Source organism: Pseudopipra pipra, chromosome 3 (genome assembly GCF_036250125.1).
Source record: "Pseudopipra pipra isolate bDixPip1 chromosome 3, bDixPip1.hap1, whole genome shotgun sequence".
NCBI lineage: Eukaryota > Metazoa > Chordata > Aves > Passeriformes > Pipridae > Pseudopipra > Pseudopipra pipra.
The window spans coordinates 103947253-104235610 of record NC_087551.1 but is presented as its reverse complement, the minus strand read 5'-3'; the positions used below and the strand labels follow the sequence as shown (position 1 = coordinate 104235610).

The 288358-nt window shown below is 37.2% G+C and overlaps 2 protein-coding genes and 1 long non-coding RNA gene across 4 annotated transcripts; 1 reads left to right on the top strand and 2 right to left on the bottom strand.

Annotated features, from left to right (window-relative positions):
* Nucleotides 1-52367: 52367 nt before the first annotated feature.
* On the bottom strand, nt 52368-70289 carry DDX1 (DEAD-box helicase 1). The gene is made up of 26 exons (XM_064650554.1): nt 70202-70289; nt 69600-69651; nt 68711-68774; nt 68155-68184; nt 67838-67934; nt 66489-66536; nt 66268-66351; nt 65279-65362; nt 64760-64836; nt 63461-63533; nt 63272-63348; nt 62461-62575; nt 61827-61965; nt 60755-60815; nt 59511-59609; nt 58739-58828; nt 57993-58181; nt 56893-56944; nt 56275-56421; nt 55504-55595; nt 54895-54967; nt 54364-54436; nt 54205-54247; nt 53904-53999; nt 53019-53139; nt 52368-52699 (listed from the first exon to the last, which is right to left on the bottom strand). The coding sequence occupies exons 1-26, from the start codon at nt 70215-70217 to the stop codon at nt 52569-52571; spliced, it is 2223 nt and encodes a 740-aa protein (XP_064506624.1). The 5' UTR covers nt 70218-70289; the 3' UTR covers nt 52368-52568.
* Nucleotides 70290-72545: 2256 nt separating this feature from the next.
* Nucleotides 72546-241735, top strand: NBAS (NBAS subunit of NRZ tethering complex). Of its 2 annotated transcripts, XM_064650552.1 has the most exons (52): nt 72546-72723; nt 77047-77101; nt 77677-77713; nt 79455-79532; nt 80508-80555; nt 81631-81674; nt 82083-82216; nt 82930-83063; nt 83185-83283; nt 87877-88015; nt 88779-88844; nt 93389-93517; nt 96261-96324; nt 97585-97778; nt 98863-99120; nt 99881-100006; nt 101145-101296; nt 102155-102289; nt 102559-102637; nt 103343-103447; nt 103796-103932; nt 116307-116390; nt 117026-117179; nt 118549-118734; nt 119501-119674; nt 120631-120764; nt 121477-121539; nt 122674-122796; nt 124240-124342; nt 126739-126962; nt 129186-129298; nt 131842-131955; nt 139003-139116; nt 139950-140107; nt 142132-142230; nt 148537-148704; nt 149305-149418; nt 149656-149779; nt 154372-154448; nt 154952-155089; nt 169886-170115; nt 175492-175602; nt 178824-179074; nt 181091-181425; nt 190082-190300; nt 190563-190765; nt 198598-198687; nt 200912-201107; nt 218408-218547; nt 224774-224918; nt 231002-231130; nt 240971-241735. In XM_064650552.1, exons 1-52 carry the CDS (start codon nt 72571-72573, stop codon nt 241244-241246), a joined length of 7155 nt encoding a protein of 2384 aa, XP_064506622.1. In that variant the 5' UTR covers nt 72546-72570; the 3' UTR covers nt 241247-241735. The 2 variants fall into 2 exon arrangements, with proteins under 2 accessions (XP_064506622.1, XP_064506623.1); XM_064650553.1 differs by lacking the exon at nt 148537-148704.
* Nucleotides 241736-255179: 13444 nt separating this feature from the next.
* LOC135410634 (uncharacterized) lies at nt 255180-255700 on the bottom strand. Its single transcript, XR_010428805.1, has 2 exons — nt 255641-255700; nt 255180-255458 (listed from the first exon to the last, which is right to left on the bottom strand). It is a non-coding gene; the product is annotated as an uncharacterized LOC135410634 (long non-coding RNA).
* Between the last annotated feature and the right edge of the window lie 32658 nt (nt 255701-288358).

The window sequence follows — 288358 nt, the reverse complement described above, 5'->3', positions numbered from 1 at the left end:
CCTCCCTGAAATCCTCTCAACTTGAAAAATTCTATGATTCTCTCAATTTCTAAGATGATTTTGAACTTGGATTCTATTCTACTGTGCACTCAAAGGTTTTCTAGCTAGTGCCATTTGCAACTTCAATAAAGTGATGATAAAATTACGACATCTTTGCCTTCCAATTATAACAAGAGCTTTGCACAGTTTCTAACAGAGGACAGACCCTTTAGTCCAAAATAGAATATATTCTATGAACCACTGCTAAAATATTCATAAAGTGTGATAATTGCCACGTAATAGTAGCGTCACCATTTTTCCCACTCAGCACAAGTTAGACATAAGTGTAAGAAGTCTGAAACCCTCCCAATGACACCATATGTTCAGCAGTGGATTCTTTTTTGCTCTCCCCAGACTTTTACCATCTCCCAGAAATCTAATTGAAATACCATCTGAGTCCAGCTCTTTCACCCTCCTTCCCAGGAGGATATGATTTCTTATCTATTCAGCATTATTCCTGGCACTGGCACTGGCACTATCATGAGTTCCTACATGGATGAACATTAGCATGAAGCAGTAACCACTGGGGCAGATGAGTTTCAGCAAGCTCTTCATACCATGCTGGATTAAGAGTGCTGGCAGGGTATACAGTGCATGGAATGTCAAGGCCAGGACTCACATAGATCAGTTCAACTCTCTCAGGACTCAATTACTAAATAATTCTGTCTTTCATTTACTCATTGGAGTCCTGCACTGCATTCTCATGGCCTCTGTCCTCTTTACTTCTTTACTCCTACTCTTTACACTTGCCCTCAGGACAGCATGCTGGTACTGGGGTCGAGGTAGACTCGGCCTTCAATAGAGAACATCAGACTCTAAAGAGCAACCAGTTGTAGTCAGTTTCAAAAACCCCTTTCCTCTTTTCCATCCCCCATAGCTTCCTATGGGACCGTGGTTCTCCTGATTAGAACTGACATACATTGATTGCAATTATATACATCCATACTGGTGTATTGCTCCTTCTGTTCTCTAAATCTCCTTGTGGAAACAATGAATGGAGTCTGGCAGCTTTAAACAGCAGCCTTTTTCATGTCTCAGCTGCTATAGATTCATGTGAGTTCTCCAGTTCCTAAGTTTCACATTGAAATGATGGCCTTGTCCTCAAAGCAGATAATTTCTTTGCTCCATGTACCCCAGCAGCAGAGTTCTAGGAAGAAGGAAGTGATTTCTGAGAATGAAGGCATCTCTGGTTTGGCTGGAAGATGAAGAGCTGAAAACATGTCCAAAACTTCACTTCTTAACAGCTTTTACCTGACAGAAAATGTAATTAATGAATTTTGCCTCATCCAAAAGTCCATTTATCCAGTTTGAACACAGTCTCTAAAATCTTCAGTAATTACTTCAATATTAGTATTTGTTTAGGTGTCAGAGTAATGGGAGACAGCTCAGCTATCTGGATGTATAGATATACAGTTGGTACAAAACAGAAATAGAATCATGTGAGGAAAAAGGGTGGAGAGGAAATAAAGTCAACAGCTTTGTTACTGTGCATAACTCTAGTCCAAAGCTCTCATAGACAAATTAAGAGAATAAACAATACTTTCTAATTCTGCCAGTGTGGCTTTGTAGCCACTGCTCAGGTGATGTCCGAGATGCCTGTGATACTGGACTGACAGAAGATGTACCAAAGGTATATCAAAATGGCAGAATGGGCCCCTCCTTGTACATGTAGTTTCTTTCCTAGAGGGATTGATGTCTGTCCAGACAGCATGTAACATTCAGGGAATGCTGATAATTTCTGTTTCTTCCATCAAAAAAAGCCAGAACATCCCTTTGAAAGAGCTGTAAGATACCAAAAAGGAAAATCCACTTCTGTCCTCTCATTAGCTAAATTAATCTGAAAAAGGTGATGTCATAGAACAATTATCTTCCTTTCTTTTCATCTTCTTTCCATGAGCTGAAATGATTTCACATACAACATGAGATTGTCTTCACTGAGGTTTGTTTAAGAAGTCAAATGCAGGAAGCAGAATTCAAAGATTATGATCTTCAAAATTTGAAGATTTAAATCTTTTGGTAATTATATAAGTACATATTATACTTATGGACATTTTGAGCCAAGTGTTCCCAAGAAAATTGCTAAAGCTACTCTAAATCTTAATGAAATTCAACTATTTTTGCATGCTGAAGAATATGTGTTTATTTGTGACAAAAAAAAAAACAACCAACAAAACTCTTGACATTAGAAGGTTTTAATTCTTGTTTTTCCTCCCTCCCTTACTAAATCCTGGGATCAGCCCAACCTGTGTGTGTTTTTGTCTAAGCTGAGTGACAGCATTGTAAACCTAACCTCGTCAACATGCTGTAAATGGTTTGAATTAATTAATTTCCTCTGGAAATCTGTTGTATCCTGTATCCTGCTTTAACCCCCTATGAAGAAGGCCCAAAGTGGAAGTATCAGTTAGCACCATAAGCACAGCTCACTGACAACTTTGTTGTTAATGAAAAATGGTTACTGTTTCATGTGGAAACCCATTGATGTTAATATGGCCATTGCTCTTGTGAGCTCACATCTGGTCTATGTTAGATGTTAATTCTAATTCTCAGTCAATATTTTTGGACACTGCTACTGTTGGTAATTTATTGATATTACCTGGGTGTTCTGCAAAGCTGTTTTGATGTATATAAAGCACATTTATTTTGTAATAATTCATTAGTATTACTTCAACTTATTTTGTCATGTTGGTTGGGTTTGTAAAGACACACATCATTAATACCCACATTCTTGTTTAAGCCTCATTTGAGTCTGTTAAATGTTCTCATTTGAAGAACACCATCACTTTATATGTATGTTCTGCTCAAGTCTGCCAAGATGTGGTAACCGAAGTACCTAGAAAGAAGAGTTCCTCACCCGCCAAATAACATTATAAAACTAAGCCTTAGCAATCCACATCAGAGGAGCAAGGGGATTGGAGAGAGAAGGAATATCCACACTGTTGAAGTTTAAGTACTGGCGTGCAATGCCTGTATTTGGAAGGTAGTTCCAGTAACTGCTGATTATTGACTGTTGCTGATTGCCTATTTTCTGCCTGCCCTGATAGATTTGTTTATATAATAATTAAATACATTTTACACTTATTATGTAGTAAGGAAGGAGCTGCCATCTACTAGACATTTGTAATGAAATCTATATTTGAATCCATGATGGTGATATTACAAAGGATAAAAAGTTAATAAGAATGTTCTGGCAGTTCACGCGATAGTGAACTTCATCGATAAAACAGAATTGAACTGCTTGAGTAAAAAGATGTCAGCATGAAGAGCCTGTTAGAGCAAATGTGACCATTTGATAGACAAATCAACGCGGGAAGACAGAACTCAGGTTAGGAGCAATTAGGCTAGAACAATTTTCCATCTGGACAATTGGATTTGAGCAGACAAAGAAGAGATGGGAAGCAAAAGAGCTCAGGAACCCAGACAAGTGAAGGCAGAGAAGGGGGGGAGCAAGAGTCAGGGAGTGGTGGAACACGGAATATTAGGAGTGAATGAGGAGTTAAAAAAGGAGTTAGATGAGGGGAAGGGTAAGAAACTGGATTATGAGTGGAAGAAGGAATAGGACCTGGCTTGAATCCCAGGTGAGAGAAGATTTGCAAATTGGGTTGAGTTTAAGTGGAGACTTCATGATTAGAAGGCAAGAAACAATGTACTTTGACCTTATGATAATGGTTGAACTAAAGGGATACAAAAGATGTTCACTAGGGAGAAGTAATTCATCTTGGTGCCACTGAGAAGAGATTAAAGGTGGGGAGAAAAAAATAGAATGGTCTTAATAATAAGCCTTAATTATCTATTTCCGAATTTTAGAGGGTATTACTTCGCATCTTTAGTATTTTAATGTGAGGGATGGTGGTGTGATATGCACTGTAGATATAGTTCACTAGAAGGGGGGTTGTGATTTGAAACACACTGTTAAGCAATGAGGAGATCTTGAATATCTTCTTTTCTAAAGAATCCTTGGTTGCTATGGAGGCAGTTTCAAAAGTCCTTTGTTAGAATATGTGTTTTCTGCTAATTAAAAAAAAAAAAAAAAAAAAAAGATCACTCATTTTTGGCTGAAAGATGATAACCCGGAAAAAAAAGTATCACTGAAGGGGTGGAGAACTAGACAATAAGGCAAAAGCATGCTGCCCACAGAGAAAAGACAGTTTGTAACTAAGGGGAGAAGAGACAGGTAGGAAAAAAAAGAGTTTACTTTTTGAGAGCAGTTTCTATTTTTTGCTGGTTATCTTCTTGCTGACTGAGAACAAACTTCATAGGGATGGGAAGGGCACGCCTCCTCTTGCAGTTAGAAAACCAGACCTAGGCAAACTAAGGGCAAACTGAAAGCCTCAGAAAAATCTATTTATCTATTCCAGCAGGCATCTTTCTTACAGTGCTCAGAAAGGTGTCTGAGCAGTTTTCAAGGAAAGAGAAACAGGCAACTCATCCCAGGGTCTTTCTCTTTTCTTACTCCCCAGTAGCAAGGGACTGTGTTTAGCAATTGTCTACAGTTCAGGCCCTTGGGCTTAAAGAAAAGGAGAGTGGAAGGTGTGTGCTCACTTCTTAAATCTTTTAAAATGAGTTAGGAACCCCTGGTTGTGGGTAACTAGTGAAAAATCTTCCTTGACAGTTTTATGCCAGAGAAGCTGCATTGTTTCTGGGGAGCACTGCTATCACAGAAGACCCCGCACAGTCAGCATGGAGATGAAGAGTCTATTGCTGAAGACCAGAGATGCTGAAACAGGAATGGTACAGGCACATCCTCAGTGCCAGCCAAGGCCAATTTAAAAGCCCTGTGCTCCTGTTAGAGCTACAGCCCCACTGCGTGTCTGCATCTGAGGCTCAGGAGGAGGGGCACATGTTGCTGTGAGAGAGGCCCGTGTGGGTGGACTGGGGATGGAAAGCATATGTGAAAAGCAGATGTGGTGTGTGTTCCTGAGCAGAGCAGAGTGTGACAGCAGGGGCTTGGGAAAGAAGTCTCAGTAATGACTGTGTTAAGATATTTTAATAAAGAAGTTACCTAGTGTAAATAAATCCATATGTTTTGTAATCCATAGTCCCATTCTGCTTCAGCATCTGGCAATGTGGGGATTTAGCACTGATAGAATTAATGGTATAGTTTCCTATTATATTTAATGGGGGGTGGAAAACAATTAATGACTTATTTTAAATGACAGTTTCAAGAATAGTCTTCATTAAGGAGGGCTCACAATTAAAGGAGATTATGTTTGCTAAAAGCCAGAAAGAATTACACTAAACAGGAACAACCTGGAAGAGGGATCCGCCGTCACAAGTTTTGTCTTTGTATATATATTATGACTAGGAAGGCTTAAAACTTGTGGAAGAAGTGATTTGGGGAAAAAGAGAAACATTTTGACAAGTTTTTTTTTTTTTCTGTGTTAAAAGTACCCATGCTATCTCATTTTTATTTATTTTTTGCCTTTCTTTTTAATTCCCTTTCCCACAAACAAGGACTGATTTGGTCAAAAAAGAGCAAGGGATGGATGTGGAACAGGTGTTGGGTTTTTTTGGTTGTTGTTGGTTTGTTGTTTGGTGTTTTTTTTGCTAGAAAATACTGACTAAAAGTGTTTCTAATTTGCTTGGTTTATCAGTGATCTTTTTCAGGAGAAATAAGTAACCATCTATGTCTTCAGTCTTTATGGACATACTAGGTCAAGTAGCTTGTATACAGAGTTCCTGTTTGCCTCTAGTTCTAACCCCATAAAATCATAGAATGATAGCATCAGAGACTATGGAATGGACCTTAAAGATCAGCTGAACTTTTACTTCAGGAAGACAAGACACAGCTTCTAGGTGAGCACTGTCAAGCTATTCCTTCATTTTTTAAAGTATATAGTTCTCTAAAATACTAACTAAAGAGACTACTGGAGAGAAAACTGGAAATTACCCTTTTTACTCATTAGGAGTTTGACCATGAATATTCAACTATGCTCTTTTCCCCTGACTTTTTTCTTGCTTTGGAATTGCACTCAGTACTATTTATCATTTTCTTAAGGTTGACCATGCCTCAGATTACGTGGGATGCCATTGAGAATGTTTTGAAAGCAAGTAATTTCATAACAGGAGTGACAATTGCAGTAGTACTTGAGCACACTCAAGGAATCCTATGACTTTTCTTCAAAGGGGATGGGACATTGCTGAAGGGCTTTAATTAATGTTGTCCAGAAAGATGTTTATTATTTCTGTATCTGTCTGAATATCCTTGTTGATAAAAGTGTTCTGCAATTTTCAGTAAGTTTGTTCCCAATTTCATACATCTCTCACTTTCCTAGGGGAGGAAAATACCAACAAATCTAACAAAAAAAAAGTGCAACATGAACATTCATGGCTTGTTAATCATCGCTATAATAACAAGTGTGTTCTGGGGAATTACAATTGCCAAAGGGGCACAAAGTTGCTTAGCTATTTCCTACTGATTTTGTTCCTTCAAGAAAAGGAGTGTCAGGATCTTCCTCTACTCACTGGCTGGTTTGTAGGAGGGTAGGGTTAGGAAAATGATAAAAGGCAGTGAAATGTTACCTTGTTTTCATAGCTTTGCTGCCAGTAGCTAGCCCTAGGGAACACAGGCATATTGGTAGTTAGAGCTTTGCCATGGAAGAGATCCCTGGATTTAAAGAATTGTGCTTGTTCTTCACTCAGCCAGGCATCCCAGAGCATTCAGTTGCAGAAAACAAATGTGCTACATGCCCCTACAAATTTTTACTTTCATGCTAGTTTGAACTACCCCAGGAAAAAATGCAGTCCTACAAGATTTCTAAAAAAAAAAATATTTTTGTCCCACTGTACATGGCGAGGGATGGAGGGCAGACTCCCCTCTGCTCCCTGCCGCAGTGCCGCTGGCCGAGGAAGCGGGATGGTGGTGCCGAAGGCTCCCATACTCGGTGTCGGCTGGTGTGGATCAAAGAGCCCAAGGGCACCAGCTGCCAGATGCATCCAAGCGACACAGGTTCCTTAATAGACACTGCTCTGTTGGGAGATTAGTGTGGCAGAACGCCACCATATGCCTCCCTGCCCCAGCAAATCCCTTCCACTCCCCTGACACACATATACAAAAACTTTTCCCTGCAACCTGCAGAGCAGGAAAGCATCTGCCTTTGGGCTGACTCCTCAAATGAAACCTGAACTATCCGGTGCTTCGCTGTATGCACAGGAGTCTGAAAACAGGTTGTCTTGTTGTCGCTTTATTTATAATCTCCTATTTCCATATTTATGGGTTCTGCTGATTTCCTGATTTGCTTTAGAGATAGTTACGAGGGGTGAGGACACATTCACCTTTTCCCAAGATGCAGAAGATTGACCAGAGCTGGGCAGGTTGCTCTGGGGTGTCTGGAACATTGCATTCTCTCCAGTGGTTACATTGTATGGGAAAATTTGTGCAGCTTGCTTACACACTCAGACCACCAGATTTGGCTGGGTATTTGAATCCCTGAAACATATAAGGATTTTTTTTTGGTTTTCACCTCTTTCCATGGTGGGTCATGGTTTCCTACCTAGGATCATCTAGAGGGTTTAATGAGTCCCAGCATCTTCTCAGGCAGTGGCGTTATCCACTCAGATTCCCAATTTTGTGCCACTCTGTCATTGCAGCTTTTGGTCTCATACTGCAGATCTTCAGCAACTGCCCATATGGTGCTAGAGAGGGGGTTGCAGAGACATATAGAATAAGATCTTGCTAACAAAGCCATCTCATTCATGGTTTCCTATAATTCATAGAATCATAGGATCATAGAATAGTTTGTGTTGTAAGGGACCTTAAAGATCATCTAGTTCCAACCCCCATGCCACAGGCAGGGATGCCAGTGGTTGTTAAGGCCTGGCCTTGCTGACATAGATGGTCCCTTCCCATCCTAGTGTAATAAAAGTAGTAAAACAGGGCCAAAATTGGATATATTAGTGATGCCATTTAAGTGTTGTGATACAGTAGATTTGTGCTACACAGAGAAACAACAAACCATGCATTGTTAATGGCTTTTAAGACATCCTGACCCCCAACAGGATTCATCTCACCTGTGACCCCAGTTGCCCTGAAGTCACGGTGATCTTGTTCATCACTAATGACAGATAAAGCAAAAAGTGGCCATGCTCTTAATTTAGTTGTCTCAGTAAGGTTCTTGAATCCACATCTTTCTGCATGCTGCTTCTGCCAGCCCTCTAACAAGCAGCCTTTCCCTTCTACCAAGAAGTTGACAAATACATCAATGTCATGTCTATCCCTGCTAGGCAGAACTAAGCCATGTTCCTCAAACACAGCTCCTGGAGTAATAATAATTTATTCTAAGTAATAATAATTTATGTGAATAGATTTATCTAAAGAGAATCAAAAGACACTTTCTACTGCTTCTTTATCTCATTGAGGTGGGAAAAAAAGAGACACCAAATTTGGTCCTTCTGTTCTTCTGGTTCTTACGCACAAGTGTATTTTCCTATAACATTTTTACTGTTATGCCTCAGGCAGAAGACTTAGCAGAATCCAAATATTTGGATGTTTATTATCCTTTGCACATGTATTTTCCATTAGTATCAATGGAATTTGAACATGTATGTATGGAAAGAAAAACAAACAGTTAATTATCTAAGTGAGAGTAAGGGAAATACAGGGCCTCCCAAAAAAACAATTAGCTGTAGAGGGGAGGAAAATTATTTTCCTGGATTAATTATACCTAATAGCAATGGAAAATACCTTATGGGCTTGGATCATCTCTCTCTGCCCTCTGCAGGAAAGGGATTGTATCTATGTTTGTCTCTCACTCACAGTACATAACCTACTCCTGGAGACGTTTAGTGACAGTGAATCAAATGCCTTCAGAGCCTTATCATTGGCAACCAATCATCATGACTGTCAATAAATGTTTTCCTGATGTGCAGCTTTACCAGAAAGAGTACCACTTCCTCAGCTCAGAAAATACATGGGGAGTTATTTGTGCACTTAACTGTGACAGAGAAAGCAAAAACAAATTGATCATAGAATCATAGAACATCTCAAAGTGGAAAGGACCCATAAGGATCATCAAGACACTCCCAGAAGGGAAGTACTTCCTTGCAGGTCAGCCTATTTCAGAGTGGCCACAATGAGGAACTCTGGAGCATTACAAAAACCACAGCTTTGCTTTAATTTGTGCTATAAATTATGTGAAAACAAATAAAAAATAAAAAAAGTCAATCTTGCAATGAAAGAACATATGTTGTAAAGTTCATTGTCTCCAAAAATCTCAAATAAGCAAAGAAACACCATGGATGAATACTGAGTCATGGCAAGTTCACTGTTCCACCGTGAACCGATAAGCAGTGGAATGATCAAGTGTGAGATACCAAAGTTCAGAGAGATGTTTGGGTCACTTCCATAGGCAGAAAATTGGATGGCAGAAAACTGTATGCCAGAATAGCACAGCACTACTTTTTCCTTCCATGCCACTCATTCTAATATTTCATATGGTGACCCCTAATATCTCATGTAAACCAGTGGTAAGTACACACTTGAACGACCAGAGCACTCCAGCTATTGGTGCCCACGCCTGCCCTGCACTGCATCAGTGATTTTATCAGTGCAACCAAGCAGCTAATGGGCAGCAACACACAGCTTTGGGAAACTGGATACTCTGATGTAGATGATAGACTCTCAAGTGACCACGATGTCGTGGTTTTAAGCCTAGCTGGAGATGAAGCACCACACAGCCCCTCACTCAGCCTCACCTCTCTTCCCCTTCCCTGACCCCGGTGGAATGTGGAGGAGAATCAAAAACTTGTTTGTTGAGGTAAGAACAGTTTAATAATTGAAAATAAAGTGAAATACAATAATAAAGGTAAATAATAATAAAAATTATAATGATAATGGTAATGGGAAAAAAAACAAATGATGCACAATGCAATTGCTCTCCATCCACTGACTGATGCCAGACCCCCCTTCTCGAATCAGATCAACCCCCCCTTCCAGGTAACTCCCCCCAGTTTATACACTGGGCGTGATGCTCTATAATGTGGAATATCTCTTTGGCCAGTTCAGGTCACCTGTCCCAGCTATGCTCCCTCCCAGTTTCTTTTCCATATCTCCTCACTGGCAGAGCATGGGACAAGAAAAAAAATGTCCTTGACTTGGGATAAAGATGATGTAACACCAAAACCTCTGTGTGTTATCAACACTATTCTCATTCCAAATCCAAAACATCTGTAACATCTACTGAGAAGAAATTAACTCTAACCTAGCTGAAACCAGGACACTGTGGAAAAGACAATGCTTCTCACAGAACATCTGAAAATATTTATTTGTCTGTTAATTGTGAATGCCTTTCAGAGCAATGAACTATTCTGCATGGAAGCAGGTATTTCCATATCTCTGCTTCCACCTTTGGGAAGGGTTGCTTGTTCAGACAGAATTCTTTGCCTCAAAAGTGGTTAGTCCAGAATGTAGTTTGAACTGCGGTTAAAGCCAAGCTAAGTTTTCCATACTGTAAATTTAGCTAAGCTCCTACTATATTGAAATTTCACTAAAGCGCCCAACCAATCTATTTTTCCTGTTTCATTAAACTATCAGTAAAAATGTTAGGGGAACTTACAGGAAATAGCAAACTGACTCATTTCTGGAACAGCAGCTGACCTATATACTCAGAGGAATAAGAGAGCTTTGATGCTAGTTTAGCAATAGAGCAGTGCATTTGACTATCTAAGCTCAGGACAGATACAGTTGAGGAAGAGCCTTGGTGGAATAACACCATTAGGGATATTCATGATGTGATAGTGACACTTTCATTAAAGGGTGAAAAGTAATGCGTTACTTTGGAAAGACAATTTTCCCTGATATTTTAACAGCTATATCTCTGGGATGATCATTATCCTTTATTCACTTTATTCACTTTATTCACTTCTTAAAATCATTATTATTTTTCCACAATAGAACCTATTGAAGTTTCCATAGTATATTTCTAAATTGTTCTTGGAGCAATGAAGCAGAATACAGTCATTCAGAACAAATGGAAACTGATAATTAAGAAGAAATATTTCAGTAATTACAAGGTGGTTCAATTAATGTAATAAAGAGAACCAGTTGTGATTGATCCATTCAAAGTCAGAGTTTATTTTTACAAATTGGATTTGATTTCTGTCTAGTCAGGAACAGGCAAATGATCTCAAGGTTGCAAGCAACAGATAAAGAATCTGAATAATGAATTACTTGCATTCAACCTCCCTTTCCAGGGAGAGTTGATGTTAATATAACAACTTTGCACCAGTGATTCCACTAAGATTTCAACAGCTTTATTTTTTCTTTCTGGGATCTGGAATTATTGTTTTATTCCAATAAAAGTGGGTAATTTTATTACCTTTCAATCAGGCTCTATGTATAAATATATGCAGTGAAGTAAGCAAAAAGTCTCACAAAGATGGAAGCATGAGAAGGCAAAGAAAAAAAAGTCCCTGCTAGTTCTATACTTAGAGAACAGTTACAAGAAAGACTGATGGACACAGGCAGGCTGCTGTCAGGATTACAAAGCCTGCAGTATTGCAAAGCCTGGAGTACTGATTATCTCATTAATGATACAACAGCTCCATAGAGTTTTTGTTCACAGATGATTTCATGTACTAGTTTCTACAGCTAAAGAATAATTTGAATTAAAATAACTCAGAATGATACAAACTAGGCATTACACCACCTCATTTGCTAAATTAAGGCCACAGGTCTAGATTCCCTTCCTTGTTTATATGACAACTGAGAAGAGTCACACACCTCAGAAAGGCAGTGAGAAACCTCACACTCTAAGAAGCTACTTAGAAATCCCAGTTTCTGAAATTCTGTCATGCTTTGAGATCCTTAGGAAACTCCAAGAGATATCTCAGTGTGTCTGAATCCAAAGATAAGGATTCTCTACAGAAAAATAGCAGGTACCATCTAAAGTAACTGATCACAGCTATAGCTTGCCCCTTAAACATCACCAGAAGAGGTGTTTCTACCAACAGTTTTTTTGTAACAAAAAGGTGATTATAGCATTCAGAACAGAGGAAGAGGAAGAGCAAGAGGCAGATTCTCAGTCTGATAATTTTTAAATTTATGATTTCCACCTCAATTGGCAGTTTGCTTCTGGAAAGAAACAGTTCTTCTCACACTTTACTGAGTAGCAGTAAGAAATTTCTTCATGGAGATAGTCCATTGTCTAGGAAAGAATGTATGTTAAGCAGAGGATTTTTTGCCTTAGCAAAGTGAAAAAAAGAAAGTCTGTAAATGAACATATTTAGTATTGATGTGACAACATTGCTATGATGGATGTCAGAAAAAAAGAAAGTATGTAAAAAAAAAAAAAAGTTTTGAGCTATCATTTTCTCTCCTGCCAAGAATTTCCATTGTCTTCTACTTATTAACAGTAAATAAACTCCCTATATGTTAATGCAGGAGGATTATGCTTCTTCATATTTGTGAGATCATTACTACTAAAGCTTTAAAAAGAATTACTGAAAATTAATTGTCCATAACTGAACTAAGGGCCTGTACACGTAAAGGTAGCTTTGGGAAATGTAATTCTGTGTGAGTTGTAGCATTTATGTTTGTCCAGTCAATAAAAGCTAATTTTTATACATCTTTATCTGCTAGTCTCTCTTTTTAAAGTCCATCTCTTTTTTCATCAGAAAAGGAACATGAGATAAAGTGATCAGACATAATCTTCAGAAGCAGATTGTGCAGGATGATTTGTCAAGCACAATGGATGGAATATTTCATTCCATTAAGTGAAAGGAATCTTAATTGATACTTGAGAGCAATTCCTTTGACAAGAGGAGGCTTTTACAAAGTTCTTCTGCACTCTCCTCAATATTATTCAGTTCAGCGATGCTAAGTACCAGAACATAAACTAAACTGTATTTTCAGCTGGGTCTGAGAGAGTAATAATTTCTGTACCTTGGTAGGTGTGTTTCAAAATAGAAACATAAAGGAAGCAATAGCTTATAGAATAACGTGTAGAAAATGTTAGACTGCTGGTCCTATCTGCCTCCAGCCTCCCATCATGCTAGAGACTCCATACAAACTACTTCACATATACTATTATTTTATCTTTGCTATATATACATGATAACTCACATATTTCATAGTGTCTTTGTTTTTCAGACTTTTCCCCCTAATGGAGTTGCTTTTTACGCCTGTATCTATATCAGGATGAATTTTATTTTAAAATTAATTTTCTTCTCATAATAAAGCAGACATTGACAAGTTATTTTAAATCAAAGAAATTAAAAATGCAAGACTTTAGAAGATGCCAAGAGACTACTTAATCCACCCTGTTTTCTAGGAAGCATAAGACCATGATATGTACATAATAAAGATTAAAATTATTGAAAAACCTTGCTGATTATCACAAAATCTTTCTCATAGCAGAAGTTAACTTTGTGGGCATGTTGCTCCTACTAATTTCTTACCATCAGGAGTTGAGTTAGCCATCTGTCCCTTTCTCTGGGGTCACTGCCACCCATGGCAAGATTTCAAAACTCTTGCCAAGGTTTTTCCTATTTCTTCCCTCATTGCTTCCTCTTCAGACTCAAGGATGTAATTTGTGTAGGCCTGGTAGAGTTCTGTCCACTTAAAACAGTTATATTTACCTTCCAATATTTTGCTGCCTCTGGCCTCAGGAAATTGTCTGTGGTCCTCTTTAGAATATAAAAGATTTTGTGGCAAGTCAACCTGCTGATCTCAGGTCTCATTTTCTACCTTATCCTTTGATCCTTCACTCACACACACATTTTGAGCAGGGTTTCAGCAAAACTCTCCCTAGCCTTCCTCCTTACCTGTCTCTCGTTTGTCTTTGTCATCCATAAAAAGTGTTTGAGGTGTTTAGTGGAGTATTTCTCTTTGTTGACAGCTTCTTTTGTCCCTTTTCACTGGGAGACCACAGACAGATGAAGAGTGGCAATAGAATTGCTCAGCTTGCTAAACACTGTTTTCCTTATGTTATTAACGCTATTATCTAGATTGGTTTTTTAATGATAAAGAAAACAGAAAAACATTTTCAAAAGTATAAATGTGTACTTGTATACCTAAATCCCTCTCCCCATCATTTTTTTATCCAGTATCTTTAGTTTCTGCTTTTAACATTAAATTCAACTAGATAGAACTGGTTTTAATCATCTGAATTTTTATGTAAAAGATAATTTTAGCTTTTTTTTAAAATTAAAACAAGAAAAAGTGGCTAAAACAAGCTGCTAGGTTATACAAAATTAATGTGACTGCTCTACATCAGGAGATATCTTGAAGATCATTGAGATGAGATCCTCGAGCCTATAATATTATTTCCACTTCTCAATCACAGCTGCAGTGTAGAAATGTCTGGTGAATCAATGGAAAAAAGCCAGCATAGTCTACTCTTTGCTATCTGTTTTTATTTCAAGCACTCCTCATATATGAGAACCTTGGCGAAATGCAGTGTCACTTGAAACTCCAAAAGCCTCAAATCATCAAAAGCTCTGTTTCACCTGAGAATTCTGTTCAGTAGGAAGAAGTTCATTTTACACTGGAATACTGTCAGCACCTGCAGTACACTGTGCTGCTGGTACTCAAATTTACATATTACTATAGGGCAGAGTAGGAAAAAGAGCTTAGAGGGATTTTGAGATCTAAAACATACTTACCCAACCTGAACCTTTACAGGTTTATTACAAATAAAATACTCAGGGGTAATTAATGAGTTTTCATCTTATTGTTTGCACCAACAACTGTCAATTAACTACTTTTTGTGCAGTAAATTCTGTTAGTCTTACTTTGAATGAAGATGCAAAGAATGTATCCACTTCTGCTGCTCTCTACAAAGTCCTAGACACCTTCATGTTCAAATGCTTCATATAATATTTAGCTATCTCTATTTTACTGAGAAAGAAAAGGTATTCAGAGGTATGCTTAAGCTACACAGAACATCAGTCAAAAACTAAAGTTTAACTAAAGTTTAACTAAAGTTTCTGAGCTTTTGTACAGTCCATATTCTTCCTTATCATAACATCTGTTGTAGCTACAGATACAAAAGCATGAAAAAGTCACTATTAACACATATTTCTGTGTCAGTAGGAAGAGTTTTGATTGACAAATTAAACCAATGAATCACTTCATGGAAAACTATTCAAGTTCAATAACAATGCCCCAGAAACCTCAGGTTTTAAACGACTAGCCCATATGCCTCATATTTTCTCACTGTGTAGTCTCTATGATTCTGCATTTTTTTTAATACTGAATCCAAGCAGCTGTAGTACAAATTCAGCTTAGAATCACAGAATATACTAGGCAGGCACCCATCAGGATTGTCAAGTCCAACTCCTGGCTCTGTGCAGGACACCTCGAGAATCACACCATGTGCCTGACAGCATTGTCCAAACACTACTTGAACTCTGGCAGGCTTGGTGCTTTGACCACTTCCCTGAGGAGCCTGTTTCAGTGTCCAACTACCTTCTGGGTGAAAAAACTTTTCCTGATATCCAACCTAAACCTCCCATGACTCAACTTGAATCATGCATCAACACCCCTCCACACACATGCTTACACAAAATAAATTCTTCAACATATCAAAAGATTTTATTTCAAGTATTTCACATAGTTACAGCAGTCATATATCAGATATTTTTTATCTTTTTTTCTCCCCTTCTGTTCTAAATTATGTCACAAATTGGGGCCCATTGAAGATTGGCAGCCTATAGAAACATTTAAGAGATTCTTGGATATATTCAATGTCTTTTTATGCTTCATATCACTACCTATTGCCATTGCAGTCGAAACTCTTTCAGTTAAAAATCAGTAGCGTCCTTAGCAGACCCCATGGCATTCCCTGGCACTCTGCTATTTGGAACTGATTCCACACTTGGGGTCACTTGGGGCACTTCTTTCTTCGGTTTTAAGGCTTCCTGACAGTGTACACAACACTGACATTTTGCTACAGAAATGAGGACAAGGCACTTTGGAGGGGAAGGAGCAGTGCCAGACCAGAAAGCTGCGAAGAACCCAGGCAATTAAGCTTCCTACTCCCACTGCTTCTTTCTTGTTGCTGCAAAAATATTACCCCTTGCTCAGTGACAGCAGCGAAAGAGCAGAAGGCTGTGCAGGTAGGAGGCAGAGACTGGCTACTCAAGCAATGCACTGCACGTCCTCATCTGCCATCTCAGGCAGTCTGTCACTGTAAGCTACTGTTTACTTTGCCTGAGACTAAATAAGCCCTGTTCGTTGGGCTCAAACTACTATTCTTTCCCAATGGAAGGGCTTTGTGAAAAATACCATCTCCCTCACAGTGTTGCAGGTTTCACCACTTAATGTTTCCTATAAGTACTTCTAAATCACTCATAACCATTTTAAAGATCTGTGGCATCATAGGGATATCTGAATGCAGAGGGTTCAGACTAACAGCCCTGTGGCTGAGGATTGTGATTCTAAAATAGGGAGAGGTTTTTAATGCAAATAATGGTAAAGTCTTACAAAGGGCTTATGCAACCTGGCTTTATTTGATTTTATTATCTTTTTCACACAAATACTCTGGTTTAAGTGGTTAGTTACTGCTATAGTTCAGGAAAACTGCCACTTCGGGATAAAAAATATATTTGCAGTTCTCCTTTCTGAACACAGAGATATTCCACAGCATCCTAATGCATGTACAAGAATTACACTGATGCTATAAGCCTTGTTGCCAGGATACTTTTGCAAGACATTTTTCTTTGCCTGTCAGTTGAAAATGGTGTGAAATAGCTGTTATTTAAAGTATTTCAAACTAGTGTTCACCCATAATGCTTTAAGCAGCACAATACCTAGAAACCATGAAGTGGAATGTCAAAATCTATATGAACAATGCTTACTATTAATATTATACCTACAGAATGATTTCAAATGCCTCAGTGAGCTGAGAGAGAGGTATGACCCCCTGAAGTACAATCTCTTTCAAAATTCCCATGCACTAATTCTGTCTCCCACCATCTGCTTTATGGGACTACACTTTCATATAAAAATGGAGTTGAATCTTGTAGACTACAAAGAAGAAATAAGAATCAGCTACAAGTCCCATTATGTACCCATTATGTAAGTCAGAAGTAGATCTTGCAAATCAGTTTCCCAAAAATCCATTTTTGAACAGAATTTCAAAATTTCTGAAGCATTCTTTACACTGAGCTTTTCAGTGAGCTGCCTGGAGTCACAGTGTTCAACATCTCAGAAACTGTTTTATCTTCATAAATCTCAAAAGCTCTATTGCTATTTGAGCTAAAGTATCAAGACAGAAATTACACCTGTATCCCACAGAGCACAAACTTCTCTGTGCAAGGGAAAGCTATGAGGAAAGGCAGTGGATGTGCCCTATGACTGAGCACCACTTTCCAGTGAATTACAAAGCAATACACAAATCTCAAGGGAACTTGGCTGAAAACAGTTACAAAATCTGAGATTTAGACAACAACAAAACCTAAAAGGGTATAATTTCTCTGCCTAATTTACCTTCAGCATGTAAGCAAACAATCCCTGCTGCATCGATCCCTCTCCAGTCAAAGTCTTTTTTACACTGTTCCTGCAAGAACCTGAAGAGCTTAGATTATTATGGGAGAAACTATGGGTTAAGGAAAGCATTTGGCACTGTGTAACAGCTCAAATTGCTTTACACAGCCTTAAAACATAGATACAAATATGTCATGAGAGCTATTACTGTCATTACTTGAAAACTCACATTTGAGCAGTCTGACTAACTGAAAAGGCATGTATAATTTTTTTCATCCTCTTTGGTGGCCCCAAAAGTAAAGAAAATCACTGCACCTTTACCTTTCTTCTGATAATTAAATTACCATTCTGCATGAGCCAAGTGATCACAACTCAGTCTGCTGACATGGAGTAGAAGTGAATTGGAAAACTCTCTGTAAACAAGTTATCCTTGTGTATAATAGAAAATCTGGTGAGCTTGTGCACACAACAAAACTGTGTGAGAGTAAATCCAGAGAATGATGACAAAGGAAACAACTAAAACAAAAGACAAACACAGGATTAAATGAATTTTTTTTCATGTTAAAACAGGATACACATAAGGAGATGAATTATTGAAGTAATCTTGACATAGCAGACACTGCAGTGATACAGTTTTTAATGTGGATTCTCATCCCAAGGGTTTTGAAAGTTGGTGGATGTTCAGGGGCCCTCGGTAGTTTTTCCTTAGTTGTAAAACACAGCATGAAAGACGGGTCCTGCCTACCTTTGTGCTCTGTTCTAGTTTGGAGCACATAGACTGATGGTCATTTTCCTCTGAGCCCTGGTGACTTTCTGCCAGCAATGAATGATCCTTACTTGTGGTAAAACATGAAGAATGACAAGTGGAGGAGGGAAAATCTAGCGAGACTATGTACAGTATATCTGCATGACTGGAAAGATGATGCCGTCCCTCTGTTCTAGCCAGGGGTGGCCCTTGACAGTGCAAGCAATTAGCTAAATTACCAATGACACTGAGAAAAATTCCATTTCATTGTCCCTTTCTTGCACACCATTCCCCCCAAATCTACCAGAATTCTCTATAAGGTAATATAAATAAAGGAGTGAAAATTAGTTTTGGAAGACACCAGACATCCATTGCTGCATTAATTTTCCTATATTTCCTTCCAGATGAACCAGTCCTGGACATGTAATTGCAATCAACTTGTGAGACCAAGGAACTTCTTGAAAAAGTGTGTGTGTTTACACTTCATTTAGCAAGAATTGCATTCTTTCTGTACAACAGAGTGACAGTGAATAATCCACTGCAGTAAACATGCAGTTGCCATTTTTTCTAAGGTAAGATCATAATACTGATTGCAAATTTATTTGTAGCAAAATAGATCTTTCCTGAATCTCTGAATACAAGACAAGCAATTAAAATTATACCATTTACATGTTCAAAAACCCACGCTTGCTTTCTTGATAGCCATGTTCCCACTACTTGTTTTTCTCCATAGAAAAAAAAATCATTCTTGGTGGATTCCTTGTAGTTCCTGTGACCCATGGCTCTGGTCACATCCTCCTGTCACATGCAATCATGCACAACTCCACCAATGCATGTCCAGGCCAGTGTAGCAATCAAGGACAGCTCTTCTGTTCTCTCTTGTTTTTTTCCCAATCACAACTTCCCTTGTAGTCTAATGCATATTTAACTGTTCTATGGTTTATTCCCACCTAATGTAGTAAGCACACTCACTAAAATCCAAAGATTTCTTTTATTGCCTATAGATCATGAACACACTTTCAGGATGCTGTCAAAATATTTCAGCATCAGATTGTCATTGCGGATGGGATAGCTGGCATTTTTAACTCATCTTTCTCCTTTTTTTTTAGTCTGTACCCACTGTACAAGGATTCTTTCTTTCAAATTTGATTTTTACAGTATGTGTTTCCAATACTGTTTAAAATTGAGATCTGTGGTACAGTGTCAAACTGGGGTCCAATCACCAGTGACATGCCACTAGGGGGCAATACTGGGGTCAATATTGCTTAATATCCTCATTAATGACCTGGAGGATGGGACAGAGTCTTCAGAAGATACAGAACTGGGACAAATGGCTGATACACTCTGTGTAACAGGCTGGAGAAATGGGCGAACAGGAATGTAAAGAAGTTCAAAAAAGGGAAGTGTGAGACCTCCACCTGGAGAAGAATAATCCTGTTCACCAAAGTGGGGGCTGACTGGATGGAAAGCAGATTTGCAGAGAATGACCTAGGGGTCCCAGTGGACAATAAGCTGGACATGATCCAGCAATGTGCCCTTGCGGCAAAGAAGATCAAGAGCATCTTGGACTGCATGAGGAAAAGTGTTGCCAGAAGATTGAGGGAGGTGATCCTTCTCTTCTGCCCCATACCGGTGAGACACATCTGAAAAGACACACTGGTGAGACATACAACTGCTGTGTCCAGTTCTGGGCTCCCCAGCACAAGAGAAACATGAACATAATGGACACAATTCAGTGAAGGGCCACTAAGATGCTTAAGGGACTATAGCATACTATAAGTGAAGTCTGAGAGAGCTGGGATTGTTCAGACTGGAGAAGAGAGGGCTCTAGAGGGATCTTGCTGAGGTGTGTGAATACCTCATGAGGGGAATAAGGAGACAGACTCTTCTCAGTGGTGCTCAGTGGAAGGACAAGCAACAACACACATGCAATATTTGTATCTAAAGATGAGTAAAAATATTTTTATTATGGGTGGTCAAACACTGGAACTGATTGCTGAGAGGTTATGAATTCTCATTTCTTGGAGATATACAGAAGTCAACTGGACATTGCCCTCAGCAAACTGCTCTAATTGACCTGGTTTGAGCAGAGGGCTTGATCTTCAGATGTCTCTTCTCATTGGTTTTCAGTCTCCTTCTACATTACCCATCATAAGGCTTATGCTGCATACCAGGCACTTCAGCTAATTTCCAGGTTTTTTGTTTACAACTTACAGTTACAGCTACCATTCAGCACATCATGAGTGTATTCTATAGTACAGAGCAGTTCAGAATTACGGTCACAAAGAGATGCGCTACCCTGGTAGCAGCCCATCAAACACCAAGGCAGAACATTCAGTTCTGTCAATTTTTAATGTCTGCTTTAATAGCATTATAGAAGGAGTTTAATAAGTAAAAAAATTACAGATAAAAGGAAATAGTTTTAGTGAAACAACCCATTAGTTTTGAAAGCTGAGGTCCTGAAAAATCTTTAATTATTCCTTCTTACTTCCACTAAAAATATAAGAAGAAAGGTGGCTAGTCTCCAAAGTTTCCATTCATTTCGCAAATACACACTTGCCAGGCAAATTGTTCCCTAGATCATAGTTCTTCACTGAAGCAACTTCAACAAGCTCAGAACAACAAAGCTTCAAGTCTTTAATAGGGAATTAAGAGCTGTAGCAACCTGTGGACTTACAGCCACTCCTACAAACACCATTAATATCAGAGGATCTAGATTTTGTTAACCCACAAATTTTTGTTAACCAATAAATTTACATACCTGGTTGGCTGTAGGATAATAGCTATGTAAGCTATTAGGTAGTAACTAAATAAGACTTTTTTCCCTCACAGAAATGGTAGATGGCTGACCACTGTATAGGACTGTCCTCATGTAGATCCAACCACTTGTCCCTATGTGTCTGCAGCTGAAATAAACTCTCTGGTTGCACTTCAGTGAATGTTTCTGTTTCCTTAGGTGGAGGGAAGAGCAGGAGGTATTTTTCTTTTTCTTTTCTTTGCAAAGCAAGTTGTGCCTTGCAAAGAAAGATCAAAAATTCTATATTTTAACTGAAGTCCACAAATATCACAGGATTCTGGGAAGTCTCAGAATTCTTCAACTAGTAAGAAAATATCTTTATTTTAAGTATATCATAGATTGAATGACATGAAGCACTATCTAAAAAAGATAATATGATTACATGGAAATGTCTGATCCTTTCTCCATAAAGATATTAACAAAGCAAATCACATTTGACTAATCTCTAACACATGCTAGCATTTGAAGAGTTAATTACCAAACATGGTGGAAGGAAGAATGTTACAAGGATTTAATACCACTCGGGGGCACTAACAGAAAAAATAAAACAATTCTGCCTGTGTAAGCAGACTGTATGTAACAGACAGAGCTCGTGTGGATTCTTATCCAAACCTCCATCAAAAAATCACATTCCATACACATACAGGTAATTTTTCAGGAAATTACAGTGCTGTGTTTATATATTTATATATTTTGGTCTTTTAAGGGTTTCTGTTTTGTTTCAACATAACTTTTTTTCAGTAATTATCCAAACTGTTCGGGTGTTTATAATAACTATAAGGAGTTAGATGGAGGGTGAAGACAAACTGGTCAGGCAAACTGTTCATTTTACACTTTTTAAGTCCTGTCCTATCTCAGTCTCAATTTTTTTAGCTTTTACCTTTATTCCTCCAGCTCTCCTTTCAACCTGTATGTGCTTCTATCATGCCTCTACCATCATCTTAACTTTCATCTCTTATCATTATCTTTTGATCAGAGAATCTCCAAATTAAGTCTCAACATATCCCATAGCAGGGCTTTTTCATATATTAAAGTTGATTGTTCTTTTTTTCTTTCAAAATATGAAATAAACCATACTATTTTTTAAAAACTAGACATTTCAAAAAATGTGTCTTTTTTATATCTTTTTTTTTTTAATTAAGCAAAACTTTTGATTAACCAGGGAATAAAACCAGAACCATAGGATTTTCATTAAAAAGGCATACCTCAAATTGTTTAGAAAACATTTCATAAATACCTTCAAAACTCGATATATTTATGTTCAATTTGAAAAATATAAAGTATTCAAATATATTGGAAAAAAAAATCTTAATTGATTTCAACCAGTTCTAGTCAGTCCTCCATATTGTGAAATGGTCAAAATTTCTCATAACAATATTTTAAAGAAAAAATTGAAATTACATTATGAAAATTAAATTTTCTCTTTAAAAAGACTGTTCCATAAAGAAAGAGAGACAACTGAATTGACGAAAGCTCAAGAAAATGACAGTGCATGGTTAATATGGAGTAATAGAAAGAGGGGGAAAGGAGATACAAATGCCATTTTGTAATCTTTTGGTTTTCACTTGCTTTGATTCAACTGTGTTATTGCAGTCATGTCACCTGGTAATTTGTGAAATTGAGCACCAGTTTTCCTCCCACTGTGTCAGAAGCTGGCATGTGGAAAATACTTTTCTTCCTGACTGTGAAGAAGATGGAATGGAAGGAAGTCTCATTTTAAATCACCTTTACTTTTGAACAATTTAATTAAGTCCTTACTTAAAGGAGACAATTCATACTCAGTTTTAGTAATTCTGTCAGTTATGCTGTCCTGGTAAATTGAAAATTCATAGCCTACTCTTAGGGAATCATAGAATCATAGTTTGAGTTGTTTTGGGTTGGAATGGACATTAAAGATCATCTAATTCTACACCCCTGCCATGGACAGAGACACCTTCTACTAGACCAGGTTGCTCAAAGCCCCATCCAACCTGGCCTTGAAAAGATATTGGTAAAATGTTCATATTTGCATATAGCAAAACCATTTTTTGGCCCCTCACTATTCATTTTCCCATGCTCTATGTCATCCATTTCACCCTTGAATATATTCTTTGTGAATGACCTTTCATGTCTGGTTTCAAAAATATCTATCACTCTTTTTATTCATCAAATTCTCAAATTATGGAAATGTAAAAAAATTAGATAACAGCTCTTATATGTTTTGAGAATGCAATCAAATTCAAGAAACTCAACATTGCAATAAATAGTCTTAATGGAAAATTCAGGATTCATTTTCAACATCATAGCCATTTTATTCAAGGAAAGAGCAATATCACTTCTGAATATTACCTATGTTATAAACATTATTATATAAGTCAAATATGTGTTTCTATGGAGAACACATCTGACCACAACACGAAGTTTAAACAGATTCCAGTAACACTGCTACCAAAATAATTCACTCCAGCAATGAGAGGAAATGACTGATAATCAAAGAGGGAACTGCAAGTAAAAATTCTTCAGATCCTGTTAGTGATACACATATTCTGTGTCATCTTCTGGAAACTCATTGAACTGGTTTTATCAACGATTAAGCAGAGATTATGATACTTTCCCCACAGGCAAGTTGTGAGGATGCTTTTGTACTGCTCTGAATCTGCAGGAAGAAAGTCTCTGCACAAGTACAAAGTATCAACAATTTCTTATCATTTCTACTATAAACAACTGATCTACTTTCTTATTTCTATAGGACACAGTCATTCCTCCTTTACAGGATTTAAAGCAGTTGTTCTGCTAAACAACAGTAAAATTTGAATGTTACAGATATTTTGAAGAGTATCAATATGGAAAAGGGTGGGGAAGGGGGTGGGGAGTAGACTGCCCCCACTATCAAAGTATATACTTTGCACATTCCTGGCACTACATCAAGGTTAAGTTAAAAGCAGCACTTGAAGGCAGTTGCACATGGCAGATTGTACAGCAAGGCTCATTAGCCAATGGTGAGTCTCATGTAAAGGTCTTTAATGTGGTACAATGGCATTTTTCAGCCTCTTTTAAAAGGGAAAAAGTTAATAATGTGAAAGTTTTATTACTTTTATTCTTTTAAAGAAGTGCCTTTTTGTAGTGAAACATTGCGGCTAGTTAGAGCAAAAGCTCGGGGAATTTCCTTCACTCTGGGAAGGACTGCAATTATACAAGGGGAAAGGACCACAGCAGTAAACTGGCAACATACCAAGGTCTTAACCCCTGAGACAGGAGGTGGAGAAATAGGTGTTAGCAGTCTTACACAAGTCCTTAAAGCATAAACATATGGTAAATCCATTACCTAAACTACAAAGAATGGAACCTTGCTAATAAACCTATTTACTAGGTTAAATAAATACAGAAAGTGTTTTAAAAAAGCTATCTGTGTGACATTTTAAAATCAGACATTTTTCACTTGTCAGAATTTGTTGTTGGAAATCTGTGAAACATGATGGCCCTTCCAACCCCATGAACACACACAGTCATGTTCTCTCCACTCAGCTCCAGCTCAGTGCTCTCCAACACCATGTGAAACCAACAGCATTTATTTCTAAGCTGCCTGTGCCACTGTCTGCATGGACACAGTTCATCATCCAACTGGCTGCTGGCACTCACAAGGGACAATAAAACATAGGTAGGATTCAAGTGTATTTATCACCTTGTTGTCCAGCCCTGTGCTCTGTGGTATGATTCATTTTATCCAGCATAAATTTCAGAAGTCTAATTTCAGAAGTAATATTATTCAGTAGGAAGAAAAATACAAATCTTCTAGTGTCTTTAGAAGTGGCATACTGCCAGTAGCTTTAACAACACCTCCACAGAATATTTTTGCATCATGCTTAGTACAAAAATGTTATTAGACAGGTCATAAAAGGTACCAAAGCTAAGGGGAATTGTGTATTACAGTTGCTTTGCCACTAATTGCCCTTCTGCAAGAGGTGGGAACGGGATATCCAGGAATACATTTTAAAGCTTCTCAAAGTAGTTTCATGGATTTGTTGCAAAGAGGTGGCATTAATCTAAAGCCAGCTGAAGTCAATAGGCTGATTCCCTGCTTAATTCCCTGCCCTTTGAAACTAGGTGGTGTGGACACATAGCTGAGATGGCCATGTGGTAGCTTTTCAATCAGTTGTCTCTGCACTGGGGTGGCTGCTTAGTGGCACCCTCTCTCCTGCAGAATTCACGTGAATTTGCACTCTAATTTACCAGCCTGTGAAAGGTGCTCCTTTCCTGCTTCTGGTAAATGACATGTTTGTGATGCAATTTGTGTTCAAACACAGTTTTATTCCAAAGTTTCATTCAGGAAAAAGAAGTTTTTAAATTCCATGTGCCTATGGAAATTCGGTGATATTTAGTCATTAGCCTGACTGAAATCCATCTAAGTGTATAGTCAAACACAAGCCACTTGTTCTCAAGCAGTGTTTATGGTTAAGGAAGCAAGGTGGGAGATCTATTACTTTTGCCAACACTCCCCATCAAATCTCCCTCTGTAAATACACAGTCAAACATTAATGATGACCCTCATCTGCTTCAGGTTCATTAGTGGAGATTTCTGTGCCTGCATGGAATGCCGCTGATATCTAGTATGGACCCCTAGTTCTAGGAGAGTGGAGAGTATCAGGTTTAAAAGCACTGAATTCTTATAATTTAAAAACATTTTTATTGCAGAAGATAGGGAATAAGCTGCAATTTAAAGAAAATGCTTCAAATTATGTAATGATGATGGTTTTATTTAAAGAAAAAGGTCAGTATAAAGTTGCAGTTGTAACCATTAGTTATGTGATTTTAAAGAGTGGCAATATGTAAATAGTTCCCTTGTGGTGATTTTATGTTAGGAGTAATCTATTTTTTAACAAATGCTGAGGGAAAAATTATTTAGTTTTGCAATAAAAATCTATTAAAGAACAAACCCATCTATGTAGACTATAAGGGTTATTCTTTTAAACAGTGCCATTATTTGTGATGAACTCTTATCCAGCTGCTGATGTGACACTCTGTATTAACTGACAGCATCAATATTGCACTGCACTCAAAAAAAACCCCAAAACAACTACCAAAAAATCCCCCCAGGCAAATAGAGAAATTAAGTGTTTTAAATAATGCCATTCCAGAACCATCTAACTATTTTACACATTTGAGTACACCAGGAGCACTTCATATACCAGCTGGTATTGGATAAGATATTTCTTTGCATCTTAAAGTTATTTCAGTAACAAACGTGGGTAAAGCCCTTCCCAAATCTTCATTCACGAAGCCTAGCCATGATGATGATGATGATGATGAAAGTTATTTCAATATGGCAAAACAGATTAACACATTTAGATAAAACTTTGGAGCCATTTGGTACCTTCTTCTTTGATTTTCTCTCCAATTTCTTTTTTGGTTTTTGGCAAAATTTGCCACATTTTTAGCCGTCACAGATTTTTGATGAAAAAAAGAAAAACAAACAAAAATAACCCTGTAACTGGGTACAGAATAAGTCAGATCTGTGAAGGGTGACCAGTGAACATCAGGAGTTCAAAAGATGCACATGGCATCAAAGCTTCTAAAATAAAAAGGTGTTATGGTTATTTTTCATATGATATAATAGTTTCAAACATAATCATGTGGGTCTTGCTGATATCTGTCTGGGAGGGCAGAACAGCCTTTAAAGTTTTCAAATGATCCTGAGCATACACGTAGGAACTGAGGGTGTTAATGCAGAGGAAAGGGCATGTAACCCATTCTTTTAATCACCTCTCCCTACAAATGTGCACAGGGTGACAGCAACCATTTGCTCAGCGATCATTTAAAGCTGTCACTTCAGTTCGGCACAAAAGGATGGGAACCCCCTGGTCAAACACAGACATTTGCACCTGAGCGACTCAGGTAATAAAATAGGGTGTGAATAATCCAAAGATTAGAAAGGGATCAACTGCTTGCTGGAAATGCCTGTCTCTATGGACTATAAAAAGAGCCAGTGTCAGTAGCCCAGAGGTAACCGCCTATATCATGGACTTCTAAAGGTGTCATGACTCTAGCTTGGAGCATGGAAGAATGGAATATTTTCATTGAAGTTTTATGGAAGCCTGAGTGTTAAGAGGACTGAATCTTCTCTCTCTCAAGAGATGATCTCCCACAAGCAATGCCCACAGCAAACTGATGCAGCAGAATCCCCAGCTTACCTGAAATCATTGAAGCAAGCAGCAGAAGTATAGCCCTGCTGCCTTTACACAGGGCTAGTGCTAACAGCCAGGGAAGCCCTGCTGGGACAGGCAGCTGAACAAAAAAATGGACTTACTAGTGCATTTATTTTTGAGGGTTTTTGTAGATTGTTACAATCATGCCTAAAATCACTGGTAGTACCTCTACAAGCTAAATATCCCATACAGAAGTGCTATGAAGGTCTTATTGCTATTGTGCACAGTAAGTTGGAGCCAGATGTACACTACAAGAGGTTTCTTTCAGGCCCAGACTGTGAAGCCTGAAAACAGCAGTTTAGATGAGTGATCTGCAAAATCTCCACATAACCACTTGATCACACAGGAACTTTCAAGGTACCTTAGATGATTATATATTGCACAATAAGCAAGTATTGGATAAAACCAGAAATACTGAAGGAATGACTGGAAACCCAAAACTTTTTCCCCTCAGCAAAGTAACCTAATCTTTTGCTTACACCTCTGTTTTCCTCTCCTTAGTCCCATAAGAGGTAAAAGCCAGTCATCTCAGAGCCTCAGCAAGTTCTGCAGCCACTAAGCTCTTGTGTGAAAGGCATGCAACTCTGCTCCTCTGGCTGTGCTCTAAAATATACATGGAACAGCTGCCTGCACTCTAAGAGATGCCTTCTTGTAAGACTTATTTTGGTTTTTTTGAATTTAGCCTTCAGAGACATCTAAGTCACAGCTGCACATAGGCATCTAAGCTCAAGATGAAACGGCAAACTTCACAGGCATCCCTCTTTTTTACAGATCTTGGATGCCTTAGGATGTCAATAATTCCGCTGCCAACAGAACAGTTATTTCATGGGACACTGTCCAGTTTGATGTCCTGGATGTTCAAACCTATTTGTCTCCTCCTATTCAATGTGCTTTGAGCTATGGTGTCTGAGTCAGGGTGGTCAATTTTACTCCTGGAGCGAGCATCAAGACATCAGGAGTGACAGCAATAGGCAGTAGCATTCCTGGAGGGATATTCTTGGGTTAATCACTTACTACCTTTTTTGTTTTTCAAAGGCAAAGGTTATTTTCCACCATGAGACATCTGTGAGGCAAACTGGGTAATAGCAATAAGCCTAACACCCACACAGACAGGATTTTGGGGAACCTAAATGGGTTGAGCAAAATCAGTCTTTTTGCACACACCTGGACATGTTATGTTCCAAGCCACCACTCTTCCCTAACAGGGATTCAGGCTCCCAGCAGCAGAGAGGGCTGCAGGAAAATCTCTTTCTTGATAGGACTTTACACATAGCATTTCTGAGGTACTGAGCAACTCAGGTGTCCAAATGTAGATATGAACCTGTCTATTCCTGGTGTCTCAACACAAGTGTGAAGGGAGGCAAACAATACATGCATCTAAATGTGCTTGAGGTTAACCTTAAACTGTGCACTGCAGGAGGGATTTGTTTATTTTCTTTCCAGACTGTTTTCATAAGCACTTGCTAGTTGAGTATCAGTCTTTTTTTGTCCAGTTTCTAAAGAAAAGCTGAAAGCTCTTATCTTTTTGAATGTCATGATTAACAAATCACCAGTACCCTCAGCCCTTGATGTGTGTAATTCTCTAGGAAAGAAAATATAGTCTTCTAGAATAAAGACTTGCAACAGGATTATTTTTTTAAATAGTTCACATTTTTCAGAAGGAATTATGAAATTCATAAATTCACATGTAGTTGTCTGCATGTTTTGAACAGTATATTCTCATTTTTCAAGGCACTTGTGCTGCTATATGTACTTATTTGCAGTGATACACAGCAGGTGCTGATGAAGCAGAAATGTTACTTTATTGTGAATTGAAGCAAAATAGCACAAGCAGAAGATCAAATAGTATGTTAGGTATTTCTGGTAGATTTTAGGTTTTTAGGATTACTTTTGTTTTCTGCAGTTACAACTTCCTTGTGAGGGGAGGGAGAGGGGTAGACACCGATCTCTTCTCTGTGGTGACCAGTGACAGGACCTGAGGAAATGGCCTGAAGTTGTGTCAGGGGAGGTTTAGGCTGGATATTAGAAAAAGGTTCTTCACCAGAGGGTGGTTGGGCACTGGAACAGGCTCCCCAGGGAAGTGGTCACAGCACCAAGCCTGACAGAGTTCAAGAAGCATTTCGATGATACTCTCAGGCACATGGTGTGACTCTTGGGGGTGGTTCTGTGCAGGGCCAGGAGTTGGACTCAATGATCCTTGTGGGTCCCTTCCAACTGAGCATATTCTATGATTCTGTTACATCAGTCTAAAGTCTTATTACAAAGAAAATTTATATTCAGTTTTCTTCCTTGTTTAGCTCTGTTAGGGAAAGTGAAGTTAATGCACAGAATGTATTTATCTGACCATTTTCATTTTTCTGGTACAAATGCCTTCAGTGAAGAATACATGTAAATCATGAAGTTAGCTGATGGTAAAGCTGAATGATTAGTACACATCTTAAAGATTTAAAAAAAAAAAGGTAGAGCAACAACTACAAAGCCTTGGTTCCTGCATTCCTTGCAAATACAAACCTCTTGCTGTTTTTGCTGGGCGTTTCTGATGTGTGAGGAATGTACCATGGGATCCTTAAAATCAAAATTATAAACATGTCTGTGAACGCCAGTTTAAAACAAGGAAACGCCCTCTGTCAGTCACAGGCTGTTAGAGGCACAGCCTCTACAGAGGCACTTGTGTGTAAGAATGTACAAGTTTTCCAGTGGAGGAGTTGGTTTCTAATGTGAAGACATTACTGCTCAATTACATTGTTATGCAAGAGTGGCAAACCAATTTTAGCTGTTACTTTTTCAAAACAAATATAGCTCTGCATTTACACCTTAGTTTGTTCATGTACTTGATTAAACGTGTATATAAATAGTCCCTCTCACCTTCCTTACAAACGCTTTGGATTCAGAGGCAGCATCTGGTTCATAGGACAGGCTATTGGAAAGCAACCAAGACACAAAATTCAAGCAAAGATTCACTTACAAGAAAAATTCAGAGGAACTGAGGTCAGGAGTTTGGTTTTAGGTTCATTGTTCCAATCTGTTACTCAAACATTGTATCAGACTGCTTCATAATTCAGGCAGAAGAGACTCTTGAGATGGATTTTGATTTTAAAGCCTTTCTAAATATTTGTTGAAGACCAAATCATACTTTGGAAAATAAGTAGGAAATAAGTAGGTGATGTAGCAGTATCGAGTCTTAAGCTTTTAATTGGCATGAAAGAGCCAGTAATAATGTGTCCTAGTAATAGTTTTCTAGTAAGTAGAATTAAAGCCATTGCGTCTTTGTTACCTTTTACAAAAGATCATCAATTAAAATAGCAATGATCAGGCTTCCAGAGAAACTGCTGACTCCCGAAGTTTATATTGTAACTCTACCTGTTTCAGCTACCCACTGATGGACATATCCCCACAGCATAAGTCATTACTAAAGACCTAGACTGCCAGATTTAGCTATCAATTTTTTTGTTTCCATACCGGAATTTTGGAAGAGCCCATTCTTAGGGTTGTCAAACAGCTGTTGTCCCTACTGATATTACGTTATTCAAGAAAGTATTTTTGATTCAATTAGAGATGAGGTTTTTGTTCCTTTTCCTCAGGTGCAGCTCAGGAGAGTGACCAGGTGCAGCTCAGGAGAGTGACCACCTTCTGATTTGGACATAAGTGAATCGTTCCCGCCTAACATCCATGATTCTCTGTGAATTTTAGCATGAATGCTTCCCTTGCTGTTTCAGTTTGCTAAAACTGAGTCCAAGAATTGAATGTAATAAGATTAGGACTGTATAATAAATAATACACTACAATTTTATGATGCAAAGCAGTATCACAAATATAATTTACACTAAGACTTGGAATTTGATATTGCAAATAAATGTACAGTAAGTTCTTTGTGCATATCAGCACCTATGTACGTTCTTTATGACATTCCAACAATTAAAAAAAGTAAGAGACAACATGTATAGCAGCTTGATGGGTTTTTTTTTCCTAGTGAATTGCATTAGAAGGAGTAGAATATATTTGGTAAAGAAAAACTAACTAACTTTAGAAGGCTGTGTAATCAAATAGCTAATAGACGATTTGTTATTTTTTTTCTTGGCATTCCAAAAAAATACATAAGCAGCTTCCAGTGTAGACTAAGGGTGAAAAGGAAAATGAATGTATATTACAGCAACGTGTGGAAAACTACAAATTATTTTACAAAGGGACAAACCTTGGAACTACTCTGTTATTACTGAGCCTAAACTTGCATCCACTCCAGAGTGAAGCTTTAACTCAGTAAGGATCATAAGAGTTGACTCTAGAAAGATCTGATATGATTAGAATCTGCTATTGCACTGATGTTAATTCAGTGGAAGGGTTTTTCCATCCGAATTTTTCTGCCCTTGTAACAAGCAGTGTTAAATTCACTACTAATAAAAACCTACCACCTACTGTTACAAAATAAAAGTGGGACAGAGAGAATACAAGGTGACTGATGAAGAGAAGATGGGTGGACACAGCTGATGTTCAATGTCCTATTCCTGTTGTCAGAAGCAGAGTAGGAGGTCACATTCATCATTGGTCTGAACAGCATGAGATTTCTTACATTCCTACAGAATATTTCAGATCTGATTGATAAGTAGAAAGAAAGTTTAATATAGTTAGGGACCATCTCAAGGATGAATGTGCAAAGTTTAATATGCTATTTGTTGTATGAAGACAATTTGTTATTTCAGGGTTTGTGTGGAGTGATCTGTGCCTAGAAAAACATAGACTGTGCACGAACAAGAATCTTGTATTTGGGATATGGAAGATTACTCTGCTGGAGCACTATTAATTTAAAGCAGAGATTCATTTTCAGTATTTCAGTCAGCTGAACAGATTATTTTATCACTCTTCTACTAGCAGTCCACGATCTCAGAAAATCCGAAGAATCTATGAAAGAGCCATGGCAAGAGCTCCTTCAGACCTACATGCAGCAATTGCAAAGAAACCTTTCTCAGCACCTTCCTCAACAGTCCTAGTTCCTTAACTAGACCCTGAAACTCTGTTAATAAGCTCATAATTGACTCACAATCCTAATGTGTTATCTCAAACTTAAGCAACAGTTTCTGGAAAGAACTGACTTTTTGGAAAACTTTCTCCTAAGGAATAGGAGCCATTAGATGATGGATTCAGTGGTTCCCTCACAGAGTCTGAACCCACTGTTTGAATGGAAGACACAAGAGTCTTGAAAGCTCCTGAACACTCTGAAATGAGCCCTCAAGGTCCCAACATCTCTAATGCATCATCTGGCTTGGAAGACACTTACATGTGGCAGACAATAAACAACAGCAGTTATATTTTTGTTTTCGTTTTCCCTTTTTTTTGACATGGTCATCATTAAAGTTCCATCTCTGATGAACAACCTTCTGCTGCTCAGGGTCACAGGGAGCAATGAGGATCTTTCCTACAAGCTGAGTACTACATTTCAACATCTTCATGTATTTTATTCAGATGGCAGTGCAGAAATAAATGAAATCCCATTGTACTGTATGCAATGAATTCCCTAGAAATCATGGAGACATGGAGTTCTGAGGCAGCAGTACTGTTATTGTTCAGTAACAGTACTTGAGAGAATACAAAGTACAGGGACAGGAGCACTCTTTACCTACACACAATACTGATTTCTTTGTCATTTGTCAATAGTCTGTCTCAATTTTCTTATTGAAGATATCCCCAAATCTCAAATAAATTAATTGATAGTAGCAACTTACATTTTCCTTTTTTTTTTAGTTTGTCTCATCTTTGTTTCTGGGCATGGGCAAAATAATAGACAAAAGGAGGGTATTTTAGAAGCACCGTTCTGTGCACAAGGTGAGCTGCTTGATATTTTATGGGTGATACACATTCCCACTGTTACATTTCTATTGGGTGATGAGAGGATATAAATGCATTTAATTTACATTAATGTGTTGGAGCCATCCACTTACAGCCATAGTCATAGTCATACCTATAAACAAAGTACATTTCTTAATGGTAGAATTGTTCTTCATATATCTATAAATTCCAAAGAATATACAGGAATTATATATTTAATATATATAATATATAGTCTACATTTCAAAAACCTTTCCTGCTAAAATTAGTACACTACTACACTGAAAGGAATAGAAAAGTGAAACATTTCTAAATAAGTATAAAAATTAATCAGTAACAGAGGTTAATATCTGACCACTTACACTCTGATAAGCTAACATAATGTAATATTCCTATCCTCATATCTAGACCAACCATGAATAATAGGCTTTAAACAATCCTTACCAGTTTTATCTGGTGCTTAAAATTTTAGCCTGTCTTTTCTATAGTAAGCAAGTATCTAATATTTTTTCTGTGATGACTCATTTTAGTTGTATTTATTAATTGTTTAGATAATTGCAATTGTAAATGGAATGCTTCACTGATTCTGTAATTAGGGAGTCTGAATTTGAAATAATTTATTGGGTCTTAATTTATGTGCTGTGAAATCTGTTAGATCATTTGCTAGTCAGTATGTTGTCTAGAATAAAGGCATTTCTACAAAGGGATTTTAGGGTGAGGGTCACCAGTATAATCAGAAACATACTCAGTCTGGCCTCCAGCTAAAGATTATATGCTTTTAAGTGTATTTCTGTTTTGCAAAATGGCCTTTTGAAGACTTAGCCATTTCAACAAAATTCCTTTTTTCTATATAAAAAGAGAAAAAGCAATTATTTTGCACTCTTGTTTGACTTCCCACCACCACCACCCTTTCCCCTAGACATAGATGACCCAGCTGATCAAGTGTGAGAAGTACATAGTTCTCTGCACTGACTTGTCTGAACCTCTGGAATGAAATCTTCAAAGTTAGGAGCAAAAGTTGGCATGAAGACTAAGCAGGGATTTGATTAAAGATTTAGATTTACCCACACAATAAATTGAGCCAAACTAATTTTTGTCGTGTACAAAGGCACACTTATGTTTTCCACAATGTATGGAAGGAAGTGACATCAGTTGGCTTTCAATTGTAATTTATTGTATTCATCCATACACTTATTATAACAGAGGATTTGTCAGTATGTTCACCATCAAAAGAAAAGGACTCGGGGTTTTTTGTTGCTAAGCTCAGCTGTCACAAATGATATTTGACTGAAATCTCAAAGCTTGTCTACTTGTACATGCTGCTTTGAAATTGAAACCTTATACTTTGAAAGTCTTTAGAAACGTACATGCAGGGGGGGTTTAAGGAAAAAAAGTGGGGTTGCTGAATATATTGCTTTGGGCAGGATTTATCTGACAAAATATATATGTCTATACATCAATACAGACATTTGTAGATGTCTGTATTGTAGACTTATGTAGATGTCCATATGTAGATGTCAGTATTTCAATTAATCACATATCCTATATAACCAAAGAAGAGATGTGTGATTAATTTTAATCCAAAGACATCAGCTATAGAGTGAGATATAATGCCAAAGGCAAACCTAAGAGTACTTGTAAGAAGGGAATTAAAGGTGACCAAATTGCAGTCATCTAAAGTGAAATTAAATGAATTTCATAGGAATGACCTGAAGTTTAATGCCTTGAAGGTACTTCTTTTATACAAGAGATTACCTTTTTAGATTCTCCCCTCTCTCCCCATTGTTAATGATTTTTCTTTAAATAGTCAAGAAACTTATTCGCCATTAATCTCACATATAAATATTTTGTCTCTGGACAGAATGTAAATTATCGTATTTGGATCTATGACCATGTCATGAAATGTGTATATTCAGCTTCATTGTCTTCAGCGTAAATAATAAATTTAAAATACAAAACAGGGGCAAGAGTCTGAGCCTTTCACTCCTCTTTTTCTTTCCAAGACTAACTCTTCCCATAGTTACAGTCATGACCTATTCAACCTTTCTTTACTCTATAGTGTGTATTCAGCAAAAACTCCTAATGAGCAACAACCCATGAATGTCAATGCTTCAATAAAGAAAAGTGATAAGCATTTTTTTTTGTCAGAAGTCTTTTTCTGGAGCATGGAGAAAGCTAAAAATAGTTGGAGTGGGATATTAGGAAAAGGAGGAAAATGTGCATACTAGAAATAGAGTAGGAAAAAAAGCAGAGGGAAAAACATTAGAAATAAACATATGAAGAATAATTTTAAATGGGAAAAAAGAGTATAGAAACCCATTTAATTGAATTTTTTTCATGCAGCCATTAAAAATTTCCCTCAGATGCCATTCAGCTCTTGATTATATTAATAGAATCTACTGAAACCATTGGGATAATGATGAAGGTCAAAATTTCTCTCTCAAACTAAATAAGATGGTTTTAGTGTCAGCACAATCTGCCAGCACTGAACTTTTAACTTTTCTTCTCTAGGAGCTCTAAGATTAGTTCCTAAAAAGATATCTGAGAAGGCAGGCAGAGGAGAGACATTAATAAGTACAAAGACTAGTGTTCTTCATGTCATCAGATTCCAAAAATTTACTTTATCAGAATAACAAAAGCAAACTAGAAAAAAATTTTGATTGTGGGTAGCAGTTGTCAGAAGCCTAGAGCTTATGATTCACAGCTGAATTTTATTCCATAATTTTATAAGTAATTCCTTAAAGAATCATCACTTGTTCTTCTTTTGTCACTACATCTCATTTAATGTTACCTTCTTTAAGAACATCTAAGCAAAGCTATCTGTACAATGCCAAAACCTGAAATAACAGTATGGATTTCCTCAGGACCAACAAAATGGTAATCAGAAGAAAAAAATCATGCTTATTTCTTTTTCATGCTTGCTTTTATTCCCTACTTGACTTGCTGCTTCCTACCCTGTTACTGTGTTACCTGGATTCCCAGGGGTTTTCTAACTCTCAGACAATAATCCTTACCAAGGAGGAGGAGAAGGAGGAGGGAGTGTTACATTTCTGTGAGAATCTTTGCAGTTTGTTGCCACTGAGTGAATTGGAACAATTTGGCTTTGAGGAAGTGATTTATACACACACATCCATCACATATAACCTGCTCTGCTCTGTTAGCTCTCTGTTTGATCTCTAGAGGGTTCAGTAGATTAGGGAGGGTCTTCACACAGAGGTTTCATTAACAGCCAATCGCTTAACCTGGCATGACTCCTGTTTGTGCATTTGGACACTTTAAAGCGGGAAGAATAGGGGAAAAAAATTGTTAATGGGTATCATTATTTGCCAGTTCAGGAAACACCAATCATGCTGTTAGAGAGAATTTGCTTCCTATTTCCTTGATTTTATTTTATGTTTTAGACAGTGTAGAAAACAGAATTGAGGTTTACAATTTAAGCCATTCAAAAATGGTAATCACGATGTGTAAATTCTGGAAGCACAAAGTACATCAGTAATCAAAGAGCACATTAAATATCCAGCCATAAGCCATGGAAACTTGAACACTACAATCCAGTTTAATGAGACAGTAAATGCAGGCCAAACAGTTGCACTTTTTAAATATACCAGATTAATGGGTCTCTGGTTACTGTCACCTGTTTGTTCAGAGAGTGGGGGGTGGGATCCGATCAAGTCAGAGGGTTGATAGTATTATAAAACAAAGTTAAAGAACAAAGTCAGAATCACAAAACAATATGACCATTATTGTTATTGGTGGGGAATTTTGAGATATTGGCAACATACAGTTTTGGAATACAATATGCAGAGCTGCAGCAGTGACTCCCTACTGTGTCTCTGCTCTTACAGAAAAGGGATATGCTATTAATGAAAGGATTAAATTTAGTACTTTATGATATCCTTAGAAATTAAACAACTGGTTTTAAACCACCAAAGTGCTCACCACAGTTTTATAGTTAACAGACCAAAGAAAGCACGTGAAAATTGCTGGTTTCTTATTGGATTCAAGAACTTGAATAAAATAGACAAGTATCAGTAATTTTTGGGAAATACATGGAGAAAATTAACAGAGAAACTGTGAGGGTTTGTAAGCTGTAACAACAACAGCAAGGAACAAAAATTTGGCAATGGTTATTAATATTTATTTCAATAACAAAATATAAAAGACTGATGTTACATTCTATACAAGCTATTATAATCTTTGAATATTTAAATATTTATCTGTTATTAATGAATACCAGTAGTCTACTCTTTCTTAAACTTTGTCCATCCCATACTCTCTAATCCCTTACCACTCAGATGTCCAGAAAAACAGATGTGCTCTGTAACATGCCCTGATATTGAAATGATAACAAACTATTTAGTACAAAGCTTTGGAAATTTACTCTTTTTCATATTAAGGTTACAATTCAAGCCTCACTGGCATTTGCAAATGTGGTGATAACACATGAGAGAAAGAATCTGTGGGAAAGACTAGATTTAGGACTTCACAGATAAAAAGCAGCAACGTTGAATATATACAGAATTTTACTGGTAATCAGATGGTTTTCCTGTTGAATTGTTTCCCATGTTTCCTTTACCTTTCATTACCTTTCCTTTTAAGCCTTTGCAAGAAATAGTTCTATCATCAGTTTCCCAAAATGAGCAGTCTCTTTCCCATGATGGTAAGGATATGAGCACAGCTGTTGCCTTATATGATCAAACTAAAGCTTCTCCTAATCCAATAAAACCCAGAAAATTGTGTATCCATCATATTATTTCTGTTATCATTAAAAATTATGTCCTTGTATATATGTTTATTACCTATATATAGATATCCTATATATCCATATAATCTTTACATAATTTTTATTTTGCCCCTATTTTCTATGTTGATGAATTCTACAATGTCAGCAGCAACAGTTAGAATCCCCATTGACTTTTAACACCACCAAAAACATGCCACCACTGTTCCTCTGATTTTTTTCTGTCTTACATTTTATCTGTTGTCTTGTATTATAGTTAAATCAAAGCTCTGTATACTTGAGGCTGACTCTACCACTGCACTACCAGGGACAAGAAGCTTCATGCATTAGGAGGACAAAGAATGACAAGATGTAGAGTTCATTTCATTTTTGGTGAAAATAATTTTATTCACGTGTTAAAAGACACGGAAAGGAAAGGGTTGTGATCTATGACTTCTGTATTTAATTTATATTTTTTTTACAGATTTGTGGAAGATTGAAAGGCATGCAAGCACTAGGAGTTTAAAGTATTAAAAGGCAGATTTGACACTTTTGTAAAATGAGTGTATTTTCACTTATGAGGTCTTTCCCTGGTAATGTTCTTTGAGCTCATGAAAATCACTGTATAAACAGTATTTGTTTGTCTATTTGTTTGTTTGCTGTACTGAAATCAAGCTTTTCATGATGATTAACAGATCAGAAGCCTTTGGAGATTTTATTGCCAGAATAGGGAATGTCTCTTCTGATCTCTCCTGACTGTAACAGAATTTAGAGCCAGCTCCTCAGGAAACTGAAAGTACATTGTCATGAAATATTACAGATTATTTTCATTATGAAGTTACCAAAGTCAGATACTGAAGGGTATGTATTTCTGGTAATACGTGAACCTTTTGTTACCTTGTTTTGACCTGACATTTCATAGTGGTTTATACGTGGATTAGCCTCAGATGTTGAGCAATAGGGTGCATTGGCTTTTTAGGTTTACCTTTAACTGAATGTGCCTCCAGTCTCAACAAAAAGGGACTGGGTGGAAACACTGAAAAGAAGCTGTTAATCCAGCTGAGCAGATGTAGCCAACAGAGAGAGAAATGTACTGCCACAAGGTGTTAAAGGATGAATATTAATCTTCTATCTGAAGCTAGGTGCACTCAATATGGACTTTTGCTTTAGAAATTAAGATTTGGACATTTTGTAGATACATTTGTATAAACATTTTTCATTAAAGATAGTATAAGATTTTCCTTTTCCTGTTTGTCAAATGGACACCCACCTTCACCCAGAGCCAGCTCACACTGTGTTGAATCAGGGATTGATGCAGAGATGGAAACAATCAAGTGGAGCTGTGAACACCACAGCCCATTTCAAAAGCATTCCTTTTCCAGGCCATCAGCTACAGCAGCAGCACAGGAAACCTTCTCTGATTTTACCACTACTGAGCAGCAGCTTGATGGTGTTTATGTATGGCAGGACCCCATCAGCGAGGAGACCCACAGCTCTGGAGCACCAGAAGTGATGTTCAGAGAAATGGTACAATTGACAATGGAGCTGTTCACAGCACCAGGGCTGTGAGCCCATCAAGCATCCCCTCTATCACATTTATTGCTCATTACTCAGTTTCAAAGAGGCTTTTTTATCCTGCACAATTTAACTGATATATATACTTTTCTGATATTTTCCTTGTTCAGAAAATGAACATCGGTTTTGACAGACATCAGTGGGTCATGCATTACATTTATCTTAAAACAATGTTACAAGGATTGTTCAGCGCTTCAGTGCAGGCTGTCAAACATGTTTGTCCTCCCCATTACACTAACTAAAACTGTTGTGTCACTGGGCTCTTCATGTCCCCTTTTCAGCTCTATTAAGGGTCCCTTATCCTATACTTTCATGGCATATCATCTGGTGCTGAAACCATACAGAGAGAGGTCTTATTTGTGGCATCCAGGTGAGCTTTTAATACTATAAATATAATGTTTAACTCAAATCTCACCTTTTGTCTCTTGTGTCCTCTGACAACACAGCTCTAGTCCTGGATTTTAGTGATTTCCATGGCAAGTAGATGTCAAACTCAGTAACGGGGTTTTGCTTATATTGTGAGGAAGCAAGATGGAGGATCTGCAAACCATTATCAAAAGATTAAAATCTAAAAAACCCTTCAAACAATAGTAGTAGTGAAAATGTAGAAGCATTTCCCAAAGACTTCCAAAATACATTTATGAAAAAGGTTTCCCTACATGTTCAGTTGATGATGATGTCAATATATTTTTCATTTTAATAGTAACTCACAAAGGTATTAAAAAGTAGTTCCTAAAAGCAGACATTGGAGTGTCCAAATAACTTATTTTAAAGGTTTCAGAGACAGCTTGTGAAGGAACTCTCTGAACCATTAGTGTTGATTTTCAATACACCATGAAATAATAGAGGCATTGAAGATACTTTGAAAGGGCAAATAAGATGACCCGGGTAATTATAGGCCTGTCACACTGACATTGATTCTAAGCCAAATAACTGGCTGGTGCAGGACATGATTAATAAATCAAAAGAGGACAATATAACTAATTCCAATCAACATGGGTTTACATCAAACTAAAATGGTGTCTTTTATGATGAAATTTCAAGTTTAGTTAAAAATGGAATAACAGAGAATTCATATATTTAGATCTCTTTACAGTATTGACTTAGTACTCCCTGATATATTTATTTATTAACTAAGAAAGTATGGTGACAAAAATGTAGCTTAGGTCAAATCAGTAAAATTATGTGACTGACAGGTCTTCAAACATACTGCTAATGGACATACATAATTGAGAACAAAGGGGTTTTTTTGGATCTCCACAAGTTACTTGTATCAAAAACCAGAAAAAAAATCAACAAAGTGGTACAAGTCATCTCATATCCTAACCATAAACAAGCACTTTGATCCTAAATATGGCCGTATATATAATATTACCTCTAAGAATAATCACTACTACTAGGTTATAACTTCAAAAAGTCTCTGAAAGAAAAACAAGGAGAGAAGGATAGAGAGAAGTATTAGTGAATTGCCAGCTGAACTCAAGTTTTCAGCATGATCCCTACTTGAAAAGGCAAATATAGTGACTGGGGAAGGAAGGTTGCATTAACTCTGTGCTTGGAAACTGTGCTGCTGAATCTGGAGCACTCCCACTGCTGCTATGCAGAGATAAAGAACCATCGTGGGGAATAAGAGTTTGAGTGGAAGTCACAGGAACAATGTGAGGATTAGAAAACTTACTTCTTTATGAGGTACCTGAGCACTCAGTAAAATAATTTATAATCAAAGAAATCAAAGACATGACCTTACCATAATCTTTAGGTTCTTATTTAAGGACAAAATTTAATTATAGAGGGCTTTTCAGTCCAGATGATGAAGCTTCCATTTCTATGATCTTAGGCTAGAAAGGTTAGACTAACAATAAGATAAAGTTCAAAAAATAACTCAGAATAACTTCTTGTTTATAGAGTCTTTCCTTTTCTCTCTGCCCTATCCCTTAGTCCAATGAATCTTGAACTCTCTTCTACGGTTGTGCTGGAAGGTGAATGTGTTCTCTCCCAAAACTAGTTTAAAGCTGATTAGGTGGTGTAATCTCTTCTGACATAGGAGAACAGGATTTAAAACCTTCTAGGCAGAAGAAAGGATGTGCTTTTCATTCTTCTTTACCTCGGGAAATGCTCTGACCACTCGTCTACAGGGCAAAATCTATCACTGATGAGAAAGCCAAAGCATGTTGCTACATTTGATGTGGAACACAGTTAGTTGAGATTACCCCCATCAGCCATTCTCTGGAAGTATCAATAAGCAATTTAGACAGAGAAGGAGAAATATTTAGCTTGTGGTTCTTGAATATGCTATGAATAGTCTCCAGCTTCACCACTGTCCTATTGATACACTTTTGGATACCACTATCCTATTGAACCAATTTTGGTCACTTTCTGAAGGAAGACTTCAGGCTCCTGAAAATCCCGCAGTTTAGTAAGGAAACGATTTGCAGAACTGAGGCAACTTTGGACTTAGTCAGCATCTTAAAAATATTTTTCAGAAACTGAATTTTCAAAGCAAAATGCAATTCACTGCTGTTCTAGATCTAGTTCAGAATTCCTAATGCTCTATCATGGGAGAAATTTTTACCTTGCAATCAACTCAGAAATGCACTTAGAAGCAAAGAAACTCAATAAAATAAACCCACGTGTCTTTTCATACAGATTTGAACAGTGTCTTCTCTGATTGGCATGTGATTTTCAAAAAAAAGGATATAATAAAATAAATGCGCATTAATACAATTATCTATAATTTTGCCTCATTACATAAATATATTTATGTCCAGTAGGCAACTTCCCATAAATCTCAAAATGAAAATTTTAAAACTATATTTTCACTTTTCTCTTAAAAAAACCTCAGCTTTACAAACAGAACTTACATATGGTTCTTCCTAGGTCAATGTAAGATTATACAAAGCAGTCAATCCAGTAGCACTCAGCAGTAGTCTTGAAAATCCTGAAGAATATCATATAGACCAGAATTTCCTACCTGAGCTTTAAAATTCTTTGCTTTTACACTTTATTCAGACCCTTAGCTTTATTTAAATGGCTTTTTTTATTGCATCTATAAAATATTTAAGTTTTAATATATACAGCATCATTATCCTACATTTTGAGAAGCATAAAAGCATATGAAAGTAATAGCTTCCTTGACACACAAGAGGATTGATGTGTATGAATTGAATTTTTCTGTGTTCTATGAACTCACATTTCATGGAGACACCACATTTATAGATAGAGAAAATCCCTCATCCAGTTTCAACTTCATAGGAGCTTAACATAGAAACATGAGGGATGCCTGTTCCTGGTATCACCTCTGCAAATTAAATTTCAGGACGGAGATCATTAGAGAGTATGCTTGCAGGAGTGATTCTTTTTTTCTTAATACTACAATTTTATTTTAACACATGAGAGTTTGGTCTTCTCTACACTGTTTAAGAAAGCTAAGTTGCAGTGCATGTTACGTAATAAAGTTTTTTGGGATGCAATAAAGCTTTTTTTTTTTGTTTAGCAACATAACAAGCAATTTAAATTAAAGGATGACCATTTTTGTCACCAGCATATCAGTATCTTCTAGACTTCTATGACTCGAAATTTCCACCAAAAAAATGCTGCTAAAGACAAAAGCATTTTAAATTGATTATCATTAGCATCTTTAAACAAATCCTTTTTATTTGTAGAAAAAAATAACGGTACAAGGCATCAGAATCACACAGCCCATTTGGGGTGCCTCCACAATCCTGATGTCACACATCTATTAGGCACAGTGGCACTCAAAGACCTCCTAAAAAGCAACCATCCAGACTGTGTCTCACTTTTTGAGATACATTTTTGAATAGTTATTTCTGAATTTTTCTCCAGTGCTTACGTAGAAAAGCAGCTGGATTCCAATAGTCGTGTTGCTTTACTGTTCTCTTTCAGCAAGTCAGCAAGAGCAGGGTTTTATTTGGCTATAACTCCATAACTAAGGAATAAATTAGCTCAAATTAAATGGCAACATTTAATGTTGAGGCAAACTAAACTGCCTAAAGGCAATTTTTGAAATTTTCCATTTTGAAAACATTTGCAAATATATATGGATATAATTAAAACTCAAATCCAGTACAACAGCAGAAAATGATGCCTAAAGAAGATCAGGGGCTATAATTCTCCATGAGGGTCTTCTCACAGGCTGGAATGTCATCCCCAGCTAACATATGGTAGCAGTCAAGCACGTGATCTGTCTGGGAGTCTTAGTGGCAATACAAATAGGCTACATTCTTCCACTCTTCTTTAAGGACATATCAGTGTGCACTTAGTTAATAAAAATCAGCATTCCCTCATATTCACCACACCTGTCCAGGAGACTTTATTTGGCATAAAGCGTGATTGGTCTGATTCAGACTCATCCAGACTGATCTTTTATTCCTAATCTCTGAATCTGGATACATGATAAAACACCATTTGCTCACTCTGCTGTCAACTGCTAGTTTTGAACCAGAGAACAAGGGAAAAGAGATAGCTGCAAAGGGACTTTTTACTAGGATATGTACTGATAGGACAAGGGAACAAAAGAGGGTAGGTTTAGACTAGATATTAGGAAGAAATTCTTCACTGTGAGGTGCTGAGACACTGGCACAGGTTGCCCAGAGAAAGCAACCTAGTCTAGTGGAAAGTGTCCCTACCCATGGCAGGGGTTTGAAACTAGATGATCTTTAACGCCCCTTCCAACCCAAACCTTTCTGTGATTCTGTGAAAGTGTGGAAAATAGCAAATGAAAAAATAAATAAGTATATCAACCTTGCAAGCTTTTTCTAGACCTTTAAAAATACAAACTGTGCCAATCTGACCTTTGCCGTAAGAGAAAGAACAAAAAAAAAAAAATTGAGTCCCTGGCTCTGCGACAGACCACTCCTTAACACAAGAGGGAATTTAATGAGTCTTCCAAACACAGAGCCAGCCAGTTAACCTGCAATTTAGATATTCCCATAACTTCTGGTCAGTGTGCACAAGTAGTGTTATCACCTATAATTGACTAGAGGACTTAATTATGCTGGTAAATTTAGCAATAATTACACATCTTTGCCATCATTCGGGAATTACCTCTCAGGGCATGAAATCTGTTTATACTCACTTCCAGCAAATTCAGGGTTCACGTGTTTGCTCAGCTACATGGGTTCATCCAACCATAACAATCTCATTCGTTATGTGAAGTGCTCCATGAAACAGTATCTTGAACTACTCCTTGGTTTCTCAAAGAAACCAGTGTATCTAAAGGACAGTTTGTCCGGCACAGAAAAAAACCACCTCTCTCCTCCTTATACAAAAAATTAATTTCCACTGGCGTAGGAAATGGGTTTTGTGGTGGATAGAGTGGCTGCTCAGAGAAACCCAGGTTCATCTTAAATTTGTTCCTTTCTTTATTATGCTCATTATTTCTCAACCTCAACCTTCCTGCTTGTTACTTCAAAAGAGTGTTTTTAAGCCCAAGAGCTCATGTCCTTGCAGGGCAGCAAGAAAAATGAGCCATTCTTGACAGGTATCAGAAGGTATCATCTCACATCAGGAAAGCTCTCATCTACCACAATGGCAAAACAAGAGCCTTAGAGGAATAAAGCGGGCTGTGCCATGTAATTCACCAATTTTTTCCCCCAATCAAATCTGGAATGATTTACAGTAGCATGCTACTGCTGCTGTTAACTTCCCCCCTTATTAGGTCTCACATCAGCAAGTTTCCTGGGAGGAATGCTGTACCCTCCTGCCTTAGCCCCCAGCTATCTTCAGTCTTCCCTTGTGCACATCCCCTTCACCGCCAGTAAGGGAAAGCAATAACACAGCACCTGGCACAGGCAGGTGAACCACAGACATGACCCATTATGCAAAGGGAAGGCTGAAGTTGGGTCACTTTGTAAAAAAAGGGAGTGCTTATCTATGACACAAACTGTGTAAGCAGCACTCCAGGTAAGAACTATTTCCTATCACTGCATCAAATTAAGCCCTGTCTGGGCTAGCCTTGCCCATTGTTATCTTCCACCTCCACTTTTTTTTTCTTATTAAAGGAAAAGAGTAAATTATTAAAACTATAGTAAATTCCTGACATTGGTCCTACAAAATGATGCATGAATAATACTTTTTACTAGAAGAACTTTGCAGAATAAAAACTTTTAAAGTCTGTGTGGTAAACAAAACATGAGTACTTGGTGCTTACACAATAAAAAAACATTTTACTATATAGCTAAGATAAGAAAAGAACACAGTTAATGCTGGAAATTGTTTTTCATAGTGGCAGCACCCTTAGGAATTAACTCAGTCTTCTTAAAAACTTTCTTTCTCCACATCAAACACTTGTTGGGAGTGCTGCAGCTGCTCTCTTAGGAAACATAACCACCTCTACAAGACGTAGTTTCTGTGTGAAGGTTAATTAGTTTAATGCAGGAAATAGTCTAGTGGAGTTGGGGATTTCTTCTTCAAATAAATGAGTTGAGACCTGAGTTTGGTAAGCATTGCCTGAGAAACTGTGGCTGTTGGATGTGACACTGAACAACAGAGCATCACTATACAAAAGGAGAGACAGTAACATCCTACAAGTTCTACCTGAGCTGGCAATTTGCTAAGTTTCTTATTAAACGCTTACAAAAACTGGAATGGCCTCATTTGGGGGGTGAAATTGCTTCCTGCTCACTTTTGTTAGACTCTATTTTGTTCAGTACAAACCTAATCTGAACCAGAACATAGCTGAGGTTAGGATTTGTGAATGAGCTGCAGAGACTCACATCTTGTCAAGACGCAGATGCTTCAGTCAGAAGATTTTTCATCCTTTGAACCACATTATTTTAATTTGCTTTAGACAATTGCAGTATGCAAGAGAGTAAAGAGAATTTGTATTTGTTGCATATCGATTTGCACAGTCAAGATTATAGAATATATTTAAGACCGTAAGACACTGATCTCTGAAGCTCAGAACCTTAAAACCACAGCTTATTTGGGCATCACAAACCTAATTACCCCAAATCATGTCACTTATGGAAACACTTATTTAGAAGATTTTAAAACAGGCAATTTAGGTCTCAGTCAGGATTTGATTTGCATTCCTTCTTTAATTTATAGAGTTTGCATTTCTTCTGCATCTTACCCCGACATACTTTCTCCCCAGCACATGGCTTATTTTCAAGAGCTGTAAACTGAAAGCCACCATGAAAACAATCCTATTGATATAGGAGTAAAAGTTAACTCACTTTTCATCAGTAGGGTAAGAGGAGAGGCAATTTGATGCACACATGGTCTGACAAGTAAAAAGGTCACTTTATTGGATGTCTTAAAAAAGAGAAAGGATTACTTTAAAGGGGTATTATATAGGCTCGATGAAAACATTTCATACACAAACCTGTATTTCTGATTGTTTCAGTAGCCTGTGCAGTGTTTGTTTGGACAGTTTCCCAGGGATTTCCTGCTTTATTAAGGAGACTGCATCCTGGAGCATAGCATTTATATAAGTTACCTACATGATTAAATGAGATAAGTAAAACATATGGAGGAAGCCTCTGATACCAAAGGCATTATTCAGGAAAAAACCCCCAAGTTTAATAGGGAAAGATTAACATTACGTTTTTTTCCTTCTTTAGCTATGAAGACTATTTTTAAGCCATCAGGAAAAGCTGTTTGTACATACATCAGAGAAAAGTTAATTTTTCTGTATTTTCTGACTAAGTTTTAAGTGTATTTACCATATACTAAGCATTACTGTGTTTTAGAAACTCGGACAAAATGCAGTCCCTAGTGTAAAAGCACCACCTGGCAACAATGGCTTTTGGCAAAACTCCTAACCAGAGTTTGGGCTGCTGACAGAAAACTACAGATGACTTCAGATTACTTTACAACTTTTTTTTTTAACTGAATTTAAATTTTGTTCTCAGTGTTTTAGGTCATTAGAAATACCACCACAGACCAGTAGTTCCAGGTGAGTCAACTATCTTTTTTGCAAAACTTAAATTATTTTTAAACATTTCAGCCAAACATTGCTTAAATTCTTGTTACAAGGACGTTAAGAGCAATTTAAGACTTTTTTTTCTTTGAGAAAGGTTAAAACTCAATAAAAAAACCCAAATCTATTATTACATTTGTTACAGAGCTGCTTAGAGCACAATTGTATACACTATATGCTAACAATTCTCGACTTCCTATTTGGAAGTATTTAATTTAAAAATACCATTATTGTTCAGAGAAACTGTCACAACCAAAAAACATTCACAAAAGTTATTAAAATAGAAAACACTGCTTAAAACCTATATAGCAGATAGCCATTCATAATATTGATAATATACCAAATAGTCCCAAATGCCAACAAAAGCAATTTAGATATAATTTCTATTAGTTTTTGTTGCCCTTCATGTTATTCTTCATAACTCATATAATAAATCAAACTAATTCTAACACAATCACAGCTTTGGTTAAAAGGATGCTGGTTCCCAAAACGGGATCTGTGGAAGCATGGCTTTAATTGATACCATTCAAATCCTTTGAGTTTTGTTATTGCAATAATTAGTAAACAGAAGAAAGTCACCACTGGACAATTCTGCAACACTACAGTGCTATCAAAAGACTGACAGCAAACAAAGTGAGACTGCAGAGGTAACACAGTTAATGAAATATGAGTACTATGACAATTCCACATGCGTTAGAATTTCTAAATTAAACTTTGTTATACACATAGGATGGTTCAAGTTGTCTAATCACAAGGTCTTGATGCTCTTTAGATGTTCCAGGCTACCAGAATTTTCTGTACAGCGGTGGCAGGTCCAACATAACACCTACAGGAGGCAGACCTGTAATTTCTGAAGTAGCAGCATATCCTATCACCCACAATGGTGTGAGCTCAATGTTAACTAGAATCTGGATTCCCCCAATCTGTTCTCCATGTATCAAGTTAGCTGTTTGTAATTTTAATTTTTCTGCTAAACATTAGATCAAGCAAATTCCTTCAGGACAAGAGAAACATTCTGCTATACACCCTAGGCACTCCAGTAAGCAGCAGTGCTCAGCAGACATGGGATATGCTTCATGAATGTACCTTTATGTTCTCCAATAACAACCATTATGAAAAAGACCAATTCATTCACGTGCTCAGTATCTAGAAACAGCCTTTAATATGTTACCCCTGCAAAGGTATCGTGATAATTCTTGCCAGTCTTAGCTGACATTCAGCAGATCGCTGCATTTCTTTACCTCAGTTTCTCCAGCTGTGGATGTGGACACATTTGTGAGAAACAAAGAGTTATAGACAAAAAAGCACTGCAAGAAGCACAGTGGGTTTTAGCCACCTTTTAATAAGAAGTGATAAAGAGTTTGCTTATCATTCAGTAAATGCTTTAGGTATCTGCAACAAGTAGCAACTCTGCAAAGTAGCAACTTTGTTTTCAACTTGTTAGAAGATGCCTTACATAAGCCGTAGTTTTTCCTCTCCCTACTTGCATAACTTCATTTTGTCTATAAGCATTGGTGTAATTGCAGTGATAAAGGGTTTCTTGAAGTGTCTCTAGCTGTTACAGTTTTCCCTACCTACAAACAGAGGTGCAAGGCAGAGGGGCACACACTCTTTGATAAAGTTTGTCCTTCTTCCAAACCATTTTCCCCCTTTCTTACATTTATCTAATCTACATGAGATGCAGCTATTTTGCTAACTGGCTTAAGCAGGAGCCCAGCTTATTGCATTACACATATGGTAGTGACCACAGGCCAATTACCTCTTCAAATAGACCAGGCACATTTATTTGTATGTGTGATTCCATAAACATGAGAAGACCGGAGTACAAGTTTGTGTTGCCAGCAGCAATTTTGTCTGCTTTCACAGTAGCAAAACAGAACCATACTTAAAGAATAAGAGACCAGCAAACTCCTCCTGCCTTTGGAGCTTGCTAAAAGGGGGCCCCAGCTCAGCAGTTTGGACACTGAGTGGCAAACACCATCTGTATCCTTTTCCCTTCCATAAAAGGAACCTTTATAGGAGTGTAAAGGAAAACAAAGAAAGATTACTACCAGTAGTTATAAATTAATAGTTAATCATCCAATAAGAATGTGAGTTCTCTCAAAGACATTGTACTAAAGAAAATTAGTAAAAAATACAAAGCTATTGAACAAGGGTGCTCCAATAAGTAAGTGACAAACCTCAAAAAGCCAAACAAAAATCTCTCCCTAAGCCAGTTTTATAGCTATTACTAAAATACAACTAGGGAAAAAAAAGGTTTTAACTACAATTTTTATTTTGTTCATTTTACTTAGGCTAATCTTGAGCTTCCCATATTTCTCCTTTCTGGTCAGAAAAGCTGAAGCACAGCAAACATGCCTACATGAGATTTGCTGACAGAATTCTAAAGCCAGTAAACTGCAATAAATACTGCTGGGGGACACTTACAAACGCCTAATTTTTGGTGCTGTTTTCAGTTAGCCAGCCATAGAAATCAACACCGAGAAGAAAAATAAACATAGTTTTGACATGTACAGTAGCAAGAATTAGCTTTGTATCCAGAGGAAGAACAAGCCACTTAAAAAAGAAGTTAGTGGATTAAATATCCGAACAGCTTAGACTGCATGTTTATTCAAGCTGCGACAAGAAGTCAGTCAGTGAAGCAAAGGCCCTTCATTGAGAGTTTGTGCTCCACACAAACAGCTCTAACAGCTTTAAGTTCTTTTTTGTTTAGGAGTTTGTTTGTTTCTAAAGAGAAGGAGAATGTAATTGACCCAGTTGGAAGCAGTACGCTGCTGTCGGAAAGGCCTCTCTAGACATACACGAGACATCAGCACCACCACGAGGCAGTCAGCGGCTACTCAGCAAACGAGTAACGAAAAGCACATTTGGAACCTCCACTCCCCATCACCTGTAGCATACACACACAAAGCATCCTACATATCCGTGTACACTTACGTATAAAGAGACAAATTTAGGTAACTTAATTTCAACAAAACTTTCTTTTTGCCTATCACTTGTAACATTCCCAATGAAATGTACATCATCTGATGCTGAAAAATCCTGTTATTAGGTATCTGCTTACTTGAACTTCCACTGTAAAAACATCTTCATATCTTGACTGATGTGAAGGCAAGTCAGTGCTTGGTTCAAGAGGCAGTTAAAGCTTTTAACTGGAATCATGTCAATCTACCTAGATCTCACTTATCACTTATTGTTACTAGGCATAAAGGTATATGGATTCTCAAATAAAAATAATAAGATAGGGAACATCCAGGGACTTCATATCAGGTACAACTGTTTGAAATGAACTTGGTGTAATTCAATTCAGCTTTCTATTTTATTTTTTTTAAGATTTTTTTTTTTAATAGTCTTACTTGCTTTCTGAAGAAATGTGAAGTTTTCTAGTAAGTTCATCTTTTTAGTTTTTTAACACAACAGTAACAGGAAGTAATATAAAAAACCCAGACCAGATCCCTCAAAAAAATTGCAAGTAGTTTATGTGCCATCTCATCTAAATATTTTTCCTAGAGATTACTCATTAGGGCAGTGGAATTTTCTACTGTTGAGCATAAGATAAAAGTTCTTGGCATTTTGGATAACCTTTAGTTTCTCAACCACAAACTGTTTCTCCCTGTACCTCCCTCATGCTACAGCATTTGAAGGCACATCAGGAAAACCCTTCTGAAGGTATATAAAGCCATTGTAGTAATTTCAGCTCCTGCACCAAGGAAATACAAATTTTAAGTCAGTATTGGCATATATAAGGTTATACGCCTAAAGCAATTTTCATTTCTAGCATGGCTTTTTTTCAGTCCTAAATAGTCATGATTTGTAATTATTCACTAAAAGATGGATATTTGGATACCCAACAGCAAATCTTGAAAGATATCAGCACTTTGAACATGTAGCAAATTTAGAATGTTACACTTCAACAGAAAGATTGACGCTCATAAGACTTTGATTCCATCTATTCACCATTTTCCCCTGATTTAGAAGTGTTCCCCAATAGATGAAACTATCTTTACTCTCACCTTCAATTGGCAAACATGCACGATCTGTTTTCTGCTATATTAAAAATTATTTTAGGTATTGCAATTAATTTTGACTTATGGTGGGCAGATTTCATTACTCTTGTCTAACGAGAGCAATGCAACACATGGTAGAGCTTTTCTTCCCAAGTTCTAATGATAAGCATCCCATGTGACCTCCCCTCTCCTCAGGACCAGATAACATCACACAGCCATTGTAAATTTAATATTTTGTTTAAATTAATGAGAAACCTATGTATTTCATTATAATACTTGGGACTCTCAGTCTGCCCTCTCCAGGTAACACTACACAAAAAAATTATTTGCTCAACCTGAGTTTAATTTGATTGTCACTGTTTTCTGCAAGGAGATGGAATGTTCTGTGAAAAAAAAAGTTTTTATGAGGAAGGCAAAAGGTTAGTTTGACTCTCAGTTATCTGGCATTTCCAATGATCTCTGACATTTTAGATGACAATTTGTAGGCAAAGTCACTAAAATTTCTCATTATCATTAGAAAGTCACTAGAGAAAATCACTAGAGAAAAAAGCTGAAAAAGAATTCCAAGTCAGACTACAGTAACTTCATCTGAACAAATTCAACCTGTCTAAAAGCAGCCCAAGAGGCATTAAGTACTACAACCTACACTGCTGCATGAAAAAGCTTTTTCTGCAAATTTATGAATTGCTTTGATACTAGCATGTTACTCTATGACCTCAAGAGTATTGTAGGATTCTTTGTACAAGATCCATTTTAGAAATTTAAGACACATTACCTTTGAGAAGTCTAGAACTACAGAACCAAAATGCAGTTATCAGCCTAGATGTAGGGGTTTAGGATAACCAAGAGTTTCAAATACACACTTCAGGTCTGGTTTTTTTTCCATATTCAGTATCTTAAATATAAACAGCTGTATGAATATGGATGCATCTTTAAAAAGCCCAACATTAAAAAATTACAGTACACAGATAGTTAAGTAATTTTAATTCTTTTCTTTGAAGAACATAAGACTCCTCCCAGATTTGCTGAACTACACTTGTATTTTCGATAAATCAAAAATCTATGTGGAAGAATGATTCTGCAAATTAATCCCTTAAGGCAAAAGAGCAAACAAACCATTTCATCTTCGACTTGTTTTATTTTATTAAGACAACAGCTAACTCAGAGTTAACAGTGCTGAGCACTGCTCTGTTCATCATGCAAGAAGTATACTTAGTTTTAATCGTTTTCTAACTACGCTACTCAGAGACAGTATGGGATTTTTGCATTCACAGGGCAGAGCATTTATTAACTCAAGCCTTGTCTCAAGTGTGGCACAATCAGAATGTTCTGAACAGCTGGTTAGGAAGATAGCCAAGATGCAAGAAAGATGTTTGAGCCTCCTTTTCAAGGGCAGCCAACTCCTGTACCGTAGGTGCCAGAATATCCACATGGCCTTTATAAAGTCCACCTGCCAAAAGACACACAATGTAGATGATGTGTTCAAAGCCATTCTTCAGCAGAGCTAATAGTGCTTAACTACAGTCATTCAAAAGTTAAAGTAACTTAGTTACGTTGTTAAAAAAAGGCATAAACAAAACAAAACCAGGCATACACACACTCTTGTCACTTGCAACCCATAGGCTGCATGCAACAAATGCAGAAGACAGCTAAGAATGAGAAGCTCTTTATAATCTATCATTCTGTAGTTACACAGGAGACAACCATGAAACTGAGCACTGCAAGCAGGTAAGTATACCAAGGTAACTCCAGAGTAGTTCATTGCTTACCACCCAGAGCTCTTTTCTGCCCATATGTAACTTTCCCGTCAAAGTCATCCACTGGTACTTTTATGTCTGGTTCAATTTGGGCAATAGTGCAGTTTAAGTGTTCTTCAATCTCCCCCAGCAACTAAGAAAAAAAAAAAAAAGTTTTCAAGTACCCTTATAAGTTCAAGTCTCTCTCAAACCACTGTTCTGAACAGTCACATTCAAGTGCATTTTCAACAGAACGGTACACAGAAAACAATTTGGTCACAGACACCAAAGACTAATGTGTTTTTTGTTGCTCAAACAGACAATACAAGTTCATTTCCAATGTCACTATGTTTTTACCCTACCTAGAAGCCATTACTTCACATTCTACCCTAAATTATGTGAACAAGGCTACTTCATAATAAAGAGTTTATAGACCAAGCTTATTTTACGACAGATGATGTATGATTTGCCCTTTATTATAGCAAGAAGGGAAGAACTGCTTTTTAACAAGCATACATGGTTGGTATACAAATCCCAATTAAAACCTACTCAAGTGACACTGTTTCCAGATTAGAGAAACAACAGTTTTAAGTTACCTATAGCTTTGCAACAAACTGCCTAAACAAAAGTGTGTAACTAACATCACATAACTCTTAACATATTTTGATTAGGAAGACTACAGGAAAGCTGAAAATAGGACTCCAACAGAATTAGTTGGGAATATTAAAATAAACTTTTATAATTAAACAATTATAAAACATACAACTTGCAAAATTTTCTAATTTTTTCTTCGAATGGAATCAAAAGTTATAAGGACCCCAAAGCTAGCTTTGTATTTCAACTACACAGCTAAACAAAGAACTGTATCTCAGAATCTTTTAGAGGAATTAGAATTTTCTGGTTAAGCCAATTGTTTACCTGCATCTCATTGTACCATATGGTACAACCTCCTTCTTCCTTCAGTCTAGTATTGTAACACCCTTTTCCACGACTACTGCATACATGATACCAAACCTAGAAACAGAAGAAAACTTGTAAACTTTGTGAAATATAGTTGAGTATGTTTTTTTTGACTAATTATAGCATGAAAAAGAATTCAGGTATCTGTTTAAAATCACTTTCAACCAAGCACAGACAAACCAGCAGTTTTTCAATGCAGGACGTTAAAGTCAAATAGCTGTGGACAGAACTTCAGATTTCATCTTTGGAGTATAATTACCTTTTCTTTCTCTTTCGCCACAAGGGAGATTGCCAAACCCATCCTGAAATATTAGGGAAGAAAAGAGAGAGAAATGTATTTCAGTAACTATTGCCAACTTGTGAAATAACAACAGAAAGTATCAAGAAATCACGGTGGCTACTCTGGACACATACATACCTCTCAGCTCTGCCCACTCTCCCAATTCGATGAACATAGTTCTGTTTTTCATCCGGGAGTGTCACATTGATAACTGTGTAACACAGACACAATCCACAGACAACACAAGAATTTTTGTTTTAATGTATGAGCTAAGGTCAGAGACCAGACACCTAAAATAACACTTTGATTGCTGCAATTCCTCTCCTTAGCCCGCATACATACTTTGTTCTATTACAACAATTACAGGCATCATCACCTGCAATATCTTAATGTACACTTAAGGCTTCCACTCTCAAACTGCTTTTTCCACGATTACTTTTTGGCAAGAATGGAAAACCAAATGAAGAATCCCCAACAATACAGAACATCAGCAGGTATTTGAGAAGGCATGGTGAACAACCAATTTAAAAATTGCTTAGTTTAAGCCTTTAACATCTACATCTTTTTAAATTATGCTGTAGGTGATATTTGTTTTAACTAGTGGACAGGACTGTAAACATACTGAAGCTCTGTGCAATGCAACAGCTTAAATTTAAAGTTATATCTTACCATATGGAACGCCATGAATATCAATTCCTCTAGCAGCAACATCTGTGCAGATCAAGAAACGGACATCTCCTCTCTACAGAGACATAGTTGTAAATAAGTGTTATGCTAAATAAAGCAAACAAAATCCCAGGCAATGAAACCATAGTCCTTCGCACCTACTTCACCTTTAAGTGTCTCTGTACATTTAGGAACACTTCAAATAAAGCAAGAATAACTCGACCTATTTACATCCTTATTTCTTTCCCCAACAGCAGAAGGCAAATATAAATCGATAAATGGCTTAATTAAAACCAAAGTTTAATATTTAAGTAATTTTTTTTAAATAATCAAGTAATAAAGACTTTAAAAAACAATGTAATTGCTACAGAGCTTAAAGTTAGTGGGCTTATTTGAAATAAAACCTATCTTCTCAATTCAAACTCACAAAGGTCATACTGACTGACAATACAGATTTCCATCTACAGAAATTGTGCCTCATCATTTCAGGAATCAGGACATAGAGTATGTGAATTCAATTTATTTTAAAACAGAGAACTAGGAACAGAAATGAACAGATAAATTCAGATATTGGCAAGTGAGTAAAAAGCCTTCAAGAATCTGCTACATCACCTTAAATCTTTCCAGGTTTTGCTTTCTTTCTTGAGGTTTTCTGTCACCATGAAGACAGACACATGAGAATTGATGTCCCTTCCTATCAGGGCCTGAAAGAGTAGACATGCACAAATAACATCACCTATGACACAGAGCTACAAAGAACTTGAAAAAAAAAGTACATTTTTTTGGGCAAAAGTCTCAACTCAGGGAAATTTCACTTATTTTATTACCAACTACTGAGACAGGCAGTGTTGGGGGACAAAAAAGCACCTCCTCCCCAGAGCAGATCTGTGCAGGTATTTCTCCTCACTCCTTCCTACTCTAGATCTCCCTCTTTCTTCAAATGTGTATCTTCACTTTTCTCCTCACAAGTCCTCTTTCACTGTTCCCGTGTTTTCTCCCACCTTTCTTCATGTATACACTTGTACACACAGATTTCTTCCCATGTTTCTTGCCCTTACCAACCATCACTTTTACTAATACATGTTTCAGCAGAGGCACCATATACTCTTCTTATTGGTTCAAATTTTGGTGCACGGTGGGTTTTTCCAGCCATTTCAGAGCTGTCTGGAACAGGTACAGGGCAGTTCATGGCCTTTTGCCACAAAGGGCACCCCTGCAGCTCCCTGCTACCAAACCCTGACTTTAATGCCCAGTCAGTATGTAAAAAAACTGAAGCACCGTTTTGGTTGTGTGGGGTTGTAATATTGGTGAACTCTATCATACAATTTTGGTGTTGAAATAAACAGGAAAGTGAGCAGAGTAAGCTTTACAAAAAGATATTACCTCCGCCCTGTTGGATGAAGTACTGCTCCATATTATCACAGTCTATTTTAGTCCTGCAGAAAATAATGGCTTGGTCCATCTTGTGCTCTTTGATTGCCCGAACAGTGTATTCTCCTTTTAGAATTTTAATAGCTTCAGACCACATTTCTAAATAGAAGTAAACAAGTTATTTCACTCAAATTATTTAAAAAAGTGAAGAGTCTTTGAACTGCACACATTTATAGTTTTCTCTAGCCCTCCAGTAGACAAATTTTTATTATCAGAGCAAGTAAGATAAGTCTTCAGTTTTTATCTCTTCCCTCCATGCTCCCCTGTTGCAGCAAGCTGATATAATACAGAAAGAACAAAACCATTCAGAAGTTCCAGGTTTTGTCTTATACACACCTGTTGTTTACAAATCTGCAAAATATATATTCAAGTCTTTCTTTCCCGCTCCCCAGAAACACATTTCTCTTCAAAACTATAAAAATATAGAAATAAAAACTTGGAGGAACATGACTAAAGGTCATTTACCTTTACTTCATAACATTTACAAAGGGGCATTTCAGAAGCCACTAGTTCATAACATTTACAGAAGAGCATTTCCTAAGCTATTACTTAACTAGTGTTGCTGATTACCTGGAGTGTTAGCGCCAGGTCGTGTATTGTCTTTTGCATGCACTTCATCAGTCTAGGAAAAACACAAATAAAAAAGCCCCCCCCCCAAGTCATTAGTCCACACTTCACAGAGGAAATGCTTAACTCCATTAACTTCCAACTAGCAAGAAATTAAAGTTTAAAAGTAATCTTAGCATTCTGTTCTCCCACTAGAAAAGTTAATCTACCTTTAGCTAAAGAAAAGTCTTAACTTTAAGCACAAAAAACTTGCTCATAAAAAAGGGCAATAAAATTATCAGGTAGACACTGGATGGACAGAAAACACCTTTCTATGCAAAGGGAAGAATTAAAAACACCCAAACCTGAAAAAAAAAAAAAAAGGTATTGTAGAACATGGCTAAATCATATAACCACAGTTGTTCCTCATCTTTTTCCCTATGCTAGGCTGAATCAGATATTAACTTAAAACCCAAGAGAAATAAAGTCATACTAAGACTTAATTAAAAGGTACTAACATACCTAACAAACAGAGGTTCAAGAAATAAGGGGTTAAGAAAACCTTTAGACTTGTAACAGCATAAGAGCTGGAAATACAGCCCAGGTTATTCAGAACTTCAAGACTAAAGACTGGAACAACAACTACAACCTTCTCACATGGAGAGGTGTCAGGTAAATGTAGAATTTAGAGTCTCAAATGTAGTCTGATATGAAACCCATTCCTCTAAAAATTGCTCATCTCGCATTGCTTAGAGACAAAACTACCTCACAGAATGATGTGAGGTAGGTTTATTTCCTCCTCATCAGTCAGAAAAGAGATGTACTAACTACAGTTAGGCCACAGACCATTAACTGTGAAATGAGTGAAAAAGCAGTGCAGTGCCACTGTTCTCTAGTACAAATCAGACTGTTACTTTATCAAGCTCTTTCTCAGTTATGTTTGTAAGACTGAGCTGTTCAGAAACAGTGTCACTACATCACCAATATTAGGCTGACTACCATGGAACAAACCATTTCAGATATACTAAGCTGTTCCAATAGCCAGCCAAGATCCTTCAACATTATGCCCCTGTTCTGAAGGTTAAATAAGTAAACACAGACCAACAACCTTAATTTTCACTTACTCTGATATGATTCTTGCCGAGCCTTTCCCAGAGTTTATCAGCTTTTGGATTTACAGGCACAACTACATGGTGTACAGTTTCAGGGACAGAATCTTCTCCTTTCAAATCAACCCAGGTGGGAAAATGCATGATCTTTTCAGATAGTTTTTTCACATCAAAAGAGTGGAGTGTTGCAGAGCACACAATCACCTGAGAAGAGACATATGGATACCACTGAAGATAAAGATTCTCCCAACCCGAAAAGGTGAGAGTAGAACTTGAAGAATGTTATGTAGTTGAACATCATCATGTAGCACAACAGAATGAGTCCCTGACTGGATTTCCTCAACACAGAAACCACTCAGCTGGCAAGAGTCAAGACAAAATAATTTGCTTAACTATTCTCTTACAAAGACTCAATCACTTAAAAGGAAGAAAGCAGAACTATTGAAAGCTGATTAATCAAGATTATTAGTGCATTAGAAATCATAACTTATGTAGTCACTTATTTTTCAGATATGTTTATATCTAATAATTCAAATTAAACTGAAAACTGCTAAACACTGGGCTTCAAGATCTAAAATCCTAAAAATACATATTCACAGGCAATTACTGAACCCATGAACAAGTGTTAGTTTTGGACAAGGGCTATAACAAACTTTGCTACAAAGAAGCAGACTGCATGCCAAGTAACAGTTAAAGTAGAGCACATGGCTAACAAAACCAAACCCATAAAAAGCCAACAAAACCACAAACACATTTTATACCTGAAGTCTCTTTCCATCTGAAGTTATCTGAGGAATTTGACTGTGGATCCTGTTTATGAAATCTGAGTATCCCTGGAGGAGAAGGCCATCCTATAAGAGAATAAAAATAAAAGAAATAAAGCTGCATTTCTTCTTTTTCATTCCTCAGCCTGTACACTTAAGTAAGCAATACACTTGTAATCTCAAAAGGTCTTGCTTTTAATTAGCTGGACAGGTCAATGCATGGCTGGGATATTATTACTAAGGAGAAAAAGATATAGTAAAATTTGGAGTATTTTCAAGTACAGCTGCTGTGCTTCACAGTAAGATCAGCAACTTCTCCTAACTAATACTCCAAGCCATTTAATCTTTCTGAATATTCAGTTGTACTACAACAGATCAGAGAGCTGCGCTCATTTCACAGCATATTAACTGCAACATTCATTGGCTTCAAGACCTGCTGGGTTAACTAACATTCTGATCTTGTCTTTGTCCTTCAAGTTCCCTGCACAGGGACAGACTTCACTACTTTGTGAACACAGTTTGAAATATATTTCTCTAACAGAAAATTTTCAAACAGACTTAACAGAGAGGCTACAAGGGGAAAAAAAGTATGTAGGTTACTATGGTTACAAATAACAAGAGGATTAAGCTGGAACAGTCTATAGGTAGCTAATTGTTGTTTCACTGAAATATCAAATACTGTAGAACAATGATGTTTCATTGACTCTTCCTGCAAATATCGTATTGCATTTAAGAACAGAATTTAAGCAGCACTTAGTTGTATACATACAGCTTCATCCAGAACCAGGAATCGAACTTGAGATAAATTAATCTTCCCCGTTGAGACCAGGTCATCCAGCCTTCCAGGAGTTCCAACAACAATATCCACCTATGAAATACATTAAGAGTATGAACTGGTCCCATAAGTCCCATAGAGACATTGTCAGTTTTATCCAAGTTTAACATCACGATACAATTATTGGTATAATGCCTTCTTTTCTATTACTTTTAACTTCATAAAATCCTAGAGTAATTTGGGTTGGAGGGAGCTCTGAGTTCATCTGGTCTCCACTCTCCTCATCACATGCAGATAAAGGACAGTTTCCAAGTTGCTTTAGGTCGCTGCCTTGTACAATTTTCATTACCTTTAAGGAGAGAGATCCTACAACCTCCCTTGGCAACCTGCATTTTCCATGGCCATTTCATTGTTCTATGAAATACTGCTTCTATGGACATTTCATTAGCAGAACCCGGGAAGTGCCCCTTCTCTCCTCCCATGCCCTGCAAGCAGTTTAACTTCGTTATCTAAAGCCAAACAGATTTGTTTTTAAATGGGGATAAAATAAATTTAACTTTTCCCACTGTGGAAGAATGCAAAGTCTATCAACTACAGAAATAACTTAAGATTTTGTCAGACAGAAGGGTGCACCATTACAAATTCAGCATTCACATAAAAGTCTATTAATCTTCCAGTTCAAGTAAGCTTAAGAGAAAATTTATATTTTGGCAGCTAGAATCATTGGAAAATTTATCAAGAGCGACTTGTTCTCATTTCCAAAAGTGAGTCTTAAATAAAAAAATGACTCTGTTCTCCCTACAGGATGACTGAATTGATTGTACACTCCATGCTGCTCAAGCTAGACCAGTTCCTTCTATGTAAGACTGATCTGCAGTGTAGGTTGACCTTGATAATTGCAGACTAGTTTTATTCACATAAACATGGAACAGAAGTCAGTAGGAAAACTGTCTGATTTGTTAAGGACAAATGGCAAAAAGTTACACCTTTATTTTAAAATTTTCAGGAGTACTCAGGTTTCAATAGAATTTGACTAAGTACTATAAGCACTTATATTGAGAATTGCCATGGAAGTAGAACTGCTAGACTGGTGCAACATGAGCTTGTTATGAACTACACATTTTCTTTTTAACAGGTTTACAGGAGTTACAAGAAGCACCATTACTATTCCCTAGTAACATGATCATGAGTTATTCAGAACCCAAGCTATTAAACCATATGAAAAAAATACAACTTACTCCTTGTTCCAATACAGAGAGTTGATCTCTTGCAGCAACACCACCAATAATTAGCAGCTCCCTAAAATTGCATCAAAATATTTTACTTTTACCCATTTATTATATTCATTATTAACATCTGGCTGAAGACTGGTTCTTTTATTAGTAGCTGATGATTAACAGCTCTAAACAGTAATTTTAGGAACAAAATAATAGGAAAAAATTAATTTTGAAAATTCATCCCATGACATGTAGTGTATTTTAATTCAAGTGAAAGATTTGTTACCAAATTGTATTTGAATTTAATTACTTTATCACTGTTGTAATTAAATCCATTAACATAACCAATTTAGTCTCATAAAAAAAATTTGCTCCTTAAGAACACCTTAAAAATAATGTTATTTTAGTAAAGTTTCTTGTGTTCCTGAAAGTTAGAAGTTCAAATAACAATAAACCAAGTGAATCCTACATTATAGCTTTCCTCTTCCCATTGCTAATCCCCTGCAAATCTAGTAAATACTCTTGTAAATTGACTGCAGTTTAGTTTAAATTTTAGAAGCACAGTCAAAGCAGAAACAACTTTAAACCAAAGCAACTTGTAGACTATTCATTTTTCAGAATTTCATCTCCAAGATAATCTGTCCTGTAAGCACATGAACGCAAACAGAGCAGACCCTACATATAACTATTTGTTGGAGACGAAAAATACACAAAATGAGGGGGTAGAGGGAGATGGGGGCAGGAAGATGTTCAAGAGAGAAGGGCAGTAAGCAGATAATGATTTTAGTCAAAAAAAGCATGTGAAGTATCACATTAATTATCATTGATAATTAAAAAAGTCCCACCCACTAGATCTGTCATACCAGAAAAAGGTAGTCCACAGATAAAACACATTAAAAAGCCCCCACTCCTAAGTGGTCTGACTGTAGATGAAAAGTCATAAGGTTGCTTGGTAGCACATTATTAGGGGGACTATTATCAGCAGCACTGCAGATTAAGGTCCATTTAGCTACAGAGTGGAACACCACCCATGCCCCCACGAAGTCACATATATGGACAATATCATAAATGCAACTAACAGATTCACTGTTACCTTAATTTGGGATTATCAACATATTTTTTGAACTGCTTCACATTGTTCAAAGTTTGTTCTGCCAGTTCTCTTGATGGCTCTACAATCAATGCTTTTGGAGCATTTGGAAGGTTCTGTGTTTGAACCACTTGTGCATTTCCTAAGTGGAAAAAAATAGCCATTAAGACAAACTACATTCCTATCCTGGAATTTGTGACTGGAAAAAACTTGGGTTTTCTATTGATAATTGAAACAGTGTAATTCTAAATTTTTCATTAAAGGGTGATATTATTGCTCACTCAGTCATTAATAGCTTCAGATTAATATTTGGAAATTACAAGTGGGTATACTGGTCATGCAGGATAATTCATTTTATTGCAGAGCATAAAGACCCACACTTATTTTTAAGATAACACTGTTGAGTAACTCAGCTGAACTTCTCATTTTATCTGATGCATTTCTAAATTCAAAACCTTAAAAAGTATTAGTGGTTTAAGAGGAAGAAAATTTGGTATACTTTAAAGAAAGCACTAATATCTCTTCATTACTGCTTTATTTAAGATCTTACTGGTAGCAATTAAAGGGATCAAAAAAGATGCTATGTAACACAACTTGAATATAGAAACAAGAGAAGCATAAAAAAAATCTAACCTACCTGAATGCTGTGATTTTACAACACTACCATCAGGAGCCTTGCAAAGGCCGACATAGCCATCTTTTGGCGGAAACTTGAAATCTTCTTCACCAAAATTGAATTTCAATTCAGCATTCTAGATTTCAACAAAGTCGTATCATACAGACAGTCTCAAAAGACCATGTAAAATGAGAAACAATTCAACAGTGAGAAACCAGCTAGACGAGGAAGAGGGGAAGGGTCTTTTTCTTCCCATCTTACTCTTCCCCAAGTTGTCACAGAAATCTTGCTAGAACTTAAAAAAACCCAAACAAGGAAGAAAAAAAAAAAAGCCAACAGAAACAAAGCACTTTTTCTAAACCTGTACATTTCTCTAACTACTTACACATTTTGCTAAAATCTTTACTTCTCGAGAGATCAACCCAGAAAGACTAACTCCAGAAAGACATACTACTACATTACTGTAATGTTAGGAGTTCAGAAGAAGTGAAACAGGAATTCTGGCACTTTCAAGCTAATTGCTTATATCTGTTGAATCACAGTATATCAAAGTTTAATACACACAAGATAGCAGTGGTATAAGGAATTAGTTATCCGTGCTTTTACCATTATATTCAAGTATTAAAATTTTAATTTAAATATTTAACTTAAATGGTACTCAACGCTAACACACATTGTTGAGACCGCTTTAGTAGTGAATACTGGTAGACCAAAGAAAACAGCACAGCTACAGTAACTGTAGGTGGCTATGTGAATTTTACACCTAAGTAGTTTGTTATCAAACCCAGAACAACTGTAATGATCTTGGAGATCTGTGATATTCCTAAATTACCTTCAGTACACAAGCTGCAAAAAGTGCTTGGTTCTTTAGGTGTGGTGGGATTTCAAACGCAAGGCCGAGGTCCTTTCCTGAAAGTAGGGTTAGTTCAGTCAGACTCTGCATGTGTGTGCATGTCTCTCCCTGCCCCTCACCCAATAAAAGGATCCCAATAAAATTTCAAAGAAAGTGAATAAAACTTACCATTTTTGGAAAATTTTATTTGTCCTTTATCTATGTCCAGATAACATCCAATTGTATCGTGCATAGTGAATTCCTGTAAAAAAGAATAGTTGTGAAGCTAAGAGATTTTAGTGTTCAGTGCATTAGGAAGACTTTAGTGCTTACATTCTGTCAACTTTTAGTTTTCCCACTTCTCTCTATTAAATGCTGATTCTTGAAAGAAGCAAGTTCAATTTATTCCAGTAAGACCACTGTAAATAGTTTGCACATTTTTATTTGGTTACAGATCTTCAGTAAATGGCCCAAGCGATCTTAGATATTTAGACACTTATTACTGATTTAAATTTACGTTAAAAACCAAACACACTGACAATGATACATTTAAGTCATTTACCTGGAAGTATTCTGCATTATAGAAAAGTGAATTAGTCATGTATTTATTAGCCAATGTGAATCTAAGCTTAGAGCACCAATCATGGCACCTATATTTTGACTATACAAAAAGACTAACTCTCGAAGGTGCTGCTATATGCATGCTATGTATACTTAAATATGTCATTTAAATATCTTGAAATCTGTTAATTGTAAAGGTATTCAATAAAATCTATATATTATAAAGTGTTTCACTACTAGAAGAGCTACAAGAGTCCTAAAAGTTGCAAGTCTCATGGCACTGAGTTCATTAATACCACAAAAAGACTTGAGTTTCTGCTGTAATATTCATATTTATATAAATTATCCTTAAACATCTGAACTCAACTGGCACACTACACAAAAAACACCACGGATATTCCCAGTAGACACTGCAGAAGTGTACATTAAGGTACTGGCAAAGCCAACTCAATAGCCAGAAGTAGCACACCACTATGTCTTACTAGCATTTCGTCATGCATTTTGACATATTAGTTACACAATTAGTTCTACTTTAACTACTAGCAAACAGAATATGATGCCCTCACTTGGACATTCACCAAGGTATACAGATGGGTTGCTTTATTGAAAGTAAAACTGAAATAACTCAAGACATAAATCCCAGAGATCAGTTAAACTCTAACCTGTAACACACAGAAAAGTTTTAACTTTTACACAAGCATCAATATATTTGTAGTCTAGCCACAATCATAAGTCTCAAGCTGATAATTGCTTTTGTCAAATCTGTTAATAAGCTTTTATCGAAAAAATGATTCAGTGCTTCATTGTACTTTTGCAAGTGAACCTCCTTTAGAATTTAGCACTATTACAAAAGACAGTTGATTGTTACAGCACAAAACCAATGCTAAACTTTTAATAATGTTTCTACCAAGCACAATTCAAGCTTACCTCCCCATAGCTGTCAAATTGCTTGTTGTGAGACTTCTTACCAGTGCCACCAAAGCCAAAGCCAAATTTATCGGTGCCTGAAGACAAAACAAAGTACAGACTTTTATCTTTTGGATGACAGCTTATGCTTTTTTCTCTTTGTTTCAGCAACTGAAATCTCTGACACTACCACGTGAACAAATAATACACACTGCTAACTACAGAATTCTGGCTTTGACGTATACCAAACCAGTAATTTTTTGTACCAGTACATTTATTGATTTCACTAGTCTCCAGTCATCTTCATTAAAAAAACCAAAATGGAAATAAAAGGCAGAAAGTCACAGAAGGCAAGAAATACTGACACCACCTAAGCAGATTTCCTCTTAGAGGAAGAAAAACATTTGTATAAAAAGTTTTCAACTCCCTGGTATCGGCATCCTTCCCAAGGAGCCCATTCTCTCCAACATTAGAACAGGACTTCAGCCATTCCATGTGAATATGAAAACTGTCTGTGTGATTCTTTTGAAGGAAACTCACCCAAATCTAGTGAAGCCTGCATAGTTGACCAACCGACTCTGCACAAGCCTTGGTCATGACAGGAAACTTCATAGTAGTATTTCCCTTTAAAAGAAAAAGAAAGGTTCTAAAACAACATCCAAATTCATCGAGGTGGTTCAGTCTGGCTACTTCCAAGTCCATGCAAGTCTAACATTCCCACCTCTGCTGAAACTGTCAACCCCTATTGTGTTTGAGTGAAACGTTTCTGTAGGTACCTGTGTATGGAAGGAAGAAACCAGGCAAAAGAGACAAAGCACACACTGAGAGGTAGCATGTGAAAGGCTCCAAAGGAACGATAAGCAAGAGAGAACAGTGGTTCTATTGAATCCATGAGAACTGATAAACTCCGAACACCAGCTTCTGCCAAATCAGTACCAGACCAGCAGCACGCACTAGCATCAACAACTGCCAGTGCACCCTGAAGCACATCCAACTGGCTGCTTTCTACAGACAATCCAATTAACAGACAGACTGTCCAATTATCTGCACACCTGATGAAATGAGACTGTTCTAGGGTCTTTCTCAACACCCCACCAGAACCACTGTAGTATCAGAATGATTCTCCTTCTGAGTCAAGTGTTGGGGTTGGCCTCCCAACTGTTGCTGCAACCACAGAACCATGAAACTTTTACATGCACATGTCTGTGTGAAGTGTGTAAGGAAACAACTGAAAGTACAGTGTGCATAGCTATTTCCTAATAGTAACAGTTTAATAAAATGCATTCTGATGAATATTAGTTACGATTCTCCCTCCTCTTACTCAGTCTCCCATCAGGGAAAAGGTAACTTACAATACAGGGAGAAGAAAGCAGAGGTACTGGTCACTTCAAAATATTCAGCTAGCAGTACATTTGGTCAGATGGACAGTAAATTTTAGATGCAGCCATCAACATTAACAATGGGTGATAAGCAGGTATTTCAGTTGAATCTTTTCTAGAAGAGTCCCCAAACCACAGTTTTATATCTACCTTTAGTCACGCCTCTAGTTGCTCTGCATCCATGCCATTCTTTAATCTCTCTGCTTTGACAACACAAACCATCTGATCCAATTGCTGAAAATTACAAGACAGTTTTGATTAAAGAAATTGTGTCTCTAACTGCTTTTAAAAGAAAATTTCATGCACGCTTTCCTCTAGTTAATTCTTTTTTACCAAGTGCACATTTTCAGGTGAACATTAGGACAACTCACCAAAAGCTGATCCTCTATCGTACGGGTTCATTTGCCATTTATTGAGCACTAAGTTTGAAAGACAGAAACAGAGAAAGCAATAAATCAAAAGACAAGCCTGGAAAACTCAAATTAGAAGTTCATGGTGTTTGGCTTAACTTTCTGAGTAAACACCTTTGTTCCAATGCAATTCACAGGAAGTCAAGATGAAGGCCTACAACTAAAAGGAGGGGCAAAATCTATTCTATGGAAGTTTACATTATTCTACTAAGGAGAGCACAGATTAAGTTACTTAAAAACAGAACTGAAAACATTGAAGACTTTTATAAAATAAGCCAGGTATCCCACATAATCACAAACAAATTCAGCTAGAAAATATCCAAAACTACATGAAGAGCAATCAATTTGGATGCATTATTTGCCATTTCTGTTCAAAGCTTACATTAAGATATCTTTTCAGGGCATCAGTTAAAATGTCACTACTAAAGAGCTAAGAAACATGCATATAAAATTTCTGATTTCATCTTTCATATGCTCAATAACATGTAATAAAGTCTATATACTGTCACCCACATAAAACCCAATCTATATATACCACAGACTGGACATGGTTATTAGCTTTACAGTTGCAAGCTTATTAAAACGAATGTTTAACAAACCCTCAGATACTGAGGATATGATCATGGTTACAATCCACTGTATATCACTGAATTCTGGCCCTGTGCATTTCCTGCTCAATTCAATGTTTACCAGTACAAACGCAGCAACTCAAGATGTTGTTATTCATTTCCAAACCTAGCTAGGGGCTGAAAGGAAGGCAACAGCTCTAGTCAGCACTGGAGAACTGAAAGACTATACAGTGCTACCTCAGTCACACAAAAATAAGTTTGAGCCTAGAAGAGCCTTCTGCTTAAGCCCACTTAAGAGGCCCAAACCAACTGTGTGGTGTCATAGCTGGTGCCTCCACTATTCCTGCACCAGAAAGATTTTTTTTAACTCCTTTTAAGCTGGACATTGCCAGCACTCCACATCTTGCAAGGTACTGAATTAGTCTGGCAAGGCAGTAAACTAGTATGGCTTTCAGAAGAACACTGAAAAGCAAGTTGTGGATCAGCCAGGCTTAAAATGAAGGCAAGAGTCTTACTAAGAGACTGCAGTCCAATGCACACCAGTTCTTTCCATGATTCCACAAGTAAATTTATATTCACTATTTAATAAAATCCTGAGTGATGACTCTCTACTTACCTTAGCCAAAATCAAGGAAAAAATACTTATCTAATGGCAAGTTAGCTTAACTTCACTTTGGAAGGTGGCAAAATCAACACTAGTTAGTGTTCCAAACTTAAGGAGTCGGACATATAAAAACTTACCTGCCCCACCAGTTTTAATAGTGGCTTTTCCTTTCTTGCCTTCCATTTGGTCCTTCAGTGTTTCATAAACAATCTGGATAACTGGAATGCTAAAAGCCTAAAATGAAAAGTTATTTTCATTCCACAATTCATACAGTTACTTCCAGCCTAGTTTTCAGGTATAATACTCAGGACCAGGAACACTTAAGAACATTCCTACATGTCTCTTGGTATAGACTATTAGTAATAATGCATACATATTCTCTCTGTATATCTGCCTACACACCACCTCTACCACTTAAGACTTATTTTCTGCTTATTTAAATTTGATTACTTACACCAGTTTTTCCACTTCCAGTTTCAGCAGCCTATAAGGAGAAAAAACAGAGTTTATAATAACCAGGACGGTAAGGAGAGTTCTAGAATTCTATTTTAATAAATTTACTTTTTAGCAAGCGTTACTTTGGTTACAGAATCAAGAACACAGAGATCCACAAAAGACACGATGAACAAGGCATACCAGTTTGGTGCCTTCAAGGTTATTGACACTGCAGCACTGGCTTAGGCAGTATCAGTCATGTTCCGTACAGATCTATGTCAGGTATTTACAGCCAAAAGGAGATCAGATGAAATCAGATAGATCTCATTCATGTGGCAGTGTCTGTCAAGTAGTTAAAAAAATGAAGCCTAAAAAGAACGAATTCTATCTGCAAGAACAGCTGGAAACATACAAGGAACTCACAGAGGGTTTTAGCTGAAGAGTATAGTTCCTACTGAAGAGGAACAGGAGAGCAAGTCTAACCACAGAACCTTCTGGAAAGAATGAAATTGACCCCACAAACAACAATTAAAAGACACAGGATTTCTGTGAATAGGCCTATCCTGAATACATACCATAAGTACATCACCACCTCCCAGGATCAGTGGGATGGATTCTGCTTGGATATCTGTAGGAAGACTAGAGGAGGAACACATGAGCACAAGTCAATGTTGTGAGTAGAAAAAGAGATTTTTGCTTACATAGGAATTCACAGAAACCATGTGCAAGGTATAGCAGGTAAATGTTATTCCTCCTGGCTTGCAGCTAAGGAACTGAAAAAGATTCCATTTACAAAGAGAGAAAAGGAGATGGACCTTGACAGAAGTGTCTAGTGGATGCAATGGATTCAGCTGCACCCTGACAAGAGGGCTACATCTCACATCACTATGCTAAACTATAAAAGAAACAGATTAACTATACATTCCTTTTCTTGCCTTCTTTAAAAGATTTTCCCTTTAAAGCCACTTACGCAGCCCATACTGATAACATTCTGAATGAAAATTCAAAACCAAATCTGAGATGAAAGAATTTGGCCAAGTAAGTAACCAAAACCAGGAATAATGACTTTTTTAGAAGACTGACACACAAGCATTATGAAGAACACAAAATTACACCAGTCTGGAAAACATCTACTAAACTAGCACCAATTATGTGACAGTTTCATCCAGTAATCCCATGATACATAATAAATAAATCAGAGGCACAGAGGCTTTTATCAAACAAAACAACTGAAATACAAGCAGTCATGCCTTGCTTGTTCAAGTTTAAATGTTACCACTGCAGTCACAATTTCTGTTCTTCAGTCTTTCACACTAAAGAGAACTGCATCAGATGTAATGACAGTTAGAAGAAAACCCATATCCACTTTGTTTTGACGTGGCAATGGAGGTATCTTAAGAAGCATGCCATACATTGCTAAAGGGCAAGTTAGAATTTGCCAGGCCCAAAGCCTCTCCTACTTACAGCCAGTCCATCTCCTCCACCGCTTGAGCTATCTCAGGCATAACACCCATTTCTGTAAGACAAGAAAATAAGGAACAAGCAGGGTTATTTACCTCAACATAGCCCAAAAGATATCCAAGTGTCAACACTTCCAGCTACAGACCAAAAAAAAAAAAAGTGATTAGTTTACTATTATAATACATTATATATACTTTATAATTTGCTAAACTATACCACCAAGCAGAGATTCTCCTATAAAATCCTATTATTACCCACTGCAATACACAGAAAAATCATGATAAACCTCCTGTTCTTGAAACCAGTCAGACTGAGGAACGAGCCTGCCTTTTCAGCAGTTCCTTTGTCAGACCCACATATGCAGTAAAACATGCGAACCCATTTCGATAACCACTCCCGACAACTTGCAGAACCCCGACGAGCCGGGGAGAGGCACCTACATCCACACAGGCCTCTCGACCTCCAGCCTTATATGTGTTCAGCCACACAGTACCGCGGGCCCGCACGGAGGGCGGCCCGGGGAGCCGCAGAGAGACTGGGAGCCTGCGGGCAGAAGCGAGACGATCCCGCAGCACCGACACCCCTCAGGGCCCCGCGCCACGTACCCGAGAACGCCGCCATCTTCGAGCCGGAACACGCCAAGCACCTCAAGGCGCAGGCGCACGGCCCGGCGCCGCTTTATGGGGCCGGGTGGGCGCAGGAGGCGCCGCGCGGCGCGTTCCGCCCGGGCCCCGGCCCCGGCCCTGCGCACCCCTCGGGTGTTGTGTTCGCAGAAGTACCTTTGCACACAAACACGCCGAGTTATTTTTTTAGGCACACGCTAATGAGGATACATTGTTCTCTATTTTTTATCCAAATTCTCCAGTTACCCCAAATTCTGCACAATCTTGTTCTAGGATAACTCCTAGTGAGTTAATCTTCGGGGTGAATCTTTGGGGTGTTATTATAAAAACAAAATTGGATTGCAAGTGAAAAAAATGGAGCTTCTACAGTTAGACCACGGGTCAATGGTGCGTTTGTCTTTTAAGTGGAAAGCACAGTATAAACATTAGGAAGAAGTTCTCTACAGATTGCTTGGGCATTGGAATGGGCTGCCAGGACAGTGGTGGAGTCACTGTCCCTGGAGATGTTTAAGAAAAGACTGGATGTGGCACTTGGTGCCACGGTCTAGTAGGCAAGGTGGTGTTAGGTCAAAGGTTGGACTCAATAATCTCAGAGGTCTTTTCCAATCTAGTTGATTCTGTGATTTTTTAAACTATTGCCTACTGTTTTCCATTGTGAAATACAACTTCAAGCTTTTCTAGGTAGCACTGAAACACAGACATATATGGTTCAAAGACCAAATAAACACCAAGCATCTCTGACAATGTAGTTCTCTCAACTACTGTGTTGCAAATTGAGTAATGGTTTTGTCCTGGAGGCTTGTTTCAAGACCTTTTTTAAAACTTACTGAGCCCTACTGACTGCTAACTTACACTGCAGAAACAGGTATCATGCAGAGAAAAATACAGCAGATATATTATACCTTTAGTACCAGGCTGTTTCTCGTATATTAATAATTCCTTTGGTAGTAACTTCCTTTGATGTGCTTCCTTTCTTTCAGTATTATTCACTATATCTGTCAATCATTATTTTGCATGCTTTCAGATAAATGACAAAACTAATAATTTTTTACAGACACAGATATGAATAATGTACAGATTCAACCATGATTCTGAGAAAACCTGTTTGTAGGTAGAACTTGATATCAATACATAGTGCTGCTTGTTGGTGTGGAATGTGGAGTGTAATTTATGATAAATTGTCCATAATTCTTTGAAACTTATGAACACCATGGTATACTATTTATCATTGCTGTACAAGCTACATTGTCAAATACAGTTAAAGAAATGTTAAGTAAAGAGACAGTCAAAAGGCATTTTTTTTCTCAGCAGTTGTTTCTTCTTGAAGTATTTCCCAGGTATCCAAGAGAGCGTTCATATTGCCCTGAATACCTAGTTTGAGAATTTAAATTTTAGTTTAACTTAATTCTAGGCGACACAGTTATCTACAAGAAAACACGTACTAGACTCAAGCAAAAATTAGAGTACAGGAGCAGAGGTGGCCGGGTGTGAGGTAATTTTATTTCTATTTTACAAATAATGAATTCGCAGGACAGAGGCTGAAACCTCAGTTCTTACATAATTATTTCAAAGAATCACAGAATCAATTAAGTTGGAAAAGACCTCTGAGATCATTGTGTCCAACGTATGACCAAACATCACCATGTCAACTAGACCATGGCACCGAGTGCCACATCCAGTCTTTCCTTAAACACCTCCAGGGACGGTGACTCTACCACCTCCCTGGGCAGCCCATTTCTGCCTAATTACCCTTTCTGTGAAGAATTTCTTCCTAATGTCCAGTCTAAACCTCCCCTGGTTCAGCTTGAGGCTGTGCCCTCTTGTCCTGTTGCTGGTTGCCTGGGAGAAGAGACAGATCCCCACCTGGCTACAACCTCCTTTCAGGGAGTTGTAGAGAGTGATGAGGTCTCCCCTGAGCCTCCTCTTCTCCAGGCTAGACACCCCAAGCTCCCTCAGCTGCTAGTCATAGGACTGTGCTCCAGACCCTTCACCAGCCCCGCTGACCTCCTCTGGACTCACTCCATCACCTTAATGTCCTTTTGGAAGTGAGGGGCCCAAAACTTATAAACAGGCTCATTTTATCTGCTCGGCAGAGCTGAACCCCATGAGTCCTACACAGCACCACTGGAAGAAGAATTTGTGAGAAATAGGCCTTTTGCTTTTTTTCTCCCGCATTTTCTTTAATTATCCAGTATGGGTTTAATTAATACGCTCAGGCCTCGCCCACATCAGGCATTCCCTATCCCGAGCGCCCTCACTCGCTCCCGGGGCCGGCGCCGCAAGAGTTAACGCGGAGCCGTTTGGCCCCCGCCGGGCGCCGTCGCGGGGAGGGCGGTACGGCCCGGCCCGGCATGGCCGCCGCCGGCGCGGACAGCGGGAACAGCGGGACGGGGCCCCGGGAGCGCGCGATGGCCGGCGCCGGCGAGGAGGGGGAGAGCGGCGAGGAGAACATCCTGTACGACCTGCTGGTCAACACCGAGTGGCCTCTGGAGACGGAGGTGCAGGTGCGTGTGGCCGCGGCGGCGCCGCCGCGGGCGGGGGAGGGGACCGGCCACGTCGGCGCGGGCGGGGACGCGCCCCGGGGGCTGCGCGGCCCTGGGGGCGCGCTGGGACCTCCAGGGGCGTGACTGACGGGCACCAAAGGTGTCCCCGCAGCCGTTCTGCTCGTCGTACTTTCTTGTCACTTAATTCCCACCCTGGTTTGTGCTTCTGGGGGTGCCCTGAATTATTTCTTGCTCATTGAACACGTATGTCAGGTTTTACTGTTGAGCTGATACGAGGGAAGCTGTGGTGAATGAAGTGCAGGTCTCATCTCCGGAAACTGCTGCACAGAGAGCTGTGGAAGCTGTTCTGGTAACAACAGCATCTTCATTGAATTTACCTTGCATGAGGAGAATTAGATCTTTCTCTGGATTTGTGTATCAGAATGATTGCATCAGCATTTGCAGGAGTGGGCTAAAAGGCAAAAGTGTATCACTGTGTCTATACAAAGCACACAAATGGATGTCAAAGCTTAAGAACTCAGAAGATATTGCTCTTGTACTACAAATTTTTAGTTGTGCTGTTCTTCTTAATGGGCCAGTGGAAAAGCTGAGAAGCATTTCCATCTTTCCTTTTTCATCTTTTCCCCTGCAGTGTGCTGAGCTAGCTGCCTCTATGTCTGCTCTTGTCTGGTTTGGGCATAGAGGATGCAAAGAATGTGACTTTCTTTCTTTCTTATAGTGGCTTTCAAGTCCACTGAAGCAACCGAAGTTGTTAGTGTATTTCGCACCAGAAGTCATTTATGGAAGTATTTTAACAAAGTTTTATGCTTAATGAGAACATTTGAACAGAAAAGATGCGAAAACATCACAGGTGGAAGAATTTAGTTGTTAATAATTACTAGAGCCATGCTCATAACAATAGGGTTTTGGTTATCAGAAAGATTTTTTTTTTTCCCCCCTGATCTGTACATCCTCAATTGCAGCAACATATATGGATGTTTGGAAAGTATGATTGCAGTGTTACCAATTACTAACTTAATAGGTTGTTCACCAAGGTGAACAAGGTGCACTTTATTTAACTGCGTTTTGAGAAATGGTAAATTGTCGTCGTTTCTTGTAATACATGAAAGCAATTTACCTGTCTGCAAACCGTGAGGAGGACTTAGGTGTGATGGCACCAGACTGTGGTTCCTCAACTGCATTAAGGGGGCACATTTCTGACAAGTATCCTTTTTCTTTTGCTACCAGTAGTATTCTTGAAGTTGTATGGTAGGTTGATTAAAGAACTGATTAATCTGAGTAACAATTGTGTTGTTTCATCTCCTTTTATTGACTAGTCCCTCTAGTACTCATGTGGGTGCTAAGAGGGATGTGAATATTGTGTCAGTCAAAGCTGAGTGAAATGTGACACATCTCTTCATTGGCAGCTTCTGGGGATGCCAGTTTAAAGTGATTGTGTAACCCAGTCTGAGAGTCCTTATGTACCCTGGTAGTCAGAATTTCTAAGCACTGTGTATTCTGCTTGTCAGCTTCAGCAAATGGTATTGACTATTTTAAACTTGATTTTTCTTGCCTATTTATTTTATTTTCAAGATAATATCTATTTTGAATGGCAGAAATAGGAAGGCTTGAAAGCATTATGCTATGTGCTTTGTTTGGATTTGCATTCTTAAGAACTGGTAGTAGCCAAGGACACTTCTGATAGTCTTTTTACCTTTTTAGTGGGAAATTGATTTTACACTGACAGTCATAGGCAAACAGATGATTTTGTCAGTATGAGTTAGATTTTGCCTTAAGATGTCGTAACTATGATTTTACTTAGGTGATTTTGACTTTCCTTTTGGAACATCTTTCCTTTTGTATCCCTTTCAATCCTGGTTTATTCACACTTTTCAGAAAAAGTCACAGAACACTTCCTACCTTTTAGAACTGAATGTCTTGGAATGAATGAGGTGAGAAATAGTAGAAAGGGAAAGGAAGTTGAATGCTGCACTGGGAAATGAAATTAAATGTCTTCCTATGCAGTAATCTAGGCTACAAAGCAAGACCTTAAACTTTCACAGATCTCTATTGGCTTTGTTTTATTTTTCTGTTACCTCATTTGGGATGATTCATTTTTAATTTCAGAGCACTGTGTACTTATATCTCTAATTATGACTGTTGGAAGATGTGTCCTGTGATGAAGACGTAAAGTCATTTTAAATTCAAGATGCTGATAAAACTGGCATGGATTTCTTAGGTTCGACCCCCAAATTAGCTGTGATTTTAGTTCTTGTTAGTGTTGCCATTCACCTGTATTGAATTTAACAATAAGAATTTCTTCTCGTAGGGTCGGGGAGAAGACAGGGGGATATAACAGTTATTTGTGAAGGAAACATGCAAGGGACTGACTGTGGCAGAGGAGAGAGTGGTGTGGAAATCAAGCGTCTGTATTCAGTATAGTGAGGTGATTGTATATAATGTACTGTTTGAGAACCCTGAAGAAATGTGTAACGAGAATAAAGTAATTACTGAATAGTTAATCAGTGAAAATAGTGAATGAGGCAGTGTCAGTGGACAATTTTGCAAAGGAGGACTCGTGAAATCGTTTGTGGAAATAAAGGCTGATTGAACTTTTCCTTTTCTCCAGTCTATATTTCCATATGTATCACTTGGCTCTGGGAGGCTTTTTCATTGTAATCTAATGTTTTGTGACTTCCCCAACACCCTCCCCTGCTCCACCCCCAGCAAGCTTGCAGGGTGTGCAAGAAAATCCAAAACTGAGTGTTTTGTCAGCAGGAAAGTACATTTTATTTCTGGAATGCTGTAGGGAGGGAGAAGTTGAAAGTGTTTTTCCAAACAGGAATGAATTAAAAAAGAAATATAGCAGATCTGGTAGTCATTGCTGTTGCTGACGTGATAAGAATATATTATAAAAAATAAAATTCAGATCTTCAGAGTATAATAGTAAATCAGTTTTTGAGGAGTTTAAGATGTATGGAATAGAAGCCTGTAGTTAAAGCTCAGAAGTGTACACCTAAAATATTCAAAAAAAATCTAAAGAGATATAAGCAATTTTGGGAATGCTTTTACTGTGAACTTTTCTTAATCCAAAAACTTTAACAAACTCTGCTTTTAAGGTCCCTAGGAAATTGCAGTTCTCCCTGAGGTACTAGGAGAGCTGTAATAAATAATTTATGCTCTTGCTTATTTTGCTGTAATGCCTTGTTATTTCCTGAATGTGGAACATTACCTATTAGTACATTCTTACATGCTGTGAGATGACAGCCTGGTTATTTGAAAGACTATTTATGGATTGCAAACTTTGCGTACAAAACTAATCTTTACTTCAATAACTTAAAACTTGGGAGCCCACATACTTTTTTTTTTTTAATTTGAACATACTTCAAAATGTTGATAAATTTGTATGTTTTTCAGTGTTTGCTGCTCTATAACTTGGTGAGGTCTGAATATTTCAGTTATCAAGTGAAATCTACTCTATGTATTCTGTGCTGAAGGGAAGAGGAATTTCATTCATTATCTGCTCTAATACTCAGCTTGTGATGCTCTAATATGTTCACTAGAAAAGTATAAGCATGACTGCTTATTTGAAGAGGTGTGTGTGATTCCTTCCTTATTGTTTATCTTTGTTATCTTCTCAGTGTCATATCTTTTTTCTGCTTTCTTACTGGCAAATAACTTTATCTCCTCATAGCTAAGAATATACATCCTGTGTTGTTTTCTATTCCTTTTTTCTGTGTTTGGAGAGGGCTTTCATTTATATATTGAATGTAGTTCCTCTTTGCCTTAAGTAGAACAGGATTGCTGGTAAGGCTTTGTGAGATGGTGTGGAGTAGAGCAGCTGTGTTACCTAGTATAACTTGTTGTAAAAATAGTTTTTCTTCAGAAAATCTTTGTTTTGCTTGATGTTTCTGAAACTTTCATGTGCAATCTTTATGTAACTTAGCAATTAGATATTAGCATAATATGTTGAACACCAGGTACTTCGACTTCTGAGCAGATCAATCTGGCATTAATTTGGGATAGAAGGAATGGTTTATAATACCTTACAGGAGAACATAATCAGAAGTCGATGTCTTTTCTTACTACTCAAAGATGAAGGCAAAGTTGAATCAATAGACAGTCTGTGGCACGTTTTTGTTTATTGCATCTTGGCATTTAAATTATTTGACTTTATAGCCTGTTTTAGCTTATGCAGTTAAATTACTCACTGTATGAGTAATAGAAAATACATAAGGAACTTGTAGGCTAGGAGGCAGATTTAATTCATGAATCTGTGTATGAATGTTATATTTAAGTTAAAATGTGTGATATTGTGTCTGATCATTATTGTTATAATTGCAGCCAAGAGGCAACAGAAAACATGGTGCATCATTTATCATCACTAGAGCAATTACAGGTAAATATGACTTGTTCTTATGTTCATGACTTCCAAGAATGTGTGGATTACTTGTAAATTTTACAATTTCTGCCCTTTAGAGTGGCGATTGTAATGGAAATAGAGCGCAGGATATGTTTTCAGGAAGATGTTTTCTCATTGTCAGTATTACTTTTTTAGTTTTATGTCAATTTTGTGAGCTTTCTTGTCTCTATTAGTTTGTTGGGACTAATGTTCTAATGTCCTAACTAATAAACCATACTTCTAAGAACTTAAGCTCTGTGTTTTGCAAAATGTTGTTGAGTCTTTCCTTTTTTTTTCTCTACCAGCTCTTGCATGGGGGCTGTTCACTTGTTAAGACAGTTCTATGCAATGTAATACAATCAAAATGTAAAATTTCCTTATAAACTAAGTGTTCAGTGGCAGTAACTGAACTGCATTTTCATCTAGTAGGAATTTCTCTTAGGATTTCCAAGAATGCATAGTGATTTTTTTTTCGATCTGACATTTGCATTTACTGTAACATGAGAATTTCTGTAAGCCGGAGGGTGTTTTAAGACCACTAGAGATGTAATTTTTTCCTCTTTCCATTGTAGGTCCTGCATTATTTTTGCTTCGGTACCTCTGGTACAGGTAGGTTTGATGAGAATATTGCTTAATTTTTCTATTTGGGAATATTTTTATAGCCATCAAAATTTGATGGAACGTAATTCTTAATGAGAGGAAAGTTGAACACTTCTTTAGAATATTGTCCAAGCAATGCTTAGAATAGTCTCTTTTCATAAATTAAGTTGTAACCCCTTAAGTTGCAGCTGGAGCCTATCTAGAAAAGAGCTAGTGTGTACTAGTTTGACTTTGTACTTTTACTGGAAGTGAAAGTCAACTTGCAGTTGAAATGTCATCTTTCTCCAAACACATATTTGTCCTCCCCACTCCTAACTGCTATATTGCAAGTGAAGCTGCTGTGGTTTTTCCTTTTTTTTTTCTCTTAAGCCCTAAGGATGGCACAGCAGGGTTTGCTTCCTTTGGAGTAATAATTTTGATTTTTTTTTTCCTTGACAATTCAAACTGTCATACAAAAAGCTTGATAACTACTTGAGCAGCACTAGTGCCATTTATAAATTTTAGGTTCTGATTCAAAGAGCGATTAAGAGGTCCCAGAAATATATTGGGGTAAATAAAGCGTTTCTGAAGAATTTCAGCTGTGTGGTTTTACTACTCTGTTGGTGCACTTAGCAGGTTTGAAGATATCAGTTTTCCCGTTTAGAGGATATTCTGTTGGTTTTGAGATATATGAAAAGGGGTATTTATGTGGCTTCCTGTGAAACAATACTGTACTTGAATTTGGCAGGGAATGCTGTTTTCCCTGTTGCTGGTGTTCTGGTTTATTTTTATGCACCTACCTGCCCCCCTTTTTTGGTGGGGGAGGTGAACTTTTTGGGCGTCATACTGTCATGTAAGTCTAGTTATGAGGATTCAGTTGTAGACAGAATTAAATTATTTTTCTTCCCTTCCTCCAGTAGTCATTTAAAGTCTAATTTCAAGCTTTTATAATTGTTTCTAGTTGCTATTTTCATGTATTTAATAAAAGTGTTTGGTAGGGAGCTTGGGAGGCCTCTAGTTTAAAGTCCTGCTAAAAGCAGAACATTAAATTCAGGTTGGGTTCAACAGGGCTCTGTCCAGCTAGGTCTTGAAAAGGTTAAAGGGTGGACATCCCAAAGACTCTCTGATCTGTTCTAGTGCCTGTCTGTCTTCATGGTGAAGTAAGCCCTTCCTTATGTCAATTTGGAACCTGGTTTAGATTCATAGAGACATTTAGGTTGGAAAGGACCTTTACAATCATGGAGTCTGACTGTTAACACAGCACTGCCAAATCCTCCGAAGGGTTGATCATAGTTTCTTGTGTTCCTGCCATGCACCTCAGTTGCTCCCATCTTCATGGTAACTTCCTAGGTATCAGGCAGCTGCTGTTTGGTCTCCCTGAAGCCCTCCCTTCTCCAGGCTAAACATGTACAATTCCCTCAGTATCTCCTTGTAGGGCAAGTGCTCCAGTCCCCTAACCCTCTTTGGGGGCCCTTCTGTTTACTGGTGTTCTTCGTTTGATGGGTGTCCCAAAACTTGCTGATGATCAGAGTATAAAGAGTGATGAGTAAATGATTGTTTCCCTTAATATGTGGTTTTGTTCTGTTAATACAAACAAGGCTGTTGTTACGCTTTGTTGTTGGCAGGGTGCAGTGTTGATTCATGTTCAATTGCTAAAACCACATAGGTGATTGATGGTTGCCTTAAAGCTAAATTATCTGGTTTGTATATCTCAGGTACTGCTTTTGTTTGGTGTAGGTTCTGATTTAGTCTGATGTTTTTGGTATTTCAGCCCTGCAAAATTTTCTCTGCCCACTGGATTGGTTCGTCTCGTTAGTAAGCAGATCAACTGGCACCTTGTCCTTGCCAGGTAACCAGCTCTCATGCTTTTCCATTTTTTTATGGTAGTGAATGTATTAATGCTTCTTCTGCTCCTCCCGCCATCCCTGCTGGTAACCATGCTCAGTTAATATTGTGCTGAAGTCACGTTATTATTTTTGGTCAAGAAAAATACTGGAGGCTTTCACAGGTAGCTCTGTGAAAGAAAGCTCAATGTGCTGAGTAAGGGGCTCCCACCTGCTTCCTTTCAGTTAATGCTCCTCTGCTCAGGTCTGAATGTCTGTCTGGCTTTTGAGGTGAAGTTATTTGCAGTGCAGTTGTTCTCAAACTCAAGTCCTGAATTCGGTTGGTTAAAGACTTGACAGGATATGTGATTTTAAAATAAACAATTTGTATTTGTGGAAAGTGAATGCATACCCTCAAGACTTGTCTGCTATTGCGTGTACAGAGAAGTGGGAGTTCCAGTGCTAGAAACAGCTGTTCTGTGGTAACTTTAGCAACATCAGTAAGGTCACTGGCATTTAAAAATAAGCATAAATATATGCAGAAAAATGGTTCAGTGACTTGAAGGTAGTATGGAAGGTTTTAGTTTATGTTGTGTGTTAGGTACAAAGACAGGAGACCTGCTCCTAAGGAGACTACATAACTTACCAAAGTATGATAGTTGTTTATTCCAGATAAAGCAATACATAGTTTTGGATGTCGCTGTTGTAAAATTATCCATAAGCAGCATCTGATTCTGACCTCTATTGCAATGAGATTTTAGACATTGTTTCTATTTTCTTAGTGCTACTGGAAAAGAATGTCAGATAGATTTCAGTGACTTGAAGGGAATCTCATAGAACTGATATCTTCTTTCTAGTAAAAAATTGATATTTCCCAATTTGTTTTGATTTATGAAAGAGGCAATTTATATCTAACCTTGCAGAAAAGCCCCTAGGACTGATGCACATTCTGTAAGGAATGGACTTAAAATGAACTTTCAAACCTGTATTTTCTCTTTCAGCAATGGTAAATTGTTGGCAGTTGTTCAAGACCAATGTGTAGAAATCAGGTAATTTAGTGTTATCTATTGCTTCATGAACACAGTTGTGGAGTCCTCAGAAAGTGTTTCTAGTCATTTACTAAATGTACTTTTAAATATTTTTCTGCATTTTGCAGTGTTATATATTGTGAAAGTTATCCATGGAATAATCATAAAAGCAGAAACCTTCTGTTTGTCTTAGTTCTCAGCAATTCCACATTAAAAAAAAAACAAACAACCAAAACAACACAACCCCTCCTTTATCCCCCAATTATAAATGTTATAGGTAGCTGTATGTAGGTATCTCTCTCTGTTTCAAGATGTGAAAGAAAAACAATCAAGATGCTCTGAAATACTCAACACAAATCACGGTCTTTTTAACCTTTGCCTTTCTGTCCCCTCTAGAAATTCTCTCCTAACAAATGGGACAAGGAGCCAGTATTCTTCTCTGTAGAGTAGCTGGCGTGTATAATACTTCACCTTATTTTACAAGTAGTGTGGATTGCCATCAAGACTGATGCTTTCCCTTCTACTCTCTAACAAGAAGCTCTCCTTTGCTAGTTCAAGAGCACATTTAGCTGGAGAACAGATCTTGATTGAGTGTGTTTACTTGCTTCACAAAAATCCATTTGCTAGAAGGTCAGACCTTCTATTTATATGTAAAAGAAGCAAGTGTACGAAAATTGTTCAATCAAAACTGGTGTGAATACCATAAATGTCAGCTTACAGACTATAAAATAAATCTTGTTTCTTTGTATTAATGTAACTATATTCTTGCATTGTTTCTAAAATTGTAACCTAAAGAATACTGACTAGGTTTTTTTTCTAAAGTTATATGAAGCACTGAAATGTTGCTATCCTATTTTGAACAGCATTATGAATAAATGAGGGATGTTAGTACTTATGCAGTGGGAGGAGGATGTCTAAAATACTAGTATTAGTTACTGTAGCTGCCTAAGGGTGAAAGCTACTATCTGCTTTTTTGACCAAGTAGTTAAGGTGTGCAGGCCTTTGAATTGAATATTTTTCTAGTGTTCTGTTTATTATGGAAAGTTGGATAGTGTCTTTTCATATTTAAATTCATATGAGTCTTTTTTTTCTGCAGGTCTGCAAAAGATGAATTTGTATCCATCATTGGAAAATGTCAAGGTATGGCAATCTCTATGTGCTTACTTAGTGTCATCATTGTTTGTTATTCATGCATTGCTAAATGGTGATGTTGGTTTGGTTTAATGATAATGTTGTAACTTCTTAAAAACTATTGCGAAGAATCTTGTAATAGTTTTGCTTTGTGACTAGCTCCATTACCCTCCCTCTGCCTCTGCTTTTTGTGATGATTAACATATGAAAGAAACCTGAATCTGAAATGAAATGATAGTTAAAATTAGTGGGTTTAGGAGACATAACGGGTGACTTTTCTTTTTTGACCCTCCTTTGAAATAAGCTTGTAATGCAGGTAGACACCCTGCATTTTTTTGATGCAGCTGACTTTTTGTTCTTTTTAAGGGATTATATTTATATTTCACTTTTATTAGTAACTTTATTCCTTTTTCACAGTGCCAAAGGATCCCAACCCTCAGTGGAGGAGAGTGGCATGGAGTCATGACTGTACGTTACTTGCTTATGCTGAAAGCACTGGAACAGTCAGAGTGTTTGACCTGATGGGTAGTGAGCTTTTGGTCATTTCACCGGTATGTGCTCTCTTGGATTAAATATTGATATAGTGGAACTTTTTTTAAGGGTCATGCATAATTTCCACTCTTGGACCTTTCTAAAGTCATGACTTATGTTGCTATAAATGTTTACACTGCGAATACAATGCAGAAACGGACCATAAAAAGTTTAACTATAATATATCCATCATATGATCAACAGAAGACATGTGTAGCCCTTAAAACAGCACAGAGGGCGTTTTACATCTGTCTTGGAATTGTGGTAGATCTGCAAGTACATTGGATAGTGAAAATATAGAATCACCTAATTAGTGTGTGTGCAGATAATTACAATTAGTAGTAATAGATCTGCATTTCATATAGAGTCAATTATAAATCCAGAAATATTGCTGCTAGAGCAACATGAGGAATTTTTTTGCTTGGTATGATAGTAGATAACTGCTGTCAACAGGCCCCACATAATATATTTTCTATTTTGTATGTTCAAAGGTTGTATTAAACTGATTTGTGAAGGTGAATGAAATGTATTTCCTTAGTATATTGTCTTTGCAGAATTTATGGTAGTAAGATTTCTTTAAAAGAAAGATAAAAGGAAGTGTATTTTGTTACTAATACAAACTATAAAGCGTTTTATTATTTTAATACAATATAATAAATTATATATAGTAACAAAGACACTTTTTTTAAAATCTCCTTTCTCTCTCAATGTCTGTCTTCATTTTTGGGTAAAGACAGCAAGTTTTCCAGGAGATCTGAGTTATGCTATTGCTGGATTGATCTTTCTAGAATACAAAGCAAGTGCTCAATGGTCAGCTGAACTGCTCGTTGTTAATTATCGTGGAGAACTGAGAAGTTATCTTGTAAGGTAAGCATACATTTTGACTTAGTTTAAGAAGGTGCAGTGAACTTCAAAGGAATTCTTTCTACTCTTTCTAGAAAATAAATCTGAAATAATCCATGTTTTTTTTTTTTCCCTGCATACTTAGTGTTGGAACAAATCAGAGCTTTCAAGAAAGTCATAGTTTCAGCTTTAGCAGCCATTACGCCCATGGTATTACAACTGTCATTTATCATCCTGGTCACAGGTAAGTGCTCTCTGCTACCTGACAGTGATATGTAAATGATGAACAAAAGTGGCAAAATAAGCATTGAAGTGTGTTGGATATGGAGGGGGAGAAAAAACCCCTATTTTAAAATTGGTTTTTAGTGCATCAGTAATAAGTCATGTCTCTTTCTACCTATGAAAGAAGACTTACTTGATTTCACTTGAATAATTAGGTAATGAAAGTCAAGTTCTGTCCTTTCTGTCTGAGTACCTTGCATAAGCAGCGTGCATTTTGTAGAATATTAGGAGTAGCTTCAAAAGACATTTCTGAGAGTGGTGGGGGTAAAGGCTGATATGTGTTTGGTTGGAGGTTTTTTTTCTTGTTTGATTATTTGTTTCAATTTGTAATTGACTGCTGGACTTGTTGGCCACTCCATTTTCACTAGTGTTCAGACTGGAACTGCCAGGCTTCTGTATTTGGAGTTGTCCTGTGATGTGTTTTCTCTACTAATAACCTGTTGGTTACAGAAACAAGACTTGAAAGGTGGCCTAATTGTCTGCCCGCTCTTGAACCCAATGTAGTTGGAATAGGTACTGGTTAACCTACTACTTGTGCTAAAAATGTGCCTATTTTTTTAATATCAACTTGCTATATAGCAAGATAAATTCAGCAACTCTTTTTCCTACTTCTTTTCACTTGTAGGGACTAAACTTCATTATAGATATTTTTCTTCTATTACATCTACTAGGATTGAACCCATTAGTGCAGTACGTTATATCACTGTTTAGTTTTAAATGGAAATTAGGCTTGGTTATGGAATACCAGAAGAAGCTCGCTGTTAAAAACTTGTTCTTATTCTTCAATGTTAAGTGAATTTTAAGTGTCCTGTCCTATCTATCTCCGGAAAAAAGATTATTATTAAGGAGATGTAATGTTCTTCTAGCTTTTTATTTTGAGAGATTAATTTTGCTTATGATTCTTTCTTGCTACCTAATTCATATCTAGTAGTTTCACATAATTAATATTCAGTATACTGAATGTACAGTTTTGATGTAGTAAGTGAGGATTATGGAGCTTTGGTAGCACTACCTGACCAGACAACAGAAACAACTAATTGTTTCCTTTGATCAGACCAGAGTTAATGGTTCTGACACCATTTCCAAAGTTATCTTTTCTGGTCCTAATATTAGGAAGTAGATTGCTGGAACAGTAAGTGTTGCAAAGAATGTTGGGTAATATTCAAAGAAGAGTCAAGTAATTACTCTGATGTTATTATAGATGGTTATGCTTGCTTTTAATTTTTGTGACTTTTTGAGTAAATGATGTCAGAACTGTTAAACTCTTATAATGGATGAATCCGTTAGCAAGAAAATATGTAGCAAACCAGTTGTCAAGCAAATAGTATGGACGTTGCTTTGTGTGTGCTAGTGACAACTTCTTGCCATAGAGATTTAGAAGAAATGGAAAAATTGCAATAATGTCAAGTTTTGTTTTCTTTCTTTCCTCCCACCTCGAAGAGAGTGATATCTTTGTTTTTCCTACTATTCTTGTAAGATCTTAGGTTAATGTTTTTAAAACTTGATATTAGTATGAAGTAAAAGAACAAGAGACAGTGCTGGGTTTGTGCTTAGAACATTGGTCATTAAAATTGTCTTTTTACGGAAGCTTATTGTTGGCATAGCTCTTTTTGTTGTCCATGTTGCAGATTTTCTAGGGAGAGAAATGACCTTTCCTTACATGGAGAAATGTGGTTGTATCTGCTGCTGACCTAATAAGTTTTTGTAATGTGTGTGGCATACACATTCAGGAATTACTTGTTTTTACCAGGAAATATTATGACTCATTCCATGAAAATAAAACTAGTCAGATGGAGTCCCCTGTGACTGTAGTATCTCCTGCTATATGCAGGAGATATAAGCCAGTTAACTGGCTTAGTAAAGTTGAAAAATTGGTGCTTGAAAGAATGCACAATTGGATGGAAAGGATCGAAAGGAAGAGAACTGATGTTTTGCCTTTCATATAGGCAAGTGCTTTCTGTTTTGAATTTAATCTGTGGTAGAAAACTCCTAAATTTGACATTGGAGATACTCTAAATTCATGATCAGAGTCTCTTGCTGAAATTTTCTTGTTAACCAAAAAAAAAACCAGAAAGAGTTGAAGGCAGGCACTTTAAAATTGTGCATTAAATAAAATGGTAGATATATAGGGACACCTGAAAGTTTTCATATTCAATAACATGAACTTTGATCACTTAGCATAAGTTCAACTTTGTCAATTTGTGCTTTCCTGCATTTCATTCAGCCTCAGATGATGAAGTTACACTGGACTATCTTTACTGCTTGTAAGGCTTGACTTACTGCACTTTGTATTACTGTGTATTTGCGCATTACCCATTACAGAGCAATAAAAGAGCACTTAAGAACTTAATGCACTTAATTTTTTCAACTAGATGTATGATAATTGCAAAGACAATATATCAGTAGGGAATGCATCTGAAGCAAGAGTTTTGGGGAAAAGTCTAATAATGAATTTCACTGTTGTTAAAATGTGTTATATACCTTAATTTAGATACCAAATGTTGGTGTCCTCTTGTGATGCAGTCTTCATCTAGGATGGAATTTATGGTGCACTTTAGTTGACAAAACTTTAATGTCTGCTTCAGTGTGAACTCTTTGTAAGCTCTAATGTAAGTTTCAACAACTGCTTGAGTATCTTAATCTGGAACTGAATGTCTTACCTCAGGGTTATCCATAGTAAGACTGCTAGAGAAAATGTTTGATGTTAAAGCCTAAAGTTTGCGATGAAGGCCTTGTGATGAAAGAGTTGAAGGTTTCAGATTTAGTTGAAATTTTTTTGTTGTACCAAAATTGATGAATGAAGAATGGCATATCAAGTTTTTCTTGGATGCCTGAATTGAAGTTGTTGTTCTCAAGACCAGTGTACACTGGTTATCTTCAACCCTACTTTGTAGCAACCTGTAGAATAGAGTACACCTGAGGTACTGCAGTCATTTTTTAAGACTGAAGGAACCCCATGAAATCATCTAATCCATTCCCTTCACTGCAGGATCAGCTGGAGCAGGTTGCTTGGACCCATGTCTCAGCAGTTCAAGACCTGCACATCTGTATCCTCCCTTGAGAGTGTGGTCTGTGTCAAGGCCTCTGATGTGCTGGAGGAGCTGCTCCAGAGACTGCTGGGGACTGAGCCTGGCAGTGCATCACCACAATTGTGTGGAACATGTACAGAGACAGGTTCTGGTCATCATTTTCTGCAAAGTGCTGCACAAAATGCTACAGACATTGTCTGCTCTCTAGGCACTTATTGATCTCTACAATCCCCTGAAAGGAGGTTGTAGCCAGGCGGGATTTGCCTCTTCTCCCAGGCAGCTAGCAATAGGACAAGAGGACGTGGTCTTAAGCTGTGCCAAGGCAGGTTTAGGTTGGACATGAGGAGGAATTTCTTCTCAGAAGGAATGATTAGACATTGGAATGGGCTGCCCAGGGAGGTTGTGGAGTCTCTGTCCCTGGAGTTGGTCTAGTTGGCGTGGTGGTGTTCAGTCATAGGTTGGACTTGATGATCTCAGAGGTCTTTTCCAGCCTAATTGATTTTGTTATTCATCTGTGGTTTGTGAATAGCATGAGACCTGGGAATATTCAATAAATTTTACTGACCTCTTAAAGGGGATTAAATGGGGAAGGAAATTTTCTTCCTGGACTTTTTTTTTTTCTTTTTTTCTTTCATTGGACTTCTGTGGGAAAAGTTTTGAAATGCACTCAGGGCAGAGCTGAGCTGTATGAGTGGCAGCCGCTAGGGAGCAGAGCACTTCAGGAGTGATGCAGCCTTGGAAAAGGGATAATGGAGCATTCCCAGGTCTGAACTCTGGGCTCTTACAGTTGCACCTTTTTTGCAGATACTTTACCTTTTGATAGGTTATTCATTAAAATGATGCTTCCAAACAAACTTAGACACATATTCTCAAAGTTTTCATCAAAATAGTCATTAGTTAAATATAGAACTGCTTGTTAATAAGGTGGAAGGGCTTCAAGGGAAAATACTTTGATACAGCTTAATGTCAATCAGCAATAATTATGAGAGTTATGTCAAAGTTTTTAAAATGCCATCTATTGTGTGTAACAAAAATTATTACATGTATAATCAGTAGAGTGGCTTTAGAAAACAGAATTAACAAATCTTGATGCTTTCAGTTCCTCAGTGAAAGAGAAGTAGCTTTTATGCCACATCTGAATAAATGGAAACCTAATGTTTGAACAGAATGATCAGAACTTTTCATAGGCTTAAGCTATAATTTTTTATAGTTTTGATGGTAAGGCAGAAACTCAGACTTGTAGACAAACTCACTTTATTTTAGATGTTGGGAATTATAACTTATCTGGAAAGCTACAGAAGAGAATGGATAGGTATAAATGCCACAAATAACAACTGACACTCAAATAATATTTAAATACTTTTAGATTTCAGGGTATTTATCCACAGACAAAGGTTATTGAGGCTCTTAACTGTCTTAGTATACTTAATCTTTTTGTTGCTGCAAGCAGACTGCTCTAGACTTAAGACTATGAGAAAAAATGTGGCAGTATATGAAACCATAATATACCTTTATATATTTTACAGACTTCTCCTTGTAGGAGGCTGTGAAACAGATGAAGATGGAGTATCTAAAGCAGCTGGTTGTGGGATATCTGCTTGGAGAATTCTGTCAGGTTCTCCCCATTATAAACAGGTCACTAGTTACGAGGATGACGTTAGAATAGTAAGTATTTGTCCTCATTTTGCTGGATGAATATTGTCACTGCCAGAATTATCTGACTGGACGTTCAATATGTCTCTTTTTGAAAGAAGAATTTAATGCAGTTGTTGCTATTTTCTAAGGTACGATGTGAATGTCTTTTCCTGCCCTGTATCTGTCTGTTTTTGCTTTTTCTGTAGTATGATTTGAAATTTAAGTTCTTGATTATCACTTGGGGTTTTAAAACCCAAAACAACAAGAAAGAACAAAAATATTGTAACATGGAAATGTGTGAACTCCTCAGTTGTACACTGGAATATGTCTTTGGAAAAAACCTCCAGTTTGTCCTTTTATTACTTTAGAAGAAAAGACAGCATGCCTGAAATAAATGTTTCAGTTTAACTCTGACTCTAGATTTCTTTTGCTTCTAGTAGAAGTAAATGTTTGATTTAGTAACAACTTGGTTATACTGAAATCAATTCACAATATACCAGTTTAAATTCCAGTATTTACTCTTATGTAGGTATTACTTAGTATTATAAGGGAGCTGCTAATTTAATTGCAAATGAGTAGTGGTTTTCTGTGACATGTTACATACCTAATGAAGTGGACGAAATTACACAAACTGGATTTTATTATCCTTGCATTATTTTGAAGTGGGCAGTTTTATGGAAATTTAAAGAATTTTGCACAGTTGTTTTAGTATTTGAGATATGACTTAATTTTTGGTGCATAAAACAATGTATGAGATTGTCTTTCATTGAATGATTTGTTTCTGTTTTTACAGGCACAGAGAAGAGGATTATTAAGGATTATGAATTTAAGATTTTACAGCAGACGGGGAACAGAACAGGTATTAAGATCTAGGTCTACCTCAGAAATGTATTTTACTAACATAATTGTCCATTAATGACTATCTGAGAAACTGACTAAAAGTAGGTTTTACTTTATGCAACTTAACACTCTGTGAAATTAAAGCTAAAAGTTTGTTCTTTTTGATTAAATGGAGAAACATGCTATTTATTTGGCTTTCTTAAAAATCCAATTAGTTCATCTGCTGAAGCTTGAATCATTGGATTTCAGGAACAGGTCTAGAGATGTAGATTCAATATTAGATGTAAACTTATTCAAAAAGGAAGGTATAAGAAGCCACGTGGTTATTTGTTAATGAATGTAATAATCATAGCATGTTAGATGTGTTACATATTCTACAAGAAGAAAGTAGATTGTGATAAGTTTCTCAAATATATGCCCAGGAGGGAAGTAAGAGGAATAAAACCCAGCCTTCTGCACTACCCCACTCCCACTAGAAAACAACAAAACCCCCTCACCTTACAGCCCAAAATTTTCATACAATGTGGGGAAGAAAAAATGGGTGGATTCAAACTAATCATTCACACCAAGACCTTAAACCATCTTGTCCGGGAGCTGCTTTATGCCGATGACGCCACCCTTGTTGCCCACACTGAAGCAGCCCTGCAACGTTTAACATCCTGCTTTGCAGACGCTGCTGAGCTCTTTGGACTGGAAGTCAGCTTAAAGAAGACAGAGGTCCTCCATCAACCTGCACCTCAGGAAGTCCCCCTTCATCCCCACATCACCATTGGCCAATCAGAGCTCAAATCAGTCCAACAGTTTAATTACCTAGGCAGCCTCATCTCCTCAGATGGTAAGATCGACGGAGAGATAGACAACAGATTAGCAAGGTATATAGTGCTTTTGGAAAACTCCACAAAAGAGTATGGCGTAATAAACACCTGAAGAAAAGTACCAAGATCAGTGTTTACAAAGCCATAGTGCTGTCTACTCTCTTATATGGCTCCGAATCATGGGTCATCTACCGCCACCACCTGCGTCTCTTAGAATGCTTCCATCAACGCTGCCTCCGCACAATCCTAAACATCCACTGGTCAGACTATGTGACCAACACATCTGTTCTAGAGCAAGCAGCAGTCGCAAGTATTGAGGCCATGTTGATGAGAACACAGCTGCGTTGGGCAGGGCACGTCTCCAGGATGAAGGACCACCGCCTCCCTAAGATCTTGCTTTATGGTGAACTTGCCACTGGCTGCCGCATGAGAGGAGCCCCGAAGAAAAGATACAAGGACTCCCTGAACCAACATCTCAGCCTCGGCTATATTGATCACCACAACTGGTCTACTCTGGCCTCCAATTGGGAGGCCTGGAGACACACCATCTATAACGCAGCTGTCTCCTTTGAGAACACACGCAGGATCACCCTCAAGGAAAAAAGGCAACGCAGAAAGAACCGTGTATTGCAGAATACACCACCTAAGGAGTCTTTCTGCTGTGCCTTTTGCAATCGGATATGTCACGTATTGGCCTCATTAGCCACCAGCGTGCCTGTAGCAAATGTGGATAGAGCCTTCCCAAATCTTCGTTCGCAAAGCCTAGCCATGATGATGATTCATGGCTTAAATAGGGCAGACACAAAGACTTGATTTTTTCTGGTCTGAGATACTAAGGAAACATTTTGCTAAGTAACTTCAAAAGTTTATTACGGGTCAGACTTCTACTACTGGGATGCATGTGAACCTAATAAAACTGCTGATGAGAATCAACTTGTTCTTAACAAAACCTGGGTATGGATTTTGTATTCTCTCCCCTGAGTGAGTGGGTGTTAGAATGTCACACTGAGGTGTAGGTATGTGCTTTCTGTATTTCTAAGGCTTTGTACACAGTGCTCGTGGCTTTCTTGTATATGCCCTAGGAGCTGCCCATGCACCACTGCACCACCTTCTCTTACCTCTTGTCTACTAATTGTGTGTAGCCTTTGATTGATTTCTCTTTCTATTCCCCTTTCCCTTCTTGTAAAAAAATTTTTTTTCCCTTCTTTTTCTTTACAAAGAAAAACCAGTAAAGAATGTGTCTACCACCTTCAACTTGTGTCCTCCTGAGAGGAAAAATGCTTGATTGGAAGTTATATGGACTTAGGAAATGACCTTAATAGATCTTTTGGGATGTTTAGGTGACTGGTTAAAAGAAGTCACATGCTTGATTGGAAGGGGAAAATAAATCTTTCTGAATCTCTCTCAAGGGTGGAATGGGAAAAGATTTTATTTCTTTCACTGAAAATATAAAAGAGAAAGCTGAAGTAAAGTTTTTTTACTGAAAAGCTTGTACTGAGTGTAGCTATACAAAACTTCAACTTCATTGCACTTGCCAGTACTAAATTAACAAAGACAAGCAGAGACTGTTATTCATCCTTGAATGTTTTGATCCAATTTCAGAGATTATGGCTTAAATATGTGAGATATAGTTTGTATTCTCAGTGGCAAATTAACACCAGGGTTAAAATATGGCAGGCACAGCAGCTGGAGGACTTGTGTATTAGAACTAACTATACTGGTATTGGATTCTTAGTGTTCCTACCTTAAGTGACACTTAGAAAATGTTAGGTGCCAACCTGCTGATGTTTTCAAAATCTTATTTTGAAGTTCCCTTAAGTTGTCAAGCTGTTTACAGAGGCAGCATTGCCTACTTTGCCAAAAGACTCATTAATTTTTATAGATAAGAGTGTGTGGGCGGTAAATTTGAGTGTGTTAATATCTAAATCTAACAGCAAGAGAGTAATTACTGACTACTAAGTAAACATTTACCTGTTTTTAAGATCTGGGATTTATACCACTATCAGTTATCTGAACAGGTTATGTATTTTGGCTCTATGTTTCTAAGTCCTTTAACAGTCTTTTGTTCTTTATGTATGCAAATTGATCCCTAAAGAGAGAATTACCATTGTAGGCATGTACAATTCCTGAGCAAACCACAGTTGAAAGTACAGTACTCTAGCTTCTTAGGAATACAATCAGAGAATACTTAGGAAATTTTTCTAATATAAATAATGCTTAACTGATTAAAAAAAACCCCTTAATGCTTCCCTTTTCAATTAAAAACACACTTTAGGCTTGGATTTAAGCAGTGCTCTCAATAGCTGCAAACCACTGTACAACAGTGAGCAGATTCCTCGACTGTCAGTTTCCTGTGACATAAAGATGTAACTTTTAGAAAGCCTAAGAAATAAAAGTAATAAAAAAACCCCAACCCCAAAATAACATATCTACCTGAAAAGAATGTTTGTATCTTCAAATGATACCTACTACTAATGTTCTGTAGAAATACCATTAAAACTTCTTAATTGATGGAGGTCATTTAACATTTTTGTACTTCATTTATGTTGGGGTATTTTCCAAGAGGGGAAGTGTCGGCTTAAAAACTAGTTGAACAGTTTTAACATTACTGTAGGGGAATCTTGATTAGGAAGTTTTTAAAAGTGAACTAACAAAATGGAATTTTATAAACAATGTAATTTTGGAGAATCTGCACTTTGCTGTCTTTCAGTGAAGATTAGACTATCTAAGAACATAGTGATCTTTCTGAAAACATAGTAGTTGTGGTGGGAGTGGGGGGAATAATATAAAATGTATTTTCAGAAATTATTATTCATTGCTACCATAGCAGTGGTGCTAAATTTGACTTTAAAATTTGAGCGCATATTTAGAGGGTCTTGTGGAAATAGCATATAGATTTGGTTGTAGTTGTGTGGGATTTCGTGAATCCTTAAGGAAATATTTTGTTAGAAGTATGTTTTGCCTCTTAGGGTATCCAGAGCTGAAGGAAAACTGTATCCAGGAGCATTTTTGTAGCCTTGATGAAGTTTACTTACAGATGTTGAATTATTTCATCTGTATGGACTTAGTCTGATACTTGCTGTGTTGCTGCTTAGTCTGTTGTTACTCAAGAGATTCGTAAATTCTGATTCAGTGTCCTGAAATGAACGATGTGCTCCTCCAAGATCTCTCCATGTGTGTATTTCTTGTATCTCCTTTTCTTTTTATTTTAAATTTAAATATTTGGTTTGTAATAATGCCCACCCACTAGTTTGCTCCCAGGGAGAAAGAGCTGTACTGAACTGTGTTTTGGTAACAGTCTTCCTTGGGTGGACCTGAGAGACAGGACAGTAGAAAACTGAAGCTTCTGAAGGTTTTTTCTGTACAGAGAATGATGTACAATTTTCCCTCCAAGTAGCTCTGCATTGCTAATCAGGGGCTTTTTCCTAAAAATGCCACACTTCCAGGTTTTATTTGCTGTATAACAACGTGATGCAGAAGTTCACATTCCTAAAGATTTGTTCATGTTAAGGGACTTTTCTTCCTTTATGTGGGTTGTTTTTACTCTTCCATGCCACAATGGATATCTCACCTTTATTCTTCTAGAGTAGGGTTGTTTTTTTTTTTTATAATTTAGGGCATGTCAAATTTTCAGGATGGAAGATAGTACAAATTTCTTCCCTAAAATAGAAAAAAAATATTTTTGGAGGAATTTTTTTGGGTATTCCTTGGTGTGTATTTTTGTTTACTTTGACATAATGTTTGGCAGGATGGAGTTTTCAAGATGAATCTTTCTCCTGATGGAGCTCTTTTGGCAGCTATTCATTTCTCAGGAAAACTGACAATCTGGTCTATTCCATCTCTCAGACAACAAGGAGAATGGGACCAAACTGATCAGGTAAGAAGGATGTACATGTTTAGAAACTTGAGATACATATATTAATCTTCTGGAGATGTGTTTTCATAGGGAGATGAGAGTAGTTCAGATAACTGTACCTTAGCTACATTCTAGCTTTCCAGTCAATTCCATGTTTTTCAGGAGCTCTATAACAATCTTTTATGTTTTAACCATCAACCATAAACTTGAAAAATTAAGAAAAAGAACCAATTATGTTGCAATGAATTTTTCATGAGCCCTTTTTGGTGCCAAGTAGGTAACACTGTTAGAAGAAGATTGAAGTGCTATTATAAAATAGAAGTGGAGGCTAACAGGTAACTTTATTTGAATGGTTGAAACCAAATTATGCTGGATGTCTTATGTGTTCTTCTATGCCTCCCTCAAAATTTATCTTACCTTCTGCCAGATAACACTCTAGCATAGTTTATTAATCAATTTGTATTAAGTAATTTGCTTTCTGTAGGAATTGTTTGCAAAACTAAGTAGAGAAAGTTATGTTAGGAATTGCTCAGACACGGGCAAACTTTTGTGTAACTAGTGTGAGTTTAAATACTGGGAATTGAAAATTAATTAGTTTTCACAGAAAATTCTAAATAACCAATACACTCTCTGAGTAAAGATTAAACTTTATTTTAATGAGGAAATGTAGTTTGAAAAGTGACAAAACCGAAATGATGCACACTAGTAGGTGAAGTATTCTGGTTTTCCTCCCATTAATTTCTTGACTAATAGATCATAGAATCACGCAGCATATGCTGAGTTGAAAGGGGCCCATAAGGATCATCGAGTTCAACCCTTAGTCTTGCACAGGACCATCCCGGACAGTCACTCCATGTACCTGAGACTATCATCCAAATGCTTCTTAAACTCTGTCAGGCTTGCTGCTGTGACCACTTCCCTGGGGAGCCTGTTCCAGCACGCAACCACCCTCTGGTGAAGAACCTTTTTCTAATATCCAACCTTAAACTCCCCTGACACAACTTCAGGCCATTCCCTCAAGTTCTGTCACTGGTCACCAGAGAGAAGAGATCAGTGTCTGCCTTCCCTCTTCCCCTCACGAGGAAGTTGCAGACTGCGATGTCTCCCCTCAGTCTCCTCCAGGCTGAACAGACCAAGTGACCTCAGCCACTCCTCATATGGCTTCTCCTTAAGGCTCTTCACCATCTCCATTGCCTTCCTTTGGATGCTCTCTAAGAGCTTAGTGTCTTGTCTTCTATTGTGGTACCCAAAACTACACAAAATATTCCAGGTGAGGCTACCCCAATGCAGAGCAGAGCGGGACAATCCCCTCCCTTGACCAACTCATGATGCTTTGCTTGATGCCCCCAGGACACGGTTGGCCCTCCTGGCTGCCAGGGCACAAAATTTTGCCCGTGCCAAGATTTTCCTTCTTGCAGAGGGTGGGATTTGAACATGCACCTGCAGAGCACAAGGGATTCCTCAAGCCACTGAAAGGCTTTTCACTTTGAGTACTGTGTGTTGTGTTCTAAACCTACAAGACATGAACCAACATCAGTTCCAAGTAGGGTAATGAAATGAGATCGAAATGTAATTTCAAGCTTATTTAGAAAAGTATTTTAGAAAAACATCAACATAAGGAAAAAAAACCTCTCAAAAAATTTCTGCTGTAGTACTGGGAAAAGTGTTGTGTGTGTATATATGCATATCCATCTGTCTCTGTTTTTAATGTACACTTCAGACAGATTTGCTCAAGGATACTCAGTGAGTTGTTGTATTTTTTAGCAATAAAGAATATGTATTCTGAAGGAGTATTTGGGACTTTAATTCAGTGAGGATGATATAAAGGATATTCAGTAACTGTTCTCAGAATTATTTTTGTAGGTGAAACTGGTGTGCAAATATAATGTATATTTTAATAATATGTGCGATTCCTATGTAATCGTCACCCAAACATATTTGTGAAATTAGTTCTAGAGGGGACTCATCTTTACTTTCAATTAGTATTCTCTTCTTTCTACTGAAAAATTAAGTCCAAAAACCACTTTCTGCTTGACCCAAGCCTACTTTGGTTGTCTAAACTGTATAATGTACCCATATTTCCACTGTGTTGCACTTAGGGGCAGGATTTCTGTCATCTCTATTGGTGTAGTTCCCATGTGTTCTCATGTTGTTTTAACTAAACAAAGTTAAAACGACAACACTGCAACATAATTCTAAACATTGCAGCACATCATTAAGTAATGCTGCTTCTCTTCTTGCAGTAGTCTTGAAAGGGGCTTTATAATTAAGAAAATAACCAGAGAAAATACTTGCCGTACTGTTCTGGACTGGTACACAGGACCACTACCCAGAGCAAACAGGAGGACTGTTTTGGAGATACTTTTGTATGCCTGCAGTCCTATGTATAGACAGGAAAAGCAAACACTTGGCTTTCGATTGCTGGAGAGCCCTTATTTCAGAAATCTTTAGGGTATTATTTTGGTTTAATGCTGACCAGGCTAGGTCTTGTGGCACTCTTGTTTTCTAATATGGTGTTTTAGGAATCCAGAAGTCTATTTTGGCTTGGTTTTTTTTTTTTTTTTTGGTTTTTTTTAATTGTCTGGAGAAATGTACAATGATGCTACAGGAACTGCATGTTTATGTTCAGGAAGAGTTTGAATTTATATGGAGCATTTTTATTGAAAAATGAGTGCGTCTGCAATAATGTAAATAAACAGATTCTGTATTAGAAAGACTTACTTGCATATAATCCTTTTTTTTCTCACATTTTTTTTTTTTTTAGCCAGGCTATGATGAGCTCAACCCAGACTGGAAACTCTCTAGTGAAAAAAGAAAGAAAATAAAAGGTATGCAGTACAGTTAGATCATTATTTTATACCATTGTGTAAATAAAAATAGTAATACAAATATACAAAGACCTGAAATGGCTTAGTTAAATCTCAGTCAGAATGGTCGCTAAAATTGTATGTATGATCTGAATTTGTGGTATGGCATAGCTAAATGAGTGTTACAATAGGGGTTTTTTAAGTTCTGTCTTAGGAATGCTTTTGTAGCCATAACTATGATGATGTTTCAGTTTGTACAGGATTTCATTTTTTCTTTCTGTGAATGTCTAATAAATCTTGGAAGGTAATGTAATTTAAAGATACTGGCTTAAAATTCTAAAATCAAAGGGCTTTGTTTCCTCTGACTGGATTTGCCTCATGTCAGTCTATTGTTTTCCAAAAATTCAGGCCACTGCGTGCCGCCATTTAGCAGCTGGTTATTGCATGGCTGTTCCAAGAGTGCAGAGATCAATAGCAATTCCATGATCCATTTGCTGCTGCTTGTATACATCTATATTATTAAAAGATCCCTGTTTCTTTGTACTATTTTTCTTGGTGATTCTGTCTTCGGGTTAATTCATCTGACCTTCTTGGGTAGGCTGCTGACTAAGCACAAGTAGAAAAGTGGGAAGCTGACCTGTTTCTCAGTGCTGCTTGGCGAAATATCGTTTTCATCTGAGAAGTGGGAAGTGACATGTAGTGAACAAATTGAGCCAACTCTCTGATGAATGTTTTGTCCCAACATCCAGTTACCACAATCAAGTTTTGCAGATGCCACAGTTTCCATCTTCTAGACTTTTTTGTTTGGTTTGTTAGTTTAATCTTCCTAACAACTTCATCTTGTAGGCTGTTTTAGGAACCTTGTTCATAGTTGTCACTTGTCCTCAAAAGCAGTGTAGCCTTTTCTGATTTTCATTAGTATTAGGTTTGTTGACAGGTCAAGGATGGCCTGATAGGTATTGAAGTAGGTCTTTATCAGATATCTAAAATTTGTCATATTTTGTACAAGTAAATCAGATTACTGTAAATTCTTTTTCTAAATAAATTATATATATTACATCTTTAAGTGATTTTTTTTCTTCTCAGCAGCTTTATTTAATACAGAACTGATTTAGTAAAATGTAGTTGATATAAAATACAAACTTAGTGAATCAAGGTTGTACATATAATAGTAAATGTCTGTTAAATTAGGCCATATCTCTTAGTAATGAAAGTCTTTTCTGTTCTTATCTAGAGTTTAAAGTGATCTTTCTTTCTATGGTGCATTCTTATTTGTTTTAGATAAAGAATCCTATTACCCATTGATAGATGTAAATTGGTGGGCAGATAATTCTGTCATCTTGGCTCGATGCTCTGGTGCATTGACTGTGTCATCAGTCAAGACGTTAAGAAACTTACTGGGAAAGTCATGTGAATGGTTTGAGAGTTCTCCTCAGGTCACTTCAGCTCATGATGGAGGATTTCTCAGTCTGGAGGTGAGGAATGTGCACAAGCAGATACCTTTTTGGAATGCAGTACAATAGTTTGTTTTTTTGCATGTAATTCTAAGAGGGGCTGTGGTTATAAAAAGAAGTTGTTATTAGTAATAGAACAAGTGGTTCTTTTTCCTTATCTCTATCGATAGGCATTGTAGGGAAATTCTGAACTTGCTGCAACTTAACTGTTGTAATAAAAACTTGATTGTCAAATAACTTCTGGAGAATAGAGGCAAAAATCTTAGAAGGTTGAGTTGCAATGAGAGAAATCTTGCAGCAGGAGGCAGTTTGTGTTGACAGTTTTTGCTGCTTTGTTCGTGCACTTGAAGAACACTGCAAACATTCCTCTTCCATTTTGAAAGACATGCCTCTTACAGAGGGAGTGTATTTAAGAGAAATTAAGACAGAGCCATTAAACGATACTTTTTTTGTTTATCTTTAGTAGGATTCCAGGAAGGAGCAGAATATAGTAAAGTTAATAAAATAAATTTTCTTCAAAACTAAGAAAATTACTCTTTTCTAAAGCTTACACTGAAATAGGTATTAAACATCTTAAAGAAAAATTTAAAATAATATTGGAATCAGAATATCTCAGTACATACCAAAGCTTGTGTGTATGTTTTTGGAAAGGTGTTTTATTCTAGAGATAATATACTGCCAGTGACTAGCATATTGCAGCCCAAATATGTAGTCTGAGATTACATGGAACAGCAGACCTTGCTTTGAATAGCTGGAAGTTGAAAACACTCCTGAGTGCTGCATTAAGCTATAGAACAGTGTCCAAAGATGTCTCCATAGTTCTGTCCTCTCTGGGGTGGTGCAGGGCATTTAGTGTAATAGCAGGTTATTATAAAGGCTTTGCTACTTCACTAGGTAAGGGATGGAGCCTCAGATCCAGGAGCCAGATGCAGTCAAGGTTTGTGGAGCATGTTAAGCAAACTGATATATAAAGGGTGTAAAGGAGAAGGGGAAGGAGGATGTTGGTTCTGACATTTGGAGTATTGGAAGTGGAGATGTATTCAGTCCTCACCAAACTAGTTCAGGTGTACTAGGTGAATGCTTCTCGTTCGTATTTTCTGTGCAGTGTGAGATAAAACTTGTTCCAAAAAGATTACGCTTGGAGAGCAGGCCTGGTGATGAAGATGAGGGAGAAGATGACTCTGACTCAGATGATGAAACTTCTGCTAAGGACAGATACTTCAGCTACCTGAAGCAAGGCCTGTACTTTGTGACAGAAATGGAACGATTTGCTCCTCCACGTAAACGACCACGTACTATTACAAAGAATTTCCGTCTTGTCAGTTTGAGATCCACGACTCCAGAGGAACTGTACCAGAGGAAAGTAAGTATAGCAGGAAAGGTCCTATCTCTCTTAATCAGCTTTATTTAGAAAGACCTTTTTACTTTTCGTTTATTTCCTGCTATATTAACAGACTATTTCTAAGAGTCTCTTAATTGACAGTATACTGTGTCACCTAATCAAAGGGATCATTGCTTAAAACTAGCATTATAATAATTGAAATTAGACGATGTTTGGAAGTCACTGAGAGATACTATGCATTATTGGCTTGGCCAGACTTGGAACTGTACTCCTGTCAGTGTTTACAAATAGTGAAAAACCTGGCAAATGTATTGAATGAAATCAGTTTAGCTTGTTACTGGCCCAGGAACAGGTTAACTTTCACTCTGATGTGAATGTTTTGCATTTTTTTTTAGGCATACATACAAGTTAGGGCTGTGACTCACACTTACTGAAGAGATACTTCTTCATTCTTATGGTTGTAGAAATGGGTTTGTCAAGGCCATTTCAGTTGTTCTCATGGTAAACCAGCCCACTCTACAGTTGTTAAAGTTTCCAGGGAGTGCTGATGTCATACTGATACCCAAATAATTTCGTCCTTCTTTTTGAGGGAAAATCTCTGATTTTCTAGCAGTGTCCATCAGATTTGAGTCTTACTTATCTGTATCCTGTACCAGTCTATTTCCTACCTGCTTAAGCATGCCCACAGTAATTATCCCTCTGCTTGTTTCAACATAGGGAATTAACTGATTGTTTAATATGGAAATCAGATGACTTTCATTTTCATGTGTTTGCTTTTTAGATCGATAATGAAGAATACGGGGAAGCTTTGTCTTTAGCTCAAACATATGGCCTTGATTCTGATCTTGTGTACCAAAGACAGTGGAGGAAGTCGGCTGTTAATGTTGCTTCCATTCAAGACTACTTGGTGGGTTTGTTGTTTATGACTTCTAGACTTTCTTATCAGAGTGACTGTGTTATCTTCACAGCAGTTGAATTCTCAATTGTGTTCTAATTTATGCAGTGTAAATTGGTGGCAGTTTGGAGAACTGTCCTGCAAATTCCACCTCCTATCATGTGAAAGAGAGCAATCTTGTTAATTTAACTGAAGGCCTAATCTGGAAACCTTGAAAGTCTGTCTTTTGGAATATCTTCTAACTTCCGTTCATAGCAGTATGCTTTCTCTAGTGTGATCTCTTCCCCCACATGCAACAGTAGATTGCTGCCTGGCAAATTATTATTTCCAATAATAATTGGAAATATAAAGCGTTTAAATAACTTCTAAATATTTTAGAGAATGATTTGGGAATGTGAAGTTGGTATCAGTAGCTGTATAGCAAAGTCTGATTAATAAAATTTACAGTGAACTCTGCTACCTGTAACTGGAGCTTTTCAGTAGAATCCAACATGGGGGTTTTTTGTCTTGGAAGGAAGACTTCTAACTCAGCAGACAAGTGGTGTCAAAGTCACACAACCTACTGATGCTACAGGAAAAAGAATTCCAAGAGAAAAAGAGATATATAATCTCCTTTTTGTTTTTTCAAGTCAGATATTAATTGAATGTCAGAATAAGATTTTTACAAGTAGTCATTTTTTGTGTGGTCTGTAATGTCTACTGGAGATCATTAGATAAGGGCAATGTATTTTGTAAGGCTGGTGTCTTTTCTGTCATAGAATTCTATTGGCATGATATTGAAAATATCTAGTGCTATTGTGGAATACACTTGGTTTATAAAAACTGCATTTTACCTCCAAACCATCACATTTTATTTATTGTAAGCAGGCGTGATGTTAATTAGGAAGTACAAATAATAACTTCTGTTTCAGTTGTTCTGAAAGTTCTGGTAAATAATTTGGTGTGTCTGTGCCCTTTTCTGTCACATGCACTCTGAGGGAATTATGTTTTTTGCGTTCTCATCTCTCCTATTGGCTTACATTGTCAGTCATCAGATGAACTTTACATTTTCTTAAGTGGAAGAAATAGATCAGAAGACTTTAACATCTCTGGTTTTGTTGCTTTGAAGTGAACTATATAACATTATGTCCTTATTCTTGTTCTTGGATAGAGCAAAATTAAGAAACGTGCATGGGTTCTTCATGAGTGCTTGGAAAGAGTTCCAGAGAATGTAGATGCTGCTAAGAAGCTGCTTCAGTATGGCTTGAAAGGCACAGACTTGGAGGCTCTTGTGGCCATAGGGAAAGGAGAAGATGGTGGCAGGTTTGAGAAGAGTATTTTTTTGTTTGTTTTCATTTTAAAGAATGGTGTATAAAGTAATTTCTAGTAATTTGCTAAATTTTTTTAATCAACCACTAGTGAAAATGCTAAGAAGCTTTTGCAGGACATAAAGAAAGGTAATGCTTTGAATCAGGCTATTCTAAAGATGTCCACAAGGTACCTATTCTTACTTTATCTTTGTATGTACATAAAATGTAATGTTAAATGTAAATGTGTGTATGTAAAATATAAAAAGGGAAATCTATTTATTTTGTACTGTGTTTTCTCTCTTCTCTGGTTGTCCTATAACTTCTTCATCCTAGACAACTTAATGATATCACTGTTTTTCTATGAGAATCTGTTTCTCTTGTTACTTCTGGAAGCTGCAACTAGCCCTATCAATGCTTTTTGTTGTATGTCTTAATTGTTGTAATGATCTGTAATGATCAAGCAGAAGCAAGACAGTGGAGACAATTCTCCACAATATTTTGTTCTTAGTGGTAGAAATAGAGGAGGCTGTTCTTTCTTTATGAAGTCATCTATTACCATTTTTTGCTGTAGATCTGCTGCCAATCCCACTGCTACCTATGGAATTTATAAACTTTTATCAAGTTTGGTTTTGATTTGATTTAGGGAGGGGGTGGAAACAAGAGGTGATGCCTTTTGTTGGCTTGTGATGAGTGCCTGCTTGTTTACAACACCAAAACTCAGTATTTTTCTTTAAAAGTGTAGATTCTTAGTCTAGTCATAAATGTAAAGCTTTGTTAGTATGTCTCTCCAAAATTAGTTCATCATATATTTTTGTTGGGTTTTTTTCTTTTCATCATCATCACCGGTTGGATTGTTGGTTTTGTGTTCCAGGTTTATCTTACCGGGGGAGGTGGACATTGAAGTTCCCTATGAAGACTTTTTGTCACCAGATGAAGAAATGGATACTAGAAAGGAAAAAGAGGCCAAGAAGCGTCAAGAACTGCTATTATCAGTAAACTTCTCAAAGTAAATGAAATGTTAGGCTATGTTTTATTCAGTTACAGGTTTATAATAACTGCACAGTTGCAAGAACGTAATTACTCTTATGCATGTTCTTCCTAATAGGAAAGTGGTTTAAATTTTAATGGGCATTATATTGTGTCAAAGTTCTTGGTTTACTTAATTTCTTAATATATTCTAGTGCACAAAGTAATTAAAGTGTGTAACCTGGGTCTTCATGTGCACATGATGTACAATATTAATTGCAAACATGAAAATTCCTGTTTTGAACACAGGCTAACACTGGAGCAGAAGGAACTCTGCCGTAGCAGACTCAAGCTGTTAACTTACCTTGATCGCCTTGAAACCTATGAGGTGAGTTCTCTTGAGTTCTCAATCTGTGGGTATTCCTATAACTTTTTCATCACATCACCGTATCTTTTTTGCTACATATTGCAGTATTAGTGTTTATAGTCTTCTTGAAATGCTATGGTTTGTCACTGGAAAAAAGTAAGACGTTTTCTGTTCAAGCTACTGTTTCTCCTGCTTTACTGTTTCAAATGGCTGGCTTCTAGTCTTGAGAGGTGTAGTTGGGAAGAAGCCCACTTTGAACATCCTGTGTCTGCAGGGAATTTGGTCATGCAACAACATGGGATGTGGAGTTCATGCAGAATTACTATGATTTCCTACTCAGTTGAATTGGCATATTTTATTCAGATTCTCTAACAAATCTTTTTCTTCCATGAGCTTACCAAAATGAAAGTTTTTGGATTGTCAAACAGTATTTTACTAAGTTTTTATATTTTAACTTTGCAGTTGGCACTGCACACCCTCACATAGGACTTTTACTACATCTCTTTGCAACTAATACTGTCTAAGCTCTAATTAAAATAAGGCAGAGTTGTCTTAGCTTATCAAGCAAAAATGCATCTGTTTTTTTCATACTGAAACAAAAACCAGCATGCTTTTCAGCATATGTCTCATACTTACTCATCCTAAGATAAAGAAATGTGTAGTCTTTTTGATGCTTTTGTAAATTGTGCATAAAAAGCAGTCTTACTCCTTTTTTTTTTTTTTTAGGAAATCCTTGGAGGGCCTCATGCAGCTGAGCAGCATTATGATGGAGAATTCTTCAAGAAGTTCAGAAATCAGAATATTGTACTTTCAGCAAGAACTTATGCTCGGGTATTAATATTATTAATATATTTTTATTATATTATGCTATTTATTGGTTGTTATATTATTAGTATAGTTCTATTAATTATTAATATATTTATTTTACTAGAATATAATGTTATTTTGGTATTGCTGTTTGCACTTAAGTATTTTCCCCCCTTGAACTTAGCTGAATTTCAGTGGTAATTTAAGAGGTGGAGGTGACTTTAAATAAACGAATGCTGTGATCCTGAGCTTATTTTCTTTGTTGCTAAAAAAAATTTAAAAATTAAATATTTGTTATATGACCTAAGTTTACATTTCTTGCTCATTTTTAGTCTAAATCAATCTTAGGCAAGTTACTGTTTTGTTCTTTAGGAAAGCAATGTCAGAGCCCTGGAAATCTTGTTCACTTTCCATGGATCAGCTTTACTTCCACACAGACAGGCAATTCTCTCCAATTTTCCAGAGACTACTTCGCCACATGAATATGCTGTGTTGTTACCTGAAGCTCGGTAAGGATGCATCAACCGATATTAACTAAAAGAAAGATGATTTTTAGGTTAAAAAGTAAATTAGTTTCCATATATGGCACTCAGCTATTGGTTATTACCTGAAATCAAGGGGAGCAGCTTTGTGTATATGGACTTGACCAGTCTTCATTTTCTGCTTTACTTTGTGCTATAGTTGTGGAATCTTTTTGATCTCTTCTGATTATTAACAGGAAGGTAGGGATTTTAAAGATTCTCTCCATTACATATGTAAACAGGAACATGGACTTTTCTGACCTGAAACTGCGTAGATTTTCACATATGTAATACAGGACTTTAATTGGTTTGTAATAACAGAAAGTGTTAGGAAATTAATAATACAAGTGTTTAGCTCCCTGGAAACAAATAATGTTTTTCTGGATTTGTTTTGAGAAATAATTTAACACTTAAGCAGTCAGTAACTTCAGAATCGTTAATTTTCTTGATACTGACTCTTACTCAACTTTTGAAGGTAGAATTATGAAAAGGTTTAAATCCAGATTTTCCTACTGTTTCATTTCAGCATAAAATGTTTACTGTAAATTTTATATACATTTTTCATAAGAGAGTCTTCCTTAAACATCATAATTATGTTCTGTATATTAATTAGAAGAATTTTTTACTTCTATAGTGTTTCTTTCAGACACTTCAATTGTGAAATTAGTTTTGAAACATACTGTTCAGTGCTCATAAAGAGTTGGCAAATTTCATTATTCAATATTTTATAATACGACTTTGAAGCCTTACTTCAGAGGGAAAATTTTTGAAGTAGCTAAAAGATTTTTTTTTTGGTAGTCTTTCAACATTATACTTAAGTTTTTCACTTCAAGGTCTTAACAGTCCAATTTGGTCAATTCTCTATGTAGAATAGGGTTTTTCATTTCATCAAGTTACTCCCCTGAGTTCTTTCCTAACATATAATACTTAACAGTTTTGTCTTTTCTAAAAAGAAAGAGCTGTCTTTATTTCATGATATCTGATGCTTCCCTTTTTATATGTTGGTATTATTAGGAACATGTGTAGTTAAGGCATGAAAACACTTGTTTTATCCCTTTCTTTAAAGTAACAGTTAGGACCATGAAGAGAAACTACTGCAGTGTTTATGAAATTGGTAAAATATATTCCACTTTTTATCTTTTGATAAGATTTATAATGTGAGACATAGGGAAGAACAGTCTTCTTAAATGTGTTTATGATATTTTGTTGGTCATAAGTAGGTTCCCCTTCTTTCTGAAAAGTTGTTTGTTCTTGTTTTTAAATTTTGTTTTTGTTGTATGCTTTGTTTACAAAACTGACTTATGTGCCAAGAGGCAAAATGACAGCTAAAATAAAACATTTCACTAGTGATTTAGTAGTAAAGATGTGAAGTTATGGGTTAAGAACTTAGTTTTGTCTGCTATTGAAAAATGGAAGTATATAGTTTGAATCTTTATTCCTGTAGCAGACAGAACTTTCCAGTGCTAGAGTCAAGTATATGCAGGTTCACACATTTTTTTTTTTTTCAAGATTGCAGAACAGACAATACTGTGTGTCTGAAGGGTTTATCTTTGGACAGCTACAAAATGAGAATAAGATCAACTCCTATCTACACAAATCCCAAATACTTGTAAAAATATAAAAATATACTGTATATGTGATCTAACCATTTTCAAAAACTGTTTCTCTCTTACAGAACTGCTCACATAATATTGCTAAATTCACTCCTATAACCATTATTTTATTAATGTAATAAAATTACATATGTACTGATGAAAATAGTTATTAATGAGAATAATATATTAATGAAACAGACTTATGTTGTACAAAGTAAAATTTTCTTACTGCCTTAAAAAGGTTTTTTTGGAATGGGATGGGTCTCTCTTCCCCTGCCAGTTCAGAGAGCTTCAGCTTCTGGCAGTTCTTGTTTCATGTGAAGTTCATGAGTCCATGTGAATCAAAGAGAATTGGAGTTCTTGGTCATTTTAAGTGCGTTACTGGCCTGTTAGTTCTAGCATTTGTTTTTTAAGGTGATTATTAGAGTGAATAGAATTACTAACATTTTGTAGATATGTCGTTATTGTTATGAAATCTGGTTTAGATGAGTGTGCTATGTAGTTTTCTTTGTATTAGAAGACAATATGTAGACATAATTTGCCATAAATTGATTCAACAAGGTTATGATACAACTTATTCATTCCTGCATAACATTAAAAAGTTGTAAGTACTGACTGCAGTTAATAAATTTCTAAATAAATGAAAAACATTACAAAAATAAAAACCCCAGTGTATAATTAGTAGAAAAAATTTTGGCAGCATTACCACTTACTTTCTCTTTAGCTTATGCAGCTTGTAATTACAGAGATCTCAGGATAAGGGGCCCATTTTTTTCTGTCAGGATAGGTAAATTACGTGGAAGGTGATTTTTTTTTTTTGTCTGATGGTTACTGATTTTGTAGTGCTAAGACGGTGTGCTGGGGAGTTAAAGTATCCTAAAATTGAGCAGAAATTTAGGAGGACATTTCATTTAGGGTTCATCAGGGTATGCATAATTTTTGATAATTCTAATACCAGGATAGTGCCCAATGCAGAGTCCTTGGCTGTCTGAGTTCTGCTTAGATGACAAAGCTGAGGGCAGTGCTGAACATGCCGACTCATACATCAAAAATTAGATGTAGGGTGCCAGTTTCTTTATGGTTGGTGGAGAATAATCATCAGTTAATGAAAGTCACAGGTAAGATGGCTGAGGGTTGAAGTGTTGGGCTGTAGTCCTTTTTCAGAGGTTTGATCCCTCTTCTTACTGACTCTGTAGTGAAGCTTAAGTTGCAACAGGAATCTGAAACACTAAGACATACTGGTGGCTCTAAATGCTTGCTGGCTTCAAATTGGTATTGTGACAGACAGACGTTACTAAGTAATATGTTTTTTCAGAATTGGAATTGTGACGTTTTCCTATTTCTTTTCATATTATTTCTCATCTGCTTTTATAGTGATGGCTCCTGAGTCTGGTGTCTCTAAGTCATTAGGATTCATAGTTCTTCTTAAAGATCCATCAGATGCGCAGACTACATCTGTTAAGACAACTGGAATGAAGGTGGTTGAAGTTTAGGTAGTCAAAGAGGATGGTAGCTCTTTTTAATCTTTATTTTAATACCTATAGCCAGCGTTCTTAATGTATAGTTAAGACTATTGCCTTGAGGTTTTTAAATGGGATCTAGGAAAATACTGTTTTACCAGCATTGTAATTACATAACCAGAGTATTTTTCCTTTTCTTTTAAATTTCTTATCCTTTTTACTACATTTAACTGCTATGTTGTAACATTACTGCTCACATTTTGAACTTACAGAAGTCTGGAACTTCAAATGTATGGTTCCCTCAACAACCATAAGTCTGCTATATTGCACATTATGCCATAGTAAAAGTCTTCCCCCTAAGATAGTAACTTTTTATATGTTGCTGTGTTTTTACTTCTTAACTTTCTCAAATACTGGTTTTCGGTTGTGACATTAAGTGAATTTTTATTGGGGAGTTGTGGATGAACTCCATTTGCCTGATGAACTGGAGTGGGAATGGAAATACCTCCTAAAAACTTAGTGAAGCTTTTAAAACCTGGAAATTTCCGTGCAGTTGACTTTCATCTATGAATGAATAAATACTACTAAGAGTTCATAAGCAGTTAGCTTTGCCTTTCCATAATGATATCTTCTCCTGAACTAGATTTTTAGTTACTGCCTGTGGCACTGCAGTTTCAATAAAACTTTTACAGTTTTGTCTTCTCTCTTCCTCATATATGCATGTAAATAGGTTTGATGACTGAATGTCTGCAGAACTAGTATATAGTCCACATTTTTTATATTAATTTTTTTTTCTTTTAAAGCAGCACTGCTTTTGTTTCTAGTGTAGTTCAGAAGTGTTCATGTTAAAAGAATTAATCCCATGGTCAGTTTTTTTTCTGTGTTTGTTTCAATTCATTTGTTTAGTGCTACAGTGAAAATAATGAAGGCTTAAGTTTTATATGCAAATCATTTTTCTCTGCACTAAGGAAAAGAAAAAACAATTCAGAGGTGGAGCGATCAATGTAGTTAATGTTATTTTCAGGATGTATTTGGTAAAAAAAAAACCCTTAGATCTTACCTTCTACTGTGAAGAAGAAAAAATAATTTTTGAGAGAAAGATTAAGTTTTGATGACACTTGTGTTCCTGTCTGGATTGACTTATGAGAGGAGCAGGAAAGGTTCTCGTCCATTTAAAAATTAAAGCAGTGGTTTGGAGGAAGAGAGACTCTCCTGCAAATGGCTTATGTCGGGATCTGGGAAAACAGCAGGAACAGCTCACTGCAGCCAGGAGGCTGCTGCAGACAGTGAGCTGTGAAAGTACATAGATGGTAGTCTTGGGGAGTTTTTGAAGAGGAGAATGAGAACTTGAAGCCATGAAGGAGCTGTGGAGAGCAACACAAACTGTCACGGAGGAAGGGGGAAAGTTTCACAGCAGCTGCTGTGCTGGAGCTGAGCTGTCATTCAGCTGAGAGAGCTGAGTGTGTTCAGCATGAAGAAGGTTTCAAGAAGGCCAGTAGCAACTTTCACATACCTTCCTGTAGCATGTGAGCTGAATTACGCCTGTGCTGTATATCCACAGAACATGAACAGGATTTTCTGTGTATTTCTGTCTTCTTAATGCCTGACTTGTCCTGACTTCATCTACCATATGTGTCTTTTGCCTGCACAGTCATGAGCTGGAGTTTGACTTGCCTTGCCCAGTCTTCTCATGAAAGTGTACTGCTGCCATTGTCTCATTTGCTTGTTGCCTTTTTACAGAGTTTAGAACAAAATTTCTCCCAGGAACGTTTATTATGCTTTATAAAGGTGCAGTTCTGAAGTAGTATTTTCATGATCTGGTGACAGATAGCTTTGATCTTACTTGGAGTTCAGCTGTGTCTTTAAAACAGCTCATTTTGATTTTATGAAAGCTGCTGCTTCGCAGTTTTAATTGTACACAAGTTAAAAACCCATAGTGAGCTTCTGAGCTGTGGTTGTGTATGTTAGTTGACTTTTCTGATATTTAGGTTATTGTTCTAGGTTGTTTAGGAGAAAAAAAACGAAGTTTCCCCTTCCCCAAATTCTGTTAAAGGTTAACCACATCATTAAAACATGGCTTGATTTATTTATGTGAAATCAGTTATAACTTTCTCCTCTGGTGGCAGAGTTGCTTCAAAAGACCTGTCATCGCAGTGTGCACAGCAGGAATTCTGAAGGGTAGTTAACTGTGGCAGCCAAAAGCAGCAGTGGGAAACCTTTTCCACTGCTTTATGCAGATCAGTTTTCCCCAAATGTGTGATGTTTTTGGCACTCTGTTTTAGGCAGCAGCTGTACTTCAGTCTTGATGAATTTGCCACATCCTGTTGATACACCTGGAAAATGAAGCACTTCTCTCTTTGCCCACCGCTTCTGTATCACATAGTATATTGAAGCATTGTAATCAGTTCTATAATTGTACTAACTAATTCATTGTTCAGGTACTATAGTGATAAAAAAAATGTTTTCATGCAATATGAACAATGCAATACATATTGCAACTGTTTGAGATGATACATATGGGATGCATTTCTTATATTTCATCCTCAGTTATGAAATAATTGTGACATAACAAAACTGTTTTAGAGCCATAAGAATTGCAGAGCAACAGAAAGTGGCATTGATTTCCTTATTGCTGTCTGAGAAGATACAGGCTTTGGACAAAGGAGTTACTAAATGAAATTAAAACAATGATATTTATTTTATTTATTTATTTAACAACTTTCAAATGCAGAATTAGTTGTTTATAACACAATTTTTCAGACAATGTGATGATTAAAAAAAAATAAAAGAAAAAGATTCATCTACTTCCTAAGTGCCCTACTCTTAAAAATGTCAATGCCTTTCACTAAAAAGATACTGCTTCATAAATGCATTGGGGCAAATTGCCTTGTGCATTCAATGTGCACAAGTTTACAAGGGAAAAGATCTGAAAAGAAAAAAAAAATAATTTTCAACTAGATCAGTCTTGGAGACAGGCCTGTTGTAAGAACTGCTTGAAGAAAAAAAAAACCACACAGTTGCTATTGGTAATGGAGAGAATTGGAATCTGACCTTAAAACTGAATGAGACCTTCCTCTTTTGAAAGCCTGTCCTTGGACAGAAAAATAATCTACGGGTTTCAATAAATGCAGTTGGTAAGATACAGAAACTATAATAGCATGGACCTCTTTTGATGAAGAAAAGAATGGAAAGAATTGCTAAGCCAATGTAAACAATAGAGTGAAAAGAGCAATACAGGAAAAGTCAGCTCCTTTTGAAGAAATAGAGTTGAAAACCTCCATAATCAGTCAATTTACTGGGCTCCAATCATATTTATACTACTGTCGAAAAGAAAAGGGAAAAGGATAAAGGGTGGGGGAGAAGCAGTGGCTCAGGAAAAAAATAAAAAAAAAAAGCCCCGAAAGCATCCTTATGTTTGTGTGCAGTTATGGTATGGCACAGCTGAGAGCTTCCTTCTGTTGGAAAAGAAAGCCACCTGTTTCAGTGACTACAATGATCTGACCCCGTGTCTGGAATCTTGAGTGAGTGCCGGCTGCATAGTAATGCAGACTTAACCTGCACATATCTCTGACCTCTGTGGGATTTCAGTGACTAAAACAAACCTGCAAGGCTGTGTAGCATAAGGACAGAATGAATTCTGGATGCAGTAGTAGTGTACATTGGATATATGACAAGCTACCTGTGCATGCTGAATTCACCATTTCAGCCCAGTTAGAACAATGTTGTGTGCACAGGGCATGAGAGGAGGTTCTGATTTGCCCCTGTTGAGCTGGATTTGCTGTACAGTTGTTGTAAACAAAAATGTGGTAGAAAAATGAGAGGTCTGCCTATTTTCAGATATGTGTTCATGTCTGTATGTCTTTATTCTCTGTCTTATCTGCATGTATGTTTTTGAGTTTGCAGACTGCAATAGTGTTTTGATGCCCAAAATCCTTCTTAACTGACTTACTTCTGTTTTGACAGCTACTTTTCCAGTTTTGTTGCTCTGTTTCTGCATGAGTCACTGAAATTACTGATAATAGAAATTTGAAGAAAAAAGTAATCTCTGCTGAAACAGAAATATTAGTTAAGAACAAACCTGTGATAAATGTTGAGATAAATACAGTGTTTTAATCTTTACTTTTATAAAGGACTTGGGTACAGGGATCTGTCATCCTTGCTTGTGTTGAGACTGGTTTATTCCAGTCCTTGTATTTGATTTCAAATACAAAGAGTTTTTCTTAACTTTTTAGAATGAGGAGAGAAAGTAAGGACAATTGGATGCAGTTGTGGGGGGAAAGAGAGAGTTACATATTTCTTTAGTGTTGTTGAGAAGGTGAATGAAATTAGGAGTCAGCTCTGAGTCCTGTGGGTTCTGCTGGGGTTTTTTGTATATGTGATCTTAGCTCAGTAAGAAACTTGCCTGTTTAGACTGTCTTTCCATAATTGCTGGTTTCTACTAGGATGAAAAATTTTGTAGGCTTTTTTTTTTGTGTGTGGTGTTTTCTTTAAGCATTTAGAGGAGGCAGTTTCTGAGTGCACCTTGACTCTTGGTGAGAGTTTAAAAATATAAAATTCCTCTCTGAACTTATTCCAGTGGTGAACCCAAATACTTTCAAAATGGCAAATGGAGCCAAAGCAGAAAATACTTTAAAAAGTGTTTTCCGTGGCTTATCTATAGACCTGACTTAAAATATTTTGAATCTTAACTTTTTCTGCTGTGAGAAGGGAAAAAAGATACACAGACATTTTCCAGTCAAGATTGCACTGCATAACGATTCTTTGCCATGAAATGAAAAATCTTTTCCTCTTTAGTATTTTGCAGTCAGGTCTGTTAAAAAGCTTTTATGAAAACCGTTTGAAGTATGCTTTTAGCACTTTTGGGTTTGATGTGCCTGGATGACTGTAGGTTTCATTCCTGCAAAACCTTGTGCTGAAGCATGAGATTGGTCTTAGTAGATTTGGCCGGAAGGCAAATGGCCAACGACAGTTGTCAGTGAAAAAAAAAATGATGCAGGTAAGCACATTGCAACATTTACCTGAAGTTTCTCAAGTGAGAAATAACACTACATCTATAATATATGGCTCAAATATCCTGTGTTAGATATTTTCTAGACATAGGAAACTTCCATGACACTTTTTATTCCAGGAATTCATTCTATTTTTGAGCCAAAGGACATGGTGGTTTGTCTTTTATGCCATGCAGCAAGTAGTTAACAGCTGAGCTGCATATTGTATAAAACTGATCTTCTGTTTATTGTAAACAAGGCCATGTCTCATCAGCTTACACTGTTATAGGAAGTAAGAACAGTGAAGTGCTATTTCCTATTTAAGTGAAATCATAAAACAGTATGCCTTGTCAACTTGATATCAGCCTTGACATATTGTTTCTTTCTTTTAGGATTTTTCAGTCTGTTCTGGCTTTTATGGAAGGGATGTTATACACTTCTTGCTGTTTGTCATTCACATTGCTTGTCTCTGTACTTTTCAGCTTTTTTTTCAATTGTACCATGTCGAGTAAGATAGAAAGAGGCAGAGTTACACATTGCTTCATCACTTGGTGGATTTTGGAAGTGCAGGGAAAAGGGGAAGCAAAACAGCTGTCACAGAGAGCAAAGCCTGGGAACTTAAATTATTCAATTAAAAAATTATTTTTTTAAGTGGTGAACTTGCAATTGATCATTTATGTTGGAAAAGACCCTGAAGATCAAGTCCAAATTTGAACCTAACACAGCCAAATTCACCTCTAAACCAGGTCCCTAAGTGCCACATCTGCAGGTCTTTTAATACCCCCCAGGGATGGAGACTCAACCAATATGTTGTCTTAATAAGACGTGAGTGAGAGGGACTGATAGAGAGGGACTGAATTTGTTTTATAGGTTCCCCAGTACTATTCAGGACGTTCTTAGTGGAGCTGTTGTTTATAAAAAAAAAAATGTTATTTTATTGTTTTACTATTAAAAAAATAATCTCAGACACAGTATGGGCCTGTAGGACTTGATTACTTCAAATAATTTCAACAAAGTACATTACTAATCTTGGAGACAGAATAATAGTTAAGGCATTAGTATGTGAGCTAATGTTGGGATAAAAAGCTATCTGTAATGTGAAATTAGAGTTGTTACCTGAAAATCTCCTCTTTTTATGTTATTTTTCATAGTAATTCTGCTACAATTTTGCAGACATTTGGAGCAGCTTCTGAAATGAAACCTTTGTCTGTCCTTTACTGTATAAAAACTCTTTTCTCTTTTGTTTTCCCCATTTAGAAAGTGTGTTAATATTTAAAAAAACATCCAGCCCCTCTGAAAAGAACAACAAAAACAAACAAAAAAAAACCCCAACCAACCAAAGTTACATGAAAAGGGGAGATTTCCTCAAACCATTTGTGTTTGATTAGTCTGTCCAAGACCTTTGTGCCTGACCAGTCTGTCAGTGTCCCATATAGGGACTCTTCACTGAGTAGTTCTGCAGATCAGAGGGCAGTTTTACTGGCACGCTCAGGGTCACAGGCCAAAGGGAAAGACCCCTCCTGGGGCTCCACACCTTTACTCAAGTATGTTACCCACTGTCAGCAGCTGCCATCATCCTTGAAGGACTCACACTAACAGTTCATGGAATAACACTCTTTATTAATAAAATTGGGGCAGGTTAAGGTTTGAGGATTGCTGATGATAGTATCTGACTGCAAAAACATATTCAAAGCAGTATATGGGCAAGCTGTCCTCCCTAACAAAAGTTAGCTTGAGGTATTCATTCAGTGCATGTAGAGTATGGTTCTTGCCCAATAAGTGTCCCTATGGGGGAGAAGACAGGTTCAGCCCTAACTTCTCCCCATTCTTAACTTTTACGCTATTTCTTTATGTTTAAGTTGATCTTGAGTGACTGCAATCATACATTTTACTTGGTGAGGGATGGAGGTGCCTTGGCGTCGAGTAACAGTGTAGAATCTGAGATAACCTTAGGATGGGGATATGCATCAGTCCAAAGAAAGTGATTTTGCCAGGGCTGATTCAAAAGCAAGACATCTTCCTTTATCTCCCTTGGTTTTCAGCTGTGATGTGGCTTATCAGCAAATAAGGACTGCTGAGTTCCTTCCTCTGCAAGGATTTAAACAGTCTGGCCACAGTGCTCCGCTCCACCCTCCGCTTAGTTCCCTTAGCATGTACTGTGTATGGGAAATTGGGCATGCTGACCACATCCAGGGAGTAGCAAATACATTTCCCCCTATAATTTCTGTACTGTTATAACTACATCTATAACTTTCTACTTTTCTTGAGTTTTATCCCCAGTCTTTCCACAGACCTGCTCCCGCCTAAACAACCAACGAACCAATCCACCCTTTGAAATGTCTTCTTAAGCCTGTTGGGAAGTGAATGGGAAAAATTTACTAAGAAAAGAAATTGCAATTGGCAAATTTTGTCCTGCTTTCTTTTCTGTGAAATAGAACAGAGAAAAGGAGAGAGAGCATTATTGATTGAGAGTCATAAAGTGCTGCTTGTACTGTCTTGATTTTATATTTTGGAAGACAGCATTAATGACACTTTGGCTTTTTTGGTATTTGACATTTCAACTGATAAAGAGAACTTTTTCACTACACACTGAACTTTCCCTAATAACATCCTTATGTATGACATTTGAAATAAGGCCATATTAATTTAGTTTATGAACTCAGTTTTAAATATTAATATTTAAAATTATTGGTAAATTGTGTTATCTAAGATTTAAACAACTAACAGCCTCCCTAATCCCCCAAATTCATGGGCGGATGATGAATCTTTCAAAATTAAGATGAATCTTTCAATAAATAAGATGAATCTTTCAATAAATTTATGGCATATGTACCAGGAATAAAGTCACTTGAGGAAAGTGACTATTCCTGGTACATATGCCATAAATGTTAATTTGAAGTTTTCTTTATTAATTATTTTTCAGTGATCTTATTACATGGTGCCTAATTATTAAGAGAACTGTAGAGTGTTTTGTCCAGCTGAACTGGAGTTGAATGCAGGTGTTGCTACAGGAATAAGCAGTTTTCCATCTTCTCCCCTCCTTTTGTTTGACTTTTATAACCTGCAAATCTGCCAGTTTACTGCTGGCTTTCTGCAGCATGTATCATTTGGGGGGGGTCGGAATTACTGTGATAAAACCCGGGGTGTTATTTGTTAATGCATAAAGGAGGGAAAGAAAGAGCGACCGACCTTCTGGGTGAGATGTCTGTGTGTACTGGGCAGGGCAGTTAGTGTGAGCATGTCTTGCTTTGCTCAGTGAGTTTAATGGCTATTGCTAAATGAGATGGAGTCACTGATTTTTAGTTGTTGTTTTGACTCTTGCTGTATTGTGAAATTGATTTGTTGGTTGGAATTGTGTTTCTTTGGAAGCTACTGAGTTACAGTGCTGCTCTTCAAGGGATGAGAAGATTGTGTCAGTTTTTAATTTATAGATAGACATTGTCCACATAGTATTGCTGTTGCTGTTTATTATCAAGGTCAGAAGAAAATGTGTGAAACTTAAAACAGCTTATTGCTCCAATATGCTGCAACTCCAGTGTCTCTACTTTGTAAATGGTTTGTTTCTGATTTCTACAAGTGCCAGAACCTATAAAGGTTCTTTTCTTTCCCTTTAGTTTATGTTCTTCATTCCTTGATGTGCTTTTTCGTATTTTATACTGTTTAAACAGTTAGCCTACAGTAGCAAGCCATAACTAATCATTCTAATAACAGCCCATGCTGTTCTTAATCTGTATCCTAAGCAGATTTTTTTTTTCTTCATCAACCTCAATATTTAGAGGATGTTTCTCTGTGGAAGGTTGTAGTCAGAAAACCACATTAAACTTAATTGAGAAGATCAGTACAGCAGGGTATATCTTCTTTTGCTTCAGTACAAGGATTTGTGCTAAAATTTGAACAATAGTCATGGTTTCTTTTCAAGATGTGAAGTTTGTAGGTTTTTATTCATTTTAGTCTTCTGTGACAGCACATGAAGTCGGAATACTTAGTGTGAAGTTGTAAAAATTCTGAAAGCATGTAGTGGGTTTTTTTTCCTTTTTTTTAAGGTATAGTCAGTAAGAAAATCAATTTATTAATGTTTTTTTATTGGGCCTTTAATGGTATAGGTAGAATATGTGTTTGTACAGATAATATAGAGGCAAATCACACTTGTAAAGCTGCATTAAGAAGTAATAAATCTTAAAGAATTGATACTGTGAATGAATGACACGCTTATGAATTCACTGAAATAGTTGTGTATGCTGTGTATTCTATTAATTGAATGACATAAAAAATTAAAAATAAATGAAATTATGTAAAGCTTCCCTTTTCTGTTATACCAGTTACAGGAAAGGGATATTGAAAATTCTTCCCTGGAATGAGCAGAAGCATCGTGAAGAAGACTGGTGTGAAAAAGCAGAATGCAGGTAAGTATATAAAAAGCAAAAATATTTCTCCATATTTATGTACATTTCAGAGAAATAATTTACTTACTAATTCTTAAAGTGTGGGAAATACCCAGTAAGACTGGCTTCTTATTTTTTGTACTCACTGACTTGTGTTCTCAGCCTTCGTAGTGAGACTGACTGAGCACTGTTTCATGTTCCAGCGTTACCTGCAGTGTGCCTCTGTAATGAGTAACTTTGGCAAGTGCGTGTGAGCAATGGGAGGTTACTGTTGGAGAGCCTGATTTAGTTATCTGTTTTTCCTTCCACCCCATTACTTGTCAGCCATAACATTATCATAGCAGCATTAATGGATCACAGAACTGCCTTTCACTGTGTGAGGAACAGATGGAAAGCAGAGGTGGGGCATACCTGTGTCTTCAATAGAGAGGATTCTTTCCTTCATGAGCTATCTGCTGTTTGAAATCTCTTACCAGTTGCTTTTCTGACAAAACTAACACTCAGTGTGATTGGCATTTGAATCTCATCAAATTATTGTGTAGCGGTAGGTTGATTGTATAATTTTCTTTTGGAAGTTTTAGAAAATAGACTGATGTGGAAAAAAAATGCAAGCAAATATATACTTAAACATATACTTCCTTTTTTTCTTTTTAAAGGATAATTATTGAACCAGTTTTGCAAGATGAAGGCGAGTTTCTGTATGAAATGCAACCTGAATTACTGAAGTACAGGACTACTGACCTTTCAGTGGATCTCGTTACTGATTGGTATTTGAGCAGAGCACAGGAAATTGAAAAATATGCAATGCAGGTGAGAATAGCAGTGAGGAAATGATGGTGGCTGATCAGCCTTCTTCAACAGAATCCTTAATATTCTTAATGCATATTAATGGGACACTTTTCCCTCAGTAATATACACTGTGTCTCAATCTTCATTATGGCTTTTGAAGTATTTTTTTTTTTACAGTGTACTTATGCTTACTCTAAAGTTTACTTAGCCAAATAATTAATCCATAGGAATGAATAGGAATCCAGTAGATTCCCTTTCACAGGGTTTACCATAGCAGATAGTAGCTCTTTTGTAATCCATGAAAAATGTTTACCATTACATTTTCATGTTTACAACTGAGGGGAGGGAAGTTGTGCACAGGCTGTTGGGAAACATATTTTGTTACCTGCCACATGATACTATATCATGTATATTGATATGTGGCAGTCATGTGTCACTGTCATATGTCAATATGTGGTATTGTCATGATTGATTCCTGGCAGTTCTATTGTGTGTCTGTAGGGCTGCTATGCAGCTTATTTTTGCTTGATTTTCTTTGTATGTTAAAAGTATGTGAAACTCTGTGTGGTAAAGATAAACACTGCAAGTAAGAGCAGAGCTCATCACTGATGTGCTGCAGTATTTTAATGCTTCATAAGACAATTGAACTGCATGAAAAGGAGATTGACTGGAAGTATCACTATCAGTTAGTTTTAATGGGTGAGTTCTTTCATTCTTCAAGTTTTCAGTCCTCCAAGGCTCTTCAATTATAGTTGCCTGGGATCTTAACAGCCTATCAGTATGTATGGAAATAAAAGCAACTTCTAAGGATCAATTAAATTGTGAACGTAGAAATTAAATTTCATTCTGCTCTTCCACACTTACGTCTGTCTCGCTGAATACATACAAGCAATATTGCATTCTTTGAAATCCAAACAGAACCTTTCATATAAAGGTAGTTTCAGTCACCAGGGAAAAAGGGTGTAATTATCTTCTGTGACATAAAATGCAACAATTAAAATTATTAAATCATGATCAGCTAGAAAAATCACATTACATGGCAGTTACCTAATTGTCTTAGAGCAATCCTTCATATTCCATACAGTGACATGAGGTGATGTATCTCTGTTTATGATCTCCAGAAGGTATAATATTCTAAATTATGTGCATGGGATGCATTTTGGTCAAAAGCCTTTTATGACATCATTCTCTAAGATTAAGTATTTTATTTGGTCTTTATAAAGCTGAAAAGAACAAGCCATTTAGGAATATACAGTCCACAAAAGCTTCTAGGAACTTAAAATTGCCTATTAAGCAACAGGGAAAGAAACACAAACGGGGCACAGATTGACGTTGGTTTTTGGCAAATGAAAATTGTTCAGGAGTGACGTTTTTTTATTATTTTTTTCAGGTCGACTGTGCTCTGTCCCTTGTTCGTCTTGGCATGGAGAGGAATATTCCTGGTCTGCAGGTGCTTTGTGACAATCTGATCACTCTTGAGACAGTAGTTTATGAGACTGATGGTGATCGAACCTTGACTTTAAAGGAACTTCTAGAGATGAAAGACATTGAGAAGCTGAGACTGTTAATGAAGAATGTAAGTTTCAAAATAAATTAATAAGTATACCTTGGTTTCCTGTAACTCGGTTTACCGTAAATCCTGTATATATAAAGATACTGTTAGTGGCTGACATTTTTCTGATGAACCTCCGTCTTTAATTCAACAAAAATTTAACACTTTTACCGTTCCTTTACTGTGTGTTGGTGTCTTTAAATATTGTCAAGAAATCTTAATATTTGCCTCTGCAGCAGATGTGTGTTTTTCAGTTCTGTAGTCAGCCTGTCCGTGGCATTTGAGAATACAAAAAGACCTCTTGGAAAGTTTAAAATATAGCTAGAGATTGAATAGGGCTCTGAAATTCAGTTGAAGCATTTCTAGAGGAAAATACTCAAGATTTTCATTTTTTTCCTAGGATTTATGTAATCACTCATAATTAGTTTTCCTGTCTTGCGTTCTTGCTGAAAGTCATGCTACTCTGGCATGCTTGCAAGCCGATCTTTCACTCATATTGAAATGGCAGGAGGAAAAGAGCTGGGCTTTCCTCATGGAATGAGCTTTACTCCCTGTACTGCTCAGTTTCCCCAAGCCATTGGGTAGCAGAAAGGTTGTTTCAGTGCTTCATTGTATAGTGATCTGTGCAGAGATGGTGAATGTCAGGCTTCAGCTCTTGTTTGTGGTAGGTGAAGATACTGTTTCAGTTACATTGATCACAATAGATTCTGTTTGTTTTTTGCTTATTTTGGATAATGAAGCTGAATTTGTTCCTTTTTTTCCCCTCTCTGTAATTCATTGTGTTTTCCAGTCCTCCAATGAAAAATATGTGAAGAATGTTTATCAATGGATGATCCCTTTTCTCCACCGCTGTGAAAATCAGTCCCCTGGACTTGCAAATTCACTTTTTAAAGAATATTTAGTAACACTGGCAAAGGAAGACTTGACTCTACCTCTGAAGATATTTCAAAATTCAAAACCTGCTGTAAGTGTAGAGCCCTGATGATTCTACTGGTTTGTTTGGAAATTCTTGTCCTGAAGAGATAAGTTCATAAATAGGGCTAGTTCATTTAAATCAGATCACCTTTCTGATCATTCTCTTCCTCTTGGACTCAGGATTTGTTATGTTTTAGAACACATTAAGTAAAAAGTTTTATACCATGCATTATGATGCAGCTAAACTGTCCTTGATGAGATTGTCAAACTAGTGTAAAAATTATCTTGACCTAGAAGAACAAAAGTTATTGTATGGATTCTTCTTTGAAGTAATTTTCTGGTAATCTGTTCAAAATAAATTTCTGGCATATTCACTTTTAAAAAGTGAATATGAAAGAGTTTAATGATCTCACTAATATTTCTTTCCTGAGGAATTTTACTAGGATTAAATTGCAAATTAATTCCCCTGCGTCCCGCCTTCCACGGGAAATCCGAAGAATAAAATGGGGACCATTAAGATTGAGGGAAAAGTTCAGTGAGTAAGGGTTGAAGTTGCCTTCCATATGAATGTTTCGGGCTGCTTCTATAGTTTAAATAATTCTTCCAGAGCACATAAGCACATTTTTGCATGCTATTGAACTTTCTGAGTATATGGACAAAAATCAACTAGTGGAGCAAAACCACAGCTATTTTATGTGTTGATACTGTTGAGCATATTAAACAAATCTGACAAATGTTTGCAGCAGTTGCCTTCCTCTGCCCTCTTCGCTTTTCAAATTCCAGAAGGGTATAATGGCACACCACTGTTCTTTCAAGTGTCTGCAGTGCAGGAGACTATCCAAGTTATGTTTCAGGTTGTGACTTCACCAGGTTTTTAGCAAGGGGCAGTCTGACTGCACCTAGAGACAATTTACTTACTTGGAGTACACATCTTTTTATATTCAAAAGAAAACTGTTGAATTAGAAATGGAAAATAAAAATGAGTGTGCTTTCTTTTCTTGTTAGTGTCAGCAAAAAATTATTCCTGATCAAGACCAGCTTATGATTACGGCACTGGAATGTATTTATAGCTGTGAACGAGATGACCAGCTCTCTCTCTGTTATGATATTTTGGAATGTCTTCCACAAAGAGGATATGGGTAAACATTTTCAACTGGTTATTTGTAAATATTTTAGAAATATTAAATATACTTGTGAATTAATGCTTTAAAAATGGTTGTTAAGTCACTAAAGGGCAATTGATGTTATTGGAATATTCTGCTCCTGTCTGAGTTGCCATGATTGCCATATGTGTATCTGTATGCTTGTGATGTGTATGTACTCTACCAGATAATACAGAAAAAAATGAGTTAAAGTTGCAACCCGGAGCAAGGCTTCTGTGTTAGCTCCTTAGACTTTTATAGTCTGATGAATTGAGGCCCAGTGTTAGTGTCGTATTGGTCTCGTTACAATTAGTGGCATGTTGCACTTAGCTTGCAAGCAGCAATATGGCCCCACAAGAGAGGGAAGATGGAAGACTCATATGAAGGGCAGGTAGTTCTCAAGAAAGTGGAAACATGAGGAGGAGATGTCAACTATTATTCCAGTATCTTTTGCATGTATGAAGGAGAGAGCCTGAGAATAGTCTAAGGAAGAAGCTCTGTTCTTGGGAAACTGAGGGACTCTCTCAATTTTAACTATCTTCCCAGCAAGAAACCAACAATTTTAATATTTTCAAGTAAACATATATTTCATTTTAATCAAGGAATGTTTCAAACTGCTTATCTTTATATCAGTGTAATATGAAATACATTAAGAGATTATAAGAATTACTTTTGTATATATGTATTTAATTGTGTAATATCTTTGCAGGCCTGAAACAGATAAAACTAACACTCTTCATGATGAAGTAGATGAACTGGAACAAATTCTTAGGTATTTAATTTTGCTAAAATAAATAATGTATTCTGACACAAGTCACTAGGCAGAGCCAAGAACTTTTTTATGACAAGAAAGCAGCAAGAATACTTACCTTGTTTTTAGTGCTGTCAACAAGATTATCTGTATGGTTTTTTTTATTCAGAACTTAGAAATGTTGAATGGTTTTATCTATTTGAATATCTTAAAAATGCATAGATTTTTTTCTTTAAAAGTTTGGGATTTGGTTTTTTTTTTTTCTTTTTTTGAGGAGAAAGAGGGTTAACTGAGGAGTTTTGATGCCGTGAAGATGTTGGTACTAAAAAAAATCTCCAGAGCAGTTAATTAGGGGTGAGATAAGGAAAGGGTTTATTGTGCCAAGGCAGTAGATGTTACGACGCTCGCCTGCTGTGCCCGAGATGTTACATTTTATACCATCTATCCTATCCCAAATGTGTCCACCCTGTGGCCTTTGCTCTGGACCGCCCAGGGTCCACCCCCTGGGAATTGGGGCTGGGGGCTTTTTGAGACCCTCTCTTCATCTATATTCATCTTCTTCGGGGCACAGAGGGTACATATTCACTTAATTCTTGACTCCGTTTTGTTATTCAGGCCCTGATATGCTGTTCCCTAAACAGTCTAGGCCTTGCCTTGACAAAAGACTAAACATTGCCACTGAATTCAGGGGTAGGTTTGATGTGGGGAGCATAGAATGGGGTAAGAGGGTTAAGGAATGTGTAAACTAAGGGTGCTACAGGGAAAGGGATGTGAGGGTTGCTGCTTTTAAAGTCTACTTCCACTACTTATAAAACTTATAAGGCTTACAAAATTAGAAAAATAAAAAAACATTAGGGGCTTAAGGCATCAGTTTGTTTTGGTCTTGATACTCTGTAATGCTTTAAGTGATCAAAGACGAAAACTGTAAAGATATGTTATCAGGTTATTGGTGATGTGTTTACCCTACTGTATTATTATTATTATATATATTTTAAAAAATGTAGATAATGTTACTCTGACTAATCCCTACTGTTACAGATTTTATGGAGTCTGTTTGCATTTGCAGTACATTGTCTGAGACAGCTTTAAGACTGCTGCTGCAGCAGTAGTTGTACGATTGTGCAGGATTCAAAAATGCTGACTCTCTATTTACAGTGTGTCAGAGCTGTTGGAGAAACATGGACTTCAGAAACCTGTTTCTTTTGTGAAAGACACAAAGGACAATGCGGAGGAGGCACGGAAGCTGATGATTAGGCTGACAAGGCACACAGGTCGCAAGTTAGTATTCCAAGGGGAGCGGGAGATCAGAGGGAGAGGACAGTCAGGTAACAGTCCCTGCCTGTTGTGCTGCAGTAGGGAGCTGTGACATTCACCCTGAAGATGGTGTACCTAAAATACATTTGTTAAACTAATGATTAACGTGATTGCTGGTTTGGCTTCATTCTCCACAGTCAAGTCTGTCTTACTTCGAACCTGCTTTAGTATGTTTGTGTTCAAGTAAACAAACCTAAAAGGCTGCAAGATGATGAACTGTAAAAGTTAACATATTGTAAATGAGGTCCTTTAAGACCTATTTAATTTTATTGAGAATGTAGGATTTGTAAAATAACACTTAGTTGTTTTTGGCATGTTTTCTTGGAACCCTTGTAATAGGGTAATTTATTGATTGTTACTTATTGATTCTACTGCTTATATTCCCAGTATAATTTTTCTACTTAAGAACTACTTCATTTATGTCATCTTTCAACTGTGCATGAATTATTATGGACTCTTGGCATCAGCAGATAAAAAATTTGAACCCTGGGAAAAGCAGCCATCACTGTGGGTTGATTTTTCTTTCTTATTCAAGGCAAACATGCACAGCAGTTTATTGGTAATGGTAGAGTAATATTTAGATTTTTAGTAGTATGAAAGCTTTTTAAGAGTTCTAAAAACCTTTCTTTGCAAAGATCAAGTCAATGCCTCTGTAGCAAAAATGTTGATTTTTCCGCTCATGGAGACTCTTTGCTTTGTCAAAATGACAGTTAATGCCACATGAGAAAATCACTATTATCTGGAACTAGCTTAAAAAATCTTTTTTTAATCTGAAAGGCTCAAGATAATGTGAGAAAGCCTTCATAATGTTTTTACTAATAGAAGTTTTAACAGAGCACAGGAAGTTGAAGTTTTGTGAGTCAGCATTGATCCAGGGATCCAGAGGGTCAAGAATCTGAATACCACTCAATTTAAAGGAACAAAATAAAGTTGCAGCTCTATTCTGCTGTGATTACATGCAATTGATTAGTCCTTGGAGATGGCCTACAATGAACAGCACTTTAATAATCCTCAGTTGCTGTTAGAATCTTGGTTTTGTCCCGCTGTTCTTGGATTATGAGGAAGAAAGCATATCCAACTTTCTGATGTATTACTGAAAATTTTCGAAACCTACCTGGGGGATCTTGAGAAAAATTGCTTAAATCCCTGTCTTATCCCACACAAAAAAGAGAAAACACTTGGGTATTGCATTGTTGTCAAACCATGTTATGCCACAGACACTTTTTTAATATTAATTAATATTAAACGCATTCTATCTTTAAATCACTTCTTGTTAAAAGTCCAGTTCAATATTGAAATAGCATTTGAGAAAACTCTTATTTTTGGTGATTGAAATGTAGTGTTATCTATTGCTTTTCTTTAAATCTGTTGAGGCAGGGAGTGTTTAATTTTAAAAAATATTTGTAGGCAACCATCAGCCAGTGAGACACAGTGGAAGGAGTTGCTCCAGGATATGTTAGACATGCAGCAGAAAGTGTATAGATGCTTACATTTGGATACATGCTATGAGGTGAGTTTTGTGTCTTCTTACTGACTTATGTCCCAGGTAAGCTACAGATACTCATTTCATATTGTTGCTCACAAATGTAAACACATTTTTATGTGTTGTATTACTTGGTTGTCTACTGGCTTTTTTGCGGTATTTTCATTCAAACCAGAAATTTCTGGTGTTAGTTCATTTTGTCAAAAGCCTCTTTAATAAATATCCTGTATATATTTTACTAGAATTCACCTTTTTCAAAATTGAGTCAGCTTCTTGAGGCTGTATGCTGTAGACAGTAATTCTGTGTACAAATGTGTTTAGCAATAAACACTTTAAACTAATAAAAATAAATACTCTTTTAGATAAATGTTATCTTCTCTCAAGCATTCCTTAAACATGAAGTTCTAGTTTGATAATATTATCCAATATCATTATAGGATTATGGACTTTCTGCTACTTGCAGTTGAAGTAAAATAATGTGAAATGAGAAATCTAATTTCATTGAAGGAGAAAAACTCTGCATGTGCGTAAAATCCAAACCTATGTCATTAGTATTTGCAAAGGACAGCTATTAGACTGATACAGAATTTGCTGTGACATTTATTTTTTATTTGCATTTTCACTTCAATATACTGCAGTTTTTTTACAGATACAGCACTGTTTCCACTATATTTCATGTTTTGTGTGTGTGTGTATATATATATATATATATATGAAAGAGGGTTTTTTGCAGCTTACAGATTTAATTGCTTATGGGTAGCTTACAGATTTAATTGCTTATGGGTACCACTCTGATAAGCTCTTTGGAGAGGTCTCAGAAGCAGATTAGAAAAAGAAAGAAGGAAAAAAGCAATGCTGTTCAACCTATACATGGAAAAAATCACTCATTCTTAGTAGTTGTACAGCTTGAAGTTGCTCAAAGAGAACTTAAATGTATTTAATATTCATGGTTTTGTAATAGCCTACAATTCAGTATACTTGGAATTTTTTTAAGTTAATTTAGAAAAATTATAATACTAGAGCACTCTGCAAATAAGGCATTGGCTTTGCTCTGATCTTAATATGTCTTCTATTAACATCAAATTATTTTTTAATCTCTGAACGATGTGATTTAAAAAAAAACAAACAAGGGTTTTGGTAAAATTATGTAGGAGTGCTGAAAATGCTTTGAAGTGTAATTCTGTCATATGCAGTTATACTTTGATAACTTCAAAATTGAGAAATTGATGAGACAGGAAGGAATTGCAATCCCATGTGAGGTTTATATTGGATACTTTTTAGAATAATGGTTACTCTGTTTTGCTTCCATGCAAAGTGAATTCTGTCTTCTTAAAGAAGGGCTTCATGTCCATAAATTTCAAGAGAGGTAAATATTGTTTATGTGAACTTTGAGGAAGAAGGGTCAGCTATCATAGTTTGCATCTTTCACTGTTCCTTGAAGATTAAAATGTTATGGGATGTAAGATGATCCAATTGTGTGATGTTCTTTAAGAAGCACTGAACTGTGTTCCTTTCCAGAGCGTGAGATGGTTTGGAGAGGTTCTTCCTAGTGAAGAAATACTTGTTTCAAGATGTGATTGGACAGGGTGCTAGATAATCTCGTCTGTGCCCCCTTTCCCATGAAAGGTTGGAGCAGATGATCTTTAGAGGTCCCTTCCAACCTAGTCTCTTCTATAATTCATTGATCATGTTTAATTTGTTGTGAACCTTAAAAACTTTGATAAAAGCCATTTTGTTTCAGCTGTGATGTTTTTTGAAATTATTAGATGTCTGTCCTGCTCTTTATTGGGACAATACTGACTGTGCTTAAGGAAAAAAATACTTATTTTTGTAAGTAAGAGAGATTATTTTGAGTGTCTAAAGTGGGCAAAACTTTGACCTGGAAATAAATTATGTGTTTTCTGGCAGATGCAGAATTATATTAGTATGTGCTCTTTGAAGATAGTCTTGATTCAAATTTAAATAGCATCCTATATGATCAGTTCTAAATATTTTTAGTTTCTTCAGGGATACAGAATTCCTCTCGTATGTTGTTGGTTTTAAGGTCTTAATACTGAACTGCCTTTTCAGATTCTTACATCTTATTAACACCTCAGAATGTAGGTATATTTCTGATCTCTTAAAGATCACCTATTAAAAGACAGCTAGTAAAAAGACTGTAAAAAGACAGCTAGTATGCTTTTTTTCTCCAATAAGTAGAAAGAAGTAGCTACTAGTTAATTTTAGCTTTACTTAAAGTAATACTTTCCTTGATAGAAGTTACATTTTCTGCTTAGACTGAATATATTCTTTTGACTTCAGACATCCTCAGACATCCTTTTATTCAAAGAGGTTGAATATGCATTCTAGTTCCATAGAATGCAGATAAGCTGACTTGAAGCTGCTGCTGCTGCAGGTTATTAAATTACTGTTCTTCCTTTTAGATATTCACTGAAAGTCTTTTATGCTCAAGCAGTATAGACAATATCCACTTGGCAGGGCAAATGATGCATTGCAGCGTTTGGTCAGTGGATCTACCAAGTTCATCAAAAGGGAAGCCACAGTACCGAGTCAGCTATGCAAGAAGTATTGAACTAGTTCTGGCTGCTGGCAGAGAATATTTCAATTCCTCAACGAGTTTGACTGACAGCTGTATGGAGTTGGCCAGGTATGTTTATAATTATCATATACATAAATACAGCTGATTTAATGTTGTCATAAAATTAGGGTTTATTTGCTAATATTTCCCACCCTGCCCAGTCTCCTATTGAGAATCTTTTTTCACAAGCAGGTTCTGGAAATACAAAGTAGCATTGCTTTTAATGTTAAGGGTCCTGTGATTAGCTTTTATCTTAGTTTTATGGTGATATTTCAAAATATGTGGTTTATAGATCAAATACTTCCTAAGAATGTGTGACTGTGTGTTTATTCTGTTTAGTAAGATGTTTTGGTCCTTCTCTGACTTACCTCCCATGAGATGTTTCATGGTAATTTAACCTTGTTTTCCTGAGGGATTATCATAGTGTGTAGGTCTCCTAGTAGCCTCTGTGTATGAGTTGTTTTAGGTAGAATGTATTGATCTTCTCTTTAACTTTTTCGTTCTCCTCATGTTTTAATCTTCAGCCTGAAATATTTGTCAATGCTCCTGAAAAATGTGATAGGTTCAGATGGGATGTTCAGACAACATACAATTTTATTTTATTTTTGATGTAAATGTGTCTATTCTTAATTAACATGTAGAGATAAAAGTCATATGGCACACTGAACAAATAAAATAATTTCCTGATTTAATGTGTAAGGTGAATTAAACCATTTGAAATCACTGAGACAGGATGCCATCCAGAGGGACCTGGACAAGCTTGAGAAGTGGGCCTGTAGTAATCTCAGGCAATTTAATAAGACCAAGTTCAAGGTACTGCACCTGAGTGAGGGCAGCCCCTGGTATCAGTCCAGGCTGGGGGATGAACGGATCAAGGGGAGCCCTTCTGAAAAGGACCAGGGGGTTCTGGTGGGTGAGAGGCTGGACATGACCTGTCAGTGTGCACTCACAGCCCAGAAAGCCAAATGTGTCCTGGGCCGCATCCAAAGCCGTGTGGGCAGCAGGTCAAGGGAGGGGATTCTGCCCCTCTGCTCTGCTCTGATGAGACCCCACCTGGAGTGCTGCATCCAGTCCTGGGGTCCCCAGCACAGGAAGGACACTGACCTGCTGGAGCAAGTCCAGAGGAAGTCACCAAGATGATTAAAGGGCTGGAGCACCTCTCCTATGAGGAAAGTCTGAGGGAATTTGGATTGTTCAGCCTGGAGGTGAGAAGGCTCTGGGTGACCTAATTGCAGCCTTCCAGTGCCTGAATGGAGCCTACAAGGAAGATGCAGAGAGACTATTTACAAGAGTATGCAGTGACAGGACAGGGGGAATGGCTTCAAATGGAAAGAGAATAGGTTCAGATTAGATATTAGGAGAAAAAAATGTTTACTCTCAGGGTGGTGAGGTACTTGAACAGATGGTCCAGAGAAGCTGTGAATGTCCGCTCCCTGGAAGTGTTGAAGACCAGGTTGAATGGGGCTCTGAGCAGCCTGGTTTAGTGGAAGGTTTAATCTCTACCCATGGCAGAATGTTGAAACTAGATGATCTTTAAGGTCTCTTCCAGCCCAGGCCATACTATGATTTTGCATGTCGATTTTTTTGTTAAATGTGTTTTAATAAAACTACATATGAATACACTGTATCAGAATGCAAGCTGTAATAAAAAAAAAATCCAAAAACTTATTACATCAATATAATATTCATAAAACATATGAATTAAAAATATTTAAAATAATTTGCTGATAATGATCTCATGCATTGATTCATCTTCAGATCAATTTAGTGGGAGATTTTTTGTTGTTTTCTTAATCAGCTTTGTTTTTATTTGCTTTACCTAGTTGAGGAAATTGTGACAGTGACTCTAATGTTTTACTTCCAATCAACTTCTTACAGTATTTCACTTTTATCTTCTAGTATATGGCAATACCAAAATGCAATAGTGATAGGAAAAGTATTTCCCAAAATAATTATATATTTAAGTAAAAGTGTCTTCAACATTTTCTACTAAATTCATTGCAGGTCTAAATTCAGGAGGGTTTAGGTGATGTGCTTATCACACACAACCAGTTGAAGGCAATGTAAAAATAGAAATTTGTTAAAATGTTTAGCCAGCCATAACAGAGAAAGAGTGCCAGACACTTCTAGTGTGTGTTAAAAGACTATTGAGTATTTTGACATTTCATAATTACAGTAAATTACTGGTGGCTGTTCTTTTGTTTTGTTTTACTCAGAGGTGAACTTTTTCTACAAATCTAACTTTGGATGTGTTCATCAAACTTGAGAAAAATGTGTTTCGTTCCTTATTAGGTGCTGTCTACAGCTTATTGTAGACAGTCCCAGTGCTGTTCAGGAGGAGTTGGACCTCATTCGTGCTCTCGGTTACCTGGAAGAATTTGGAGTGAAAATATTACCACTGCAAGGTACTGCATAATTTTATTCTTTATATGAGTACTTAAATCACAGGCATAAATACACATGAGAAATAGTTACTATTATGTAAGTGTGACACGATTAAACTAAGGGGTCCATTTCCTGCCTCCAGTTTACAGGCATATATCAAAAAATGGTTTTTGTAATAAAATTTTTTAGTTTATATGAGGTAAGAAAGATATTTGCATATTACACCTCTGTTTTGGGACTTACTTTTAGCAGGACTTTAAAATAATTAGAGTATTGAGTATATGAAATTCCTGGTGACTTCAACAGAAATAGTTTGAGCTCATCTTTAATTTGCTAAATAATCTGCACTTGCTTATGTGCCGATGAGCTTTAAAATAATAGGTGGGAGAGAAGTACTATCATGGATAGGCAGTTTTCCTGTCTCCACTGGGCTGTTTCCTTTTAGAAGTATATAAAACCCAATGACAGTGGAAGTGAACTTTTACGAGGTGTTTCTTCTGATGAATTGGTTACAATTAAATCTGTTTTGGAGCTCTGACTCCAGTAGAACAGAAGGTTCTGTTGGACAGGAGTTGGAAAGAAATTTTATGCTTATGTACAGTGAAACTTCATGAACACTAGTAATGGAAGCACTGTAAGAGAACTGACTGAGATGAGCACTGAGTACCAATGCAACGTGTTTTACTTCTGGTATTGTGCAGAGAAATACTGGGATTTATGGAAAGCACTTACGAGTCTATGGAGAGTGAAGTAGATGTCCTTAGTGGCTGTTGTTAGTTTACTTTGGTGTTCTCTTTTTATTCTCTTTTTTTCCCAGTATTTCTTCAAGTGAGTTAATGCTCCATATGTAATACTCTGAAATCTTACCATTTCTGGACTGAGAATGTCTGATTTCTACATCTTGCAGTATTAGCCTGTTGATATCTAGAGTAAAATTCTTTTTTAGTCAGTTTGTTCAGCCTGTAAAAAAGTGCACATACTTTCTTCAACTTTTTTTGGTCTGGACATGAAGGTATCATTTAAAAAGTGGAAGCATAATACTGTGTTAACAGTATGTGTAATACAACTGATTTAGATTAATTAGAATATGTGAAGTCATGCCTGTAATTTCATTAATGAGCCTGACTTATCCTTGCTCCAGTATCTTTCATGTAAATCAGATTAATTTAATACGATTAAAATGATGTTTTCAAGTTTTAATGAAAGCCTTTAAACGGTATGTTACTTTGATAGAATGTCATTAAAGTAGCACTAAATATCAGCTGTTTCCCCAGCAGTAGTCTATTAACAATAGACTTCTATTTGCCGTTATATATTTAGTTTTCTGTAGATCTTCCCCTCACTTGTATTTTAGCAAACTCAGCAATTTAAGTTTATGAACTATTATTATGCTCTATTTTAATAAAATCTGAAGACTCCTTATTAACATTAAAGGTGAAGAAAAGTCCATCTTTAATGTGTTTGACCCCTCAGATTACTTTTAGTTATGTTTGATATTTACAAAAAATCTTGCTTGTATAATGAGTGAATGAAAGCATACTATTGCTGTATACTAATATATGTATGGGATAGAATATTAAAAATTAAACAAAAAATGTAACCTTTTCCTGTTCCTTCATTCTTAAATTGTTTTAGTTGAACTTGATTTCTAGAATTGATAGAGTTTTCATTATGTGAGTACTTCTTTGCTCTTATTGAGAGGCCTAGTACCCTATGTTTTAAGCCCAATATGCTAATGCAGATTTTATCCACATGCAGCTATTAAAGTCTTACTGAGTGTTAAGTGGAAGATCTGCATGCTGTTCCTCTGTGTTCTGAGAACTTGCATGGTATGAGAAAGTTACCTTTTTAAAGCAGCAGCCTGAAGTTAGCCACCCACTAGCTAGCTAAAAAGAGCACCGAATTCAGGTGATGATATTAAATTAGACAATTAAGATAATTGTTTAATTCCTCGTAAAATCACTTTCAAAATGCAGTACTAATTATAAGCTTCTCAGAATATGGCTGACACAACCTGATGATTTGCAGACTATGCTTCCACTTGCTCAGAAAATTTTTACGTATATTAAAACAGCCTTAAGAATTTGCCTATGACAGTTCTTTCAGTCTGTGATGTATCTCATCTATGCTAAAATAAAATGTAACATGAAATCTTAGTTACTTAAAACATTTTAAATGAAAGTTAATGTCTGCGTTAGCATTCTTTCAGAATGTTGCACAAATGATAATTAAAAAAAATTATATAAAGGTATCTTGGTTGGTTGTATAATTTGAAAATCACTGAATGTGAAAACCTGGAACAAAACCAAGTTTTCCTTCAGGTCAGTTTCTCTTTTTGCTCCCTTTGCAGCCTGACTTGTAATGGTTGGGGCTGGATATACTGGGGTATTGTTTTAACTTTCTGTTTATAGGTATAATTGAAGATCTGCATGAAGGGCTGGTTTTCAGATTGTGTTTGCATTCTTATACTCCCCATCACTTCCTGTGCCCATGCTGTTTAACCAGAAATACAGCACTCAGGTTCATTTGTGCAGTCTCTTAACACCAGTTCTACTTTCAACAGTGCGTTTGTGTTCTGATCGACTCAGTCTCATCAAGGACTGTTTGGCTCAGATGTCAACGAACTATAAACAGTCTGCTAAGCTCCTGGGACTTGCAAACTTGCTAAGGGTTGCAGGTAAGCTGTGTTAATAAGACTCTGAATTGCAAGCGATGTGGTTGATGTCACACTTAAGGACATTTGAGTTGATCGTTAGAAGATGTGTTTGAAGATAGGACTAAAAAGTCATCTGGAAGAGCAGTCATTGGGGAGGAATAAAAGATTTTACAAAATCGGAATGTTTTATTTGTAAAACAACTGAAATGGTCAGCTGCTCTGATGTCCCACTAATACCTGAAATAAAAAATACCTTGTCTAATCTAGAGTTGGAGTAAAAGCTTATTTCAGATTGGAGGAGTTGTGGCTGAAAACATATTGTTTTACAATTAATTGGTAGTACTAAAATTCCGGTAAATCTTATTCGCTCTGTCAGATAAGGTAGTTTTATTTAAACATAGTCACATTTAATGTAGAGGGGAAAAGTCATCTGTAAAGCATGAATTTCAGCTGTTAGACTTTTGTCTATGCTGCATTTATTTCCTTTGGGCACTAAAAATGCATTAAGTTGAGTATTCATTTGATGAACTGAACATCTTCAAAGCTTGAGTCCTGAGGATATTAGTGGTTTTTGGGTTTTTTTTTGATAGCCTACCTAAGGTAGCTGCCTTTTGATTTTTGAAAAATACTTAATCAATGCAGCTGTAACCACAACACTGCTGTATTTTTATGATGTAGAAATAGAATATAGAAATATGAAATAGACATTCATATTTCATGCAACTTGGTATATAAAATCAGTGCATTTTGGCTTTGTCACTGAAGCAGGCCTGGGTAATTCCCTTTTCCCTTTCTATTTGTTAAATCATTTAAGATTTTTTTCTTATGTTTTCAGGAAGCTTAGTATTGGCAATTTTTTACATAGTATTATAAATAGGGAGGGAGATATTTGAGAGAGTTGTGTGAAGTTATGAACAGAGGTAGGGAAGTAGGCTGCTGACCTCCCAAGATGCCTGGGTCCTAAGGAAAGGAGTCACAGGAAATGTCGTGACTCTGGTGTGCTCAGTGCTCCCATTACATAGCACTGCTACATGAAAGATGACAGAGGGAAGGGGACGGTACCATGTTAGGTAGCTGGATCCATTTTACATGTAGTCCATCAAAAAATTAAAAATGACAGTTGTAACTTCTCTTTTTTTCTTTACTTGAAAGACTTTTGGGGAAAAAAAAAGTCTCCCTGTTTGTTTGTAAGATGAGATTGCTGTACAGCTCTTTCCCTGTCCTGTCTGCTTCCTCCCACATCAAGTTAAAATCTGTCAATTTTTCATAGTATTCTGGGTTCTTTAGGCTAATGTTGATTTTTGTTTTATCTTCTTTTTGAATCTAAGGGATTCTCTTTGTATGAAGGAAGGGAAAACAAAATCCACAGAGGCTTTATGAAGCTTAAAAACAATAAGTATTTTGTCCAGTTTTGTTAGCCTAGTGCCTTAGCTTTAGATCAGACTTTACAGTGCCCTGGCATGTACCTTTGAACAGGGATCAAACTCGTGGCTCTCACCTCCAGAGACTGAAAGGTGGCAGGCACCAGATATTAGATGGAGAACTTCAGGTAATTTGTATAGAGCTCATTGATATGTTAACGTCTGTGTGCTGGTGTTATAATCACAGTGACACAGACACAGCACCGGAAAGAGAGATTGAAGAGAGATATTTAAAGCCAGATGATGAAATGGCCTCATGATTTTTCTCTTCCATGTGCTTACCAGGCTAGAGAAAACCAGAAGATGGATGTGTGAGATGGTTAATTATTAAACAGGTGAATGATTTAGAAACTGGTACTTACTCTACCAATGACATATTTATTCTGCAAGTGTTGGGCTCTCTGACTTTAATGGTTAACATCAAGAGTAATGCTGATGATTGCTCCTGTGATAAGTAGGGAATTTTAGTAGTAAAAGTATATTTCAAGAGTGAATCTCGGTAAGGAATACACTACTTTGACATACTTTACTTGTCTCTTATACTAAATAAAGAAATAACTGTCACTTTCAAAGTAATCTTATAGAATAATATTTATTTATTAAAAATGAAAATACAGCAAGAAAACATTTCCAGTCATGACTTTCTGTGATGGGAGTGTGTGATTTTTTTGTTTAGTTGGTTTATTTTGCATAAGTAGCTTTAAGCTTTTGTGATTAAAAACCATTTCACGGTTACTAAAGTATGTCTATTTGTATTGCTTATATTTACAAGCTGTTTTCCGTAGAGGATGTTAATTTATAAGTAAGATATAGGTTTGGTATGAGAATGCCATATTTGTGAATTTTATCTAAACTTATATTTTGTAGGAGATGGGTTATGGAAAACAGACTTATTTCATTTTAAGAAACACAGTATTTCTTAATTTCTTTTTTTTTCTGGACTTGAAAGCTGTAAACAGCATACGACTACTATTGCAAGTTTTTTGTGCCTGGTGTTCCATCCCATTAGTCATTAATACCTTTGAAAACAGATTTTAAGTGAAATGCTGGAATAGCCTTAATCATAGTTTGTAATGAAGAGCTTTGCAAAATTTGATGGTAGATATAAAAAACCCCAAAAAAACATTAAAGAAAGACATGCAGAAGTGGTATTTCTATACCTATCAACTTGTAATTTAAGTTACTGAGTTACAATTAGTTAGTATTAATTAAATAGTTATTTTAGGACTTGGTAGCCTATCATAAGAATGATAAATTTATTCCACAAATTAGTTTGTAGCCAAAAGGGCAGCTCATGCATACAGGTTGTAAGATTTGTGAATTAATATTTTATTTTAAATTTAATATTGGAAAAGGAAAACCTTCCTTGTGGTTTTAGTACATATAGTCTTTGTTGGCAGGTATAAAACTACTGGGAAAGGGTATCTTGATTTCTAACAGTTTATGATGAAAGCAAATGATTTTATTGAGATATATTGGGATGGGTCTGGATATTGGAAAAGAATCTAGGGATTGAACTTTATGGACTTGCTTAATGAAGAATTACATATAAGTGCTGCTGGGAGAAAGAATTGGTTTTTGTCCTTAATTGGTTTTCACTACTTATACAATTATCCTGATTTATGAGCCACCTTTGCTGTGCAGGTAGTTCTGATTTTGTCTTGTGGAACATACTTACTGGTATTGGTTATGCATGCTCAAATTTGTGGTCCCTTCTGTTCCCAATCCACCTTGTGTATCTACCAGTAGAGTGCTTTCTTGTGCTTTGTCTGCAAATGGGAGGAATTTGTTTCAGCGATTCCCCCTCTGCTCCTCTTGCCACCCCACCCCATATGATTACTGAAAGGGAAGGACCTGCTTGCTACATCTGTCCATGCCTGTATAAATTTTAGACATATGTATGTTTATAGAGCATATAGTATATGCTGTGTTTTACTCTATATAGTATATAGCCTATAAAATTCTGTGAGCATATATATTTTAATTTCAGTTTTAAAAGTGCATTTGTTGTGGATACAAGAGTAGAGTGCACATAGTTATCTTTAAGGAGCTTCATGAGCTGTGTTCTCTGAATACAGTTTAGAGGGCAGCACTGGAAGTCAGTAATAGAATTTATTTTCATACTTATCAAAGTTTAAATATTGCTTAGGTAATGAAATATCAGGTAGCTTCTTAATTGCTTTAAAGTATTTGATTAATGACAGTAAACTCTACTTAAGCCTCCTGTCACTACCTCTGTAAAGTAAGCACCACAAGTGTTATCTTAATTTCACAGATGGGTAAAGTGAGGGAGGGAGGATGTGCTCAGCATGACAGCCAGAAAATCTGCACCTGCTCAGGGAGCTGGAGGTGTTCTGTGTCTCACAGTCCTCACTTAATCCACACTCTTTGTTAAGAAAGGGTGTAATGAATTCACTTTATGCAATTATTTGAGTGGATGTGTGCAGAAAAGAATAGAAAAAATGCTTTTGTGTCAGAAATTAAGAACATCTTCTCTACTCTTACTGTATATCAAAAAGATCTGATGAGCGTAGCTTTTTATTTCTTTTGTCAGGCTGTCTAGAAATGTTTTCATTATTCCCTTTTCTCACAACTTTCTATGGCAATTTACTTAATTTTAATATCCATAAATGAAGTCTAATAACTTTAAACTTTGCTCAGATTCCTAAGTCAAAACTTGGTTTTGAGATTTACCTTTCTTAACACTGACTTTCTTGCATGTGGAATTAACTAGTTGGTTTCTGATCTCCTAAATGTAAGCAACATTGAATTTCTAAAGTGTTGATATCATTTGACTTTAAAGTTTTTGTGATATGATTTCATTTAAGATAATATTAGTTCATCCACTCACAAATAGCATGCATCTTACACAAAGTGTTTCAGTAAGCTTTTTTTTTCTTTGTACAATCCAAATTGGATCCAAGCTTTTAAAAAGTATTTGAACATCCTTTATTTCTCAAGAAAAACGTATTTCCTGTTATTTCTGACCTTCCATATTTTTCCTCTCATTGTTTGTACTAGAATCTTAGAATCATTTAGTTTATAGAAAACCTTTAAGATCACAGTCCAACCGTCAACCTGGCACTGCCAAGCCCACCATTAAACCATGTCCTTAACTGCCACTTCTCCATGTCTTTTAAATACCTCCTGGGATGGAGACTCCAGCATTTCCCTTGGACATGTGTGCATGCACACCACCCCCCCCCCCTTTCCAGTTTCTAAATTTGATTTGAGTCTGTATGTCACACATTAACATTAAGGTTTGATGCTGAATTACTATTTAATATAATCAAGTCACAATTTTAAGGGTTTTTGTCATTCTTCTCTTGGCTTTTAGATCTTGGATATCTGTCAGAATGGCAAGGATAACAATTTAGAATAAAAGAATTTCACTTTTATAAGATTTTATTAATAAAATAGCATCAAATGAGGTGTCAGAAAGCTGAAGCAGTGAATTTTTTCACGTTTGAATAGGAGGCAATAACTAAACTGCAGCAGGAAGTATTATAAGTCACTGCAGTGTTAATGAAAGCTGCATGAAGAAGGTCAGGCTGTGCGTTGCAGGGGATTCACTACTAATGTTGGAGCTGTTCTGTGCCATAACAGTGTGTGTCAAGGCAATGGAAGCAGAAATGAGTGAAATAATGGAGATGAGATGAGCAAGTATAGCCATGGACTGGATGGAAAATGATCCTTATATTTTATGCTTGTGTTCTGTGAAACATGCAGTGATGTATCCTACTACATCAAAAGTACTGAGCTGAAACATTGGGGATGGGGGACTTGACAGCCTGCAACTGCTCAGACATAGTTTGGAAGAACATTCCTTGGTCCAAGGGTTTTTCCTCTCTTTCCTCCAATCTCACAGATTTTGAAGTGGGAATAAAAGGCAGTGATTATTTTCTCTAGTTGAAATCTGAGTGGCAATAGTGTGATTATTGCCTTTTATTTGTGTCTGCTACTTAGTCAGATCTCTCTGCAGGAAGTCAAGCTGTCAGGGTAAAGTGGGCATCAGAAGGTGAGTGGCAATTACGTGTCTCTTACTTATAGAAATGACAGTTCACATTTAGCTTGTGTAGATAGAAGCACCTCTTTGTCATCTGTAATTGCTTTTGCCCGAATGAGAGGTTCCCAGGTTCCAGAGGGCAGAATTTTGCAACAGAAGAGCCTTGAATGTGATTAATTTTCAACATTGTGTGCTGGCAGTATATCGAGCAGGAGGCCAGAAGATAAAATGATGGGAAGCCAACCTGTTCTCCCAGCTGAGCTAGTCCTGACGTGAGGGGATTCAGGGAGTCTTGATTGAGTTCAGTAATTAGGGTAACTTCGCTTGCCTGAATGTCATTCTAGTGCAACTGCTGCAGCTTTTCTTTTGAGAAAGCTTTAAAAAGAAATGTGCTTTGTCTGTGGTGATGGATCTGCAAAGTGGATTTAAAAATAACAGCTATGCAATTTAAGAGCATGTACTCTTTAAATGGTTTTTGAAACTGGATCTGTTTAACCTTCTGAAATATTTGCATTTCACAAGTTGTAGTAATAGAGTTTCATAAGCCAGTGCCCTTTTCAAATGACTGTAACAGCACTGACTGCATAGAATTGCTCTTAATAATAGAGAAACATGAGCAAGAAGCGTGCATTGAAAAAATGCGCTCATTTTTATTCTAAAAATTCTTTCCTAAATTAAAATGAATAGTGTAAGATTATTTTTTCCTGTGTATGTTTTGTCACCTTCTCATACAGTGCATGGACATAGATAGTATTTTGAACACAAGACTGGAAAAACTAGTGTCAGTAAAGTAAATAAATTTCATTCTCATGTGTTCAGTCTAAACTGGAAAAAGCTTTTAAAAAAAATAGATGAGTAGTAAAGAGTGACAGGTATAAATGTTATTTGTATTGATAGTAACTGGCTTTGAAAAGGAGATGAGCTGTCTTATTAGATTTTTGTCTGTGAAAGGTGATGTATTAAAATTGAGGTCAGGCCATTTTTCTACAAAGATTCTTGAAGAAACTTTAGTCAGAAGAGTTCAGTATTATCTGAAGTGTTATTTCTGACCCATGACTGGTGGAAGAGGCATTGTCCAGGTCTGCTGATGGAGATCCGTGTATGGTGAGGAAGAATTAGTTTCAGTTCTACTCGCTCAAATTAAGAGGTTAGCGATTTTTAAATGCCTGTTTTCTGCATCTCATGAATTATTTGGAGCCGTGAAGTGGTAGTTTAAACTGGGTCTCTGTACACTGTAAGAAAACAAAAATTTAATTTTTTTCTTCATGGACTTTTTTTTTCCCAATGTCAGGATTTTGATTTATATGTCACTTAGCTTAAATATCAGTTTTGGTCTATGTCTTGACCATCACATAAATACAGTTTTTAAACCTTTTTTTTTAACCTAGACATAACATACTGTTGTTTGTTGTGTTGTTTTTTTTTTTTTTAGCCAGCTTTAATGTCAATGTTTTTTAAAATATATGAATAACTGGTTTTATTGTTTCCTTCAGGAAAAAGCAGATAATTTTATTCCTGTTTGAATTTCAAGAGGGGCTTTTCATGTCGTGGTGTATAGCTAATTCTTAAGAAATGAAGTAGCAAACTGAAGTTGAAAGTTAATTCCAATTAACTAATAAAAATTTTGAATTTTTCTTGCAGGAGATGATCAGATGGAGAGAAAAGGTCAAGTTCTAATCCTTTTAGTGGAACAGGCTCTCAGTTTCCAGGACTACAAAGCAGCTAGTATGCATTGCCAGGAGCTCATGGCTACAGGTGAAGGGAATAAACAGAGGTTGCATGAGGTGATGGTGGTGGAAATCTGACTATTGGCTTATTGTGAGGTGTGGTATTTCAGATTGGGCCATTTCATTAAAGTAGTAATTACATCTTGTTTATGGAAGTGAAGTAACGTCTCCACAGAATAGAGACACATACAGCAAATACTGTACGTAGTAAGTATGTACCAAGCTATGAGACGTGTAACCTTAGGGAGCTTTTCTTTATGCCTCTGGGAACACGATTTCTAGTTTTTTCTACACTGTACCCCTCTCAAACAGGTAAAAACGTGACTCCAGCTAGTAGGAAAGCCCAGGTGTTTTAGAAGTTTACCTTTAATTTATGTATGTGAGGGTATGAGTGGAGGTGAATGAAATACATATGTCAAGGTACTAAGGAAGATGGGATTTGTTTCTTCAGCTCTTTTTTTCTGCCTTGAGAATGAGGGGGAAGATCCAAGAGGAACTGAGATTCTTTTAATATATCAAGTGATTATACTTGGTTTTTACAGCCACTCCAATAGGATATTCAGTATCATGCTCTGAAGTAAACAATGGTTTTCGTATTGTGATATGTAAAGTAGAGAATGTAGGCTTACAGATACCTATTATAGTGATATCTGCAATATGATAAAAATTAGTCTTTTATGCATTTGGTCAGTCTAAATTTGAGTTACACCTCTGTTTTATGAAGCCTTTTATTGTTCCTTTTTTGGGGGATGTTAAGTGTTGACAAGATTGTTACATGCCCTCCTTTATCTCATCCAATAAGAATTATGCAGCATCCTCCTATCATTTACGATAGGAAGTATGTTTTGTGTTCCCTTGTAGGTTATTCTAAAAGCTGGGAAGTATGCAGTCAGCTTGGGCAGTCAGAAGGCTACCAGGATTTGGGAATGCGTCAGGAACTCATGGCCTTCGCTCTGACACACTGTCCCCCAAGTGCCATAGAGACATTGCTGGGAGTGAGCAGTTCACTGCAAACCCAGGTACCTGTTTCTGAAGCTTCTTCCATAAAGTTCAGTGCTTACCAAAGTAAGGGGGATTTGTGCTCATTTTCAAGTTTTTTCCCTTAAGTTTTACCCTCCATTTGTTCTACTCTATTTTTCTGCTTTTATTGTTATATTTCAGCAAATGAGGTCTCATTCTAAGCAGTTTTATATGATGAGTTGGTTTCTCAAGTAGAAATGCCTTTGTATTTTCTATCTTAGTACTTTTAATTTCTTCATTGATAGCCTGATTTAAACATTTTATTTGCAAATGCAATTAATGAAATTTTGAAATGTCTTCTAGGTATTTACACCTAGTAATGCAACTTCATTAAATGCTCACAAAAATATCTATTAAATGTTTAGTTTATGATTTTTATGATCTTTACCCAATATACAATGAAATTATTTTCTTACTGATTTCAATGATGTAATGATTTTATCAAGTACAAGAGGCTTTATCTCTGAGCTATCTTTATTAACTGTGCAATGACTGACTTAAGAGAATCATGTCTTAGGTGTTGAGCTGATCACACTATTATGGTAGTGGAGTAATTTAGGTTGTCAGAATGTTAAATTGTGATTGGACAAGCCACTGTAATTGTGGCTTGGCCTACATACTGTGACTTGTTTGAGAATTCATAATTGTCTTGTCTAAGAGTTCACAGTGTTCTTAGATTTATAATTGTGTAACGGAAACATCTTAGAGGTCTCTCAACACAGGGCAGGAATGGAGGAGGGAGCCATAGCTTCAGCACACCTGAAGTCCAGTTAAGGTAGCTGCAAGTGTGTAGCCTTTTATCTTTACAAAACCACTTGAATAGCAATGTGTATGAGAAATACAGGCAATATATGAAGGCAGTCTGTGCTTCTTCAGTAACAGGGGTAACATTAGAATAAAAGCTGCAAAGGATTTCAAATACAGTTTATTTCCTGCAAGCTATTTACATTTTTTTCATTATGAAAACTGAAATTTCAGAGAGATAGGTAAAACTATGAGCTTAAACATGTATTGATACCTGTACAATTTTTAAATAAAAACTTTCCCCCCCTCCATTATGTGTGTTTACCTAGAATTAGAATTTGAAGTCAGACAGAGTTTTGGCACTGTATAAACCAAAATTTGTTAAAACTTCATTCAGTTCACACCTGCTATATTACTGTCTGATTCCTTCGAAAGGCTTCATGTCCTCTTTGTTGTAATGCAGTGCAACTGCTCAGCCACTGGTCCTCACTTTCTTGCATCCCACTTCTCCAAAGGAAAAGATTCTCTGTCTTCTCCATTCACAAATGGAGCAACTAATTTGTTGCTCAGGTTTCTTTGTTAGTGCAAACCTTTTCTAGCAGAAGTGCAGTGATGATTAATTTGGTATTTGCCTCAGGAAGCCAAAGCCGAGTAATAATTTCTGTCAAGGTACATTCAACCAGTTTCTTCTACAATTATTTCCTTCAAAAACTAAGCATGACCTTTTCAGTTCTGTTCGCTGATGTCCTACATGTTCTGTCCAAGCGCTCTGTCTCTGTATGTGGATAGATGGGTAGATGCAAAAGATCTTTATCATAAGGTCACACTGACCAGAGATATTAAACAGCTTTAAGTGTCTTTTGACCTTCACCAGTTCTACAGGCTGCAGAGATTCTGCTCACAAAGCTACTGTCCTGTGTAACAACTCCTTTGTGGAGTTGCCCAAAACCTCAGTCACGTTCAGATAATGAAAGTTTTCTGTCAGTTCTTTAGCCTATGCAGTATATCAGGGTGCATATAATTAAAAAAAAATAAATTCTTAGATTGTGTGCAAAATATTGCACAAAAATCATGGAGAAGGGAAGGTCATTTTGTCTAGGGACTACAACAGTGAGAGGATGTCAGAGATACTGTGTTCTTTGTGTCTTCTCCTGCATCCTTGTTTCTCTATCATGGAAGCTTTTACATCAGAATTTCTTGGGTTTCCTATGATATCAGTTATACTTCTTACATTTGCTTATTTGACTGATAAAAGATTATATTTATTTCATGTTTATAGATTCTTTATCAGGCTGTGAATTACCAGTTTCTTCCTTCTGAAGGAGGGGAGAATGCAAGTGTCTCAGGACCTTCTTTGTTGATGAGTAAAGATACGGAGGTAAGTTTTAACGAGAATTTTAAAAGTAAAAATGATTTTGTTCTGCATTATGCTAAAGAGCTGAATTTGAGTTTTTAGATTTACTAGATAAAATGGACAACATTAGACATGTACTGCATGCTGTTCTTTGTTTCAAATTCAAGGTTTTGCTTATGTATTTATACTTAGTCTGTTTGGATTTTGAGTTGCTTCTTCCTACACAGTCTTAGTACCATAGAAAAAATTATAAACCCAGAAGCAGTAGAAAAGTGCAACAAAACTTACATAATGATATACATTTATGTTGGTTTGATTTTTTTTTTAATCTGTCCCAATTGCAAAGCAAAATATTTGAAAATAAACCCGAACTACATATTTAATTAAAAAATGTTATAAATTAAATTTATTTTTTGCCTATGTTCTGTGCATCATGAAGTTCATGACTTCTTTTCTGTTTCATAATGTTCATATATTGCATGTGAAATTATATTTATGTGTAAGATCAGAAGGAACATTGAGTGTGTTATAGGAAATACAGGCAGGACAACAGGAAAGAAGTGTTCTATTATTTTTTCTACTCTTTATGTCTATTATTTTAAGTTTGTACATGTAAAATTGCAAATATTTTTCTTTCTTTAAGGAAGATGTAATTACCTATTTATGAAAAAAGGAATGTGTTTTTCACACTCTGTGAAGTGGAAAATTCTATATTTAATTATTTTATGTGTTTTCTACTTAATTACATTTTTCAGTAGATGATAAACAGATCTGGGAGTGGGGGAGGGGAGCAAAAACCTTAAAAAAACACAGGCAAGGAGAGAGGAAAAGGGGGTGGGAGAAAGAGGGAAGGAGAGAAAGAAAGAAGGTTCATCTTGCATAGTGTGGCTTTTTGAGAAAGGTGTCTGAGTTGCAGCTTCCTTGTCTATATTTTGTGTGGGTTTTATATATGTTTGTATATGTGTATATATATGTGTGTGTGTGTGTGTGTGTGTACATACTCGTATACACATATGCATATGTAAACATATGTATATTTGCATATATATAAAATAAATGGCAGACAGGTAAAATAGCAGTATAAACACTATTCAGAGGAAGAGGGCTTTATGTATTGCTGGAATCATCAATATGAAGAACAGATCGGTTTCTCTGGCACAAAGGCTTTCTATTATCTGGAAATCCGTAGATGTGTCTCTCTGAATGGAAGTTTAAGTAGATGTTAATAAAATTGATATGGACCTGGATGAGTATGTTTACAATATTTTAGTATCTGTGGAAATCTGTCAGGCGTTGCCTTCTTGGGCTGTAGCACGATGTTGTGGTGGAACAATTAGACATGCATATAAATGATTCAGAAACTTATTCAAGGATTTATCAGAGTTGAGTTAACTCACTAATTAACTTCACGATCATTTCAGTTTGGATATTTGAAGCAATTTTCATTATGCTAGGGAATTCATATTGAAAAATTTCTCCAGTGTAGCTTTGATTTTGTCCCCCCTTAGTTCTGATTGATTGACTCTTTAGAATTGGAAGTAGGTAGACAATTGACCTGGCAAGTTTGTATGTTGCTGCATTGAGGTTTTTTTTCTTTCTATTTAATACAGCTTCTTGGCATGTTGTGTTTCAGACTGGTGCACTATGAAATGAGTTCTGTATATTTGCTAATTCTGTCTTTTTGTTCTCTCCCAGTTGACTTAATAGGGATTTATAGCTTTTTTCATTTCTTGCTATGCCACAGTGGGAAACATAGCCAAGAATTTACTCACTGTGCAACTCTTCCTTTGTCACAGACATCTGAAACGCTAGAAAAGCAATATATTCAATAACTCAGTTTCTCTGACTTAACTGAATCCCATAACTGTAATTCCCATAGTTACACTTTAGATAATTCCTCGTGCTTCACCTTCATTGTCTTGCACAGAATTTTAGTTTCTTCACAGAAAAAAAACTTAAACTGTAAGATTTTTTTCCCCCTTTCCTTTTACTCCTTTCATTTTCATTTATGTTCTGATTAACTTACAGCATCCTTTTCTCAAGGAGTTGACAAATTTTCTTCTTTCTCACTTACTGTTACCTTTTCAAATTGGTGCTCTAAATATAAATTTCCTTATCTTGACTTGACTAAGTTTTTTCTAGCATCTGTGTGTTTGGGCATCCCTTTCTCTGTTGTATTCGAAATATCTATATGTAAGTACTTCAGTTTTCAAAGCTTTAGTGACCTTTTTCTACCTCTTCTTGCCTTTGTCTAGTATTGCATCGTTATTTTCCACTACTGTTTCTTTCTTTATATCACCAACTGGGTGATATAAACTTGGTCATAGTTTTCCATCAATCTTGATGAACTCTTCTCCAGAAATGTCTAAACTAATTTCATTTTTAGTAAGTTTTTCCTCCAAATTTCCCCCCCCGAAACTTGCAGAAATCTTGATAGCAGCTGGTTACAATCTCTACAGACTACATAGAAATATGTCATTTAACATTGCTGTCATGTTGACTTCAATATAACTTTTCTCCAAGTTTTGGTGGTCCTGCTCTGAAGGAAATTCCTGAGTGCTGTGATAAAGATGCACGCACCTAATCATTCTGTAGGAGCTAATGCATTTGCACAAGCTTTGTGTCAGCTTGTCACTGTTGACTGAACTCATGGGATCAATTGGAGAAGTTATCCTTCGGAAGCTACAATGATTCCAATATACCAGTTTATTTTTAAGCAAAATGTTGTTTCACCAATCCTCATGCTTTTTGTTCTGTGTGCTACAATGCCTAAACAACTAATCTTGTGCTTCTCCAGCAAAATATCTCAGTGAGACAATTAAACTCTTGATTAATGAAAAGCCTTTCAGAATATTATTGCTAAAATTATTAAACTAAAATACAGTGCTTAGTCATGAGATGCCTGGTTGTTTATAAACAGTAGAAACAATTACCATCAATTGTCTTGTAAATGAGCTCTGACTTTATGTTAAATCTGCATAATACTTAAAATATGCATTACATCTCTTATAAATCATTATCTTTTATTATATGGATATGAAAGCATAATTGTTGTAAAGTGGCACATCCACACAAGTGAAATTTACAGTTTCAAGTTTCCTTGAAAACAAACTCTTGATAGAAGAGCAGGCATAGTTTCTAGAGGAGAGTATGTTCAAATTATAGAAATTATTGTCTTAAAGTTTGCTTAAAGAAAAAGAAAATTTCTGATTAACAGAGCATTAGCATCTTTGGTTTTGCATTTTTCCTAAGTACTAGGTCTGGGAAAAGACAGGATCTTTTAAAACATTTGTGTACATTACATTGGTAGGTCACACATTGTTATCACTGCTGGTTAGAAATGATTAGAGAATCATGGTTATTTATCCTTGTGTCCTTTAGCTACTGACCCAAAATGTCTAGTCCTCTTTCAGATATACAACTGTTAAGCAGATGTCTTAGTTATTGCTGTATATCTCAGTCATCAAAGCCTGTGTTTCAGCAGCTGCATCAAATGCATTGGTATGCTTAAGGCTGGGTTGAGCTGAAGGTTGAGCTGAATCTTTTCCATAGTCTCTCATTTAGGGTCTGGTTTATTGTTATGGGACTGGTTCGTTAGCTGTAACAGACATTGCCAAAAAAAAAAAAAAAGATTAAAAATCCCCAAAATAAAACCCTCCAAGGCACAAAATATAAGTGTAGAAATTACATGAATACTTACGTAAAAGAGACTATTTTAAATTCCTGTTTTCCAAGGGAAATACCAAAAAGGGAAAAAGGAAGGCTAGTGCATGATGTTCTGTTTTATGAACAGACTGTTCCATCTCATTTCATTTCCTACATCATCTTGATGGATGACTTAACACACAAGGTGTATGCAGTGTATGGTTTTTGCATGTTTTAATCTTTGCACCTTGACTAATTGTCATTAAGGACAAAAAAACCCCATGTTGCAGGTGTTCTAGTTTATTACTGTTTGTTCTGTGGCTTATCTAAAAAACAGTTGGCTTTGTTCTTTGTCCTTGCATTAGACTGTTTGGAATTGTATATGTGTATGTGTGAACATGGGCGTATGTGTATAAATCTTTGGTATCTATATATGAATATATATATAAAAATGTTTTAGCTGTTAATGTAGAGTATCTTGATAATTCAGAATTTGTTGGTTATATTTTTTTACACCAATTTAGATTCATACAAAATTTTAAGCCACTAATTTAGCTGCTACTTAATAAGTTGTTGTTTCTATTATTATTTTGTTTTTAACGACAAGGGCTTACTTTATAAACAATGTCAGGAAGAAATAATAGAAGAAAATAATTTCCCACAAACACCCCTTAAAGCCCCCAAATATAATTTCCTCCTGAAGATACAATTAAAGGATACAATTAAAGTTGTTTTCTTTAGATGAGATCTCCAACAATATTTAAGAAATAAATTCTTTTATGAGAGATTGATTCAGTATAGCAGAAAGTTCCAGGTACACACAGGAATGACTTGTCAGAAAATGGAATTCCTGCTTGTGCAGAAAAGACTGTAATTACTTGTGAGAGTTGAAATTCTTTTTAGAAAAAATCAATAGAGTTTATCTGATAGCAGTAGAGCTATAGAAGCATCCACACCTGCATACAAGTTAAGTCATTAGTTTTCACACTAGTGAAGGAGGTTTATTGAAAAAAAAAAAAGTGCTTTGCTAAAGTGCAATTGAGAACTTGGGCGGGATTTATTTTTTCTGTTTCGGTTTGGTTCATTTTTCCTACATGAAGAATCAATTAAGTGTCCTGCAGCATCTACTTGAAAATGGAGGCAGACAGAGAAATTAGCATTCTGTATGTAACATTTAAAATAAATTACAAACCCCTTTTTTCCTAAGTACTTAGAGGGGTTTATTTAAAAAACACATGAACGAGAAATTCTCCCCACAGCCCCCAAGCCACCAGATTTTCTGTTGATTTTCATTTTTCAGAGCATTAAAAGTTCTGATATGTTGTATTTGGCATGTACTTTCTTCATTTGGTGAAACGAGCTGAAATTTCCAGTTTAGCTAGTCAGTTTGTCAGTGATGCATCTGGGAAATACGCAATATAATTTCAGAAAGGATAGGAAAAAAATGCTGAAGGAAAAGGAAGAAGGACTTAAGATGGACCTGCTACTTCAGTGGTCAGCTTAAGGGAGTGATTTACTGCACACTACAGTAAAAGGTAGTAAAAAAAACAAGGTTGTCTACATGACATTTTATGTTATTGAAACTGATATGTTTTGTCACTGAGGTTGTGGTGGGATGTATTTGTCTTGAGTATAACGTAGCATCCTTTGGCTCTGATGTCTGAAATTTTGTCTTGAGTTGTAAACTAATACCTCCCATACAGTTAGAATTTTGCTATTTTAATATACTTCAGTGTATGGGAAAATGAACAATAGAGTTGCTAAGGACAAACATTGGATATATAGCTGTTAAAGTTTGCTATATGGAGGAAAATACTTATATTTTCTGTTGCTGAAGACAGTGTGTTTACGTTAGTATGTTAATTATATATTTATATCTAATGTGCAAATGTTGTAAAGCATGCAATTAACACAAACCTTTGAGAACTGGAACAGCACAGATCAGCCAACGCGGATGTTCTGGGTATTATTTAAATGCTTTATGTGAGGAAGAGCTTGTATAAAAAGCCCCATTTGTGGAACATCTAGTCTGAAGAATGGACGTTAGTGTGAATTTACTGAGACTAAATGAAGGTGTTTGTGCATGTACTGTAGAAGCAGTTGCAGTCTTTTATGTTGTCTATATTCAGTACTTTGTGTGCCAACTGCAGAATTTCAGATCTTGATACTTCTTCACTTGGTCTAGAGATGAATATTTACATCTCTGCCATTTCCTCTACTGAGAGTTCAACTTAATTAATGATACCTCTGTACAAATACAAGATTGTCTCTAGTATCAGCTTTCTTGGATTATTGAAGATTAATTTTAGTATGCTTGATGTCCACATTTGTAGAGAGATGATTATTTTAATGGAAGCGTTCAACAGTTATGTAGAACATTTCCACTATAAACTGGAATTAAAAACAGCTGCTATGTGGAAAACCTCTTGTGGAAACAAGAGGTTACAACTGAATAAGGGGCAAAATGTTCTGCCGATCACACTACTTACTTCAGATGGAAACTCCTAAATCAGTTTTGGCTTGTCTTTTGTTTATTTTTGACAGATGCTGCTTAAATTAATGATCATTAAAATATTTTATTGACATTGTGTGTCTGCTCTCTAGTGCATTTATTTTGCTTTATGTCATTAACCTAATTGCAGCAGGAGTCTAACACTTGCCATTGTGTGTTGGGTATGCTCACAGGATGAAACCCACGTCTCCTCTAGCCAGTCCGCTGATTTGTTGTACTGGACGACATCAAAAACCATGGAGGTGTTGTCTAACACAACTATGACTACCAAAGCCATGCTGCATGCTGTCAGTGATGGGCAGTGGTGGAAGAGATCATTAACTTACCTGCGACCATTGCATGTAAGGGATTGCTGATGTGCTCCAGATGTGTTCGCATTTGCTGATATGTTAGTATAAAAACTAAGCTCCTTTGTAGATATCTGATAACTGAAGACCTCAATCAGTAAATGAAATAGAGACATGAAAAGATTGTTTGCAAGCAAATCCCAATGAAAAAAGGTGTCTAAAGATGTTTTTTTCCCATATGTTCTAATAGGTTTTCTCCTGTTTTCTTACTGTAGTGTAAGAAGGCATAGATGAAATTTGGCAGAAGTTCAGAACTTTGGGGTACAAAGCACAGTTAAACCTACTCTTTATATACTGTAATCTTATACTCAAAGCTGTTCCTTTTCAGTTTCTCTTTTCTACCTTCTCCATTTCAGTGAGTTTTCTGTAATGTTTGTGATACTAGTTTTTCTGGTACTATTGAGCATGATTCTTTTTCGTTTTTTAAGGATACTGAACCTCATTCAGCATTGGTTTATGTAAGATGACTCCTATCTTGCTCCCTGCTGAATTCAGTGATACTTTCATTTACAGTTGCTTCCCTTCTAAACAGTGGTTACAGAATTTTTTATAAGCTTTTTTACAGTTAGGATCAACTATACTTACTTTTCCCAGGGTCAAGAATTTGGAGACGTATTGAAGAGTGGGCCTGGAGAAAATGCTATGGTGGAAAAACAAGGCTGTCATCCATTTTATGAGTCTCTAATTCGTGATCCATATGTTGCAGAAGTAAGTTGCAATTACAGAGCTCTAAAGTGTTAATTTTTTGTTGAGATCTTATAATGAATTAAAAATGCGATTATTTGTGTGACTTGAAATTTTGTGCAAAAGTAGGAAAAAAAAATCCAGAATTAAACAAAGGAAAGCATATGCAGGAACTGAGGTAGAGAATTGCATCTGATGCAAGTGATCTAAATATAAATGCAGAGTGTAGCACACATGCCAGTTACCTTATTTTACTTCTAGTCTGAAATCAGCTATGGCACATACCAGAACGATTCTTTGGAAAGCTTTGCTGAAGTGTTGCTGAGAACAGAGAAACTGACAGAAACAAAGAGTGAAGGAAAAGACCTACTTCCAACTACAGAAGGTATGGGAATATGTATATTCACTCCTGTATTTACTATATATTGTAAATACAGAAGTATCTGTGGATGGGTTTAAGTATGGAGAATTGCACACAACGATCTGAAGTATTGTCTGGTTATTTTGTATAAATTGTGATGTAGTTCAACATCTCTCATTGGTAAGAAGTCTTTTGAAGTAGCTGTAGAGCTTTCAAGAGAATTGGTATATTTAAGAGGAGTAGCTTAGTAAAGATTGTGTACACAGCTTTCAGTATTGCAGGCTCATTATAGTATTTTATTTGCTAATTAATGTTTAACTGCAGCTTCTGGAATCATCAGAGCTTTTTATCTTCTGAAATGTCTGCAGTTTTAGGTTATAGTTAATAAGTTGTTAACTGAAACAGTTTTGCTTTTTTAAAAAAACAAACAACACAAAACCACCTGTGGTTGTTTGTCTTTCCTTTTGGATGTCTCCTGCTGGTTTAAGAAATGAACTGTTTAAATATTTAGATGCTCTTAGAGTCTTTGAAGGAAGATATCGGTATTATATTTGACTCTGTGGTAAATGCTGCCATGGAAAATGATTATATTAAATCGCTTGCTATATGAGGAAAGTTTTAAGCGAGATCTTCTTCATAAGCCACACACTTATTTCAACTGTTTAGTAAAAACCAGGATGTTTGTCTTACAACTATATGACCATGAGTTCAGCTCACTTGGTTAAAGCATGGTGCTAATAACATCAAGGTTCTGGATTTGATCCTTGTATGGGCCATTGACTTAAGAGTTGGACTTGGTGATCCTTGTGGGTTCCTTCCAAGTCCAAGTGTTCTGTGAAATTTGTGAAATGTGATTCAGTAGTTTGAGATATGTGATATTTCTTCCAGTAACCTGTATAGTTCTAATAAAACAACATTGTGAATTAAAAAAGGTTAGCAACAGCTTTGTATGATGGGGATGTATGCATATTTTGTTCCTTTCATGCTCTCTTAATGCAAAAATCCTTTTAACTCAGTACTTACGATCTCATTTGTTGCATGCTGATAGGCTTTTAGCTTTGATTCCTGTGTCTTAAAGGAGGAGGAGGCAAGGATTAAAAAGTATTCATTGCTTTCGTAGGGAAAATTATTTAATTGGTAGATCTTTGGTAATAGTTCCTGCTCTAACTTGAGTAATTGGAACTGGTTGTTTACAATTCAGTGGCTGCCTTTGAGGTGGAAATTTCAATGTTGGGGACTTCCTACTGAAGAAGAAAAGAAATTTTAGATTCCAACTTCAGTTTTTGAGCTTCTGTGTTCTTCCTCTTAAGTGTGCAGTCTGATGTTTTTACCATTCTAATACTTTTATCCTCTTCCACCACTTCTTATAATCAATCTGAATTACACTTAGAAGTCCCTCCATCTGTGCTATGGAACAGAGCTCTGTGTTTTTCTCAGGAAAGCTGTTTCTATTCTATACCCAGCAGTCCTGCTGTATGATAGTCAGTAAGCAGTTTTGTTACACTTAAACATAAGTGTAACATAGCTTTCTCTAAATAAAGGGATTAGTAATTTGCTGTTTGTAATGTTTTTAGCCCTGGATTAGTGGCATTGGATCCTACCTCTTCCCCATTCTTAAAGCTTTATCAATTCTCATGAAAGTCCTAATGATGAGTTAACACTTTCAGGATTGTGGAGCTTGAAAATGTGCATATTAATAGAATACAGCTAAAATTTAAAATTGAAAAATCACACAAATATGAATCTCATTTATTATTCAGCAGTTTTCTTGTTTTCAGGTTTACTGTATGGTTTTTGTGAATGCTAATATGAGGTGTTAGCTACTATACTAGTAACTAACAAACATAGCAGATTTCAGTTGATTTTGCTGACAAGTAGATAGATTAGGTACTAAACTCAAAGTAAACAAACCCAAGAAAGTTGGTCATGCCTATTAATCCTCAGGAGTTTTAGAACTCCTGATAGATAACTGAGGATAGCTTAATGTTTTCCATGATTTTGTAATTGCTTGTGGATACGGCTGTTTAACTGCCATATACACTTCTAAATTTAGTGAGATTTTTTCATGTGCTAAATGAACAATTGAAGACTTGAAGCTGTTTTTACATTTTTTTACAGGGAAAAAAACCAAAAATGTGGGAAGTGAGTTGAAACCTCCTAGGTATTAATAAATTCCAGTTTTCACAAATAAACCATTTTATTCTTACGTTGCTGTTCAAGCAGGCTTGTGGCATAAAGACCTGCTCAGGAAATAAAAGTTATTCATAGAATCTAGAATGTTTTGTGTCTCGCTAAGAAAGTACTGTTTGTGGGACAGCAGCCTTGCTCGTCACTGTCTGCCCTCCCTGGTTTGCCAACCCTGTAATGTCTAATCTCTCTGGCAAATTTCAAATTTGGCAGTGGTCACTAAGTTACTGTAAAATTTGTGAATGTGTATGAGACGACACAGTGACATCCTGCTAATGTCTGGAGCCTGTGATTTGAGCTCAACTCTGGTAGGCATCAGAGGATTCCTGTAGGGCTTCACTATGGGATGTTGGCTGTATGCAATTAGTCTTTCTGTACACATGTGTGTTTGTGTGTGTGTAAAGTGGATAGATGAACACATACCATGACCACACAAATGCTCACAGAAAATTTGTGTTAATTGAATCAGTACAGGAGATGTTTTGTTTTATTTTCTCAGAAGGTACGACAATGGAAGCAGGTCTTTCTTCTTAAGTACATTCTGTCAGCTGGGATGCCATTGAGTTGAGCTTCGCAAGAGTATGAATAAAATCATATTGTTTTCTGGCCTTGTGTTGGTGCTGTGCTCTTTTTCATGATTGGTATCTGAATGGTGAAGATCCATTTTTGCTAGCGTGGCAGTTGTCATGTTGGGGATGTTAAGTTGGAAGAGAACCCACAATTTATTGTGTATTTGCAAGGCTTTGCAACCATTAATTTTCCAGAGAAAGGGTAAAGGGGGCAGCGCTGAAATGCTTCTTTGCTTTCTCCCTTTTTTTTTTTTTTGTGTTTTAACTAGAGGTGGTTGTGAGAATATATAAAGTAACTTTCTTTGTGCCCAGAGGAGGAACTACCAATTTTGCAAGATGATTTGTCAAGATTCTAATATTAGATATTTCTAGAGTCTTCCTGTGTTTGCTTGGACAGCATACAGGTTATTTGGAGTGTAGCAGAATGATCGGTCAGCAGCAAGAAGCTGTTTGAAGCACAGTAAAAGCTATTAGCAGCACAGAGCAAAGGTGCTGCTGGACAGGCTTGTGTTTGCAGTAACTGTGACCTGTAGGCAGCCTCTGTGGTGACTTGTCACATAGAAATTTAGGATTTGTAGATGGCCGAGGGCCAGCCACCACTTCAGGCTGATGGCAAATTAATGATAATCTGAAAATTGTAATTGGTCATTCAAGCCTTTTATAAATCATTCTTCAGAACAAAGAATTCACTGGGGGACTGTGTGTGCAGAGTAATCAGGTTCCTTGCCAGCACGCCCTGCAGAGCAGTTTGTGTAATATGGGAATACAGATGTTTGAGACTTCCTTGAAATAAACAAAGTTGGAAGATAGCTTCTACCTATTGGAATAATATTGATATTAATAATATTAGTAATAATATCCTCTATAAAAAAGTATAATACATAATTGTATTTTTTGGTGTACTTACATTTTCCTATGCAAGTTCTTGTCCAAGTTTCATAAGATTTTTGAAGTTGTCCCTGGAAATAATAATTTATATTCTCTACCCCTAATATTAAGTGTATTACAACACTTAATTGTTGTAATACTGTAATTGTTTGTTGGAACTTTCATAGCAAGCACAGTGATGCTTGATTTTAGCACAGAAGAAAACTGCATGAAGGAGAAATCCTGTTACTAATTAAACAACCTTGGGTGCTTATATTATGACTGCATATTGTTTCTCCAATTTGTGTAATTTGTAAAGTACAGTGGGTTTTTTAAATGAAAAAACTCCAAGTTTGGTATCTATAATGTAGGAAAAGCAGATAATTTCTGTGTCAGTTTTACCAGAAGTATATGTTTTTAATCAGAGTACTTATTCTTGATGCATTGATTTCAATTGTGGTAGTGCTGATACTTGTGTTTGCAATATGTGGCAGGGCTTGTTTTTGATGTTTCTTATGACACTTGCAGCTTTTAAAAATTATTTTAATTTTTAATTGAGGCAGAAGTTTTTAATATGGTTTGTCACGTTCAGTAATGAGTGAATTAGAGCTGAGGCTTGAAGAAAAGACATTTCGTACCATTCCTGAGATTGATATCTTGGAACTCTTACAACATTACATTAGTGCCTTGATTTTACAAGAGAAAGATTTACTTGTAAATCAGTCCAGGTGGCTTTGTTTAGCATCTCTTACTCCACAGTCTCATTCTTGTTTGGTTAATGCATCAAACACTTTGCCTGGAAGTTAAGGTAAAGCTGTGCTTGAGTTTAATGACATATTATCTGTTTCTGGATTGTGCTTATAAGTGTTTAATTGAGTATATATAGAGTGCTTCAAGCTAGTGTCTAGTGAAATACAGTTGCACTGAAAACATTTCATTTGCTAGCTGTCAAGGCTAGATGGGTCACTAATCCAAGCTTTGTTTCTGCTCCAGTTCTGCTACAACTGGCAAGTGATGCTTTACCAAGTGATGCAGCCTTGTCTCTTGCCTATCTACTTGCACTGCCACAGGTATGTTGATAGTGAAAGACTATTCATAGCATTTCAAAATTCTGTAATAAAATTTCATTTCCTTTGGGTTTTAAAATCTGAAAATTTGAATACACAATTTTAGAGATTTGACCGGTGCATTTAAAGGAAATTGAGCAAATGCCAGTGGACTGGCTAATGAGCAGGCCACTTGTGAAAAGACACATTTTCTTATTTAAAATAGAAGTTGGACCCAACTGACTGACAATTATAATGTAACTCAGAAATATGGATAATAACCTTGTGGTAAGCAGCAAAACTGTAGTTATAAAATCATTTATGTTAGGTGTTTGTGCAAGGGGGAAGAAAAACACCATAATGTAGAATTATCTTTGTGTGTGGAGGTTACTGATTTACTTCTGTGCCAGAAAAACACAGTCAGAACTATTTCTAAATCACAGCAAGTAGCTTTTTAGGAAGTTTGTATGCTTAATGTTGTATGCTTGCTAATTCTTTCATCTAAATTAATGCTCTCTTTCTTCTAGGTGGTAGATGCCAACAAATTCTTTGAAAAGCAATTACATTCTGCGTTATCTCTCCAGCTGGCAAGTTATTACTATAGCCTGCAGATCTATGCTTGTTTGGCACCATGTTTCAAGGACAAATGCCACCCTCTCTACAGGGTTAGTACTCTTTCTTTTTAAAACCACATTCATTAATGTGCAGCATAAAAGCTATTCTAAAAAGCCAGTACATGAGTTAAGCCTGTTTAGGAGCTGATCTGACTTATGCTGTGAGCAGCCTGTTACGTTATGCATAATTATTCTTCTACAGTGCTGTAAACAGACAAGTACTTCACAATTTGTGGAAGAGTTTTTGAAGCACAATATCAAGTGTCATTTTTAGGTAATAGCACTATCAGTCTTCAAAGTAGCTTATAAACACTGAGCAATAAGGAGTATGGTTTATGCTGTCATCTTGCAATAGTGTATACAATGCGATAAAATACTTCCTAGCGAAAGGGAAGAGTCCATTTCAACAAGAGCAGTGCTATTCAGAAAGTTTCCATAGCCTTCCCTGAGGTGTGTTGGTTTGTATTTCAGTTTACATGCGGTGTTTTGAAAATTCATCCTCATTCATTGATGATTTTTTCTGTTTCCTTTGACAAGTTTCTCATTTTGAAATGGCACAGCTTTGCTCTTTATCCATTGCCTGTGATTAAAGCAGTTGCATGGTAAACTCCAAACTAAATTGAAGAGGTAACATACATTTCAGTAAGGCACGAATTGCCATTCTTCTTAAGATACCTGTGTAAAAACTGCCACTCCAAGAGAGCCTTTGTGAAGTTACACCAGTTCTTTCCTCCTGTGCAGAAGCTCTCTTAACTGGTTGTTTTTCAGCCTAACTTTGAATTACAGCTAAAATAACACTTCTGGTCACAAGTTTTCTGAAAAGAAAGACCAGTAATCACCACTGTGGCATGGGAGGAGATTTTTTTTCCATGTTCAGAATGACTCCTGATTTACAGTGGAAAGCCTGTTTTCATATTTGCCCAATTCTGCAGTTGGGAAGCCTTTCATATTCCTGATGAGATTTGCATTTTACTGTCTTCTGTTTAGAAGCTAAAGGAAAATGTAGCCCACAACTGGAAACTGTGGTGCTTGCAAAATATGTTGGTTGTGAGGAATTCATGTTTGTTAAAAAACTTTCTTTGAGCTTATAGGTCTGTCTGCTGCAAGACAGCTTTGATGAAAAAAAGATTTGGTTTGGTTTTTTTTTTTTTTTCATTAGTTTAGCTTTTTTAAACAGTCCTATTTTCTAGGAAGTGCTATGAAGGCTTTGAAAAGTGTAAACCGTAAGAATGAGGACAGAAATGTTAGATTGAACTATTTGTGCTCCCATTGCCATTTAATAAGCAAAGTCCTGTCAATGGCACCACGTAGTTTATCTCATACTGATGTCATCTTTGACTTAATCTTTTGTTCCATCTGGGTAAAATACTGATAGTGATAAATAGTGGATTCCAGGTTGCTTGCTAAAAACAATATATTCTCTGTTTAAGCTGCTCTTAAACAGTAGTTTTTGAAAATATGAGAAGATTCTGAGGGAACAGCACAAGAAGAAAAAGGGAAAAAAACCCACAAAACCAGCATTGGATGTCCAGTAAGAAGAAAATGACATAGACAAATTACCTTCATTGTTACTAATTCCAAGGGTATCAAGTGAAAGAATGTCCCTGAAGTAGAAAACAAGAAGTAGAAACAGATGCTTTTCACCAATATAAACACACTTTTTTTTGTCAATTAAAAACAAACAAACAAACAAAAACCCCAAACAAAAAACCTGCACCCGAACTCCAGACTTAAATACTTGGTTTATACTGCAAAATGGTCATTTGGTTAAATTTATACCTGGTAATAAAGAATGGCTCCACTTGCAAGTTGGTTTCATCAATGCCATACAAGTTGTTATCCATGGGAATAGACCTAACTATGTTTTTTATTTTTGTGTTTCCTAATCTGTGGGAGGAAAAAAAAATTGATCTCAAACTTCTATGAAGATGTTACAGTCAGTTGTAGATGTCATTCCATAGAAGATTGTCTTCCAACTCATGTCACTGGTGTCTTGCATCACCTTTATCTTTTGACTGTCTGCCAAAGCAGAAGTGTGTCCCTACATCCTTTAAGTGCCTAATTCAAAGCTATGCATTACTCTTAGAAGATCACCGAGTGCATTCTTGTGGGTGAAGGTGTTTTCCCCTGTTCTAAATCTTTACATAGTCAGTGAAGATGTAAATCTGGCATTTCAGCCACACGCTTAGAAGGTGAATCCTCGAGATCACAGAGCACATATTTCTGTCTAACAGCACCTAAGTCACAGTAGGTGTGATTTCTCTAATCTGTTTAATCAAGTATCCTATCAGGAAACTCTAGCTGAATTTATAAGAAACTACATAGAAGCGTAGAAAAGACCCCACTTCACGTGTTTCTCATTTTAAAATGACATTATTTGGAAACAGTAAATGAGTAGCTCTGACATAATGGGAAAAATGTCACAATGGAAATGACAGAGGATATTGTTCTAAGGATAGTGGGGAGTATGGGGAGAGTTCCTCTTTCATTGGCTAGGACAGACTCTTAAGACTTGACAGTCAGGAAAGATATTTTGAAGGAATCATTGGGTCTGTTGCATGGAGGCTTGATTTTGTTGTTGTTGTTTTAATTGTGACATGAAATACTGACAGCTAATGTCTGCACATCAAACTAGAATCATAAATTGCCAGAAATTCTCATTATCTTTTTTTGTACTGTTGATGTCCAAAAGGAAATCAGCTTGATAATTTCAGTTTCTGATGAAGTTATTACTTTGCTTTAAGGACAGACAAAGGGATTTGGGTGTAAAGTATTGCTTTAATTTTATGCCCAAGACAATTTTGAATTTTAGTTGTTATAAACATAACAGCCATAGTTTAGGGCATCTGAGCTATATTGATTTTTTATCCTGAGGAATATTTTAAAAGAGCTCTCCAGCCAAATAAAGCCACAGATGAAGATCTGTAAAAATACTGCCAGAAAGAAGAAGAGAACAAAATTTCCAGAAATGGACTGTCTATGGAATGTATTTGTGTGAGAAGACTCATTACCCCTTGAGAAGCTGTATTTATTTTTGGTTTAGGTATGTACTGGCTGAGCAGGGATGGGATTAACTTTCTTCATTGAAGCTGTACTTTGCCTTTGTGGCTAGAACTGTTGATAACACTCTTGTGTTTTGGCTGTTGCTTGCTTGCACAGCATCAAGGCTGTTGCCCTGCTGCCACTCTGCTCACTAATTCTCAGTCTTGATGAAAAGCTGTACAGCTGAGGAAGAAATTTGCTGGATAATTCATGTTATTAACAGCTTATCTCCTCATTTGTCCTATCCTGGTGATCCGATAATGGACCAGAATAAATTGTTTACTCTAGAAAGGAGCGAAAAAGTTTAATTATCCTGAGGTTAATTAATATGTTCCTGTCCTCATGCTAATAACCTGTTGCTGAGGTCTTTCTGTAGTTTTGGAGAGGATTATTTTGCTGACCTCGTCTGGGGGGCAAGCTTTTCTTGGAACATCAAACAACAGTTCTAACAAATACTGCTGTTATAGAGGGGGATGGGAATTTTGCAGTTAGTAGCAGATGTAGAAAGTTGCTGTTAGCAGAAAATTCTTACTTTTTTATTTTATTCCATTACATGTTCCTTTTCATTCAAGAAAGTGAATTTGATTCCTGTCCTTTTGTGCATTGCAGCTGGCAATATGTTGAAATGGTAAGCTCAGAGAGTCTCCTTAGTGATGCTTTTGTTGCAGCCTGGAGTTGGTGAAGAAGCTGAGAGTTCAGTTCCACAGAGTTAAGTAGCCTGATATAACTGGCTTTTTAGCCACTACGTGACTGGGTAGATTTATACAGTGAACTTGAGCTCTGTGCACTTTACCTGCTTCCCTTTTCTGTTGCTTGCTGCTTTGGAAAGCATCTATCAACCTCTCTAAGAGGCAGAATTAGGTCAAAGGAAGAGTGCTTTGAACTTGGGACTGAATCTGTTTGTCTTATGGGACTTCATTCTGCAAGCTTGACCTGGCTCCCAAGATGGTTCTCTTGGTTGATCTAAGGTTACAAATACAGTTCTGTTACTCCAGAGAAGCAAAGCTCCCAGCTATGGTCCATATGCTACAGCTTTAGGTAATACTCTGAATATAGGATGTTGAAAATAAAGACTTAATTTGAAATGGAAATTAGTAGTGTATAGAAGGCTGTATGCAGGAAGAGGGAGAGAGGCATATCTGATGGGCTAACAGATGTATTAACCATATTTTATAATGTCTAATGGCTTTAAGCTGATTACATGGCACTGTAGCACAGCTAGAAGTTAAGTGTATACACATGAGGTAATCTCTCATTGGAAATTGAATGCTCATTAAATGGTTGCATATTGGCTTGGGTTTAATGATATTATCCTATCACATTCCTAAATTATGAACTTAGCCTACTAGAAATAGTATATACATTTTTAATCTTAAAATTGGATTTGTGTGCATGATGTTTTACTGGAGTTTATTAACACCAACGCGCAAAACTGACAAACTGTGTCAGGCAGACTTTTTTCATTCTGTCTGGACATTCAGCTTTTCATCCATCAATGCAATGGGTAGCACTAAGTCTGCTGTAGATGGTAAAATGATAGTGCACTTTATTGTGGACCTGTGAGGGACTTAAAACTTGACCTTTACTTTTACTACCATTTTAAGTCCTGATTCAAGCCCTTGTCTACTCTTTGACCCCTCTTTCTGTTTGGTTAGTGATGTTGAAAACTAACAAGTTTGCTTTGGCAGTGTAACTTCTCCCTGTAGCTTCAGTGTTTGAATTTTCTGTTGTATGTTCTGCATCAAGTTCAAGTTTCTTTGCTGATCTTTAGGTTGTTCCACTTCCCTTTCACAATGCTCTTTATGCCTAATACTTCTTATTGTTTTATGTACCACGCTGCTTGCTTATACATGTTCAGGTATTATTACTCATTAATACTTGGAGAGTGAATCTGTTTCATTTGGTGTATGCTTCTGTTTCCAAGTCCAGTGCATACCTGATAGTTCCAAAGCAAAACTGGGATAGATTGGTGTATAACTCCTTGAATCTATGCTGCACTATTCTCTCTCTCATTGATCTTCCTTCGTGTGTGTGGAGTCTGTGACAGAGAGGAGAATCAGAGAAAAAGAAAGGCAGTGGCAGAAGGCACCATGAATGAGACATTAACTGGCAGACAAAGAACTGGTCTTGGGAGAAGTTTTCTTTAACTTTAAAAAAAAATAAATAAAGGTAGGCCAAAGTATTTATTGATGATTTATTGGTCATCTTTTCTTCAGGTCATCAGTAAGGGATTCTGAATAAAAATCTACCCCTTGAAGACTTGCTGCTGGCTCTCTCCTATCTGAAACATGGTCTCTAAGCTTTTACTTCTCTTTTCACTGGATTTCAGTTCTTCCAATCTATTGGCAACCTAAGTTTCCAGACTGGACTTTGGTAGGGAAACTTGTGAAAGTATTTGAAAAGATCTGTGTATATTTTGTCACAGGATTCCTTTTGTCCATGTGCTCTTTGATACCCTCATAGCCCTCCAGCAAGTGAACAAAGTGGATTTTCCTTTACAGAGGCCATGCTGACTCTTTCCCACCAATCTGTTAATGATCAATGGTCTTACAATTTGTTATATAGTCTACCATCTTGCCAGGGATGGACATTTGACTTCCTGGTCTGTCATCCCTATGAGAATTCCTTTTACATCCTGTCTTTTCAGATGAGACTGGCACTCTGGCACACTATTTTTTTATAATGTTCGTTGATGCACCTTCACCTGCCATTTAACAGAATTTCACATTTGTTTTCCTTGAGAACTGAAGGGTGAATGCCATCTGATTGTGGTGGTGTGCAAGTGTATAGCTGACACTTTCCAGATTCTTCTAACTCATCTGGATCATATTGAGCTCTCTACCTCCCCACACTTTCAGTGGTCAGGGCTGGCACAAAGATCTCATGACTTACACTGTTATGGCCTTACCCATCAGTGCTCCTTCCACATCTTTTCACCAAGTGATCCTACCACTTCTCTACTTGGCTTTCTGATTTTGAGTGACTTTCCAGAACTTTTCTGCTATCAGCTTTACCGTTCTTTATAAGTCACTTTCCAGACACTTTTTAGCACTCTTAGTTTCCTCTGTAGCATGTCACATGAGTTTTACTCATTGATTTGTTTATTGCTCAGTGATATCTCAACACGTAATCACACATCTTTTAAATGAGTGAATGACTAAGTTATTAAAAAATGGAGAACTGACTAAACTGCTATGTCCAAAAACTTAAAGTTCAAATGAGCTCTCCTGAAGTAGCAGTCTTGGTGGTTAGTTTTGAACATCCTCTGATATGATCCCTAAAGGACTTACTAATGCATCAGTTAGGAACATTGCAGCCAGATTGTCTCAACTAGATTCCTTTGGTTGAGATGTGTTTGCTGTGGGTAAGGTAATGTTTCACAGATCCTCGTCTTCCTTTGTTAAACATAAAAGATGACAAAATACTGCCTTTCTTAGTTAGGACCAAATAATATTTAGGTGACTCAGAAAGATCTGTTGTTAAATAGTTGTTTGCTACTACCTCCCAGCCCATTTCATTTCTTCAAGATAAAGTGTGCTTATGAAAAGTGATCTTCAAGTGTTGCTTATTTCTGTTTCTCAAGGGTGATATGAGCCATTCTGTTAAATCCTACTTCTGGAAACAGAGTATTGTTGTTCTTTAGTCAGCTGTTTAGAAATATTCTTTTAGAAAAGAGGATCTTCAAACCAACCTTGCATATCAGCAGAGGGTTGAGGTCTACCTTGCCTGTGTTCCTCTGGAGATACATTTGTGGCTTTCTTGCAAGGAGGTGGTTGGGATAAGTACTAATCCTTTCCTTCTCTCAAAGCGTTTTGTTCTCTGGGAAACAGTACAAAGGTGACCAGCAGCTTTTTGAAGCAGTCTTACCCTAGTCAAGTGGCTTTATCTTCTCTTTTACGTTTGTTTTCCGAGCTTCTATAACTGCCTTCTCTAGTCAGTGAGCATCATGAACTTTGCAAGCAGTCTGATTGAAATTTGCTAGTCATCTTAGAGCAAAAAAACCCCATTTTAACAAAATTTTATTCATCTGAGTTGGCAATATAGGTAACTTTTCAGACAGTGCTGAATTTCCATTGCGTGAGAGAGTAGGCTTCTCCATCTGTGTTTTTTAGTGGTTTGACTGGTTTGATGGTGGGGTTTTTTGGTTTGTTGGGTTGTTTTTGTTTGTTTGTTTGTTCATCTTGGAGGATTGAGGCTAAATCTAGACTGGCCTCTATATTTAGCTGACAAAGCTATTCATGAAAATGTACATCACAATAAGAGAAGGTGGTCATGGAGAAGTCTGTGCTTCTAATCAGAAGCGCTAGCAGTCCCTGGATTAGGATGAAAAAATATCTAACTTCTCATATTTTAATAGCTGTCAGGAAAGAGTAAATGAAGTGTTTTGTAGCTTGTGGAGTATATAGTTTTCAAACTGTAAATTAGTAAGACACAGAAAGTATTTGCACATATCCAGTCAAGTAACTGTGCAAATTAAAAGGATACAATATTGCACTTAAATTAAAACTGTATCATATTGCAATCAAGTTTTACAAGTAGGACTGTGTGCTTATCCCAAAGTCTGTATATGACTACAGCTACTGCCATATAGGTCGAGATTAAAGACACTCTAAAAGAATAGACAATAACATAATTTATTCAAAAAGAAAGCACTTTTCTCCTTTTTTTGAAGAGAAAAGGAAGATAGACAAAAGGTTAGGATAATTATCTAAAGGGTAACATTATTTACTGAGAATAATGCTGACTGCAAATGGGAAATGAATCGTATAATATGAATTTAGTAAGCACTTCACTCAAAGCCATGTAGTAATTGTCTATTTTTGGAGGTGTTCTTTTGGTTCACACTTCAACCTTTTATATATCATGTGTTATTTCCACTAAAACAGCTGTCAGGTGAAATGATGGGATGAGATTTTTCTATGTAAACCTGACTTATCAATGTCTTACTCAATAAGAGAGAGTCAGTAAGAGAACACAAGGTAGAAAATAAATTATGAAAGCATCTTCTCTTGGGACAAATTATTCCTCACTTGTTGCAATAGCTGTTGGAAATCAAAGCAAAAAAGTCTTTCTCTGAGGAGAAATTCAACATGAGCCAACAATGTGAACTCACAGCCCATAAAGCCAACTGTATCCTGGGCTGCATCCAAAGCACCATGACCAGCAGGTCAAGGGAGGGGATTCTGCCCCTCTGCTCTGGTGAGACTCCACCTGTAGTATGAAACAGGAGGCCAGGCCCAAAGGAGTTAACTAAGAAATTTGGGCCTGCTAACAAGCTACTAACATCCAAAACGATCTGCGCTTGTTCTGTTCTACTTGCTGGACCAAAACTTAAAGGAATGGTAAAAGAATCATAGAATAGGCCTAGAGGTAATAAATTAAGATGCAGTAGGATAAGGTAGACATTTGAATAGAAGAAACAGGCTGGGAGCCAAGGCCTTCTCCAAACCTCAGTGAACGGGTCAAGAACAATAGAAGAGAGGGGAGGTCAGGCCGAGGAAGACGAGAATTAGCCCCCAGACCCATGGGATGAAGAGCGGGTGTCCCACCAAAACTGAGGGCCAAGAGAAGGACCGCCCCAAGCCCCGCCTGAGCTCCACCTATACTCCTCCTGTTATTAATATGTATAGATAGATGTCATAATCACTTGAATATGCATTTAATCACATCTGAAAATTGTATAAAAATGCTGATTTTGTGTGAAGCCTTCGAGCAAGTTTGTCCAGCGCGAGCTGGCTTGCTCCCAACGTTGAATAAACAAATACCTTGCTGCTTAAAGATAAAAAAAGTCTCTGAGCAGTTTCGCAGACCGATTTTTCAGATTCAAGTACTGCAACCAGGTCTGGGGTCTATAACCTAAAAAAAGATATAGACCTGTTGGAATGAGTCCAGAGGAGGCTACAGAGATGATCACCTCTCCTACAAGAAAAGGCTGAGAGAATTGAGTTTGTTTAGCCTGGAGAAGAGAAGGCTCTGGGGAGACCTTATAGCACTTCCCAGTACCTAAAGGGGCTACGAGAGAGCTGGACAGAGACTTTTTGCAAGGACATGTGGGGACAAGACAAGGGAGAATGGCTTTAAACGGAAAGAGTGTAGGTTTAGATTAAATATTAGGAAGAAATTCTTCACTGTGAGGTGCTGAGATACGGGCACAGGTTGCCCAGAAAAGCTGTGGCTGCCCCATCCCTGGAAGTGTTCAAGGCCAGGTTGGGAGGGACTTTGAGCAGAAGGTGGCCCTGCCCATGGCAGGAGTGTTGGAACTAGATGGTCTTTAAGGTTCCTTCTAACCCAGGCCATTCAATGATTTTATGAAAACAGAGCACTAGAACAATTTGTTCAGCTCTTCAAACACAAGTTGTTTAACATAACTGTAGAAACAACTGCTTGGATAACTTTTCCAATTACTTTTATGTTATATTACTGAACAGCAGCCTTTTGCCTTATTTTTTGATTCCTGGAGCAGTGCAGTGATTCAGGAGTGTTTGTTTTATACAGGTCACTCATCTGCAATGAAATCTTAAAACATTGTTTCAGTTTTTGGAAAAAAAGAGAAATATGGATGAAATTCATGGTGAAGATGAGAAGAGAAGCTAGGGAATTGAAGTCCACAGCTGCATTCCTGGATCTACATAATCCAGATATACATTTTTTAGTAGAGTAGGAAACTGCTTGTTTGCATCACTCGTGTGATCACATACTGTGGCGAGAAGCATTTTTTAAGAATACGGACAGGCTTTAAAATCATTATACTTAAATATACCTGAGACTTTAGAGTATGTTACAAAAACTTCTGATAGATGATTAAAAATCTGAAACAGAATATTGTTTTAATATCTGAATGTGTATGACCTATAGGTTTAATAATAGAGAATTTATTGCTTAGCTCCTCTCTACTTCATTTTTTAGATAAGTTTGTACAATTTTATTCTGATTTATCTTTTAGGTTATAAAAGGTATTCTAGTAGGTATTCTTACATGTTGACCTGGTGTGGTTTCACCTGTGGGTGATGAGCTGCTGCTTCCTGTATCCACTTCCAAAATGGTTGTAAAAGCTGACCCTGAACAAACCTGTGTTGTCACTCAACAATATATGTAGCTGCAGCAGTGGAAGGATAAAGAGTGTTGAGGTATCCTTGCACTTGAGTGATGTGACAGTACAGGTTTTATTTCTGAGATGTCCTGGTCTTCCATCTTGGCTGTACACTTGCTCTTTTTCTTTGAGCAGATCAGACGTAAGACAGCTGAGATCTGAAAGGTTGGCCACCCCACATCACATGGTGCAGTATCCAAGTTAATGTACTCTTGACTCACAGCATGGCAACAGTCTCAAAGAGAAGTGTCATTAATTTAATTAATGAAAAACTGTCCTATGGAGAGATGGTGTTTACTTCTCAAGTGAACAGGCACATTCAGGATTTTACTTCTTGAGTGAACTGTTTCTTTCCTGTGATTTTTTTCCCCTCCAGTATGTGAGGAAAAGTATCACCTATATGTGCTTCACTTCATTCTTCTTTTCCTGCCTTCCCCTCCATCAAATTTGTAGCACACTGAATCTCTTGCTACACAGATTGTGGTAGTTGCTGCAAGGATTAGGGAGAGCTCTCCTCTTCTTTCTGAAATAGAAATGCTTTCTAGAGGTGTGGTTTGGTTCCCTTAGTAGCACTGGTGATGGGCAACAACTAAAGACAGGGCCTTGGGCATAATACAACTGTGTCTGCAGCAGGAATGTTACACCCTGCTCCATGTCCTCCCTTGGCATGTGCTGTCATCTAGTTTTGCTAACCATGAGGGTTTTGCTTAGTGTATGTGTCTCCCTCTCTGGCACAGTCTCTTTCTAGGATCACTTAAAATGGTGTAGAACAAGTGTGGTGTTACAAGGATCTAGACCCAAGGGAACATGCCCTCTGCTCTCCCCTTCATATTTCTGTGGCTCACCACAATTGTGGCTTTTGACCATTGCCAAAAAATCACAGTTCAAAGGTGATGGAAATGTTTTGCAACTTCAGTCCAGAAAGGTCCACAATGTCAGTAATGTATTTGGGAGGATTATGAGCGGATTAGCCTCTGATGATCTAAGCAGTTTTTCTCATCAGTTTTTCTGATCATTTACAGTCTCTAGATCATTTACATTAAAAACAAAATCAAAAGAATAATATTTCTTTTAGAACAATTGGAAAGGTTCTCAGTCTTAAAAGGAGAAAACAAGCTAAATAGCCTTACAGTGATCTAGTATCTCCATGATGTCTTTTTAATATTTATCTCTCTTACCATAATTGTAAAATTATTGCCACTTCCTGAGCAGGAGAGTAATAGGAGAAAAGCTCATACTTTTTTTATTTGTTTGTTTGTTCCTGGTATGTATGGCTAAATTAAGTCTTTTAGAGAGATTTGAAAGAAAAAAAATCAGCAACTTGCCAGGAAAATAAATCCTGGCAAGATTAATTTAGGCATCAGGGTGAAGAAATTCCAAGATCAAACCCTCCTATCTCTTTTTAAAACCATTTTTTTTTTTTTATAATGTCACAGTGACAGATTTTGATGGGCTTCACAGGTGTCACTCCCAGAGTGTGGTCAAAAAGAAATAACTGTTTTAAAACGTCTACTCAGGTCGACCTTGTTCCCCAACTGAGGCTTACTGCTAATGGCTGGTGGTGCAGTAGGGATAGTAATTTGTACTGATCTGTGATGAGTAAATCACATCTAATAGCATGAAATTAAATTAACTTTATGCTTAAATTTATGTTTTTTTCTATTCTGTCCAACTTTTATTTTTCCTTAATTCTCAAGCAAGGCCTCTGTCAGCACAAATACAGTGTTAGCCCAATAAGTGAATAAAATGTATTGGCAGGTAGTTCATGAGGGATTTCCCCTGGCAGTGCTAGGGACGCCTCTGAGTTAAGGGTCAGCTCTTGTGGCTTCTCTGGAAACTTACCCTGTTTCCTGCTGTGTGTTTGTATGCAAAATACCCTTCCTGAATGATTACAGGGAGTTCAAGTGTCAGAGGTACTGGAGATATTTATCTGACAAAGCTGAGAGATGGACACATAGACACAATTTCTAACTATCTGAAAGACTCTGAAAAACCAACAGAGAGAATAGTGCTGGTTGGGGTCTATTGGTGTGGGCTTTGACAGGTAACATTAGAAAGGGAACAAGTTGAATATGGCTTGTTATTGGTCTTACCTGTCAAAATGAATTTGTATTTACACAATTTGCTTTAGAGTTTTTTATGTTTTTCCCCAAGTACCTGCTACAATTTGAAGAAAGTTCAAGAATTTGTAAACCCTGTGACTGCTGCAGTAAGAGTCAGACTTTACTGATTTTGCTGATTTTCTTCGTCACCAGCTGCTATTGGTAGCTAATTGTTATGGTCTTCTCAATTAAAAACTGTTAAGACTTTTTTGAAAGCTGGCAATACAAATATAATGATCTTTTTGTGTTGTGTTTATTAGAACAAGCATCATGTCTAATTGAACTAGGAATCTAATGGATGTAGAAATAGTTGTGCTTATCTTTTAAAAACATGTATTATTAAAAATGTGATGATGTTAAGGAATGAATACTTAAAATTATAAAATACAGCTCAATACCAAACACTTTAGTTTTCTGTTTTTCCTTTTTTTCATTGAACTTGTGTTGAGTGCCTAATAAATACTGTACAAGCAGCACTGTTATTTAAGAAAACATTTTAGATGTATAGAGGGAAGACAAATCTGAGAATGAAAACGTGTGTCATTCCAGTAAATGAGTTTTGTAAGCAACTGCCGCTTGGGAAAGTTTGTTTCTTTTATAGATTAAAAAACCTTAGTTAGTCTCAAATTAGATACCAGATAGCAAGAATATTCTTTCATGAAGCAGACTGTGGGATATCTCTAAGCTAATTTTGGATTCACATGCTATGATAACTTGGAGCATAGATTTTGTAAAAGACGAAAGAGGACAGCACATGATTAAAAGATTTTTTGGTGGCGAAGAGTTCAAGACAATCCTTGGCAACTGCTTGCAGTAAAAACACTCCACTTGTGTTTTCTTAATCTAAATGTATAACTTTATCCTCTGTACTGAAGAGTTTGCACTTTTTTTTTGGCTTACAAATGTATGGATATACATACATGGGTGTTCATACAGCACATGATTCTGTTATTCTAAATCTGTTGTTATTAAGACATTATTTCCAAATACAGTGTTCCTCTGAGCAAACAGGCAGCACTGAAGAGTGCACACAGATGGTTTTAGGTAAATATAACAAATGGGGACTTAATGGAGAGAGAAGAAACCTAGCAAAAGAGAGTACCAGGGGAGGTTTAGGTTAGACATTAGAAAGAAATTCTTTACAGAGAGAGTGATCAGACATTGGAATGGGCTGCTCAGGGAGGTGATGGAGTCACCGTCCCTGGAGGTATTTAAGAAGAGACTGGATATGGCCTTAGTGCCATGGTCTAGTTGACAGCGTGGTTTTGGGTCAAGGGTTGGATTTGATGATCTCAGAGGTCTTTTCCAACCTGGTTGATTCTGTGATTCTGTGAAATTCACTCACACAGATTGTCAGAGGGACCTGTCTTTCTCAGTGGACTAGAAGTTTTATGCGATTATGTTAAACATGTTTCCTTGTCTTGTCTCTTTGCCTATCTCCATGCTCTGTTTTCTAGTGTATCACATAGAGTGAGATACCAGGATACATAACAAGCAGTGGATGGGTTTACAGCTGGTATAATTGTGTTCTAGAGGCACTGCTCTGCTTGCCTGTTTCTTTTCGGAGATTTTATTATTCTGTTATCAATCTTCTAAGCAGCCTTGAAAGAGCTACCAATGTGGTTTATAAAATAAATGAGTTTGCAATGTTTGGAGGGCTTCAGAGGAGTATCATCTGGAGAGGAGAAAGGATGCCTTGTAGCATTTAATGTGACTTGATAAGCAGCCTGTCAACTAAGACTTGAAAAGAAAAAAAAATCAATTTAGAATGACCAGCAAGTCATGGAAAAATTCAAGTGTGCCTCAAAGTTTAAACTTTTGTTGCCATGTTTCACCCTGCTGTGCACTCTCATTAATGTTCATAAGTTTAGCTTCTAATTTAGCAGAATCATTCTGTAATAAAAAACTCAAAATATATTGATACACTCAACATTTTTGAGTTCACAGCAGTTGGATCAGTTGTTTCTTTTAGAAAATGTTTCAGCTATATTGGCATCCCTAGGTATTTTTTGGTGGCTCGTTTGTAGGCACTCTTTCCTCAGTGAGTGCCACACATGTGTCACAGATTTCCTTTTGGCATTGAGCTTCTGATGGCTTCCTTTTTTGTGGAGTAGAGAAATCAAGGTATTGAGTGAGATGAGTGCTTTCATATTACAGACAACTCTGTTTAAGTGGAGGTTACTAGACATAGCCACTGTACAGATCTTGAGATAATTTGGAATGTACATGCATTCCTTATTGATTTCAAACATGCAAACTGTATTTGCTGTGTGTTCTAAATTTTTGCTTTGCTGCCTGGGTTTTTGACTACAGAAGTTATTGGTTTATAAACTATGCACTTGATGTGTAATTTTTAACACAGTTTTAAGTTTTATTTGTTTTTGTTTGTTTTTAATTTTTGTATCATGGAATATTCTAAAGCATTCCAAAAGGATAAATTTTAATGTCATAGCAAATAGCCCTTACAGAAAATTTGAACTTCTGTTTTACTTAAAGTTTCCCAGAAACAGAAACAAATCTATTAATTCTGAGCACAGGGATCATTTATACATTGATAAATTTTTTTCAGAATTTGCGGGAATTTTTTTAGTTTGTTGTCAATTATTTTCACAGGCTGATCCAAAGGAGTTGATTCAGATGGTCACAAAGCATGTTACTCAGTATGGCTGTGCAGACTGGCCTGAAGAAATCTCCACTTTGATAAATCAGCTGCATTACTACAATGAACGACTACTGGATTTCACTCAAGCTCAGACTCTGCAAGGACTTGGCAAAGGAGTGGATGTGCAGAGATTTACAGCAGATGCACAGTACAAGAGAGAAACAATACTAGGATTGGCAGAGTAAGTAATATCTATTTTGTGTATTTATTTTAGAACAAAATTACTTTAAGCTTTACATCAGGAGAGTAAAATGAAAGTAATGCCGACCTTTAGAAGGGATAATTTACCAGCTGCTTTAGAGATTTACACTGTAATGCTGCTACAATTGGAGATTTTTCTATTTGACTACTCAAATGAAATGTTGCTCAAATAAATGGATCTATAGCTTTTAATTGAATCTCTAACTCTTCGTTTGTTAGCTGCTAATATTAAAGTTAATTAGGGATGAATGAAATCAGAGCACAGGTGGAGGTTTGATCTCTTCCTTTCATCTCCTTTAAACCTGCCCTTGCATTCTATTGAGGTATGCCCAAGGATCATATAGTTTTTTAAAAAAAAGTTGTTAAACTGTATTTTACTCTTAATAATTTAGTTAAAGTTGCTGTATATCACTATACTTTTTCCCTATATTCATTTATACATCCTGAAGCTTTCACCACATATATTCACATATATTTACCATGCTTTTATCTCACCTTTCAGAAATCCAGAATAGAAAAAAAGGAAAGAAATAGGATAGTACTATCTTATCATTTTAAAAATACCTTTAATTAACATCTGCATGCAGGTACTTTAAGCTGTGAACAAGTCATGAGTATGACTTGAACTCTTTATGTTTTGAGGACAGTCACAGTTGAATAGTTGCCATATTGTCAAAGGAAGAGTTCTGTGCAATAAGAAGCTTTAAATATAATTTTTAAGCAAATTTTCAGCTGATCTCTTCATAAAGCTTTTGAAGAGCATATTTAGATGTTTGCAGGTTTCCACCTATGTAGCTAGTAGAAATTTGTTACTAAAAGCCATTTATATATTGAATAAGAATAGTTGTATAACCTCAGGTTTTGAACACTAAGCTTCTGCTTTGCATCTATAAAATCTATACCAGCACAGATTTTGTCACTGCATTAATAAAAATAGGTTGTGATAATTTTTAATGTTTCTGTTGAAATTACCTGTTATGTATATATTGTTCACTAGGCATATATCTGTAGTATGTCACTAGGTGAATGTTACATCCTGATATTATCTACTATTATTTAGTAACTTCAATGCAATATCCTTTTGTTATCACAGATTCTTTGAGTGCAGGAGGTTTACTTATGTTCTCATCTATGAGTTCTTTAGATAATGTCTTTATAGAAATACAGTAAATATGAAGAGAAAGTTCCTTAGAGTAAGTAGAGATAAAAACACAATATGAAAGAGTTTGAAGAAGTTAGGCTTCATAGCATGTGGATGAGAGTGGCAGTTCCGTATTAGGCACTTACAAAGGTCCAATTAATTACTTGTTCAGCTTGCAGCTTCCTTGCTTTAATCTCCTCAGTGGACTCTTAATCTGCATTTTCTAATGAAAAAGATGTGCAAATTCAATGTAATTGTGTAGCGTATTTTTTCTTATTTTTAAATAAAGTGCCTCATGTTTTTAATCTTTTATGAAGTGCTGTTTGAGGGAATAACACCTGGAAGAGATGGTGTGTTATTTACAAAACAGCTTTGTATTAGAATGAGCAATTTGCTAAAACTACTTAACCAATAGTTCTCTATTTTATCTTCTATATTTGGTGTATTGTATTTGGAGCTTATTGTGCGTTATTTATCCAATATTTAAAGATCCAGGTGCCTCACAGACTTAATTAACGTTAATTCTCAAGCAGTTAACAATTTATCTGGGCAAAATAGAGCTAGAAAGTATTTGTAAAGAAGTTAGGGAAACTAGAGCAAGACTGAATGGGAATTCTTGAGTAGTCAGGTGAAGTCTCATGTAGCTTCAGGCCAGTGATAGTGTATAAGGTTTTGAATTTATTCTTTTACTTAAAGCCAGCTTTTAGGTGGTATCTTAGGTTTGGATTTTGTTTTGTGGTGTGTTTTTGGTTTGTTTTATTTTCATTCTAGTGCTCTGTGGTCTTCAGCCCTTCACTGCTTTTTATAAAATATTGAAATCAGAAGTTGATTTTAATATTTTAATACCAATTTCTTCCTTACCTTATGTCACCAATCTGAAATAATTATTCTGGAATTTTAGAAAAAAATGTGCGGTTATCAAGCAATCTGAATTTCATAACTTAGCATGTGCTTTTTGGGTTCTCAGAATGATTTTGGGGCATATGAAACATGTCCCTTTCTGGAAGACTTAACTAGAAAGTCTTGTGTGCAACCATTGTGTGTACTTTTGCTATCCTGCTCTGCCTGACTGCGAGTGTAGACACAGCCTGTTCTCCTGATGCATTGCTGCTACAGAACTTGACAAACAGCTGAGGTCTTCAGTCTCATTTTAATGCTTCAAACATGAGAGGAAACTAAAGCGTCTTGGCTTAAATCTTCATTTCACTTCTCCAAGTTGTTTCTTGGGATTTTTTTAAACATTTTGGGAGGATGGGCAGCTGAAAAAGGGGATCTCATTTCCCTTTATTATGATTGAATCCAGTCTCATGCTTTGTAGCTGTTTGATGTGAACACAAAAAGTTGAAGACTGCTTGTGAGCAACAGAGGTTGTGTATGATACAACAGAGGGTTTAGAGAAGATAGGAAAAAAAATTGCTCTGAGCTGCCAAATGTTTATTTCTGTCAGCTTGAAGATAGTCAGCAAAATCCCAGCTGAACGCAACTGCACAGGCATACTCTTTGATACTTTTGAGATTCATGCTACCACACAGGCAGGGTGGCTAAGAACCATCCACAGGAACTGCTTCTGATTGGTTTTGCACCAGTCTTGGTTGCAACAACACCGACAAAATACATCCAAAGTGTGCCTGTGCTGGAACCTTCTTTGGGGATTTATTTGGCAGTCCTCACAGAGACAGGTAGTCAGGGCTGGGCATGGAGAGGGGTGTGTATAAGAAAGTTAGAAGATCCTTTACAAGACAGTGTAAAGGATTGTATAATTTCTTTTCAGCTTTTCATTTTGCAACAACTACTTCTTTTTGATCATTATCTTGTAAATAAATAGCTTGTTACTGTTCTTCATTTATGTGATATAATTTCCTTAAACCTCCATTGCTTTATGCTGCTTTTCCTGAATATCCTGTTGTCTTCCCCTTAGCCAGTGGTATACCTGCTGTGCAGTTCTTGCAGAAATCTTCATCCTCACTATAGCTAGTAAGCCCCTTGTTGACAGTACATCAAAAGGTTTCTGGAAAATGCAAAGGAATGTAAGTTTGTATGTGTTGTGGTTTGGCAACAGGTGTTCTGTATCCCTGCTTAAAAAAGATCTGCTTTTACGAGCTGAATGACCACCTGCACAAACTGTGGCTACCTAATCTAGAATGTACAATGTAGGGTTGTCATGGGACATGTTAATGTTGAAAAACAGAGCATCTGCTTCTAAAGGATCAGATAACTCTTATGGAGTATTTTAAAAATATTTGGGTCGTCATCCTCTTATACATACACCATTGCCTGCTGAGTTAAAAATTCTTCTGTTTTCATGGAAGTATTGAGTCTAGTTTCAAGAGGTAGGGTATGGGAAGCCTTGCTGGGATGGAATATCAGAGGGAAGGTTCTGTAGCCATTGGAACAGAAGAGACAGGATAATGTGTGCGTTTTTTCTCTTTTTTTTTTCTTTCCTTTTCTTAAATGTGCTGTAGTAAACACTTTAATTTATATTAAAATATATTTCTTTCCTTTAATTTTGATGCTTGTGTCCTTCCTCCTTTACTTTGTATACAGGTTATTCAGTATACAGTGCCTAGTGTTTTTCACGGGTTGTCGTAACCTAGAATCATTACAAGAGGGTTGTAGATGTTTAGCTCTTTTTGAATTTTGTTTTTGTGTGGTTTTGTTTTGCTGTTTGGTTGGGGGTTTTATACCATTAGAGCAATAGTTATAATCCAAAGGCTTTTTGATAGCTGGTGGTGAAGATTTTTCAGCATTTCTTAGCATTTTGCTTTTCTATTCAGCATTGTATATCTCATTTTAATTCTGCAATATCTGTAGCAACTATCACAGTGGAATATAATGTTATGTTGGATTGAGCATCTAAATACCGGAATTAAGTTGTATGGATGTGTCACCTGATTACCTGGAGTGGTGAGGAAGTCATAGTCTCTAGCTGTCAGTGGTGTTTAATACAGATCAAGATATGGTATAGATCTATGTTTGTAAATGACAGAAAAAAAAAAAAGAACTGGGAGGACATGCTCTCTAATCTGTAGGGTTTTTTCTGCTCTCTTTTTATTGTTGTACTTGGATCCTGCTGATGGTATAGAAAATTTAGGGAGCAGATTTTGTGGAGCCACAATTTAAAATATCTAAAGAAGATGTTAAGCATAATAAGATAAGGTCAAGTTTATGGAGTTAACATGAGTCATACGTTACTATAATTTTTTAAACTAATTTACTGACAGTTGCAATTGTATTTTGTAGTAGTTCACGTTGTGTAAGGCTTTTTTCCTTAGGTGCCTGTGACTTTAATTAAAGCATCTAAAACAATATGGTCAGTGGTATTCACATTAAATACATTTTAAAGAAGTTGTTTGTGGGAAGTCTATTAGGAAATGATTACAAACAGATAGTGTTTTTCTTGGAATCATCCTGAAGAAAAAAAAACTCAAACAACCAAACCAAAATCAAAACCCAAAAGCCTAGCATCAGCCTTAACAGTATTACTCCTATGCCAGCCTAAGAACAAGAATCATTTGTGTGTAATTGAACCATACTTACTTTGGTGGATTAGTAAAAAGTAATATGAAGTTAATTTCAGGCTTTCATAATATAACAAATTCTCCATCTCTTGTTTTGTTAAGAAGATTGTACAATAACAGAAAAGCAGTTTTTACTATTTCTAGGACATTTACAAAGTGACCTGGAGATCTTCACAGCTTCTTTTAGTGTAAAATTACTAAAAGTGTTTCTGCCTGTGAACTTCGAGGAAGAGCTTTGAGGACCTCTTTATCCATTGTGCTAAAACACTGTAGGTGTTGCAACTAAATGAAATAAGTGCTAACTGTGATGTGTTACATCCTTCATCACTTTTTAATTGAAATGAAATGAAAACTGAGGTTTTTCTTTAGCACAGAGGCTAAGCAGAAGCTGCCATTGAGAACCAAAATGTATGTGGAGTGTGGAGTAGGTGCCTCTCTTTGGAATATCTCTGTAGTTTTTTGGGGGTTTTTTCCTGCTATTTTTATTTTCCAAAATGGAGCACCAAGTATAAGCAAACGCAGAAAGACGCACTTCATGTATTTTTTTGTTTAAAAATTATCCTAGTTTCTTGGTTTATGAAAAAAAACCATTAAAAAGAAATCATTGCTTTTCTAATGTAAATATTTATTTTCGTGTTATGTCTCATGGGCCTGAACGCAACTTTTCCGTATTTTCTTTCTGTCTGTTCTCTATAAGAACACTTGAAGAAAATGTCTACAAGATTGCTGTTTCTTTGGCTCAGCGATACAATGTTCCACTTTGGGAGGTTTATATGACCCATCTGGAATTTTTATTCACCGACAGTGGGTAAGTTGTCTGCTCTGCAAGTGCACATACAGTTCTGTTACACAGAAAGAAGTGCTAACCTATGACAGAATTGAATTATGTTGGGAGTAGAGTTCGATTTGAGTGTTCATTTGTCTTGTGATAGTATAGGAAACTTTGTCTTTTCTGTATGATGCTTTTGTAACCAGCTGTGAAAATAGGTGTTACAGGCAAGGATAGAAGTCCATATGTGTCTTATTGTTCTTCAAAAACATTTCAGGACTTTTGTTTCAGTGTTTAGGTTTCCACAGCTTTGAATGCTTAGTTCTCTCTTCCAGTAGCAACTTATCCTGTAGTTATTCCTACAGTCCCTTGGAATATGTGCTGAAACTTGATAGTTTCTATAGTTTTGGGTTTTTTTTTTAAGAGGTTGGCTATTTGTTGACCTCTCTTCCTACATAGTAGCAAAGGAAATAAATATATTGGAGCTTCCCTATTCGCATTATGCATCTGTTCATCTTGTTTTCAGTTTTGATAGAAGCACCTTTTTTTTTTTTTTTTACAGTATTTTTCTCAACTGTTCTAACCTCCAAGATTATGGCAGACCAGAGCTGGCACTGGTCTGGCATGAGGGGAGGGATGCTTTTAATTTCTCTTCCAAAGTTGGTTCCAAGGCCTTTATTTATTAATTTATTTTAAACTTTGGCATCTTGTCAGTCAAGTATGTTTTGCCCACTGAAAGATGAAAAAATGCATTCTGTGGAAGACTAAGCTACTTGCCTGAATAGCACATGCAGATGACAGTGATGTAGAATCCCCTGTGTAATGCAGCAGCTCTTATCTTCTCTTCTGACAGACGTGATCAAATTAGTTTGGTTTGTTTCGGCTGTTAAATTGTGAAAGCGACTTTAGCTTGCAGCAGTGTTTGTACCTTTCTTAACATTAACTATTAATTAAAAAGCATTTTATAAAACATGAGGGATAAAAAACAAAGCCTGGTAGATATTGGTGCATTATCTGAGAAGATGAAATAACAGTCTGAGATTTTCTTTGCTTCCTCCAGAAAATAGAGAAGTCATACCCTCTAAATTTTGATGCTGCTAAATTATTTACTGCTTTAAACAAAACATATAGTGAGGCAACACTGGGATGAATATGAAAGAGCCAGCTACTTTCTTTGGGAATAGAATATTACCTAAGGTATTTTGCAACATTTTCCTATAGTTTTCTTTATTCTTGTCCTCCTTGAGTTAGTATTCATAGAATTCTGAACTCACTGAAGTACAGAGTAACAATCTTTTCCCTGGTGAAATTCAAAAAAAGTCTTGAAAATTGATAAAATTGATGTGTAATAGCATAATACACTGCTGAGCATGTTTTTGTTGTATCATAATCTCATTTTAAAGTTGATTGACAGCATATGACCATTACGATATATTTTAGTCTTGGGATTATGGCATTAATAATACATGCCTCATTATACATTCATTCTGAACTGAAAAGAAGTTTATTCTAAGACTTAATCTCTTTAACTAAATATGCAGTATTTCTGTAAGCCACCTTACATGAGGAGAAGCTCAAAAGATGGACTTACGTAGTTTGTATTAACTATTTCTTTGATCGCTTGATGACAAAGAAATATCACGTGTTTTTCTGTGGAATATGGGTCTGCTGAAAATTGTTTAGAATGACATTTTTTAAAATTAAGTGGAAATTTGTTTCTTTGGAAAAATCTGATCACATTTAATTACCAAAATTCTATAAAATGTATTTTATGATTTCAGCGACAGGAAATTTTATGACTGCCTCTCACAGAACCCCTTATTCCAGCATCTTTGTGAATAACACGATGAACCCTTCCTATCCACTATCAGCCCTGCCCTAAAAACACACAGCAAACATCTGTTGATCCTGTTGATATAATTTTATGCCCAGCCAGCCTTTAGTTTCAACTTTGCATGTGAACAGAAAAATATAGTCAGATCACACCCTGCAGATACATCGGGTCCAAGTATCTGTTTTGCCTGATATGAAGAGTGAATGATGTTTTATTTCCATTTATGGTAGAACCCTATATGGTACAACAATTAGCAAATAACAAGAATGTAGAGAATTAAAATAACTCTTGCAAGGTTAACAGCCTAAATGGGGTAGGTTGTAGATGTAAAAATAACTCAGAAGTATCCTATTTTCCTTCAGAAATCAGAGAATAATTTTTAAGCTGAGAGGGTTGTGTTTGTGGTATTTGTTGTAAGAAAATCGTCTTTAGGAATGAAACTGAGACGTGTTTTACTTGGATATCAAAGAGAAACACGGACTTAGGTGAGTCATGTGTACTCGGGGGAAAAATGATGAAATTCTGATTTAATCAGGTTTAAAGGTAGAGGAAAATCAAATGAAGATCAGATTTCCAAATGAAATGTACTACCTAATGTAACATATGATTGGATTCTGGGGAGACTCAAGGTAGTCGTCAGCTGTAGGTTACTTATTTCCTCAGATTTTAGGTTAAACGTTCCACTGAGAAAGGTCTTAACTAAAGATGTGCACCCATTTTTCTCCCAGCTGAGGGGAAAAAAGGAGTGATTATCTTTTACGTAGTCAGCTGGAAATGTCTGAATTCATGCTATGAAAGAGCTAACGTATTCTTTTCAAAAGAGTCAGGAAAAAATTTCCTGAAGCAGTGAGACTGACTGAGGTCAACCCAGGATTTGCTGATATTTTCATAAGCTTTCATGGATGACAATTCAAGGAACAACTTGGTAAAACTGTCAGAAAAAATATCCTAAGCATGAATAAGTGTCAAATAGATTAACTGGTGGGCAAGAGCCATTTTCATTGATAATATCTCTCGAAGTATGCACAGGTACTCATCAACTACAGAAAATAGAATATAATAGATTGGGAAAACTTCTAACTGGGCAATAGGATCTTCAAGCATCATTCCACCACAAGTGGTTGGTTTGTTTTTTTGTTTAATAAAGGCTTGCTTTACACATACCTTGGATGTATTTCTTTTACATATAGCTATACTTACCTTTTCAATATTCATGACCCTTAATCTGCATGTCCAAGTCAACAGATAGCAGGATCAGGAAATAGAAGAGTTGCCTAACTTTTGTTTATAGAGAATAACAACTACCTAAATATTTATAAATGATACCTTAAACAAAAGAAAGTATTGTCCTGTCTCCCAAGTGTGCAACTGAAGAGTGTCTCATGGCACGTCCAGGCCTTTAAACAAAAGTTATTTCTAAATGCAGGTTATCAACACTGAAAATAGAAGAAAGAGCACAAAGTCTTGGTCTCTTTGAGACTTTGAAAACCAATCCTGAAACCTTACATGAACACATGGTTAAATATGTTTACCCAAGTATTGAAGGCCAAGATCACCAGCGGTTGCTTTATTATTTTACACTCCTTGAAAACTGTGGTTGCTCAGAAGTGGTGAACCGTACGCTTAAACCTGAAACTCACATCCGACTCCTGAAAAAATTCAAAGCAGTTGCACCAGGTAGGAGAGTACCTCTTTCTTTTCTTCATCGCTGTATTTATTATTCTGGTATGTAAGTGTTAACATGATTATACTCAGCTAGTGTATACTTTCCAGGTAATTGTTTTTTCTCAGAGCACATCAGATGAATGCAAGTAATTTAATAGTCTTATTAAGTTCCTTCTCTTTGTATTACTGGAAATCTGTTTGATCACAGCAAGAAAAAAGTACTTAAAAACAGATTTCTGTTGGTGACACGAGTTAAAATTACTGTCGCTATTTCACAGTAAATTTTAAAATAAAACATACCAACCTCCTACAGCATAATTTTTAGTACTTCAAGTTTAACATGAAAGATACTTAAGACAGTTTACCTTTTAAAAGTCTGAATTACAAAATATATTAGGAACTTTAAACATTTTGTGTGTTTGATTGTCTTAATGAGGATAATTTTTTTGTCTTAGAATATTTTTTTGTTGTCTGTTATCCTTGATGTTACTTTTTGCTTTTGTGGAAGTATGGCATCTTCATCGTACATTTTCAGACAATGCCTGTAAAAATGCACTGCTGCAAAGGACTCTGAAATTTTGAATACTAGTTTCAATTTGGTTGTTATTCAAGTACTAACAGTATCTTGCATTTCAGTTGTCTGACTCCAAATCCAGTTTCAGAATGAAAAATATACACTGCATTACCTGCTGTGGGGATGAATTAATTGTTCAGTCCTGGAACCTCATGTGTATTGGACACTAACTTTGCTGCAGAGTTTGGAGACATGATGCATATGAATTCATGTATTGCAGAAAGAAAAAAGTCAATAATTTTTGGAGAGGAGGGATAACCTTCAGTTCTTGTTGATATTATTCAACACTCAAGTTCTATGATGCTTGTCAAAGAAAAATCTGCCAAAAAGTTATTTTTTGCCTTCAAAGTTATTTTAAATGTTGCTCAAAAAAAAAAGTCCTGGGACCATACATCAGACATAAATTAGTCACTTAGTATGGTAAAAAATTACATCTATTGTACTGCACACACTTAAACAAAAATCTCAGTGTTCAGCGTGGTTTAGAGATGGATAGGAGTCCAGAAACAGCATCAAAGTGTTTACAGAGGTTACAGGCCTGAAGTACATCAATAAAAACATGGCAGTAGAAGTCAGTTATCTTAGGAATTATATGCTATGAGATTAAAATAGTATTATTGCTAGAAATAGTTTTGTTGTTGCTAGATTAATTTGCAAGGGTTTTCTTCCTGTTTTCTTCCAGAATAGTAACAGGACTCTTGATTATAGATACTGATGTAAATGTATCTACATGTCCTGTCTCTAGGACATGTTGACCTTACTTAGTTTACTTGGGATTAGTGCCTTGCATTTTTTTGCCAAGTGGTAAATACCAATTGTAACATGATCAGAATACATATTTTTAAATTAACGAAGACTTATTTCTTGAAGAGCGTAAGGCTTTCTAGGCCTTATATTTAAATAATAGCATGATTCTCTATATGTGCTCTTGCTTCTTTGAGAATCTGCTTTTTTTGGTTTGTATCATAGAATCACAGAACAGTTTGGGTTGGAAGGGTCCTTAAAGATCATCATGTTCCAACACACCTGCCGTGGGCAGGGACACCTTCTGCTAGATGGGTTGCTCCAAGCCTCGTCCAACCTGGCCTTGAACACTTCCAGGGATGGGGCAGCCACAGCTTCTCTGGGCAACCTCTTCCAGGGTCTCACCACCTCACATTGAAGAATTCCTTCCAAATATCAAATCTAAATCCACCCTCTTTCAGTTTAAAGCCATTCCCCCTTGTTCTATCAATATATAATGTTAAAATACGTTCCATGGATTGAGAAATTTCACATGCATCAGGACATCATAAAATCCCACTCTGTCAATATGTAAGTTTGTAAAAGGAGATGGGCTAGAGTCTTTCTAGTTCTGTGGATACTAGTGTAGTACTGATTGTTATATACATAATTGTAGAGTTTGAGTGATTTAATTGTTAATAACTTCTGCCTCTTCCTCCTTTTGTCACTAGGTCTTAATTACAAAAAACTAACAGATGAAAATGAAAATCCTCTGGAAACACTGGAGCCTATCCTTACAAGTCAAAATATCTTATCTATTTCCAAACTGGCTCCCAAAATTCCTAAAAAAGATGGCAGCATGCTGTCGTCAAGCTCTGTTTATACTGTCTGGTTACCAAAACTTTTTTGGAATGGTGATCACCATCTCATTAAAAAGATACCAGAAACCATGGACGAGTGGCTACATGCATATGATATGTGTTCAAAATACTTCGATAGACTTGATCCAGGTGATATTGTCGCTTTCATTGATGAAATTACCTTTTCTTCAAAAGCTGTCACAAAGGTAAGCAGATTTTTTTTTAAGAATTTTAGTCCTCGGGTGAGGCATAGTTCATATTATCAAGAAGAAAGTCTCAACAAATGTTATATTTTTCATTTTATGTTCTTTAAAGATATATTCATGAACCTACCTTCCCATTCCTACCTTTTCTTTATATGGCTGTCATTATATATAAAAAAAAAAGGATTTTTATTCAGTTAGAGGAGTTAGCTCTGTGGATAAGAGAGTTTTTGATGGAACCCCAAAATCCCTGTATTCCTGTTCAGCAGAGAATAAGATACTGTGTAGTTCATAGACTCATAGAATGGCTTGGGTTGGAAGGGACCTTAAAGACCATCTAGTTCTGACCCCTTTGCCATGGAGGGTTGCTGCATTTTTTCCTTATATCTAATCTAAACCTGCCCTCTTTCAGCTTAAAGCCATTTCACTTTTTCCTATCACTAAATGCCCTTGTAGAAAGCTCTCTTGCAGGCCCCATTTAGGTACTTGAAAGCTGATCTAAGGTCTTCCCAGAGCCCTCTACTTAACTGAACAACCCCAGCTCTCTCAGCCTGTCTTGATGGGAGAGGTGCTCCAGCCTTCTGAGCATCTTTATGGCCTCCTCTGGGTTCAGTCCCACTGTCCATGTTTTCGATGGAGGTGCTAAACAGTGCCAGTCCCAATACCGACCCTGACGAACGCCAATTGTCAATGCTCTCCACACACTTGGACATTGAGCTGTTAATGCAACTCTTTGCATGTGGCCATCCAGCCAATTTTTTATCCACTGAGTCAAATCCTTGTCTCTCCAGTTTGTGTGCCATATGTCATGCAGGAATGTGTAAAATGCTTTGCATTTGCCAGTAGACGACATCAGTTTCTCTTCCTTCATCCGCCAATTTCTGATGCAGAAATGTCATTGAGTGACTCAACTTTCTCCATGTCCCAGGTAACCAGGTCTCCCATTTCCTTCTAGAGAGGGCTCATATTTTCCCTGGTCTTTCTTTTATCACTGGTATACCTACAGAAGCTTTTCTTCTAGCCCTTGACATCCTTGGCAAGATTTAGTTCTAACAGCACTTTAGCTTTCCTAACCTGATCCCTGGCTACTGTGACAATTTCTCTGTATGTCTGGCAGGGTACTTGTCCTTGCTTCCACCCTCTGTAGCCTTCCTTTTTGTGTTTGAGTTTGTCCAAGAGCTCCTTGTGCATCCACGCAGGCCTCCTAGAGTTCTTGCCTGACTTGCTCTTTGTTGGGATACATCACACCTGTGCTTGGAGAAGGCTAGCCTTGAATATCAGCCAGCTTTCATGGCTCCCTCTTCGCTTTATCCCATGGTACTCTACCATGTAGATCCCTGAAGTAGATCCCTAAGTCTGCTCTCCTGAAGTCCAGGATAGTGAGCTTGCTATGCACTCTCCTTGCTGTACTAAAGCTCCACTGCCTTTGGGTGGTTGTATTTGTTTATTTATTTGTACTCATCCTAAAAGTCATTGTGCCACAGGCTTGTGCTTAGTACTAGGCTTTTGCATTCTGAATAAGATGCTCCACAGAGAAAAGAATTCTGGGCCAAATATATATGGTTTCTAAGCACTGTAATAGTATAAATGGTAAACTCTGTCATAATCGCCATCTGGCTGAAAGCCTGTTTTGGAAAGAACGTGCTTTCATGTCTGTAACATATATTATCAGATCTGCAGTTTCTTTTTGACCAGTGAAACCTACTTATAAGGACATTTTCAGCATAAAGTTTCCTCATGTATGTATCTGTACTGTGACACACAAAAGAGAAATGAGATTTCTTAGGTTTTACCTTATTAAAAGATCTAGAGATGTCTTCACTAACTTTGTCTGAAATGAAAAGTGGATAGAGAGGTGTTCTTTAGTTTGGGGGGGTTGTCTTTTTAATTCTGTATTGTGATAATTTTTCTGAGGATTTTATTCACAATGTTTCCTGAGGTGAATTTCAATTTGTTCCCTCTTTGGATACTGTCTTAATGATCCCTCGATATTAGTATAGGTTTATTACAACTTATCTAACCTCTATCTATATTAGAATTTGGTGAAAAAAAAAAATTGCTAACTGGGAAAATAAACAGCTTTGTCAGCACAAAATTTGTGCTGTGATCTGACTGTCGTGCTAGACCAACACATTTTATCACTAGTTCCATCAGCTGTCTCTTAAGCCTGTTTAGCAGAACTGTTGCCTTGGTTTAGGTGTTTTGATCCTTTTTATCCCATGATAGTACTTTTTCATTCTTATCAGGAAAGACTGAGGCTCATCCTGGGACCTTAACTGCCAGACTTGACCCTGGACTGAGATATCAGGGGGGATAACTGTTACCTAATGAGAAGGAAGTACTGTCTTATGTATCACCACTGCTAGTGACTTCTTGAAACTCTTGCTGTTAATGTGTCTTGGGAATTTCAAGTTTCACTATTCTCTTAAGATGAGTAGGAGTAGCAGGAAAGAAATACTGATGGCAGGGTTATTGTGTTTAGTGGCCAAGCAGAATTTTGTAGTAGAAATATGTTATCTTTTTTGGCCGTGAAAGATACTCAGGAAGTGCTTGAAACAGTTGGTCAAATGATCTAATTTAGTATGTCCCCTGCACCGGGTTTGGGAGTGAAACAGCTGTTTAACCAGCTTGCAACTAGTTTTGCCTCAGGATCCCATCCAGTTTTCAAGTGGAAGTGTACAATGAGAAATTGTCATTGTAGACCTTGAAAACTTCTCTGAGATCTCTTTCCTCTAACTTTAATCTGAAAAATGCTTCATGCCTAGAAGCTGCCTTTAGATTTGCACCTGTTACTTAAATTTTATCTGTTTTGAGGCTGCTCTGGTCATGTGCTCACTCTTTTAATCTCTGACTCGATACTTTCTTCCCAGCTCAGTTCTATGGCCAAGTACTTTATCAGTTTCCCATTCCTGTAGCGGATGCATAGTTATGTATGTCATGGTGTGTGATTTGCATGATATTTAACCAGGCTGCAAAAACCATGGTCATTATCATGAAATAATTTGTACTGTCACTGAGACAACTGAGTTTTCTCACATACAGAAAATTTGTGGATTTCTTTTTAGAGGAAGCTTGAAGTGGGCTAGCGCAAGTATGTTTTTTAGGAATGCTGAGAGGTGAATTGACAAAAAAAAAAGGAAACAACTGAGTCCCCTCATCTTCCTCCCACTCCTTCCTTCAGAAGGGGAAAGCAGGAAAGGAGAGAGAGAGAGTAGTCCAAGGAGAAGATGAGATGTACTCCACTGTTACTCTTGTGGAACAGCACCTCAATTGAAAAACCCCTTTTGGTCAGAGACAATCAAAAAAAGTCTCAAGTGATAAGGAGTAATGGGAGGTTGGCTATGAAACAGGGTAGGCTGCGTGGGTTCAACTTCAAAGGTACCGTTGCTGTTGTCACCACATGGGAACTTAGGAAACAGACATCAGAATATCCCCCACTGTTTCAACACGTCAATAGTAGTAAGGAGAGGCAGGTGATGGGCCAGCAAAGCAATAGGCAGCTTCTTCTACTTGGTGTGTCACTTGGATATGGCAGAGAACCTGGGGGCAGAATGTGGAATTATGCAAAAGGGAACAAAACCCCAGAGATTTAGTACTGGCTTCTGCAGCTTCTTGTTCTTACTGAGAAAGACAGGAACGTGATGGGCTTTGACAGGGGCCTTCTTCTTCACCTCTCCCCTTCAACAAGCTCTTTGTTTTAGCTTTCTCGTGAATTGAATGAAAAGGAGGATGAATGAGCAGTGCTTGACTGTGCAAAGGGGATGAGAGAATGTTGAAATTGGAGAAATGGATGAGAAATTTGCACTTAATGAAAAGGCAACAAACATTGTTACGCTGACTTGTATTTTAAGATGTGACACTGTTAGGTACTTAAGTGCTAAGAGCTCAGAGATTCTTCTCTTCCATGTTTCTTGCAATTAGTAGAAGTGAGTTACCACCTGGAAGATAAGATTCGGGCCTTAAGGGTTTATAGACACGGTGACACTGGATGGCAGGAACTGTGTGAGAAGAGATGCATCATAGTGGGACTTCAATAAATCATAGACCCAAAGTAACACGGTTAATGTAGTTGAAGAAGGTGAAGATTGATGCAATATTTTTGTTGTGTTTGTGGTAAATGAAACAGATAAAGTCCTTTACACTTTGTCAGTACCTTCCTCACACATTGAAGGACTGAAGTATTGATCCTTTGACTGCAGCAGCTCACTGCTGCAAGCAGTGAGAGGGTTCCTGCTTGTGGCATTTATACTCAGAAATGCTTTTAACTCTAAATAACTATTTAAGTCTTTCTGACTAAATAATAATCCAGTCCACCTCTGTAATGTTAAGAATAGGGTATTTGTGTGTATGGAACAGATTTCTCCCTATATGGGAGATATTCCAAATATTCATTGGAACTACTACTTATATTTTTGCATGCATTTTAAGTCTGTCATCTTTTTTTTCCAGCAGCTCTATTTGCTTTTAAATAATACTGCTGTCATAGATTCTTAATTATAGTAATGATCATATCAACTTTCTGTTCTGATGATTTCTCATTTATTCCCCTCTCTGTGATCTTTGTGAAGCATTTTAGGTAATTTGTTTTTGGGTTTTTTTTATTCATTTGTTGTAAACATTTTGTTCATTGTGCTAGAGAGTCGGTTATGTCTCCAGAGAACCATCTGTTTCAGAGCTCATAGGTCACTGCCCTGATGTTTTTTTGATTAACAGTACTCTGGAAAAAAAAGTCCAACGCAACAAAACCACAACAATCTGAAAATAGTCTTTTTTAATCATTGTGTTTTCATTGTTGGCATACACTACAAATGGAGATTGGCATAGTATGTTGATTAGGAAGAAAAGGCTACAGCTTTAGATAGCAAAAGCAGAGTAAAAAGTGATTGTATCACCAGTTAAGTCTTCTGTAGAGACAGAAAAGCTGAAATTTTCTTTACGTGGGCTCTTCCTCACAGCATTCCATAGGCTCAGGCACATTCATTCAGACTATGGCTGATGACATTTTTTCTTTTTTTTTTTTTTTTTTACTAATCCATCTTTTTTAGCTTCTCTTCCAACTTCTGATGAAAAAAAAGGACTTTGCTTGCAACTCAATGTTTTTAGTTGAAATGTTGACTTATTTTCTCTGAGTCAGTAATACTTTTTTGACAGGTGTGGATTGGGAACCTATTACGACTGGATATTAACCTGAATAATTTTCTTGACTTTAGTGCCATTGAATGACTTTAAATGCCATTTAAAATAATAGTATAAATAGCTCAGTTTTAAAAAAAATGCTCAAAATAATGTTCACTATCTTTTGTCTGTTTGATTGACTTCTTAACGCTGCATAAAACACTTAAGGAAAACGACAGGGCATGACATTGCCTGAAGGTGTACAAGAAATGTGTTAATAGTGTTCTTACATAGCGTGACTGCATTCAGATGTTACTTTCTGAATTACTTGTCTTCTTTTTATCGCTTTTTATCACTGTGCTTCAGTTCAGTTGGTTTGTCTTGTCTGACCTTGTTTTCTTCGTGGATATTTGACAGTACTTCTTTTTTTAGTATAAGTGTGAGATACTTTTTTCTGCCTTTTATTTATATTGTTATTTTAATTAAATCTGCTTCAAGACAACGTAATAGGAAACTTCATGAATAATATCTTTTCTTTAACTAGTTCCTTACAAACATTAAAACTTTTTCACTGATTTCCAGATGAATTGTACAAGGTCAGGTAGGGATGGAGTTAACTTTCATCATAGCAGCCTCAGCGGGGCTGTGCTTTGAATTTGTAACTAAAACAGTGTTGATACCACACCATCTTGGCCCTTGCTGAGCACTGCTTGCACAGTGTAAAGGCTTTTTTTTGCAACAACTCAGCCCTGAGTAGGCTGTAAGGTGGGCAAAAAGTGGGCATGGATGCAGCCAGGACAGCTGACCTGGGCTGGCCAAAGGTGCATTCTGTGTCATGTAATGTCATGCTCAGTAGTAACAAGATAGTTGTTGCTTGGAGGAGGGCTGTGCATTGCCCTGCTTCTGGGAGGTGGTCAGGGATTACCTTGGCTCATTCATTTCTTTCCTGTCTCCTTCATGTGTTAAACTATCTTTATCCTGCTTTTCCTCTTCTTTTTCTCTCTCCCTGTAGGAACTGGGAGCCAACTTTTGTTATTCCATAGCTGTTTAACCTGCTTCTGAATTAACTAATGTAATTACTTTCCATTCTAGTATGTCTGGTTGGCTTATGGCTACATGACATTTGGTTAGTGTAATATGTAAAGCTGGGGTCAAAAGCAATGTGGGCAGCAGTTCAAGGGAGGTGTCTCTGCCCCTCTACTCTGCTCTGGTGAGATCCACCTGCAGTGCTGCATCCAACTCTGGGGTCCCCAGCACAGGAAGGACATTGACCTGTTGGAATGAGTCCAGAGGAGGGCATTCAAGATGATTAGAGGGGTGGAGCACCACTCCTATAAGAAAAGGCTGAGAGAATTGAGATTGTTCAGTCTGGAGAAGAGAAGGCTGTGGGGTAACCTAATTGTGGCCTTCCAGTACCTGAAGGGAGCCTACAAGAAACATGGGGAGAAACTGTGTACAAGGGCATGTAGTGACAGGACAAAGGAGAATGGCTTCAAACTGGAAGAGTGTAGGTTTAAATTGGATATTAATAAGAAATTCTTCATTGCGAGGGTGGTCAGGCAGTGGAACAGATTGCCCAGAGAAGCTGTAGCTGCCCCATCCCTTTAAATGTTCAAGGCCAGGTTGAATGGAGCTTTGAGTAACCTGGTCTAGTGGAAGGTGTCCCTGTCCATGGCAGGGGTGTTGGAACAAGATGATCTTTAAGGTCCCTTCCAACGCAGGCCATTCTATGATTCTGTGATTTAGTGGCAGATGTGGGATCTGGACCCAACAATTCCATCTGAACACCATGAAACTTTTTTCATTATGAGGGTGACTGATCACTGGCACACATTGCACAGAGAGGTTGTAGAGTCTCCCACATTGTAGTTATTCAGCGTAGTCCTTGGCAAGGGGCTCTAGGTGGCTCTGTTTGAGTAGGCATTTGGACCAGATGCTCTCTTGAGGTCCCTTCCAAGCATTCTGTGTTTCAGTGTTGCCAGAATCTCAGGTTTCTGTGGCATTAAAAGGAGGGGAGCTGTTTCCATAATCTTGAAGTTGCATGTTAATCACTGGCAATAAGAGTAGCAAGGTCAACATCTTCATGTACAAGTGAATGTTACTTGCACAGTGCTCTATTAATAAATACTTCCATACTCTGAGAAGAATGGGCTTATGAGATGAGTTTTTACCCTCAGGAGTGAAATCTGTTGAGCTGAAATAGTATGTGATGTTCTTTGGTTTGAAAAGAGATTTTTAGGATTTTTCATTACACATTACAACCTATAGATTTAAAAATCTTTTTAACCTGTAAAAGCTTTTTAAAAATAAAACTTCACATGCAAACAAAACGTAAACTAGCCCCTAAGCTACACTTTTTTTTATTACTGGCTGTGATACCAAATCTCATTACTGAAGCTGACTAGAAGTATAGAGGATAGCAATTCATGTTTTGGAATAAAATAACCAGAGAAATGATATGTCGATAGTGCTGCATTTTGGCACTATGCAAATGTGAATGCAAAATTAAAATAGTCTTGGGAAGAACCTGTGTTCTTTTTTTTCTTTTCTTTCTGAATGCTTTATTCCGTATATGTTTATGGCATTATGACTTCTAAACTGGCAGTATATTGACACTGTTCTCTCAGATATAAGTTAGATGGAATACTTAAGAGAGATGCAAAAGGCAAACAATTTAATTTTCGGTTGGTCTTATAAAGCGGTCCTTGGATATCTCTCAATGCAGAATTAAAAATCAAAGCTTATAAGGTAGCAGTCTACAAAAGTAATAAATTCTGGATCCCTTTCCCCCCGTGGCGTGGGGCGGCCCAGTTCTAGTTCCATTTCCATCTGAGGAACCATTCCGAGGTCTTGAAGGATAGGGAAAGGGAACTCCAGCATAAAGAGTTTCTTCAGGCCCTGAGCCTGAAGGGGAGAGGTGCCCTCCCTTTCTCTCCCCACCCACGTGGTTCCATGGCTGGCAGGGAGACAGCACACAGGTCGTGGAGAGGAGGCAAGAGAGAGTTTATTGTTGGGGATGTTACATTTATAGGGTTTAGGAGGATTCACAAAGTAACCAATTAGAAGTCTCAAGGGGTTTACAGGAGCACTCAATCACAGGAAGGGGTTAACAAGGTCCAATGAGAACACCTTAGGACATCTTCTCAGGACATTCCTGAGATAACACTACCATGGGGGGTCTTGGGAAGAAGAAGCATGTGTTTGCAAAGAGACCACAAAAAGCCATTTTGAAACATGTTTAAACAACAGTTTTCTCATATAATGCAGGTTTAGTGCCACAATAAATATTATTAGGAAGTTTCATATGGTTTAAAATGAGCAAGAGTCAATGTCAGTAAAAGGAAGGACAATAGAAGAAAGTGATGGAATACTGATAATTTTAAAATAAATGACTTATAAGAAATAAAGTTGTTTCATTAAATACTTCTTTTAGTTTTATGCTGTGTTGTGGAGCAGTGGAGCCACCTGACCTCTAGGCACTGCTGTAATACAAATACTAGCATATGGGTGATGAATGAATAAATAATTGAGCAATCTTTTTCAGCTGCCAGTTGAAGCCAGGATAGAAGTGACTAAAAAGGCTATTAAGGCAGTCAAACATCTTTCTGAGAAATCAAGAAAAAAAACTTCTGAGGATGACATGAAAGATGCAGAAAATCCATCTGTTGCTTATGAAGAAATTCTGAGTCACTTGCAACAATCTCTTGCTCATCTGGAAACACTCAATCACAGTTTTATCACTTACTTGAAAAACAGCGAACAGGTAATGATTACTGATCAAATGTTTGTTTTGAGTGTTACCATGACTTGCAATGATAGACATCATTCTTCTGTCATATTTTATTAATGTTTTCTACTTTTGATTTTGTTGACCTGGTTTTTGAAAATTCACTTCCATCAATCTGTTCTTTTTCTCAGTATATTTTAATTCTTAGTAGAAAGGAAGATTCTGATACAGCCCTGTAAATAAGCAGGTCTTACTGATTAGTAACACTGATTAGTGTTCAAAAATTATCTGTTCACAGGATACACTGCAGAAGTATGGCTATTTATATGATTTGTCAAGGTCAGAGAAAGAAAAAATCCATGAGCAAGCAGTAGCTATGTGTATAGATGGTCAGCCCCTGGACATGATACAGCAGTTGTTACAAGTGGCTGTTGGAGATCTAGGTCTTTCTCCCAAGGATATTGTCCAATGTGCTATTAAAGAAATTGTAGGTATATTAAGGTAAGCACACTTCCTCAGTTAAGCCCAAAAATCTTTCTTCAGGGTTTTTGGAGGGTTTTTTTTGGTTGGTTGGGTTGGTATGTTGGTTTGTTGTGGGTTTTGTTTGGTTGGTTTGGTTTGTTTGGTTTGGTTTGGTTTGTTTAGTTGTGAGTACTTGTTTGCTTTCAATGTTTGGATTTTGCAGAAAATTAAACAGTAACAGGTGAGTTCTTGGATTGCTTATGCTCCTGTTTACCTGTAATTTCATATTTAGGCAGCTACGTTTCTCTGAGTTTGGGAAGCCAGGGCAATCCAAACAAATTAATACACAGAACTCATCCTGTTCACTGGAACATGCTTTTAAGTTAAAAGCGTTGGCTTTGCAATATTGTTCCATTATGTGTGCACATTTGTGAATTTTTGGAAAATTTACGACTGCACATAATTATTCCCCCTTGAACAGAGTTAAAAGGCATTTTTGTTGGAAATGGTGGGTAACTCATGCAGGCATTTGGGTAGCAGAAGCCTAACAATGGCTGTTGCCACAACAGCATGTCCTACCAGAAGTAGTACAATTTTCATCTTCAAAATAACTTGCTGAGGCATTTCTGGGAGCTGTCTTTTCATGTTGTTTGGTTTGGTTTTTATTTGCAAGGTTTTGAAAAACATGTTTATTTGTCCTTAAAAAAACCTACATTTTTCTTCTTTGTTCTTGTAAATAGTGCTTCTTAGAGTTTTTGATCTTCTTCCATCTCCCTTTGTGTCATACCCTACTTCCAAATGAAAGAGCAAACGTGGTGCTTTATGCTCTTGCAGCACTTAAAAGCAAGAGTGATACCCTAAAAACCCCCAACTTGCTAACTACTTGGAGAGAAACGAGTTTCTAATGTGAGGAAGGGGTTTTTTTTGCTCAACTCTTCCATTGTTGTCATTGTCACTGGTTTTTGCTGTTAGTGCCATCATACCATAACCAATCCTATATGCTGTACCTTAAGGAGATTCTTTTGAGATCTGGACAAGACCTGGATGATGCAAAGGAACATGAAATACGATTGGTTCTGAGCATCTTAATCTTGTTAGCAGTGAGTTTAAAGTTTGCATTAACTTCAATGCAATGATCTTTATAGTGTAATGTATTCTTTGTAGTCTTGCTTCCAAATTACAGTTCTAACACTTGAGAGAAGCATTGAAAACTTTGTAGTCATGGTTCTGTGAACATGACATTGGTTTTTAACAAGGTTTAGGATATGTGGAAGTCCAGAGATTTTTGTCGTGAGATAAGAGCAACCTGTCCACTTCCCTGCCAAGGAATTGGCACCATTCTGACCCCTGCCTTAGTGTGATGGGATCCATGTGTCTGTCTTGATGTTCTCTGTCAGAACAGCTTAACCAAAGAGTCCCACTGCTGCTGGACTAGAACTGCGATGTGAAATTTTAAGACAGAAAGCAGAGGATGAAGTTCACCTACATCTGTATTTGTGTTCCCAGGATGAAGAAAGCCTGAGATTTTTGTTTTACCATCATTGTTGAGAGACTATCAATGAGTTCTTAACGATCCATCTGTCTGTGATACTCTTTCTCCTTCAGAGCATCATAAAAGTGTTCATTATGTCTTTTTTCTGCAGTTAAGTGAAATTAATCCATCAGGGATTTTTTTTGATTTGAGAAACCCCTCATGGATTTCATATTACTGGGTGCTGCCTGTTGCCTTTTGCTGACTGGAAGTGTTGTACTGAATATTCCAAATGAAGTATCACTGTATCTTTAATCTAATGTTCATTAGAATTATTTTCTTCTGTCATATTTTTTTAATGGGGGGAGGGGGAGATATTTGTATATGATCCATTATAAATGAGCATATACTTCTCGTTTAGCTATTCATACAAGACTCTCTGCTGAAGCATTTCTGTTCCAGAGAGATACATGCAACAAGTGTGAAAGAGTGTTCTGCTGTTAGATGGCTGCTAAACATTTCAGTACTTCTAAGACCAGTTTAGATAGATAAAACTTTGAGAATTTATCCTGTTGTTCTGCATGCAGAAAAATTATGTGGGCAAGATGATCTGAATGCACATACCAGAAATAGGAAAACAAGTCTAGCATGGAAAATTATCTATGGCTCTACTTTTTCTTCAGCATGTATGTGTATATTACGGCAGATTGAAGTGCCACAGATGAAAAGAAGGCAGCCTGTCAAATTGTTTGCAGTCCTCTTTGGCAGAAAATTGATTTCTTCTCTCACTCAGTTTGTATTCACAGCATCCTCAATGATGGTAGAGCTTTTGCATAGCAACATAAGTAATATTGTCTTTCTTGTCTGGGTTTGTCCATTTGAAGAAGAATAATTTGGCTTTAGATAATAACTGTCCTGCTGTTTCTGACTAGCAGTGTGATATATCTGGATATAAACCTCACAAAGTCCAGTTATTTTTACTATAATGAGTGTCATTAACATGCAGAGTAGGAGAAACCTATCAAAATTCTCTTTTCTACTCTGCTTCATATCAACATTTTTCTGTGAACTGAATTATTTGTTCTTTATATGCATTTCAAGACTGGAATAGCTGCAGGTTCATTTAAAGTTCTGAACAGAGACCATGGCTGATAACTCTTATACAGCACTTCACTGAAGAGAATGACTGACTGTCCTATAGACAGTGGCAGAGATAGGAAACTTAGTTGGAAGCTTCAATTAAAATGATTTGGTGTGTGATGTGACCTAATGTGGTCAGTAGAAATATTCTGCTCCCACTCCCCCACTTCTTTGGGGAGAAGGAGAAGGGAAAGATAATTTTATATCATTCTGTACTATGGAAAGTTTGTCTACTACAGTGATAAAGACTATGAAGTGAAAATCTAGCATAAAATACAATAGCAAATACTTGAGATAATATCCTCCCTATTATGAAATTCAGAAAGAGGGTAATATTATAAAGTAGCATCACTCTAAATATAGGGAGCAATTAAAAGAAAGATTGTATCTCTTAAGCCTACTATATCACCTTATGAAGAAGGTAAATCCAGCTTTCTTAGAAAGAGTAGCTAACTTAAAAGGGAAAAAAAAAATCAGATTTTTATTGTCTTATCTAACATGAGCAGGGGTCATATAGAGTAATTTTGTAACTTGTGTATAATAATTTCATGGTACTTTAGATGGAAATAATGGTTTGCCATTATGACTTTTTTCCCCCCAGTTTTGAATGATCACACCATCAGTATGTTATTGTCTTATTTTCCTCGTATTTAAATAAGAGAAAACACAATCAGAGAGAAGAAAATAAAGCTTGAGTATTTTCAATGAATACAGTAATGAGGTTAAAAAATTTAGATGAAATGAATTTATTTTCCTTTCAAGTGTTTTTTGTGCTTTATTCTGTTTGAGGAATGTGATTAAATGTGCATCACTTTTTCTGAAGCTGAACTGAAATCAAAATAAGCCTTTATCGGTGTAATTACATTGAGCTCATACCTATGAGTTTTGAGGTGAACACTGAATCCTGTTCTGTTGTTTAAAACATGAATGAAATAGCTTATAGTTTGTGTGGAAGACTAATCCTTCATTAATTATATTTGTTTCTGTTAGTAGCTGCTTATTTTTAATCATTAATTATTAAGAAAACAACAAGGCAACAATCTGTGGAAACTTGACAGGATTATTTGTCTCATGAGCTGTCGTCTCTTTTTAGCTTCTCTAACCATTAGGCAGTAAAGGCAGTATTAAGCTTAAAAAATGGTAGCTTTCAATCTTCCTAGTTTTATTTTTAAAATACTTTCTTATTGTAGATAACTCCAATTTACTGCTTAGATTAACCTTTCTTCTCCTTTCCTTCTTAGTAGAAGAGTACCTGTCTATGTGTGACAAACTTGAAGCTTTCTGTAAATGTTCATAAATCTGTTGTTCTTGAGAACTGACTTGACAGATGTGTTGTCAGAAACAGTGATTTTCTGTTTTTGGAAATGCATATTAACTTTTGCAGAGATGTGTCTTTTGACCTGGGTTATTTTGAGGAGCTCAGAGCCTGGTTGTGACTTTCATTTCTGATTAGAGAGATGAAGGGTTTTTGAAGAGCGAGTGCTAGGACTGTCTGGAACTGATCTCCAAAATCGAGGATATATCAAAATAGAAATTTTGCTTATCAGTCTCCTTTGATATGGCAGTTGTTTTTGTACACTGACGATAACTTAGGGTAAGTAGAGCACTAAGATTTCCATTTCTGTAGACTATAGAATAATATAACAGTTTGAGTTGGGCCTTTAAAGGTCATCTTATCCAACACCCCTGCAATGACTAGGGACATCTTCAACTAGATCAGGTTGCTCAGAGCTCTTTCCAACCTGGCCTTGAATGTTTCCAGGGGTATCCACCACCTCCCTGGGCAACCTGTGCCGGTGTCTCACCACCCTCATAGTAAAAAATTTCTTCCTTATATGTACACTGAGTCGACCCTCTCTTAGTTTAAAACTATTATCCCTTGTCCTGTAGCAGCAGGCACTGTTAAATAGTCTGTCCACATCTTTCTTATAAGTTCCCTTTAAGTGCTGAAGGGCTGCAAATATCCTGTTTGTTTCTATTTCAATAATCATTTTCTTCTTAGTGTGCAAGTTTTATAAGTATTCTAGTTTTCTTTGGATATGCCATGTTAATGCCCTTTGTTGGTGTATTTTTATTACAAACTTAATTGGAAAAAAAGCACAAAAAAACAGTACAGGAAAATTTAAATCTGGCCTGTAAACACTAACAAAGTGGCTTATAAAAGAACAGAAATGAAGTTTCTTATATCTGTCTTCACTCTGGGAACATACCTTAAATTTTCTTAGCTTTTTTTATTGCTAAAGAAATTTGAAACTATCTCCTGATGCCTGTAGCCAGTTGCATAAAATGATTATTTGAATACTGCTGTGCTTTGTACCATTTCCACACTTCTGCCCTAAAGGTGTAATTTTTTTTATTTTCCTTAACAGAGCATGCAATTCCCATAAGTCTCCTTTTCTGTGAAAAAACTTTTTTTTTTCTTTTTTTTTTTTTTTTTTGAGAATGGATTTTTTCTTGTGTGTTTTGGTGAAAATGGATTCTATCTTTTGGACACACATCATGTCTCTTTGGGAGTGTAACATCCTGAATATTTCTGTACTGTTCTGTACTATAAATTACAATTTGATTGTTTCCAAGTATTCTGAAGATGTTTAGGAAAATATCTAGATTTTAACTTGACTCTTTAAAAATTTATTTAGCTGGCATGTGATAGTATTGGTACGAAGAGCAGCATTTCCATCAGACACATGGAACAGTATTTTTTGAGAAAAAGGCTGGTGGTATGAGCTTTCTACTTGTATTTTGAACTTGTGAGTTGTGTTGGGTTTGCGTGGGCAGGTTTTGGTAGCGGTGGGGGCTGCAGGGGTGGCTTTCTCTGAGAAGCTTCCAGAAGCTTCCACCATGTCCATCAGAGCCAATGCTAGCTGGCTCCAGGATGGACCTGCCGCTGGTCAAGGCTGAGCCCATCAGTGATGGTAGTAACACCTCTGTGATAACACATTTAAGAAGGAAAAAATGTTATTGTGCAGAAGTAATTGTGGCTAGAGAAGAGAGGAGTGAGAACATGTGAGAGCAACAACCCTGCAGACACCAAGGTCAGTGCAGAAGGAGGGGAGAAGGTGCTCTGGGCACCAGAGCTGAGGTTCCCCTGCAGCCTGTGCTGCAGACCGCAGTGAGGCAGCTGTGCCCCTGCAGCCCATGGAGGACCACAGAGGCACAGAGATTCCATCTGCAGCCCAGGGAGGAGTCCACACTGGAGCAGGTGGATGCCCAGAGGAGGCTGTGACCCTGTGGGACACCCAGGCTGGAGCAGGGTCTTGGCAGGGACCTGCTGACCCTTGGAGAGAGGAGTCCATGCTGGAGCAGGTTTTCCTGGTAGGACTTGTGGCCCTGTGGGGGACCTGCACTGAGCAGACTGTACCTGAAGGACTGCACCTATAGAAAGGGACCCACGTTGGAGCAGTTTGGGGAGAACTGTTGCTGCTGGGATGGACTCATGTTGGAGAAGTTTGTGGAGGACTGTCTTCCCATGGGAGGAACCCATGGGGAGTAGGGGAAGGACTCTTCCTTGAGCAGCAGCAGGAACAACCTGCGATGAACTGACCATAACCCCCATTCCCCACCTCCCTGCTCCACTGTGAGGGAGGAGGTAGTGCCTGAGAAGAAGGGAGGGATGGTGGGGAGGGTGTTTTTAAGACTTCTTTTACTTCTCATTATTCTGCTCTGATTTAATTAGTAACAAATTCAGTTAATATCCCTAAGTCGTGTCAGTTTTGCCCATGGTGGCACTCAGTGAATGGTCTTTCCCTGTCCTTAGCTTTTCAAACTTCCATTATATTTTCTCTCTCCTGTCCACTTGTGGAGGGGAGTGATGAAGCAGCTTTGGTGGGTGCCTGTCATTCAGCCAGGGTCAACCCACTATGGAAGTGTATCATAACAATATAAAATGAATATACTAAGTGTTCATCAGGCAACAAATCATCTTGAATTTATTCTGAATGGAGTCACATCTTGGTTTTAAATCTAGTATTTTTCATTGAAGTGCCTTAAGATAAAAATAGAAAAATTGAAAGTTCTGAAGGCAGGAAGACATTGAAGGTTATAAAAATTCAGGTTTCTATGCCATATAGTATAATCATTTTTAGGAAATATTTATCTAACTCGAGTAATAAATTACAAAATTGTAAACATTCTGTAACTCCTGACAAAAAGATTGTGGAATGTTGCAGTTATTTTTACACATTACTATCAGCTATACACTGTATTTTGGCTTTAGTACAGTTAGGGCAGCCTGGGCATGCATTCATTGTTGGTAAGAGCACATATAAGAAGAGGCTGACATTTTTAGTGGCAGAAGAGCTTTGATATGGTGATGAGCTGTAGAGTAAATGCACTTTTTCTCTGGTTTTTTTGCATCATCTGGAATAACATGGGAACTATTTGCCTGCCTTTCTCTGTCTTTAGTGCAGCACTGACAAACTAAGATAGGCAAAACTTGTTTTTCTAGTTTTATCCAGGCATCCTTGCCACTGCAGTGGTTTCCATGGACAGACCCTGTGTGCTTTGTTGGAGTACCAGTGCAAAATCTCGCCCTCTCTCAGCACCGAATCTGTTTGTTTTATTGAAAATCTTAGCAGAAAATGTAATTTTCATTGGATTATGACCAAAACTTGCTTTCCTACTGGAGTGGTTTTGAGTTTTTTGGTTGGTTGATTGTTACTTCCCCCCCCCCCCTCCCCCCAGTTTTTGCAACCTTTTCACCTGTGGAAGAAAACTGTATTTGTAACTGGAATGTCTGATGGGGAGGGTGGTGGACATTTTTCTATTCCTGCATGTGCATAGTGGATGCTGTTTTGTGGGTGGCTTGACCCCAGAGAAGACTACTGAACCAGCAGATAGGATACTGTTGACTCAGATTACAGTCAAGTTGATTTAAGCCAAGAGAGATACTGCAAGATGATTTGAAAGGAAAAGATGGTGACAGTTATGTATAACCTTGAGTCTCTTTAGTTGATATTGATGAGATCTTTAAGGTAGTGAGATTATATGTGTATATTTTGCTGACCTAATCTATGTTAGAAGCACTAAACTTTAACTATTCTTTTCTTTTCAAGTTTCATTTAAATATTTTAGTATTTTTTCCCGACTCTTTCCTTGTTGCTCTTTGCATTATTTTGACGTAAAAATAAAGGTACTAATTAAGCAGTGAAAGTGAAAAATTGTTATAATTGTTGAACAATTCATATAAATCCTACAGATGCATGAAATGAGATACAATATGAAGGACCACTTTAATAGTAACTTTGTCTTTCCTTAACAGTGGAAATGGCAATTCATCTACAACATTGAAAGATCCACTTGGAATCCTAGAAGGCATAATTTCTGCAGTGCATGCAAGTGTTGAGAAAGGGTAAGAGCTTCCTGTATGGATTCTGTGGTTAAGACTTTGAATATGGATGATTTTTTCTTTGTGGATGTATATAATGGGTTTGCACTTTACTCTAGAATAAAGTCTTAGAAAATGGGCTATCATTTATGAGGTTCAAAAACTAAGCCCTTACAGAAGCCTTTTCTTGATCATTTGAAAGAAAGCAGGTTACTGAACCTAAAATTTAGATAACTGCATATTATGATGAATTGAGAAAATGTTCTTTCAGCTGTGACTGCAGCAGATTGTACATCTGCCAGGACTATGTCACTGCTTGCGTTTCAGTTTAGTAGATAAATTGCAATTAATAATGATTCACTTTCAGATATCTGAATTTAGATATATAAATTTGTCGATATTTGTAGGGTATAGTGCAGAAGCAATTTCACAAATGCTATAAGATGGGTCACCACAGTTTTTTTCTCCTCTTTTGGGAATGTCCTTATTTCAGATCACATAATAGTCCGTATGTCCCACTGATATTTTCCATGGCATTCCTAGTAAAGATAAGGAAGAAAAAAAAAAATTAGCTTTTTTTTCCAGATGTAGAGGGTAAGCACTCATGTATGATAATAGTAATAAAACCCCATACTCTCTGGTAGCCACACAAAACCAGTTAAACTACTTTATGGAGGCTTCTTCAGTAACGTTTAAGTAGCTAAATATTGGATACAGAAGCAGACTGAATTGATGTAAAAATTTACAGTAAATGTAATTTGCAATATTCTAAGGTATAATGGAAGTCAGTACTGTTTTAATCTGAAATGCACTTTCTGTAGTCTTTTTATACTTCATCAACATTTAACTGGTGAAACAATAAGCTGGAGTGAAAATCACTATCATTACAAGAGTTGTTTACATTCATTTAAATACTTACTTATTACCTTAAACCTCAGCTACTCAGTTGACAAAACATAATTCTTTCCCTCAGGAAAACATATGTAAGCATGAAGTGCAAAACTCTTGAAATATTCCAGCAGGTCCTTTAATTCCCAAACTTTCAATTTACAGTTTGAATGCCACCTGTTCAGCAGAGGCATATCTAATTTAGCTGAAGTTCTGAGCTAACAGCATAATTCAGACAATAAAAAGCCTAAGTAAAATTGAAGTCCTTGTAATATGGAAACCTAAGATGTCAACATTTATTATTTCAGAGCTGCAAGACAAGTTAAATTGGTGTTTTCTGTCTGATATTACTTTCCCGTCTGTCTTGTTAAGACAAATAAGGGAACATTAGGGCTTTAGTTATAAATCACACTCCACCTGGAAGTACTTTCTTGGCTTTTTTTTTTCCTGTAAGAAAAAAAATAGCTTGAGTTTAAAATACTGCTAAAAGGTAGAATAGCATTTACTGGTTTGCTACCTGCTAGTTTATAGCCTCTGAAGGATGTAACAGATTATTCTGCCTGCAAGTGTTGGTTGGTTAGCTCACGGTGATCTGTGTACCCTAAATGCTTTCACGCAGTTAGATTGTATTCAATATAATACACTTTTTGAATCAAATTATTTGATTAAGGGTTTTTATGATTAGCAAAGTCAGAAAGACCCCAAAACTTAGAGTTTTTAATGACTCTCTTTTTTAATTTCTTTCTTTCTAAAGTTTATAGCATTCTGCAATCATTATCATCCTAGGAATTATAATCATGAAGCTGGCTATAGATGTTACAGAAAAAAAAAAGAAATACCTAGTTCTAAAATTAGGAAAAATTAATTTGTGTATGTGGAGTGTAAAGAAGGGACTTGTAAGGAAAGAAAAAGAATATAGGGTGGCAGTATGAATAAGCATTCAGATATAAAAGTGTCATAGTTAAAATGGAAGCATTTCAGCTTGTTTTCCGTAAAAGTCAGATGGTGTGGAAGTACAGGCATGAGTCAGGCCCAGACACCGTGAAAAGACTTGGATTTTCAGATGCTGAAATTCAGCACCATTGTGTGGTACCAAAGTAGTATGTGGGAGAATATGGAACTTTACGGATGGATTTACATAGTTATTTGAAGTTCAGAAAAAGTTCGTACACCACACAGCTTTGGGCAGCTGATTAACAAGGACTTATTTCTCTGCAGCTTCACACAGGTCAGCTCTTCTGTTTCTAGTGTTATGTATTTGTTACCTATTGAATGTACCTGTTAAGTTTTAAAAATACGTGTGGTACTTTCATTAGAATTATTGCCAGAGACCGTTTAACACAGTATTGTTTAATTACAGGGAGAAAGTAGTTTCTTCAGATGACCTTTTGGAGTGGCTGAGACCTTTCTGTGGTGATGACTCTTTAGCAGTGAAGCCTCGCATCAGGGTATTGCAAATTCTGGAGCAAGCCTTCCATCTCAGTGATGAGGACAGCAGGCTACTTGTGTACTTCAGGACACAAGCTGTTCTCAGAGCTTGCTGGCCTGAAAAAAAGGTATTGATTGCTATAAATTATAGCATAAGACTGTTTTTCAGTATGTGCTTGTGATGCATTCTTTTGGTATAGGAACTAATCCTACTTGCCTTTTGAATCAAGTGTTTGATATATTTTGATTCTTTGAAAAACAAAGCTGTGCAAAGTTAAGGGACTCCTCAGCTTTTGTTTGGGATCAGGAGTACATAACACTGAACTTGATTAAATAGTAATGATTTTCCTCCGTGTCAAGCATTTACTTCAAAGTTTTTATATATTCTTTCTTTTCTGACCATTTTTTTCCCATCAATTTTACCTTCTTTATCTTCTACTTGGTTTGTCATTATAGTGAGAATTACAATGGCAGTTATTGCCCACTGCCTAAAGTTGGGAAAAATAAGGTAAACTCGTTGTTGAAAGAAGTTACTCTTAGCTCTTTATTTGTTTCCAAATAAGAGAGACAAAGTGCTTCTCAGCTCAGGTTTTCAAGTCTGAAACAGGTTAATTTTCCTTTTGAATTAAAAGGTGGCAAAATACTTCCATTTTTTAAGTATATGTAGAAGTTAATCTAAGACTATTAAGGATCTTCTAATGAATATTCTCAGGAATGGAAACACTTGAATTTGTCAAGTAGAATATTAACAATTCTATATATATACAAAAAGGCTCTTGTTGGTTATTCATTATTAATATTTTAACCGCTTCATTTCATGAGTCATTTTGCTGAAATGCTTAATATCAACATATGTATTTTTAGAGGTTCTGCATTTCTGAATGCAAGGAAAATGTACTACAGGCTTAACAGGACAAATTAGTCTTGTCTTTGAAGCTTGTGCTGTTTTGAATCATATGAGTAGCACTTGCTGCATGTAGAATTGTTCAGAAGCAGAATTACTTTTTGTTTATTTTCTAAGTGCCTCTCTCATGCCAAAACCTTGTGGAACTAAAATAGTATATTTATAATAGTTCCTCAAAAAAAAATCTATGCACAAAACCACTTTATATTCATGTAAAACAAAAGCAATATCTCAGTTTTGACTCACTGTGCTAAAGTCATCCAAGGGGATAATCCCAATAAAAATCTTAAAAAGAAAAGAAAATACTTATTTCTTGCTTTTTTTAGAAATTACTTTTTCTCTCGCATTCACAGTAATACCAGCATTTAATTCTTCAACTACTATTCAGATATCTGTCTGGGATTGGATTCTTGATCTTCGTTCAATCCTTTGTCAGTGTTTGTATTGCCTGTGATCTGCTTTCCAGTTCAAAAGCATTTCCAATTTTAAAACATTCAACTAGAATATGTCTTAAGAAAAAAATTACAGGTAGATAATGAAAATAAATAAAAAGTTTGACTACTGCACTGGATAAGCTCAAACCCTACAAAGATAATTGTATAAAAATATGTATACAATATCGTAATATAAAGTTGTCTGTATATGCTATTTATTATTTAGCTAAGTGCAGAAATAGTTTTCATGCTTAGCAATAGTGAAAGCTGTGCTTACATGTACATATATAAAAATCATGATTTATGCACCTCAGTTTCTGCTACAGAGTGCAATTATAAGAGTCCTACTGGAAAATATTAAAAAACTATCCTCATTTTCATGTCATTTAAAGCTAAATGTGATAGATGAGAACCTTTTGTTTTGTTTGAATATTTTGTGCTAGGTAACTAATGTGTTATTTAGACGGGAGAGTCATGTTAGTTTGTCCATTAGGTACACGTCATTGAAATTCAGAGTTCTTCACAAGTGTCCAAGAAAACAAATGAGTGGTCTTAGATGTAGACTGTTTATTTTATCTTTTTTTTTTCTCTCTTAGTCAGCAGATGTCAAATGCTAGTCTACCAGCTGATACTAGAAAAAACAAGTGATGACCTTGTTTGATGATTGTTTGCATATTTTGTGAATTAATAAACAGGGAAAATAGCATAATAAAATACCCAGATTGAAAGTGGTACATTCCCAGTCCTTTGTGCTTTGATATTGGAACAAGAGCACTGCAGAAGTCAGTACTTACATGGCTGCTGAAAACCAGAGAGATTTGTGTATGAGCTTTGGCAAAACACTAATTATGCAATTCTCTTGTGCAAGTTAATGTTTCAGGTGCAAAGACATTTAAAAGCAACCCCATTCTGCAGAAGGGGGTGCTGAAGTGCAATTTAATAGTTTGATCAGGTTGTTGGGTATTCCTGGCTGTGAAGCAGGATGAAGAAATAGACAGGAGGAATTACATCTTTCAAACGTGCACAGACTGCTATGTCAGTCTGTCTGCTTTGTCTGTAGACATCAATTTCTCTAACACCACTACCCCTTTATGAACTTGGTCATCCTTTCTCATCCACCAAAGTAGTTTAAAAAAAAAAAATCACATTAAAATAAATGGCATGGGGAAGTGGTGTGGATTGAATGCTATTTTTAGATTTTAGAGGAATTTGTTTAAAGGTTGTTAGTTTTGGGTGGGTTTTTTAAATGAACTTTATATTGCAAATATGTCAAAGCTTTATTCATTATCTTACTTCCAGATTGTTTTATTGTTACTTAGTTGGCATTTCTTACATACTTTTAGGGGATCCCTCTTTACCATTCCTTGGCAGAAAAAGGAACAGCAGTTATTGTGAAGTATGAATGTGGATATCTATTGAGTAAAGATAATTTTAATGATATTACTGTGTTCAATTACCAGAAAATGTGTGAAAGCCACCCTCAGTGTGTCTACTAATCCTCTTAGTCAGACTTTGCATACATCAGGGAGAGACTTAATATTTAATTATGCTCTAGGTGCTGTAAGTAGTGGTCCCACAAATCAATGTGCTGGGAAACAGGCCAGCTCTTGCAAAATTAAAAATGTACTTTATGGAAGTAGCTACCTATCAAACACTCAGAAACACGGCAATTTCCAGTTCTCTAATGATTAGTTAACAAAATTAAAAATTCAGGGGTCCTCATTTTTCAAAGGCTTGAGAGTCTTTAATTCACATTCCAGAAGCATCCCACACTATGGAGGAGGAGGAAGCATGCGTTGTTTTAATCCCCTTGATGAATTTTATCTGAGCTCTTCAGGTTCTGTAATTTTCTAGTTAACTGGTGCATGAAAAATATGGGTCAAAATACTGACTTTTTATATGTTAAAAAATGTTGAGGGGAAGGGAGAAAGATGTGGTTTAGAATGTTCATATCAAAATTTATCTTTATTCATCTATGATGGGAAATCCATTTCTTTTCATATAGTATCTAAATAAATAGTCTGTAATGCCTCAGAGCAGTGTCTAATCATCTGTAAGGTGTTGGGTAATGAGTTATATGTGTGTCTATGTCAAGGCATAAGTTACATGAGTTAGGGGTTTGCCCCAGGAAGTTACAGTGGCTCTAGCAAAGCTTCTCTAAGCAAATCAAGGGTTAGTTTAAGATAAGAAGTTATTAATTGTGAAGCTTCTATAAGGCACACCTTGTCTTAAAAGAATTGTTTCATTATTATGCAAATGCAAAATGTAATTACTACTTGCATGCCACTTAAATGCAAATAGCTTTGTCATTTAGAGAAGGTAATCTCATTTAGCCTTTCCCCTCATCTTGTTATATTATGTTTTTTTCATGATCTTGGAGTATACAGAGCTACTGAGGGCTAAATATTTTTGAAAGTTGGAAGGGATATCTAATAGGGATTTAAAATTTTAACTTTGGGCACTTTTCTTATTTATTTTTTTCCTAAAGTTTAGCTTTGAAAAATTGTCAGATTAATTTGTATTGTGTGTGGGGGATGTGCATAACACATTTTCCTTCCTTCATATTGGCAATTCATGTATGCCATATGAAAGTTTGTGTCTCAGCAACCTTAGAAATGACTACAATATATATATAATGACTTTCTGAAAACTTGTATCTGACCATCAAGACTTGTTTGCTGTTTTGTTCCTCTTCCCACAGTACACGAAAAATGTGTATCTGTTTACTTGATGTTTCTTCATGTGACTTAGTAAAAACCAGTCTCGATGGCAATGTCAATGTCTAGTTTTCAGCTTTTCTCCGTTACCTCTACTCACATCAGAGATTTAAACGTTAGAATTCTTAAATCTCACTGCGTTTTCCAAATCCTTAAGTCATTTTGCTGAAGCCGTTTGTCAGGAAACAATGCCCCAGGAAGCATTTAGCTTGATCTGGCAAAATACAGGTGAAGGAGCTGTATCTGTTTGATCCTCAGCCATCTTTCAATTGTGAAAAATGCTTAATTAGAAGAAAGATTTATGTTCCTATCAACTTAGAGTTGATGTTGTTTATAATTCTAGAGACATTGTTTCTCTACTGGTAATGCATAAAAATTAAGCTTAAGAAATTTAATTTAAGTTTTAATTAATATTTTAAAACACTAATTTCCATTCCTTGAGGATGCAATTTATCTGTATGAAAACATGTGAAATGTATTTTTTCTAGGAACATAAATTGTAGCATGTATGATTAATTAAATACTTTAAGATGCAAATGAAATATTTTCCATTATCTATATATAGACTATAGCAAATAAGACAAAGTGGAGAGAAAAGCAGAATAGCTTGAATGCACATGACAGTTTTGAACGTGAGCCCTGGATACTGCAGTGTTCTGTGACTGGTATAAGTCGCTTCAGAGGATGATAAGAATGCTCTGGAGTGGATTCATGGGAGATAATTCACTTTCTCTAATAGGTCTTTTGTAATGAAGGTATAAATGCAAAATTGTTGAAACAGTTCATACTGGGCTTTGATCCCAGTTTCAGGAAAATTAAGAGCTCATTAGTGATGTATTCAGACTTCTGTTACTGTGTTTCAAAGAAATGGGTGGATAAGCTGTAAATCAGCCTTGGATGTCTCTTGCTAAATTTTTTGCATTGGTGCACATCATACATCGAGTACAAAACATGCTGAAGCTTTGTGAAGGAGGGATGCCATCCAAAGGGACCTGGACAAGCTCGAGAAGTGGCCCCATGATCAGTGCAACCCCCTGTATCAATACAGGCTGGAGGTTGAACAGATGGAGAGCAGCCCTGCTGAGAAGGACTTGGGGGTGCTGTGGGATGAAAGGCTGGGCATGACTCAGCAATGTGAACTTGCAGCCCACAAAACCAAATGTGTCTTGGGCTGCATCAAAAGCAGTGTGGGCAGCAGTGCAAGGGAGGTGATTCTATCCCTCTGCTCCGCTCTGGTGAGACCCCACCTACGGTGCTGCATCCAGCTCTGGCGTCCCCAGCACAGGAAGGACATTGACCTGTTGGAATGAGTCCAGAGGAGGGCATTCAAGATGATTAGAGGGGTGGAGCACCACTCCTATAAGAAAAGGCTGAGAGAATTGAGATTGTTCAGTCTGGAGAAGAGAAGGCTATGGGGTAACCTAATTGTGGCCTTCCAGTACCTGAAGGGAGCCTACAAGAAACATGGAGAGAAACTGTGTACAAGGGCATGTAGTGATAGGACAAAGGGGAATGACTTCAAACTAAGAGCAGGTTTAGATTAATTATTAATGAAAAATTCTTTACTGTGAGGGTGGTCAGGCAGTGGAACAGGTTGCCCAGAGAATTTGTGGCTGCCCCATCCCTTTAAGTGTTCAAGGTCAGGTTGGATGAAGCTCTGAGCAACCTGGTCTAGTGGAAGGTGTCCCTGCCCATGGCAGGGGTGTTGGAACAAAATGATCTTGAAGGTCCCTTCCAAACCAAACCATTCAGTAATTTTGTTGGGGTTTTTTAACCTCTTAATGTGATTTGGTATGTTATGTTGTTCTGTGTTTTATAGGATATTAAAATCCAGGAAATCAAAGTCTCTACATACTATGCTTTTTCACTCATTCTATTGTTTACTCAGTCTAAGTAACTAATTCCAATCATGTTACCTCATCCACAGTGTATTCTCTCTGTAACTGTCCTCCCCTCTATCTCAGAGCCTGCTGTGATAATGTGGTATACCTTCTGAAAAAGGTAATTGGAGAAGTGAGTGTGCTGTCCTTGTGAAAATTCAGTCCATGCTTATGCATCTCAACACCTTGATTGCTCTCTTGACTTCATCATGAACCAGAGGTCTCTGAATTTCATTCAGTGAGGCTCAGGTTACGGTTTTGACTTGATTAGGTTAATGTAGCATAATTATAAAATAGTCATGGCTAGGCTTCACGAACGAAGATTTGGGAATTATAAAATAGTATATTTTAGTAATAGCTTTACCATTGTTAAATTTTATTTGCCATCCTATGGTCATTTACTTACCCTAGACTTTTATTTTAAGTCAATTGGAGCTTTCTTTCTATATAAGCTAGCCTTGACAATCATTTGTCAGTGTCTTGTCTGTTCAGTGCTTGTAGTCTCACCAAAGCATACTTTATATAAGCAAAGAAGCAGCCATAAATCCATGAGAAATTCTACTTTTTACGTTTACTATTTTATCATAAACTGGTTTGGTTTTGGTTTTGTTCCTGTTAGTAGATCAAGTTCTTCAGTGGTTTCTAGTTAGGAATGTTGTTCAAAGTCCTTTGAAAATATAAGTGAATTGAAAACTAGTTTTCTTTTCAATATTATTCTTTTAATATCTTAAATGAGTGTTTTGTATTAATAACTGCAACAGCTGATTTTTTTTTTCAGTTTTCCTATTCTATCCACTGTCATTCTAGATGACAGTTTTTATTTAGAGATCTATAAATTCAGTGTCATCTAAGAAGTCCTGCTCAGGTATTCTTAAAATAGTTCTTACTTCATAGCAATTTGTGATAGTTCCTGTTGATTGAGAGAGTGAGGGGTTTTTTTTCCACACTGTTGCTATTATTACACAGGGGCTCAGCTATAATGACTGTGACTGCTAGGATATTCACTACACCAAATCAAAAAGAAAGCTACCAATTGCAGTGCTTATGTAAAGCCTTTTGGTGTGACAGATGCATGATGCTGCCTTCATTATTGTGATTATTTTTATGGCTGCAACAGAACTACTCCTTTATTTTAGTTTTTACAGCGTAAATAATTTTGTGATAACCATCCACCTGGTACTTCAAGTGCTCCTGGTGTAGGTCATAAATATGGATAAACAGTGCAGAAATTTTGCATAAAAATCAGAGTTTCTTTCCTTTTTTTTAACTGAAAATAGCAGTACTGAAATATTATTTAAAATTAGAGTCAACATCAATGACCTTATGTTCCTGTAAGACAGTACCTTACTTTATTGTGAGTTTTTCTTTTTAAAAATGTATCTTTGACTATGGTAGTTTTGCATATCGTCAGGAAGGTATTCTGGAAATCCTAATTTTGACAAGTTTTCATTTACATGTAAACAGCTTTTAAAATAATTTTGCCTCTATTAGCAAGAATTGCAGACTTCCATTATCAAAACAGCAGTTACACATAGAGCTGAATCCTGGGAACTTGTGGATGCACTGCTGCTTCATGGTAGTGATGATCAGAAGGCTAAATTGAAGAACCACTTGGTATATGGTATGGAGGGAAATGGCTGATGCTAATTTAACAGCTGACAGTTAAAAGTAATATTTAAGGATTAAAATCTTGTCATTTTTAGGCTGCATCTTCCAATGCTCTTTTCTGATCTAAATGTTAGAGTATCTATACAACACATAAATTATGAATTATAAAACAATGATTAGTAGCTGGTGCATACAAGGAAAATTACTTCTGTGTTTTTAAATCCCTCATGTTGCACAGATCTAAGTTTAAGCCATACGTAAATCCAAATTTTTACCTATTAACTCACAGATAAGCAATATACATGTTAAATAACATGTATGTTAATCCTATCTCTTTCAGTTCCAGCTGATATATAAGTGTTTCAAATGCATAATTTTTTCTTTATTTGCTCTTATCTCTCTATCAATATCTACCTACTGTCCTCAGAGGTTTTATCTGGGCTGAAATGGATTTGCAGATTAGGACACAGCCTGCAGAATACAAATGAATGGATTTTATTTTCTATACAAGTTATTCATTTTTATGCATTAGGCAATGCATTTGTGTTTATTGAATCTATATGCATTTCTTAGTGAGCTGCATATGAAGCAGATAAGGAATTAATATATAAATCAGTTCAGAAGAAAAAGGTTATTGGGTATTTTACAAGAACTCAATATGTGGCTGAGCCTTAGTTTGATTCATCATCAGAAGGCTTCTGGTTGATTTGTTTTTAAACTTGAATCCCATAATTTGTTTATCATGTTCACTGGCTTTAGTTTCAGCAGGGCTTGACCTGTGGGATTATGTTCATCCCTTTACTATCTGCATGCAGCAAGCTTGCATATGTGGTCAGCACTCATATTCATAATAGTTTTTAATATATGAAGTCCAGCTCTGGGGAACGTGCAAGAAAGCCTGATCACAGAGTTCTCTCTTCTTTGGTGTGTAAGGCACGGCTAGTGAATGCTGAGCTTGTTCATGCAAAACCTTTGACTCAAATTTTCGTTTTTTATGGATTGTTCCCAGTTTGTAGTTTTGATAGCAGATACTTCCTTCTGGCCTGTCAGACTGTTTCTTCCAGCATAGGACAGAGCAGCCCATGTTCTCTCTCTGAGTTTGGAACTTGAACTGTGCTCCACCATAAATTTCAGTCTCCTTGTTGGTCTTAAACTCAAGTGGAGGAGAGATATGAGGCCTTTCTGTCACTATCTAAGGTTATATTCCACCTAGTAATGGAAACCAACAAAAGAATCATAGACTATCCTGAGTTGGGAGGGACCCACAAGGATCATTGAGTCCAACTTGTGGCCCTGGACAGGACACCCCAAGAGTCACACGATGTCCCTGAGAGTATTGTCCAAACAATTCTTGAACTCTGTCAGGCTTGGTGCTGTGACCACTTCCCCACAGAGCCTGGGTGCCGAACCACCCTCTGGGTGAAAAACCTTTTCCTGATATCCAACCTGAACCTCCCCTGACACAGTACTTTCAATGTGGTGGGGTTTTTAATTTTTTTTTGTTGGTTTTGGTTTGTTGTTTTTTAAGTGGACATTCCTTATAAAGCTGTTAGCTTTTCATTAACTGGGAGAAATCCATAAACATAGCTTCAAAAACACTTGTTTCAAGCAAGGGAATTTAATCTGCAGCACTGGTCCAGGCTACAAACTATAGTAGTTTTTTTCATTAAACAAGAACTAAATCCTGTTATTATCCAGGAGCATTTGTGAGGCCAGTAGAACAGTTTTTTAAAAGTTGCCATCTCTCAGCTGTGACTTACTACCACATAAGTTTCCATTTACCAAAATCCAAAATGGATTAAAAGTAGGATTATCCACATGTGCACTTGGGCAGATGGAGAAAGTAAGATGAAAACATCTTATTTAAAGCTGACAGGTTCCTCTGCCACGAGGGGAGTATATTTGGAACACATTTTTGAGAAAGTAAAACTCATATTTGCTAAAGGAAAGATGGACTTCACAAATGACACATTGGCAGATAAATATTTTCTTATAGACAGGAAATATTTTCTTGTGCACGGGAAGTCTTGGCATTTGCCAGGTTTACAGTTTAGTTGTATGTATGTGGACTTCAAATTGCACTTTTCTTATACAACAGTAGTGTGAGTAAGCTCATACTTTTATAATCTAAGCCACAGGTTTCTGTGGGTTTTGTCAAAAGTAAAAGTTCTTATCAGCTTTTCAAAAATGGCCTTCTGAAAATAGGAAGTGCAGTAGTGAGATTGAATGCTCAGTAAGGAAGCAGATTATGTCAGTGCTTCATCATAGTCACTGGGCAATATTCATTTTAATAGGAAATCTTTTTAATTTAATTCTAAAACAAAGGGAATATTTAAAGTAAGTAAAACAATACTGTTATAAATGCATTCTTTGAACTATATTTCTTAATTGCCTTTAACTCTGTACATGGCAGTACAGTGCTATGACATAGAGTGAAAGGTATAATCTCACAGTATCTTTTAAACTTCAAAACTTTGATAAATACTATGGCAAGTATGTTAAGGTGATACTAAATTTGAGGGAAGTCTGTAAAATATATCTTTGACAACCAACTTCTGCTTGACCTCATTGACTCCTATTCAGCTGCCTTGTGAGAGTACACATTTCACATACAGAAAATTATAAGCTTACTTGCATCCCTGTGTTCTCACAGGGAAGCTCTATATAACAAAATATTGTGTGTCCAGTGTCTTTTCATAATGTAAATTTTAATATGTGTGTGAGTATATAAAAGTGTCAGTGCTCATTGAGATCAAGGTCCAGTTCAGCCCCGTATTCTGTGTCCAACAGTGACCAAAAAAAGCAGACGGAGAAAGAAGAGTAGGAAAAGGAAAAACATATGAAACTTACTCCAATATTACCCTTATCTGTGGGTAGTCAGAGTGGGTTAATTAGGAATAACTGTGTAGGCAAGCTGTAAATTCAGATGTTATTGTGGCAGGATTAAATAAGTTCAGTCTAGATAAAATCAAATAAAGAAGATTTACTGTTTGGCTGGCAGGTGGGAATAATTTACCAGAAAGACATCAAACTCGTTTACACTTTAAACTTATTTTCTTAAATCAAATGCCTAAGTCTGTTAGGAAGTATTGTAGCTTAAACCAAAGGTGTGATTTTAGTGCAAAATTATTGGATAAAATTGTGCACAGAGTTATGTAGATGATCAAAATAGATTGCAATAATGGCTTCCTCCAGTGCTAAAACCTTTTGAACTTTGAAGAATGAGACTATAAATATAGCAAGGAAAAAGCAGTAAGGATAAAGGGTAGTAGTTCCCCAATTCTCTGTCTCTGGCTCTCTGACTTCCAGTTTATGTCTCACAAAACAGAATTGTTCACTGATTTTTAACCTCATCTTTCTGACCTAATATGAGGTCTCTTACTAACCTGCCTTTAACCAGATATCTCAAACTATGCCCAAGCTTACAGCTCTGCTCTCAATGGTTGCTCTTGATTTCCTCCCTTCCCATGTGCCCATACACTGGTGGCTGAATAACACAGTGCTTTGTTCTTCCGAACTTGTTACTACTCTCCCCAGCCTGACCCTGTTATGTCTTTGAGGATTTTCCCCTCAATCACAATTTATAGGTTTTCTTTTAAAAGAAACCCTGGTTTAGAAATGATGGGAAGCTGGTACTGTGTTGGGGAGTACAGAACTTGTGGTTTTGCCTTCAAAAAGGGTTTACTGTTGCTGTGGCATTTGAAGGTATTGAATAAGATGTTTTAATACGTGCTTGTGGTTTTGCTTTGTTTCACAAGTATATGATGTGTCTTACATCAAGACTAATAGGATATCTAGTATTTTGAAACAATTTGAAGAAAGTGAAATAAATAATAGCCTCTAAAAGCTCCTAATCTTTTATTTGCAGAGTCAGTAGCTATGCAGTTTCAGGAACAGTTGTACAGTGTTGCAGATTTGGATTTTTTTAGGGGTGATATTTGACATATGTGTTCATACTGTGAATAATTAACTTTAAAATATCTATTCAACTTAATTTGTAATTTTTTTTGTCCTTTGTAACAAGCTTTTAACTTTGCAGCCTTGTACTAGAGGTAGGTTTCAGTTACTTATGCTTGTGCAGAATTTCAGTAGCCACTCAAATACCAACAGAACAGGGAATGACAGAGTCCAGGATGACCTGCAGAGTGGGAAGACGACTTTCTTCAGTGACCAACCCTGACTGGCCTGTTGTGTAGAAAGTGATTTACCTAATTAGATTGTAAACTCCTTCAGGCGAGACTGCTGTATTTTGGTGCCATGAACAGCACACCAAGATGGCAATTAAAGAAATTCTATCATATTGCTACCAATCCTTTCAGTCATTGTTTATAAACCATGTTAAGCCCTGTCTAATGAGTGGAAGCAAGTTTTAGCATCAGTGTTCCCTGTCTTGAATCTGAATAAAATCTTTCATGTCACATCTGCCTATTATTTTGAAATGCAGCATAGATGAATTCTCTAGCACTACAGCTTGGGCAGAGGGGAGGGTGGGGAGATAAATAAAAACAGTGCATTTTACAGGGGAGTTCTGACAAATTGTAACTGTATTGTAGCAATAAGGGACTACTCAAATGCCTGCTTAGTGTTTCTATTTTCATTGCCATATTAATTCAAATTTATGCTGCAGTGACGAACAGGAACACATTTTGAAATATTTACATTTACCATCTGGTGGATGGTAATAAAATGAATTTTATAATCATGTAAATCAGTAAGTTTTTAGTTGCCTTTCTGAAACTGCAAATTTCTCTGCCTTTAGTACAGGGAGTTCGGTTTTAAGCATGGATGTGGCTTTTCTTGATAAACAAGCAATTATGATGAAGGAAAATATTTTCCTTATTTCTGCAGCTTGATTCTTAATTTATAAACATCCTTATCATTTATTTCCCTTGTAGTGAGCAAAATCTGTGGATGAAAACTGTGGCTCTGTCACGCTAACAGAGAGTAAAAATGGAATTTGCAGAATAGATATCATTGGGCAGAGTGGGGTGGAGGTCTGCCTGTGTTAGTTTTTCTGCTCATTATTCTCATATGTAAATAGGCAGCATTTTGTATTTTGATGAAGAAGAGGATTGGATTGGCTGGATATTTCTATTGGCATTTCCATTTTTCAAAAATCACTCTCGTCAGCCAATTTAGTCAGCACAAGATTCTCAGATTATATAGCTTTAGCGATAAAGCATTTATAACTCTATCAGATGTATCTGCCCCTTAGGAGGGGAGAACAATTGTTAGTGGATACCTAAATGGCGGAATTTAGATACAGCAACATTCTACTGTTGTTGTAAATACTGATTTTAAAGTAACTTAAATCTCAGCAGAGAGATAATGTACCAAACTAAAGTACTGATCCTGCTGTGCTGAACCTTGTCTTTATCAGTTGTGTGTGATGTCCACAGTTTTAAGCTTTTCATTCTTCAAGTTTAGCATCTTAAGTTTTTATAAAACATTAGGTTTCTAGAAGCTACAGAACAAACTTGAGAGGCCGCTTTTAATATTTGGACTCCTTTATGCATACCATATGTGATGAATATAAAGCAATAAAGAATCTGTGGATCAAGATGATGAGTCAAAACTCTGTGCTTTGAAACTTGATAAAGTATGTTGAGTGGTTTCAGCATTTTTGGCATCTAATAGGATGTGTTGATGTGATGAAAGAGCCTTATAATAATAAGACTTATATGAAGTCTTTGAAAGATTTGATCATGAAGCAGAACAGTTGCTTTTATTTGACCAGGGATTGTAAGTGCTCTAAGTCTTAATTTCAACACTGGATGTAAAGAGCATGCATTCCAAGTTTACTTGGGATGGCTGAAGTCAGATGATAAAGGGTATGTTTGTGCTCAGATAATGTACTGTTGCAGACATTACAGGTATCTCAAGCAACTGCCAGATTCCTCATTTTATCTATAGTGTAGCAGTAAAAGCACCCATGCCATACATATCACATATGTTTTGTATAAACCCAGATGTTTTAAAAAGCTTCTGGGAATCTTATCTGAGATATTTTTGCCAATTGTTTGATAAATAGCTAGACTTCAGCAGTAAATTTTTCTTCAAGAGTGCTAGTTTTCCTGAGACTTGCAAGTCAGAGCAGTTCAAGACTGTCCCTGTAAGACAGTGACAGGTGACTGAACATGTGCTATGACAAGGCTCTGCTATTGGTAAACAGACCATAACTACTTGAGAGAAAATAGCTGTTTGATGGCTAAAATCATGTAATTCAATGAAGTGTACCATGTGGCTGTGCTCAAAGACACCCAAAGTACGCTATTTTGGATAACAAAAAAAATCCGACTCTTCAGGCATGTTGCAGCTGTTACAGGCCATAGCTGCAATCTGCATTCCCATTTGAAATGTTGTTTGTTTTCTGTCTTGGTCACTATTTGGGAATGGTGACCTGATTTTGGAGTCAGAACTCCTTTATGGGCAATCCTAACAGCTGCTACCTAGTAACGAGAAACTGGGAAAAGATGTAAAGTTCTCAGGATAACATAGGATTAAGAGGGGTTTGCACTGTTTCAGACCACTGATAGTATCAAATGCAGTTGTAAGCTGCACTTGGTGTTGTTTGTGTAGTTTGTACAGGCTACACAAACATAAATTTCCTGTATGTTTTTTTAAAGGAAAATTAACATATGCAGATGTTTGCATATTCTTGATTCTGAACATGTGTAGTCCCTCGATAATGAAATTGCGTATTTTAACAGTTTAACATAAGGTTTGGGCTTTACTTAATTTGTGTTTTGCTTTATAATCTATCATGAGTATAATTTCTACAATTAATTCCCCTAATTGATTTTCCCATTGTGGTAAATATTTGTGCAGCCTTTTAATGAGAAGCATGAAGCCAGATGTGTTCTGCTGCCAAAGAGACTGCCTGAAACTGCAAAAAATCAAGTCAGAATTGAGCAAATCTGTTGTTAAAACTGAAAGTCCTTGCTTTCCTTTTCCTTGCTTTTGTTGTTTTTTTTTCTTTTTTTTTTTTGTTTTTCATATTTCTTTGGGTTCATCTGAAGTTCAAGTCTGACTATGGGCGTCGTTATTCTGTTTAGTGACAGATTTTCTTTACAGGCGCTTTTGTTATCAGGGCTCTGAGCAGTTCATGGCAGGTTATCTTTGCATGGTTAACCTTTGAGTGGTTTAGGCAGATGTTTTTGGGTTTTGTTAAAAAAAAACGGAAGGGGGAGCTGAGTTATATTATCCCATTACACTGTGTTGCAACATTCAGAGTCATCTGAATAGATCATCCAAAATCACTACAAAGGGAGTGTTCAATTAAAAGTGGATTTTTTTTTTGCACTGTTATTACACTATAACAGGCTTGACTAACCTCTGCAACTCAGCTAGCTTTCACCTTTCTTAAGATGGAATTTCTACCTTTTTGCACAGAGCATACTCTCTGCTGTGAGAGGTAGTTGCTTCCTCAGCATGCTCTCCCTCAGCCTCAGAAAGTGAAGACAATGCAGAAGAAAACTTATGCTCTGTGTGTGTGTTATATATATATGTGTATATATATATACATACAGACACATATCTGTGTATAATAAATATAAATTAAAACCTCATTCCAATGTGCTGCTTCAAGGTATTGCTTTCTTCTAGCAAGGAACTGTCGCTTTCTAATCTCATCTGTTTCACAGTAAATGTAAGCGACATGCATTTAAAATGCAATATAAAAAGTGAATTTTCACTAGTCTTCTTATCATTAACTCTGTAGAAAGTTCACTTTATTTTTATTACTCATAGTGGGAAGCATAGGTGGCTTGAAAAAAGGCCCTATGGAAAAAAATACTGCAGAAATTCACTGTGTTTGAGAACAGAAAGTTAATTCTTCTGATTTACTTTGATTGAATTAATGTGTGCTGTGTCAGGAGCAATCACATTGCAAGGATCCTGCTCTCCAAAACTCAAAATTATAGTGTTAAATTAATTAACCTTGTAAAAAAAGTAAACCCAAGTCTGTAAAGATGCATTAGGCAGAATTATTGGAATTCAGTTCATGTTGAATAGGATGTCTGATCTGCTCTCCACTACTAATGGGGCACCTTCTGTGACAGCTTTTCTCTTCTATTAATATTGTCTGTGCCATTTCTTGCCATTTTTATGGTTATCATTTGAGATATCTTAACATTTATTCTGTGTTTTGAAGTTACATACTGTTTGTGCAAATATACCGAAATGTACTCAGTGGACCATCCAGAATGCTTCTTGGTTTAAATATTTAAACAACTAGTTGTCTGAAGAAGGAATCTGAGGACAGATAAGCAATCTGAGAGCTTCTGTTGTCCAGCTAGTAATTATTTTGCTAAGATGCTAAATATTTTTGAACCTTAGATGTTGGCATGTCTTTTACCATTTCTTGTTTTTCTCCTTTCTCTTTTCAGCCTTGTAATTTAAATATTGACTATTATAATATTTCATATTAACAAGTATAGATGGAATTTAGGGATATTACAAGTGGATAACTGATGCCTGCTATGTGACATTTGCAGTACAAAAAAGTATTTCAAGTGGACATATCTCAGAAATGTTTCTGCACTATCTAAATTGTTTTAGTATATGGTGCTTTCAGATATACTCTGGAGACAGAAGCAAACAGTTTTTCAACACTAAATATTTTAAAGTCATGGATTATATAGGCAACTCGATAAATGCATCAGTAATGTTTGTTTTCCAACCTCTTTTGAAAATTTGCTCTTGATGTATTAGAGCCACTTTGAAAAGATTGGAATGCAGTCTTTAATCTTTCAGAGTAGATGTAGAACTAAAGAAGACTTTGTCCATGTTTGATGTCTTAGAACTACTTGGGCTGAAACAGAAAAGTTAACATTTAATGCTGTGTGTCTTCACCAGAATTATAAGATGAAACTGAAGTGTTTGATATTCTGGAACTTTTTGAACTTTGGAAGAAAAGTTCAGTGTTAGAATGTGTTAATAATGCAGAGAAAGCTACCCTGTTATTGTAACAAATTATTTTTGAACTCCAAAAACTTTTGTATGTGAGATAGATAGTGAGTTTCTGTTCCATTTGTGAAAGACCTCCTAGTGTGATAGCCAAACTTTTAAACAGAAGCTACTTCTCATTTAGTAGCAAGTTGGTTCTTATTTACAGGAACCTTCCTTCAACAGTGAGACCTTTTACTTGGAACTTTTTTACCATGCAAACTGCAGGCAGTAATTATCTGTAAAAGAACCTGTCATCAATTGACGTGAATTCAAGTCCTGGCAGAAACTGCAGGTTTTCAACAGAGATGGATACTTTTCCCAAGATAAAGTTGTCTAGGAGCTGACTGATGAAATGGGGGGTTTTGTTTTTCTCAGGTTCAAATGCCTATGCAGAGAAATACTGCATTCCTTGTTAGCAAATGTTCTTTGCGGGGTAAAGTAATTTGGAATCATCTTTCGAGGCTCTTTCATATGTGAGAAAAGATGAGATGCTGCAAATTCAGGAAAAACTATTGAATTTTCGTACATGACTGAGAGCAATATATATTAGGGAAGCACAAATATTCTTTAAAAATATGTGTGTGTGTGTGCATGTCTATACATCGAGAAAGAAATTTAAGGCATTTTTGGTTGTTTGAAGAACATAGAGATAAAATCCTGTGAACTAATCAATGAATGTACTTATGTGAGGTTACACTGTTCTAGAAATGTCCACCTAAGTCATTCTCCATCATTTGTGCTCTCCTGTTTTATTTGCATGTAACTGAAAATGAGAAGGAAGAAAATGGGTTTCTGGGAAAATGATGTTGACTGTGTTCCTGCATTGTTTTGGAACAGTGATGTCCTTCACAGATAGTTTGTTGATTGCTTTTAAGTCATTAATTTCTGGCCAGAAATATATCAGGTGGTTTTTAATTTTTTTTTTGTCCCCTTCAGGTAGAGATGACAGATATTGAAAATGAAGAAAAAAGGTATGATCTCTTCCTGGGACTTCTGGAGTCTAGTCAGAGTCTGTCTGAGTTTCACCACTTGGTTTTACTACTTCAAGCTTGGCCACCAATGGACAGGAGCAACGGGTGAGCATTTCTTCAAACAGTCATGTAACAAAAGAGTTCAAAGTCTTCTTGCTTGATGTCATGTAGTTTTCAGTCAAATAGTTCAAACACAGCTGTGAGTATGACCTTTGGAAGGGGCCATTCTGAGAAGAATAAATGGTTTATTTAAAGCAGAATTGAATCTCAAATCAGTTTCTTGTTAAACCTATATATGCAGATGTAATCTGTATTGTGGCAGAGACAGAAAAACTTTTTATTGCCTGAACTTTTGCACAGGAGAGTGTTCTGTCTGCTTAAATTTCAGATTACATATTTTGCTCTTGTTTTTAGCTCTATGAACAAAATTTATAAAAAAAGAATAGAAAGTTCTGACTGTTTTTTCCATTCAAAGTTATACTTTGCAGAAGAGCCTTTGAAAGCTCATGTGCAAACAATCTGCAGGGGGTCTGTGAGGATAAGAGTACCAAGCAATGGCTCTTCTCTCTTTTAGATCCACTACCTATTATTTCTGAGTGAGGTATCCAAAAGAATATATACAAGGAAAGGCATATCCTAGCTCAACAATTTAAAATTAAAGTAATTATTTAAGACTTCAGAATTGTACTCATCAGAGTAGGTATTAACTGAAAGTGTTAATTTTGGAACATCTTGACTACATTATTTTTTACCGGTTCTTTGGGTTTTTTCTGTGACTTTCTGAACGCATTTAAAGGTAAAAAATTTAGAAGTTGTTCTATAACTGATAATCACTTCTAAGATATAAAGATTCATATAAACTTATGAGGTAAATGTCACATATCTCTCAAAGAGAGCAATACCATTATTAAATTTTTTGGACCAAAAACAATGTGCCATGTCTGACAGTGCTTAGGTTAGAGTCCTTAAATGATGTTTATTTAGGATTACCATAGGGTATTCATTACAACCTGTTTTAACTTGGGGACTGCATTCCCTAAAATGTGTTTATGTGCATTGATTTGTCAGAAAAGTTAAGATTTATCTTTTTGTGAAAAGTAACTTTTCAGTGCATGTGTAGAAAACTGGTGGATTACAAGATAATCTGTAGGGATTATTTACCTTCAAGCCTGGATAAGCATTAACCTAAATTCTTTAGTGACAGTTTTAAAAACCAAAAATTGTCTTCAGTGCATAAGTACAAGGCCTGTTACATCTCATCTCACTCATGGCTGGGCTTCACGAACAAAGATTTGGGAAGGGCTCTACCCACTTTTGTTGCAGGCGCTTTGGTGGCTAAAAAGGCCAATACGAGATAGGCATGTCCGGTTGCAAAAGGCACAGCAGAAAGACTCCTTAGGTGGTATATTCTGCAAGGCACGATTCTTTCTGCATTGTCTTTTCTCTTCAAGGGTGATCCTGCGTGCTTTCTCAAAAGCATCCACAGCGTTATAGATGGTGTGTCTCCAGGCCTCCCAATTGGAGGCCAGAGTAGACCAGTTATGTTGATCAATATGGCCAAGGCTGAGATGTTGTTTCAGGGAGTCCTTGTATCTTTTCTTTGGGGCTCCTCTCTTGCGGCAGCCAGTGGCAAGTTCCCTATAAAGCAGGATCTTAGGGAGGTGGTGGTCCTTCATCCTTGAGACGTGCCCTGCCCAACTCAGCTGTGTTCTCAGCAACATGGCCTCAATACTTGTGACTGCTGCTTGTTCTAGAACAGATGTATTGGTCACATAATCTGACCAGTGGATGTTTAGGATTGTATGGAGGCAGCGTTGATGGAAGCATTCTAGGAGTCGCAGGTGGTGGCGGTAGATGACCCATGATTCGGAGCCATATAAGAGAGTAGACAGCACTATGGCTCTGTAAACACTGATTGTGGTATTTTTCTTCAGGTGTTTATCTTGCCAAACTCTTTTATGAAGCCTTCTGAAGGCACTATATGCCTTTGCTAACCTGTTGTCTATCTCTCCTTCAATCTTACCATCTGAGGAGATGAGGCTGCCTAGGTAATTAAACTGCTGGACTGATTTGAGCTCTGATTCACCAATGGTGATATGGGGATGAAGGAAGACTTCCTGAAGTGCAGATTGATAGAGAACTTCTGTCTTCTTTAAGCTGACTTCCAGCCCAAAGAGCTCAGCAGCATCTGCAAAGCAGGATGTTAAACACTGCAGAGCTGCTTCTGTGTGGGCAACAAGGGCAGCGTCATCACCATAAAGCAGCTCCCGGATAAGATGATTTAAAGTCTTAGTGTGGGGCTTCAGTCACCTTAAGTTGAATAGACTTCCATCAATACGGTATCAGATGTAGGTACTGTCCTGATCATCGAGGTCTGCCATGGCCCTTTGGAGCATCATGCTGAAAAAGATTGTGAATAGGGTTGGTGCTAGCACGCAGCCTTGTTTCACACCATTGGTTATTAGAAAGGGCTCAGAAAGTGCATTGCCATATCTGACTTGGCCGTGCTGATCCTCATGGAGTGTGATGATCATTTTAAGGAACTTGGGGGGACAACCTAAACATTCCAAAATCTGCCTCAGACCTTTTCTGCTCACAGTATCAAAAGCCTTGGTGAGGTTGATGAAGGTTACATAGAGACCTTTGTTCTGTTCCCTACACTTCTCTTGCAGTTGTCTGAGAACAAATACCATGTCTGTGGTACTGCTGTTGGCTCTGAAACCACACTGACTTTCAGGTAGAATTCCTTCTGCTATAGCGGGTATTAGTCTGTTCAAAAGTATTCTTGCCAGGATTTTGCCAGCAATGGAGAGCAGAGTAATACCACAGTAATTTGAGCAGTCTGATTTAGTACCTTTCTTCTTATACAAAGTGATGATGACTGCATCACGAAGGTCTGACGGTAGTTCGCCTAGTTCCCAACAGCGCACCACAAACTCATGAAATTTAGCATGGAGTGCAAGGCCCCCATGTTTCCAGACTTCGGGTGGAAGTCCATCAACCCCAGCTGCCTTGCCAGTTTTCACCTGCTGTATGGCCTTGAGGGTTTCTCCTAAAGTGGGAACAGTATCCAATTCGTATTTCACCGTTTGTTGTGTGATGGACTGAATTGCTGAGTCTTGGACTACACGGTTGGTACTGAAAAGAGTCTGAAAGTGTTTAGACCATCGATTCAGAATGGAGGTTTTATCTGTTAGAAGGCCTGTTACATAGTATGTCACAAATTCATGTTCCAGCTTTCATTTGAAGTTTTGGTTTTGATTTTAATTAAAAATTGGATGTCTCACAGTGTGTGTAGCCATCAAACCTTTTACACCTAAAAACCAACAAAACTTATAGAACAAAAGGTCAAGTGAAATACTGCTGCAGTTAGCAAAATCATTTTTCCTTAGGTTTACATTCTATAAAGTCTCAAAAGGAAGGAGAGGTAAAAGAACTGAAGTTTGAGGGTTTTTTTAGTAGGCTTTTAATTTTGTAACCTCTGTATTAAAAAGTCCATGTTTTTTAACATTTTTTGAGTTCTTAATTTTTAAAACATTCCAGCTACACTAATGCTTATTATGGCAAGAGATTCTCTTCGTGTAGTAACATGCAATGTTTACTGTGAGAAAACAAAGAGGTAGCTTGGTTGTTTCAATCAATACTCAAAGCTGTATACTTTTTAAAATTTTATTTTCATACCCTTGTTATGCATGCATGCTTTTCCACCCAGATGTCTCATATTCAGATGTCATTTTAAACATTTCATGAAGGTATTTTTTTAAAAAAATTATTGACAGTACCTGAAGCTCAGCAAGTACCTTTGGAACTTGATGCCTACATTCAAAAGGCATTTTTTATATTTATAATAAATATTGATAAGGTGTTTTGGAGCTGAAAAAAACCCCAGCTTTTTCTTAATGGGAAAAAAAATTAATGTGTTTCTACTGTGCTTTTGAAATAATTACCTTTTTCATGTTTAGAAATAACTTTTTTTGACCACATTGAACTAAAGTAAAATTCAGGAGAGAAGAAAACTGAATTCTACCTGTAGGTGTCAAAATTTTGGTAACTGAATTTTAGTTTCACTTAGAGATAGCAAATAGCAGATATTTGTTAATAGACCACAGAAGCAGTTGAAATAGTTATAAGGAATTGTGATGAGAACAGCTTTATATGTGTAAACTGTATATCTGATACTTAAATAAATTTGCGTATGGCAAGCCTTGATGGCCTTGCCATCTTTCTGGTTTTTTCTGTGTTTTGTAGTGGGATTTTTGTTTTCTTTTTTGAATGGTAAATTCTTACAGATTTTCTTAAGGTACTCTGGGAGCAGCAACTACAGAAATGGAAATTCATTATGACTCTCTGTGCCTCTAAGCAAGAAATGGATGACATAGCAGGAGCAATCCATTTAACCAGTGGCAAAGATGGAGTTGCAGGGTTTTTTTTTCCTTCTCCTGACCTTACTGAGGATTCAGAAATTAAGTGCATCATGTTCTGTTTATTGAATATGCTGGCATCTTTGAGTTCGACCCATGAGGTTGAAAGGAGGGCAGAGGGAGAGGGAGAGGGAGAGGGAGAGGGAGAGGGAGAGGGAGAGGGAGAGGGAGACGGAGACGGAGACGGAGACGGAGACGGAGACGGAGACGGAGACGGAGACGGAGACGGAGACGGAGAGGGAGAGGGAGAGGGAGAGGGAGAGGGAGAGGGAGAGGGAAAGGAGGAGCTCTGCTGTTCCCAGCCAGACTTGTGGGAGCTCTGTGCTCAGTGACTGTGAATGATGAAAAGGCTCAATTAAATTGTCGGAAGAAAGACAACGACTTCTATTTAATTTGCATTCAGTTGCCCACTCCTGTCATCTCTGTCTGGCTTTCATGGTGGGCTGTAATGTCAGCTTCGTGTTCAGCTGGTTTTACTTGTTGTTTACGTGTACTTGCAAAAACGGGCGATGAGCAGGAGAGAGCATTCATATATGAAATAGTAGATACTGTGGTTGTCCTCTCCATCCTCTCCAGAGCTGTCAGAGTCCTCATATATGTCAATCCCTCTGACTCTCTTTACAGACTCCATTTACAATGACATTAATGTGTTGCTTTAACAATTGCTACTAAATAATAGTTTGAAAAGCAGCACTTTGACAGCATTTTACTGCTCATTGTCACGTGTGCTAGATGGATATCTTAATTTACAAATGTAACACGAAATGGCGAATTTTAGTCTTGATGCCATTTTTTTTTTCTTCATGCTAAATAAAAAGTTTCCCATGTCTTTGGGGTGCTGATTACTGGCCAGAGAGATTGATGGGGTGATTTTTAAAACAGCTTTTGTTCCTTCCTAAGTTTATGCACAGATAAACATAGTATTTGTGTTTCCGTGGCTTAATATAATCATGATTTAGTCTGTCATTATGCCTGATTTTAGCCCATTGTAGGTGGGAATTGAAATGCACTAACTTAATTTACATTAGAAAAATGACACTGCAGATGTGCTCCAATGTTACACTTTGTGCTATCACATAGAAGTGGTCTGTTACCCATTTCTGTCAGTACATCCAGTCCTAACCAGGACACTTATTCCTAAGAAAAGTATCCAACCATCTCCATGATCTGTCAAATAGTGGCTATAGGCCAAGAAATGTTGCAGCAACAAAACTTTACAGTAAACATTACCTTTGTCATCCTCATGATAAAATTTACTCATATCTACTGTCTGCTATCTGTTTAAGTCTGACTATATAATAGTGACATACTATGAAGTTAGGTGTGGGATTACAAGAATTTTTTAAATATGTAAAACAAATATGTCTGCATCCATATCTACTAGCAGAGAAGTTCAGAAGCATGTAATTTCACTTTCCTACCCTGTTTGGATGGGCTATGGAAAAAGTTTATTTTTGTTTGTACTTGTTGGACCTGAAAATTAAAATGTGAATCTGGCAATATTTTCTCCACTCAGAAGCAAGAGACAGATACTTGAGAGACAGAAGCTGTTAAAATGTGATCAAAACAAACAAAATTAGGAGTGCTGGATTCCTGTCACCCCTCCCTTGATACCATTCTGCTTGGTAAATCAGCTGGTATAAAGCCAGGAGAAGTGGTTCCTATGCTATTCCAATTTGATCAGTCTTTATCTGTAATTCCTCAGGGATTGTAACAGTATGTCATAATTCCAAGTAATTTAATCTTCTGTGTTTGAAAGAGTGCTGGCATAATGGACAGTAACTTGTCTCAAAACTTTCATCTTTCTTTCATGAGGTTGCAATTTTAAGTCACACACACACAAGGAACAACTTACAGAAAATGTATATGTGTATTTACATTCTGTATACATCTCTTTTTTTACTGAGCAGATCGTGCACAGATGATAATCCCTGGGTGAAACTGGGAACTGTTATGCTGCAGAGATGCCCACCTGAGGAAAAGGAGAACACAGGAAATGAAATTTTGAAAATCTGCCGTTCTTTGTATGAGACAAAGCACATGCTTCCTGTCAAGGTAAGTTTTTACTTTGGTTGTCATGCATATGGATCCTATTTCAAGGTCCCAGCTACAATAAAGATGTTACCATACTGGATCAAGTCCAGTGGAGAGCTAACAGAGAGGTTGAGAACTGGGTTAATTCTGTCTTGACAAGAGATGACTAAGGGAGATCATATCTTTATCTTTAAATATGTGGATGAGGAAACAAGTAGAGGAGTTAAGAGTCAGTCTCTTCTCAGAGATGCTCAGTGATAGGACAAGAGGCAATAGAGACAAGTCATCAAAAACTCTGATTACATCCAAGGAATGTTTAGAAGAGTCATGGAGTAAATGCTGTGTAATAACTATGATAATCTATCTTCCCTAAGTATGTATACATACGTCAATGAAAGCATCTCTTAAGTATAAAATTATTGAAATTATTGAAGTGCTTTGTATGTAAGCACTGCATATTAATGAAGACAGACTGGAGAAATACTTAATGAATGCCATACAATTTCAGAGTACTTGTGCATATTTTTAGTAGCCTGATTAATCCCTTATAATCGTCTTCACACAATCACTATCTGTTATGAAAACCAGCTAATATTAGGAAGAGAAGCAGAATAGAAACAACATTCTATTTAAAATACAGACAGGTAAGTGTGTGGTTTGCTTTTTTTTTAATAGTCCGACACACTGGTTTGAGTCAAGTTCAAAAATCTGTGTAAAACATGATTCCAGAAGGTGGCAGTAAACTGAAATGATAAGTACATTTATTAATTTATTCATCCCACTAAAACACTTTGGTGGAAGGCAGGTCTCTCTATCCCTGGGACCAGTGTAAGGTGTAATTATATGTAGTTTTTCTTTATAAGGTGTTGAAATGGTGCAATATATCGCATAAACTCACAATCTTATTGTGCATAAGAGTAGCTAAACTTTGTCAAAGCTGAATGTTCTGCCTCAGCTCAGTGATTCGGGGAGATAAATCCTGAGTTTCACTGTCATACACCAGTCAGTTCACCATAGGTTCTGATCAAGAATGGGTCATGATTTGCATTTCTCTTAATCAAGTAAAGTTTTCCTTGATCTCCATGACAAGTCACTGTTTACACACAGTTTTGGTATTGGTAGACAGCTTTAGTTGGAGGGGCCTTCCTGTTTTAATGGTACAGGATGTTGGAAGAACCCACAGTGTAGCTGTGAATATACAGGTACAGATATGAGGACATTCTGGTCCTCAAGCATAAAACAACTTTACTGATGTAAAATACATTTTTTATGAGTGGAATGCTGTGCAGCAACAGGAGTTGCACTAAAATGTAATTGTACAGTTACTTACAAACACAAACTGTATTGCTGTAAGTCTCTACTTGGGAAGAGCAGGAATTGCATGCATAAATCCAAGTAATTTATTTGTATGCAAGGCTGCAGTACTTATGTGCACAAATTACAGTTGCAGTCGTGTGGCTAAATAAGATGAAAATCTGATCACTGACAATTAACCTGTTTAGATGACTTCACATTTCAGTAAATACACTGGTTAAGAAGACAAATCTGGAATGATGAAATTCTAAAAACTGAGATCAATTTATTATCATGAATAACATTTGCCATTCTGAAGTTCAAAGGTTGTTACCGGAAACATGTAACTTCAAGGTTTTTGTCAATCTCCTGCTGGTTTATCTAGTTTTTTAAGCCATATTCTTTTTTTATGTCTTTTGGATAGTTGCATAGCTTTAATCTTTGTATTTTGTGTGTGTATTTGGTTTGTGGAAGTTTTTTTTTTTGTTTTTGTTTGGGTTTTTTTTTGGTTTTTAAGTGGCATTATTCAGTGGATAGATATTACCATTCCTCTTAGTGGAAATAAGCATTGTTTTATTAGCCCGGAAGACATGTTTGGACTGTCCAATATCTGCTCTGCTTGATTAATCTCTTTAGAAAGAGACAAATCCTTCTGCCACTGGTAGTTGTTAAAGTGTGACTCCTGAATATCTCATGTTCTTCTATCAGCCTATGGGTCATGTGCCAGTTAACATGAACACCTACAAAGGAGAAGATATCTAGTCCCTCATCTGTAATCACCCTGCGGTCCTAGTGGCTATGAGATGCTTATATCCTAGAATAATATAGCAGCCAGCTGGTCTCCTTTTTTTTCTCTTTTTGTAGCTAGTTTTATTGGGATTTTTTTTATATCTGAATTTACATTGTATGGTTTTGTTCATCATTTCGATCAGTTGTCTCTGATCATTTTTTTCTGATAACGTTGAATTTAAAAGCTGCCATTCAGTCTGCTTTTAGCCTCTCCAGAGATAATACTGTTTGTATTCATTACCCAGCCCTTCAAGCCATCTGTGAAAATACTGAATAATACTGGACCCAGAGCAGACTCCTATGAAATATGGTTTATATGCCTCACTGATGTCACAGTGAACCATTGATAGCTGCATAACTAGGCAGAAGACAAAAGTTATCTTACAGAAGTTTCAACTAAATTATGATAATCCAGGTTTTGAATTGGGCCTTCCCTTGGCCCTCTCACAGGGAGCATCAAACCCCCTCTAAGCACAGCCTCTCATGGCAGGTAGCAGACGCTTGAATACTTTTGGGTGCTTAACAAGCACAGAACAAGAACAGAAAGCCACTTGTGCTGCTCTGAGAAGACCGTGGGTGGTGACTTGTTGTCTGGGGTAGGAATTTCAATTCCTGTCCAAAGCAGCTGTGCAGTCATTTGTGGCAGTGATACAATGAGATAGTTACACTATTCGGACAGTCTTCAGTGACTGGCAAGTTGTCCAGTCTCTTCCTGTGGAAAAAAGGAATGAAGAGCAATCCAAGGATTTTCAGTTGGACGACATTATCCTAAACCTTATTTTTCTGGTGCAGAGGACAACAAGTGTTTCATGTGACATTTTCGAAGTCTTGCTGAGCTCAGATTTCATAAGGAAAACAGAGGCAGTGCAGTTTTTCCTCATAGGAGATACCAAGTGAGGAAGAATGGATAAGAAGTACCCTTCTCCATAAACTGCTAGCAAAACTGACATTAAAATAAAACACCTTGTTAATATAAATGCATTATAAGAGGACACTGAAAAATGAAGGGCAACAGACAGAACCTGCAAAAAGTAGTGCATGGATGAAAATACCTCAGAAGTGAAAGACTGGGGAAGTGCAGTGTATTATCTTACCAGAGATTGAGGGGTGTTTAATTGTATTCTGCAGATATTTTTAGCTAGAACATGAGCTAATAAAAATCTCTCTTGATTTACAAAGAAAGATATAACAAAAAACAATTCAGTTTATGTAATTTCAAAATTTAGCATAAGGCTAAATATCTTGAAAGAAAGCAAAGTTAATTATTGGAATGTGTATTTCACCTTCAAAAGAGATGATGGCTTCCCTATACTTAGGCACGGTAGGTAAGATTGAGTATGTCTGCTAGTCATGCTACCATCAGGGAGAAAGTTATTCAAGGTGTCTGTCCAGTTTTGAAAGGCTTTCAGACAAAAAGAGTTATCAAGCATGGTAAAATTGCTGTTTTACTCAGGTTGTGTATCTTACAACTCTCTTAATTTATTTTTCTAAGTTGCATTTATTGCTGTGGATACACATTTTCAAGAAAAGGAGACGTGGAGTGAATCTCTAGCTTTGCATTCAGTAAATTTGCTGGAATGGCTGGTGTGCTGCTCAAAAGAAATACAATGGAATATGAAATTATCAGAAGTTTGATAAGCATATGAATGATCAGACAAAGTTTAGTGTATTTGTTTAATCGTCTTATTCCTTGATCCTGTGTCATATCCTTCCCAACAGTCATGACACTCTCTTCCCAACTCTCATGACACTACATTGAGAGGAGCTGTCGACTCCCTCAAGGGCCGAGAGGCCCTTCCGAGAAACCGCAATAAATAGGAGAGATGGGCAATCACCAACCATATGAAGTTTAACAAGGGCCAGTGCTGGATTCTGCGCCTGGGATTGGGTACCCCTGGTTGTGTGTATAGACTGGGGAACAAGAAGCTGGAAAGCAGTGCTGTGGAAAGGGACCTGGGAGTCCTGGTCGATGGCAAATTGAATGTGAGTCAGCAGTGCCCTGGCAGCCAGGAAGGCCAACCATGTCCGGGGGGGCATCAGGCAAAGCATCGCCAGCCGCTCGAGGGAGGGGATTGTCCTGCTCTGCTCTACACTGGTGCGGCCTCACCTTGAGTCCTGTGAGCAGTTTCGGTCACCCCAATATAAGAAAGACATTAAGCTATTAGAGTGTCTAAAGGAGGGCCAGGAGGATGGTGAAGGGTCTGGAGGGGAAGCCTTATGAGGAGGTCACTTGGTCTGTTCAGCCTGGAGAAGAGACTGAGGGGAGACCTCATTGTGGTCTTCAACATCCTCATGAGGGGCAGGTACTGATCTCTTCACTCTTGTGACCAGTGACAGGACTGAAGAAAATGGCATGAAGCTGAGTCAGGGGAAGTTTAGGTTGGATCTTAGAAAAAAGGTGCTTCACCCAGAAGGTGGTTGGGCACTGGAACAGGCTCTTCAGGGAAGTGGTCACAGCACCAAGCCTGTCTGAGTTCAAGAAGCCTTTAGACAGTGGTCTCAGACATGATGTGATTTGTGGGGATGTCCTGTGCAGGGCCAGGACTTGGACTTGATGATCCTGATGGGTCCCTTCCAATTCAGCATGTTCTATGATTCTAAGCATCAACAATCAGTAGCAGTACTGAATACAAGTTTAAAGGAACAAGTCTGAGTAAGAGAACAAGCTTTGCCTTAGTGACTCAGAGCTCAGTGTGTTGGAATATATCCTTCTAGGCTGTGTTTTTTGAAGGGGTAAATTTAGAAAAGCCTGAGCAGAAAGAGAGAGTTCCGTGTCCCAAGTAAGGCCAGGTGTGTCTGCAGTATATTACAGTTGGAGCATTTAACATCTCATCTTCAAATAATTTTTAGGCTTTTAAGCTCACAGCTACTGAAACTGTGCTGCTACAAATGTAGATCATCTTGGTCATGAAGTTGTTACAGTTGTCATTAAACTATAAAAGATGTAAAAAATATGTGAGAGACTTGCATTCTCTCAGCTTAATGTTTAGTTGATGAGTTCCTTTGACAATTGCTCTCAAAATGCTGGAGGGAAACAGCATCTCTAAGAGATAGATACCATTTTCAAGGTAACTGTAATACAATATCCAGAGTCCTTAGTGTAAATTGCCTTTGAATATGGGGCATCTCTGATGGGCCTCATTGGGAAATGGTTGTGACAAGCAACCTGATTTCTCAGAAATGACAAAAAGGGAAGAGGAAGGGAAGGAGAAGTTATAATTTGATTTATAATGTAATTTGTTCATTGAACTACTTTTTGATGTATAAATGAATAAATCACTGTACTAGTGAGGGGAAAAAAAGGCAATCTAGAAGTTACATGTAGAATGTTTTGTTTGTTTGTTTTAACTAAAAGCCAGCATAAAGATTTGGAAAGGCAGGGTTGATTTGTTGGGGGTTTTTCGTTTTTATTTGTGAAGATATTTCTCTGGCCAGTTTCTTCTTGAAAAAGATGTGATGCTAAATTTATGCTATATTATATAATACAAGAAACTAGATGAATGATGGAAAGTTAATTTGCTAAACTTTATTTGTGTATAAAATATCATATAGAATTTGGAGACATTTTACAACAGAACTTTATGATGTTGAGCTCTGCTATGTACTGTTACTTCCTCTTTATTTTGTTCCACTTTTATGATTGCATAATTGAGTTACAGAAATGTCACAGGTGTCTTTTAAAGTTTCTTTAAAAGACTTTGCAGCATTTCAGTAAGTACATATATATTAGTCCCACAGAGAGCTGTGAATTGTTCTGTTATTTTTTCAGTAAAACTCCGGTTTCTAATGGTGATTCAGTACCTGCCTTGTCTTAATCTAACAAATGGTGCACTTTAACCTTGTATTCCACATTTTTTAAATTTGTCCTTTCAAGTTTCCAAAGAGCTATTTCCGACAGGGAAGTCATTTGTTGTGGAAGTTTGGTTTTCATTTTACATTTGACATAAAATTTTCATAAATTTTAGTGTGAATGATGATGTTACTATCTCCAGAGATCGCACTGAGTTTTCTTTTATTTTCAGTGTATAAAAGAATTATGTTTGCTGCTGCTTAACCAGTCCCTCCTGCTGCCATCCCTGAAACTGCTGGTAGAAAGCAAAGACCAAGATCTTCATGCTGTGGCACTGGAGCAGATAACAGCTATTGCTAAGGTATGAACAGTTGAATGAACCACCTTTCAGAGTCTAAGCTAATAAATTACCTCTTTTATCTTTATGTAGTGAGCAAAGACTACTAGACACTTACCATTATTAAGATTTTCCACAGGTATTGTGTCCACAGTGAACAGTAACATCGGGCTAGTAAGATCTTTTATAGATGCTTGAGGTGATTAAACCTCATAGGACTTTGTTGAAATTACCTAGTATGCTATTTTAAGTCATTGTGGTGGAACAGAAACTATTCTGTTATATAAAGTAGATTGTTACCTCTGTGTTCATATTATCACACTTTGGGTTTTTTTAAGTGATAATAGTATGTCAGATGACTTAGTTTGTTTCTGACAAGGTTGGCAGTCTGTTTATATACAGGTGGAGACCTGTTATGTCACTGGTTTTGTGCTGATGGTATGCTAGGGGACTTTCATGCAATTATAAATAGGTTTTATTCGATACTGTAGCAAAGTTACAGTCTCAGACCTTTTTATGAAGGAGAATGGCTTTCCTATCTGACTGAATTAACTGCACTGATAATTTCCAGAATTATAATATTTAGGTGGGAAAACCTCATCTCTAGTACTTCCAAATTCTGCACCATATCTTAGGGAGCTCTTGGTTGTGTATTACAGTACAAAATAGTAATTGATGGTATATTTCCCATGTGATACTTCAAAATGAAACTACCCATATGGAAACAATTTTAAAAATAAGCATCCCCCAAAAGCAAAAGCTTTAAAAGTGCAATTCTTAGAAATTCAGATTGAAATTATAACTGCTCTAGTTATATTGATTGCCATGAATTTTTCAGATTCCTTAGTTGCAATAAACTGAAAATCCTACTTTTGCACCTCTATTCCCTATGAAAGATATTCTAGATCCCAGGATTCTCCCTTAAGTGCTGTGTTTTTCCTTCTTATGCTGCACATTGTATTCCAGAAGCTTTCTCTTTTTGCATCCATTGGATGGTTTGAGAAATGATCTATTGTCTTTCCAGGACTGGTGAAGACTGGTCAGAAAAGCAGTGGATCTGGAAGCATAGGCTCCATCTCAGACGCTGCTAATTTTCCTTCAAAAGGACTTAGTTTCCAACTTTTTTCATGTGTTTTTATGAACATTTGAAACAGTAGCATGAAAGGTAGCAGGGCATATTTTATGTAACACACATCGGCTTGTATCAAAATTCCATACCATCGCTAGCATCCAGTTTGAATTCGAAGTGTTTGTTAGTTGAGTTTGGTATTTAAGCAAAGAACCACCATGAAGGTGTTCCTATTCCCTTTTTTTATACAAATAAGCCACAAATTTTCTGACTTTTTCACAAAACATAATATTATGAATGTTAACCACCAAAACAGTAGTACATTGGTAGTTTTCTTTTACCACTTGCTATTTTAGATTTTATGTCTGCAAAGCAAGGCTTTTTTGTAACTGCTTTTAAACAAGATGATCTCACTGAAAAGCAAGCGTGGATCTGATATATGCATGCACTTTCTTATCTCTGTTCTTGTTAACCTTTTAAAATTGACTTTTTGTTGGCAGATGAAAGCTGCTGTATAAGCGACTAACTCTGAAGCTTGTCACCAGGAATTTGTGTCCAAGTATATTTTATTTAACTATTTTTAAAGCATAATGTTGTGCAGTAGCGCTTTCTGAATGGTTGCTAATTGTATTGCACTCTTAACTGGCCTTCTCTTTCTGGTGTGCTCCAGCTTTCAATTCCCTACACTCTAGGTTGATTACATTATATTGGAGTTTCAGGGCTAGAAACCTTATTATCTTCTTACTAATATAAAGCACTTTGTACATCTATGCATGCCCAAAATAACATTCTTTTTGGCCTTCTTATACAAGGGGAAGCTTGATAAGCCGTTTCTAGTTTGTTCTTCTAAACTCAGTATTATTTTGAGCGTGTAGTTTGGTAAGATTGCTGCATAACCTAGAATTTTTAAAGCATTTGGCTTTGGTCTAATGTTTCATTTTAAGTCAACGAAGATTTAACTATTGACTTTATTACATCAGGCATAGAGCTTAGCCAGTACCTTGAATGTGGCATTCCACTGGCAGTGTTAGAAAAGCAGCTAGTACAAAAGAGTGCTGTGCTCGATGTAAAAACTGTTCTTACATTGTGTGGAAAAGTACCTCTTACTCCTTGTTTTATATGCATCTCTTATGATTACATTATTTGCTGTTGTACTAAAAGTGCATATATTACTTAGCTATGGCAATGTTTATTCAGTAAAATTTTCTATGCCTACTCTTTCCTTTTTAAAATACAGTATTTGGACTGTTAATGCTTTTTGTAGAACTCTTAATGAATTTTTCATGGGAAGGCCATTTCTTCTTACATTAAACAGGAAACGGACAAATAACATCTGGCAAAGGGGAATCATAGCTATTGATTCCCTGATGTAGTGCTAACACAGCTCACAAACACGGCTGCGTGAAAAATACAGCACTTGCTTGCTGATAGGATGTATTAGTTAGCCATTTGTTGTGTGTTGCTGACAGCTTTATGGATGTTTACAGTTAAGGATGATGCTGAAGTGCTGATACTAGGAGTTGTATAGCTTTTGCCTGTAATAAAACAACCAAGTTTTTGTGTAAGCTTTTTTGAAATTGCAGATCTCTCTTTTTATTGTGTATCTTTTAATGAACTGCCACTTGTCTTTTTTTGGGTAACAGAAATAACAGTCCTCTGTGTTGTGTGGTGTGTGAATGATTTAAAAAATCAGTTTACTTAAATAAGCTTCTTACTGCCAATAGAGCCCTTAAAAGTCAGATTGTTTTTGAGAAGGGTTTCAGTGTTGTCTGTACACTTGGTTATCTCTTAGAGATTAAGACTGATTTTTATACATCTGACAGAACAAGTAAATATTCTATTACCTGTTGGTACCTGTACTGTTAAAACAGCTAACAAGTGGGAGTTAATATGAGCAGTCCAAATACTTCTTCAATTAAGACTTTAATAGAAACTTTAATAGAAAAATATTTTACTGTAAAATAATACTTTTGCTCCATTTGCACACTATACTTTCAGTGAAGAAGTTCTGAGTCTACCTTTGCAACATATTTTACTGAAAAATGTCATATGAAAAATCATAAAAAATGTGGGAAATAATGGAATTTCTAGTGGTTTTCAGTGTCTTACGCCATTTATGGTTACTCAATGGGGCTTACCCTTTAAAAGAAATCTTGTTAAATTATGTGTATATAAGCTTAATGGTCATTATGGTAAAGTATCTGTCTCTAGTTTATTTTTCTTGTTTTCTTCTCCCCTTATTTATTTGTTCTGTATAGACTCCGGTAAGGAATGAAATTAAAAGCATTTTTACCTCCAGTAGTAGTGGAGAAGGGAATACTCTGGAAGACAGCAGATTCATTTCTTTTCTGCTATGTCATCAGCAGCTCTTATATTTCATAATGCATGGATTTTATAATGCATAAGTTATGGGTGAAATAATAATAATTCTGGTAATACCAGAACCTCTAGACACCTGCACAAACAATGCTGATGGGGAATTGCCCTGACCTTGACTCGCCTCTTAGTGAGGCAAAAAAAAACACCTGACCTGCTCTTGCTTTTCAGAAATTCTCACTGCAGGACAGATTCTTTTTTTCAGATATGCTGCGTCATAGCAAGTATTTGTACAATGTCCATGTAGGCTGTATTAGCAACCAGAAAAATTGCTGGATATGTGTCCTTGGTCTTGGAGAGTGGATACACAGAATTCTTGCATTCATGGTTGCACAAATTTGTGGAGACCTCAGTGATTTATTGGAAAAGCCTTCTGTATGCCTCAAGTTCCTCTTCTGATCTTCACCCACCTATTTCACACACAGGCTTGCTTAAAACTCAAAGGCTCACTGTCTTGCATGCCCAGGGGACCTGCTGTCTTGGTAGAGCCGTGAGCCTCCAGCCTTAGTCCATTTCATAATATTCGTGTGCTGATGGCAAAACCTCAGGCAGGCCTGCTCAACCCTTACTAATTGTGCACTGACAGCAGTGAGTTCAGCTTAAGACACAAGCTACTGTTCTGATTCAGAAATACAGAAGGGGTGAATACAGGTTGTGCAGGAAACAACTTGAATCCCCTGCCCTCTCTAGGAGCAGCACTTAGTAGTCTGGGGTGAGGCTTCTCAGCATCCTGCTGAAGGTGTGCAAAGCTTAGACAGAGTGCAAATGGGTCCTTGCTTCTTTTGACGGAAACTTTACTGACACGTGGTTTTCCATCTGTAAATGCAGATCCATTTATACATTCTACATTAAAGAGACATTTGATAAAATGCACAAGCAGAGCACTGTAGTGCTGCTTCAGTGGAAATGAGTACATCTGTTGCAATTCTGTGTCTGTGCTGTCTCACTTCCTAGATAAATGCATGTGTCTCTACAGGGATAAGTATTGTTCATCACAGTCTAAAGGAGTGAGCTAGTCATCAGAGATAAGAGTCATAGAGCATTTGGGTTGGAAGGGACCTTAAAGGTCATCTCATTTCAACCCCCCTGCCATGGGCATGGACACCTTCTGCTAGACCAGGCTGCTCAAAGCCCAACCTGGCCTTGAATACTTCCATGGAATCCACATCCACAACTTTTGTCAGCAGCCTGTTCCACTGCCTCACAGTGAAGAATTTCTTCCTAATATCTAATCTAAACCTACCCTCTTTCAGTTTAAAGCCATTTCCTCCTGTGCTAACACTTCTTACCCTTGTAAAAAGTCCCTCCCCAGCTCTCTTGCAGCCCCCTTTAGATACTGGAAGGCTGTTGTATGGTCTCCTGGGAGTCTTTTCTTCTCCAGGCTGAAAACCCCAAGTGTATCAATCCTGTCTTCATAGGAGAGACTCTCCAGTCCTCCTAAGATTGTCTTTGTGATCTTCTCTGGACCAATTCCAAGAAGTCCATGTCTTTCTTGTGCTGTAGGCCCCACACCTGGATGCAGTACTTCAGGTATTCATGAGAGCAGAGATGCCACTTGAATGCCTACACTTTAATGCTTGAAAGTAGATTTTAACCAATACCTAAATAGGTATGTAAGCCAAGGAAAAAAAATTCAGGACTTCTCCTCCTTAACTTCATTATGCCCATTAGTTCTTTTACTTGGACACATGTACATTGTGTGCAAGTATCACACTAAATGTGCACAGTCAAATCCTACTGAAGGAAAGACGGACACAAAAAATGAAAGTTATTTTATTTCCATTTAAATCTCCCAGAAGTAATAGATTTTACACTAATGAAAAATGTAGCACCCTTAGCATGGAGTCCTAGATAGGCATAATGATTTTTCTCTAACGTATACACTCTGAGTTTGTCATTATTGTGGGTCATAGTTTATTCTCACAATATGGAAAGTGGCTATGTGTTAACTTGTGCAGAAGATACTTGCACCTCTGAGGTTTACTTAAACTGCAGTCAGCTGCATCCCATATCATTGGAACAGTGATTCTGGGATTAGTGATAGACTTTGCTGGAACCAGAGTTGAAAGGCTTAGTTAGGGTGTTGGGTAGCAAGGGCTCTGCGTCTGCAGGCGGATCGACTCCTTAATAAGGTCCTGCCTCTGCTGTCTTCCCAGAAGAAGTAGCTTTTTAATAGTGGGGTAGTAAGGTTGTTTTTTAGTAACTCTCTTAATTGGGTTTTACTCTCTTATAGACAACTTCTGTCAAAAGAGTGATTTTGAAAATGCAAATGTGGTGCATTTAGGAGTCTCTGTCTACTTTAGGTTAATATTTGGTATTTATGGAAAGCAAAAATAACTCTGAAGGTTGATTGAAATAATGTTTTTAAAAGGCGTAAAATTTTGAGGATCTAAATTCTACCTGGAACACTGTCATGACTCAAACAGATGGAAGAATTACAAATCTAGTGCAGAGTAAGAACACGGCAAATATATAGGCTCTTTTTCTGAGATGCTATTCTCCCAACTTTCAGTTATTTTCAACTGTATGTATTTGCTAACTGCCAGTGATTTTCTTTCTTGATTTTGTGCAGTTTCTCCTTAAACTTCTTTGAGCTTTTACATCCTGCAGTATCATTTGCCAAAGAGTTCAACAGTGTAAAAAAACAACTTATTTTTCTTATTTTCTCTGAATCTCATCCTGCTAGATTAATTTGATGCTTCATAGTTTCTTTTTTTATGAGAACATGTTTAATCAATCCCCGTATAATTTTAATGATGTTGCTATCTGGTTTATGCTCTCTAAGCTACCTCTTTTCTAGATTGGAGAGTCCTAGTTTTGCTGAGTAATTTCTTGCATAGAAACAATATTATACTCTCTATGGTGTATTTTTAAGATATACTTTGTGTGTTTACCTTTTATATTGTTTTATTTTTTTTTAATTTAATGTTTGTTGTTCTAACAACATTATATACATTATCATACTTTTATCTAAACATAGCTGCTCAGTGTATAAGCTATGTTAATTAAAGTTTTTAAATATACATCAGTTCATTGACAGTCTGTGTAGGTGTTTGTAAGAATTTTGGGGTGTACATTTATTTTTATTTAAACCAATACCATAACTATCTCTTCATATGCAACTGATAACCCAAAAAGTTGACATGACCTAGAGTTGCAAAACAGGTAAATAGTCGATCTAGGTTTCTTAGCTGCCTGTTTTTATACAGAATTCTCATTAAACATCAGTGTCTCTGTATTCCTGCCACACCTGCCAGATTCCACTTTAATTGACCAAAACAGACAGTGGCCTAAGCTGTGTGAAATGAATTCACAGAGTCTGGTTGCCATCTTGTGTCTCCATCCAGTTGCCTGGAGACAACTAAGTTAACAAAGGTTTCCTCTTTCTGACTACATCTTCAGACAGTTTTCAAGTCAGAAAATGGGAAATATGAATCAATTTAAACCTACTGAACTATTTGAGCTTAAGGATGTGCTGTTGCACACAGCAAGAACCTTTTTTTGTACTGTTTTGTCATGTGTAAAGTCACAATGATCTCATTTCTGCATGAGTGCAGACAGATTGCTCTCCTTGCATATTGCATGTGAGCATCTTCAGCCTCATAGTATAGCTCAGATGTTTAGTGGTTTTGTGCTAGGAAAGGTCTTTTACTTTCAGATTTGTCTCTCTCCAATTTGTAGGTTTCTGGTATATGAAATCACACTAATCTATAGCACTTTTCATTAACTGAATAGTAGCCTAAAAAATTTAAATTAAACCTCACATCTGCTGTTAATGTCATTACTGTAATTACTGTTTGCATTTTGTGTTCATAAAATCAAACAATGAAGCCCTGTGTAAAGTTGCATCCTACATACAGGTTAAGAATAGAGCACACAGAGCTCAGAGGTGGGACAGAATATCCCTCCAGCCTCCCATTTCAGAAAAGATGACAGCTGTTTGGATAATGCCTTAGTATGCTATGTAGTGTGCTGCAAGATGCCAACACTAGGAATTTCAGAATCATGGGATTGTTTGGGTTAGAAAATACCTTTGAAGTCTCATCAAGTCCAACTGTTAACCCAGCACTGCCAAGTCCACCTAAGTGCCACCTCTACACATCTTTTAAATAACTCCAGGGATGATGACTTAACCACTTCCCTGGGCAGCCTGTTCCAGTGCTTGACAACTTTTTCCCTGAAGAATTTTCTTCTATGTTCAATCTAAACCTCCCGTGACAAAACCTGAGGACATTTCCTACCTATCACTTGTTAACTAGGAGAAGAGGCTGAGCCCTTGTCTCCCTGTAACCTCCTTTCCGGTAGTTGTAGAGAGTGATAAGGTTCCCCCTGAGCCTTCTCTTCTCCAGGCTAAACAATCCCTGCTCCCTCAGCAGCAACTCATATGACTCACTCTCCAAACCCTTCACCAGCTCTGTTACCCTTCTCTGGACACCAACACCTTAATGTCTTTCTTGTAGTGAGGGGCCCAGAACTTGAACACACGATTCAAGGTGTGGCCTCACCAGTGCTGAGTACAGCGGGATGATCACTGCCCGTGTCCTGCTGGCCACACTATTGCTGATACAGGCCAGGATGCCATTGGCCTTTCTTGGCCACCTGGGCACACTGCTGGCTCATGTTCAGCGACTGTCAATCTATTTGATTTATTGATCAACCTTTCTTCAACATAATTAACATATGACAGTTATTAACACAGGGCCACCTCTCGAGCCTGCCATGGTCCTTCTGGATGACATTCCTTCCTTCTCCTTTTTGGTTATATGTAGTTGTTCTATTGTCCTTCCTTAAGTAGTAAATTAGTACAACACTGCATTTCAAGGAATCCAGGAAAGACATGTTGTCTCAGTTTAAAGAGACTGAAGTGTTTTGCTACGGAAGATGAGTTATGAGGAAGACCAAACCCCTCCCTCTAAGCAATTGTAAATCTGAAATTAAGAGGTTCCAATTGAGGAAGTGTGGAGAAACAAAAAAAGAACAACCCTTTATTAAAGGATATATGTGTATTGGCAGAACACAAGAACAACCAAACAAGGATCCTGTACCCAAAAATCCCCTTCAAAAAGGAAACAGTTTAGTACTTTCTGCCTTTTGGTGCAGTTCTAACCACGATCAGCAGGGGGTGCTGTTGGGCTCTGGCAGTCGCCGCGTGGGGGCCCTGGTGCACGGGAGAAGCCGAAAATGGAGATCTCCCCCCACATCGAGAAGAGGAAGGGGAAAAATGGGGCTCTTCCCATGAAACTCACGCTGTCTGCAGCTGGCTGTGACTGGGATTTCCCCCCTTTCATCGATGAACACACGCTGCTGCCAGACATGGGAGTGGAGGAGGGAAAAGGATGACCTCCTCCCCAAAAGGATCCTCTGCATGTGGGTCAAACCTCTCCGATGAAGTCCGAGCAGGTCTGGGCTGGGGGCAGAACAGGGCACAGGAAAGTGGAGGCAAACTGGGGTCAGAAACAGCCAGGTGACCAGGCCAAAAACAAAGTGAACCTCAGACCCCTCCAACACACACCCTCCCTTACAGTCAGGGCAAAAGGGAAGTGCCTCCAACTCATCAACACTCCCCACAGTCTTTAGAGGGCCATCAGCTTGGAAGTGGATCTGCTGGTTAGTTCTTTTGTGGGGATCAATCACCCTAGGCAAACACCTTCGTCCCTCGTTCAGCATCTTACTTTTGCAGCCATGCAGGGGAAAGAAAAAAATTCCCCCTTGGTTTTTTTAGAACAAGTAAACCTATGACACATGTGAAAATTAATTGAAATAGAATTTAAAGTATTCTATAGTGGTTTCAGTAAAGCTGTAGACAAGATTCTTAAGAGGGTATCTGCTCTCATGTATCAAGTAACCACATTTTTAGAGGCATTCTAGGTGTCTCACAGAGGTTAGCAACTCTGTGCTCCACATCTTTTATTACGTGCTATATTCTTCTGAAAATCTCATCCTTCCTGTGAGTAACTCTGGAAAATCTGATTGTGTCTGTGAATGTTGCCTGTCATATTAACATGTGGAATGTAATGTACTGTATTAATATAAAGTGAGCAAAATTTAATATACTCTGCTCTGACCTTCCTCAGAGTGTCATTTTTGATATGGAGCTAAATGGTGTGATCCATTCTGCACTGGGACTGAGAAACTGTGAAAAGTCTATAAAGCTGTTGATGTAATCCCAGGCTGTTAAGCATCCTTATTCCTTAACTTTGTGCAGTTCAAATATTTATATTAATGTGGTAGACTGTTAAAGACGTACCTTTACATATTCTGACATATGCAAAGTGTGTATCCCTGTTGTTAATCCATACGGAATACTCATCTCGCTTTGAAGGTCACACTGTGCAGTTAAAACTGTCGTGACATGTTCTGGTTGATGGCTGTATCTGGTAATTAATTTTTAATTACTTTGAATTTCTCTTTCTTTGTAGGTTGATGATTCTACTTGTGATGCTGAAATCCTTTCCTTGCTCCTGGATGCCAAGCTAGTGGTGAAGTGCATGCCCACTGCCTTCTGCCCACGCCTTGTTCACCACCTGCTGGCTCACCAGGGAGAGGGAGGCTGGGATGTAGAGGAAATAGCAAGGCAGCTTAAAGAGGCAGGATTCAACGCAGAGGCCGGGTCCCTCTTGATGGCTCATCGAGGCACTCATCCTGCACTCAGGACTTTTACTACTGCCCTCCAGGCTGTCCAGCATTGGATCTAAAACTGTATTTGTCCGCCTTTTTGCTGGAGATCTTACACAAAAGGGAGAAATCGATGTTCTAGTGAAGTAACAAAGTGAGTTATTACCTACATGTTGTAGAAAACAAACAGCACACAGTGAATTCCCATATACGTCTAATTGTTTAAAAAACTTATCAGTGCAGACTGTATCATTCTGTTGTATGACTAGCAAAGCATTGAATTTGATAATCTCTTTCAGATCAAAGTGTTAAATGGTTACACTCGGTGACATAGAAATGAAACATTAGTAAGCTGGCAGGTAATATACAATTTGTCTTAATTTCTGTAAGTAACTTACTCTTGTTGTAATGTAAAACTAATGTAAAAATATAATTATAAAGATATATATGGAGCAAAAAAAGTCGCAATGAAGAGTGATTTTTGAGAATTTCAAAACCTTAAAATTTGGTATTGTGCAATGTTGTTATCACAGCTTTTGTTTGCAATAAATAAAATATTTTGCATTTAATGTACTCTTTCTTTTTTCAGCCTTTTAGTCAGATAAATACTTTCTTCAGCTCCTTTTTCTAAAATTGCTGTCTCCCCTTAGTGATGTTTATTCATAAGGACAGGCTGAAGTCTTTGAGATATTTTTCTCTACACTATGGGAAGCCTCATCTCAAATCCTAAACATGTGTTGATACCTTTTGTGAATGCACTTTCAAAGTATTTACTTATATTTTTCTTGAATTTTGAAAAATTGCGTAACTGTGTTTATTCCAAATGCCTTTCTGTCTTAATAAGGCAAAACAATATTTTGATTGTTTTCAGAGGTTTTTTAACAAGCGGACTGTTTGTTACACTGCATTACCAGAAGGGTTTGATGTTTCCATGTGTTATAGGAATTTGTTGTTAAAATCAGTCTGTCAATCTTTTGCCTAATCTTGTGTTCAGATCTAGTTTTGATGCAATAATGTACAGAAACATTACACACAGTAAGAGCCACAGGTTAATACATGTTGGAAGCAACCTCTAAGTAATGTAATGTAACCTCCTGCTTAAGGCAGGTGGCCTTTATGGTTGGAGCAGGTTGCTCAGGACTGCATTCACTTGGGTCTGGAAAACCTACAAGGATGAATGTCTTGGCTTGACTGTGCCCATTTTGAAAAGCTTTTTATGTTTGTCCTCTTGGGATCTTCTTTGTTTTACCAGCCTTTACTGTCTGTGAAAATGTCTGAGATGTCAGCCTTACTTCCCACATTGCACAGGATTCTTAATGAGACTTTTAACAATGCTTTAATTCTTCTGATTGTTAACTTATCTTTTCTACCTGCTAGTCCCAGCTGTCCCTCAGTGTTTATGGAAGTGCTTGTATCATCCATGTATTAACGTATCAAGTTCAAATTTCTATGATTCAGCTATATTGTCTTAATTCAGTTCTCTTATGTTAGCAGTCCCAAGAGCCCCAGACTAGTACAGCAAGTATATTGGAATTGCAGAGAAGAGAGAGGAAAAATTTTAAAAAGGTAATGTAAGTGGTAATCAGTAGTTATGGGCAAACCACAAGGCACAGCTCCAGCAAGAAAACCTTGGATTATTTTGTAGAAGATATTTCAATACTTTACAGTGAAGCATTTTGGTGTGTCTCCATGTTTTGTTCTTGAGTTAGTAAATTCAGTACTAGATTTTCTGACTATTCTCATTCAGGGTCATGAAAAGTTTGTGTTTAGTGTCACTCTAAAGCTGAGCTGTAGATAAAGCTCTAATGAGTGTTATTGATCTCCTGTCCATTTTCTGGTTTCTTGGCATTACAAATCCATGATAAATGTTTTCCTTGCAGCCTGGACTACTCCTGTTTTATTCTGTATTCAAAACTCACCTGTAAGAAAGAGTATGTACATTAGTATATACATCCACAATTATTAACCTCTTTTAGTGTGTGTTTCAAAGAAAATTAAAGGGAAAAAAGAGAAAGAAGAGTCATGTAACAGGAATGTGTGTCCCAGTGCCAGTCTTTTAGTATCTTCTGTATTGCAGATGAATATTTTTGGCTCTGGGATTGACCAGAATACACTAGAAGATGCTGTTGAGTTGGGTTTGGATTTTAGTTTTTGTTTTGTTCTTTTTAAAGAAGCTCACCTTGGTGTGACTTTTAGTCAGGTTATTGTTATACTGAACACTGAGCAGTTCAGTTCTGTCAATTTGTTTGATTTGCAGTTGGGATTTGTTCAGAATACAGCATGAGCAGACTTTTTTTTTTACCACAAACAATTCCACGCTCTGGAGATAGATCTGCTCCCAAAAGCAGGTAAATAAAGAGTTGAGTTGTGTCTGCAAGAGCAATGCTTCCTAGGGCAATTAATCCTCTTTTGTCTGAAGAACACAGATAGTGTTTGGATCTTTGAGGAGCTCTGGTGCCTGGTAGACACAGCAAAACAGCAAAATATATCACCTTTTTTTTGGATAATTAGAACTAGAGATTAGGGAAGAAAGATCATAACTCACAATTTCTTTTTCTGCCTCTGTAGACAGTATGACATTGCAACAGACACAGAGAAGACACTTGTATTTATAAACAAAACAGTGCAATCCAGTGAGTGGCTACATATGATTCAGATATTTTCCTGGTATAATGATTCTGTACTTTACTGTTTGTGACATTCTGCAAGGTGAAGAGATGCTTTGAGAGTCTGGCCATCTAGTGTAGAGTATGGCCATCATCAGCTCAGGAAAGACATGGACCTTTTGGAGCAAGTCCAGAGGAGGGCCACAAAAATTATCAGAGGGCTGGAGCACCTCTCCCATGAAGGCAGGCTGAGAGAGGTGGAGTTGTTCAGCAGGGAGAAGAGACCTTAAAGCAACCTCCCAGTACTTAAAATGGGCTTGTACGAAATAGGTGGACAAACTTTTTGGTAGGGTCTGTTGTGATAGGAAGGGGGGTAATAGTTTTAAACTAAAAGAGAGTCAATTTAGATTAGATATGAGAGAAATTTTTTACAGTGAGGATGATGAAACACTGTCACAGGTTGCCCAGAGAGGTGGTACATGCCCCATCCCTGGAAACATTCAAAATCGGGTTAGTTAGGGCTCTGAGCTCTCATGTCCAATTGAAGATGTCCCTGCTTATTGAAGGGAGGTTGGACTAGATGACCTTCCAACCCAAACTATTCTATGAATATGGATACCTGTATCATTGGGGTCTGAATTCCTATGCTTGCAAAAGCACAATGATTTTTTGGTTTTTTGATATATTTTTTGATACATAGAATGGAGAAGCAGTTATGCAGACACACTAAAAACTCCTCTAGAAGTCTAAAAAGGTTTTTCAGTTTGATTATTTAACTGTTACTGAGCACTTGAGATAGTGTTTGCATAGGATTATTTGGTTTGACACTGAGCTCTCTTTCCACGTTGGTAGAAGCCATCAGAAGTTACATTATTTTATATGTTTTTTACAGTTTATTATTTTTTTCATGTACATCTGTGGTGGTACAACCATCACACACACACACCCCCGTCCCTCCTTGGGCCACACTGTGATGTTAGAAATGCTCGTTAGGCCTCAGCCTTGACGAACAGCACCTGGGCTCAGCTCCTCATGCACTCAGAAACAGTCTGCTCCCAGGAATTACGCTGACTGACAAGCTCCTGTTTTTAACAAACTGCCTTGGAAACTTATTTTTCTTTACTGAATAGCAGCCAAAGTGGAACAACACTTCTGTTATTGAGCTTTCAAGGTAAGTTACAGACCTGAATTTTGGCCAGGATGGAACACTACTATGACTAAAGCCCACTCTTTTGCAGCTCTATAAACAGCAGTCCTAAGTGAGACCTCTTGAGCTCTCCTGGACCTTAGTGGGCTGTGACCACTGCATCTCCCTCTGAGTGGGACACCTCTTGAGCCACTGAGCTCTCAAATTTACTTGGAAGCTGACAACAGAGCCTGAGCTGATACCCCCACTCCTCAAGGATCAACCCTTCACCTGTTGCAACGGTACAAAGGTGTCCAACGCAAGTACTTCCCTGCACTCAAGGGGAGTTTTTCACAGGGATACACCTTGTGCATACTGTTTAGGTCTGTGGGCATGTGAATATGCTCTAGCAAACGTATTATGAATGTTGCTCTCTTGGATTCTTAAATACGTTAGATTCGTGAGTAAATTAGGCCTATAAGTGAGTTACCATTGTGCTACAGTAAATTCTATAAGAACCTTATGTTAAATTATTTAAAGTAGGCTATCGATTAAGTGCTGTTAAAACCTTCAGGCCTAAACCATTGGTTAAGTTGCCAGCTCAGTTTGGCAAGGAGGTCCACTCCGAACCACGTGACTCACGGGACGGTCTCCCTTAATCCTTTTTATTCTTACCCTTTCTTCCCACCCTCAGGCTCCACATAGATAATTTTAGGTTGATTTTAGTTTTAGATTGATTGATTTTAGTTCAGTTTTCCACTGTGTGCTTTAACCATCTAGGTAAGTAGTAGAGTGAGCCTTGCCAATGGCCTTTGTCATGCTTTCACTTTAATATTAAACCTCCTCTTGCTGATACAGTTGCTGGTGATTCTTTGAGTGACCTAAAACACTCTTCGCATCAACATAATTCCATTTACCAGTTGATCACCTAGACAGTGAAGACTTTCAATAGTTTTTTTTCCAGCCCTCGTTCTCACTCAAAAACTTCATTAGCTCCCTTCTAATTTCTGAGGATCTGCTGGAATGTTCTGCTAAATTCCTATACGCTAAATGCAACAGCACTTTGACACCATATGGTTAGTCCCTTTTTATAGACACAGAAAATAGTAGACCCAAGTCTCTTTAGCAACCACCTGTACTGGTGGGAAAACAGCTCATTTTGGTGATGGTACATAGAAGTAGAAGAGGATATAAAGGTCCTATGGATGGTCAGAAACAGGCTCACTCTTTCAACTTGGCTGAAGTATCTGCTAATGTGGTTCTATTCTCCCCAAGAGCTCAGTGCCTCAAGCTTTCATGTTTGTCTTCAGTGATGCTGTGTTGCACTAGGTGGAGATGGAATACTGAGTTTGCAGAGTGAATGAGGATCCCATTGTAGAGTGGGAAGACTTCAACAACACAAGGACAAAGCCTTATCTTTCCTTAGTGCTTAGGAAAGACGGTTTTCAACTACAATCAGTATTTTCAGTGGGTAATTATGAAAGCTAAAACTTTATAAAAAATAAATTCCTCTCTAAGCCTTTCTGTCTACCATGACATTCAGAAACATGAAAATCTTATTTACTTTGATTTCTTCTTATAGTGATAGATTTCATCTGTCATTTTTCTTCACTTGCTTCGGTATTAGCTAACAAAGGGGATGGCTTGGTGCTCATGCTGATGACTCTGCTGTTTGAACAAAGCCGAGTATTCTATCATGTTGATTGAACCTCCATGGGACACACTAAGCTGTGCAAACAGAAGATAAAGTCTGATGTTATGTCCAGCTCAGTCGTAACTGGATCTTGCAACCTGGTCAGCATTTCTACTTAAAAATAGAGACTCTGCTTTCTGAAGCTGCCTGGGAGCAGATGACAGAGAACCTAACAGCTTCCCTATTGCACATGTCATTTCCAAAACCCAGCTTCCTGTACCTTCTCAGTACCAGATAAGTGACAGTTAGGGGAAATTTTTTGTGTATATTGTGAGCTGACGCTGACGGGACACCAGGTGGTCACCTGATGCCAATCATTGCCCTCCTCGGATGGGCAGGGGAGAGAAAATGTGGCAAAAGGCTCATGGGTTGAGATAAGGGCACTGAGAGATCACTTACGAGGGACCATTATGGGCAAAACAGACTCCACTTGGTGAAATCGCCAATCAAACCAGAGTAGGGTAATGCAAAATAAAAACCAAAGCTTAAAACATCTTCCCCCCACCCCGCCCTTTTTCCCAGGCTCAACCTCACTACCAATTTTCCCTACCTCCTCACTCCTAGTGGTACAGGGGGATGGGAAAAGAGGAAATTCAGTGTAAATAAAATTTAACATAAAGAATGTAATTATCATTGAAACTGAATCGTGTTCCTCTCACTCTGAAATCAGCATCTTCTGTCAGCACTGTGCTGACACCCTGAATGTCTCTGAATGTCCTTTCATCCTACCCTCCTAAGCTTCCTGTGCTTGCAGGGCACGGTAATGGGAAAGCCAGCTCCACTCAGAGCTCTGATTTACACTACAATGTCCTTTGCAATCCAGGTACAGAGAATGGCACGACAGCATTTTTCCTTGGCAATCTTTATCTACCTAATGTGCATGTAAAATATTTATTCTAATGAGCAAAACAGATGTATGCTGTTTAAAATAAAAAGTAATGCTTGAAAACAAGTAAGCAGAGGGAGTTTAGTCGAAAAGTGAGAACAATAAAGAATACAAACTGAATGAAACCGGAGGCTGATTTTAATTATTCTGATAGTAGCAACTGCATTGACTCTGGCTATAGAGGAAAAAAGACACAACAGTGTATGAATGTAAATTTCAATAGTGTGTATGTGTAATATATATATGCAGTATCCTGTATAACCTCAAAGAGGGAATGGTAGTGCAACCTAAGGTCTAATCTTGGAAGTGTTTCTTTTGTAACTTCTTCCCTTCAATTACGCACTTAATAAATATTTTGTCATAGTAATGGTTTAAATGTTGCACTGGTGAAGTGTTCAGTTCTGGGCCTCTCACTTCAGGAAAGGCATTGAGGTGCTGGAGCAAGTCCAGAGAAGGGTGAAGCTGGTGACAGTTCTAGAGAGTAAGTCCTGTGAGGAGAGGTTGAGGAGCTGAGGGTGTTCAGCCTGGAGAAGAGGAGGCTCGGGGGGACCTTATCACTTTCTACAACTCCCTGAAAGGAGGTTGTAGCCAAGTGGGGGTCAGCCTCACCACCTAGCAAAAGGACAAGAGGACATGTCCTCAAGCTATGCCAGGGAAGGTTCAGACTGGACATCAGGAAGAATTTCTTCACTGAAAGGGTGGGTAAGCATTGGAATGGGCTGCCCAGGGAAGTAGTGGAGTCACCATCCCTGGAGGGGTTCAAGAAAAGACTGGATGTGGCACTTAGTGCCATGGTCTAGTTGACAAGGTGATAATCCATCAAAGGTTGGACTTGATGATCTTGGAAGTCTTTTCCAACCTGATTGATTCTGTGATTCTGTTATTTCTGGTCAAGACATTGCAGAGTAAAGTAGAGTGAAAACTGGCCTAGATGATTTTTGACTTTGAAGCTATAAAATTATACACCTGTTCTGTAACAAAAATGAGCCTTAAGTGTGGGGTTTTTCAGTCTTTGGCACTTTCAAAATTTCTGGACATAAGTGGATGAAAAATTAGAAGTGATTGTGAAATATGGCTATGAAGTAATTCCAGTTTGAGATGATTCAAGATATTTAAAGTTGTAAGTTTTGTGTTATTGTTAGCTTCATATCCAGATATAATCTATATCTCTTCAATTACTTGATAGGTCTCCATAGGTATGAAAATTTTAGGTAAGTGTTTAAGTGATGTGGTTGGTTTTTTTTCTGTTCATAATGATGGAAAAATGACTGGCAAGACAACGCTAAACAGCTCAGACTAATTGTTGGATTTTCTAAAACATTTAACACATAAAATTCAGGAATTTGAGGGTCTTGGTCTGGAGAGTAATGAAAGTAATATATCTTACTTATAGAGATGAGCAATGAGCAAAGGTAAATGAAGGGGACTACAAGCCACCACTTGTATTTAGAGCTCTAGGCTTTTTAATTAGTTGTTGATTCCTTCAGATCATTTTGCTTTCAGAGGGCAGTATTTGTTATGATAGTATTCCCTGGATGCCCCAGTAAAGACTCATACCGTGAAAGCTCTGAACCCATATGCAACAGAATATTTACATTATGTGTTAAAGATGATGTGCTAAGAGAAAATAATCAGTGAAGACAAATGTGACAATACAATCTCTGCACAGATTCTGCTCAGCACCTGCTTGGCCTTACAAACATGATTTGTACCAGGTTGAAGATGTCTTTTTGGTTTTGTTCACCAAATTGGGTTTGTTTCTTTCACCACCTTTATCCAAGGATTCTTAGTTTAAACTGAATTTTGGTTTTACATGCCAATTATCAGGGAAAAATATATTGACCAGGAAGGATATGCTGCCTCTAGTTAAATGTCAGTGCTCTGTTTAGGCCTTGGATCTGGGCAATCTGGCTCTCTCTTTCTTTCAGAGAAAATGAAGGAATATCAGTGACAGTTCTAATTAAAAATGAACAGGAAGTTATTTTGGAACTTTTCTCAGTGGCTTTCAGGAGGACGTGAAAAACATGGTATTTCTTCAGGTTTTGCTAACCATTAAATGATATTTGAGGAGGAAAAACAGAGGAAGAGATTTGGTTTTAATTTGTAAGATTAGTTTACTGAAGTCATAGTAAAGTCATCAGCCCTCTGAAGCCAGAAAATGTAGTTCCTTTTTTTTCCTTTAATTCCCTAATCATAATGTATAAAATTGTCAGCATTGAAAAAAAGAAAGGGTAAGGAAAAATAACTTTTGCACTTAGCACTTTACTAACTACAGGAGTATTGGAACACATTTATATCTAATTCCTTGAAATGCCACTAAAATACTTTTCAGTTGCCTACATGAGGCTTCTAAAAATAGTTGGTATTTTTGATAACTTCTCTGTGCTCCAAGATCCTACTTTAAATGTGGTAAGTTATTATTGATATTAAAAGTTGTTTTCCATCCTGTAAGTTGAAAAGTCAGAGAAGGAAGGAAAAGAGACCACAAGTGGTGTTCATGCCATATCTTAGTTTTGGCTTCATTGAAGAGTAATGCCTTATACACACAGCAAAGTACAAGTAGGTGCAGCTCAGTCTGTTATATTTCAGGCCTGAAATTCAGAGAGCACCTTCAAAAGTGTTTCCTTGTTTGCTCAGTTGCTCACTGTGTATCCAAAACCTATTTGGAATAGGCTCAAGGTCTTCAGGATTATCAACAAGTGCAACAAAACAGGAAGACTCACCTCTCTGTGTTAAATTTCCTGCTATTGCTGTGACTGAAGACACTGGCAATATTCTGCATGCTTCATTTGTTTTTCATGACATTTTGTGGCATTTGAGATTTTCAGCAAGGATTTAATGCTGTTCTGTGCCGTGGGAAGAGACCTCTGACAGCATGGAGTAAATGTTCTTCCTGGCTGGCAATAGCAGTCTGATATATTTTCCCATGAATGTGAAGGGTCCCAAGAGAAAACCAATTAGTACCAACAACTGATTTAGTTGGTAAGATCTCCTTTCATTACCATTTTACTTATTGCAGCTGCTAGTTTCAGCCTCTGGTTTTAATCACAGTTCAACATGTAAGGACTAAATCTGCAGGTGAACAGAAATCAGCAAGCTGGATTTTGTAATCTGAAAACGCCTCTATGCTACATCAGATCAAATTTCAAATCTACAAAGGCTTAACCAGAGGAATATTGTAACTGTGAGGAAAAGAGTGGAATAATTCCTGGCATCCCTTGGATAAGTTTGAATAACACGACCTCCAGCGCTTACAGAGCCGCCACTGAGGGTTACTGGGAAGTGTCGCACATCTGCGCATGGAGGTGATGGTTGACAGCCAACATCTCACAGCCTGACTTTACTGATGAGTTTGGCTTAACCTTACGCCTCCCCTCTATTAAAGAGAGCTCTCTCCTCTATTGAAGACTACTGTTTAGCACTGTTGTGGAAAATAGCGTTTCAGGGAGGGTTGATGTCAAGAGTGTTCACTTTCAGTGCTTGGAGCTGGCAGCTTTTCCATCTCTTTAAGAGCTGCAGATCAGTTTGCATTGCTGTATACATTTGTAACTTTGAGACCTTAGAGAATGAGATTTCCCTTGCCTGTTCTTTGCATTTACTGGTTTGCACCTGAGCTATAAAAAGGGAACTATGAGGCAGATGAAGGAGAACTTTGTGGTTGCTTGTTCTCTTGCAGTATGCCAAGATTTTTCCTCATTGGCCTGGAGAATTTTAGCAGCCCCAGTGATGTACAGTCACAGCTTCTGACATTTCCAAAAATTGAACAATCTGAAGTAGGCAAACATCTTTGTATGAAAACTGTAAGTTTATTAACGTATTTTTGATAGTCACTTTTTGAAACATCCTCTAAGGACTAACTTAATTGTAGAGTCTAGCAAAGACGATATGTAGCTTTAAGATGGACTGAACCAACCGAAATTTGAATTGTGTTCTCTCTTTCCAGGGCAGCTTATCAATGTAATTTTTATTAAGACTACACTTATTATTACTATTTTATTAAGACTACACTTATTCAGCTTCTTATTTGTAGAGTTTGAGTGAGAAGAATGCAGTTTTCCAGAGGTATCCGGAGACTTTGCTGCTGCAAGGCCAACCTGTTCCTCTCTTTAGACCAGCACTAAGAAATGTATGCTCAGTCAGATCATACATTCTTTTTCTAGAGATACACCAGAAGAAAGAACAGGTCCTTTGGCTCATCTGTTTGCCTTTTGTTCAGAAGTCAGAGCACAAAGCAGAGAGAAGATGGACTAGAGAGAGATAAATTATTTTTCTATAAACATTAATTTCTTAGTGGTTGTGTGGTTACTGCATTCATTTATGGGTGCCTATCCAAATTCTTCTGCTTTACCATTTAACCAGAGTGTCAGTGTAAACAATATGAGGCTTTCAAATATTATGAAATTGAAAGAATGGAAGAAATTTGCTCTTTTTAGAGCTATTCCACATATTTGTGATGGAAAATCAAATGAACAAATGGAGGCTAGTTTTCCTTGCAGACAAGCTTAGATTTTTCCTTTTTTTTTTAGATTTTTCAAATATTCAAGTAGGTATTTTTATGAGAATTTTATTCTCCAGATTGCTTACCACAACTTGTTACTTTTATGAGCTTCTAGGATTTTTAATTAATCTTCATTTGGCTGAGAAGATTTAAAAGCCCTGTATGTCCCATTGTTTTACTCTTGGAACACTTAGCTAAAGATCTTTTAATTTTTTTCAAGAGGAAGACAACATGATGAAAGAAGTGCATCAGAATCTGTGATATGTAAACTCCATAGCTATCCCTGTGTCTAACAGCAAAAATCTCCTTTATAAATGTTCAGAATAAAATGGGAAGAGCTTCAGACCCCAGGGCTATGAATTCATGGCTTGTATCCTAAAGCGAGTTTGTGAATCGCTTATGACTCGGCCTGGGAGAATTCTGTGACATAATCTATCTGCCAATAATCAGATGACGTTACACAGATGTATTAGCTCTCCACTTTGATTTAGCAATGATTTCTATCTGACCTGGAACTAAATCCATATGGTGCTCTTTATTAACCTGTTTGAAGAGACAGGGCTTGTCCAACCTTCTGTTTGTAGGCTGCCAATGAAAATATGGGTGAAAGCTCTTGCTCATAAAAGGGCAGACACAGCGTCAGCTGTTCCTCTGGAGAGGTAGAGTTTAACAAAACACTGTCCTGGCTTCTTCTTTCCCACGTGGATCTTGTGGTTTCTGTGAGTCTGAAGTTTCTGCAGGTCTGAAAGGTCCCAGGCAGGTACCTGAGCCTCAGCTAGAGGGTGACAGGTTTGGGGCAGCAGGTAGCTCAGCAGTGCAGCACTGGAATGCTCCTTTTCCCTCTCCCTCACCTTGAGCCTGTAGTTGCAGCTGGAGGAGAGCTGCAGGAAGTCTTCCTGGGGAAGAGGTAAGCAGCAGATGGTTATTCCTGAAGAACTTCTTAGTTTGGACCCCCTGAGGAACCATGGCCCTTGGGTACATTGGTGGTCAAGAGTAGGATTAGGAGAGACAAATTTCCATTATAGTGGGGCTCTGGGAGGCTTTCAAGAGAATCTGTTGACTTCCATGAGATTTCTCCCTGGAGATTTTTCAACTGGGCCAATGTTGGTGTTATTGGACAGATATCAGCCTATGCCTTAGGTTTTTCTTTTGGGCTTCTAATGTGGTTTATTGGCTTTGCCAATAAACTTTACCAATACGCTTTGCCCCACAATATTTTCATTAGACAGCTTCTAACCTGGTTGGTTCCCCAAGATGCAAACAGAAGGACATCCTGTGTCAGCTTGTGCCCCATTGTAAAATATTGTAAAGTCCTTTAAAACATAGTGAAGTCCTTGCTTTGGAAGCCAAAATAGGCATGCATGCTTGATTTTTTTTTTTTAACAAGTCTCATTTTGTAGGCACCTAATATAAAAGCTTATCCTTAACAGGGAATAAGTTTACGTAGAAGAGTTTTTTTTCAAAAACCTTGATACTGAACATATGAGTCCACACTGTCACCCTGTCACATTTCTGCACTGCAGAATGTGAAGCCCCTTGTCCTGTGAGCAGGGAGTTCCCTGGGGTTTAGCCCTGCTTCAGATGTCTACCTTTTCATTTCTGTAATCCTGTTAGCTGTTCTACCTTCCCACCCCATATTCATCATCTCTCTAGAAACTGCAGCCAAATTTGCAGTGCCAAGGCTGGGGGTTTTTGCAACATTTTTTTTTTTAAAAAAACCCTTTTCCTATTGAATAACTTTAAAATATTTTAGCTCAGTCTAAGTTGTATCAAGTATCACTTTATCCTTGAGTATTATCTCTCTCATGAACACTAAGATGCATCTCGCTTCTAACTGAGCCTTTTCCTTATAAGGACTTTGAGATATTACTTTGTCTGACTTCGAGCTTTCATGGATATTCTGGTATTTCATTTGACATAACAGAGCAAAATGGTTAGTTAAGGTAATGAAATCTGCTATCTAGAATGAAAAACCTTGAAAAAACAATGCACTTTGTAACTCAGGAGGAAGTGGCATGCTGCATCTACTATCACTCTGCTGCTGTGCTATTTTAAGTGTTAACGGAGGAAGAACTTAAAGTCTGATGCATTTAGCAAATAGCAAATTTGCCCTTAAAGTTTGTCATTTTAGAAATAGCACTCACAGCCTCTAGTAGGTAAGCAACTGCAAATATGTAGAACCAATAAATTCCCTGCAGACCAGTCATTAGCCAAAGAGAAACCAGGTCAAGCATCTTCAATACTGAGAAAGGCAATCCAGTAACAACAAACAAAAGGTGGGCTCTACATTATTGGGTGTTTGCCCTGCCACTTTGTTTCCAGCAGGGAAACAATATATTTGATAATAATAGAGGCCAAGTTAGAAGGTGTGGTAGGATTACCTAGCACAGTTAATTAGTCCTAGTACTTAACTGTCATCATGTTGAAAATGCTTGTTTTGTTTAATTTTCCTAAAACTGTAACAGAAAAACATCCCTGTCTCAAATTAACTGTTAACATATTGGAGAATACATAATTGTTGCCTCCTTTATTATTATGAACTTTTATATTTTGAAAGGGTTTTTAAAACATTGTCTTCAGTTCCAACAAATATAATTCTTTGATTTTTCTGTCTTTTTTTTCCCCCCACTGTTACTTTTAGAACACCTCCTTTGGTTTCTCCTTGAATTGTCAGATTTTATTTGAAATATTGTACCATAGTTGTGGTCTTGTCAATACTTTGCAGAATAGAATAGCTACTTTTCATGGCCTTCATGCAATGCTTTTATACCTTCATTACAGAGTTACTTTTACTCTGTACTCCTGTTCTCAACTCATTTTATTTGAAGCTTACTGTAGCCCCAGCTACATTTCTGCAGTGGTGCTGTGTAAAGGGTCTAAGTTTTTTGTACTTACACCTTTAATTCTTCTTTCTCAGAGGTACCATTTTTTTTGGTTAAATTTCTTGGCATTTCTTTGATAAAAGCTTTTGTAAGAGGCTTTAACCATGTCCTTGAGAACCTTTAAGGCATTTACAGCATCCAAAAATTGTTTCTGCTCTCAACTGTATCACTACTGGAAATTCAGAATATAATTCAAAACCTATGACAAATCTCCTGTTTCATCTCCCAGCTTTCCAGGTTAAAAGTAACTATTAATAACTATTCTATGAACATGTTGCTTTCTAATTATTGTCAGTTGGTTGTGCAGGCAGTTAATAATAACTTCACCTAAATGATATATCCTTTATTTTCCTGTGTAAATGTCAAATGCCACAAGCTTTACTAAAAGCACGATGCAAATATTAATCTTCTTCTCACTAGTCTGATAGTCCTACGTATTGGGTATGCATGGCAAGGTGTTGTCAGTGGGGGGCTACAGGGCTGACTTCTGTGAGAAGCTGCCGGAAACTTCCCCCATGTCCAGCAGAGCCAGTGCCAGCCGGCTCCAGGACGGTCCCGCTGCTGGCCAAGGCTGAGCCCATCAGTGATGGTGGTAGCACACCTGGGATAACAGAGTTGAGAAGAAGAAAGAAGTTATTGTGCAGAAGTAATTTTGTCCAGAGAAGAGAGGAGTGAGAATATGTGAGAGGAACAATTCTGCAGAAACCAAGGTCCGTGCAGAAGGAGGGACAGGAAGTACTCAGGCACTGGAGCTGAGATTCCCCTTCAGCCTGTGGTACAGACCTTGATGAGACAGCTGTGCCCCTGCAGCCCATGGAGGTCCATGGTGTAGCAGAGATCCACCTGCAGCCTGTGGAGGACTCCACACAAGAACAGGTAGATGTCATAAAAACTGGCTGTGAGCTCGTGGGAAGCCCACAGTGGAGCAGGCTCTTGCTCCACCAAGGCTGAAGCAGCTTTGGTGGGAATCCAGCCCAGGTCAACCCCTCTTGCCCTGCTAGGGAAGGAAATATCATTAGTGTAACACCACGTGATTTAGACAATACATTTTTATATTTATACTGATGTTAATATCATCTACTGGCTTGTTTCATATTTTTTCTACTTTCTTTCTAATATCAAGGTTTCATCTTCAGTTCTCTAGTAACTGATATATTTTTATTTCTTTTTGTTTAAAGGTAGGTACTTTTTTATTCTGGAATATCTCTTAAAACAATGATTTGGAGATTGTTTGGCTTGTTTCTGACATTTATTCAGATACTGTAATCTTTCCAAATGTTTGATATTTATCCGTATATCTATTAACTGCATTATTTTTAGCAGTTTCTGTTATGCAGTTTATATGATACAAACACCAGCCTTACTGGTCTGTTTCTCCTTGAAACCTCTATCTTCTTCCTGAATTTTTGGCATGAAACTGTGTCAGGGGAGGTTTAGGTGAGATATCATGAAAAGTTTCTTCACCCAAAGGTTGGTTGGGCACCAGAACAGGCTCCCCAGGGAAGTGATCACAGCACCAAGCCTGTCTGAGTTCAAGAGACATTTGGACAATGCTCTCATGCACATGGTGTGACTCTTGGGGTGCCCTGTGCCGGGCCATGGAGTCTGATGATCCTGGTGGGTCCCTCCCAACTTGGCATATTCTATGATCCTGTGATTCTTTCATGATAAGCACAGTTACAAAAAACTTGTTTGGATTTTCTGCTATGACTATATCTGTTCTAAACATTTCTCTTACACCTTGATCATCTAGTAGTCCTAGAGTTACTCTTGTCAGGCTTTCTACCTCTATGAAGGAGTAGTTACTATTTGGTTTTCCTCCCTTTTTTTTTTTTTTTTTTTGCTTTCCTTAATTTTCCTTCCAGTTCTTTTCTCCTTCTTCATTTGGATAGGACTCAAAAGATCATCTTATTTCTAGAAGTTTCTCTAATTTTGTGCTTCATCTCTGTAGGCCATTTAGTCTTAGTTTGTTTCAGAAATGCCTGGTTATCTTTCTAGCCTTTAGGATGATCTATTTAAACAATTTCTGTCGTAGCTCCAAATTTTTCGTCTTTTGGATTTCATGTATAACATGAAAATAATTTGGTTTTAAATTTTTATGTGATGTCTCTTTTGAGATAAACAACTTCATTATGGCTTTGGGGGAGAGGAGTTTGTATTTTTTTAATATGCTCATTAAGTGAGTGCATGTATGAAAACCAAGCATGCTAACTAATATAGCTGTGGTTTTGATTTTGGTGGGGTTTTGTTTGGTTGATTTTACTTTGTTTGCTTTGGTTTCTATTTTTTTACTCTTGTTGATTTGTTTTACTTTACTCTTTTTTTTTTAAAGTTTTCTAATCTCTGTGTCATTGTATGTATAAATTTTCAGGTGCCATTTAAATTGTACTCTCATTGTTCAAGTCTGGCCCAAATATTTTCCTGTTTGAGTTTCACCATTCTCTATTCTGTTCTGTATTTGTATGTACACAGGTTTTATGACTTAATTTTTCAGCTTTGCACTATAATTTCACCTTCTGTCTGCTTATCTACTAAGTGCTAAATTCAGGAGATGCTGTCAGGGAGTCCTTTAGTGCCCTAAGTAATAACTTGCATTTTGCCTTCAGAACCTCTGTCTTGCTGTTCTCTAGGTCATGGCATGTCACTGTACCATAACTGTTGTCTTGTTCCTGGATTTCCTGGTAAGGTGCTTTATAAAACTGCATTTCTTTTCCTCCTAGTCAGAAAAGTCACCAGAAAGCTCTCTAGTATCAAAAACCTTGTCATTGGTGTTCTTGTTTACCAAATCCTTCACCTCTATAACCTACCTCTCCTTGCTCTGTGAAAATAAATGTGTTGCAGGGCAGTATGGGGCCATCACATGAAGGAGTCTTAACCATGTACAGGGTTGTAGACATCATGGTCTTCTGATACTTCACTTTTGCATGAGTATTGTGAGCCTGGAATGAAATCACTTTACATCATCTCCAGACAGCATTCTTCCTTTTACTCATAAACTCTACAAATAGGAACCTGCATAGATAAATGTAGTCTTAATAAAAATTGTATTGATCATGCGTCCTACAGAGTCACTTGAGAGAGAGAAAACAATTAAAATCTTGGTCAGTTCAATCAATCTTAGAGATGCACATCCCCCTCACTTGTCTGTAGAGGAACTTCAGTGTGCCAGTAGTCCTCAGACAGGCAAGGTGAGCATGGGGAACATCAGTTCCACTGACACGAATGTGAATTAAGTGCTCAGCCTGTTCAGGAGCTGAGCAAATCCCACCAGCTACAGTTTTGGGACTCTAAATACCTTAAAAAGCAGATCCATCAGACTTACATTGTGCTATACATAGATCAGTGAGCTGTTATTCTGGGAAAGGCTGGTGCATGAGTTATATGAGTGGGAGACTTGATGTACAAATGATTTTTGGTATAAGAAAACTAGAACTATGTTAGGCAATTCAAGAGGTCCTGATTCCCACATCAATTTCTGAACTGTTCTTTTCTTCTGTTTTTTTCCGAACACAGTGACCTGTAATAGATTTTATTTCTGTTTCAGTGCCCTCTGGTGTTTGTATTTTTCTTTTGTTTAGTTCTATTTTCTTCTTCCTTTTTCTAGCATACTTATGCACTGAGATATCTTTCAGCTCAATCCCTTTGTCCCCTGCAATGTTCTTTCTGACAGATCCCATTTAACAATACTAGTCTGTCCTTCTCTCAAAAGTGTTTGCAATGCCCTTGGTTTGTGTTATTTATTTCTCTCTGTCTTCTTTTCCTTTCTTCCTTATTTTTTTATAAACTCTAAAAATCTGGGGTTTATTATTCCTTGGACCACGCACCTGCAGTGGTTTCCATGGCAACATGATTTTGCAGCCCCCAGCTGTTTCATTCCTCATTCTTATTAGCAGTTTGCTGGATGCTGGTAAAAATGCTGTGGGTTTGGAGAGGCAACCTTGCAGCTGACAGCAAAAGCATTTAATTACTTTGAAATTGCTTGTCTGGTTGCAAGTCCAGTCACTTTACCTCGGATGAGAATTCAACTCAGCTATGACCATTTAGCAATCTGATCTCATTAGTTGTGCTTTCTTGTTGTCTTTACATATCTATCTTATGCTTAAATTGATAGCTCACACTCAATCCAATTATTTCCTATGATCTAAGCATATTCAGATAGCTCTGGTTCTTCCTCTGTCTTTCAGTTATCCTGGAAAATAATTACATTCCTTTAAATAAAATGTTTAAAAAACTTACTATAGATAAGCAGAACCTGGGCCGTCAAACCTCTTAAGTACCTTCACAAAAATACCTCCATTGTGTACCTGAAACTAAAGTCTTTATTACTTTGAGATGGGGTCTTGAGCAGAGATTGTATTGAAAGAATATAATGATCTTTCCATCTGCAAATCTGTCTTAATTTTATGGCCCTCATCACAGGGGAATCTGAATGTCTAATGAAGAGAAATGATCAGTGAGGATTCAAGGAGAAAATCAATCTTATTTTACTTAGACTATCTAGCTTCTACTAATAAAGTCTAGTGGATTAACTCCTGTTGTATTATTGCCAATAAAAGTGGTGTTATTCTCGGGGGACTGGCTTCATATTTTATTATTCCCACAAAACAAAATGCGAAGTAAATGCTGACACCATGAAAAAATATAAATAACATATTCTGTTTTATTTGTAACTAATTTTGTAATCTCATAAAATTATAAATATAAAATAATGTGGGTAAACAAAGATAAAAATACACAATTTCTAGTACCAGCAACATGGAAGGTAGGGTTTATCTAAAAGAGGAATATTTTTGACAGTCAAACAAAAAGGAAAAAAACCCCTCATGCATTAAAAACACTGGTGTCAGACTTTGAAGAATCAAGTTATAGAGAAAGCATTTTCACTGTCTGTGAAAATGGGAATTTTAAGATGGCTAAGAAGTTTTTTTGAAATCTAGACAGATCCTGGATCAAGCCAACTAGCTGAGCCACATTTGTATGCAGTTCATGAAATACGAATTCATTGACATAAAAATATCGTTGAAAGGTGTTATTTTGATGACTCTTTCAAATAAACTTTTAAAATAAAGACAAATCTAAGCTTTATTTCTAAATTACTGAAAGAATTATTTCAATTGCTTGTATATCAACATTAAATTGTAATAATTATTCAAGTGTGATATCAGTGACACAAACACCTTTATTACATTTTCTTAGTTTTTTTTGTTGTTTGCTTTAGAATTTATCTTATGCTCAGCTCCACATAATTGTTTGAAATAGAACAGAAATTCAGTGTCCTGCTTTTGGATATATTTTTGTAGATTTTTAATTTTTTTTCCTAAACTGTTAGATAGACCAATTTAATTTATATTTTACAGGAAGAAATTATATTCTCTGTACTCTGAAAAAAAAAAAACCCTGAGGAAAACTGAAGGATCAGTTTCCATTATTCTTAATATGAACATAAGATTTAGAAAAGTTCTTGGTATTTTTCAGTTTGCTTTTCTCCACATGTTGGTGTGATGATATGATTATGAATTAAGGATTGTTTCCTTCCTCTCTTTAGTGAGATTCTTAATGCCTTTTACCACAGTAAAATGGGGTTTGTTTTGTGTCGTGGGTTTTTTTTAGGATAAAATAATTAAATAATTAAATATCAGGTAAAATAAAGTGTTCTCTAGTATTCTAGTATTGCCCATGTAGTTTGTTTTTGCCTTGGGCTTTCAGGTGAAAAAACCCTCATCTTTGCTTCCATTGATTTCTGCAGATAAGCTGTGGCATTTCTGAACATTCAGTGTGTTGTTAGTGTCTATTTATAGTAACATACATTTCTGTACTCCTGCCAACATGGAAACAAAAGGCTGGAACTGGCTGAAATGTAGGTGGTATTAGCAGGTTCAGCATCATTCAATTTGTACAGATGCTGTAAGAGTGTGCAGGGGCAAACGTCACTCCAGTTTCCAACTCAGATGTTTTCACTAAGCAAATAGCAAAAGAGTTACTGCTCTCTTCTAACCCCAACCTGGGGTCTACACATCAAGCTTGAATCTCCCCTTGTATTGCCTGGCAACCTGTAAAAAGATTCAGCACCTCAAGCATAGAATAACTGTGGTTTTTTATGGGCTTGGGGGTGTGTTTCCCACCCCACAGACAGCTTTATAGTCACAACCTCTTCAAGTGAATTTTTGTGTGTATCTGTGTGACCTAACAGAAAAAACCAAAAGTATTCTGAACAAGTCTTAATGAAGATATCCTATGTACCTTTTAGTGGAGAGGAGTGTTTTTAAATGCTGAAAACTGTCCACAAAATATGGCCAATATAGGAGTTTTCTAGGTCTTGGGTATGCAGCAGGTATTTTATTGTTAGGAGATTTTTATTCTGTGTTTTGCATATGCACACATACACATGCTTAGAATAGAATTTGTGATCAACAAGCACAAATCACAGTTTCTGTGGATTGCTGAGAGTACTGCATTGCCCTCCATAAGCCTGCCAGTGGCCTGTATGGGAGGTGTCCACTGCAAACCTGAGTCTCAGTAGGTTTAGTGTAAAGTTTGTCATAAAGCCTGAATATATGGGTCAGGTTCATAGAATCATCAAATAGTTTGGGTTAGAAGTGGCCTCTGAAATTTACTTAGTCCAGCCCCCTTGCAATGAGCAGGGACATCTTCCACTTGATCTGGTCACTCAGACGTCCAACCTGACCTTGGATGTTTCCAGGAACTGGGCATCTGTCACCTCTCTGGGCAACTTGTGACAGTGTTTCACCACCCTCATGGTAAAAAACTTCTTACTTATCTCTAATCTATACCTGCCCTCCTTCACTTTAAAACCATTACCACTTATCCTATTGCTACAGGCCCTACCAAAAAGTCTGGTAGGTATAGGCCCCCATCAAGTACTTTCTGACAGGCCATTTTTCTTATAGGCCCCCTTTCAAGTACTGAAGTGCTGCTGCAGCCAGGGCTGAGGACATGAGCACAACATGGCTCAGGGGGTGCATGGAGTTCTGCAGCCAATGATGGGTGACCATGGCCCAAGGAAGAGTGATCACAGGCCAGAGCAGGAAAAGAGTGAATTTTAAGACTGGATCTGTGTTTCCCAGGATTGCCTCGCTATTCCTGTGAACTCTGGTTTGAGTGAAAAGTCAGAGCTGTATGCTGTTCTCAATGAATGGAGCTATCTGGCTGCTTTTTGAGTTATTATTTATTCACTGAATTTAATTTTGTTTTCAGAAAGGTGTGCAGTGCATGATTTGTTTCCCCTCTGGCCACAGGGCTAAACGGTGTTGGCTTCCATTCACTAAAATGTCCTCTGCTTCAACATTGTATTTTCTCTTTAAAGGATTGTCCAGTAGAGTGGACACAAGACCTGGACAAATAAGTAATCAATTATTCTAAAATTAATTCTAATTTTTGCTTTATAGAGGAGAAGATCTGCAGGTTTTAGTGTATTGCCTCTATTTCACCCCCAATACAGAACAGTATAGCTGGAATGTGTTGAAAACCATTTAGTTAATGGTAGGAAACATTTTTCAGAACAAAATGAACTTACTAATTGTGGAGAGTGGTGATTTACGTACATATTCCTATGTGCCACTGGCGGGCACTGCCCCCTCCTTCCATCACGGCCGAGCCGGGACGGGCCGGGGCAGCCCTGCTGGTTGCAGCTGAGCCCATGTGGGAACAAGCGGATGCATGAAAGAGGACTGTTACCCTCATGGGAGGCCCAGGATGGAGCGGGGTCTTTTGGAAGATCTGTGGCCCACGGAGAGAGGAGCTCGTGCTGGAACAGGTTATTCCCGGGTAAGACTCGACTCATGGCCCTGTGGGGAACCCACGTCGGTGCAAATCATCCATTAAAGACTGCATCCTATGAAAAACCATCGGGGTATAGAGACCCCCTCCACCTCATGGACGAATGACCTTTGGGATAGCAGATATGGAAGACCTGCAGCCCAGGAGGGGTGGACCCACATTGGAGAGGTCCATCAAGAACTGTTTCCCATGGGAGGGACGCCACGGAACAAGGGAAGGACTCAGCTTTAGCCCCCTGTAGCCCGTGGTGAAGACCATGGTGGAGCAGGCTGTCCACCTGCAGCCCATGGAAGGAAGGAGGGGTGGTTGGAAAGTGTGTTTAAGACTGTTTTATTTCTCACTCTTTAGTTCTTATCCTGTTAGTAATAAATTTTAGTATTATTCCCATGTTGAGTCTGTCTTGCCTCTATGACCTCTCCCAGCTCTTAGCAATTTTCCTGGGTGCCTTGAATCCGGTCAGGCTCAACCCATGACAGTGGAGCATGGTGGTTTATCTGTCTGAACAACTCCGCACACTGTGATAAATACAGGATTCAAAAGTTAAACACTTGCAAGAAAAATAAATGGTACATATATTGAATATTTCCTTTTGCAACCACAAAATCTGTAAACATTAGATTACCAGATACTGGGGGGGATGGGGAGTGCCATTTAATTTTTTGGTGTTTTTTCTTGTCTGCCAAATTGGAAAGAGTCGCAGTAGACAGAGAAGATAAGTGGATTAACCATCCACAAACACTATCTTCTCCCCTGCTGCCCCCTGCAATTTCAGCTTGCTAATGGTGAATGAATCACCTCTTCCAGGGTGGAACAACTAGAATTTGTGTGGCAAAGCAAGCCACTGTGCAGCATTTGGCTTCTTACTGGGGAAATTTTACTGTTGAATGAAAAGGTATCCTATCTATGATACTTGCAGAATTCAGATCTTCTGCTGGGAATGAGATAAATAATAGTTTTAGGCTCTGAAATAGTCACACTACAGCTTTATATGAACATACGTCTCCTGGCTTTGGTGGTTTTTTGTTTGTTTGTTTGTTTGTTTTGGTTTTGGTTTTGTTTGGTTTGGTTTTGTTTGATTATTTGTTTTTGGTTTTGTTTTTAAAATATGTATAGCATAAAAAAATATTGCAAGAAGGGCTTTGATTCTGACATTTTTAGAGATGAGAGCAGCTAAGGAAGGCCACTGGCATCTTCTGGGGTCTCAGTGACTGTGATGCAACCACGTCTGTGTCTGCGCTCTGAATCTGTCTGTGCTACAAAACTTTTTGTAGCTTTTATTTCTTTTTTATTATGCTGCCGTAAGTGTCACCTGGTGTGTGTACAGAGCATCAGACTCCCCTGCCAGAGGGAGAATGATGCTGTGTATCCAATGTGCATTCTTCACACGATAAAGGTTAATGTGCTGATGGTTCTCATCACAGGCAGGTCCTGACAGAACCAGCAAACCAAAGTGAAACCAAAATAGAAAACCCCAAGGACTCACTGAGCATTGTGGAATTGTTGCAGAACGATATGCATTATCTGAGAGGAAAAAAAAGCAGTTACAAGTTAACTGGCTTAATTGGTTTGGGGAAATAGAAAGGAGATGCTGGGTAGAATGTTGAGAGGCTGCCAGTGCTGTCTTCACAGTTGGGGGTGGTGAGGAAGCAACTTCAGCTGGCCACGGCCATCTGTCATTTTGAAATGACACTCTATCTTTTCTCTTTGTTCTGCCTGACACCTCAGCCCAATGGGTAGTTTGACTTTATGCCTCTTTGATTCCAAGCCCTTTCAAAAACTTCCAGCGGGGCTGAAAATATTAACAAAGAGGATTGCTGTGTAGGGAACATCCACACTCACAGAGGCTGTCCTGGTAGAAACAAGATATTTCCGTGCCTTAGCACTCTCTTAAGCCTCTCCCCAGTCTTGGTTATAACAAAAGTTATATTCACAAAACCTTTCCAGACTTACTGGGACATCTCTCCTGTCCCAATAGATAGGAGTGCTGCATTGAGCAGGCGACGCTTGATTCCAGACTTGGATGATGATTAGATTTATAAAAGTATGTGCTGTCTTGACAGGAGTGCTTTTGAAACCAGAGCTTTTAATATCTGAGACTAGAACCTGCTTGTCCCCAAGCACAGGACTCTGCCCCATGCAGGGAATAACCTGACTCGATTCTCCGAATGCAGACCTAGCAGCTATGTTTCTCATCAGTTTGCTGTGGCTGTGATTTACATGAATTTGGACAGGTTGTTAGGGAAGTCAAGAATGGTCATGAGAAACGTGTTTAGTTTAACAAACTAGTTAGAAGTGCTGATGCTTCTAGAAAAAAATTTTCTTTATATTGTCCATTGAACACCTAGTGAGATACAGAGTAACACCTACCCTTGTGAAAGAGAAGATGAAATAAAAGATGATTTTATTACCTGAGAAACATCCTTACTTCAGTCTTACCTTTCCATAGTGGCATATAAACCTTCTGTATGTCTTGGCACCAGAAATGTATAACAATGAATAGTTTTTGTTGTGTTTTTTGGAGAGACCATCTGTGCAACGAAATGCAGATCTGCTGGAATGCTGATGTTGTGGAAAATGGAGCTAGAAATGGGGTTGAACTTTACAAACAGTTGGGGTTAATCTACTTGTAGCAATTATTTTTGTTGTCAGCAGTTTAAATTTACTAGTTCAGAAGGTTTAAGAGAACCAGAATTCTTTAAAATGAAGTGTAAGCTACATGTAAATGAGGCTATGCTGCCTGAAACCTCCCCTTCAGTTCTGCCACGTAGGCTTGCAGGAACTTAATTACCTTAGTGTGGCTGTGGCGAGAGATCCCAGCAGATCCTAAAGGTCCATTCCTCTGGCTTTATGCACATGGTCTACTGGTGTCTGTACCATGACAGACATAGAAGGGATGTCAGTCCCAAGGATTCTTTTGGAGGAGAAAAAAAATGGCCATCTGAAATGTGCACTGAACATGTACCATTTACTCCTTATTTGTATTTATTAGTGATAGCACTCCGTGTACTGAGCTGATAAACAATGTCAGAAGGTGTAGAGTGGGACAACACCTCAATACACTCAAGGGTGGGAATGGGCTCATTTAAATTTTTATAAGAAACAGTGACTTAATCTGTACCTCAAGACTTGAAATGGATTTGATAGCCACTAAGCACATTGCTTTTTAGTAAAAGGTCAGCATGACTTTACCATGAATGAGATAGCAAATTTTGCGCTCTTAGTATTTTGAATGCCCAATACATGCGTGATAACAAAAAATCCCAAACCTCTGACACCTTTCTAAACTACTGGTGTCTGTCTAAAAAACATCCCTGATATTTTTGTAAGGTAGACCAGGCACAGACATGTCTAAGTAATGATTCTCTTGAAAGAGCAAGAAGAGAAAGTCTATTCCCTATAAAGAGAAGCCAGTGGGAAAGTATGAAGCAAAAATATGACTTACTATTATATGCAACATTTGTCTTAACTGCAGTGCAAATGAAATTCGGCAAGGGACCTTTGTAGGCTCAAGTTGCCATCTGTAGTAAGAAAAAAAATCTTATGCTGGAAATAATTACATGACTTTAGAGATTTTGCAAAAGGAATATCCAGGGGGTCCTCTTGGTGATCCATGCTTTCTCTCAAATCAAAGTAGGTGAAGAAAAGAAAATCCTGGAGCCCAGCCAGCAGTAATATGAATGATTTAAAGCTAAAGGTCTTGTTTCTGAAAAATAGCAGTACCCTGGTCTAGTGCTTCAGCCAAAAATGCTTGTAAAATTGAAATTGTTCATCTTCCCTTGAGGGCACTAATTCTGTCAGCCAGCAGCTATCTGGGACAGCCACAAGTGTCTTAAAACAGCAGCATGAAAGGAGACAAAGTGAGTGTTAGACAAACTCAGTCTTCCATGAATAAGTTGAACAAAGAATCATTTGGCTGGAAGTTCCTATTTTGAAGGCTAAGGAGTTGGTTTGTGCAATGAAGTTAAGCAAGGCAGCAATGCTTTCTTCTACATAGTTAGAATATATATTTGCTATGGATGTAATAAATTTGAAGTATATTTAGAACTCTTTGATTTTTCAAGTTTTAATAATATGTTTTATCACATAAAATGTCCATTTTTTCACTAGATTAAGTGTTCCTAGTTCCCAGTCAGTTCTAAGAGCAACAATTGAAATGAAAGGGTTTGAATCACAAAACAGCTTCTCCCAAACTTTATCTGACAGTGAAGTGATGACACTTCTCTGGCTGGTGGAATCCCCTGGTGGCATCTATGCCTTCCTCTTTCTAGGCAATGGAAAATGTTTTGCTACAGACTACTTGGAATAATAGCTTTAAAAAAAAGTTTTAAATGAAAGTCATCTACATCATCAGTCATCTGTTTTGAGGATTTTTTCATTTTTTTGTTGTATTTCTCTTTCCAGGCAAAAGTACTTGAAAATGTTGTCTCAAAATTTAGAAGTCTTTTGGAAATCTGACTTACATATCTCAGTAAATGTGATACTTTCTGAATCAGCTTTCTAGGTCTGTGGTACACACCTGTATGCTGGCATCTAAACACAGATATCTTAAACTGAATCATGATTCTAGCTTGCATGTATCTATATCTGTGTAGAGAGCAATGTTTGGGTGTCATAAGCTGGAGCTAAATCCACCTATAACATCATGCTAAAAGAAGATGTTCTTAGAAAGCAGCTTGTAATCATATTGTCAACAACCTTTCAGTACAACATGCCATGCCAATGGCAGCTTGATCCTTGTCTGCTGGATAAGGGCAGTAGCAAGTAGGATAAGAAGGTAATTTTCACCTAGCATTGCTGAGTCAATGAATTTGTCACTTAAGTCTTTACAAATAAAATAAAATTTGTGGGAACTTAGAACTGATTCATAACTGTAAAAAAATGTCTTACAGTGAGAAACTTAAGCAGATGAAATTTCTGCAAAAGAAGACTATGAGGTGTTTTGAAAGGGGATAAGACTCTTCTAAGTGGAGTAACTGAAGAGGTTTAATTTTTGCATGTAAGTGTAGAACTATCAATATGTCAAAGGCTTTGGCTTAGTCATAGAGATTTTGTTTTTAACAGTAGATATAATTTACCCCTTGAAAAAATATTTAGAAAAAGATGGTTTATTTTCTTTAACCTTTAGTGTTTTTATTGGTATTTTCTCTCCCAGAAGATAAACCTTTATTAAAACTGGTATACCAGTTTCTGCAAGTAAATGCATGGAGTAACCAGTAACACCTTGTCAGATGAGCTGATTTCCAAAATTTTTTCCTCTAAAACCTAACTCTAATTTGTTCTTATTTTAGGCTCAGTACCTTTCTGTTCGTAGATGTAGATTAAGGCACACAGATACCATTCTACCATACCAGGTACTGTTACTCATATGTAAAGTCAGGTCAAAGGTGCTCATTCTTCAGTATCTTTTCTATCTGAACTTATATGGACAGTTTTCAAGGCTACTTTTTGAATTATTTTGTCTACTTTCTATAATGTTATTAGCTGAAATAAAACCCATCATGCTTTCATATTACCTGTACTCATGTGATTTATTTAAGTTTCTGTTTTCATTTAGAGGTTTCACTGCTCACTAACATCGAGATGTGTTATTGCAGTTTTATAACTGAGAGAGGTCCAGAATATAAGATTTACTTTGGGACATGACTTAAGATACAGAAAAAGACTATTACCACCATAACTTCAAGAAATGCATAGGTTAATATTTAGTAGAAATAACCCCTTGTTTTGATACTGCAGCAATTCTGTAGCATTGAGCTAATGCCACTAGGGCTCATCACGGAGACCCCATGTATAGAAGAATTATTCAGAAATGATTTTTCTGTTCCTTAAGGCTGAATTCTATTTCATTCTTCAGAGCTGTGACTTAGCAGTCACCCAGTAAAGCTGTCCTGGAGGAAAAGCTCTGACCATAACAGGAGAACAGTTGTAAGCATTGTAAGTCATCTCTGAGAAACCGAATAGGAAGAGTTAATGAAAGTCCTGGTGGCTCTTTCCCTTTCCTATACTTGAGGTCCAGACACATTGTGTAACGCGTGTCTTGTAAGTCACAAAAGCAATCATTGTTCCAGAGGTTACATAGACAAGAGAAAGGAGAAGAAAGATGTAATTGGAAAGAGAGATTAAATGATTCACCTACTCTGAAGCCTGACAGAGGAGAAGTGCTCCCTTTTCTCTGCCCTGAGACCTCTGCAGGGGCAGAGGTGTGGGAGATAGCAGCACTATCCTGGCATCTCTCTGGGAAGGAGAAGAAACGACTGGTTTAGTTTGCATGTCTGGTTTATAATATTGGGGTCTACTTATGTTAAAAAAAGCTGTGCTGTAAACAGGAGAGAGCCATAACAGTTATAAACGTGGTGGCAAAAACTTTTAAACCTCAGTTAGTTTGCATACAGATGCCTGCCCAGCAAGGCAGGAACCTTTGAGGGGAGAGCACACAGGCAAGAAAGATAAAGATTGTTTCAAAGGAAAGAGAAGGAGTCTATCTAGAAAACTGCTTTTTTTTCTTTCCTTTTTTTTTTTTTTTTTTAGCATTCAGTCTGTGAATCTTGTAGGTAATTTTATGTTTTCTAAAAGAATTAAAACTGTTACTGGGTTTCTGTGAGAGGAGGCACAGCAGACTGATGGCTGCAGCATGAGCTGGCTGGCAGCACAGCAGCAGACCCGTCTGCATCAACAGCTACAGCCTCAAAGGCATCCCCTGGCTTAGACCTTGTACCAAGTATCAATGTTACAATTATTTACGCTGGAGGAGATATCATAAGGACATCCTCTTTAGGGTAAAAAATGAATTGGGGTAATCCCTATTGTTATGTCGGTAGACATTACCAGAAATAAGAGATGGGCTTAGTCTGAAGTGTCGTATTGTGTCATTAATCATCTTTGCCTCTTGAATTATTTTAGATTTACAGTTTGCTGCAGGGTTGTATTGCCATTTTCTCTTTTTTGCCTTTCCTAAGTAACTAAATGCCTGTTTGCGAAATTCAAAAGGCAGGATGTACAGAAAATCCCCCACTTTTCTCTTTATTTATTTTTAGGCTGGAACTCCTAGAAATGAGTACTGGGAATTGTTGCCCCTCACTACATGCCAGCAGGGAAGATGACCATCTGGTAAACAACTTCACAGTAAAGGACTTTGGGGTCCTCACAGACACCAGGTTCAACATGAGCCAGAAATGCACCCTTGTAGCAAAGGTGGCAAATGGTACCCCTGGCTGCACTTGGGGAGTGCTGCTGGTGGGATGAGGGGGGTGACCCTCCCCTTTACTCAGAATTGGTGTAGCAACATCCAAAGCACTGTGTCCAGTTACAGGCTCTCAAGTACAAGCGAGATAAGGACATAGTGGAGAGAGTGCAGTGAAGAGTGACAAAGAATGCTCAGATGGATCTTTTCAGTGTACATTAAATGCCTGAAGAAACAGTGAAAAGAAGATGGAGCTAGACTTTTTTCAGTAGTGCCCAGTGACAGATCAGGAGCCAAGAGCCACAAACTGAAACACAGGAGAGTCCATCTGAACATCATTAAACAGTTTTTCTCTGTGACAATGACCAAGCACTGGCACAGGTCACTGAGGGAGGTGGTGAATTCTTCCTCCTTGGATATATTCAAAAGCCATTTGGACACAGTCCTGGGCAGCTGGCTTTAGGTACCCCTGCCTTGAGTAGGGGGGGTTGGGCAAGGCAACCTCCAGAGGTCCCTTCCAACCTCAATCATTCTGTAATTTGGTGATGAGATCTTTCATCTATTGTTTGGCTACCATGCAAATGCCATCACAGTCATATCTGAGGACATGTGCACTCCCAACCAGGTGCAGACAGGCAATAAACTGGCCAGACTCCCTTGCAGATCAGGTGTGCAAGCACTTTGTGAATGCTTCCACATAGTGCAATTCCTTCAGTAATGTGTCAGACTCTTACAGGGCATCTTAACCTCATGGTGGTGCTGTGTCCTGCTGCCTGATGCAGGTCTGGGGAATGGTTGGAGTTGAGGCAGATGAAGGAGACAGACCTACCAGAATAAATAATTGATCTTCTGGTCTGTGTTTAACCTCTAATGGTAACTAATTTTGTGTTGGATCTTTGTGACTTGTGTGTGTAATTTTATAATTTTTGAGGTAAGAAACATCTTCATGGTACTTTCAAAACTAGTTTTATGCTTTTAAAAACCTTATAAGCATTAAAGGAAAATAAGAAAGAAAAACATGAGGGTTCTGCTTTTGGACGCTTATTCTGTGGCTGGAAGGAAATTGTGTTATCCATTGCATATGTGCTTAACCAAATCTGCATGAGCCCCCTGAAAATAAAGTAAATTGCTCCTTTTCTGATGAAAAGCACTTCAGTAGAGCAAGTTAGTGTGACTATTATAGTTTTATTTGGATTCAAACATAGACTTTTCATGCTAAAAAATTTTATTTGGCAGTATTTGAAAAATGACAGTGGAGCTGGTGTTTGAAATGCAGCATCGGAGGAGATGGAAGTTTGGAAGGAAAAGCAGTTGGTGTCTACCTCCCCCTGGCTTGTCTAACAATGTTGTATTCCTTATAATTAATAACAATAATATGGGCTCCCTGGTAAAATGACTATATTCAATTTTGTGGATCAATAACAAACACTATAGTATATATCGAATGTGGGATAGCATATCTGTGTAGGCATTATTTAGACTCAAGTGAATTAAATTCAAGGTCTTGATTCTAGTAAGTTGCTTAGTAAATTGAAGCTGTTAAAAAGCATCTTTTCAAATGCTGTTAGAACTGTGAATGAGATGTGCTGTAAGATCGAAGTGTTTTTATTGTAGTTATTTATGTTTCATTTTAAACTTTTGCTTGGGATAGACTTGAAAAAATGCTTAGTGCTGTAGCAAATTAATTTCATTTTGAAGTTCATTTCAATTTATTTGCAAATGAGTATTCAGTAATTTCTTGCAATAATTATTAGCCTGCAAATTTCTGAAAAAGGATTCTACTGGCAGTAGTGAGCTTTTTTATTTTTAAAATGGTATAATTTTTACTGCATATTTTTCTCTCCATTTTTTTAAATAAAATTGCTTTCTCAAATATTCTCTTCCTACAGACTTGTTCTTCCTACTGATGTTGGGTAGGTTAACATATCAAATCAATACCAATGGTGCAGGGATATAAAAAATTAAACTTTTTTTTTCTTTTTTTTTTTTTTAATTGGAGCCAGTGTTCAAATAGAGTGTTTTAATTGTAGCTTCCCCTTGCCTGGTTGCCTAAACTGAATTTTGATCTGTTAAGCACAAAGTCTTAATACTGTTGTGTATTTTTCTTTTCAGAGCATTTTCTACTGGAACCTCCTGGGGAAGTTTTGTACTTTTTTAGAATGAAATGGGTTCCACTTCGTCTGATAACTGTGGCAGAGCTAGATCCTTGGAGCTGAATCAGTCGGAGAAGAAAATGTACAAATCTTAAACTTAAATGTTATCATAAATTACTAAAATAAAGGAAGAATCTTAAATATTTCATTCTGAGCATTTTGAGAGTAAACAGTTTATATTGTAAATAATGGCATCATTCTGTGACAGCAGGGCTTGTACAAATCGAAAACTGTGTTGTACTAGGTAATCTTGCATGAAAGTAGATCTTTATTATAGCTTATAACACATATCATTAAAGATTTAATTCTGCCGCTGTGATGGCAGAATAGTGACTATCTGCTTGTCTCATGTATGCATTGCAATGCTTATTTTTATTTTGCTTCTGTGAATAATATCAAAGAATTAAACTTGCTGATAATGTGAGGATAAGTTAATGAATAATGGGCAATGGAAGGTATTTGCTAAGCTTACCTGTGTCAGAGGTAAATTTGGTATGTTTATTTCTGGGGCAAAACTAATGATTCATGGCTGCTAAAAGTATCTGAAAATGAAAGTTCCTTATTCTTGGTGATCTCACAGTATGCTTTTGTCTTCCCACATGAAAGTGTGGACTGTGACTGTGTTAGTTGACCTGAACCTACCTGAAGATGACAACATAATGGAGAATGCCAAGCTCCACTGTGTTGAGCAAGCATGATGGCAGATATATCCACTCCTGCAACTGCCACAGACTGCATTGTGTGTGAAAAAAAGGAATTTTGAAAACTGTGAGCACAAAACAGTGCAAGAAGCCCCACAGTTATAGAGAGGAGCTGCAGAGCCCCAGCAAGCTTCTCTTCTTCATCATCTTTACCAAGCCAATAGTGCAACTTTCTTCATTGTGTCTCAGCTCTGGATACTCATTTCTCAGGGCTCTGTATGTTGCATTCTCACTTCATTCAGACATTGCTCCTGCCTGTCTTTGGTCCTGCTTTTATTGTGGTTTAAAGGTGCATTTTTGAAATGTATATTTATAAGAGCATATATCAGCATTGTGAAGCCCCAGAATGTGCAAAATTGACTTTCTTCTGCTCTATTCACTCTGGCATCTCTTCAGCTTCCCTCCCAGAGTCCCTGGGGGAAGAAGTGCTACCTTACCTCTTGCCCTGGAAGTTGTGCTACGCCTTTTCATTAAGGTAGAGGGAGGTGGTGTGAATTCCAGAGGGTTTTATAATTTAGCAACCTTCTAATAACCTCTGGTTGTGGGTGAATGTTTTAAAACTTGCATTTCTTGATAATAATGACAGACAGGCAACATGATTTTCGATCTAGCATACTCTGTATTACTTCTGAGATTGTTATTTCTCCTATGAAATGCTACAATAATAGGAATGCTTTCTTATTCTCATGGTTATCATCTGCCTATAGTATTTTTTTAGCAGCTATTGTGATTGCTTGTCATTTTATTTAAGAAAAAAAATCATTTTACTATCTTAGCTTCTGTGTGATTGTGAAAAGTATGGGCTTCAGGGGCAAGCTATTTCCTTTGTCAATGAGGTGTATGCATACAAATGCAGGATATTCATCCTTGCTGTTGCCTTGAACAGAAAATGGTATTTAATGAAAAAAAATTCTGCTGAAGACAACGTCAAAATGCTAGAGAACAGTTATGTTTTACCCTTTCTCTTGCTATACACTTCCAGTTGTCTCCAACCACAATGTGCCATAACCACATCACAAGCACTATTTCAAAGGAGGTTACAAAGCCACTGGTAATACCAGCACAAAGTGTCATTTTCCATATGAACTCTGGTAGAAAGAGCTGAATATTTTCAGATAATGCGAGTTTCTTGTATTTATTCCGTTTTTCTCATGAACCTCAGCTTGACTTCTCAATTCTAACAACATCAGGGAGAAGTGAACCAAACCAGTAAATGTGTTTCAGCTCAGTGAAGGAAGAGCAAGGCTCAGAGTTTCCATGGAGCATAGTTTGAAATAGTGGTGCCTGACTATGGCAATTCAAGGTCACTGCCATTTCTTAATCCTCTTTGAAGACCTAATTTTGCATCCCAATTTTCATTTTGGGAAATCTGTTTTACTGTTTAATACTATGTACCACCTACACTAGGCTGATGAAAGGGAATAGCTCTCTCCTTCCTGGGATGGAGGCACACTCGACATATCCATGTTGATTTCCCTTTTTGTATTTGTGATGCCATTTGGACTGAAATAAAATAAAAGAAAGTGTCTACTACTAAAAAAAACCCTTCAACTGTCAAAGAATTTGGCTCAAGTGCCATTCCCACTCCCACGACTTTAAGGAATTAAGCCCAGTTTAGTATCTTTTCTCTATACAAGTTATAGTGAAATAAGAAGTTGAAAGTATGTCATAGAATCATAGAATGGCTTGGGTTGAAATGGACCTTAAATATCAACTAGTTCCAACCATGGGCAGGGTTACCTTTCACTGAACTAGGCTGCTCAGAGTCCCATCCAACCTTACCTTGAACACTTCCAGGGATGGGGCGGCCACAGCTTCTTTGGGCAATCTGTTCCAATGCCTCACCACCCTCACAATAAAGAATTTCTTTCTAATCTCTTATCTAAACCTACTCTCTTCCAGTTTCTTCCTTGTCCTGTCCCTACATGCCCTTGTAAAAAGTCCCTCTCCATCTTTCTTGTAGGCTCCCTCCAAGTACTGGAAGGCCACAATTAAGTCACCCCAAAACCTTCTCTTCTCCAGGCTGAACCACCCCAGCTCTCTCACCCTTTCCTCACAGGAGAGGTGCTCCAGCCCTCTTATCGTCTTGGTGGCCTCCTCTGGACTCCCTCCAACAGGTCGATGTCCTTCCTGTGCTGGAGACTCCAGAGGTGGATACAATACTCCAGGTGGAGTCTCATGAATGCAATATCCTCTAACTTTTAGCAACTTCTAGTTGCTTCTAGAACATAAACTGCTGTTTCTAGCCAGCATCTGCATTATTTCTATTAGTGTATGTAGATTTCCTTCTGGTCAGAGATCTGTTAATGGAGGTTGAATCTAGCACAGCAGCCATGCCACGGACTGAGTGTAATTTGCAAGTTAGGATATATGAAATATGTCCTTCTTCTTCCCATCATAGACAATATAAATCTTCTGCATATTATGCATGTACAGCCTGATTTGTTAGCTCAGACTGCTCATGTTGTCTCTTTACAAAGACTCTTATGTCAGTGAAGCAGGGAATCATCTCATAAATAATGTCATTTAGTATTATTTAAGAGGATCTAATATTTCTTTTCTTTGCAAGATTTTTGCTACTTGCTGAGAAATAATCCCCCAGGATGGAATTTGCCGTGAGGATTAACATTTGCCTGGAAGATCAATATTAAACAGTAAAAAAGTAATGCCTGCTCATGTCATGTACGTTGCTCTTAGTTTAGCCTTTTTTTTCTGCTACTCAAGCAGTTGCAAACAAACAGAGCTTTCTGATCTAATTTCAGAGAATTTACCTGATAAATACAGAATATGTATAGAAAAATGAACTCCCAAATTGTCCATTTATTGTTTTAAAGACTGATCCTATAAACTACTAGTTATTACTTTTTTGATGTAAATTAGAAGCTATTTCCCCACATTTGCTTTATATATTCTCCTAATTAAGGTAGATTAAAATTCATTTTGGACCTGAAAAAAAGCTATGACTTTTCTACAGTGTGCATTTAGAAATTGAATTAGCTCATTTCAGTCAACTGCACCCTCTAATTTAAAACTGTCATCATAAACCATAATCACAAAAGGTATCTCAGTAATCAGGCTCTGATAATCTAATTGCTAAGAGGACATTTCAAAGCCAGCAGACTTTGTTTCAATATCTCTTTTCTCAAGGAAGGATTGAATATAGGCTTCTACAAAGGAAGCTTTAAAAGAGTAAAACCAAAATTCATCAAAAAAGAAGATACTTGTCTCTTTTATATTTTACCCTCCTATATGTACTTTCAAGTAAGCAAAAAAAACAATTATCTTACTGTGCTCCATAAGTTGGTTTCAACAACTTTATCAAACTAGTATAGTTCAGAGAGCTTCAGTTCACACCATTGTTGACTTGGTCATTATGAAACCAGGCCCTCACAAAATTAGCAGCATATTTTGATAAGAGACATTGGTGAGGAGAGGCTGAAGGAGCTGGGATTGTTTAGCCTGGAGAAAAGGAGGTTGAGGGGTGACCTTATCACTCTCTACAACTACCTAAAGGAGATTGTAGTCAGATAGGGTCAGTCTCTTCTCCCAGGTAACAAGTGACAAGACTAGAGGAAGTGGCCTCAGTTTTGCCAGAGGAGGTTTAGATTATATATTAGGAAAAGTTTATTCACTGAAAGGGGTGTAAAGCATTGGGATTGGCTGCCCGGGGAAATGGGAGTCACCATCCCTGGAAATGCTAGAAAAATATGTGGATATGGCACTGAAAGACATGCTTTAGTGGTGAACATGCTGGTGGTGCTGGATTGATGGTTGGATTTGATGATCTTAGAGGTCTTTTCCAACCTTAATGTTTGTATAACTCTATGATTTAATTTGGTTTAAGCTTTCCAGAGTTTGTGTGTTCCATCTCAGATGGAAAGGCTGCCAAATCCCTGTGGTCCTCAGGGGCTAAAAATCCATTTGTGATAAAAATAGTCGTTTGAGGTGTCTGGTTTGGCTTTACTGCTGTTCCAGGAAGACACTTCCATAGAATCATAGAATCATAGAATCATAGAATCATAGAATCAGCTGGGTTGGAAAGGACCTCTGAGATCATCAAGTCCAACCCTTGATCCAACACTACCGTGGTTACCAGACCACGGCACAAAGTGCCACATCCAGTCTAATCTTAAAAAGCTCCAGGGACAGAGAATCCATCACTTCCCTGGGCAGCCCATTCCAATGTCTGATTACACTCTCTGGAAAGAATTTCTTCCTAATATCTAACCTAAACCTTCCCTGGCAGAGCTTAAGACCGTGCCCTCTTGTCTTACTGACAGCTGCCTGGGAGAAGAGACCAATCCCCACCTGGCTACAAACTCCTCTCAGGGAGTTGTAGAGAGTGATGAGGTCTCCCCTGAGCCTCCTCTTCTCCAGGCTGAACAACCCCAGCTCCCTCAGCCTCTCCTCATGGGACTTGTGCTCGAGTGCCTTCACCAGCTTTGTTGCTCTTCTCTGGACCTGCTCCAGCACCTCAATATCCTTCCTGAATTGAGGGGCCCAGAACTGGACACAGCACTACAGGTGTGGCCTCACCAGTGCTGAGTACAGGGGAAGAATCACTTCCCTGGTTCTGTTGGCCACACTGTTCCTGATCCAGGCCAGGATGCCATTGGCCTTCTTGGCCACCTGGGCACACTGCTGGCTCATGTTCAGCTTCCTGTCAATCCAAACTCCCAGGTCCCTTTCTGCCTGGCTGCTCTTCAGCCACTCTGTGCCCAGCCTGTAGCTCTGCAGGGGGTTGTTGTGGCCAAAGTGCAGGACCCGGCACTTGGCCTTGTTGCACCTCATCCCGTTGGAATCAGATCAACTTTCCAGTCTGTCCAGGTCCCTCTGCAGAGCCCTCCTGCCTTCCAGCTGATCGACAGTCCCACCCAGCTTGGTGTTATCTGCAAATTTGCTAATGGTGGACTCAATCCCCTCATCTAAATCATCGATAAAGATATTAAAGAGAACTGGGCCCAACACTGATCCCTGGGGGACACCACTAGTGACCGGCCGCCAACTGGATGCAACTCCATTCACCACCACTCTCTGGGCCCGGCCCTCCAGCCAGTTCTTAACCCAGCAGACAGTGCCCCTGTCCAAGCCATGGGCTGCCAGCTCTTCCAGGAGGATGCTGTGGGGAGACGGTGTCAAAGGCTTTGCTGAAGTCCAGATAGACCACATCCACAGCCTTCCCCTCATCCACCAGGTGGGTCACCTGAACATAAAAGGAGATCAGGTTGGTCAGACAGGACCTGCCCCTCCTAAATCCCTGCTGGCTGGTTCTGATCCCTTGTCCATCCTGTAGGTGCTGTGTGATTGCACTGAGAATGATCTGCTCCATAACTTTGACAGGCACTGATGGGCCTGTAGTTTCCCAGGTCCTCCTTCCGGCCCTTTTTGTGGATGGGCATGACATTCACCAACTTCCAATCATCTGGGACCTCCCCAGTGAGCCAGGACTGTTGGTAAATGATGGAGAGCAGTTTTGAGAACTCTTCCACCAGCTTGCTCATCACCCATCTGGTCCCATAGATTTGTGAGGATCCAAACAGCTCAGTCAGTCCCTAACTGTTTCCTCCTGGATTACAGAGGGGCTATTCAGATTCTTATCTCTTTCTACAAGCTCCAGAAGCCAGCTGTCCTCAGGACAACCTGTCTTACCATTGAAAACTGAGGTAAAGAAGGTGTTAAATACCTCAGCCTTTTCCTCATTTTTGATAACTATATTCCCTCCCATGTCCAATAAAGAATGAAGGTTTTCCTTGCCCCTCCTTTTGCTGTTGTTGTATCTACAGAAGGACTTTTTATTATCCTTCACAGAAGTGGCAAGATTAAGTTCAAGTTGTGCCTTCGTCTCTCTAATTTTCTTTCTACATGACCTAGCTATATTCCGAAGCTCTTCCTGAGTAGCCAGCCCTTTTTTCCATAATTGGTAAGCTCTCTTTTTTACCCTAATTTTCTTCAAACTCTCCCCGTTCAGCCAGACTGGTCGTCTTCCCCACCATCTTGCCTTTCGGCGCACTGGGACAGCCTGTTCCCGTGCTTTCAAGACTTCCTTCTTGAAGCATGTCAATTCCTCCTGGACCCTTTTGTTTTCAAGGGTTGTTTCCCAGGGTGCACTCTGAACTAGTCTTCTGAATAGGCCAAAATCTGCCCTCCAAAAGTCCAGCATCGAGGTTTTATTGATGGCCCTCCTTGCATCCCATGGTCCAGTGTCTCACATTATGTATAGTCCTGTTTCACAGATGAAGTAAATGTAGTCCTCAATCCATTTTAGAAGCTGGATGTTTAGAATCCACAACCTTGCAATATTCATTTAGTCTTCCTTGCCCTGTCTCTGAGCAGAAGCAGATAAGAATGAAGACATACCTATGGTCACTTCCCTTCTCTCAGTTACAGAAGAATTATAGTTTAGGTTGAAGGACGCCTTCAAAGGTCATCTAGTTCAACCCCCTACTCAAAGTAGAGTCATTCCCAAAACTGGGTCAGCTTGTTTGGAGCCTCATCCAGTTGAGATAATAATATTTCCAGAAACATTGATCCCATAGCCTTTAGGGGAATTGTATCCTAGCACTAATTGTGAAAAACATTGCCTTAAGTTTAAGCTGTATAATAAAGGGCAGCTAAAGATATATTTTGATCTCTGATTTAGGGTTATTCAGGAATTTCAGACTCCAGACTAGGAGGAGCTGTAGCCCAGGACTAGGAATTTTAAATGTTACAGGACTGTAAATTTATCTAAAAACTGCACTATGGCCTGATCTAATAAACATTTTGACTGCATTTGTCAAAGGCTGTTTCTTAACTTCCAGTCCACTGATGTATCCTGGCTCCTTTTTTGCAATGTTTTCTGCTGAATTAAATCTTCTTGCTGTATCTGGTACCTTTTCTTCCAAAGGAAGAATGCAAAAGAGAAGTAAACAACAGAAACTCCCTGTGAAAGAAAGTGCTCAGGCTGTCTGTTGTTTTGGTGTGTAGATCAGTTCCCAGATTTGTCTGTCTGTTGTTTGGTGTTTTGGTGTGTAGATCAGTTCCCAGATTTATAAACAAATTATGAGGTAAAAGGCAAAGTGGATGGCTAACTAGCCATAGAGTACATGGACTTGAAAATTGAATTTATAAAATTTGAATGTGGGAGAACATGAGGAGAAGGAAGAAATGAGACAGGAGACAACGCCAGAAAGAAGATTTAATTGAGAAAAATAGGAGTGGTTTGTTCTTGTCATAAAGAATATAAAATAGCTGTATACTTGTTTTCATAAGTAGATGGTTTCACTTTTTGTAGCATGTTCTATAACAAATGATAAGTGCTTCCAAATGCTATCACATAATTTTAAACATAAATACAAAGGTGTAGCATTGACATTCTTTAAATATGTGACTTTGAAATTGGGATTCTACCAAATCTGTAAAATATGAATTTTTATGCAGCATGGCATATTATAATCCAAATAATTTGATTAAAATGGGTTATGTGTCTCCATTCTCCAGCTCCAGTGTTAAGAAATGTGCTACTGAAAGCATAAGATGATGCTATTTGACTTTCTTCCTGGCCAGTCTCTGTTACAGTTTTTCACCAGATCTGTAGCACCATACTTTGAGGTTCCTGTATGGAACATCCTTGAAGTTTGTACAGACAAGCACCTCTGAGCAGCTCAGAGGAGAAAAAAAAGAGACTTTGCTCACATTAATTTGGATTTAACAATGAGACAGTAATGTCAAGATAGAGAAAAATATTGAAAATACAGTTGCAAAACGAGATTTATGACAATCCTGTAAAAATATACAGATGTCAAAACTTTCCATACTCTGGTTTAAAAAAGCTGTTTTCCACAAACTCAGTTTTGCGTTTGTTGTATCTCTCAGTTATAGCAATGGAAAATGGAATATGAACAAATTGGGAAGCAAAGGGAAATAGAGATAGATTAGGCTTTTAAACAGGACAATTGCAATTTTAAAGGAAACAGTAGGAAAAAGACAATGGTATTGGTAGCATTTTCCAGATGAAATACCATAACCTCGATTTTCTAAATATTTTTTAAAACGTATTATGGATCATTAATTGTTTTGCCACATAAAAGTTAAAAAGCGAAAATATTAAGCAAGAATATTAAAATAACTCCCTAAGCTGCTGAGAAATTATATATTTTTCAATATAGATTTGTTTTTAAACTACTTGTTAATTCAAGAAGAAATTTAGTGATTTTCTCATTGGACACTAAGTGATTTCTTATCCAAATGTTTACTAACTATAAAAAAGATTGAAAGAAATTGAATTTCTTTTGCTGTTTTTATCAGTGCTTGAGACATTAAAACCTCTCTCCCTTTATCTTTTTTGTATAGTGTAAAAGCAGGCACATGAACATATAAACCAGAAGAACAGGTCTTCTAAAGAGGTCTGCTATATTTTTATCAATTTCGACCTTCAATTTTGCTGTTCTCTGACAAAAATCTTCTGTAGAAATTAGGAAATTTCAGACTCTAGGCCTTGCTTTTTAGGACATGTGGTTTTTTCAGTCCAGAGCAATATACCTGAAGAGATGATAAAGAGAAGATCTGAAATAAGAACGGCTGTAGCACATAGGACCACATTATGTTTATTGATGGTGCAGATTCCCACCATTATTTGTAGTAAAATGTGTTAAATGGCAGCTGAATGCTTAGTTAGAAAATGTCCTTTAAAAATTTGTACCACTCTGAGGAAGATGATAGAGAAGCAAGTTCACTTCTGTCTGGTATTTTTCAAAGCCTTTGCTTTGTTTTTGCTACCAGGTCATTCAGTACTGAATAGATAGTAAGGCATTATTTCACTTACAAATAATGAAAACCATATTAACTAGAACTTAATTAAGGCAGACCCAAAACTTGAATTGTTGGAGCTTTGGGTTTTGGGTCTGCCTTTTCGTAGCATTGGTTCCATTGGCCATCCTTTCTAAAATTTCTATCCATTAATAACTTACGTATATTCTTTACTAAAAATTCAATAAAATATCTGCATCTAAATTATAAATATATTATATAGATATAATTATAAATTATACCCTTTTATAATCCCAAAAATTTTTTCTAAGCATTTCTATTTATAATTTTTAGCCATATAATAATGTCCAAAAATATAGTTGTTTTTTAATGAGAGAGATACCTTCTATTACTATGTGTACATAATTAAACAAATTAGAACAAGAAATATCACCAACAACACATTTGGGGGCAGTTTTCTTCTGTGATTTACTGCATCCTTCTGGACTACTGTGCATTGGTTTAGTTACAGTTGCCTACACTTTATCCACCCACAGGGTTTGACCTAGCCTTGCATATAGAGTCTAAAATGTTTGTAAGAAAATTCCAAACATTATTAAACATTTCCCTGTGCAGGTTAATAAAGGGGCCCTTCTGCAGTCTAGGACAAATTTTCATGTGCAGCTTAAGGCTGTGTAATTTTCATCTTCCGCAACAGTGCACACACCACTGTGTTTGCATATCTATTTCCTTGTGGACTTCCATCATGGAGCTTTGCTATCACAGTTTAAACAGCTTCTGAGTTACTGTTACCCAGGATGGGCTTTACATAAGCTTTCCTATTTTCTGTTTCTAAGGCAGATGGAGTATATATAAGATCTTGGATGTCAGCTGTGTAAAAAAGTCACCATTTATACAGAAATCTGTGCTTCACAATGTCATCCTCAGGGGGTCTGTGAGAGGATGGCAAGGTGTGTTTCACTTTGAGAATATCAGTATTAGGTATTTCACTGGTAGGAACTGGGGAAGCCTCACCTCCCACGAGTACCTACAAGAGCTGCTGTAGATGGATGACCACTATTAGCTGGATTTGAACTGGTGACCTTGACATAAAAGCCTTTATGTCTGAAAATGAATCTCCAGATTCAACTGGTTCTTGACACTTCTGCTCTTTATTGCCTGTGCTTTTCCTCTACTGAGAAAATGCTGGGGTCATTCACAAGTCATTAAGTCCTGGATCAGTGATACAGTTCCTGTGTGTTTTTGCAGAGCTCTCACCTCTTGCAATAGTTGCAGACTTTGTCACACTGTCTGCAGATCCACAGGTCGCAGCAGGACAACTTCATGTGCCCAGTGACTGCCAGCAGTTTCACAGTATTTCTTCTACGGTAATGTCCTGTCATCTGTATAGAATACAGCAAATTGCCTTTGTACCTCTGTCAGTTCAGTGGCTCAGAAGAAAGAGTTCATCCTCTTCATGCCTTCTGCAGTGGTATGAAGAGTTGATTTTCTTTGGATTTGTCAGACTGTAACAGCAAAGGAATTTTCAAGCTAACATTGAACTGATTTGGGATTAAATACAGTTTCATAGTTATTTCCTGAGTATGAAGTAAACAGAAAGAAAAAGTGCTATTCAGAAAAAGCAGGTGGAAATCAACAATTTGAAAGGAATATTTTAGTTATATGCTGTGGTTCAACATATAAAGCGTGTGGCTTGATGGTCCTGACTTTCCCAAAGAGTGTTCTGCTAGGCCTAGTTCTGGGTTTGTTTACCTCTGTTAAGGACAATTAGTCTTTTGTGTGTCCCAAGGAAGAAACATGAAGGAATCCCATTAATGATCATGTTTGCTCATGTGCCTTCCTCTATAAACTAACAGCCATAGCCAGACTGGTAAATGAAATGATACAGGGGCTGCTTTCTGGCCAGGACAACTGGCATGGCACAGAACACATCCCACCAGCTGGATTCTCTTATAACCCCAGAACAGGATGGTTGCATAAGAAGTGTCTGCTTGGCTTGGCTAACCCCCAAACTATACGCAGGCACTGGAGGGAAGTCTGAGCTAGTGTTGGAACATGGAGCTCAATAAACGTCAAAAAGTATGGACAATTGCATGTCAGTGCTTCAGCCTGTTCCCTCACCCTTATATTTCCTGGACTAGATATGGCAAACTTGAATGATCACACACATTTCACCCCAAATACTTCCTTTGTTTATTTGGTCTTAGTTTAATGATTAAATACTTTTAAAAGAGTTTTTTTCACCAGAATTTGTCTTCCTCCCTTGGATTTTATGGGGAAAAAAAAAAACCAAGAACCCTCCCCCCTAGAAAAGCCTGAACCTGTTACCAACCAGTCTGCAGAAATAACAAATTCCTAACATTGTATGACAGTTGTCTTTGCCAATTAGTCCACCTGAGTGAGTTCAGCTAACAGGTGCATTTAAGCTCAGTGTGACTGCCTTCATCACACTCTCCGGGAAGAGGACAGCTATGTTTGGTTTTGAATTAGACATTAGGAAAAAAAAAAATCTAGCTCTGTTGCCTGTCTGTGTGTGACTGAAAGCCAGTCCTGCAGAGGCTGGTGCAGAGTGTCTGTGACTGGGAGCTGCATGTGTGTCTGAACAAAGAAAAGGAAATCAGTGAAAGAATCACTAATTAGCTCTTATGAATGTTTCTGGTTTTAAATTACCTCTTGAGAAAAAAAAAAAAATCTTTCCCAAGATTCTAATTAAGCTAAAGGATAAATAAATCTCATTTCAAATGTTAAGGAATTAGTAGAATTTCTGTTGATGTTGCATATAGCGAAAGTTAATATGTGTGTGATAAGGAAATATCAATCCTGTATCTTTGCCTGCACATGGAGTTGAGCAGTCATATTTTAAGAGCTTGGTCATTGTTTATATGATATAGCATGTAGAATATGTCACTTAGGTTTTCTCCAGTATGCAAGGCAGGATATAAATACAGAATGTAATAGATCTCCATTGATATTTACAGCTGTAAAACATGACTAAATAAGAAATAAAGAAAAAATACCCAGTGGTTTTAATATTATTTTCTACATGCCTACCCATCTTTGAGCTTAAATATTAATAAAGCCATTTTACATGGGTAAATTATTAAAGCCTTCAGACCTAGTCAGAACAAAGACATGTAAGAGAGAGATTTTGATTTCAAGCTTTGTCAGTTTTGAATGTAACACTCAGGTTTTGTTCTGTGTCATTAGTCAATTTTATCATAGGTTCTCTGTCAGAAAATTCAGCAGTGTTACTCATCTCCTAGAAAACAGGTTTTTGTCCTCATTCCTTGGCAGTAGCTCCCCACCAGGCTCTGCCTGGCTCTAGAGCAGCAAACCCAGCATGATCAAGGGACAGACCGTGAGCACTGGTGTGTGACCATCTTGGTCAACTATTATCATGGTCTCTAGTATGTTTTTGGCCAGTGTTTAGCAGAAATATTTCAAATAATGGGTGGTCATCATTTAACATTTTCCAGGGGTGAGGGGTAAGTCCTATTGCCAGTCTTGTGTGGCCCCCTCATTTGGGAACAAATTCACCTTTACACTTCCATTCTCAGGGCTTAAAAATGGAGGCTTTTTTCCTATTTCCATGCGTTCATGTGCCTTCTCACTTCACGCTAAATGTGCACTGCTTTCCTGCACTTTTAAAGAAAACTAATGTATTTTATAAAAACACTTATAGGCTCAGGCATATTTCCAGAGACAGTAGTGCAGTGTAGCAGCTTCACTGTAAAACTGACGTTCCAAATTTCTGCAAAAGAACTGTTTGGTGAAGACAAGCCCTTACCATGTAAAAGCCAAGAATGATTTTCTTAGTGCAAAAAGGCTATTTAATCAGCCAGTTAAAAGGAATAAGATAATTTACTTTTTAATTGGATTGTTTTGATGAGAAGGTCCAGTGAGCAGTGATAATCCATTAGCACTTTGTTTTGTAGGCAGCACAAGTTCTGTTTTTCACTACTTAATTGTGAATTTTCCTTTTTTTAAAAATTTTTAATTTATTTCAACTCAACATTTCTGTTGAGTTTCTATTTCTGGAATAATTAAGCAGAAATTCTATTTCCTATGAACATAAATTCAATACACAAATATGATGTACTTACTTCTGCACGACAAACATTTGTGAGCTGCTGACTGATTTTCTAACCCTCTGTCTTGCATTGCTGAATCTTGTACTTACTAAAAAAATCTGCTGAATGTCTTGCTGTGCTAACTCACTGCTGTGTCATCCCAGGGTTACTTTTGTCTGCAAAACCTTGTTCCTGGTAGTTCCCACAGTTCATGTTATTAGCTCACAGAAGGAACTGATTGAATTTAGTTTGAAAACTTTGAGCTGACAAGTCCTCAGGTGTCCATGTCTTTTCTTTCTCTCTCTGTGTTTCCTGACACTGAAGGTGAAAGCTAGGGTGAGGAAAATCTCTTCTAGGTTGTGATATTTTTAATTTTTAGCTGTCTTCAGGTTTTGTCCCAGGGAGACTTTTCCTATTAAACTACACTTGATGATGAAGGGAGAAAAGCTAAGGATGGTTCAGAAAAATATTAAACTATCCAGATCCATTATAACTATATTCTAAAGGTGGGATCGTCTCATCTGACTTAAGATATGTTATTGCAGGATTCACTTTCTCTGAGTTCTCTTTTTAGTTATTGAGGGCAAGATGACATGATTTAGACTTTCAGCAGGAAAAGAATTCTTTAAGTCACAAAACTTATGTGAAAACTGTGTAGAGGAGGAGGAAAAATGGCCAGTCTTGTCTGCTTCAGAGGCTGCAGCACGGACTTCTTGATCATATGTGCTTATTCAGTCCTACTATCAGGTTTGGAACAGAAAAATATATAACTTCATGAATGCAATATTTCTATTAATGCATTTTTTCCCCGAGTTTTTTCCTGTTTTCCATCATATTTTCTGTGTAACCCAAATTGCAAGCAGAGAGCTCTCTCTGAGCCACTGTGGTTCTGGCATTCTGTTATGATTGGTACCTGTCTGTAGACATTAAGCTTATTTGTCCTGGAATGTTGAAATACAGAAAGGGGGCATAAGCTGGGGTGTTTTTTTCCTTAAACTGTAATTTCTCATATGGACCACAAAAGAATTATTAGTGCCTTGGAGAACTCTTTCATTTGAGGATTTGTAAAGCACTGTCTGAGGCAATTTCAGAAATGTTCTCACTGATAATATCTGAAAGGTATATGAAATACCAGAGGACTGAAACCAGACAAATATAGTGTGCAACTTTGAAGAAGTAGGAAAGGGAAAAGCAGAGGGGGATTATAAGCCTGACACTTATCTTCAGTTACCTCAATAATTCTGGAAAGTAAGAGATCTTTCTACAGAAATAAATTGTAGGTATGGTACATCTTAGCTTCAGAAAGGCTTTTGGCACTGTTTCACCCATCTTTCTTACAAAAAAACCTGTTGAGATGTTCTTGAGAAAAGTGCTATGCCATGGGTGCAAAAGTGGTTGTATAAATATACAGAGAGCAGTTTCACTTTTTTTTAAAAAAAAAAATGGAAATGTGAGACATATAGATCTCGTGTTGTTAAGAACTTCTATTAACCACTTGAATTATTGCTATTTCAGACTACCTGAAACCAGAAGAGAATTAAATTATTTTGGAGGGCAGATTAGAATTCATCAAGTCTTCCTAGACTGGAGGTATGATATGAAAATAATATGAAGCTCTTCAAAACAACACAAGGTACTGTAATTTAGTGGAAGCAACCAACTACAGATATGGACCTGTAACGTGATATGACTGCGCTGTCTATTGCTGGAAAGTCTTTCACAGGAATGGTTCTCTTTTGAGTACTGAATGAACTTCAGGAAAAATACAGACCAACAGGAAATTGTTAAGACAACATGACATATAAAAAAATGACTGAGGATGTCAATGCTTACTATTGAATAGGGACACAATTACTGCACACAGTTACACAACTTTGTTGTAAAGAAGAGGAATCTTTTCTATCGATTCAGTGTAGATAAGATAAGAAAGAATGTTTGAGTTGCAGCAAGAAAAAAGCTTTTTATATATTTGGAAAAATATTTGAACTGTAAGTATAATGTAATACTGGAATAAATCTCCTGGGAACTTTGGATATTCCCTACCACTGAATATATTTAACAAGAGAGTACATTTGAGAACTGTCAGCTAGTTTTTCAGGTTCATTTCTGCACCATTTTATCAAAAATCTGTGAATTGGATGGATTGTGTTTTCTGTGGGAAGCATAACTTGAAGATTTGCTGTACATGAGAATTGCATGGTTTCATTACTGACTGAACATAACTTTCAGCACTGGTCAACTTTCACTTCATATTTCCATAGAAAAGACAAGGTAACAGTAGCTGTGGCTATGCACTTTCTTAAAAAATGTTTAATCTTTTTATTAACCTATTGTTTTTATGAGTAATATTGAAAAAAAGAATTAAAATGGCTGTTAAATTCTATGTGATAGTTCCTAACTGGAATATGTTTCTTTGTCTGAGCTAATAATTTACATTAGGTGAATAACAAGCTGGGTTTTAAAAATGCTCATTTGTTGCTTAGAAAGTAGCAGGTGGTTGACTTGTTACATCAGTCTTTTTTTAGTGCTTTAAATTTCAGGATCATTTCTTATGTCCGCTATCTTCCCTAATAAAGTGTTTTATCAGCTCCTTGTAGGCTGGAAATAACCTATGGTTTAATATTATTCTCAATAAGAGTGAGATTTTTCTGTTTCTTAGTATTTTTTTGACCTAAGAAATTATTTGCTGCTTCACCAGCATAAGAAGTACATTAAATGAAATATGAAGAATACAGCATGGAAGAAATACAGCTCAAAATCAAAAAACAAATAAACTATAAATGGCACACATTTAATGGTTTAAGAAGGATCTATTTATTAAAAATGTCTAAACATAGTTTTTTAGGATATTT

Excerpts from the sequence above, each read along its gene's own strand:
- DDX1 (XM_064650554.1), bottom strand. Across the intron at positions 66,352-66,488 it reads CGATAGAGGATCAGCTTTTG|CAATTGGATCAGATGGTTTG; the intron begins GTGAGTTGTCCT and ends TGTAATTTTCAG. Across the intron at positions 54,968-55,503 it reads AAAACCTGGAAAGATTTAAG|AGAGGAGATGTCCGTTTCTT; the intron begins GTGATGTAGCAG and ends ATGTCTCTGTAG.
- NBAS (XM_064650552.1), top strand. The coding sequence starts at position 72,571 with ATGGCCGCCGCCGGCGCGGACAGCGGGAACAGCGGGACGGGGCCCCGG. Across the intron at positions 88,016-88,778 it reads ACGAGGATGACGTTAGAATA|GCACAGAGAAGAGGATTATT; the intron begins GTAAGTATTTGT and ends CTGTTTTTACAG. Across the intron at positions 101,297-102,154 it reads AAAGGAGAAGATGGTGGCAG|GTTTATCTTACCGGGGGAGG; the intron begins GTTTGAGAAGAG and ends TTTGTGTTCCAG.